General features: G+C 42.7%; 5 protein-coding genes and 4 long non-coding RNA genes across 26 annotated transcripts; 4 read left to right on the top strand and 5 right to left on the bottom strand.

Moving 5' to 3' along the window:
• Nucleotides 1-11,029: 11,029 nt before the first annotated feature.
• On the top strand, nt 11,030-48,370 carry TMEM63A (transmembrane protein 63A). 6 transcript variants are annotated; one of them, XM_068153573.1, is made up of 24 exons: nt 11,137-11,206; nt 13,301-13,497; nt 15,693-15,772; nt 17,564-17,627; nt 19,065-19,102; nt 21,040-21,182; nt 24,505-24,556; nt 25,595-25,703; nt 26,388-26,458; nt 27,483-27,563; nt 28,112-28,235; nt 28,581-28,714; nt 31,629-31,766; nt 33,832-33,985; nt 34,730-34,836; nt 36,763-36,849; nt 37,495-37,557; nt 39,124-39,286; nt 40,551-40,656; nt 42,808-42,975; nt 45,938-46,053; nt 46,459-46,521; nt 47,123-47,311; nt 47,404-48,370. In XM_068153573.1, the coding sequence occupies exons 2-23, from the start codon at nt 13,312-13,314 to the stop codon at nt 47,303-47,305; spliced, it is 2,430 nt and encodes an 809-aa protein (XP_068009674.1). In that variant the 5' UTR covers nt 11,137-11,206; nt 13,301-13,311; the 3' UTR covers nt 47,306-47,311; nt 47,404-48,370. The 6 variants fall into 6 exon arrangements, with proteins under 6 accessions (XP_068009671.1, XP_068009674.1, XP_068009670.1 ...); XM_068153570.1 differs by lacking the exon at nt 11,137-11,206 and adding an exon at nt 11,030-11,106 and having other exon boundaries at nt 47,123-48,369; XM_068153569.1 differs by having other exon boundaries at nt 47,123-48,369.
• Nucleotides 48,371-50,515: 2,145 nt separating this feature from the next.
• LOC137448748 (uncharacterized) lies at nt 50,516-56,911 on the bottom strand. Its single transcript, XR_010989214.1, has 4 exons — nt 56,767-56,911; nt 56,435-56,667; nt 55,744-55,954; nt 50,516-50,664 (listed from the first exon to the last, which is right to left on the bottom strand). It is a non-coding gene; the product is annotated as an uncharacterized lncRNA (long non-coding RNA).
• Nucleotides 56,912-57,961: 1,050 nt separating this feature from the next.
• On the bottom strand, nt 57,962-84,859 carry EPHX1 (epoxide hydrolase 1). Of its 4 annotated transcripts, none has more exons than XM_068153565.1 (9): nt 84,786-84,859; nt 72,351-72,538; nt 69,398-69,578; nt 67,027-67,254; nt 66,265-66,394; nt 65,579-65,793; nt 63,324-63,432; nt 61,811-61,936; nt 57,962-59,078 (listed from the first exon to the last, which is right to left on the bottom strand). In XM_068153565.1, exons 2-9 carry the CDS (start codon nt 72,531-72,533, stop codon nt 58,853-58,855), a joined length of 1,398 nt encoding a protein of 465 aa, XP_068009666.1. In that variant the 5' UTR covers nt 72,534-72,538; nt 84,786-84,859; the 3' UTR covers nt 57,962-58,852. The 4 variants fall into 4 exon arrangements, with proteins under 4 accessions (XP_068009666.1, XP_068009667.1, XP_068009668.1 ...); XM_068153566.1 differs by lacking the exon at nt 84,786-84,859 and adding an exon at nt 84,266-84,759; XM_068153567.1 differs by lacking the exon at nt 84,786-84,859 and adding an exon at nt 84,286-84,759.
• Nucleotides 84,860-93,578: 8,719 nt separating this feature from the next.
• Nucleotides 93,579-98,505, bottom strand: SRP9 (signal recognition particle 9). The gene is made up of 3 exons (XM_068153564.1): nt 98,380-98,505; nt 95,579-95,647; nt 93,579-94,329 (listed from the first exon to the last, which is right to left on the bottom strand). Exons 1-3 carry the CDS (start codon nt 98,449-98,451, stop codon nt 94,210-94,212), a joined length of 261 nt encoding a protein of 86 aa, XP_068009665.1. The 5' UTR covers nt 98,452-98,505; the 3' UTR covers nt 93,579-94,209.
• A 42,401-nt stretch (nt 98,506-140,906) lies between these two features.
• ENAH (ENAH actin regulator) lies at nt 140,907-238,426 on the top strand. 6 transcript variants are annotated; one of them, XM_068153556.1, is made up of 15 exons: nt 140,907-141,246; nt 188,645-188,810; nt 190,239-190,416; nt 200,943-201,027; nt 217,749-218,068; nt 219,318-220,118; nt 221,718-222,022; nt 222,271-222,404; nt 222,807-222,861; nt 223,179-223,227; nt 223,949-224,015; nt 226,605-226,667; nt 231,724-231,802; nt 232,761-232,818; nt 235,184-238,426. In XM_068153556.1, the coding sequence occupies exons 1-15, from the start codon at nt 141,242-141,244 to the stop codon at nt 235,219-235,221; spliced, it is 2,403 nt and encodes an 800-aa protein (XP_068009657.1). In that variant the 5' UTR covers nt 140,907-141,241; the 3' UTR covers nt 235,222-238,426. The 6 variants fall into 6 exon arrangements, with proteins under 6 accessions (XP_068009657.1, XP_068009658.1, XP_068009659.1 ...); XM_068153558.1 differs by having other exon boundaries at nt 140,918-141,246; nt 220,008-220,118; XM_068153557.1 differs by lacking the exon at nt 226,605-226,667 and having other exon boundaries at nt 140,908-141,246.
• Nucleotides 185,167-217,753, bottom strand: LOC137448743 (uncharacterized). 3 transcript variants are annotated; one of them, XR_010989211.1, is made up of 3 exons: nt 217,021-217,753; nt 213,932-214,089; nt 185,167-185,320 (listed from the first exon to the last, which is right to left on the bottom strand). It is a non-coding gene; the product is annotated as an uncharacterized lncRNA (long non-coding RNA). The 3 variants fall into 3 exon arrangements; XR_010989213.1 differs by lacking the exon at nt 185,167-185,320 and adding an exon at nt 187,368-187,444; XR_010989212.1 differs by lacking the exon at nt 185,167-185,320 and adding an exon at nt 201,021-201,358.
• Nucleotides 238,307-269,685, bottom strand: LOC137448742 (uncharacterized). Of its 2 annotated transcripts, none has more exons than XR_010989210.1 (5): nt 269,605-269,685; nt 265,807-266,012; nt 264,135-264,289; nt 242,567-242,671; nt 238,307-238,563 (listed from the first exon to the last, which is right to left on the bottom strand). It is a non-coding gene; the product is annotated as an uncharacterized lncRNA (long non-coding RNA). The 2 variants fall into 2 exon arrangements; XR_010989209.1 differs by lacking the exon at nt 269,605-269,685 and adding an exon at nt 266,353-266,498.
• LOC137448847 (uncharacterized) lies at nt 253,240-261,727 on the top strand. Of its 2 annotated transcripts, XR_010989238.1 has the most exons (6): nt 253,240-253,383; nt 258,341-258,418; nt 259,050-259,106; nt 259,384-259,459; nt 261,241-261,358; nt 261,448-261,727. It is a non-coding gene; the product is annotated as an uncharacterized lncRNA (long non-coding RNA). The 2 variants fall into 2 exon arrangements; XR_010989237.1 differs by having other exon boundaries at nt 261,241-261,727.
• Nucleotides 269,686-271,077: 1,392 nt separating the features above from the next.
• LBR (lamin B receptor) lies at nt 271,078-281,496 on the top strand. The gene is made up of 13 exons (XM_068153562.1): nt 271,078-271,258; nt 271,488-271,682; nt 272,391-272,474; nt 273,077-273,251; nt 273,901-274,097; nt 274,859-274,913; nt 276,668-276,862; nt 278,060-278,163; nt 278,865-278,990; nt 279,087-279,255; nt 280,395-280,475; nt 280,573-280,695; nt 281,188-281,496. The coding sequence occupies exons 1-13, from the start codon at nt 271,094-271,096 to the stop codon at nt 281,346-281,348; spliced, it is 1,830 nt and encodes a 609-aa protein (XP_068009663.1). The 5' UTR covers nt 271,078-271,093; the 3' UTR covers nt 281,349-281,496.
• The last annotated feature ends 752 nt before the right edge of the window (nt 281,497-282,248 follow it).

Below are 282,248 nucleotides of genomic sequence, written 5' to 3'. Positions count from 1 at the left end.
GTGGGGGTTTGCCCTTTTTTTTTCTTTCTCTTTGCAGCTGTGTGTTTGTTTACACTGTAAAACTTGATTAGTTTTTTTCTAAGAGTCTGTTCTTCCTGCCTTAGTGATGCAAATGAGAGCCCACCTCCAGGCCAGGCAGGGCTGGTGAGGCTCTGAGAGGCTGCACAGGCTCTCCCTGCCCTTGGTGCTTGCTGTTGAGCTGGGCTCTAACTGACATGCTCCAGCCATGGTCACCATCAGGGCACAATGTGTGACCTCCCTGTGTGGGATCTCCACAGCTTCCTGCCCCAGAGCGCATCCCTGGTAGAAGGGAACCTGTGTGTGAGGGAGGTGTCAGGCATGCTGCAGCAAAATGCAGCACCTGAAGGTTTTAATGAATGTGGTGGTACCAAGAGAGCTGTGCTCCATGTCAAAAGAGCTTTCTGGCCAAAGAGCTCTGTGGACTTCTGAAAGTCTGGTGCATGTCCACCAATATGAGCCAGCAGTGTACTCAGGTGGCCAGAAAGGCCAACAGCATTCTAGCTTGTATCTAAAATAGTGTGGCCAGCAGTGATCGTGCCCCTGTACTTGGCCAGGATGGATGAGGCCTTGAGCAACCTGGTCTAGTGGAAAGCATCTCTGCCCAAGGCAGGGGGGTTGGAACTAGATGATCTTTAAGGTCTCTTCCAACACAAATCATTCTATGATTCTATGATCTTGGGCAGTGCCTTAGCAAACATATTAACTGGAAATAAGATACCTGCAATCATAGGAAAGTGAGCTAAGCTACTTACAGAGTTGTTTTCCATCTGTACCATCTGCTGCTAAAGTGACTTTGGGGCTATTGCATATCACAGAATCACAGAATTAACCAGGTTGGAAAAGACCTTGGAGATCATCAAGCCCAACATATCAGTTGGTTTTACACCACAGAGCCTAGATGGTTCCAGTTTCAGAATAATTACTTGCCCATGTGTTTTCCCTTCATGCTAACAGCACACTAGTACCATGACCAAAAAGAAGATGCAAGTGGAATTCTAAATGGGTCCAGCAACAACACCAGACCTGCCTGAGCTCTGAGGGAGCTGGGTTGGTACTGGGGGAGGATGTTTGAGGGGCTTCCCTTGGGGAGATGAAATCCAAGAGGTACAAAACCATTTCCTAGAAAATGATGATCTGGATGAGGCTGTAATCCCTTATGCCAGAGCTTAATGGCAAGTCTTTTTAAACAGAAAGTGACAAGGCTGTAAATGTTGCATTGAGCTTTACAAGCATCTTTTCTTTGTCTTCAGAGTCTTCCTGACTCTTCTGAGAATGGTCTTAAAGGGCTATGAGAGTATCTGAGCTGCATTTTACAAGATTTCAGATCTGTCCATAAAATTTCAAAGACTGATCATGAGAATCTTTTAAACCCCAGCAAGCTGTTTACTGTTTGTTTACTCTTTATGCTGATTTATTATTGATGCTGTTGATTCCAACCTCCTTCTGCCTAGACTGGGTGCCTTGTTGCACCTTTGGGACTTTGCATAACAGCAAATACCAAAAGAGGACCCCTAACTTTCTTTTGCCCCCAAACCATGCTGCAGGGCTCAGAAAGGAAGGTGTGTGGCACAGACTCAGTGCACAAAGCTGTTTTCACTTAAATGTTTATATTCTTGTTGCATTGCTTTGGTAGCTTTGGGGTTTGTTTTGGTGTGTTTTGGTGGGGGTGGTTTTTGTTTGCTTGGGGGGGTTTGTATGTTATTACTTTTTAATGAAAAAGACTTCAGTAGGAAAGAACTGGAGAAAATGCAATTTCTTGTGTGTTTGACTCCAAAACAGAACACAAAGGGGTATTTTACTTCATGGCACAGGTTAAATTATGTAATTTCCTGCCACAGACCCCTATCTATGTAAACAAAGGGTATAAAGTCTCGGATTTAACAGGCCCTTTGTAAAGAGTGAAATAAAGCTGTGTGACCTGACTAGTTTTAATCCTTTTAGCGTTCATACTACAGGACCCAGGGAGATGCAGCATGGTCACTTGATTTTGAAAGGGAATCTTAGCCACACTTGGCCAAGTCACTCGGAGCGTGAAACACAAACTTGAGTTGTTTTGTTTCTCCTTCTCTTTCCTAGCCATTTGCTTATTCAAAAGCATCACTCCAGGAATGACCAGCATTTCCACATAGCAAGCAAATGAATTTCTGAGCCTAAAGTTTGGATTCCACATGAGTTTCTGCAGGAAATGAAGAAATTCCATGCATTTGAAGCTGGCACCTGTCAGCTTTCCAGGTTAGGTAACTAAAGACAGAGTGAATAAAATTTGTCTTACTCCTGCAGCTCAGCTTCAGCAGCTGCCGGTACAGAACCCAGGGCCTTTTGACAAATTACACACAGAGAAAAGATTTTCAATGACACCAAAAGCAATTCAGTGCATTTTTCACTGATTTCAGCAAGATTTGGGTGCCTAGTCCCTCTTCTCCACTTTGATTCTGTAACAGAATCACAGAGTGAGAATAACAGAGTGAGAAATATTTTACTTCTCTGACAGTAAAACTAGAAATAAATAATTACAATCAGAACAGAGACAGAGATGATCCAGGAATTAATTTGAGAGGATTACTTTGACTAGATCTGTTAGAACACCTCGAAGGCAGACTACAGGAAAAGGGTGTTTTCAATGAAGTTCTGGTTCTGTAAATCCAGCAAATGGGACTTGAAAAATCATGATGTGCAGCAGACTTGGAAGTTTTGGCTCTCAAAATTCTCTGGAGGCTGCACTCCTTGATTTGTTCTCAGTTCTTTGAGGTAGGAGAGCTTACCTCTGGACTTCACCATGTTCCCAAGCTAGTAAACACTGAAACACATGGCATCTTAAATAAGAAGATGCCTTGATTCATAATGGAACATGAAAATACACTGTTTCCTGGGCTTGCCTTGAAGCTGATCCAGTTACAGATCCAGAATACAGCAAAGTGAATCAGAACTGGTTTCTTAACACAACTTCATGTCCTCTGAGAAATGTTTTCACTGTGATAATTTGAATAATAAGGTCAAAGTCTCACACTGATGTAAGACCCTTCTAGTCCTCACAGGACCCACAGTGCAAAGGAACTGCAATCAATATAGCTCACTGTTCCCCAGAAAAGTTGACAGTTTGGGGCCTTAAACCTCAGGGCTGCACATGCCACAGTGCCATCTTATACCTGCTCTCTCACCTGTGCCTGTACAGTTCCAGGAACTGATCCATAAAGGGTCTAAAAGAAGTGGTTGCATAGTGTGAAGGCAGAAATAGTTTGCTTAAGTGCTCACATGCAACAGGGACCTTTTCTTCTGCCCTGGAGTCCATTTCATTCCAGAAATTCCCACAAAGTGACTGTGCCACTTTACAGGACCTGCTTTTAACTCCTCCCAAATGAATACTGATTGCTCACTTTATTACAATATGGAATCTAATCTGAATATATAAACAGCTGCTTTGCTGAATATGAATACAAAAACATCTGCTTTATTGAAACTGAACAGTATATCAATAGGAAGGGAGAACTGAAAAGTCCTGGGCTCTCTTCCCAGTTCTGTCCCTGAGTCAGGATAATGACCTTGGGCAAATTGCCTCGGCCAAAATTTTCAAGTCCACATTTAGCCACCAAAACAAATGACCCGATTTTCAGAGGCACCAGACAACCACAGCTTCTATCAACAAAACCCTAATCACCAATAGAGCCAAACAATAACTGTACATAAAGTCTCTTAGTAAAACAAGAGATATCCTTCTCGCCATCTGTTACTGCTTGCTTAAGGGGAAGAAAGCTCTCCACTGATCCATAGATCACTCATGTGTTCAAGCTTAGCTTGCAGTCACTCCATTACTTTCCCTTTTAACACAGATCAGGACACACTCTCACTCGTGAGGCAATGTCAGACACACTAAGTACAGCTGGAAGAGATACAAGGGAATACTCTTGTACCCTCTTCATACATTTGGATGGAGAAAGCTGGAACAGAAAGAAAATAAAGTGATTCAGTGAAAAGAAAACCGTCACAGAGAAGGAAAGAAAAGATGAATGGGAGGGGGAAATAAAGAGGAATGAAAGGATGGATAGAGAGGGATGGGAATGGGAAAGTCAGAAGGTATGGTGATAATATGTCCAACTGGTAACCATATGGTAAGGAATGGCCACTATTTAGGCAACTCTTCTGCTTCCCTAAAGTGGAGGTGCTAAAAAGTGTCCAGTGAGGACCCACATGACCTCAAACAACCATCATCATTTGGAACTGGTTGAATGCTGCTGCACCCCACCATTTCCAGCCATGCTTCAGTAATGCCAGGCCCAGGGTGCAGGATCTTCCTCACTGGAAAATGCCAATCTGCCCTTGGTCATGGCTGTTTGCTGTTGTGATAGCTCTTCACGCTGGCTTCCAGCTTAAGCCACTTTGCATCCTGTCACCAATTGGGCCAGGACACTTGTGCTTCTACTAATTGGCACTTGACCCCCTGCTTAGGCTCACCAGGATCATCCTGCTGTTATTAGTGGCCCCCTGTGCTGGCCTGTTGTGGTGTGGATCTGCAAAGGAGCCAAGCCACTGCTGCAGTGGAAAACATAAGAGGGACCCTCTCTTTGCGAAGCCAAAATCTGAACTGAGCAGGTCAGGTCTATTTCTAAAGGACGAGACACATAAACCTACAGAGAAAATTATTGGTGCTAGCTCCTAGGCAGAACACAGCAGCTAGTAAAGTGTTACTCTTAGTTCTACTCCTTTGGGTTCTCTTTGAGTTAACCTGAGACTAAAATAAACCCAAAATTCCTTGAAATCCTCACAGTCTGCACTCTGCATTATTTTTTTTTCCCATTCATAAATCCAGAGGAGGGAAGAGGACATTTTTGCCCAAGGGAAAAATTAAACAAATTTACTCATCTAAAAAGTCCTTTAAAAATTACTTAATCCAGATTTCAGTCCAAATATATTACTGAAAGTATATATATAGTTACCTAAGAATATACTTAAAGTGCAACCACCTATATTAAGACTTAAGCTACTGGCCCTTTAAAAAAATTGTAAATTACATTTAGAAATGTTCAAGCAGTGTGTCTGATGATAACATTTTAAGGAAGGTCAAGGCAGTGAACCAGGAAGGGTCATTACCAGGTCCTTGGAACCCAGTTCATAACTCTAAGAGCTGGGGATCTGGACAGATAGAGTGGATAAAGCAGCCCAAGCAGTTTAATGACCAGTTTGCTCAAAGTTGTCATGAAATGAAAAAGTAGTTTTCCTCTTCCAATCTACTCTGTTCAAATACAATATTTGAGACACTGGTTAACAGTGACTGTTGACTTGACTTTCTAATGGTTTAGCCTTCCAAGATCTCCTGGAATGTTTTATGGTTTTCTACACAACCAATCACCCAGGTTTCTGCTCCATGGAAAGCAAAACCTAAGGCAAGGTTTGTCTGTCCAGATCTCACTTCAGCACTGTTGCAACAAGAGTGACTATGTACAATCAGCTATGGAGCACAGAGGCTTCTGAGGACACTAGAGTCCTTAAAAAAAATCTAATGTATATTGTACCAAAGGAAAGGAAAACACTGCAAGCTGTAAGTGGTTTGATATTTTGCATTGGTGACAGCTGCTCCCAAATGCATCTAAACCCAACAGGTCATGTGGCCAGGTGGTGTCCTCTTCAGTGGGAGAGACCAGAGAGTGATGGTTTCTCCATCTCCCTCTCTCTCACAGGGAGCTGCCTTAATTTTAGTTAGTGCTACACCACCTATGTACAACTCCCTTCAGCCTCTATACACATGAGGTTAATGCACGGATAGGCATTAAGATAATATGGATATTTAGAAAACAATGAAGTCATCCACCTCTCAGGTCACCCTGTCCTAGTTTTCCACCAAAGAGTGTCACATCAACAGTGTTTGCCCTTTGACAATGCCAACAATAAACCTAAAAGTCCTATGTATCAGCAAGAGATTCTCCACAGCTGCAACTATCCATAAACAGAGGTTTAAAACTCACACTGCAGACAAGTGATTGATGAGGAAATCCATGCACTGGCTGTTGTGGATAGCCTCTCCATTGAAGTGCCCAAGGCCAGGCTGGACAAGGCATTGAGCAGCCTGGTCTAGTGGAAGCTGTCCCTGCCCATGGTGGGTGGGGACGGGAACTAGATAATCTTTAAGGTTCCTTCCAACCCAGACCATTCTGTGATTCCTGGTACAGCATTGCTTCCTGGTAAGGCACAGGCCTCCTGGTATGGCAAGGTTTGGCTGTTGTTGTGGCTGGGCTCAGCAATGTTTCTAGCTGGGGTATGGGTACAGAAGCCTGGGAGCACTCACAAGGTTGCCTCTTAGACATAACCAGGATGATCAAAACCAATGAGCTCAGTGCACAAGGTAGGGACAACAATTCACCATTTCATAAATCAAGTTTAAATGCAGAAGATGTAATAAGCTTACTTTTCTTTTCTCTCTTGAGGATTTCTCCTGTACTTTACAGTATTGCTATTTTAGGCTGTAGCTACTTGTAGATTTTAATAAAATTTCAGTTTTCATCCAAATATAACTTGACAAAGATCATGAGAAAAATGCATCATGCCCAAGCATCAATATCAGCATCCCTTTCACCATGCCTTACCTGACACAAAACGTTAGAGCAAGGCAAAATCCTATCATACCTTGCTAGATCAATTCTCTTTAACAGAAATAGATTCCAACTTCAATGCAAGGCTATTTCTGCCTTGAAAACATCTTATCTATGAATGAGAAGCGGCACTACAAAAAGAATTAATAATTGTAGAGAGAAACCAAGTGTAAACTGCTAATTTAAATCAAGGCTTGCTGCTTGCCCATTTGTATTATGATTAGAGTTCATTTAAATCTATCTGCCTACATTTTTCTATTTGTTTGGTTTTATTACAAACATATCAATGCTCAGGCCTTTCAAAGGAAGACTTCATAATGCCCACACTAAGACTTTTGGTTTATTTAGGCTTGTAAACAGATTGCTAGATGAAGGCAAAGATGAAGGTAAAGATAGCAAAAGGCTGCCAAGATAGAAGCCTGGATTAAATCCATTAGGATGTATTTGAATAGGCAGATAAGTAAGGAACAGCAAGATGGGCTGATGAGTTTCTTCAGAGAGAAGCAACCACGGTGAGAGCTGCCACGCATGGTAAAGCATCAGGCCACCTGCTACTCACCTCCAGAGGCTATTGATGTTCTGTTGGGAGTTCACCCATCAAGGGAAGTCCCGCTGTGATAAATCAAACTAAAGTGACAAAGGAGTTCTTCAGCCATAAGGTCATTTAATAAAGTAAGGGAAAAGTCACACATGTAAGTGCAAATACCCTGCACACTTGTTCAACCTGGTGTTAAAGAGCTGTTGAAGTGGATATGGAGCATGCAAATGACAGGAAAGATGGAAGAATTTAAAATTCTGTTGAAGCACTCCCTAGGTCCTGAGGCTGGTTTTCCATCTGCTCTAGCAACATAATTAAATGTTTCCTAACTAATGACAGTGTGTGGCTTTTGTCACTTAAAGAACAGACAGTGGTAAACAGAACCCTATTTACAAGAGGTAGGGAGGAGGGAAATGTGACTCTGCTGTTGAAATTAGAGATAAACAAAATCACACCACTTAGCTAAAGAGCCTGTCTAGACAGAGGAAGGCAAAAACCCCAGATGACAAAAGCTTGATGTTATTCTTGTGAGAAAGAGAGGGGAAAATAATTTTGTAGTTGGGCAAAAGCCTCCAGAACAAAGAATGTCAAGACTATAGTGTCAAGATCACTGAATATCACCTACTTTACACTATAGAGTAAGATAGCCTACCCAGAACTTTGTTTTGAAAAATAAGGCAATAATCAAAAGCACAAACAGCTTAGGGAGTCAGTGAGAAAATCAACCAAATGGATTTGGTCCTAGAGCAGCTGCAAACATACACTGAGGCTTCACCTACATGGCAGGTCTACTCTGCTGCAGGTAGATCAGGAAAATCTAATTTAAAAGAAAGTTATTATAACTATTCTACTTTGAATTCCCAGTTTGAAATAAAGCATCCACAGGAAGAGTTATTCCAGAAAATCCAGGTGGAATAATTATGCTGCCATGCTCATGCCAAACAACCTCCCCACCAACAGAGCCCTAAGTAGAAGAGAGTGTGTTTTAGAGCTAAAATAATCAACATTACTCAAGGACAGTGGAATTTCTTGATTCCAGCAGTGAATCTGAACCACTCTCCTTTGACTTGGGAACTTTTATGCCAATTTCTAACTAACATAATAGTTCTGGCCAATGTAAAATGACAGATCATCTACAATGCAGCTGCTAGATAAGTTATGAAATTCTACCTTGAAATGCCTCCTAGTTATTGCAGATATCTGGGACTTTTGCGTTTCTGTGGGGATGGAGTGGGGGAAGGCAAATAGCATTCATACAGCCAAATGCTGCTCTCTACCAAACAGCCATTCATAGAATCCTAGAACTGGTTTGGTTGGAAGGTTCCTCTAAGATCACCAAATCCAACTGTCAGTCTAAGACCACCATAGCCATTAAACTATGTCCCAAAGTGCCACGTCCACAGCTTTCTTGCACACCTCACTGGGCAGCCTGTTCCAATGCTTGACCACTCTTTCTGTAAAGAAATTTTTCCTAATATCCAACCTAAACCTCTCCTGGCACAGTTTCAGGACATTTAATTTTGTTCTGTTCCTGAAAAGTGAAAAGTGAAACAAGTTTTTGACAGAGCAAAGCAACTGTGGATTACTAAAATGGCAGGGAGCAGGACAATGAATACACATGCAGGGCCCTAAGAGATACACACAGCTGGAATACACAGGGACATAGTGAGTTGAAGGTGGAGAGGTAGAAGCAGGATTGTCATCTGGAATTGGTGCTGGCTTCTAGGCAGCTGGGATGCACATATCTTTTAAAGCAAAAAGACAACAGATGACTGAGATATTGGTCAATGTAACACCAGACTGAACCTTACAATGTCTTGATGATTTTGGTTGTTTTCAAAGTGGGCCACTGTTCTGTAACATTACCATTGCTTCATGTACAAGAGTGGAGGTATGGTGGAAATCTGAAGGCAAGTGATCTCCCCAGTCCTTCTAAACTTTTTCATCATTATCTTGATCTTCCTCAGATGCCTGCTGCTCACTGAGGCCAATCATGGGCAAAGGATGAGGACACAGAAGAATGATGATGGTGTATGGCAATGCAGGGTATCAAATGGCTCCTGAGAGAACACTAAAATGAAGGACAGACAAGATGAGGATGGCAGGGCCTTGCCATTCCTCATTTCCAGCCTGATGTCTGGAAGCAATTAGCCCCTGTAAAGGATAGGATATCCTTGTGGATGGCTGGGAATCACTATCATCCCAGCTCTGCCATAGACACATTTAGTTAAACTCCCTAGGCCTCTTTGTTTTGTTAACTTAACAACATTTGAATGTGGTTTCTCTGTAAGTAAGTGAAGATAAGGAGCTTTGAATATTTCATGGCACATTTATATTAGTACAATTAATTAATTTATTTCAGAGTTACCTTTCTTACTGAACTGATACCTACTTGCTTGCTCACTTTACCAGACTGAAAATTGTGAAATCATGGAATGGTAGGGGTTGGAAGGGACCTCTGAAGATCATTGAATCAAACCTTCCTGCCAAAGCAGAATCACTTAGAGCATGTCACACAGGAACACATCCAGACAGGTTTTTAATGTCTCCAGGGAAGGAGACTTCACAGCCTCTCTGGGCAGCCTGTTCCAGTGCTGCATCACCCTTACAATAAAGAAGCTTTTCCTCATGTTTAGATGGAACTTTCTGTGTTCCAGATTTTATCTATTGGCCATTGTCCTACCTCATTGCAAAGAGATGTTCCAATCCTTCATCATCCTTGCAGCCTCCACTGGGTGTTCTCTGGTACATCCCTGTCCCTCTTGAACTGAGGAGCCCAGAACTGGACACAATCTCTCTTAAGATGTTGCTCTTTATTTTTGTGGTGAAAAGTCTGCTTGGATCTGTTGGATTTATTTTTTTTATTGTTAATGGACAGTATGAATCATAGAGGCACAAAAGGCTTTCCTCCAAACCTGTAGTCTGCACTACTCTGACATTAAAATTGTGAAATCAGCCAAGTAGTTAGGAAACCCTTCAACCTTCACCAGAGATTTTTGTCTTTAGGAGCTGGTATAACCATTTTGCACATGGATCTTCTAGCTAGGACATGTTGTCCCTGGGGTGTCTGGTGGTCTGTCAGGCTTGAACTTCGTTTGAACCTTTTAATTCCTTTTTATAGGGTCACAAATGACATCATCACTTAGTTGGCCAGGCACTGGACCATATTAATTGGTTTTCTTTAGTTTTGCAGAACACTTCAGTAGTTAAGGAAATGATGCATGTGGAGGCTTCAGTGATAGGGAGACGAAGATTCCTTGTTACTTACAGTCAATAAGGATGTGGTTAAATTGCTAAGCTGGCACAAGCTGCCCAAGCCAGTTATGATTTGTAAACACTTTCCAGCAGTTGGGCCAGCTGATCCTTGAGGTTCCTTCCAGTCAGGTGTTCTCTGATTCTGTGAGGAGATGTTTAAAAGCAGTTCTGGCAGACACAGGCCTCTGGCTAAGCAGCAGTTGCTGTCTTTACCATGTAGGAATAACACCAGCTCTCAGCACAGCTCCGAGTGCCTCCTGGGATCACACTAAACTCGGCTGCCTGCTTCCCTCAGCTGCCTGCTTCCCTCAGCTGCCCAGTCCTATTGGCGGCAGGTGGGGAGGGCCCACAGTGCGAGGAGAATGACAGCAGCTTTCCTCCACTTGTTTTCACTACAGGGTCCCTTCCCTGAGGGTTAGGAAAGGCAGGCTGGAAAGGCGAGGTATCAGCAACGCGTCCATGGGAAAAGTTCAGCTGCTTTTAAGGCTGTGCCGCCCCGGGAAAGTAGCCAGAGAGGCGACAGAGCCTCCACCCTGGCTTCTAACCGCCGGCTCCCGCCCGGCGCGGCCCAGCGGCGGGGCTAAGTCCGGGCACGCATGCGCGGCTGCCGGCACTTGTTGCTGGGACTTGTAACTTTGGGGCTGGGACGGTGCTTCGGCGCCGCGCCCCGTGTGGTGACGAGGCGGGAGGGGAGAGCCCGCCCCGGCGCAGGTAAGGGAGGGCGGGAATAGCGCTGCCGCGTCGGCGGCGCTGTGTGGGGACGGCACGAGGCTGCGTGAGGCGGCCCCAGGGCAGGTCCGGCCGCGGGGAGGTGAGAGGGCGCGGTGAGCCCCCGGGGGCGGCCGCCGGGGAGCGCGCGCGCGCGCTGTGGTGCCGGTGGGGCCGGGCTGCCGCCTGAGGGGGCAGAGACCGCCTCTCTCTCCCCTCGGTCCTGGCCCTCCTGAGGAAAGAGCCGTTTCCTTCGGGCCTTCTCCCTGCTGTCCTGTCAGCGGGACGCTGGCCCTCTGCGGGCTCGGGGCGGGGGGCGGCCGGTCGAGGCAGCCCTGGGGGCGTCCCTTCGCTGTGGCGGGGCAGAGGGCAGCCCCTCGCGCCTTCTCCTTGAGCTGAGGCGACCAAGGAGGCAAACGGCTGGCGCTCGGTTTCCTTTCGGTGTGCCGCCTAGGGAAACAGGTCCTGCCAGCCTCAGTTCCACTCCCGTGGCAATGCCGGGGGACGCTGTCGGGGTCCCATCCAAAAACAGGGAGACGGTTTCTCGTTTCCAGAGCCCGTACCGGGGCTTCCCGTACCTTCCCTGGTAAGGTCGCGGAGTGCCGCGGGTTGCCTGCTCTGTGGGTTGCTGCAGTGCAGCTCCACCCGTGAGGGAGGTCTTTGCCCTTTATCTTCCTCACAGCTGGCTTACTGAAAAAGCAGTAAATAACAACTTTCAAGAATTGGAAACTCTGTCTATTAAGATCTAGTGTGTTACTTAAAACTTAGCGTGCAGGCTCTGCAGTCGTTGAGGTCGAGGTTCCTAAAGTATGTTAAAAGATTCTCTTCTCTCAGCACTGAATTTCAGTCCTTGGAAAACAAGGATAGATTCACGGCACACATTTTGTGTGGGGTTGGTTCGGTTTTGCTGTGTTTGGGTGTGTTTTTTTCCTGTGATGTAATGTATTAGTTGGGACAAAATTTCTTCCTCCCAGTGTCACCCTGTCCAACGTTTACTAAATGTGGTTTTGGAAGGAGTATTCCCATCTCTCTTTTCCTGCTCTTTAAAGGGACAATTCAAAGTTATTCATATTCTGCTTTTGGTTTTGTTTTCAGCCTCCAGAACATTGCTGCCGTTAGACATGTGCCTCTTACAGAGGCATGATATGCCAAATGTCCCTGGTCATATGATGGGGACCTACAATATTTCCTCACAAAGGATAGAGATTTTGGGGATATGCTTTCATTGTGGATCTGTCAGTCAGAAGTGTGTTCTGCATAAAACATGCTTTTGTCCCCAGTACTTCACAGGAACCAGCAAGTTAATAAGATCCAAGAAAATAAATACTCACCATGAAAAGCCCCAAAATAAATGAGCAATTATGTATAGCAGTGAAAAGACCTTTGTATCAATAGCCAAATCTTGTGTAGTCTTGTATGTTATCTAAACAGGTCAATTGACTAAAATGAGGTAGATGGCTGTTCTCTTGGAATTATTCTTTGTTCTTTCTTGTTTGTGATAAACTGTAATTACTGTGGTGTTCTTTCAGTTGGATTCTCCTATTAAAGGCAACTCATGCATTAGTTCCACGGGTTGGGACGAGATGATCTTTAAGGTCCCTTCCAACCCAAACTGTTCTGTGATTCAAATATCTCAAGAGCAGAGAAGATCCTGAATGTTCTATAGTAGATTTACTTTATTTTATTTTGTTTTGTTTTATTTTACTTTTTTCCCTGGGAAATTTATCAATACCTTTATGGTCTTGACATTTGAATACAAAGTTCAAGCCAGTACGTTCACACATGCCCATCAACTAGGAGCAAAATCTTCAAACTGCTCTTGTGGGAATATCTAATGCCCCATGTAACTCCTAGGGTAAAAATTTAGGCTGGAATAAGTAAATAGAGAAGTTTGTTTTGTGGGGGCCTTCTGCAGTGGTCCTCAAATGTCTATGGAGGACATGGTTGGGATGTCTGGAATCTTCATTTTAATGCTACTAGCAACTGAGCCTATCAGTTATTGTGAGATATTTTACAGGTGAAGGGGGAAAGTTATGAGTTCTCTTCTGAAGTAGTATGCTGGCTGAATATACCTCTGCTTTTAATGCTTGTAGTGTTAGCACATCTCACAGATACCAGACAAGCCTTTTTGCATGGTCATTTCACTTAATCTTTTGTTTGTTTGTTTCTTTTCTCTCTTTTTTTTTTTTTTTACAAGGGAAAGACAAAATGAACCCTTTATTTTTTCTGAGTTTTGGAAATTCTTATCTAGCCCACCTTTGGAATAGAAGCATACCTTTCAACACTACAAATGAGACCTACTGTTACAGCACTGCCCGGGGCAGCACGGTGCTCCAAGGAGTAACGTTTGGTGGAATCCCAACTGTCCTGCTGCTTGACGTAACCTTCTTTTTTGTAAGCCCAGTTTCTGTTTCTTGTATTGAAAGTAATCCTGGTCTTATCAAAAGCTAGCTTGTTCAGAACTTATTTATCAGGTAGGATTTTATTCTGAGAATCTTCAGAATAAGAAATGTGCTGAAGCCATCCTGGGAACATCGAAGCGCTTTTCATGTGTTCATAAAGGTTCATGCACACGTGGGATGACAGTGTCACTGTTATGTTTGATGTAGAGAGTACAGTATCACAGAGTTTGTATGTGGAGTCATGATGAGCCTTGTAGTGGTAGCTCAAATGTTTATGTTTTGTCCTAACAGCAAGAACATTTTTTTCCTTACTCTGGGTTTAAACACTGGGTGCCTTTTCAGGGGAGGAACATCATTGCTAATTTCACTGCTTATCAAAAGGAAGTACAATATGGAAAACCTGTCATTTCACAGTTAAAAAAAAAACAAACAAAAAAAAAGGATTTCATGAAGCTGTCAAGGAAGTAATGTACTGATCATCTCAGTCCTGACAAAAGGAGGAATAGGATTTGCTGCTGGAGGCTCCAGGACAGGCCGGAAACTCCCAATAAAAGTTATTGTTATTTCTGTAAGTTTGGTGTATGTGGTCAAAAGCTGCCAGAAGAAGAGTTGTACACCTGCAAATTGGCCTGATAAGGGATGTTTGTGGTCATAAAATGAGACTAAGGGAGGGCATAGTTCTTGAATTCCAGAAAGCTACTGTGGAGGAACTTAAACCTTTCTGTGTAAGGTCTGATTCCTTCTGTAGAAATGTGGAAGATGTTCATAAAAGTTACATCGTGGCATTCTTTGCTATTGATTGGGAATTTGCATGAAGCGTGGTGCCATAAATCCATTTTTGTGAGGATGCACAGTATTTACTGCTCGGTGTGGTGATGGCACAACTAAGATTTAGAGTTTGAGAAGACTTTTTTTTGGGTTTGGTTTTGTTTTTTAAAAGCTGTGGTTGAATTTTAAGATACCAGGTCTTTGTTTCTGGGTTACTTGCTGTTGGATTTTTCTCTCAAACAGCATTAGGTAGAGTTAGATGCAGCGTGGAAGATTCCACTATTCTTCAAGTACAGAGTACTGCTATTTATTTAGCAGTATTCCTATTTTCATGACACATTTAGTTTCATAACTGTCAGTTGATGGGTTTCTACATATTATTTCTGGGCTGATTTCCTAAGGAAGTGAGGTTTGTGTGTTGCATTGTCTTCCCATTTCTGTCTGGCAGTTCCTCCTAATAACCAGAGAATACATTAGCCAGTTTCAACCAAAGTTGTCAAACAGTGTAGGGAATTTTCCTGCTTGCCTGAAGTTTAATGGCCAGATGAAGAATGATCTAAATTAATAATTCCCTTATGGGATGGAAGCTGTTGTAAGGAGGTTTTAGTAATTGTGAAATGAGGAAATTAGCTGTGTAATCTTGACACAAAGATAATCTTGACACACATCCTGGTTAGCCAGTCAGTATTTACATAGATCTAAATATGTTATATCACACCAGCACCACTTTCTAGCCAAACAGGTATGGGATGTATGAGGGGTAGAAGATGAGGGTGTGTGCTACATATGCATAGAAAACCAGCCTTGTTACTTCTGCTTCATTGCTTCATACAGAGCAACTTGGCTTTCTTCAAAAGAGAAAAAGAAAACTAAATGAAAAAAGAAGAGGAGGGAAGGAGGAAAGGGGAGGAGAAAATGTCATGTATGAAACACATAGTCTTCAAAAAGTGAAAATATAGAGGGAAGAGAGGAAAAAAATGGGTTGCAGAGGTTAAGTTTCTGGGGTTTATGAGTTACTTTTACTGAGTTTATTCTCATACTTGAGTCTCCCACAGCCTGTTTACATCACTGTTTAAAAATGAAACAAAATTAGAAGTCTTCCATTATAGTTCTGGTCTTTAAGTGATGAATAATAGTAAAGGTGCATTTATGATAGTTTGGACTTCTTCTCATGTACTTCTTGCTGTGCAATTCAGAAGTACTTCTGCATGCAGTTTCTCTCCTTGATAAGTCAGAACAGCAAGGCAGATGTTCTGGTTCTTTGTTTCCAGACAGGCTGGTTTGTGGCATGGCCACCACTGAGTTGGTTAACAAATGACAGTTGGTTTAAGAGCTAGGATGGCATTCTTTTGACACCTAAGAAGGATGATGATGAAGTGGAAAAATAAACATTTAGAGATCTTTGTTTTTATTTTCTAGATTTTAATATTACTGTTTTCCGTTATAAGAAAGAGATTCTGGGACTACGGACGTGTTGCTCTGGTGTCAGAAGCTGAAAGGTAAAGAAAAGATACCTAATTAGACGGATTTGGTGAAACCATTTGGTGCATGTGGAAGAAAGTACAGTCAACAGGGATTAAATGAAGTGCCTTGGCATCAGGTAGATATGTTTCCTGTTGCTTAGTTGTGAATTACCCACAACTTAGTTTAATACTAGTAATACCAGCAAGAGGCTCACTGTTGAAGCTCATGAACAGCTAGCTATGACACACCAAGATGTCATCTGTAGAAATAATATTTTGTAAAAAAAATAACCAAAAGCTCATTTGTAGTGAAGAATTTCAGAAACCTGCACCAAAACACCTCTCTTTTTTGTTTTACTTTTTAAATCCTTCAGAAATATTACTGCATGGGCTGCACAGGGAGCTCTGGGAAGATAGTGGGTTTGAGCCAAGATAAACAAAGCAGCTGGTATCCTATCAGAGAAGCACACTACAAACAATGTGTAGGTTCGTAGCATGTTAGCACACATGCAGCTTATTTTCTTACCTCCACTTCCTTCACTTACAACTGTAGAATGCAATTTATAAGGATGGTAAACACACAACTTTATTTCCCACACTGCAAAGAGGAACTCCACGAGTGGAATGTTTCATGCTGTAATCCATGTACAGGTGTGAAAAGTAGGTAGTGGGGAAAAAAAAACCCAGCTTTAATCCAGCTAGCTCAGGAAGCAGGAATGAAGATGCTCTGCTATAGAGCCCACTCCCATGTGGACTGGAGAGGCCTGCATGGGACAAACAGGTTCTTGAGCGGTCAGACACATAGGGGCCTATGTTATTTATTGCTCCTGATGGATTGTGACCTGTGAACCAGTTAGGTCAAAATTATCATAGATACACCTATTAATACACTTAATTTTAAAGGATATTGTCCTGTAATTATGAGCACATCCCCATTGCAACATTTCTTTAGCAACAAACTGAAAAGAAGTGCTCTGCTGTTTTTGAGGGCAGCAAAGTCACTAAACGTTTCTAGCCTTGCTACAGAACTCCATTTAAGTGAGGAGGTGGCCCTGCAGCTAAGGGATCTAATTGCACAGTGAAATTCTGAGTAGTGGCTGTAAGATGAAGGAAGACAAGTGGAGGGAAAAGAGGTGTTGTCTTGTAGTGATCAGTGCCTGAATAGGAAGCTTCTTGCAGATCTGATTCTTGCTAGGCATCCATTAGAATCTCACGTCCTCTCTTTTCAGCATGAGACATAGTACAAGTTTCAGTAATTTAAGCATATGCTACAAGGTGAAAACCACAACTTTCTGAAGTGAAAAAGACTCTGTGGAGCACCTCTCCTATGAACACAGGCTTGAAAGAGTTGGGGTTGTTCAGTCTGGAGAAGAGAAGGCTCCAAGGAAACCTTATTGTGGCCTTCTAATAGCTGAAGGGGGCCTACAAGAAAGATGGTGAGGGACTTTTTAAGGTGTCAGGTAGTGATAGGACTAGGGGGAACGGATCCAAGCTAGAGGATGGTAGATTTAGATTAGGCATTAGGAAGAAGTTATTCACCATAAGGGTGGTGAAACACTGGCACAGGTTGCCCAGGGCGGTGGTAGAAGCCTCATCCCTGGAGGTTTTCAAAGCCAGGCTGAATGTGGCTCTGAGCAACCTGATGTAGTGTGAGGTGTCCCTGCCCATGGCGAGGGGGTTGGAGCTAGATGATCCTTGAGGTCCCTTCCAACCCTAACAATTTCATGATTCCCTTGGTTACTTCAGAATTGTTAAAGTTGAAATTATTAGTGGAATTCCATCCTCCATTACTAAAGATACTTAAAAGCATCATTTAATGTATTTTAGTGAATTACGATACAACCGATTGTCAACATCTTCATCAATACCTGAAGATCCTGAATATGATAGGGTAAGTATGCTAGAGTTTTGATAGGTTCTTTTTTTTTCCCCCCCTGTAAATTAATGGAATCTGTTGTAATTTGCCATTCCACCTAACCAGATGAATCAGTCATCGAACAGGAAGGCAGAAATCAGTAATGCATCCTTTATTTTTATAGCACCATAGGTAATCTCCCTCTGTTTGGTGCCCAATGGTGATACTCTGTTTTAACATTTTATGTATGTATCAACTTAATATTTAGCTTTGCACCTAAATAATTGTGTGAGCATCAAGAGCATAATAGTGTTTGATTGGGATTGCTCTGCTGTGTAGTTTTCTTCATTTTTAAAAACCCTAAAGCAATTAGATCATTGAAGCTGCTGGAGCCATGAGAACGATGAGAGGACTGGCAGCCCTGCCATGTGAGGAAAGGCTGAGAGAACTGGGTTTGTTCAGCTTTGAGAAGAGAAGTCTTAGGGAAGACATTATTACCATATACCAGTACATAAAGGGTGGATACCGTGAGGATGGAGACTCCTTTTACAAGGAATCACATGGGAAAAACAAGGGGTAATAGGTACAAGTTAATCCTGGGGAGATTCTGATTAGACTGCAAAAGAAAAATTTTTCCCATGATAGCAGTTAAACATTGGAATCATCTCCTTATATCTGCATTGGACAGTTTTAAGACTCAGCTTGACAAGGTGCTGAACCAGCTATGCTATTACCTAGAATCACAGAATGTTAGGGGTCCAGATATAGTCCAACTCCTCTGTCAAAGACCAGGTGACCCTTGGGGTTCCTTCCAACCTGGCATTCTGGGATTCTGTGAAGAAAATGTCTTTTTATTTCAGTATCACTTTAGCTGGGTACTGTTCACTTGAAAGAAGAGGCCTTTGCAGAGAGAAGGCTTTTTTGAACCATACTGGAGCATTCAGTGAGGTACATAAACTGTACACCTGAGATCATGAGGATTTGTAACCCTATATGAGAAACTTTAATGTGATCTCAGTGTTGTTTCTAGCTACCATTTAACTGGTTAACATACTAAGCTCTGATAGATCTTGGCCTTGAAATTAGAGTCTCTGGAAATAGTTTTGGAAAAAAAGAATTGCTCTGAAAAAAATCTGTTTAAGAAAAAAGAAAGTCCTTAGAAATCTCAATCTTGACTTCTCTTTACTGGGATAAATTTAAAAGCCCAAGCAATAGAAACCAAACCCAACAGAACAAAAGCAACAAAGCCTTTGGAGGGGTTTTGAAGGATCTGAGGAGATACACTTTTCACAGGGTACTTCATGTGGACTGAGGTATTTTTCTGTATGTTTCTAAATGATGATTTCAGAATAACAGGCTGCCAGCTTTTTAGCTAAGAGGTTGGCTTAGTAGAAACACTTCTCTTAGTGTCTCTAATCTGTACAATTCTTATTTATATGTTAGGTCTTTAAAAACTTCCTTCTTTATTTATAGGGGTTCTGTTCATGGGTGACAGCTGCTTTTCGGATGCAGTAAGTACATGAAACAGAAATAGTGAGCTATGGTTTGCTTTGCTCTCTTTTAAAAGAGAGGATTGCATTAAAAATAGTCAGAGAGGTACCTCTGGTGAACTGGAAACAAATATAAAAACAAGGTCAGCTTATGGAAATACTTCTTTAGGATACAGTTGTCCTGTTCAGTGCCCAGGCACTTCCTGATCTTGGGACAGTGTGTGACCCTAAATGAATGTGTGGCATTTATATGCACTCTGAGTAAATAACTAGGTTATAGGCTTTTATCCTTTAAAGAGTACTTTGTGGATGTTCTCCTGTCAGAAGCTAGTAGGGGCCTGGGCAGGAAATGGGGTTTCTTTGCAAGGATTTCTGTGGAGAACTGGTGGTTTGGTTGGGGCTGGCACTGAATACCTAGGAGAAGCTCATCCCATTGTTTCCAAGAAACCGAGTGTTAGACATGTGATGTTCATTCTTTGTGTCTCTTGTGGCTTAGTAAATCATGATATTTAAAAATCAGTTTCTAGCTTGGGTACATTGAAGCAGAAAAAGCAGTGAGGATCAAGCCTGTCTACCTCCATGTTTGTAGTTCAGTTCCTTCTTTTCCAAGAACCCCTAGTTTAATGATCTGTCAGTGAATAGGTGATGAACATTCATTCCAAATCCTATTAATACCCTATATTAATTGGGTGTCATAAGAGTAAGGTGATTGTGTTGTAATATTCCCCATGGGGAGGCTTTATGGAGGTGAGGGAATGCTGTCACAGTGTGATCTTAACACCTCATGACACTCATAAAGAAAGAGGTCACAGCAAATGACTTTGTCCTCTTTTAGGCTGATTAAAAAATAATTTGGATATTTGCTTTTCAGATTACTTGTTTCCAGCCTAAATTCCCTCATGTTAATTTTTATATGGTGATACTGCAAAAGGAAAAAAAACCAAAACACCACTTTTGGAACTTAAATTAGATAAAGAACACAACTGTGTTGAAAACCAATAGGGATTCATAGGCAAGTGTAGAGTCTTGCACCTGGGATGGAACAACTCCACGCACCAGTATAGGTTGGGCATGGACCTGCTGGAGAGCAGTGAAGGGGAAAAGGACCTGGGGGTCTTGGTGGATGGAAGGATGACCGTGAGCCAGCAATGTGCTCTTGTGGCAGGAAGGTCAATGCCATTCTGGGGTGGATTAGAAGGGGTGTGACCAGTAAGTTGAGAGAGGTTCTGTGCCTCCTCTGCTCTGCACTGGTAAGGCTGCATCTGGAATATTGTGTCCAGTTCTGGGCCCCTCAGTTTGAGAAAGACAGTGAGCTACTTGTAAGAGTCCAGTGCAGAGCCATGAGGATTAAGGGAAAGGAACATCTTCTGTACGAGGAGAGGCTGAAGGAGCTGAGGCTGTTTATCTTGGAGAGGAGGGGACTGATAGGTTACCTCATTCATGTTTATAAAGGTGTAAAGGCTGAGTGCCAAAACAATGGAGCCAGGCTCTGCTGGGTGGTGCCTGATGACAGGACAAGGGGCAGTGGGTGGAAACTGAGGCATGGGAAGTTCCATGGAAACAGGAGGAAGAATTATTTCACTGTGAGGGTGACAGAACACTGGAACAGGCTGCCCAGGGGAGTTGTGGAGTCTCCCTCTCTAGAGATCTTCAAAACTCACCTGGATTCATTCCTGTGTAATCTGCTGTAGGTGACCCTGCTCTGGCAGGGGGGTTGGATTTAGATGATCTTTTGAGGTCCCTTCCAGCCCCTGAAATTCTGTGATTCATGGAGATTCACAGATTGCATTGGATTGGAAGGGACCCTCAAAGGTCGTCTTGTTCATTCCCCCAGCAGTAAACAGGGACACTTCTAACAAGATCAGGCACAGGGTAGACTGAGAAATCAGTGTATGTTGAAAACCCATTCCCTAAGGTACCAAGCAGATTGACCATGTGCTTTTCTGTCTGTGGTGCAGTGATGATGAGATCCATGAGAGATGCGGGGAAGATGCCATACATTACCTTGCCTTCCAGCGTCACATCATCTGTCTGTTGATTGCTGTCAGCATTTTGTCTGTCTGTGTTATATTGCCTGTCAACCTATCAGGTGATCTACTTGGTAAGAGGTGTTTGGGTTTGTTTGGTTTCTCTCTTTTTTTTGGGGGGGTTGGTATTCTGAGAAGAATTTTGTGCTTTATATCATTGCAAAACCTTTCTGGATCTTTGGTAAACTTTAAGGTTTGGGGGGTTTGTTACACTAGGGTTCCCCCCCACCCCTTAATCTGATGTGTGTGTTGTTTTGTTTGGCATTTGTAAGAGAGTAGAGGGTTCTTTAGACATCTGGCAAAAGCTCTTATCAGAAATTAGATGGCAGATCACATGCAGATATAGGCAGGTAGACTAGAAGGCTGGAGGCAGGATTAATTTGACCTATGTCTTCTTAACTGTTGTTTATCTAGGCACTCCTTGTGATTTTTTTATTGGTGATGATTGCCAATGGAAACTGCCTTCAGAGCTGAGAAATCTATTTCTGGTGCCTAGTCTGATTTTTTTGCTGCAGTTTAAGATCACTGGGGAGAATTACTTATTCTTTCCCTCTTTGCAGTGTTGTCCTATTTGCTTGAAGATTTTCAGCTCATCTGGGCTTTTTTCTTTCTTTGATAAACCAGACCAGATAATTTAGTCATTGATGGGAAGTGTTTTACATCTGTCTGATCATCAGCCATCTTTTTTTAAATCTAGTTAGACTGTCTCCCATTGTTGCCTTCTGTCTTGCTTTGCAGCTCAACACTGGACAAATGTTGCTGAGACTGTGTCAGTGCTGACTAGACAAAGAATTATTTCATGTTTCATGTGGTCAAGTCATAGAATTCTTTCAGATGGAAAAGGCCTTCAAGATAATTGAGTCCAACCATCAGCCTAAGACCACCATGGCTATTAAACCATGTCCCAAAGTGCCATGACCACACATTTCTTGAACACCTCCAGGGGCAGTTACTCCACCACTTCCCTGAGCAGCCTGTTCCAATGCCTGACCACTCTCTTTCAGTAAAGGATTTTTTCCTAATCCAACCTAAACCTCCCCTGGCACAATTTCAGGCCATTTCCTCTCATTCTATCACCTGATACTAGGGAGCAGAGGCCAGCCCCACTTCACTCCAGCATCCTTTCAGGGAGTTGTAGAGAGCAAAGAGGTCTCCCCTCAGCCTCCTCTTCTGCAGGCTGAAAAATTCCAGTTCCTTCAGCTACTCCTTACCAGATATATTCTCTAGACCCTTCTCCAGCTTTGTTGTCCTTTTCTGGACAGGCTCCAGCACCTCAATGTATTTCCTGTAGTGAGGGGCATGAAACTGAACCCAGTATTCAGGGTGTGGCCTCACCAGTACTGAATACAGGGGCACAATCACTTCCCTATTCCTGCTGGCTACACCATTCCTGATCCAGGCCAGGATGCTGTTGACCTTCTTGACCGCCTGAGCACACTGCTGGCTCATGTTCAGCCAGCTGTCAGCCTGCACCCCATTATCCTGATTCTGCCTGGCAGTATGTTGTCTAGCTCTGTTGATTAATGACTCACGCTCAACAAGTACAGGAAGTGTATCTTCCAGGCTGCCATTCAGGTTGCTAAAGAAATTGCATGTGGACAGAGTTCTGTTAAATTTTGTTTAACCATTCTTCTATTTTTGATAATGAGCCTTTTTAAGCCCATTTTATACCTGGCTTTGTGTCAGTATTGTCACAATCATGTTTACAGAGCTGTTTGCTGTGGGTGTTTGCTGGTTTTCCTGTGTGGCCTGCCCTACATGATTGTGATTTGGCATGGGGGCTGAACTTGATGATCTCCAAGGGTCCCTTCCAACCCCTACCATTCTGTGATCACCTTAGTGAATAGTGAGGCAAAACAACAACAAAATAAAAAGTCAAGACTTGTTTGGTTTTCCCAGGAGCTCTCAAGCAGAGCACCTGCATGTGTTTTGTTTTGTTTGTTCTTGTACTGCAATGTTTGCATCTTGTTTTCTGTAATGACCTTGCTGATCTTTGTCCCTATAATTTATTCTTTTCCAGTGTCCTCAATAATGTGGCCCAGTTTTTGTTTCCAGTTTACTCTTACCTGTGTTTTAAAGAGCCTTGTGACTTAGGCCTTGTCTCTGATGGGATATCTTGTACCTGTAGTATTGTTTCTTCTAGTTCCAACTTCTCTTTTATGAGGTTTTCTTAGCAATTATCTGTTTATACTAATATCTGCTTACTTCAAGGCCATTGTTGTGCTTTTTTTCCTTTGCCTTTTTCTTTTTAATCTAAGAATCCTTTATCACTTCACAGTCACTTCTCCTTTCTTGCTTTCCACCTCTGTGTTCTCAGCCAGCATCCCCAGTTCTATAGAATCAAATCCAATGCAGCTGGTGCTCTAGTGACTTGCGTTTACCTCCTTTCAAAATAGAGAGAGAGATGTTAGTGCCTTCAAAGAATTTAGAGTGTAGTTCCCTCTTCTGGTCTAGTTACTCCCTGTATGCTTATAGCAAAATGGATTTTGTCACATGCATCAATTTGTGTGCACTGTCCTTCTCTAGCTAGTCTGATAAAAGTTCTTGTATCTTGGATACCAGTAGATGCTCTCTGTGAATTCAGATAGCAAGACTGTGGTTGTCCTTCTAAAGCAGGAGAATGCAGCTCTTGCTTTATTTTTTTTAATTCATTTTTTGTGATGCTAGAAAATACAGCTGAAAAGCAAAGAAAGTTTTAGTGTCTCTTCCCTTCTTCCTCCCTTTCCACCATCTGTTAACTTAGTGCATTTGCAGTTCTTTCTGCTGTGGCGACTTGTAATGTGGTTTGCCCGTCAATGCTAGAAGATTGTTTAGCTTCCCAGATGCTCTGAGCTCTTTTTCCTTTGTGAGCATGCACTCAATTTTCCACTCACATTATCAGTTTTTAAGATGCTTGACAATCTGGAGAAACAGTGTCACAGAACCTTTCTCATTTTTGACCTTAGTAAAGTTATCAGTACTGTTTTGTCAACACTGAATTAATGCAGTTAGAAAAAACAACCCTGAGATAACAAATGAGTGATGGAATAAAAATGTGAAAGAAGTATGTTCAGATTCCTAAACAATGTTGGTAGTGGATGTGAAAAAGTTTAGGAGGGAGAAAGGGAACTGCTGCCAAGAGCTAGTGTTCAGGTTTTAAAAATACAAACTACAAATAGTTCTCTTGATGGGTTGGATGTGATACAATCCTGGTTTGGTGGGGATTTTTCTCCTCCATAACTTTAAAATGCAATACACTGTGTCCAGCATTTGTTACCATTCCACATCTCTCTTCAATAATGAAGATGCTCAACATTTAAAAAGTATATCAACATTAAAACAAAAAGTAGAATAAAAGCTGACTTTGTGTGTGTGAATGTTGCACCAACTAATTAAGCTACTTGTTTTTGTTCTTAGACAAAGATCCCTATAGTTTTGGAAGAACAACTATAGTAAATTTACAAACTGGGTAAGTAAATCTTGCAGACTAGTTCAGTGCTTATGCCTGTTTCCTGCTCTAGTCCCTAAATGCACCAATTGCTTCTTGCAGCATGGCTCATGGGGTAGGAATTACTTATTCATGCTGCTTCAGCTGAAACTGGGATATGTTCTGCTTCAGGCTATGCAGTTACAGTGCTGATAAGAAATCTGGAGGCTTGGCTTCTACGCTCAGCTCTTGCTTCTTGCACCACACGTTTCTCTTGATGAATGACTGCGCATCTAGTGATATTATTTTCAGAAATTTCCACATTCAAAGAGCCCATACTTCAGTAAGAAAATAGAGTTGACAGCTTTACTACAAGGTGTAACTCAGATGACTTAAATTCTCTTACATCAGATTGATGTGTGTGCATCTCTCTTCCATCCAGGATCATGATTAAAATTACCTCTGTGTTTTAGAAACTCTCTGTGAAATAGTTGAGATACAAAACTGTACACTTTTTCCTGATTGATTACTTAATCAATCTACATCTAGCCATGGTACTATGTCAAATAGTCTCTGCCAGTGCATTTTGGTTTTTTAACCACATGAATCCTAGCAACCACTGGGGATTTTTTTTGTTGTTTGGTGATTTTTCACTTTTTAAGCTGTATAATAGGTTGTTATATTTTAGGTTAATTGTAATGATTAATGCTCTTCACACAACTGAAGAATCTTCCACAGAACAAGGAATAAGAATTGTGTTGAAGGAGAGTTCAATTATGCACTCAGCATAGGAGTTAAAAAGGCAAATAAAAGCCATTTGGGCAAGTGTGTGCTGTTGGTCATCTGAATGACAAGGCACAAGCCAAATGCTGCCTAAAAGTATCTGGGTTCTTTGTAGGTCTGTTACTCATAGAATTTGTTGATAAGCAAGTAACCCTAATGACTGCCCAGGGCATCTGCTTAGACATGACTACCAGTAACTGCCTTCTTGGTTCATGTTCAGTGAGAGGTTCTGATCTGCTTAGCATTTTGATCACAACTACTTCCTATTTCTCATATTCATAACGTTTTGTCTGACAGCAATAACCTTCTGTGGCTGCACACGGTTTTTGCTGTTGTTTACCTGATTCTGACTGTTGTCTTCATGAGGCATCACATGAAGTATGTCACATATAAAGAAGAAAATATAGTAAGTTTCTGTGTTGGGGTGGGGAAAAATGTCATACAGCATGTTTGCAGATTGCTAAGATGCCTCATGCCTGCTTAGAATGTGACATAAGTGTGAAGGAATTCACTGAAAGCAAAGCTCCACTAAGTGAATTGTGAAAATGGATTGGGGGGGGGGGTGTTGGGGAAGGATTTGTGGATTTTTGCTGTAACCTATTAACAATGTAGAAGGTGGACTTGGTACTATCTTGAATAGAATTAGAATAAACCTTTATTAGAATAAACCAAACCAGGTTGGAAGAGACCTTCAAGATCATCATGTCCAACCCATCAACCAATCCAACCCACCCAAACAGCTAACCCATGGCACCAAGCACCCCAGCAAGTCTCCTTCTGAACACCTTCAATGACGGCGACTCCACCACCTCCCCGGGCAGCCCATTCCATAGCACAATCACTCTTTCTGTATAGAACTTCCTAACATCCAACCTGAACCTCCCCTGGCGCAGCCTGAGACTGTGTCCTCTTGTTCTGGTACTGGGTGCCTGGGAGATGTGGCTCCCATCACAGTAACAATTTCCTACCTTTCCCCCCCACCCCGTACAACACAGCTACTTGTGCTGTGCTATGTCTTCCTCATATTTTCTTTCCTTCCCCTCTTTTATGATGTGGTTTCTCAAAACTGAAGTTGCTTTTTCTCTTGCAGGTTAAGTGCACCTTGTTTATAACTGGCCTTCCAAAAAATGCAAAGGAGGAGACCATACAAGACCATTTTACGTAAGTTCCGTCCTTGAGCAGGATCATGAGGAGCAAGAGGTTTGAAAATGCCCTGCTACTTGTACCTGCACCACAAGCATTTATTTTTTTTCTTTCATTTTTGCACTGCTTAAAATCACTGTTACAGCATCTCTCTTCTAAAAGCATGTTTCATTCCTGAGTCAGAATTCAGGAGGGACTGTCTTTCAGTAAAGTTAGCCAGCTGATCTTAAAAATAGAATCTAAGGAAATGGCTATGTATCCACACTTTCCATTCAGGCTCCCACATGGCCTTTACTTAGGAATAGTGCTGCACATCTCATCTCAAAGAGGCTCCCAGCAACTGGAAGTCTCCACCCTGTGGTACTTAGTTGAGAAAGGAATTGAGTGATTCAGATGTCAGTTAGACATCAGTGATGCTATGTGCTCTTGTGGCCAAGAAGGCCAATGCCATTCTTGGGTGGATGAGAAGGGGTGTGGTTAGTAGGTTGAGAGAGGTTCTTCTCCCCTTCTACTCTGCCCTGGTGAGGCTGCAGCCTCTCAGTTCAAGAAGGACCTCAGGGAACTGCTTGAGAGAGTCCAGCAGTGAGCCACAAAAATGAAGGGAGTGGAACATCTTCCTTATGAGGAGAGGCTGAGGGAGCTTAGGCTCTTTAGTTTGGAGGAGACTAAGGGGTAACCTCATTGATGTTTATAAATATGTAAAGGATGAGTGCCAAGAGGCTGGAGCTAGGCTCTGCTTGGTGATGCCCAATGACAGGACAAGGGCCAGTGGGTGGAAGTTGAGGCATAGGAAGTTCCATGTAAACATGAGGAAACATTTTTCACTGCGAGGGTGACAGAGCCCTGGAACAGGCTGCCCAGGGGGGTTGTGTAGTTGCCCCCTCTGGAGATCTTCAAAACCTGCCTGGATGCATTCCTGTGTAATCTGGTATAGGTGATCCTGCTCTGGCAGGGGTTTGGACTAGATCTTTTGAGATCCTTTCCAGCCACTAACAGTCTGTGATTTGTACTTTGTGTTTTTACTGTTCTCATTCCTTTTCAGTGCTGCCTATCCCACCTGCACTGTGCTGGAGGTCCAGCTGTGTTATGATGTAGCCAAGCTTATTTATCTTTTCAAAAAAAGGTATTTTCTTTTTACAACCTATCTGAATTTAGCTTAATTTCATGAGTGCTTTGACAGTCCTTGATCAACATACTCCAGTAGTGCTAAGGTTGCACATACTAGAGATGAATTCTCCTCTTAAAGCGCTGGTCTGGACTTCAGTTTGATTCAGCTGTAGTTTAAGGTGAATTGTGGAGTTCAGCCCATTCCTGGTAGCTGTGATATGTTGTGTTGCATAAGAAAAGCTTTGGCTTCCTAGTTCTATGTATTTATTTAAGTATTGTCAGGCAGTGCAAAGTGGAAAACCCTGCTGCTTTGGTTGAATGTGCTCGTCACAGGAGCTGGGCACTGCTCTTTTTCCTGGAAACTCACTACAAGTGTAGGCTGTATAAAGCCATTACAGACTTGAAAATAAGGTGTTCTGAGTAGCCAGACCCAAGGTATATGAAAGTCTCTGGTGACTGATGAGTCCTTGACAGCACTTTTTTTTCTTGGTGATTGTATTCTTCTTAAGCATGCTGTTGGTACTGTTTTCTTGCAAAATGTTATGGATGTACTTTTCTGTCTAGGAAACAAGCAGAAAAAAGCCTGACTTACTATGAACACCTGCATGAGAAGTATGGCAAGCGAGTCCAGATCAATCCTAAGCCATGTGGACAATTCTGCTGTTGTGAAATCAGAGGATGTGAAAGGGTAAGAGATTGTTTGCTTTTAGTTTTACCTAGGCAGATTGTTAGGAGAGAATAATTTGGGGGTAACATCTTGAGCTTCAGAAAACTCCTTGTTCACTTAGTGCAGATAGCCCATCCTTCATCTTCCTGTGCTGTGCAGAAAAGGAATTCCTCAAAGCTTTGGAAATGCAATCTTAGTGTAAAAATGGAAGTACAGGAACAACTTCCTGTCTGTTTGTCATCTTGTTGTGATGTAATCTGTAATTTGTGGAAGTAGGATGAGGAAGAGAGACTTGTCTAAGCTGTGTTTTAATGAAGATATTAGCCATCTGGTACTTGATTGTAACAGTCATCATTTTCCCAACAGGAGGATGCTGTAGATTATTATACCAAAGTTAGAAATGAACTGATGGAAGAGTATTCAAAAGAGGAACAAACTGTTCTTCATAACCCACTGGGAATGGCTTTTGTAACATTTCAAGAGAAATCCATGGCAACCTAGTAAGTTTCATCTGCTGTCTTGTTTGTTGTCTTTTAACTGTGGTAGTACAACTGGTCTCCTGTTTGTTTCATTTGCTTGCTTATGTTGGTTCTTCCTTTCTTCTTCTGAACCATCCCTGGGTTTGATCTGCTTTGCTTTCTGGTAAGTTTTCCCTGAAGTGTGCATTTAGCCTCTATGCTGAGTGAAGAGAATATCTAAGAATTAAATGGCTCTGAACATGTATCAGATGAGGAGCCTTTCTATTCTGTGTGGGATCCAGTCCATCAGTGTAGGTTAATAGTAGGTCAGATTAATTGGCTCTTGGAGAAGTGTTACTGATTTATCTCTTTTCTAATGTGGAAATGGTCCAATTAGCAATTACCCCGTGGTGAAGAACTTCTTCAGTGCATCTAATCTAAATCTAAAGCCTTTAACCTTTGTCCTATCACCACAAACCCTTGTAAAAAGTCTCTCCCCAGCTTTCTTGTAGGCCCCCTTCAGCTACTGGAAGGCTGCTATAAGGTCTCCCCCAGAGCCTTCTCTCTAGGCTGAGCAGCCCCAACTCTCACAGTGTCCTGACAGGAGAGTTGCTCCAGCCCTCTGATCAGCTTTGTAGCCCTCCTCTGGATTCACTCCAACACACACATTATGTACCTCTCTTGCCTGCTGTTAAAGATGTATGTGTAGGCCCAATATCAGAAGTTGTTCAGACCTTTTCACTCAGTCATTTGTAGGGATGTGGCCTCTCATTTTCTTTTGGCTCCGTGTGAGTGTCTTGTGCTCACACAGAGTGGGTAAAAGGAAGCAGAGAATAATATTTGTATTACTAAAATAACACGTCATGCCTTTTTTATTCTTCATAGCCTCTCAGGCTTAAATTGTCTGCATTCTTTTGACCTTCAAGTCATGTTAGAGAGTCTTTCAGGCCTTTTTTCCAAGGGAATCCAGGGTATAGAATTCCTTATAAGATACTGAGATGCTGGAGAAACTTTTACTTGTTGCTCTTTAACTGAGTAGTGTGGTGAAATCTATCCCATTCCTGGTTTAGAGAATCTAGAGCATGAATTAACATTTTAAGATGTGAAACTGTTAGAAGAAATAAGCACTGAAGGTCCTTCTCTAGGTGCGGGTTTATCATAGACTATGTTGATGGGATAATCTCTCCTTGGGCATATTCTGAGGTGCACTACAAGCATCTCTGAGTTGAAATATCAAGACCTGAAAAGGTTTTAGTTTATTTAGCTTGGAGTTGATGTGGTGGACTCCATTCTATGGAAAATTAGATTACATGTGAAGCTGAAGCTACTATTAAATGGAAAGTGTTTTGGTACCCTTAGTAGGAGCCTTGAAATGGAATGGGAGAAACAGGAAGCCAGGGCTGAGGTTCTTGCAGTCAGATAATTGTAGAAGCTTGGGTGGTGATGATGCTTGGTAGTAAGGCTGGTGGTGCTAAAGCTTGCTCTGTATATTTTGTTATGGTTTTCTTTTTAATAAACTGTCAAAATACTTACATTGCCTTTCTTAAATACTTGTTGCTGCAAGATGCTGGCAATTTAACATCACTACTTGAATTCTGGTAAGGCAAATCTCTTGGGTTTGGGTCTTATTTTTGCTTGGTGTTTGTGTGTGTGTGGTCTGTTTTCTTTAACAGCACAATTGAGCATGTTCAGGAATTTTAGAATCTGTCTGTTCAAATATTGCAGAGTCATAGAATGGTCTGGGTTGGAAGACAGCTCCAAGGGTCATCTAGTCCAAACCCCTCTGCAGCAAGCAGGGACATCCTCAATTAGATCAGATTGCCCAGCACCCTGTCAAGCCTGTCCTTGAATATCTCCAGGGATGAGGCCTTAACTACCTCCCTGGGCAACCTGTTCCAGTGTTCCACTACCTTCATGGTAAAGAACTTGTTCCTAACATCCAACCTAAATCTTCTCTAGTTTGAAACTATTTTCCCTTGTCTTATCACTGCAGGCCTTTGTAAACAGTCTCTCTCCATCCTTCTTATAGGCCCCTTTCAGGTACTGGAAGGTCACTATTAGGTCTCCCTAGAGCCTTCTCTTTTCCAGGCTGAACAACCCCAGCTCCCTCAGCCTGTCCTCATAGCAGAGGTGTTCCAACCCCCTGTGTATATATATTATGTTCTTTCTACACTAATGTAATAAAACTCATGTGGAGTGCAACTTCTTTTACAAGTTGTGCTGTCTCTGACTGTCTGCCCAGCACTTCCCTTGCTGGTGCTGTGAGAAATCTTAGAAATAATTTCTTATGGGCATGTTTAAGTTTTGTTTAAAAAACCCAAGGGGATTGTCAGTCTCCTCACAATACTAGAAGATATGAAATAATTATTGTGATTAGTTTAGGAGAGGGGAAAAAAAAAGGCTCATGTTTTGAATTGTGAGAATACCAACATGCTACACAGAAACTTCTGATTTACTCAAGGTAAAACTGGTGAGTTTTAATACTATTGTAATGAGAGAGCAAGACCAAGCCTTCAGTTGGCAATTGCTTTCAAGTCAAAGCGACTACATCAAGAGGTGTTTGAGGAACTGTCTGTCTTTATGTTTATGTTTTCCAATTCTTTCAGGTTTTGAATACTTTCAAGTTTTGTTATTTTTAATTTTATTTTTTTATTACATTAGTTGTTATTTTTTTTTGAGTCACTGCAGTTTGTTCATGTTGGTAAAAGCACTGAACAGTTGAAACCAAGACTTCTTGTCTCCAGCTTTGTCAAGTCTCAAAGACCTGTCAGTAATTATATGCTGGTCATTACATGCATAACACAATGTTCCATTCTTGTCTAAGTGCTGTCTTGATCTCTAATTATTAAAAGCAAAAAAACCCCTTTGTCACTATTCCCAGTCTTTTCTCCTTACATATGCAACATTTTCAGGTGTAAGAGTTTGGAAAAATCCTCTTGGTTTTTTTTCCTTACAGTATCCTCAAGGATTTCAATGCCTGCAAGTGTCAGAGTATTAAATGTAAAGGGGAACCTCAGCCATCGTCCTACAGCAGGGAGCTGTGTGTATCAAACTGGGAGGTTACCTATGCTCCTTATCCTGAGAATATTTGCTGGTAAGATTCCTGTCCTACATCCATTTATTTGTATAGGTTTGGCATGGGGGCAGGTGAAGGGAACAAAGTGCAGTTTGGATGTGGTTGATCACATCTTTCTTTCCATTGCTGCTGTTCTTCACTGGCCGTGGGGAGACCTCTCAGAAGCCAACTACCATTTCACATCCTAGAGTTCATAGAATGGTTTGGTTTGGAAGGGACCTTATAGATCCTTAGTTACAACTCCCTGGCCATGGGCAGGGACATTTTCCACTAGACCAGGTTGCTCAAGGCCACATCCAGCCTGGCCTTGAGCACCTCCAGGGAGGAGGCATCCACAGCTTCCCTGGGTGACCTGTTCCAGTGTCTCACCACCCTCACTGTACAGATTTTCTTCCTAATACCCAGTCTAAATCTCCCTTCTTCCAGCTCAAATCTATTCCCCCTCATCCTATCACTACAAGCCCTTGTAAAAAGTCTCTAAGTCCCTCCCCAGATTTCTTGTACCCTTCAGATACTGGAAGACTGCTGGAAGGTCTCCCTGGAGCCTTCTTTTAGCCAAGCTGAAGAGCCCCAGAATTCTGGTATCTTCAGTTCCAGTTAACTGAAAAAAAGTTAAAACATGGGTTGGGTTTTTTTTTTTGTGTTGCCAACAAGAGCATAACTTGATCCACTTTGTGAACTTTGAGCTGTCTTCTAAATTCTCTTTTTTGACCCAGTAGTTTCCCAGACATGGCCCACCACTGACAAGAGTGTCAGAAAAGATCAGTGCTTTTTTGGAATCAAACTCTTCCCTGTGTCTCTCATGCTTTTAGGCTAAAAAGGACTAAACATGTCCCAACTGCTTTGCAAAGAGGTTGGGTCACTCTAATTCCTTGTTCATATAACAGTAGATTTGTTGTGATGTTTCCATTGCCCAAACCAGAACTGCAGGTGAGATGGAGGAGTGCACAACTTGCTGTATTTTACCTGCATGTAACGTTTTTTCCTTTCCTTTTTTTAAATACACTTCTAACATGATTATGCCTTCTGTTCCTGATAACAGAGAGGTTTTCTCCAGACCTGCAGTTGGGAATAGAGTACAGAATTTTAACCATAAAGCAAACAGCCCTAATTCTTAGCTGTGTCTTTTGCAGCTGTGTTATTTTGAGACATGAATTAAAGAATCTCTTGCAAGCTACTTTCCAAGTGGTGTCAGTTTAATCTGCCTGTTCCATGAAAAGGTTCCTGCATGTCTTTGTACTTCACTGCCTCTTCCTTACTTCAAGCACTGTCTTACGGACACAGGAAGTGATCATTGAGGCTCAGTGGGCTGAAACACTTCAAAGCTTTTCTGAGCATCTCTGAGAGGGGAAGATGACATTTCGTTGAGTGTGGGGTGTTTTTTCTGTCCATGTTCTTTTCTTTCCTTCCCTTGAAGACGAGGAGCCACAGGGATTTGTCAGGTTGCTTAACCTAGGTTTACAAAAGGAGTTGTCTTAAGTGGGGATGTTACTGAGCTCCTCTGTACCCTTGTTTTGTCTCTTCTAAATACTTGGCTTTGGCTGGGGTTTGAAATCATTCTGGTCCTTTGGGGAACTGTTTCAGACATTAAAGACCCTGACTGGTGTAAGACCTGTTGTTGATGTTTTAATATGGCAGGAAAGGATGCATGGGTTTTAAATCTTCTTCATTTTTTCCAAATCAGAGTTTCTTGGTAGATTCTGCCTCTGATAGCTATGCTCCTTGCAGAAACTTTCTATATCTTTTTCTCTCTCTGTCTCTTCTACTTCCAACTTGGTTTTTAATACTTCCCTATTATTAAACAGTGGGAGTGTTACATCCCAGCCCTTAACTACATTAGACAGTTTGTTTGCTGTTCTTCTGCAAGTGCAGTTTGTTACCATTCAAGGAAGGTTGCAGAGTTTTCTTTCTTTTCCCCTAATAGTGACTGAGACTTGTGTAGTGCTTTGTTATGTAACTTTGATATGAAAGCTCAATTCAGAAAAAGCAGTGCCACCTGTTACTTGACAGTTTATAGTTTTTTAACAGCAAATGCTTACTGCTTATTTTTGTCTCTCTCTTTCCCCTTTCTCCCCCCTTCCAGGAAAAATCTTTCAGTGCATGGACTGAAATGGTGGTTTAGATGGGCTTGCATTAATTTACTACTTTTTATTGTGCTGTTCTTTCTTACCACTCCTTCCATAATCATCTCAACCATGGACAAGTTCAATGTCACCAAACCTATTCACTACCTCAATGTGAGTATTACCATTGTGATTGGATGTAGCTGTGAATCAGGCCTAAATGTTAGTTAATAAACTGGTAGGTGTATAGTAAGGCAATGAAACAATGTCTAAAAGCTAAGCTGAAGTTCTCAAGATTGTTTTACACAAGTATGTCCAGACTTAAGTAGTCTTTTGTTCCCTGATAGTACTAGGCTAAAATAATTGAATTTGAAACTTTATATTCTTGTAAGTGTTGTATTTCTTTGTAGGAAAAAAAACCACATTTGCCATCCAAATTTTATATAGTTCTAAGATTTGTAATCAAAACCTTGGCCAAGAATGGGATTTCAAGTCCAACTTGTGTTTTGATTTTTATGATGAGAAGGAGGGAATTCAGATTTTCAACTCTGAAGTAAAATACCGTGGTTTTATTTCACTTGCTGGGTTCAGAACAGGTTAGCTTACATATCTGGTCTTAGTCTGACTGCTGCTAGAGTCTCTTTCAAACTGTTCGTTTTCCCTAAGCTACTGTAAACTACATAAAGTCTGCTTGTGGGACTTCATTTGCATGGAACTTAATCCCCAATTCTACTCTTAGTTTTCTGTGTTGCTCACGGGTGCTGAGCATTTATATTCAGATACAGTCTTAAAAGGAGTAGTTTCCACAGTCCAAACTGCTGTAATGTACAAAAAGGGAACACTGCAGCCTCTGTTCTACCACAACTACATTAACATATTTTTAATAATTAATTATTCTTACTCTCTTTCCTCCACCAGAATCCCATCGTCAGTCAGTTTTTCCCAACGCTCTTGCTTTGGTCCTTCTCAGCTTTGCTACCAACAATTGTCTACTACTCAACTTTGCTGGAGTGCCACTGGACAAAGTAAGCAAGATTTCCCTCTGGTCCAACCCTGAATGAAACTATGAAACTATGAAACTATCAGCTGAATTACTAAAATAAATGGAGAAAGGGCTTCTCTTCCATGGATCTCTTAAATCTGCAGACCTCTTGTAGCAGGGAATGCTGTGTCCTCAGTTCTTTCTAATGTTATAACTAGCAGTTTGGATTGTGGGTAATTTATAAGCAGCACAGCAAGTGTAAGCTAACCATGCAATTCCCCTATGCTTCTCCCCTGCTTCTTACCATACTCTGTGTTTAGCCCAGAAAAAAACTCTGTAAGCTTGCCTGGGGTGTAGCTTCCACAGGTGCATGGGAAATACCTCTGATGCCATAACTAACTTGTTCCCTAGGAAGATAGGAGCTGTGGGTTTGGATTCTCTTCAGGCTGAGAACAACACTAACCCTAGAATCCCACTTCAACAGAAAGTCCTTCAGTTACTGGCATGCTGCTTAAGGAAAAGGGCATACAGCTTGTTGTTCTTTGCTTGGGAAAAAATGGTCTGGATGTAACTCTTGGTTTGCAACTCTATTGCTGTTGGATACTGTGTTCACTCTTGGGTCCCTCACTCCAAGAAAGGCATTGAGGTGCTGGAGTGTGTCCAGAGAAGGTTGAAAAAGTGGATGAAGGCTCTGGAAAACAGGTGTTGTGAGGAGTGGCTGAGGGAACTGGGCTTGCTCAGTCTGGAGAAGAGGAGGCTGAGGGGAGACCTCATTGCTCTCTACAACTCCCTGAAAGGAGGGTGGACTGAGGTGGGGATTGTGTCTTCTCCCACATATCAGGTGTTAGAATGAGAAGAAATGGCTTGAAATTGTGCCAGGGAAGGTTGAAGTTGGATATTAAGAACAATTTCTTTGATGCCAGAGTGGTCAGGCATTGGAACAGGCTGCCCAGGGAGGTGGTGGAGTCACTGTCCGTGGAGGTGCTCAAGAAATGTGTAGACATGGCACTTTAGGACATGGTGGTGTTGGGTTGATGGACTTGATTATCTTAGAGGTCTTTTTCAACTGAAAGAATTCTGCTTCTGCTGCATACCAAATACCAGCTCCACTCAGTCTTTCACCATAATGCTTGTAGCCCATATTTGTTTATATTCTTTTTCAATTTTTTTATACCATTCCCTTATAAGACCTCATGTCCAGAATCTACTGGTATTTATCAAAGTTGTATGCTTTCCATCAACAGCTTTGTGTTTTGTTTGGTGGTTTTTTTCAGTAGTTACACTGAGCACATAAACTTTGAGTCCTTCTCAATCAGCTGAAATAGTTTCCTAAAGTCACTAGTGGTCACAGATCTGATTTCAAGTCTCAGCATAGTTCTACTGATCTGTTGCCCACTGCCCAAGGGCTACCTGTTACTACAATAAAGCCTCTGTAGCTTTCATGTCCTATCAGGTGCCACCTTGAGGAGTCTGAATTGTTTATAGAAATCACTGCACTGTTTTGGGGACAGCATGTCACTAGATAGATGTTCCTGCTACTGTAGAAGGGATATAACATTAATAGTGTCATGTTGTTCCCAAAGACTTGACACTTGGCAAGGACAGTTGAGCAGCTTGTCTAAGTGTCTGGTTTCTTGGCAGCAGTGCCCTTTTACTTGCCTAATCCCTCTTGGCCTGATGCTTGAAGGGTTGTTTGTTTACAAGCTCTTGTTGCACATCCCTTTGTTCATGGTGCAGACTTGTAATGGTGCTAATCCAGATATGTCCATGCAAGATATGTTCAGAGATATTTTCTTTGCCCAGGAAGGCCCTGAGAGCCTGCTTGGTGCGAATCAGTAAACATCTCACAGACAGCTTCTTGTGGAGCAAGCTGGAAGTCTGATGGGTGCTGGCATTCTCTGGGCTAGATGCTTCACATCTGAAAGTCTTTTGTATGGGTTTCTCACTCAGTGACTTTTTATGTTGGTAGGTCTGCAGAGAACAGAATAATGATGCATAAAGTCTACATATTTTTGATCTTCATGGTATTGATTCTGCCCTCCCTTGGTCTGACCAGGTAAAGAATAATTTACTGGTTACTTCTAACAGGAATGTTTATCATATGAGACAACTTATTTCTGTTATCTGCTTGCTAGTGGAAGTAGAGCTGATGTACCCCCACTTCCTTCAGTGTGTATGGTTGTATTATTACACATTAGATTTCAATGTTCACCTTTCATCTGAGGACCTCATAGCCCTTAAAGTTTCCAAAGGCTGACTTCTCTTTCAGCAAAGACATTTTAAACCCTTGTAAGATCAAGAAAGTTGCCCATACCTACCACCATAGCCAAGAGCCCTGTTTCCTGACTGTCTCTTATACTTCAGTTACAGCTGGCCTTTTCTTTCCACCTTTAGAGTATTTAACTGCTTCCCTACCTAACTGGGTAGCATGGATTTGTTCTATTCATATAATAACTTCTAAACATGAATTACTAAAACTTCAGCATGAAGCACACATTTCTGGTTTGTGTTTCTGTATCTTTTTTCTTACTCCCCTATTTCTGACTGTCAGTGACTGTAATAAAGCTAAAACAGTGTTCAGGATATTTGATTAAGTTCTCTGTCCACTATCTTGACCTGAATTACTTTAAAAAGAGAAGCAATTTTACACAATACTGAGGGGTTGGGTGCTGAATAATGACATAAACCATCTTTCTTTCAGCCTTGATTTCTTTTTCCGTTGGCTGTTTGACAGAGAATGGTCTGATTCTTCAGTTAGGCTGGAGTAAGTATTAGCAACTCTTCTCTTCTTTTTGGTTAGTGTTTATTAAACTTTACTTGGGGATGGTACCTCATGGGATGATGTTGAGCTTCTGAATAAAGGGAGTGACTTTGCTCTGAAGTAATTAATTCTTTTTTCCTGCCTGATGCAAACATTCAATAGAGAGAGTTATTTTCCCCAAATCATACAAATTTTGTACAAGATAAGAAAGGATGATGAGATTGAGAGCAGCCCTGCAGCAGAGGACTTGGGGATACTGGTGGATGAGAAGCTGGATGTGAGCCAGCAGTGTGCAGTTGCAGCCCAGGAGGCAAATTGCATCCTGGGTTGCATCAAAAGAAGTGTGGCCGGCAGGTCAAGAGAAGTGATTCTGCTGCTCTGCTCTGGTGAGACCTCACCTGGAATATGGTGTCCAGCTCCCAGGGATGTAATGCAAGGAGGACACTGATCTGCTGGAATGGGTCCAGAGGAGGGCTACAAAGATGATCAAAGGGCTGGAGCACCTACCCTATAAGGATGGGTTGGGGTTATTCAGCCTGGAGAAAAGAAGGCTCCAAGGAGAGCTTATAGGGGGCTCCCAGTACCTGAAGAGGACCTACAGGAAGGCTGTGGAGGGACACTTTAGAAGGGCTTGTAGTGACAGGATGAGGGGCAGTGGTTGTAAAGTGGAGCAGGGTAGATTTAAGTTGGACCTAAGGGGAAAACTCTTCACAATGAGAGTGGCAAAATACTGGGACAGGTTCCCCAGGGATATTGTTTGAGGTCTGGAGGCATTAAAGATCAGACTTGATGTAACCCTGGGTAGCCTGATCTAGTTGGAGGTGTACCTGCTTACTGCAGGGAGGTTGGACAAGATGATTATTGAGGGTCCTTTCCAATCTGATGCAGTCTGTGAATCTATGAATGATGCAGGTGACCAGAAGATGTACTGAGGATTGTTGCATGGACTTGATGATCTTAGAGATCTTTTCCAACCAAAACCAATTCAATGATTCTGTCATGGACAGGGGATCTTCTCAAGGATTACAGCTGAGACCAAATAGCTGCAGCTGCTTTGAAATCTTTTGACTCTTGATTTTGAGAAACACTAATCTTTTTACACCAACATTGCCAATTCACAGATATTTGACAAGAGAATGCAGCTATTAGATCATAGTTGGGTTTCCAAATGGCTGTTTCAAAATCACTAACAAGGCAATTAGGAGCTACTAAGCTGGGAGAGGCAGCTACTCTATTGCAACCTTAGCTCATCTTGTCTCAGGTTGCTCTTGCAGACATCAAGTGCTATTATCAGCTTCCCATCAGACTGCTGTGTCTGTTCATGAACAGTTTATTCCACATCCAAATGCCAGGCTCTTAGAGTGTACTACTCACTGCATTTGTAGCTATGTACTACTGCTTTCCAGCAAGATTATCTGAAGTCTTTGAGCCACTTCTTATGATAAGAGGTTTACAAAGGTGATAAAGATTAATTATGGCTATGTTTGATTATGCCTGTGTCTGCTTTTTTTGCTTTCCAGTCAGTGTGTCATGTAAGGGCAGTGTTGTGATGGAAGTGTTTCCTTGCAGATGTGTCTTTTTGCCTGACCAGGGAGCCTTCTTTGTGAACTATGTGATTGCCTCTGCTTTTGTTGGCAATGGGATGGAACTGCTGCGCCTGCCTGGCCTCATCCTTTACACCATACGCATGATAATGGCCAAGTCCACAGCAGAAAGGAAAAATATTAAACAGGTATCAGAGCCCTTCCTTGGCAAGAGGCAATTAAATGCCTGATCCTTGCTGTTAACTGCCATTTTGTGTAATTTTCTTTTGGCCTTTCTTTCACTCCTTCGTGACAGATTCATATGCCCTTGACTTGCAGCACAGGTAACAGGGGAGCATTTATTCAAGTCAAAACCCAAGCTCTGAACTTCAGATATTATTCTTTCCACAGGTCCAAGTCATAGGGTCAATAGGTCATAAAGTTCTTGTTTTATGATTTGGATTTATAGGATGATTCTCATTTTATGTTATAAACTTCAGGGGGGTTAGAATTCAGTTATGTCTGTGATTAGTTTCTGTTGTCAGCCCACAAGTGTGTACAATTTACTTTAATCTGAACATCTAACAAAATAGACACTTCATGTCAGTTTTAAGTGGTTGACTTTCACTTCCTGATGATGGTGTCGTCTTGCAACTTAAAATTCCAGCTGTTACAATGGGAACCTAAAATGGACTGTATATACCTGCCCTTGTTCCTTGTAGGTTGGATGTTGGGAAAAATCTCTTTCCTGAAAAGAGTGGTCAGGCATTGGAGCAGGCTGCCCAGGGAGGTGGTGGAGTCCCCATCCCTGGAGGTGTTCAAGAAACCTGTGGCCATGGCACTCTCAGACATGGTTTAATGGCTGTGGTGGTGGTTGGTCAACAGTTGAGCTCAGTGATCCTGAGATCTTTTCCAACCAAAACAATTCTCTGATGTTGTTTGGGTGTTTTTTTAACTGAGTGGATGAGTTCCATTTTTAGAAGGTTCTTTTAAATATTCAGTTCTGTTAACTGCCATGTATTACCCCTGGCTGTGGTTGAAATTATTTATATAGATTTCCTCATCCCAAGAGGAAAAGGTGGGAATACTGGCTACACCAAAGCCTTGCCACCTTGAGCTTTCCCTACCAGCAAAGCCACCACAAGGCACAGTACAGATTCGGTGGAGTTGGCAGAGATGAAGGTTCTGAGTTTGGCACAATTATTTTTTGCCTTCTGATTTTAAGTAGTTGCTTCTTGTAGAGGAAAGCAGATTCCATGAGGAATTACTTTAAGGAAGGAAGCAGCATATATTCTATAAGTAGAGATGCTTAAAAGGCATCTCTCTAATTACATCATTTATGCTTCTTAGGGAAATAAATCTCCCAGAGAGAGAATAAGAGAAGGTGAATTACTGCTTTAGTGAATCTGTTCTTAACTCCTGACACATTGATAGATGACATGAGAGTTTTAAATGTTCTGGTTTTGATCCTAGCAACAAGCATTTGAATATGAATTTGGAGCAATGTATGCCTGGATGTTGTGTGTCTTCACTGTCATCATGGCCTACAGCATTACGTGTCCCATCATTGTCCCATTTGGTAAGTTTCCCAGTGAGCTCTGGGCACTGTGTGAGCAAGATGGGAGGTTTGGAAGGCCCAATTCTGCATTCTTACTCCAGTGCAAAAGCTGATAATCCTTAGGACTTGAATCCAAGTTCCCTTCCCTTCCTGTGGAAAAAACTGGGCAGAAGATGGCGAAATACTTGCCTTCAGAAGTTGAAATTGTTTAATGTCCATAAGATGTTTATTTTATTCCTCAACTTTGAGTATGTTAGTTCTAGAAGTGTTTTTTAATACTTAAGTGAAGGAGTTTAGGTAGGTCAGGGGATGAGGGAAACATTTTGTATTTCTGGGTTCAGGAGGTCTGGGGAGAAGCAAGCAGGGAGTACCTAGCCTGGAGGTCCACCTTAAGCAGACAAATTTGACTTGAGACTTTCTGATTGCAGAGAGGTTGTGAAGCCTCCTCCTGGAGGTATCTGAAGACACTCAAAACCCATCCAGATGTGTTCTTGTGTGACCTGGTCTAGGTGATCTTGCTCTGACAGTGGGATTGGACTGGAAGATCTTTTGAAGTCCTTTCCACCTCCTAACATACTGTGATTCTGTGTTCACCAAATCCTTAGGCACATTTGATGTAACATTTTTGTCCTAAAGTTTGACTGTATGTAAAATGAAACACAGAAATGGGGTTGATCTGGTGGCAAGAGACTGGGAAACTACCTGTCCTTTTCACTACTGCAGCTCTTCTGCATTGCAAACCATTCATCTACAAATCCACATCCTGAATGAGAATGGGTCCTCATGTCTGCTATAGACAGCTGTATGCTCCATGGTCCTGACCACAGGCCTGTGGCACTTGATCTTGGTGAACACCATAGCTGCCATTTGAGGAAAGGAGCTGCTACTCTGACAGTTAACTCTAGGAGTTCAGGATATGTGTGGAACACAGCTGCCCTGTGGTGCAGATGGAGCTGCCATCCTACAGGACACTGAGAAGATCCCCAGATAGATCTCTGAGTATGGATTTCCTTTTTCTGGAATGTTTCTTTTTTCCACTTGGTTTCACTCTGTCCCATGAACAAAACTTAACATTTCTGCCTGAAGTAGCCTGTGTGTTTGGCTTTGACTACTTTCTTCTTTTTATACCAGCAAGAAATGTAGCAATCTGGCTAGAGCTCATGGACAGTTGTCCATCTTGACTATGACATGATCTGCACCTTATTTTATAGCATCTTTCACTCATAGACATTCTGGACTGCCATATGAGTTATCTGTATGGAATCATTTCAGCAGCTACAGATATTGCCACTCTGGAGATGTGTTTGTGGGGCATAAGTAGTATTTAAATCATTTTATACAGTTCCTTTTCTAATCCAAAATTTGAGAGGCATAGATACAACATAAATTAGCTAAATGAGATATTGTTCAGAGCTGGGTTTAATCACAGCCATATTTATTATTGGAAGAATGTGGCTTATTTTGGGGGGGGTGTTGGTAACAATGTGCTTGATATTTGTTTACATTTTGGGTTGTGTGCAGTTGTAAATATCTGAACATGCTGCTGCATACCAGAGCTGGTGCAATTCAGAGCTGGCTTTTTTTTTTGAGGGATAAGGAGGAGCCAATTTGAAATCCAGTCAGGAATCTGTTGAAGGTAGAAGGAGATGTCAAGCCGTTGTTCCATACCAGTGTGGTGGTGGAGGAATTACCAAGCCTTTACTACGAGTTTGTCCTCCTGTGCCAGCACTAGGAAGGAGCTCTGGGTTGCCTTTATTTGTGGTGGAATCGCCATCACTGGAGGTGTTCAGGAGGAGACTTGACAGGGTGCTTGGTGCCATGGGTTAGTTGATTAGGTGGTGTTGGATGACAGGTTGGACACAATGATCTTGGAGGTCTCTTCCAACGTGGTTTATTCTATTCTATTTTATTCTCTCTGGGAGCATGAGTGGTGCCACAGACAAGTGTGTGGAGAAGCAGAAGGGTAGAGAGATCCTAAGGATCTTGGATTGGAGATGCAGCAACCTTAAAAGCAGGCTTCTGTCCCCTGTCGTCCCACTTTCATATTTGGGCTGTATCCACCCTGAGAATTCAGGTTTTTCCAGTTGCTGAAGTGTAGAAGTCCTCACAGAATTGCTGCTTTTTATCCAGTCTGAAACAACTTCTCCTTGGCTCTCCCTTTTTTCCCTCCAGGTTTAATATACATACTCCTGAAGCACATGGTTGATCGTTACAACCTTTACTATGCATATCTCCCTGCCAAGCTGGAGAAGAAGATGCACTTTGCAGCTGTCAATCAGGCCCTTGCAGCTCCAATTCTCTGCCTTTTCTGGCTCTATTTCTACTCATTTTTGCGGCTAGGTAAGTACTGCGTTTTCCCACCTAGAAGCAGCTCCCAGCTCTCTTGCCAACTTCCCTAAATTGCTTGTGGAGTTTCACAGGTTTTCTGGGCTTTTCTTTTTTGCTTCTGTGAATGGGAAGTCGTGGTGGTTCCCTGTGGCATTCAATTACGGAGTCTTTGCAGCTTACACAAGGTAGCTTAAGATACACTGATGGAGATGGCTTAGGTGTTAACTTAAAGCTGTTAGTGTGGGGCTTTGTATGTCTTCATTTTACAGGAAATTGTGTTCCCTAAATCTGTAGAGCTTGAACTGGCCAGTAAGGCTGTGGAGCAACAGTAAAAATCATGAGCTTAAACCAAAAATCTCTTCAGGATTAGCTCATTCTAGTAAGATGGTCTCTGAGTTTTTGTACCTGCATTTGTCTTGGTCCCTCTGGGTGGCATCCTGTCCCTCAGTCTTGTCAACTGCACCCCTCAGCTTGTTATCACCAGCAAACTTGCTGATGACAAGTGTTTTGTCCTCTTCTCTGCTTTCACTGTCATTTTGCACAAATGGCCATGCTTGCATTGTGGCTTTGATAGCATACCAGTAGTTAAAAAGACACTGTTGGCAGACAGTCATCTAACTTCAGAGGTAGCTCTCTGTGGATGTAAGAAGCACTTGGAGATATTGCTTCAGGCTATCCTTGGATTTGAGCAGGTGTCCCTGCATCACTTGTATGTTTGAGAGCTTGTTTTTTCCCCTTGTTTTGAGAGCTGTCTTTGCAACCAGGAAGACCAACAACTGTGTCCTCTAAAACAGCAGCAGGATTCCTAGAGCATGCTTTAGAAAAATCAGCTCCCAACATGCAGCAATTGATTTGTTTCATTAATAGTTAGGAAGGAAATCCTGATGCAGTAAAAAATTAAGTCCTTACAATAATGTTTTCTAGTGGCAAAACCATCTGTGGTAAACCCATCATTTGCCATGGAAGTCAGTAATGGAAAGTAGAGGCCGGATTGGCGTGTTTGGCTTGGTTAGTTTGGAAGATCCTGTTTACAAGATGCTGCTCAGTGCCTTGTTAATGCACAGGGCAGTCTAGCCAAGTGGTTATGAGTGTTGAGAGGTAGGACCTTGTGATTTTGATTTTATTGCCATTGATTTCATCGCTGCTTCCTGGGCCAAGGAAAAGGAAGGAGGGGGAGGAGTGCTCTGCTTCCTTGTCTGCAAAATGAATCAGTTATGGTCCCTAAAGATTGATCTCTTAGTTACTGATTTGTATAGCTTGCCTGATATAGAATCATAGAATTGTTTTGGTTGGAAAAGGCCTCTAAGATCAAGTCCAACTGTCAACCCAACACCACTGTGGCCATCAAACCATGTCCCAGAGTGCCATGGCCTCCAGGAACGGTGACTTCGCCACTTCTCTGGGCAACCTATTCCAACACCTGACCATTCTTTCCAGATATTTTGGTCTGGTTGCAGAGTACAGTGATAATCAGAGTACAGTGATAATACACTGTTTTCTCACTCATAGTAATGTAAAGCTGATAGGGCCTCTATCCCAGTTCTCAATCAAGACAAATACCACTTGAGTGCACACAGAAGGTGATAGGCTGTGCCGGTGCCATCTATTTCCTTCTCAGTTGCTCAGTCCTCTTCCTCAGCTCTTGTGCCATCCATCTGTCATCCATCTAAAACACCACCTGGCCTCTTCAAACAGAGGAGGTGATGATGCTGTCTACAGTTATAGAATCACAGAGTTACAGTATGGTAGGGATTGGAAGAGACCTGGAGATCATCCAGTCCAACCCCCCTCCCAGGGCAGGTACACCTAAAGGTCACCCAGGAACATGTCCAGACAGGTTTTGAATGTCTCCAGAGATGGAGACTCCACCACCTCTCTGGGCAGCCTGTTGCAGTGCTCTGTCACCTTCAAAGTAAAGAAGCTCCTCCTCATGTTTAGATGGAACTTCCTATGTTCAAGTTTGTGCCTGTTACCTCTTGTCCTGTCACTGGGCACCACTGCAAACAGACTGGTCCCATCCTCCTGACACCCTTTCAGTATTTCTGAGCGTGGGTTTCTTTGAGAATGGGGCTGTCTGACCTATCAAGGTGTGTTTTGTTGTAGTGTTTTTTTTCCCTGAATGGTTTTTATTATTTTTTAACATTAATTTCTCCTTGGGTCATTTACAAGCCATTCAGTTTGGTCATCATTAACACTTAATAAATGGACTCAGGTGCTGGAAGAGATTGCCCAGGCAGGTGGTGGAGTCCCTGCCCATGAGGTGTTCAAGAAATGTGTGGACATAGCACTCTGGGACATGGTTTAATGTCCATGGTGGTGTAAAGTTGAAGGTTGGACTCGGTGATCTTATAGGTCTCTTCCAACCAAAATAATTCTGTGATTCTATGACTCTTGTCTATTACATTTTACAAACCATTAATGGAAGTATATTAGAAATGGGTCCAGAATGGATGATTGAGGGAGGAGAATGATTGATTGTTGTGAGTCTTATTTATCATTCAAGTATAGCAGCCACCTTTCCTGGCCTTTCAAGGAAGCTGGGAGAACAACTTGTTCTCCAGTTTTACCAGTCAAGAAGCTTTGTGCAGAACTTCTGTTTGCAGCTGGAAGTGACAGGCCCAGCCCACTAAGGGGGGGGGGGGGGGAAAAACCCAAAACACCAAACAAACAAGCTTTGGGTGTTTTTCTACATACTGCTGGAGATGCAGAGTCACCTGCTCTATGTTTTAGCTGTGCGTTGAATCAAAAAGTTAAGACCCAGAGTAATAAAAGGCTGACCATACAGCTAACTTTGTAAACCACCAGAGAAGTCACCACCAGTTGGATTCAATGACCTTTGAGGCCTTTTCCAACAAAAAGGATTCTATGATTCTGAAAATGGGGAAGATAAGGTGCAAGTTTTGTGGGGTTTTGTTTGCTTGGTTTTTTTTCCTAATACTTTTCTTTTTTTATATATTCTCTGGATATTTTCTAGGCTTTAAAGCACCTACAACAATGTTCACCTTCCTAGTTGTCAACATCACAATTGCTGTTTGCTTGGCTTATACTTGTTTTGGCTGTTTCAAGTACCTGAGCCCACTGAATTATAAGGTAAGTGATGGATACCTAACACCTTTCAGCAGCTACCTATGTGCTTGTTGTAGCACCAGCTGTTCCAGTGGGGTTGTTTGTGCCTTCCCACTAGCAACATCTGTCCACAAATGTTCATTCCAGCAGGCTGGTTAAAGAGGGCAGATAGAAGTGAGCTGCTTGGCATAGTGGGAAGTCAGTGTTAGCAGGAACTGAATTTGAGAGATCTGTGAAAAATTTTCAAGGCATAGCCTAAAACTACCACAGAGCAGTGTGGAAGAAGCAAGGAAGAGGGTTGGAGGAGAGTACCAGTACTGCTCAGAGATTTGCCTTTGCAGCTTTCCAGGTGCTTGTGGTGTCTCTATGTTACATTGACTTACCAGTTTGATGTTGTCTCTTCTTTTTCTCACCTGTCACGGGTTACAGATAGAAGACACACAAAGTGAAAGAGGAACTGACACAGATGTACCAACTGTCCCAACATCTTCTGTAAGAAGTTAAGAGTTACTAATATTCTCCTGTGCTTCCTAGAAAAACTTAATTCTCACCTTGCTTGCCAAAAAGCTTGTGTAGGCCATACTAGTCTGAATGGACTGTGGGAATTCCACTGTGCCTGTGGGACCTGAGAGTTCTGCAGCTGGGCTCCCTGACTGTTTCCTGGTGGCGTTCCAGAAGTATCTTCTGCTGATGTTTTAGGAGTAGTCCAGGCGCACTCCTCCCAGCAGCTCTGTGCACTGCCTTCTGGGCCTTGCACCAGACACATCTTCACATCTGGACAGCTGCCAAATGCAGTCAGTTGCCACTGCTGTGTGACTTTGAAAGTTGTGACATGTAACAGGTCTTAACTTGCCCTGTCACTAAAAAGGATGTAGGACTGAGGTAGAAACAGGGCTTTGTGCCACAGCCTACAAGGACAGGCGAGTGCTGCACCGGGAAGCCTCTGTTAGGGTGCAAAAGGCCTTAGGTGTTAAGGTGAAGAATGGGAAATGGATGATAAGAAGAGTGGCAAGGGGAAAAAGTATCTTGGGTGAATGACCCCAACATTATGCTTGCAGAGATGTAGTGAAACCCCTAACCCTTGTGATTTCAGATGTACGTCCCTCGAGTTTTGCAGCTTGATTCTACAGAAAGGACAGTGCTTGCCCACAAGGAGCAGCAGTCGTATGGCACCATGGACAACACTTACTCACAGGCAGAAGGATCCATTGCCTGTTCTGCTGGACCTGCAGCCGTTGAGCAGGCAGAGAACTTCACTTTGAATGCCGAGGACTAACACAAGGTGGAGCACTTGGTCCAGGTTTAGGAGAACTAATTCCCTCCCCACTGCCACCTACTAAGTATTCTATTTTATTTATGTATTCCTGCCTACAGAAGAGGTACAGAAATAATTCATTGTGTGGTCTGCAGCTGTGCTCAGCGATTATAAAGCAGATGCCTTGGGACTGATTGTTTTCCAGGCTGTCTACGCCACACTGTGAAACAAACGTGTGGAACACGGAGATGCTGATCCTCAGGGACTTCACATATGCTATCTCATCACTTGCCTTATGAAGATAACTTATGCTGCATGTAGGTAACTGGTCACCAAAGCAAATGCAGCTATTACAGCTGTCATTTATTTATTCAGAAGATTTTCCCCCCCTTTTTTTAATTAAAAAAAAAAAACCCAAACCACAAACCCCTTTAGTATTTATAAACCTCTTGGGATGTTTTCAATCCTGAAGCAATGTCACTTTTGATGCAAATGCTGTTTATGTGGATGCTGAGGGGATATGGTGTGTGATAGTCTCTCCTCTTGTCACCCAAAGTAGTCAGCATGGACTTCATCATGTTACTTTTCTTTCTTTAAAAGAGATGAGGGAGTTAACTCTGCACTTGGGTACTAGAAGTACCAAACCAAAAAGACTGGTGTAAAGAAGGGAGTGATTTATCTGAGATTGGTTTTTATCTCTGTTGTTGTTTGGGTTTTTTTGGAGGGCATTTAGGTTGCTAGTTTCTGTTCACTCTTTTTAAGGGCCTTCCACAGTGAAACTTCACCTGCCAACAAAAAGGGATGCAAACGTTTTATCTTTCTTTTAATCTTGGGTCAAAATGACAGATCTCTGGGTTTTCTCTTCAGTGCCATTTATCTGAACTGCAAGATACTAAGTTTTTAAATGATGTAATAGGTGTAAGTTTATTCCAGAGTCTATTATGTCAAAGTGTAACTAATAATCACCAAGCAATAAAACACTTGAGTTCAGAGAAATTGCATTGCTGTCTTGACTGATTTAATGTTCTGTGTACTGAAACAGTTCTTTTGCTAGCTGCCTCACAACATCATCACTGTCATCAGCTCTTCATAAGAGCACAGCCATGAGGCATAGAATGTTCCATGAGAGATTTGGATATTTTTGCATTTCTCTATGGGATGAATCCTGGTGACTTTTTGGGTAGGAGAAAGTGTTGTTCTACTCGACTGTTCCCCTTCCCTGTTTGCCTGCTTACCACTGAACTCTTAGTTCCTAATTTTGACCTTTTCTAGTACATCTGGAACAGCAGCATCTTGAGATTGACATTGAATTTGTGCCATAAATGAGTGTGTGCAGATGTTCAGTGTCTTTCAGGACTGCCTCCAGCTTCCCAAGACCGGCACTCTGGAGGAATGCTGAGCAGGAGACCTGCACTACTGCAAGAAGGACCCTGCAGAGGAGCCCATGCTCTTAGTCGAAGGTACATATAACTCCTGATCCTTCAGACAAGTGAGGAGTCTTGTCTAGTGGAGGGGCATGGATTTGTCAGACATCTTTTATACTATCACTTGAGTGTTGCAAGGATGTTGAGTGTGAGTGTTGACTTCAGCAGTGGTGGCATTGCTAGAGGTGGTTATGTGCACTGAGTGTCATGGGGCTGGTGGATTAACCATCATGGTATTACTAGAGCTGGTGTGTACCCTGGATGCAAACTGCCATTGAAGGCTGATATTCAAACAAAGGAAAAAAAAGAACCAACAGGCTCCACATTTTCCACTTGTCTTTGAGTCTGTTATACAGATGTGAGGACAGAGTCTGTTGTATTAATTAGATCAGAAGCCTGTGGTTGTTCTAACTTATTTCTAGCTGCAGTACCTCATCTCATACAGATGTTTGCAGCAGCAGTGGACAGTTGTGTGTATTCTAATGAGGAATCAAAAAAGTATTCAACTACCACATGTGACCTGTTTACAGTTCTAGCACTGAAATTTTCATGCTCTGTGATCTAACTTACCAGATTTGAAGAAGTGACTTTCAATATGAGGAGAAACTTCTTTATTCTAAGGGTGATGCAGCACTGGAGCAGCTGCCCAGGGAGGTTGTGGAGTCTCCTTCTCTAGAGACTTTCAAGACCCACCTGAATGCATTCCTGTGTGACCAGCCCTAGGTGATCCTGCTTTGTCAGGGGGGTTGGACTTGATAATCTCCCAAACCTACTATTCTGTTATTCCATGATACCTTGTATCAAGGACAAAAACTCCTTTGGTGACTGGATTTCCTTTTTGTGCTTGGAAGACTGCTGAACCTTAGTGATGAAGCTGCTTGTGGCTGGCTTGGGTTCAGTATGGACAGGGATAGCTTTCCCCTGTACTTGCATAAGCCCACCTCCTGTCATGCTACGTGTTTCAGAGAATATGGAAAACCTGTCAGGTAATGGGAATTTGCATCTTGTTAGAGTCACTGCTGGCATTTGAGGCATAGAATTCTTGTGGTTCAACCTAAGACCACCATGGGCATAAACCCATGTCCCAAAGTGCCATGTCCACATGTTTTTTTGAGCACCTCCAGGAATGGTGACTCTACCACCTCCCTGGGCAGGCTGAGAAAAGTCTGAGAAACCAATTCATGTATCTGATAGGGAAAACCACTTAGCATGCAGCAACAATTCTTGTTTGCCACTGTGCACTTGTTGCAGTTAAACTCAGAAAAGTCTGGTATTAGGACATGCACTCGTTGGAGTAAAGGCTGGGATCACTTACTAGAGAATTATAACAAGACCTCCACATATAGCAATGCACAAACTAAAGGCTGCTTTATCAGCTTTGCTAGGTTGTGCTTCCTTCCCTAGATAGCCTTTAGGTCTCTCTCTGAGAGCTGCAAGTCCATTAGGAAACTACACTGGTTCTAATTTGTTTCTTCATGCTGGTGGATGTCTCTGAGAGGATAAAATTAGCTCAGTAGGAGAAACTCCTTGCATTCCTTGCTGAGCCTTAGAGAAAAGCTGAGCGATGGAAGCCTCAACAAATGTGGATGTTGGCTGCACTGTATTTGAAATTCATATTTAAAGCCATTGCACATTCTTTACTGTTCTTTTTATAAATCTTTTGGCAGGAAGCCTAAGCAAATGGCCCAGCTGGAGTTACTGATTGTAGCTCCCAGAAGCCATATTTGTTGAGTGCAAGTGCCTGCTGCTTGCCTTGCATTGCTCAGTTGGAACACCTCCTCCCCACCACCTTGCTCTCTGCTAAGTCCTTACTTGCATTCTAGCAGCCACCACCAGCAGTGGTCTTGAGGAACAGGAATCCTGGGCAAGTCTGGTCCTTGGGCATGAAGTAGGCCCTCCACTGTGGTCTGTGGTGAGGCTCTTTGTGGCACAGCTGTGGGGACAGCCTCTGAAAAGCTGGAAAACAGAGTTCATTGGATAGTGTACAGTTCAGTACACTTCTGCAAAGGCTTCACCTCTTAACTTGGGAGAAGAGACTGAGCCCTACCTCACTCCAACCTCCTTTCAGGGAGTTGTAGAGAGCAATGAGGTCTCTCAACCTTCTTTTCTCCAGGCTAAACAATCCCAATTCCCTCAGCAACTCCTTATAAAACCTCTTATTTGCTTTGTTGCCCTTCTGTGGACCTGCTCCAGCACCTCAGTGTCTTCCTTGTAGTGAGGCACACAAAACTGAGCACAATAGACAAAGTGTGGTCTCACCAGTGCTGAGTACAGGGGGACAATCACTTCCCTTGCCCTGCTTGTCCCACACAGTTTGGTGTCATCTGCCAACTTACTGAGGGTGCCCTCAATCCCCTCATCAGGATCATTGATAAAGATGTTAAACAAAACTGGCCCAAATACTGAGGCCTGTGGCACACCACTTGTAACTGGCTGCCAGCTGGATGTGACCCTGCTCCCACCACCCTTTGGGCCCAGTCATCCAGCCTTTTATTATGTATTTGTTTAATCTAGTGAAGCATCCACCCATCCAAGCAATGAGCAGGCAGTTTCTCCAGGTGGATGCTGTGGGAGACACTGTCAAAGGCTTTACTACAGTCCAGCTAAACAACCTCCACAGCCATTCCCTCATCCCTTAAGCAGGTCACCCCTGTGGATCAAGCAGGACCTGCCCTTTTATGAACCCATGCTGACTGGGCCTGATCACCTGGTTGCCCTGCACATGCTGTATGTATGACACTCAGGATAACTTGCTCCATGACTTTCCCCTCAGAGGTCATACTGACAGGTCTGCAGTTCCCCAGATCCTTCTGGCCCTTCTTGTGGATGGGCATCATGTTTGCCAGTCTGCAGTCAGGTGGGACCTCCCCAGTTAGCCAGGACTGGTGATAAGTGATGGAAAGTGGCTTGGTGAGCACTTTTACCACCTTTCTCAGTACACTCAGGTGTCTGCCATCCAGCCCCACAGACTGGTGTGTGTTGAAGTGGTGCAACAGGTCACTAACCATCTCCCCTTGGAGTATGGGAGCTTCATTCTGCTCCCCATCCCTATCTTCTAGCTCAGGGGGCTGGGTAGCCAGTGAACAACTGGTCCTAATACTAAAAACTGAGGCAAAGATGATACTGAGTCCCTCATCCTTGAGCACTATGTTTTATGGTTTCTAAACTGCAAGAAGGCAAGGAAATAACACACTTTTAATTCCATGTGATGACCAGGGTCATAATTTTGATAGGATTTGTGTCAGATCTTCTTAAAATGGTCCTGCAAATTCCTACTCTGTCTAATCTAGACAAGACTCCTCAAATGATTGTTTGTCACCTGTCTGTAACAGCTGCAAGTGCCTGTTGCAGATATTTCAGAGGTACAGAAGTTGTTTGTTCTTTCTGAGGACAGCTGTCTGAGAGATCAAAACAGAAGGGAAATTACCAAAAGCAGAGGCACCTAAGATTGGGTCATTATAATGGAACATTCTTCCCTCTAACTTTTTGGTTCTTGGGTTAAGTCCTGGCTCTTGCTTTGTCTCCAACATCCTATTGGTTAGGCTGGAGCATCTCAGCTGCAACAAGTGCAGCTTCCCAGTTTTGTTGTGGTCAAACAAAAGCCTTCTGGCTTATCTTCACTTGTTCTGTGTCAGCAGAGTCGCTGAGCATTTGTTCCGTGGAGGGAATGTGTATCAAGATCAGCTGTCCTTCTAGAGCCTGTACCATAATTAGCTGTTAGTTCTTTGATGAAGCAACATATGTGTGGATTAACTGGTGTAGCACAGGAAACTGCTGCTGCTTTCCTAATGTGCCTCCATTACCCATCGCTTCCGAACAGAAGCTGGCAAGTTTCCCTTACAGGCTGACTTTGGACTACTGGTTGAAAACCAACAATTAATTTAAGTTGTGCCAGGGAGGTTTAGGTTGGACATTATAGTGTCACAGTATCATAGTATCAGTCAGGGTTGGAAGGGACCACAAGGATCATCTAGTTCCAACCCCCCTGCCTTCTTCACTAAGAGTGGTGAGGCACTGGAACAGGCTACCTAGGGAGGCAGTGGAGTCACCATCCCTAGAGGTGTTCAAGAGGTGTGTGGATCAGGTGCTTCAGGGTTCCTCTGGCCTTCTCTAGGTGAACCTGCCTTGGCAGGGGAGATGGACTGGGTGGATCTCCAGAGGTCTTTTCCAACTCCTACCATTCTGTGATTCTGTGGTGTGCTCCTCTGATGTTTATTAAAATAACAAGTACAGGAGGAAGACTAAGAGCAGCTTCCAGCCTGCTCTCCTGCAGTGTAAAGCACCAGGGTCCTTCTTTCCATTGAAGATGTTCTGTGGCAAAACTTACTTTGAATTCTAATTTTTCCCTCCTGGGGCTAATTACCACTTGCTTGTTTGTTGTTTGGGTTTTTTTTCTTTCTCCTCCATCCATAGGCATAGAGAAATAAAACCAGCAGCCATCAGAAGAAAATGGAAGTGATTTAAAGAATTGCCAAGTGCCATCATTTGGTTGCAGGCACTGAATTTTTTTTATGACATGGTTTTAGCTTTAGAGGATGGAGTAGGTTTTTCTTCTTCTTTTGTACTTTGTCTGTAGCTTCAACATCATTCCTGAAACTTCCTAAAATAGGAAGAATTTACTCACTTCTAAGACCAGAAATGAGAATCTGCTGGGGAGAAGGTGGCAAAAATTGAGAAAGAAATCAGTTGTGCAGCTTCAAGAGGAGCCATTTAAGCAATTATGTAGTTTTCCTTTTGAAGCTAAATAACAAATAATGGTGAAATTATATCTGTCTTCTGCAGTGGGTTCTTCTGCTAAGTTTGTGTGAGGTGTTACTGAATCCCTCCTTCTCTTTGGCTTCTCTGAAACATTAAGAATGCCTTCCAATCACTGTAAAAAGCTTTGTCAGCAACAAAAGACTGGGAGCGATGCAAAGAGAAAACAACTTGCAGTGAGACAAAAATGCAGAAGTGGATCCTCGTTCCCTTGAGGCTGTACCCTGTGGTTTGGGTTGGAAAAGACCTTAAAGATCATCTACTGTCAACCCCACTGCTATGGGCAGGGACACCTTCCACTGGACCAGGTTGCTCAAGGCCCTTTCCAGTCTGTCCTTGAACACCTCCAAGAAGGGGGCATTCACAACCCTCCTGGGCAACCTGTTCCAGTGTCTCACTACCCTCACTAGAAAGAATTTCTTCCTAATATGCAGCCTAAATCCTCTTCCATCTTAAAGCCATTGCTCCTCATCTTAGCACTTCAAGCATTTGTAAAAAGTTCCTCTACAATCCCTGGAACCCAAGAATTACAAAGGTATGTACATAGAAAACCAGACCCACAGTGCAGGCTTGGTTGCAGAAGAGCTTAAGAACTGCTGGAAAATTAAGCTCTTGGACTTTTCTCCATTTGGGGAAGCTGGAAGGTTAGTAGATTCACTCAGAGCAGAGAGGAGAGCTTACAAGGCAGTGATGGACATAGACCAATGGTAAATGGGCTTATTTAGGCTCAGGTGAGGCAGAGCTGCACCCCAAGCTCATGAAATCCTCCTGAGCAAGGTATGCCACACAGACACAGTGGGAAGAATGTTAACTGGGCTAAGCCTTTTCCCCTCTGCAGAGGAAGATGTTGATATCCATCATTTATCTGAATACCCTGAGGTGGGATGATGCATCCTTGTGCTTTGGTGCAATGGACAATTAGGAATGAAGCAACAGTAGGTGGACTGTATAAAGAAGGAAGTGTGGTGTATTTACCAGGAGGTCAGTATCAAAAGCTGGTTTTGCATTGGATGTTGATTGCAGACCAGTGGGGGCCCAGGCCAGTGGGAAGAAGCTGAGAGTGCAGTTTCTCCTTACACCTGCTCCCAGAGCTTGGCCCTTGGGGGGACCCAAAGCAAGCTGCAGCTGCTACTGCTGCAGGGTGCAGGCAGCTGCGCTGTGGACAAAGCCCAAGGTCTGTGCTCAACACCACGGACAGAAAGCACTGCGAGGAGGACAGGAGGCCCCTTGCCGAGGCAGGCAGTGGGGGGGAAAGGTGGACCGGGCTCCTCCCTTCCTGTTGTGTTGAAGCAGTCATGAGTCAGTCTTCACTTGGAGTTAGATTTGTTGGTAGCTGGGTGGTTGAATGTAGTGTTGTCTTCCTTTCCTGATCACTTTTTTTCTGTGCTGTACTCCCTCTGCACTAATGTCTGCAGTGGTTTGAACCACTGCTGCAAAGGGGGATTATCTTCTCTTTTAAGAAGATGGAAACTCATCACTTAAATCTCATTTATTGTTCATCCTGTCCTCAAAACTGCAGACATTTGATTATTAAACACAGAAAGAGCATGAGCAGCCTTAATGTCTTAAAACCCAGTCAGGAGGGGATTTTGAAGCCTGATATTTGGACTACATCTAGCAAGGGGAAAGAGCTGTCACTCTGAGCTATATAAATACTGCACTGCAGAAGACAAATGATAATTCTAATGGGGCTAATTCTTCTAGCAGCATTGGCATAACACCATCAGGGCTGTCTGGCACTGCAGAGAGTATTCTGTCCATGGAAGAAAAACTAATCCTAAGCAAGATGGATTTAGTGTGAGTTATGTTCCTTAAAGTGCTGTTACAGCAAGTAAAACAAGTGGCATCCCTTCTTAGTGTTTTAAAATAAGCTGCCCTGAAATTAATATGGATTTATTCCTTGTCTCTTCCCACAGCATCAAAAATAAAAATGTATCTTTGTGTAATCCATATTGTATATTGCACCTGCTGTAAGCCAGAATGTGCAGCTGAGGGGCTGTCTTGAACCCAGCCCTCCCTGTCCCCAGGCAATTCTGGCTGACTCAGTGGTGAGGAGCAGTGGCCCTTATGGATCTGGAGCTCCCTGTGATGCTAGACTTAACAGATTCTATTTTGCACTAAAGAGTGGTTTTGCTTCCTATTTCATCTCAAAGTGTGATTTCTATTCCCTTTTGTTGTTGTTCAGTCATTCATACTGTGAGTGATGCCTGACTTTTTTGTGTGTGCAATGTGCATGAAGACTTCTCTTGTTCAGTTTGTGTGCAATCTGCATGAGCTTACCTTCTTCAGTTGCAGATAATGTCCAAAGGCTGTAGAGAGGGGCTTGGATTTTTCAGGGCTTCATAGTTTGTAGTTCAAAAATCAGAAGTAAAAGTGGGAGCTGTATTCAGAAGAGGGTGAGCTTAATAGTGTTTTTTGCATACCAGAAGCAGATAGTTTTCAAGCACTTCAGTGTGTAACTTCATATATTTTCAGTGGCAGTGGTAATTACCTGTGAGAAGAGACCAGCATCAGCCTCTCCAGTGTCCTTTTAGGTAGCTGTAGAGAGCAAGGTCACCTGCCCTCAGCCTCCTCTTCAAACTAACCAGCCCCAGCTCCTTCAGTTGCTCTTCATAAGATTTATTCTCCAGGCCCTTCCCCAGCTTCATTGCCCTCCTCTGCCCTGGCTTCAGCACCTCCACATCTCTCTTCTATTGAGGTGCCCCAAACTGAACACAATAGTTAAGGTGTGGCCTCACTAGAGCTGAGTACAAGTGATATCAGAACAACCTTTGCTGTGTGACAAGTGGTTAATTATAATTTTTAAGCTTCTAAAATCTTCACCTTTTCGGTCCAGATTTCTTTCTCTTTCAGACAGTAGCTAATGAAACCCATTTTTTGTGCTGGATTTGCTCTCCCTATGCCTATTCTATACTAAGTAAAGCAGCCAGCATGGACAGCTGGTGTTTGTAGTAGGCTGAAGTGCACTTACCTGGCACACAGTGGAGCAAGGATGTGCTCATTTACTGCCTCTGTTCATTATCAGTGTCACAGATTGCTAAGTGTTGTGAGACATATGTAAAAATTTAGAAAGGTTCTAGAAGCAGTTGTTTTCTGTCCAGTTCTTGCTGGTGACTGAGCACAGATGAGCTGCTGTAATGTAAGATCACAAAACAGAGTCCTGATGTGCCCTCTTTCATTGAGGCTGGGCCCCTTCAAGCAGATCTGTTCCAGAAGGGAGAGAGAGAATGCTTTGAGCTTTCTACTCGCATCTGAAAATCTGTTTGGCACAGGTATCATATAGCAAACTTCCTTCCCACTTACTCTATCTGCCTTGTGACTGAGCAGTCCCTGGGGAAGTATTCAGTTATATCAGTACATGGCAGTGCTCCCTAGCACCACAGCAGATGTCTGCAATGTGCATTAAAGATGAGAGAAGATGATCTCCAGCTCTGAAATATAAGGCCACACAAGGGACAGGAGTAAGAGATCAAGACTTGTACAAGAGGGAGCAGAGTAGGGCCTGTAAACAGCTGTCATTGTCTGAGGTGAGCTGATTCCTCCTTGAATCAGCAACTCATTTGCAATATATATTGCACCTGAAGCAAGTCTGGGCATGTCTTCTCTAAGAACAATCTGGTTTAGACAATGTGAATAATTCTGTATTTTCTTCCTGTCTATTCAAAACAGCTTGGCCTGAAACAGTGGGCATGGTGGTCTTAGGCTGATGGTTGGAATCAGTGATGTTAGATACCTTTTCCAACCAAAACAATTCTATGACATTCTGACTAATGAAAGCATTTACAAGTAGAGGTACACTTAGTGCTCACTACTGATCTGCAAGCAGTTAGCTGTCTCCAAGAATTAAAGTGCAGCTTAAAGGCAGCACTGCAGTCAAATTTTGTAGGGAGGCCTGAGAACTGCTGAGTCTTCCTCTCCTGGCATCCAGGTGCAGAAGCACAGGAGGCAAAGAAAGGGTAGTGACAGGTCTCATTCTGCTCAAAAAACAGACCCAGGCTGGTCCACAACCCATCTGCCCTAATGATTTTCTGCCATGGCTTACCGGTGGCTTTGAGCACCAAGACTCAAATGTGCCCAGCAGGAGTGGTGTTTGTTTTACAGAAGGCAAGTCAGGGTGGTATTCTTGAGTCTAAAAAGCCCTGTGGGATGAAGCAGGGCTCTGCTGGAGTGACTCTTATTTAACAGCTTCCTTTTCAATTAATATGGTGCAATAACACTGATTTGTGCAAGTGTAACTGGTGGATTGTATTTCCCTGTGCTTGCCAGCATAGGAAAGTACATCAGAAGTGAGTGGAGAACAAAACCATACTGAAATCAGTCATCTGGATACAGTTTTAAGTGTTTGAAGCTCAAGTGCACACACCAGGGACTGTTGCCGGCAGAACCACACAGCCCTTCAAATTCAATTTTCTTTGAGCACTTTGCCTTCCCTCTGACCTTTGTAGCAGATGCAGCACAGAATCAATAGAGGTTCCAAGCTGAAGCTTCTCTTTACTGTCACCAAGCAAAATCTCAGACATTAAAAGCAGCACACAGGTATTATTCAAAATCTTAATGCAAGGTTCTTTTAATTTTGAATTAGTGACATTTCTATTGTTTAGTAAGAGGTATTTATAACAGTGCAAAGCTGCAGTGGCTTGAGCCTGTCCAGGGCTATGATTTTTAGCTGAGTACAAATTCAGTGCAGAGGTAGCCCAGGCTAAAATTGCTCCTACACCCCACCCCTCCCTTCTGGTCCGAGTTGCAGGCACCTGCGTGTTTCAGCTGCTTCTCATGTGCTGCTCTTCTGGGAGCTGAGCTTCCTCCTCACAGCCAGGGTGCTGCTTAAAAGCCCAGGCTGCAAATGAAGGCAGCCAGCAGTAGCCAGCTGGCTAGTTTCAAGCTGCTGTATGTAGATCATCCATGCTCATTAATCAACATGCTCATGCAAGTTCAGTCTTGCTAGGTTGTTCCCCGTTCTTTGTGTGAGGAACCTCACACCTACACCAACTCAAGTTTCACTGCTGCTGTGGAAAAAAAGCAGCCTTTCATGACAATTAAACTGTTATTAGTTGTGTTATTAGCAGTGCTAACAGTTGTAAGGTCTATTTTTCAATTTCAAAGCAGGAATTAGGAAGAGAGAGAGAGAGCAGACTTGAAGTCTGTGCTTGGGGGAACAAGATAATCAAGTAATTCTCTTGCTACTTTCTTAGTCCAGCTGAACAAAAGGAAAAGCAGCCCCAAGCCAGTAGGTCCCCATGGCAGCATCTCAATAAGACAGGCTGCATTTTTCTTCTTGTCCTCTCTCACCTTTGGTCAGGAATAAACTACTTACATGGATTACAGGAGACTGGTAAGGCCTGTACCCCTGCTAAGCTCAAAGCAATTACCCTGCTGTTTGTCAGGAGAGTTATTCTCCTTTCTTTCTCCAAAGTTGCTCTTTCTCTACTTTCCCAACAAATTGTAGAAGATCTTCAGCGAGAAGTTCAGGTTCCTCCAGAGCTGCAAAGTGGCCACCTCGAGGCATGAAATGGAAGGAGACTATGTTGATGTATTTCTTCTGGGCCCAAGCCTGGGGTGTGTGCATGATTTCATTAGGGAAGGAGGCAATGCCAGTAGGTACTTGTACTGTCAGCCTGAGAGAGGAGAGAGAATAATCTTTCAAACACTTAGTTCTGCAAGAATTGGAAAGTCCCAGGGAAATGCTGTTCTTGGGCATAATGTTGTTAGGCAATTGAAAATCTGACTTCCAGACCCCAAATGTTAAGATCAGACAACACTCCATTCCTGGGAAATAAAATGTTTACATACATTGATATTAAAGCAGTTTTGCAAGGGAGCCAGAGCATGAGAGTTAGAAGCATGGAAATGGAGTAAAGAGAGACCTAGCTGACTGGGTATCAGCTTTCCTCATGCTGCAGTCAGGTCTGAAGGGGAAAGCACTCACCTGGACAAAGGCTGGAGAGAAGGTCATGGTGATTGCTACAGCTCTAACACATTGAGCCTGGCAAGACACATGGAGAATAGAAAAGGGGAGAACTGCCTCTAACTGCTGCAAAGGGGGAGGAGAGGAATATATCTAGATTAGTTCAGAGGCCGCCACCTGGAGTACTACATCCAGTTCTGGGCCCTGCAACACAAGGAGGATGTAAAACTGCAGGGACAGGTCCAGAGGAAGGCCACAAAGATGATCAGAGGGCTGGAGCACCTCCCCTATGGGGACAGACTCAGGAAGTTGGGGGGTTTCAGCCTGGAGAAGAGAAGGCTCCAGGGAGACCTTAGAGCAACTTTCCAGTACCTCAAGGGGGCCTACAAAAAAGCTGGGGAGGGACTTTGCACAAGGGCTTGTAGTTAAAGGACAAGGGAGAATAGATTGAAGCTGGAAGAAGGGAGATTTAGACTGGAGATTAGGAAGAAATCCTTTACAGGAGTGGTGAGACACTGGAGCAGGTTGCCCAGGGAGGTTGCTGGGTGCCCCTTCCCTGAAAAGTGTTCAAGGTCATGTTGGACAAGGCCTTAAGCAACCTGGTATAGGGGAAGGTGTCCCTGCCCATTACTGAGAGGGTGAAACTGGATGATACTTAAGGTCCCTTCCAACCCCAACCATTCCATGAATATGGGACTTCACCCTGTAAAGTAGCTGTTCCTTGTAACTGCCCAAATGAACTCTATAGAACCTTTTGCACACTAGTAAGTGTAGCAAAGCAACTGAATTTGAGGGGAGAAGTATGTTAGTAACTGGGAAGATCTACACTTGTTACAAACAGAGCAACATTTTCCAGGTCTAAATACCACATAGGCACAAGCTGCACTGTGAGAACTGAGGGACCCTAAAATTTAGACAATTAAATTGTTGGGCACATAATGACTGGAAGCATGAAAAGAGGGAGCCTGGTTTCACATAGGACTATGAGACTCTTTCCTCTAGGCACACAGAAGCTCATATAGCTCATCTCATGTGGGCACAAGTGGAGCAGGATACTGCCCACAGCATAGCCCCAGCAGCTTCAAGAACTGAGTCAGCTTCCTGGAAGCATCATTTCACAGCTAAATAAATACCATAGCACTGAGCTGCAGTTGCAAATACCTCAGGGCAGGTTTAAGCCTTCACTAATACTCAAGCTGACACAAGTATATGCAACCAAGCTGCTGTCTTAAGTGTCTGCACAGCAGGAACCTCACTGTTACTGACTTGCAAATTATGCAGTTTGGCAGCATACTGAAGTTGCTTCCAAGGGCAGGACTTAAATCTTTTGCAGAAATAGGCAAACTGTGTCCAGAAGAGTACTAGAGCTACAAACCAAATAAACTATAAACAAAAGTGACTGCATGACTTAGTCACAGGCTAATCAAGTAACTGAAGGGAAGTCTGAAAATGCTTGCTTGTGCATTTCCCTAGGTGGATACACCATGAACAAGAGGGCTTCAAGCAGCATCTCCAGTCACATCTCTTTACTGATAGTTCAGGATTCTTACCCAGTTAGCATTTTTTCCAAGCACAACACATCAACTAACAGAGCTGTCCTGCAGATAGAGCATTGCTTTCCCTCAGCATTCAGAAACCTGCAGCAGCTCTTAAGACATAAGAGCATGTCTGCAACCATAAACTCAGGGCTCAGCACTGTGTCCAGGTCTGGAGCCCTCAATACAGGAAGGACATGGACCTGATGGAGCAGGTACAGAGGAGGGCCACAAAAATGCTCAGGGGATTGTAGCACCTGTGCTATGAAGACTGACTGAAGGAGCTGGGGTCATTGAGCCTGGAGAAGAGACGACTCTGGGAGACCTAATAGTGACCTTCCAGTACCTGAAGGATGGACAGACTGTCTACAACTGCCTGTGGTGACAGGACAAGGGGCAATGACTTCAAACTAGAGAAGAGCAGATTTAGATTGGATGTTAGGAACAGGTTCTTTACCATGAGAGTAGTGCAACACTGGGACAGGTTGCCCAAGGAGGTGGTTAGAAGAATAGAATAGAATAGACCAGGTTGGAAGAGGCCTTCAAGATCATTGTGTCCAACCTATCATCCAACCCACCTAATCAACTAAACCATGCAGCCAAGCACCCTATGAAGTCTCCTCCTGAACACCTCCAGTGATGGTGACTCCACCACCTCCCTGGGCAGCACATTCCAATGGGCAATCGCTCTCTCTGTGCAAAACTTCCTCCTAACCTCTGGCCAGGGTTGAGGCCCTGTCCCTGTAGATATTCTAGGTGAAGCCCCACAGGGCTCTGGGCAACCTGATCTAGTTGAGTATGTCCCTGCTGGCTGCAGAGGGGGTTGGACGAGATGACCTTCAGAGGTCCCTTCCACCCCAGACCATTCTATGATCTAAAGAAGAAAACCAAAGAGCAAACCACTCACTTGTCATGTTGCTGTGTGCCCAGCCCGTTCTGCAGAGTTTCTTTGTAGAAACGCATTGAGGAGACCATGCAGCCTGACACCCAGTAGATCATGATGTTGGTGAGCAGATCATCCAGGCTGAACTTCCTGAAGAGGTAAGTCCAGAGTTTGTTAGAACCAAAGACCATTTTGCATTACTCTAGCAGGGCCTTTGGGTTTGGATGTCAGAAGAGGTACAGGAAAAAAAAAATATAAGAAATAGTAAACTTGGTTAGGAGGTGGCATGTGCTGCTGCTCCTCTGTCAGTGGCCACACTGGGAAGAGCTGGAACCTGTCCAGAGAAGGGCCATAAGGATGATCAGAGGGCTGGAGCACCCCTTCTGTGGAGACAGACAGTTGGGGTTGTTCAGTCTGGAGAAGAGAAGGCTCTGAGGAGACCTTATTGTGGCTTTCCAGTATCTTAAGAGGGGCTACAGAAAAGCTGGTGAGGGACTTTCTAGGGTGTCAGGGAGTGATAGGATGAGGGGGGATGGAGCAAAACTAGAAGTGGGTAGATTCAGATTGGATGTTAAGAAGAAGTTCTTCACCATAAGGGTGGTGAGACACTGGAACAGGTTGCCCAGGGAGATGGTGGAAGCCTCATCCCTGGAAGCTTTTAAGGTCAAGCTGGATAGGGCTCTGAGCAACCTGACCTAGTGTGAGGTGTACCTCTCCCATGGCAGGGGGGTTGGAACTAGATGATCCTTGAGGTCCCTTCCAACTCTGACAATTCTATGAGTCTATAACTCTATGATTCTAAGATACATTTTTAGCTCCTACATGGAAAGCAGACTCCAACAAGCACCTTATGCTCCAGCATAGCTGTCTGCACTGTCCATAGACAGGGTAGGATCAGAAAAACACATGGAACAGCTTGCTCCATCTATTATTCATGATTTCAATTGCCACCCCAAGCCTTCAGCAGAGCCATCACACCAATACATGCTGCAAACAGTGCATGTTTCATTTCAGATTGTTAGCTAGATACAGTGCAAAGGTTCTATTCAGACCCACTGTCACGAGACTTCTTCATAACATGCCCCTCCACTCCATTCCTGCCACATACTTCAGCAATTGTCAAGAGGGGGCTTCACCTCAGATTTCAATTGCACATTAAGAATGATCCTTTGTTAGCAAATGATTGGTCAATACTGCTTTAGCTCCAGTCTAGAGCAAATTGAAAGAGTTTAGTATTAGTGTTGAAGTGAATCATGAGTTCTGCTTCCTGACATCTTAAATGTGGGTTAAACTTTTGGGGTTTTTTTCCTGTCCTAATGTGATTATTCCAGTGGATTTTAGTACCCAGAAGTTGCAGGATGTATCTCTTACTAGGAGATTAAAGTGGGAAAGGAGTACCTCAGCCTTCATGGAACCATTTGTGGTTGCTGCAGGCTCCCTACAAGATATGAGGCAATCAGTTCAGACAAACATCTTTAGCTATGGCTCTGGGCTCAGCCACCTCATCCAAAATAGCATAAGAGGAGGACAGGCTTACCTCTCTAATCCTCCATCCTCCAAATCACGGAATTCTGGATCAGTCCAAGTAGAAAACTTTTCCAATATGTATGCAGCCAGTCCTACAGGGGAGTCATTCAGACCACAGCCTGAAAAGGAGGAGGGAAAACTAACTAAAATTGTGATAGCTGTTATAGAAGTGGCCCCATTATAATACAGCTGTATTCCTAAAGAGTAGAACAAGTTGGAGCCATTTATTGTTGAGTCATAAACTGATAGCATCTGCAAACCAACAGGCTCTGCATTAGCTCACACTGTATGTTCTTTGAACTGATGGAGCAGTATTGGATTTCTGCTGGCTTTTTTCTTTTCATTCCTTGTAAGCTAATAAGATTAAGCTCTGTGTGCCAAGTAGGGTTTGCTTCCATCAATCTGGAAGTTGTCATGTATTAAACAGCATCACAGAGCCAAACTCCACATGCCTACACATGACCAGGAGAATTTGCACCACTACCTAACAGCAAAAACCTTTTTAAGGATTATTAGAAAGTCACTAAGGTAGAGCAAGGCTTTACTAAAAGGTCCAGCTTCTGAAATTAGCAGCAGCCTTCCTGTAGAACAAGGGTTAAAATACCTCACATAGCTTGTTTTGCTCAGAAAGACAAGTGTGTTTGCAACCTGCACCTGGAACTTTGCTACTACATCCTAGTGCTGTGAAAATACAGGGACCATGAACTGTTCCAGCTGCTCAGGAAACAAATACACAAGAAACTTTTCCTGAGGGAACAGCAATATAGTTGAAGTTCAGCTCACAGAATCATTAAGGTTGGAGAAGACCCTTAAGATAGTAGAGTCCAACCATAACCTAGCTACCATGATCACTAAATTATATCCTAAAGCACCACATCCACATGCCTCTTGAACAGCTCCAGGGATGGGGACTCCACCACCTCCCTGGGCAGCCTGTTCCAATGCCTGACCACTCTTGCAGGAAAGAAATTTTTCCTAATATCCAACCTTAACCTTCCCTGGCACAACATAAGCCCCCACCTTACTCCAACCTCCTTTCTTCCTTGCTTAGGACAACGTGCAAGGTAGCCCTGGACCACCAGAAGTCTTGGGAAGACTGGTAGCCTCCATGGCTGTGCTTCTTACAGCTACCTGCTGCTCCCTTCTGCAGCATTTTTCTCCTTATGGGAAGCTGCCACCTGCCATGCTCCTCTCCTCTTTGTCCTCAGAATTGCAGTAAAGCTCCTGCTGCAGTTCGTAAAACATGAACTAGCTTCTGGTTCCTAGTCTATGTAGTCCACACATTACTGGTAGGGACAAGAATCAGCCAGAAAAGCAGAGCAGGAGCACAGCTAGGCATCTCTCAGCTTTCCTTGTCTCTTAAAGCACAGAAGGGAATAGACAGTAGTCATTTTTAGCAACAAAACTCAAAAGGAAGCAAAAATACTGAGAAACCATGAAAATACCATTTTTTCCTACACATTTTAAGAATATACCTGCTTTTGTAGGTAAGCTGGTAGAACACCATTGTGAAATAGCTTCCTTAGCTATGGTTTTAATCAAATCCACAAGTGAATTGCTGCTGTGCTTAACTAAAATAGATTTGATATTCTTGACTCAGTTGTCCAATTAAAGATGCTTTCAAGATGGCAACACTTAATATTCAGGTATTTATAGGTAAGCAAGCTGAGTGACTGGCTCATCTAGAAACAGTATACAAAGGAATGGCTTTTTTTGTCTGGAAAATCTGCAAAGTGATTGAGAACAAGGAGTGAGAAGGGAATTTGATGTTAATTTTCAGGTGTTACTTGGAGGGATAAGTAAGCTGCACTGCATGCTGGGACAGCTAAAAGCTTCTTGCAGTTTACATCAATTGAATGAGATCCATTTTCTGTGCAGAAACTACCCTTTGCTCTTAGCTCAGCTGCACTTGAAATAAAATCACAGTCCCCAGTGCCAGCAGAAGTGAAGTATTAAATAAACTATTTTATTTATGAAAACTGAAAACTAGGTCAGTGGCACTTAGAGTAGGCTCAGGTTTGATGTGGAGGTTCACTGCTTCTCCATGCAAAAGGGAGTGTAATGCTGTATGCCTATATGTGAGCTTTTCTGACTTGGACACAGGGAAAGACCCCCACCTTTAAAAACCTCTAACCATCCTCCTTGAATTCCCTGAGAAAACCACTTTGACTTTGTGCATATTTTAAAGCAGTACATTTTGTGTCCGTAGTGCAACTCAAACGAACAGACTATTGGGTTTTGGGGGTTTTGTTAAGCTTGTTTTACCAACAGTTTCAGGCTTTGTAGCTTGTATGTGAGCGTAGCCAGACTCCACCAAGCTCTTGTAGAGCCCTTTCTGCAAGAAGGGAAACATCCTCCTGACATCTTCATCCTGGAAGCCGAAGAGCCCTGGAAGATAGCGGCCCAGCAGAACGGAGAGCAGGTGAATGAATCCCATCTTTGTGACCAAGGCTAGATTTAAATGGAGACCTTTCACCTGGCTAGAAAACAAACAACAAAACACAACACAGGAAAAGCCCCCACAGAGGAGCAAAACAACATTCAAAGATGTTGTATTGAAAATGTAATTAACAAAAATTGACATACTTCATTTCTGATCTCCTGTTAATTACACCATGACCTTAGCTGTGCTTTGCTGCATGGCTTTGCACACAAAAATGACAAGTCAAAGGGGGGCACTGTCAGCAATCAGCACACTTCTGGGCACTAAGCCACACATCCTCCTTTTGTTCCACTCCAGACCCCAATGGGGCCATTACAAAATTACTGCTGTAAACCTTAGCTATGTCATCTTGGATCTCTGCTTAACACTGAGCACTGAAGAGAGAAACTACAGTGCAGGCTTGGGACAGGAGCTCTCGAAAGCACAAGAAATAAATGTTCAAGTTAAAAACCCCCAAGAAACAGTTTTGTATGCCAGTCATGTGGCACTGTACCAAAGGGGTACTCACCTGGGAGCTATCTGGGCCAGGTTGGTGCAGATGAGCCAGCCAGCATCACCACCTTGTGCATAGAACTCAGTGAATCCCAATCTGAGCATCAATTCATAGAACACAGAAGCGGCGCTTACAGAATCAAAGCCTGCAGGAGAGAACTCTGCTGCATTAATTCAGAAGCTACACTTCTGACTCTGCAGCATTTATCATCCCATAAAGGTAATGTCCAAGTTCCTAAAATGCTACAGCTCCATTTTTTCTTGCCTGTCTGACAGACTATGTGGAAACCCCTGTCACATCATCCAGGCAAGGTGTAGAGAGCAAGTAGAAAATGTGACCAGCTGCCCATGCACTTGCCCCACTGAGGGGGTTCCAGTGTCCAATGTAGGGGAATCCACTACTTCCCCTGGGAGATAATGCCAGTGTCTGCATGTTCTCATGATGATTTTCTTGTGGAGTCCAATCAGAATCTCCCCAGGAGTAACTTGTACCTGTTGCCCCATGTATTTTCTGTGGGGCTCCTTGCATAAAGGAAGTCTTTGTAAATTATCTTCACACTGCTCCTGAAATCAATTAATGGTTCACCTGAAGTCACACTCTCAACCTCTGTCTTTCCACGTGATACACAAGTTCCTAGCTTTGTTTCTACAAAGCTTTGTTCCATCTTTGTTTCTACATTGAGAAACCAGGAAGGGCCAGGAGTTACTGTTCTGCTAACAGGGGCAGTCTCACTGAGAGAAAGCTTGTGTCACTTCAGTTCCTTCTCTTACATCATACCTTTCTTGTGGGGTGCTTCTGAGAAACCATAACCAGGAATAGATGGGCAAATTACTTCAAAAACGTGTTCACCACTGAGGCCATGGCTTGCAGGATCCGTCAGGAGAGGAATAATTTTGTAGAACTCGTAGAAGGAGCCAGGCCAGCCATGAACCATTAACAATGGCTTTGCAGATTGGCCTTCAGGCAGGCAAGGAGGCTTCACATGAACAAAATGGACATCAATGCCTGTAAAAATGAAATAGTTAGCATGCTCATACTGACCAATCACTGACACTGAAACCAATCACACAATAGATTATCAACAGATCTTTGCTGAAGTTCTGTGTTGTTTTTCTCTGAGCATGCACTCAAATCCCACTGCTCTAGGTCTGTTTATCCAAGGACCTGAAAGTGCTTTGTAATGGGCAGTTAAGCATCACAGCAGGCAAAGGAGGTCGACATATTTCTGGTTTTAGATAAACAGGCAAAGGAAGACATAGAAGTGAAGAAATCTACTAATGCTAACATGGTGACTCATACAGCTTAAAGGCAGAAGAAATGATTACATCACTTAGTCCAAGTGCCCTTGCATTTCCCTAAGTGTCCCTATATGGCACCAGGCAGGCTTCAGTCAACTACAGATTTCTCTTCCTGGAAGGCATACAATTGCAACTCAAAGGCATCAAGAGATGGAATCCCTCACAGTTAGCAGCTGTTTATCTGGGGGTGTTAATCACCGTCTTTGTTTTGTGAATGCCTTACTTCCCATTTGACCAGGTCTGCCTTCTGTCTCCAGCCCCTGATTCTAATGTTACATCAAAAGGAATTAAGAAAAGCCTTCAGTGAGTGTTCTCTGTCTGTGGAGGCCTCCCCTAACCAAGCCACACATCTGAACTGTTGATAAACCAATCAGGCTTAAACCAAGGACTTGAAAAAACCCTTGCTAAAATAGAGTAAATGTGTTCCATTTTGTAGCTCTGCCTTTTGTCCAAAGCTTTCAGTATCTCTCACCATGAGCAGACAAACCCAGGAAAGTATTCTGGTACCACTCTTCTCAGGGCTGAAAGAAAAGGGGAAAATTGCAGCCCTGTTTCATTTATAATCTTTACAATATGCAAGCAGTGAGCTTCACACAGCAGTGTTGCACTGGTTTCTTCAGGTGGACTGCTTTTTCTTAAACCTGCCCTGTGTTTGCTTTCCAGAACACAGTAATTTGCTATTAGCAGAGCCTGAATGCCTCCCTTCTTGATGGATTTAAGCACATTTTACTCACAGCAACTCAATCTCACCAGCAATCTCACTCTCTTTCACTGACTGAGATTTCCCCATCCTTGACAATTCTGGGGGTTTCTGCAAAACCTCCCAGTGGTGACAGAAGCTAGGAACTCCTGTACAGCATGTTTGAGCTTGTCTTTTCATGGCTCCTTTTTGTAAACATTCTAATCTTGACATTTTTTCTCCTATTTTTATACGTAGTCCCTTCCAATCTAGGCCATTCTATGAAGCCATGAACTAAAATCTTTATGCTGTAACTGCTGTCCCACAACCATTTCTTGTCCTAAGTCCATTTTAAGTATCACAGAGAACTGCCCCATTTGAAATAATGGGCACAATTCTAGGTGCAAGAGATCATCGTCATCATCTCAAAGTTGAATTTTTGCCATCCTGTGAGACAATTGCCTGCTCTGCTCTAAATCTACAACTGTACCCTAAAATGATCCAGGCACAACCTTAATTCAGGCACTTAATGTCCAGTTTGACCACTCTCCAGCCCCACCAGACTTTAGCTGAATGGTTTCTTTCAGAAGGTGCCTGTGGCTTTGAGTAAAAAGCGAAACCACTCACACCTGGCAGCACGTCACCTCCCAAGGAAAGGCTTTCCACTTTTCTAGGCCTGTGGGTGCTTGAAACAGTGCAGAGGAGCACATCTGCCCTGCCAAGCAGGAACAACCTGAGCAGCCAGCACACCCAGCTGAGGAGGGCTGCCAAAACTGATGGCATCACTGTGACAGCAGCAGCTGGGGGACTGCATGGAGCAAGAGCAGGCATCTGTGGGTATTTCTGCATGACTGCATGCAAGTCAGGGAACATGTGTACATCTGAAGATCCAGTTCTGATTCCAAATGCCTGTGCCTGGCTCCTCTTAACACCAGCTGACAGCCCATCCAGGCACAAGGGAAATTCCATTTGTCATTCCTTGTCCTAGAGGCTTTGCTTACAGTGGAGTTTCTCGCTGCCTGAGCAGCGGTGCCAGTGATCCATGCCATGGCAGGGAGGGAAGGTCCATGCAACACAACCCTAGCATTCTTACCACTGAAATCCCCTGCAGACAGGGTTATGTATTACTGGGGGAAAAAAAAAAAAAAGCCACCCAAACCCCACCACCTACCTTGAATCTTAGTTTTGAATTGTGGGTACTTGTTGAGGACTTCAACTTGTTTCTTCCAGTTGAATTGGTTTTTCCAGTAGGAGACAACCTTCCTGAGGTACTTGGAGTTAGTACCATAATGGAAGCAACTGTTCTCCAGTGGCTCAGTGAATCGAGCCTGGTCAAGTCTCCTAAACAAGTCCTATAAAGGAAACAAAAAAAAGTGACAGGCAGTTGTGTCTGCCACCTTGGGCTCTGCTGTGCATGGTTTCTAGTTATTTGCAAGTGAAATGAAAGCAATGGAAGCAACATCCCTAACAGCACACAGGCATTTTGCTGATGCTCCATCAGCTGTTCCGATTCTTTTTCTCCTCCAGATGGCCTCCTTCCTCTTCCATTTACAGCTGTTCCCAAGGCTCTTTGTTTGGCAGGGCTAGTGTAACCTGATTGCCAGGCTGATACCCACAGAGCACAAAATACTCTTCTGACAGTACTGTGGCTTCACAGCTGAAGTCTTGTACTCTCTTTCCCAGGTGACCTGTGAGACCAGCCTCACAATCAGCACATGGATCTAGCCAAGACCTTTTGCTTTCCCTCCCAAGCCTGAGGTGCTGGATGTCCTCACTGGGAAACACTCTTGGGGATTGCTAATGGCTGCAAAATTGGTATTGAAGACTGGAATGAAAGTTTCCCAATCTAGAGAAACTATGCAAGTGACCTTCCTGCTGCACTTCAGGGTTACAGAGGATGCTGACAACACTGCAAAACACAGTCCAATATCACTCAGCAGGGAAGGACAGCCAAGAGCCCCTTCCTACTGCAAACAGAACCACAGAATTGCTGAGGGTGGCAGGCAGGCCTGGAAATCTAATCCTGCTCAGCCCTCTGTGGGGTTTAAACCTGTAGAGTATTTTCTAATCCAGTGATGGAGATAGCTGTCACTGAGTGAGAGGACAGGCAGTCTCAGCCTAGGCATTGCATATGCCTGCAAGCTCATTGTTAGGGCATGGAACACATGTACAGAAAAAATGGCTTGAAAAATTAAGTTTTTAAATGTGTCTGCACACACATGCTCTGTGCTCCACACCTTCTGAAAAAATGGTTTTAGTAAGGTATGCCAGCTTAACTTTTAACTCCTAGCTAAAGTAAGAATATATTTAGAAAGAGTTTTCTGCCCATGGAGTCCTGGATAGATAGTAAGTTATCCATAGGACAGCAATGTGCCCTTGTGGTCAAGAAGGCCCATAGTATCCTGGGGTGCATTCAGAAGAGTGTGGCCAGCAGGTCAAGGGAGGTTCTCCTCACCCTCTAGTCTGCCCTAGTGAGACCACACCTAGAATACCCTGTTCAGTTCTGGGCTCCCCAGTTGAAGAGGGACAGGGAAATACTAGAGAGAGTCTAACAGGGCTGCAAAGATGGTGGACTGGAAGATCTGCTTTATGAGGAAAGGCTGAGAGAGCTGGGGCTGTTTAGTCTGGAGAAGGCTGAGAGGAGATCTTATTAATGTTTACAAATATGTGAAGGGTGGGGGTCAAGAAGGTGCCAGTCTCTTTTCAGTGGTGTCCTGTGATAGGACAAGGGGCAATGGTTTTCAGTTGGAACACAGGAAGTTCCACCTCAACATGAGGAGAAACTTCTTTACTGTGAGGGTGATGGAACAGGCTGCCTAGAGAGGTTGTGGAGACTCCTTCTTTGGAGACTTTCAAGACCTGTCTGGATGTGTTCCTGTGTGACCTGCCCTAGGTAATCCTGCTTTGGCAAGGGGTGTTTGACTCAGGAGGTCCTTTCCAACCCCTAGCATTCTATGATTATGTTGTTGTGGTAGTTGTCATAATGCAGAGCTGCATGTTTCAAAAAGATCCATAAATTAGAAATTAGCTTTGTGTCTGCAGTGTAAGAGGAAAATAGTGGAGATCAATGTCCATTGATAATCTAAGGAGGGCAAACAAAGTGTTAAAAATCTCAGGCCTCACTGATAAAATAGAAATCCATTCTAGATCAATAAAATGAGCCACCCCATGAGTACTGGTTCCACCACTACTACACACAGATGTACAAAATTGTGCAGTCCCTGACTTAACTACACACAATCAGAACCTTGCTGCCTAATAAATTCTGCAGCGTTCTGTGTTGAGTGTAATTACTGCTGTAGTATTAGTGTTGACCAAAGCAGATCATTAATTACAGCAGCAGCATCCAACACAGCTGCAAACAAAGCAGTGAAGAAAATTTGATACTTGTAATTGCTTTGAAAAAGAAAAGAGAAGAAAGCAAACAACAACATATTGTTCTTCTGGTCTGCACAAACAGGAACAGAGAGCTGAGTAACCTGTAACATGATTTTTAGGGATATTAGGCTTTACAGAGTAGGTTTCCTTACTAGCCATCTTGCAACAGCCAGTTGAGAACAAGACTCTAGAGCAGGATGTGAAGTCTGCCCATACCACATTTATCTTACAAAGTAGTCAAAGACCTCCTTCCTGACAGACTGAGGGAGACAGACAGTTGGGGTTGTTCAGTCTGGAGAAGAGAAGGCTCCAAGGAGACCTTATTGTGGCCTGCCAGTGTCTTAAGGGGGGGCTACAGAAAAGCTGGTGAGGGACTTTTTAGGGTGTCAGGTAGTGACAGGCCTAGGGAGAATGGAACAAAAATAGAAATAGGTAGACTCAGATTGGATGTTAGGAAGAAGTTCTTCACCTTGAAACACTGGCACAGGTTGCCCAGGGAGGTGGTAGAAGCCTCATCCCTGGAGGTTTTAAGGCCAGGCTGGATGTGGCTCTGAGCAACCTGCTCTAGCCCATGGCAGGGGGGTTGGAACTGGATGATCCTTGAGGTCCCTTCCAACCCTGACAATTCTCTGATTGCTCATTCTAAGTGTAACTATTGGTTCAATTTTAAGCATTACTTCCAGTCAAGTTCTGCATTTATTTGGCCATTTCTTTCTTCTCTCTCCCCACTACAGAGTTTTGCTTACGCTCAGCTCTTCTTCTGTAGTTTCCACCTTAAATGGTCGAATAGTTTTATCTTCTTCAGTGTCAGGCTTTTGTCCCTTGCCCCACCATCCCTCTTTGAGGGGTAACAGCGTTGCTTCTTCTTTCCTAGATAGTAAGAAATAGATGACAGCTGTTCCCAAAACCAGGAATACTTCAAGCAGCATAATGCCTGCAGGAGAAGAACAGAACACTGGTAAGCCCAGGCAGATGGTTCAGAGACATGTGACATAACTGTGTACAAGACTACAGTAGTTTGAATCCCACCTTTCTGTCACTCACAGCACACCACTCTTTCTGCAATATTTCAGGACTAGGATGCTTTAAGCAACTTAAATAAGGAGGAATTAATTGTTTTACATAGAAGACATTTAGTAGAAACAGAACTCAACGCAAGTCAAGAGATCACACTGGTAATTAAACACTCCTCTAAACACAGCACATCAGCTTCCTCAGTGGCTGCTGACTGCTGCTGAACTTCAACATTGAAGACGTGACTGTGGACATAATTCAAGTTTAATGCTTCCTCTTCTTCTAAAGCTTTAGATTCCCACAAATTCCAAAGTAAAGCATCTCTTCAGTGAGGCTCAAATATCTACTGTTACAGATTTGGAAGGGAAAAAAGCCAAGACACATATAGAGAACAAAGAATGAAGAGCATGAGGGCAGCCACCTTGTACCTCCCAGTCAGCCTGAGGGAGTTAGGGCAGGGATATATTTACATAACCCTTGAGAAGCAGTGCAAAGGGTAGAAGGACCTTCCCTTTCTTCCTCCTCTGAACTATTTTAAAGAGGAAACAAAAGACCACATGCAAGCTCCCCTGGCACTAAAGTGACCTTGTCCAAGTGACAAAATTCTGTGGTCTCGAGAATATGATGTCACAGCATTGGAACACAGCTGCAGGGCTGTTGTGCCTTCGTCAAACAGAACACCTGAACAACACCGACATCCATTTGAACTGTTTCATGCTGAGCAGTCACTCAGAAGACTCTCTAATGTTTTCAAGCATCCCTTTAAGTATGATAAATGGGGAGCAGTACTGTCATCATTTTGACGCAGAGTTTTAAAGAGTGTTGTGTTTCAGACACTCCTTTGTTGGGGAATTGAGAAGACATGAAGTATTTCAAAGCTTCTGTAGGGCAGGCACTGCTTAGGAAACAGAACAGCCTTCATTCTCTCCAGAGCTGGAAGGTTCTGTTGGTTTTGCTGCTGCAGAGTAATTTGATGCTCTGAAATTGTTCAAAGATATTCCTGGGTCAAAAGAGGAACTCTGTAACACAGGTTTATGGGAGTTCATGTGAGTATAACAGGAATAAAACTGACCTGTCTTGTGTGTTCCTTTATGTGACAGGACACATTTTACTCAACCTTTTCAGTTTATTTTTCTAATGCCTGGCAATAAAGAGATGGGCATAGTAAGTACCCAGTAAAACATTTGTACAGAAGTCAGGCACAATGGAGACACGACAGCAAGCTACAAAAATATATTGCTTAGACATGCTAAGTGCTACAGCCTTGAAAAGTGACCTGAAATTCCTTCATCTTGGAGGCTGGAGAAATAGGAATGACAGACACTGAAAGAACTCAATCTGTTTATTCATTTCACTGGCCCTTCCACAATTTCTGCTATTTGAGGAGGTGCTAATTTTTCTCCACAATGTTCTCTGAAGCACAAGACAACCATCTTTTCCCACCTCCACCATACTGGGGCCATAACTTACCCTGGAATTACAAAGTTTGTCCAATTTCAGCTTGCCTCAACACATAAACCCATGCAGTCTAGGAGCCTCCTGAGCACAATTAAATTTTACTGCAAAGCAGAACTGAAGGGGCTTTTAGAAACCTCAAAGCACTTTAGACAGAAATATTACCTACCACAGTATTTAATAGTATTTCTATTACTAAGTCTTCACAAAGAAGAACAGCAGCTTCCCTGACTTCACAGCACAACTCAGGCCATGTCTAGACTACAAGGGTTCACCAGCACATCCATGTAAACACCACAACAGGAGAAGTTCCACCTCTTGGCCAACTTGGATATGTTTACAAAGCCCCACACCAACAAGTGAAAAGAGCTGCTGTCAGTGCCATTCCCTGTTGTTCAGGCAGGACAGCTGGGGTACCTAGAAAAACAGAGGACTTTCTCCTGGCTGATGCTGTGTCAGCACCATCCCCTCTGTCAACAGAGACACAGGCACACCGCCTAACACTGCTGCTTCACCCAGGAGCAGACTCCCAGCCAATTCTCTAGCAAGAAATTTATGTCCTAAATCATTGGAGTACACAGATCTAAAAAAATGTTTCTGCTTCCCCCATCTGCTCTCAAGGAGACTTGGGGAAAAAAAAAAGTATCAGAATTTCCACTGCAGAAGACACAGGAAGGATTGTGTACAACTTACTCTGCATTTGCCCCAGACTGTGCACACAGAGAATTGGCTATGTGAAAAGACAGCAGCTTTGGTAATTAATTCCAAACAAGATTTTAGGATGAGCCTGTTTACAGTCCAGCAGCAAGTGCTAAAATCAATTTCAGATCTCTCAGAAGTTCTGTCTTCTGTCAAAGAGAATTGGGGCTGGTGGCAAATTGATTTGCCTAAGATGTCAATTTCCCTTGAAAGAAGCTGCCTCTGACACTGGTTTGGATTATTTTTTGCTAACAGTGAGAGAGCCCAAGTTGCTTTCTGTACTCAATCTCTCTCAGTTCCCTTCAAAGTGTCTGTAAAATTCTAATTACAATGAACACAGGGGCCTGGAGCTCCAACTATGCTACATTCCTGAGTGCACAGGAGAAAGAGGAAAGGCAAGTGCATCAACAGTATTTTAACTTGCACCAATTCACAGCACACTCAAAGGGACTGCTTTGCTAGCCATGAGTTACTGGAACACAGCATGCTCCTACCAACCTCTCCAGCCTGTGCTGAAAGGAAACCACTTAGAGCAAGCACACTTAATAATTTCCCAAGTTTGCTATTCCACCTAGTTCTCCAAAACTCCTGTGTGATATTTGTACAGCATGAAACAGCCTCAGCCAGGATGCATTTGCACCAGAATTTCCTTTGCTGAGCTGTTGTGAGGTGGAAGTTCTTGGCCCCTCACACTTGTTCCATGATACAGCATTACAGCTGCATGTGGAAGGAGAACTGGGTACAGTAAAACTTTCCTACTCCTGCAGTTTTCAGAGATGTAAACAACAAAGTGCTGGTCTTTTGACTCTCTGAAGTCTCTTGATGCAACCATGCTGCCATGTGGTCTTTAAAAATGTCTACTTCAAAAGGGAGCTCATGTTTTGGTTTGGCTTTTGCCTCTTTTTATTTGACCGAAGGCAAGACCTTAGAATAAATGGAAATATTTCCTTCTGTGTCAAAGTACTTAGGCTCCAAGACTTTGCTGTACCCCAGGGTGGGTATTGTTTGTAGACAACACTTAAATACCTTAGACACTGCTTTTATCCTAAAGAGTTCAAGGAGAAATGTTTTTGTTTTGCTGCCTTGAAAACATGTTTTGAAAGAAAAACCTTCAAGTGTGATGGAACCAGTAAATGGCCCCAAAACTAGATCCTCTTGAAGAAGGCCAAGTACACCTCAAAAATCACATTGTTTGCAAGAAAACCTCAAGTGTTCTTTCAGTATCTTACTGCTCCTTGTTGAAAACTCTCTTGGGTTTCAGCTTTTTTTTGCATTTTGATTTGCACTGTCCTCCCTGCAACAGCAGCAGAGCAAACAGCTCCACAGGAACAGAGCAATTATTTACATCAAAGCTCTGTCTTCTCTCATCCCTTGTCTTCATCAGTATCCAGTGGCAGATACCCCAGAGAACAGTGCAATTTATTTTTCAGAGAAGTCATCTATCAGAAAGCTTAATGGCAAAATCCCTATCTTGTTCTGCTAGTAAACATTCACCTTTGCTTTGCAGCACTAGAATCCATCTAAAACATGTTATTGGGGAAATAAGCAGCTGGAAAGACTTTGACCCCAACCTCTAGAAAACCATTTTGGCTCAAGTGCTACATAACCCAGCTACTATGCCTTGAGTGATACTCAATATTCACCACTCTACGAAGTGCTAAGAAATAATACCAGTGCAAAACAGCTAGCACATGTGTGGTGCAAAAGCTCTACAAGACCATGCTACTTGCAGACACATACAAGAGGTGATAATTGTTTAGGGTTGCTTGCAGCCCAGTAGGCCAACCACATCCTGGCTGCATCATAAGAAGTGTGACCAGCAGGACCAGTGAGGTCATTCTCCCCTTCTATCTCTGTGCTGTGACATCCCCACCTGTAGTACTGCATCCAGTTCTGGTGCCCCAAACACAAGGACACTGAACTCTTGGAGCAGGTCCAGAGGAGGGCCACAAAGATGAAAGGGCTGGAACACCTTCCCCATGGGGACAGGCTGTGAGAGCTGAGGCTGTTCAGCCTGGAGATGGCTTCAGGTGACCTTACAGCAGCCTTCCAGTACCTGAAAGGGACCTACAAGAAGGATGGGGAGAGTCTCTTTACAAAGGCCTGCAGTGACAGGACGAGGGGCAATGGCTTTAAGCTGGAAAAAAGCAGATTTAGATTAGATGTTAGGAACAAGTTCTGCACTGGGAGAGTGGTGGAACACTGGAACAGGTTGCCCAGGGAGGAGGCTGAGGTCCCATCCGGGAGATATTCAAGTTGAGGCTCGACAGGGCTCTGAGCAGCCTGATCTAGTTAGGGATGTCCCTGATGACTGTGGGGAGGTCAGACTAGACAACCTTTGAAGGTCCCTTCCAGCCCAGCCCATTCTATGATTCTACAAGAAAGCTGGAGAGGGACTTTTTACAAAGTCTTGTAGTGATAGGATGAGGGAGAATGGATTGAAACTGCAACAGCAGTTGCCCAGGGAGGTTGTGGAAGCCACCTCCCTGGAAGTGTTCAAGGCCAGGTTGACCAGGGCCTTGAGCATCTTGGTCTAGTGGAAGGTGTCCCTGCCCATGGCAGGGGAGTTGGAACTAGATGATCTCCCTCCCAACCCAAATCATTCTACGATTTGTAACACTTTCTCTCCAAGGTTGGCTAGGATCCTAGCAGACTACAAGTTAGCTCAGAGCACCTAGACACTGACACTGCCAGATAAAAGCTTTATTGGTTAATAATTGCTCTGCAGGAGAAGTAACAGCTCAAATTCAGAAGCGATGCTTCTGTTTCTTTTTGTTGTGTTACATAAACTCTATCAGGTTCTACTGAAGAGGCAGCATCCCCCTGCTGCAGCCTCTTTGTTTACAGATGGATTTGCCTGAAGAGCAGCAACTGCAGGTTACTCTTTCCAACAGACCTGAAGGGGGAAAAAAAACACTCACTGAAAGACTTCCAAAACTCATGGCACCTGTAACAGGGTCCCCTAGCACTGACTAAGACATGGCAGAGTCCCAGAAGCATCACCCTCAGTCCATGTCCTACCATCTCCAGCCATTACATTTTTGTCATTATGTAACACCACAAACAGACAAAAAAAACCCAACCCAAACCAAACCAACAAACCCAGGAAAGTGAAGACATTTGTATAAGAAAAGCTTCCTATTTATGTATTTTGTGGAGCATTCTGACAACCTTCAAAATAGCTTAGCAACATCAGAATTGGTTAGCATACAACTGATAACATCTCCCAGGTGAGCAGAAAACTGATACATTAACACTGCAGGAAAGGAGGAGAGGTAGGCATGGGATGCAATAAAGCATCCCACGCAGGGAAGCAAATCAGAGACAGGAAATACAAATCCAACAGAGCTGTTGGCTTGTCTTGATAGGACATCCTGCATTTACATTTTTCTGCTGCCATAGGGAGGTGGCACACAATGCTGTCTCCAAAGCAGCAGGAGGAGATGGTATCATTCTGTTCCACAAACTTCTTCTAGACTCTTCACAATCAGGAATTAGCCAGTACAGCAGGAACCTAATTAGATGACTAGAACCAAAGAGGTCACTTCCCCAGAGAAGGGAAAACCACACTCTTTCCCTGAGGAGGACAGCTAAGCTTCCCTTACTTTCCTTCTGTCATGCTTGAAGGAACTCACTCCATTCCAAGACTCTAAAAAAGCCTTTAGACTACAAACTGGTAGAATCTGACCTAGGATCTGTGTGATACCCTGTTATTGGTTGTAACCTAATAGTTACAACCCCTGTGCCTGGTTCAGGGGAAAGGAGGTCTACTCTCCATCTGCAATAATTTCTGTTGAGGATTCCACAGACAGGAAAGCTGCTAAAGGATTCTTAAATTAGCACTGTTCAGTAAGGATAACTAAGGGTGAAAATTTCATAGCATGGTTTGGGTTGGAAGAGACCTTCAAGATCATCTAGTTCAAACCCCCTGCCAGGGGCAGAGACATCTTCCACTAGACTAGGTTGCTCAAGACCCTTTCCAACCTGACCTTGAGCACTTCCAGGGAGGTGGCTTCCACAAGCTCCCTGGGCAACCTATTCCAGTGTCTCAGCACCCTCACTGGAAAGAATTTCTTCCTAATTCCTAGTCTAAATCAACCTGTTTCACAATAATGCATTTGATATCTGCACCATTAAGGTTAGATCCCACAAAGATTTTATCCTGTTTATCCTATCCAGCCTTTATCCCATTTAATGACCCTCAAATTCCAGCCACATTAGCAAAGGTGTTTTGCACAAATGCAGTGAAGCAGCAGAAGCCTGGCATATGACTTAGAGGTGAACATGGAAGCTGGATCTCCTAGACAATGCTCACTGAAATTGTATCTTACACTGGGGGAGGCGGGGGAAGGGAAGAAAGCTATCATGCCAGTAAAAAGTTTTTAAAACACTTACTGTCCATCCAGCTAAGTAACATAGTCCAATAAAACAGACTACAAAGAACTTCTTGAGCTTTCTGGGGTTTAAAAAAGCCAAGTGGAGGGTCCTGCACTGGGGTCATGACAACCCCATGAATGCTCCAGGCTTGGGGCAGAGTGGGTGGAAAGCTGCCTGGCAGAAAAGCATCTGGGGGTGCTGGTTGGCAGCCTGCTGAGCGTAAGCCAGCAATATGGCCAGGAAGGCCAACAGCATCCTGGCCTGAATCAGAAATGGTGTGGCCAGCAGGAGTAGGGAAGTGATCCTGCCCCTGTACTCAGCACTGGTGAGGCCACACCTTGTATCCTGGGGTCAGTTTTGGGCCTCTCACTACAAAACCAGACATTGAGGTGCTACAGCATGTCCAGAGAACACAACTGGTGAAGGGTCTGGAGAACAGGTCTGGTGAGGAGCAGCTGAAAGAACTGGGGTAGTTTGGCCTGGAGAAAAGGAGGCTGAGGGAAGACCTCATTGCTCTCTACATGTCCCTGAAAGGAGGTTGAAGTGAAGTGGGTGTTGTTCTCTTCTCCCTTCTGTCAGGTGATAGAACAAGAGGAAATGGCCTGAAATTGTGCCAGGGAGGTTTAGGTTGGATATTAGGAAAAACTTTTTTCCTGCAAGAATGGTCAGGCATTGAATCAAGTTGCCCAGGGAGGCACTGTCCCTGGAGGTGTTCAAGAAATGTGTGGGCACTTTGGGACATGCTTTAATGGTGTTAGATTGACAGTTGGACTTAACAATCTTGGAGGTCTTTTCCAGCCAAAACAACTCTATGATTTTACTTCAGATTAAAATTTAAGTCCCTGAAATTATGACTAGCACATTGTTCTAGTTTGCCTTCCACCAGGTTTCTAGCAATAATGAGGTGAGACTCCTTGTCTTATGGCAGGATCTGCTTTTTACAGAGAAGGGTGGGAAAAAGTGCAGAGGAACCAAGAGAGTTAGATATTAAATAATAAAATGAGACTGAAGTACTTGTTCTTCAGGCCTTAAAGGAAATTTGGGGACTATTTTTAGCTTCACTAAATCCTCCAGTACTAAAGAGCAAAAGGTTGCCTTTCTCCACTGCAATGGTATTTTTGGCCAGTGTTTTGCCCAGTCTGATCTCTAGACAAGCCTCAGATTCATCCTGCACTGCTCGGTGGTGTGGCACAGTGTGTGTCCTTCTGTTTACTGTGGGATTTTTCTGTTAGTCTAATTCTCTTAAGATTCTTCCATGAAATCAGAGAGGGAAAGATCTTCAACTAGCTGCTTTACAAGCTTTTTGTATTAGCACAGTTAGAAAACTGTTCCTAAACCCTTTAATTATTAACACATGCAGAATTGGCATGTACGTGGTGCCCTAGAGGGGAAAAGAAATGAAAGAGAACAAACAGTTGGAAACCTTGCACTCCAAAGTATGCAAGAACAAAGTACATGGCAATCTTCCTGTTACAAGAAGGTGTGGAGATGGAAATGGTGAACATAAAGACTGACAGAGGAAATCTCTGGCAATCTGCAAGGCCGTGAGATGAGGTGCACACCGTAAGTTTAAATTAGGGCCACAACTCCCAGGTAATAAGGACAGCCATGAAAGCAAACATGTATGAGTGTAGAAAAAAAATCATAACAATTATAAATTGTGACTATGGAAACAGGAACAGATAGAAAGTTGTTATCTCTCTATGAGGACTTCATTCTCAAAGAGAAAAAGAACTTTGAATTACGAGAGAGGAGGGGAACAGATGGTAGTCATCATTTTCTGTCAAATAACTGCAACACCAAAAGGATGTGCCAGAGTAAACATGTAACAAGAACAATTCTTCCTACTTCATCTCTCTCTTAATAACAACTAAATATTTAAGGGCTCCATCTCAAGAAGTGCACTACCTGTACCCACCAGATTAGAGCAGCTGAGACTTAAGATGAAGCTTAGGAGAGGACTAGGTCCTTCCATGGAGCTTTATTTCTGATTCACAATAGAGTCATTTTGATCTAAGAGAAAGATTCATCTTCTGTTAGACAGCACAGCACACCCAGGGTACAGATGGGAGGGGGAGCCAGGGCATACAGAACAAACAGGTAGAGCAATAATTTTGTGTCATCCACAGTGTTCAAAAGAAGAAAAAAAAAAACACATTGGCTGCTGGGTGACATAAATAGGAGAACTGAGGTGGAGAAAGAATGAAAAATGAAAAACAGTGTTTGCTGAGCCTTCCCTTGCCTTGTGGATTACACCTAATCATCTCCAACAGAGATGTTTCAGGGGAAAAAAAAAAAGAAAGTTGAAGGAATGTCAGAGAGCAGGTCACTTTTCAGAGAGGACACCTAGAAAACAGCTCCTGTTCTTTAGCCCAGTAGGATCTCTCCATAAACATGGTGGCAGATAATTTCCTCACTCTGGTCACTGCATTAGAAGACAGCATCATCCACATATTGAAAAAAGCAAGGAACAAAACATAGCCACCGTGAGTCCCACAAAACCATTCCCAGCCCTGCCAATCAATAACAATGTGTTTAAATATAAAGCAATGCTGATAAGGCCACTTAAAAGCAAACCGGCAACAAAACTAACACACCAACAAAACAACCCCAAACCTAAAACCCAAACACCACCACAAAACAAGAACCACCCCCGGGGTGTATCAAAAATCACTGTCTTACCCATCTTGCTATGTCTGGCAGCACCAAGATACTAAAGCAAATGCTATTGCAGAGGTAGGTTTGTGTGCTCGACTGTTTACCTAAAATAGCCATTTACACACGCAAAATGATGCTTTTAATCAAAAACAACACATTCAGAGGAAGAATCCAGGACTTTTTTTTTTTCCTTCTTTCCCCTTCTGAATATTACCACTGGAAAAAAGTATCTTCAGCATTAATTAGAAGCAGACCAAAGCTCTTTGGAGAAAAGCAAGATGCTCTACTTTCCAAGTGACTCTCCTTTCGGGACCTGTACAGTAATTAGAGAACTATTTGCCACATTAGGAGCTTGCACATTAAAGAAGACTGCCCTGCTTCTGGGATTGTGCATGACATGAAGAAAATACAGGCTTGCAGGCTCAACAAAGCAGCCTTTACCTCCTTACCTGGCCACAAAATTTCAATGCTCCAACTGTACTATAGGAAATGGGCACAGGAATATGGAAGATAATCAATTTGTTTTGCCTAGAGCTATATGCTACAGTGCACCTACCATTCCCCATCTCTGCTTTGCTACTTCACTGACAAATTACAAGACAAACTGTTACAAAAGAAACAAGAGTTTCTGGGAGTATTACCAATATGGAATTACTACCCCAAACCTTTTTATTGAAGTGTTGCAATTACTTAGAACAAATTGGTCATGTATATTCTATTAAGAAGCCTGAACTTGTTTCACAGCACTTAACCATACCAAAACATTGCAGTTCTAGGTCTAAAAATACTAGGCAAGTCTGAGAGCTTTGCTGAAACCCTAGATCAACAGGCTGAAAACATGGTATTACTCTACAGAATGTGCAAATACAAGTACAGTAGAGCAACAGGGGGAGGAAGAAGGCCTTTTAAAACACCTAGTAATCAAAAACCAATTTAGAGCAATTCACACAGACAGATTGCATGTGGTTTCTGGCTGCACTGGTTACTACCAACTGTGCTCTATTTGGAATTATTTACTTCACCACCATGATTACCCCTGTGGAAAAAAAAAAAACCAACAACAAAACAAACAAACAAAGCCAAGTAAGCAACCCCCCTGCCCCCAAACCAACCAACCACAAAACACAACAAAATTCAAAAGAAATAACCAAGAAACAGAATTTAAGCAAATCATATACAAGTTTTTTGATATATATTTAGTCAGACTGGAATTCATGTAGAACAGTCACAAACTTGATACTGTGCCAGGACCTTCCCCACAAAGACTTCAGCTTTTGACAAAGATCTAATCCTTGTCCTTGGACAATTTCAACTGTGGATTGATTTTCAAAGCTGCCTAATTGCTTTTGGTGCCTATCTCCCATTGATTTTCAGTATGCATTAGCAATTTGTGCACACAGGTCACAGTTTTAGCTTAGTTCAGACAGGAGTAATATCCATTTCAGAGGAGAAGCACAACATCTCAAAACAGTGCCAATCAAAGTATTAACCCTGCCTGTGGGGCTGTGCAAGTAAATTTGAGATGGTGGCTTCCCTGTCTCACAGGTTCACGTGCAACCAGCCAAGCTTTCCTATGAAAGCAAGGGAAAAGAAAGCAACCTGATTGAATAGAATTAGATGATTTTTGCAATGTACTTGATAATGATGTGTTTTAATTGCAGGGCAAAGTCAAATTCCCAGCAGAATTCTGATAAACTGAACAAATTCAAGGAGCAAGTGCATGGTTTGCAGCTTGTCTTTTACAGCCTGCTCAGTTACACAACAAAATGCAGTCACTACATTTAAAAGGCTTTCTTCTTGTCCCTAAAATGTTTGTTCAGCAGAGCCTTATGAATAGAATCATAGAATGGTTTGGGTTGGAAGGGACTTTGAAGATAGAATCATAGAATTGTCAGGGTTGGAAGGGACATCAAGGATCATCTAGTTCCAACCTCCCTGCTACGGGCAGGGACACCTCACATTCGATCAGGTTGCTCAGGATGCGATGCTGTGTTCAAACAATCTTCAGCTTTGCCCAATGAGCTGTAAACAACCACCAAACCAAAAATAATTCAACATTTTGGGAAAAAAAACGTTTGTTTTCCCCTCAAAGGGGATTAGAAATCAAACAAACATACAACAACAACCAAAAAACCAAACCCACCACAACCCAAAACCAGCTGAAACCATCTGCACGGCACTAACTCCGCCAGGAGACCTGGCCAGATGCCCGGTGGGCGCTACATGAAGTGGCTGCTTTCAGAAGTACTGGCAAAGGTGCAGGCAGCTTATCAGGAACTTTAAACAGGACTAAGCTCTGGCTCCAGCAAGTTGGGGAATGTCCCATCTCCTCTTCCCCCCAGAAAGGTTGATGAGGGCTTTCCTGTTCCCGAAATCGCCCCCAAAACACCCCCCACCCGCGCCAAGGCTACCATTCAGGCCTTGATAACACCCCTTGTTAATAATATTTTGTTACTACCGGCTGGCAGGGGGGCTCACAGCTCTAAAACAGCAGTGCTGCAGGCACGTAGGCGCAGAGCCCGCTTGGAAGGGTCCTTCCCGCTCTGCCTCTCTGGGGGGTGAACGCCTGCGGGCTGCGGCACACGGAGCCCTCTGAAACGCTCATTCCGTCGTCTGGACAGCGGGTTCAGCCCAACGTTTTCGCGTAGCCCCTCGGTCGTGCACCACCGCAGCTAAGGCAGCCTTTCCCCTCCCGGAGCCGGGCAACTTCTCAAACACTCCTCAGATCCTGCCCTAGCTTCGGCCACCGCCCCCCGACCCCCTGAGAGGCAGGGAGCGGGGGGAGGCGAAGCGCTGCTTTTCCCGCCCGCCCGTAAGCCGAAACACGCCTGCCTTAACTGACGGTACTGAGGGGCTGGACACGGCGGGACTGGCTGCGCTCAAACACACCCCGCGCGCTGGGGCGGTTCGCGCCTCTTTCCTGAGGCGAGCTCGCGACCTTCCCCTCACACTCTGCCCGCCAACCTGCCGCCTGTTACCTGCCGCGGCCAGAGCCCAGGCCACACACGCCTTGGCGTGGTTTAGCCTCGCCTCGCCGCCGGGGCCGCCTACTAGCACGTCGGGAGAGGGGCACGGTGGTGCCGACCGGGCCCCTCCATCTCCAGCCCACTGGGAGTTGTAGTTCCGGAGGCGGGGAGTGCCAGGCCGCAGCCGAGACTGGTTGGCACTGCAGCCGCCAGGGCGGAAGGTGAGCAAAGAGGCTTCACCGCCCCTGACGCCGGCCCGAAACAAGGGGCACAGCACCTGCTGCTCCCACCCCGCAGCTGCGCGGCACCGGCCACCAACTGGGCAACGATGGGGCTCAAGTGGGCTCTGGAGCGCCCAGGTGGTCACAGCGATACGAGGTTCAGCACAGCAAAGGCTAAGGCACGCTGGTGGTGCCAGAATTAGGACACAGGCAGGCAGCAAATAACTCTTGAGGGGCACCAGGTGTGAGCTTCGTAAATGGCTTCTCAGCCAGTGCCACCAGCACCCTGTGGTAGGACTGGCTTGAGAGAAACACATTCAGGCTGCTGCACCTCCTCAGCTCTCACACTGCAGCACAGCTCTGTGCTCCACAGGAACTCCCACAGCCTACCAAAGCAGAACACAGAGAAGCAGACCACTTAAAGCCAAAAGGGCCAACTGCACAAAGCACAGCATAGCTAGCTGGTGAAGGGAGATGGCTGCTGCACTTGACACTGCCCTGGTGGGGCTGAACTGGGAACATCAGGACATCAAGGACATCAGACTATTAAGAATGTGTCCAAAGGATGGCATCCAAGATGGCAAACAGCCTTGGAGGTAAGACTTCAGAGAAGCAGCTGAGATCACTTGGTTTGTTCAGCTTGGAGAAGGATGAGTGGTGACCTCCTTGCAGCCTATAGCTTTCTCTGGAGGGGCAGCAGGAGGGCAGGTGCTGATCTCTCTCTGGTGATCAGTAATAGGACACAGAAAAATGGAATGAAGCCATGTGAGTGTGAGGGGAAGTTCAGGTTGGACAATAGGAAAGCTTCAATGAGAGGGTAGGCTCCCCATGGAAGTGATTACAGCACTGAGCCTATCCAAGTTCAAGGCATTTCTGGACAATGATCTTAGTCATACAGTTTAATTTTAGGTAGTCCTACAAGGAGCAGGGAGTTGGACTTGATGATACTTTTGGGTCCCTCCCTGCTTGAGATAATCTAATATAAGAGAAATGGAAAACACTGAGGAATGTCAGAGTGTGAAGTTGCTAAGGTAATTTTTGCTTTAGAGTCTTGAGCTGAGATAGAAGAACATTATGCAGCATTCTAGCCACCTTTAAAGCAGCTGGAATTTGTTACAGCAAATAGAAATCATGGGGAGGATATGGCCCTGATAGAAACTGATGGGACTACTGGTGTGAGGGGAACTGCTGGGAGTTCTGACAAAGATTCCTTTAAGCACAGAGAAACTGACTACAGATGTGTTTGGAGGACAGTTTTTACCTGACCATGTAAGGAATGATATTTAAAAAGACAGCTAGTGATGACAAATTATTGTGGACAATTGCTGGGTTGTAGACTGGGAGACATCATCCAAAGGAAATAATGTCAAGTAGTATGCACTCTGCATTACACAAAAGTAAATTAATTGCTGCAGTGTGGGTAGATACTCCAAAAGAGTTAGAACTGAAGGGTAGTCTTCTCATTTGCTAAAACCTAAGTGCTGTTTCTGATACCCAGAAGAACTCCTTTCTTATACTATTATTGGCTAAGGAAGTTGGTCATGCAGTTTATTATTAAGGTTTCTGTGACCTTGTGTGAGCCAGCACAGGCAGGATGCAGGAGCAACCACAAAACCACTAAGGAAACACAAGGAGAAAATGGATTTTTGCTACCTCAACAACCAGGGGATCCCCAAAGCAGCACACAGACAGAGGTACACAAGCAGGGATACAGGCACTGCAGAGCTTGGTCCATGCTAGAGGACTGCTGACCCTGCTGTTTTCACCTGTATCTCAGGGATTCACACAGCAATAGTTTACCACTGGGTTTTGATCTGTCCCAGAGCAGGGCAGGAATCTCAAGCATGTTCCATAGGATGCCTCTAAGTCTATCACAGATATCTGTGTTACTGAAACACAGATGTTCTACTTGTCCAATGCACAAGGCTAGACAACAATTAGTGTGGTATCTGTGGTTTTCTGTGCTTCAGCTGCAGGTCAATTAGACATGGTTGGAATCTTCCATGCCTATCTTCTGTTATTTTCCCCACAGATGTGATCTAGTTGGAGGTGTCCCTGCTCACTGCAGGGGGGTTGGACATGATGAGCTTTGAGGGTCCCTTCCAACCCAATGCCTTCCGTGATTCTTTGAATCTATGAACCCTGTTTAGTTCTTTGATGACTGCCCTCAGCCATACAGTAGCACTGCCACGGCAAATGCATTTCTAAACATGAAACAAAATATCCCCAACCATCCACCACTCACAGAAAAGTTCAGTTTCCTTCCTGCCCCCGAATTTAAGAGGTATCTTCTATAGCAATTTAAAGTAAGACATTGACTTTCACATAGGCATGTTTGAGGCATTAGTTCATCCTCCTGCCTGCTCCTTCAAGGAGCAGATACCTTTGGGAAGTAACATGTTTAAGCCACACACAGTTTGCCAGAGCTCATTTGTCAGTGCCCTGAGGCAAGCCTTTCATCTTTCAGCCACACAATGATAGCAGAACTGTATTATAGATGGCTGTATTTACATGCATGAGCAATCCAGTTAAAAAATATTTATTTATTTATGTATTTGTTAGCCAATGTGAACAGCAAGCTCTTGTTTGTTCATTACCAGCAGGCAAAGCCATTCAGCAGGTGTCAGAAAACTCAACCCCCTCCCCAAGAAACCACTCTTTGAAATCCTGCTGTAAACATCTGCTGATACTCAGGAAAATTCATTCAAGGTCAAACCTGATGAGGCCCTGAGCAACCTGATCTAGTTGCAGATGTCCCTGCTCATTGCAAGGGAGTTGGACAAGATGACCTTTGATGGTCCCTTCCAACCTGATGCATTCTGTGAAGACTCTGCTCAGTAGAATCAGAGCAATGCAGATTAGTCCTTGTATGAACAGATACCACTTCTAGATGAACAAAAAGGAACCAACATGCAAACACAATTCCAAAGGAAACAAACCCCCCAGTTGCTCCCAGATCTCTCAGTGTTCTAAGTTCTAAAAAAATTACTAAGAATTGCCACAAAAAAAGGAGACAGAAGCCAAAACTTGCTACACAACCAAAGTGTCCTCAAGAACTGATGTTGATTTTAACAGCAAATGCTTTCATAAATTGCCAGCATTACAGTTTGAGAGAAACACTGCTGTATAACTTCATATCAACACTCAGAACACTTAGGAAACATCTCTATGGGGAGTACTGAAGGAGGCTGAAGGGAGACTTTATTGCTCTCTACAATTCCCAGAAAGGAGGTTGGAGTCAGGTGAGGGTCTGTCTATTCTGCCTAGTACCAGGTGATAGAACAAGAGGAGAGGAAATGGCCTGAAATCAGGGGAGGATTAGGTTGGATACTAGGAAAAATTTCTTTCCTGCAAGAGTGGTCAGGCATTGGAACAGACTGCCCAGGGAAGTGGTGGAGTCACCAGCCCTGGAGGTGCTCAAGAAACGTGTGGAACTTGGGTATGTGGTTTAATGGCCATGGTGGTCTTAGGTTGAAGGTTGGACTTCATGATCTTAGAGGTCTTTACCAACCAAAAGAATTCTGTGATTTAGCTAATGGGATGAGCACACTGGTTCTTGCTAGGAGGCTGGACATTTCCACATAAGAGAGCCCTTAAGAGATGGCACTCATGACTTAAGATGTTTTTAGAATGGCAGAAAGTAATTGTGTTCCCATTACCAGACTCCAAGAACACACACAGAGATAATTTTGGCACTAAGAAAATTAGCACCTACCTTCACCAGAAACAAAGGCCATGTTCAGCAGCAGGGCCTGTAGTTGCATGATGGCAGTTAATTCTGCTGTCTTGCCATGACCATGTTTTTATTGGCTCAGTTCCCACAGACACCAGTTTTACATGGTCCAGTTCAAGCCCACATTCTCCTGAGGGCATTTAGTCTGTTAGAACAGTTACAGGTCCTACACAAGCTTGCATAATAAGCAGGGGTTAGCAAACTGCCCTGCTTTGTATTCTGCTGAGGAAGCAATCTGCTCCTGAAATACTGTGGCATCATTCTCATCTCAAAAATTACATGCACTCAGCACTGGTGAGGCTGCACCTTGAATACTGGGTTCAGTTTTGGGCCTTTCTCTAGTAGAAGGACATTGAGGTGCTGGAGTGTATCCAGAGAAAGGCAGTAAAGCTGGTGAAGGGCCTGGAACACATGGCCTACAAGGAGCATCTAAGGGAGTTGGGGTTATTCAGTCTGGAGAAGAGGAGGCTGAGGGGAGACCTCATTGCCCTTTACAACTACCTGAGAGGAAGTTGGAGCAAGGAGGGGCCCAGCCTCTACTCCTTGGTGTCAAGCGACAGGACCAGAGGAAATGATTTCAAGCTGTGCCAGGGGAGGTTCACTCAGGATGTTAGGAAATATTTCTTCACAGAGAGGGTTCCCAAACATTGGAATGGTCTGCCCAGGGCTGTGCTGGAGTCACCATCCCTGGAGGTGTTTCAGCAGTGTGTGGACCTGGTGCTTAGGGACATGGCTTAGTCTTGATCCTTCAGTGTTGGGTTGAGGGTTGGACTGGATGATCTTTGAGGTCTCTTCCAACTGGATATATTCTGACAGAAACCAGTCTCTTCACATTTTTTACTGCATAATGTTGACTGTTACCCACTTTTATACTGCAGAAAGGAACTTAACTGAGATGAAATGCAAATTATTTTGACTATACTGCCTTGAGCAGCCTAGTCTTGTGGAAGGTGTCCCCACCTGTGGCAGCAGGGTTGGATCTAGACAATCTCTAAGGTCCCTTCCAACCCAAACCATTCCATGAATCTGAATAAGTTACAACATTTTATAGAGCACCTGCTTGGCTTCAGTTTAATTTCCCATTTTGACACTTGGGCACCAAAGCATCTGATTTTCCAGTAAGAAATCTCTTGAAAGTGTTAAGTCAGGATATTAGTGGAAACAAAGGCCTCTTTCATAAGGAGCTCTAAAACAAAGACCTGTGACCAAAATTCTCACTCCTACAGATAATTTAAGGATCTTCCTGCAATGCAGAACAGGCTCACAGAATGGATGGCATTCAGAAAGGCTCAGAGCTAAAACCCCTCAAGGAAAACAGAATTGATGTGGCTGCACATGAGAGAGAGCTCAGACAGAGTCAGATTAAATGCTGTGCACAAAGGAAGAACTGAAATCAAGACACTGCAAGGAGAATTGAGAAGTGAGAATGCCAGAAAAACAGGATCACTTCCATGGGTAAACTAACCCAATTTCCACATGCAGCAACAAGCACAAGACCCGTAACAAGACCCATATTCTTTATTATTCACACCAAAAGGGGAGTTACTGAACATAACTAACATGCAGCAACAAAATTAGCTATAACAAGGGAAAATGTCTTATTTAATTTAATCATTCCACTTCCCTTGCACAAGTTACCAGTCAGTAACTGCACAGGCTGCCCGCCTGCTTCCAGCCTGACATGGGCACAAACTTCTGCCTGGTGATCAGAAGCCTTTGCTGAGTGCTGGGCTGCCTAATTCAGCACTTCACATGCAGAGCATTCCATCACCTCTGTGGAGCAGCAGCAGGACTGATTGTTTTTTTAATCACATTCACAGTGAGGGTAGTGAGACACTGGAACAGGTTGCCCAGGGACATTGTGGACGCCCGCAGGGCCTTGAACAACCTGGTCTAGGGGAAGGTGCAGTGCGGTGGGAACTAGATGATCTTGAAGGTCCCTTCCAACTCAAACCATTCTATGAACTCATTGAAAATTTGGCAAGTGACACAAGCACATTCTCAACAAGGGTATAAGCACCAAGAGTCACAGTTTTTCTATCACTCCATGAATACAGTACTGAAGCTGCTGAAGATTCCAGGCCAAAGTCAAGACTGAACTGTGTTTCCCTAAGGAAGTTTCCCACAGCTTTTTTAAGCAGTAGCTTTATCAGTGTTCTTGTGTATCATGACTGCACAGAATCTCGCCCTAGCTTTTCTGTGAGTATATGGAGAAACAAGCTTAACCACACACAGTCTGATGGAAACACCATTAATAGTTCCTTTTGGTTTTAAAGCAATCATTTTTGTTCCTGCCTCTCTTGCTTGGCAATTGCTGCTCTAACAGAATCATAGAATGGCAGGGGTTGGAAGAGACTTCTGGAGATCGAGCCCACATCCCCTGCCAAAGAGGATCACCTCAGGCAGGACACACGAACTTGTCTAGGCAGGTTTTGAGAGTCTTCAGAGAAGAAAATTCCACAACCTCTCTGGGCAGCCTCTTCTATAGCTCTGGGACTTCCTGTGTCCCAATTTGTATTCATTGCCACTTGTCCTATCACAGGACACCATTGAAAAGAGATTGACACTTTCTTGACACCCACCCTTCAGATATTTACAAACATTACAAAGATCCGTTCTCAGTCTTCTCCTAACAGTCCCAGCTCTATCAGCCTTTTCTCATCAGACAGATCTTCCAGTCCCTAAATCATCCTCAAAGTGCTGCATTGGACACTATTATATCCTTGTCCCTCTTGAACTGGAGAGCCCAGAACTGGACACAATAGTCCAGATGTGGTCTCACCAGGGCAGAGTGGAGGAGAACCTCCATTGACCTGCTGGCCACATTCTTCATGAGTCCCAGGATACCATTGTTGTTTCTCCCTGGGTGCAGGACTCTACACCTTTTCTTGTTGAACCTCACTATGTTCCCCTTTGCCTAGCTCCACTAGAGAAGTGTCCCCCTCTAAAACCCACTTAAGTATATTGCTCAAGCCTTTCAGCCACTTGGTACAAGTTGGTCTACAGTCTTCTCTTTTATCCTCTGGGCACAAGCAAGTATCACTGAAGCCTCATAGAAGACATCCACATACCAAACCAATTTATGAGACATGCCCACAAATGACACTAAAATAGCTGCAGCCTTTTCAACTGCCAACTTAACAGCTTAAATCTTTGCTTCTATGACTTGATGTAGTAACTCCTGCTACAGAACAGTGCTTTAAACCCAAAGCATTTAACTACTTAATATACTACATTGCAAATACTAAGTAAACAATTTGGAGTGTCAAGGAATATTTGCAGCATTATAGGATCATAGAATTATTTTGGTTGGAAAGGTCCTCTAAGATCATTGAGTCCAACCCTCAACCTACCACCACCATAGCCATTAAACTGCATCCCAAAGTCCCATGCCTATGTATTTATGTTTTTTTTACATCTCCAGGGATGTTTAACACCTCCCTGAGCAGCCTGTTCCAATGCCTGGCCATTCTTGCAGGAAAGAAACTTTTCCTAATCTCCAACCTAAACCTACTCTGGCACAATTTCAGGCCATTTTCTCTCCTCCTATTACCTGATACTAGGGAGAAGAGACTGATCTCCACCTCACTCCAACCTCCTTCCCAAAGTTGTAGAGAGCAGTGAGTTGTACCTTCAGCCTTCTTTTCTCCAGGCTAAACGATCCCAGTTCTATCAACCATTCCTCACAAGAGCTCTTCTCCAGATCCTTCACAACTTTGCCTTTCTCTGGACATGCTTATTGAAACTATGAACAAAGTTTCACCTCCTGTCTGAATTTGTCTTTCAAAAGCTGATACAAAACCAGAAGGTATGTACCCACCAGTCATTCCTGTAAGACTAGAATGTGAAGTCACTGGGAATTTATCACTGCAGTGTTTTCCAACCATATGCAACATTCAATGTTCAGCTGTAAGGGCACTCTAATGCAATACTGAAGCCTGAGGGGATTTTCATCCCTGAGCCCTTGGCAAGTGTGGGAGCTCCACTACTTCCGAGTAGCTGAATTACTTTTATGTCAGTGACAGCAGGCAGCCATTGGAGTCTTTTTTTGTTATATATAAATGGCACTACGAATCTGTATGGCTCTGCTTTGTTTTCAGGACTTGGTTTAACCCAAAACATTAGCCCTGGAAAAGCCTACTTATACCAATAGCATAAATAAAATAGTCATCTGGTTTTAAGTATGCAAGAGCTAGTCAAAGCAAGTCTCCATTTCAGCTACTGTGTTTTTAAGCAAAAAGGCTTTGTGAAAGACAACCAAGGCTTCCATCACTCTACCAGAGGTAGCAATGAGAAACAAGTCCAAGCCACGGGAGCATTGGTCTATTTTTGACAGTAGTATTTAAGTATTTATTAAGTTGTTTTTCATCCATTTATTCATCTGGCTGACGTTCATCTGCCACATGTAACATCTGAAAAAAGCATAGTTAGCAAGCTTCAAAAATAAGGACTCTGGATAGTGTTTGGTTACATTCTTTCTATTTAAGATAATATACCACAGCTTCTAGAATTTGTCTTGCTTGCTTTGGTTGCATTATTTCTATTGAAATAATACACAACAGCTTCTAGAATTTGTCTTCCTGATATGCAATCACTGAATGCTAGGGTGCAAGGAACATCAGGGACAATCTGGTCCAACCTTTCTAGGTAATATTATCGTTCAAATGAAATGGCCTAGCACCTGTCAGCCCTGTCTGCAGCAAGGATGGGAAAAGGTCCCCTTGCTAGTACATAGTAATTCAAGTATGGAAAAAAGCCACTGACTGCTTTTTAGTAACAATATTTGCATAAGCAGAAAAGAAACTCCCCGTTCCTGACTGATGTCTAGGAATGTTCAAATGAAGGCTGACGTTAACATTTAAAATACAGAAGTTTAATTATTTAACCAATATAACGGTTCTACAAACTGCATCACAGATACTGTTGCTCAGCATATAACCAATACTAATAGTCAAAATCCTGCTAGTGACAGTACTAATACATATTGGCAACTTTAACATTTCAGTTCAGCAAACATCCCGTTCTTCTAAACCCCACTCACGTGCATCATTAATGCAAATAGTTAACAGATCCAGTCATCACACTACAGTATGTGAGGTCAATAATCCTTCTCACTGTGAGAATACACCAGCGTAAGATATGAACACAATGAAATCTAGATTAAATTTTACAGTAACTTTCCAGAAATATGCTTGTGGCCCATCAGACTGTAAAGTATTTTACTTGTCTTCTTAGCATACCTAATGTGTAAGAATAGTTTCTTGTTCCATTCCCAAAAATAAATAGAAGCTTTCAATTGAAAGCATTTATTTTCCTAGTTTTCCGAAGCCACCTGGGGAGGGAAAAAATGCTTCAGACTTGTCACCAGTCCGCTGCAGTCCATAGAAGCATCTCCTGTCTCCTGTCCCAGCATTCCTTCCAATCCAACAGATATTTTCTTCCAGTGAAATAGGACTGGAGCACTCGATTGATTTTCAGCAGTTCAGTCTGTTTCCATGGCAGCACTGCGGGACTCCTTAGCCACCATCAGTCGCATCAACTGACTGTGGAATTTCTCAATCTTCTTGACGTCTTGTGCTTGGTCTGTCCTGTACAGCAAACACTGCAAGAGAAAATCACTTAGGATCAGAGCTCGCTTGGACTGGTTTATCCTATTTATAGGCACAACACATTTGTGATTGGAACACACAAAACAAGGCAAATACTTAAATGTTCATTTGTGGCATGTTACTATGAGGCAGCACCAACACTTATCTACTCTGGCTTAAAATACACACATCTGTGTTTACACTTCAGTTTCTCTGAAAGGCTCATTTTGAAAACAGGGAAGCTCAGGATTTATACTAGTTTCTTCTTTCTCAATTAAGATGCTAAAACTTGGGGTTTAAAACTGTCTTTAAAGACAATTCCCTTTGTCATGTCCAACAACAGAACCAGATTTTAAAGCAGGAATTACTTTCCTATTCTCTAGATTCTGAAAGTAAGTTTAAGGACCGTGAAAGGCAAAATAACATTACACTGCCAGTGACAAAATCAGGTCAACATTTCCCACTGAGGGGGAACCCCTCCTCCAAGGAAAATCTGTTTCTAAGACAGTCCTAAATCAGGAACATAGCAACTGATTAAGATAAAAAGGAACTCCTTTATGTGACAAGCCTGTAAGTGCAAAATGAACAAGAGTAATGTGCCAGTGACTTATCCCAAAAAGACTGCTTTGGTCTCTGTACACCTGCACAGCAGGAGTAAGACTGCCTAGGCTGAATAACAATGAAAAATACCCAGAATGCTCCATTTTTTGGTACTAACAACACAGCAAATCATAGAACCATAGAAAATTAGGGGTTGGAAGGGACCTCTGAAGGTCGAGGCCGACCTCCCTGCCAAAAAAGGATCACCCAGTGCAGGTCACACAGGAATGCATCCAGGTGCGTCTTGAAAGTCTCCAGAGGAGACTCCACAACCTCTCTGGGCAGCTTCTTTCGGTGCACCCTCACAGTAACACACTTGCCCTAGTAAACATATCTGTTTGAAGAGTCTCCTGAAATGCTTCAGCAGAAACTACTAATGTTATTCCATAATGCATTTTCAGATAGAGAAGAGGGTCCAAGATTTCTGTAGTGCTTGTTTTCTTAAAATCATAATTATGTTAATGCACACTGGAGTTTCCTCTGCCACACAGAATTGAACCACAGGTCAATGTCAGTCACAGACACAGCATCTAGGCTAGACTGCGTTCAACAAGTTTTTAGGAAACTGTCAGGTGCTCTCAAGGCAATGGGTTGACTGACAGCAAAATGTAAGTCCATGAGAGGTAGGACAAGCCTTGGAAGGGTAATGCACTCTGTACTTACAGCTACGTCGTCCGTTACTTTGATGCAGAGGTTCCCATCACAATGGCGGTATTTGAGAACAACCCGCACCTGAAATGACAAACAGGTTAAAAATCAACACCTATAGCTAACAATCCTCAGAACACATCTGAAGGAATTCTGTCCAAATTCAGACTACCTATTGCAATTATGTACTACTTGACATTTTCACCAGCTCTGTGGCCATCCTCAGCTCTGGCAGACACTAATCCTACAGCCAAGATGGCTGATATTATAGCAGCACCATGAAGGTCAATACCGGGCATGTTCAAACCCACTGTAAATACAGCAAAGGCACCTGCAGAGGTTTCAGTGACAGGCATGATAAACAAGAGTCATGTAAATTAATGACACCCCCTTGCTACACATCACACTTCAGACCCCTACCTCACACCAACCTCCTTTCAGGGAATTTTAGAGAGTAGTGAGGTCTCACCTCAGCCTCCCCTCCTCCAGACTAAACAACCCCAGTTGCCTCAGCTGCTTCTCAAAGGTTGTTCTTCAGGCCTATCACCAGCTTCACTCTCCTCTTCTGGACATGCTCCAGCACCTGAATGTCCTTCTCACAGTGAGGGACCCAAAATTGAACACAGTTTGAGGTGTGGTCTCGCCAGTGCTAAGTACAGGGATACAATCACTTCCCTGGTCCTGCTGACCACACTATTCCTGATAATCCCGAGAGCCGCACCAGACCAATTTGAAGTGTACTCATGTTTTTGCAAGTGGAAAGGGAATATACAAAAAGAACAACTCTTATAGAGTAATTAAAATCAGAGAACTGAAAAGAGTGCTTTCAAATTGCTTTCAAGACTCAATGAAGCTCAATCTGAAGCCTGAAAGCATGCATTCAGCTTCTCACTAAAATAGTTACTACTGTAATCAACTGCCCTGAGCTTTAACCCATCCACAGTCCCTCTGGACTCTCAAATCACCAAAGTTCTCAAAGTCACAATGATAAAAATTAACGTCCTCAGCAACTGACTGAGCATTAAATGCTGGCTCCTGAATGCAGAGCTAGCCACAGAGACTTTGTTTTATCGTTTCTAGCCTCAGCTACTATCAGTAACTAGAAACAAGAGCAAGATGTCCTTTTGAGAACATTCTGATCTCACACTATGAGCAAGTCTTTCTTGCACAGAATGACCTGTGCTAATGACAACCTCCCTCTTTGATTACAAAATAAATTTTGAAATTTTATCTCCATGAGGAGTCTCCTCTCCTCTTCCAAACATAACAAGCTGTGTAACAGTACATCTCTTGCCCGAGCAGACCCTAAAGCACAAGAGGTTGCCACAAGCAGGCAATGGACTCCACAGGTAATTTCCTCTGGCGAAAGGGAAGCCCACTCACTACGAAGCCTCACCTGCCTCCCAAGAACATATACTTATCTCCCAAAAGCCTTGTTCTTCTTTGAGTTTCCTGACAAGCCCAATTACATACAAAAGCTCCTCAGGCTTCTCCAGAGAACTGAAAGGAGGGCACTCGTGTTGGGACTCCGAGGCCTACATAAATGCCTTCACAAATAGACAAGTTTGTTGCCACAGATGAGGAGATATTGTTTTTAGAGGGCCCTTCAGAAAAGTAAAAGAGCAACTCCTAGCTGCAGTGACATGCCTCTTCTGTTCAATTAAATGTCACGGAGCATAAAAAGGTAAAATGGGACAATTTTATTACCAGGAGAAAGGTAGCTATTGCATGTGGTCACCTACACCAACTGAAGTCAGATGTTCAACATTACTTGTGATAGTTCCTCCATATCCCCTATTTTTAGTGAAGGAAACTAGGCCTGTTTCACTGAAGTCTTTTCAGGAATATGTGTCCCACATTCCCTTCTGTTCTGCTTTTGTGGTTGAACCAGAATGCCTTTTTTGAAGGCTTAACTTACATTTGCACAAACCATACTCCTGAAAAAAGTTATCAGAACTAAAAAGCCATCACGTAACAAGAAGTTAATTCCTAAAGCAAATAGTCTTTAGAAAGCAAACATCTGTCAATCTGAAGTGACATTGCAGGTAAGTAGTAATTAATACTTTTTAGGAAAACAAACTGAAACGGTACACTCCTACAGTGTTGCCAACTCCTAAGATAAGGCAATTCTCGATGCGCTCTTCATTCACACAATCAATCAGGTTGGAAGCGACCTTCTCAATCCCCCTGTAGTGAGTAGGGACATCTCCAACTAGATCCGGTTGCTCAGTACAACTCTTAACCCTGGCTTCTAACAGTGGGAGACTGTGAACAAACACAATGTGTCTGAAGTTCGGTTTTCGAGGTTCACAGCTGTCGCGGGTGAAAACATCTGGAACACCGTGCACCTTTTTGGGGTGCTGAATGAGAATTTCCCCATTTCAACGGCAAGATGCGACACCAGCGAGTAGCCTCCACCCTGCTGCTACTTCTTGCATTCTTCATGCAGGCCATCAGAACTACACTTCGAAAAACCCTTCCAACCGGTTACTGCCGGCCGCCCCCGCCGAGGCCGCCTTCGGGAGCACTGCTCCCGGCGGGTGCGCCACAGCTCCCTGCAGGAACGCCGCAGCACGCTCCACGGCTCGGCCTCCACGCATCCTCTCCGGCAGGCCCCACGGACCAGGGCTGAGGGGACCGCCTGCCTCCACAAGCACTCACAAAGCAAGCTCAACGGAGCCACCAGGCCATCCCCAGCCTCACTTCAGAGCAGCTCCTCCCTAGGCCTACCACGGGCAACGAAGGCCGGCCGGTCCATTCATCCATCCATCCTGCCCGCCCCCCCGCAAGTCCTCTCAGCCTGTCCCTCATCCCACCTTCATGGGGTCGGCAAGGTAGAGCTTCTCGGCAGCACGCGTGAACTCCTCCCAGGCCTGGTAGTGCGGCATGGCGGGGCCGGGCCGGCGCGGTGCTCCGCTCCCCCTGCCGGCGGCAAGATGGCGTCGAAGGCGGGCGCCGCGTCACCGCAAGCCGGCACCTCCCATTGGTCGGCAAGAAACTGTCGCCCAATGGGGGAGCGGATGACTCAGAGATCCTGAACCAGCCAGCAGAGCGCGGCCGACGGCCGCGGAGAGGGGAGCCCGGCGGGCGGCGCCGTTGCCACAGCGACCCCGCCAGGCGCGGCGGGACGCCGGCAGACGCCTCCCCGCCCACAGCGGATTTGAAGGCGGCCTCAGAGCGGTAGCTGAGTGAGGATACAGCGCGGGTTCGAGCCCTGCTGGCGGCAGGAAGGCAGCCAGTCTGTATAGGGCTGCGCGGGGCCGACACCTGCGGGACTCTGCCTGGTCAAGGTGTGGGTTGTCCCCGTGTCGGGCTCCCAGTTTTTGGCCCACGGGGAGGTGGAGGTGTTGCAAACATGGGTGGGCCCCAGTGTGGGGATGAGGGTCCAGGCCTCAGGACCAGTAGGAGGTGAGGCTACGGTCCCAGGTCTCCATGTAGGCAAGCAGGCCGTGAGGGCTCGGTGGGTTCGGCGGGCTCGGCTGGTTTTTCCAACTGAGCTTAGCTCAGGTGTCCCCAGGTTGGAAGGTCTATTGTTAAGCTGGGAGTTGAACACAAAAGGTAGTCAGGAGCAGCTCGCCGAGGCAGCCACAGCCTCGTTAGAAGGGTGCTGAGACAGGGCTTGGCACTGCAAGTGAAGCTGCTGGCTTCAGAGACAGACTGGAAGCTAGGAAATGATATTTCGGGGAGCCCTGTTTTTCAAATAGATGTGCGTGTGTGTAAGGCATTTACATTAAAGTGACTGAAATTCATTTCCAAAGGGAAATGGTCGGCGCGGGGGGGAGGGGGGAGAATGCACTGTTAAGAGTTTAAAATCCCATTTCCTGAGGTGGCATGTGATTTTTGTTCCTTAATTGCACCAAGACTGTAGCCAGCACTACTGCTAAGATCTGGCCATGTTAAACGGCTTGTGTAAGTGCTGCAATTACAATAAACACATTAAAACTGCAGTTCTCTATTCTCTTATTTCAGAAATAGAAAGCCCAGAAGCTCCTGATAATGACTCACAACTTCAAGTTAGTTTTGCTGAACTGAGCAACCTCGACAGTGTGGCCAAACAAATAAACTGGAAAGTTTAGGGCAGATCTGTGTGCAAGGGGACAAATTATGCAGGCTGCTCCTGTCTCCACTAGCAACATGGGGAAATACTAACTAGATTTTTTAGACCACAAAAGGCTCAATAGACACAAGGGAGAATGAAGAAACATTTCATAGAAATAAAAGGGTAGATGGGAAGTAAGGGGAGAAAAACTAGAATGAATATCCCTGAGTCAGTAAAGCAGAAAATAATTGTTACTGTGGGGATCAACTCTGAAAAGTCTGCAGTGATTAGGCTGCCAAACTTTAATAAATTGCAACTTGTGGGTGTTATGTGGTCTAAACAATTCTGTTAAAGGGCTTTGCACCAAAGAGTGGAGGCTATGAATAGTAGAAAGACTTAAGACTTCTTTTTCTTTCTTTTCTTTCTAGAACTGCTCAGAGTTTAGATGCTGCTTAGCCTAAGAACCGAGCTTCAGAAAGGTAAGAGTTGTCTTTCAGAGAGCCTGACAATCAACTGCTCTGATTAAAGGTGGTAGAGATATTGACAGAGCCTAAAGCAATCATCCCAAACACAGAACAAAATCTAGTGGCAGTGCTTCTCCACCACCTTAGGTCTTGGGTAGCCATTTTTAACAACAGAGTAGGGCTTGCTTTTGATAATGTTTTACAGACATAGGGGATGTAAATACGTGGCTAATGAAAGGTGCGGGGAACAGGAGCCCTGTCAGATGCATAACATTTCACAGAATTATTGCTCACCAAATACCAAGTCAGATGCATGTATTTTCTTTCCAAAGGAGAAGTCCCAGTTTTGGGCTGTCCAGTTAGAAGCACCTTAGGGTTGCTTTTCAGAGGATCATAATTCTGACTCAAATGTTCAGCATCTTTTATGTGTTTTTTGACACAAGAGCTGTCTTAAGAGCTTGCCAATGGCCTGTCACTGGCCCTGCAATTCACAATGTCTGCAGTGGGCCTAATTCAACAAAGCAAGATTTGCCTGGGGAGGTGGTGGAGTCACTGTCCCTGGAGGTGTTCAAAACAGGATTGGATGTGGCACTTGAAGCCATGGTTTAGTTGTTATGAGGTGTTAGGTATCAGGTAATAGGTTGGGCTTGATGATCTCTGAGGTTTTTTCCAACCTGGTTGATTCTGTGATTCCATGAGTCTATAAGATTAGAAAACAAACCCGTGGTGTTTCTCTGTTCTTTACCCAGATGATTTCTGTGATCCAGTTTAGGATGCAGCTTCTAAAACTATTAGATATGCACAACTTTGGAGATGATAAACTGCAGCAGCCAGGGCAAAGAACAGAGAGAGGAAGTTTGTAATTGGCCTTGCCCCTGAAGAAAATCTGATGTGTCACTGTGACAGTTTATATACAGTTTAGGATGCAGCTTCTAGAGCTATTAGATATGCACAACTTTGGAGATGACAAACAGTGGCAGCCAGGGCAAAGAAGGAAGAGAAGGACTTTATAATTTGCCTTACCTCTGAAGAAAATCTGATGTGTCACTGTGACAGTTATACACAGCCTGATGCACAGTTCTGCACAGCTTGTTTCCTGGCTGCAGGATTGTGCCACCACGACTACCTATGGCCCCATAGTTGTGCAGCCTCAGCTGTTTGTAACTCTGCACTGGGGGTCAATCCAAGGCTTGAATTAAAAGCAGCAGCACCAGTTTTAGTAACACATTCTTTTAACTGAGATCAGTGAGTTTTTCCAGTTTACTGTGTGACCTGACATACTATTGTGCTGACACGACTGTTGAAAATGTGCTTTTTTTTTTGGTGGCAAGACAGGATATGGGAATTCTGACTGTTTTTGCTGGCTTGCCACCAAAAATTGAGGGTTGTATGTGAAACCCCCACCCCCTGCCTCCCCCAGCTCCCCTGAAAGCGAGGCCAGTTGTTGAAATCTTGGCAATTAAAAAGAGAGAGGCTATTTCTGAGCCTCAGGGAATGTCTGATACCTGTGGTTAGTGTGCTGCTTCACTCTGTTGTTCTCCTCCTGCTTGGAGAACAGAACATTTTCTTGACATGTTTGAAAAGTGACTTAGGCCACTGCAGCTATTCAGCTGTAAGTTCTATTTGATGTATGTCCAAACCTGTATTTTTCAAGTGAGTTCCAGTGAATGCAGTAATAGTAGAAATCTTTCAATGGCCTTTTTGTTTAGTGAAGTAAAATGAACAGTTGTTTATCATTGTATGGAGTGTTTGGTATCCAGCCAATAATAATTTAGTAGTTACTAAGAATGCTTCTAAAACATACATACTTATCTTGCTTTCTTTCTGGGGTTCCTGCTTGCTTCTATGCCAGAAATCATTCCAGTGGCCTTAACTGCCATCCCATCACCTGTAAGTGAAATCTGGAATGCAATAAAACCTCATTTACCCTTTCCTCAGTTCTCCTTCTATATCCTTGCTACACTCCTAAGACCACCTTAGATAGTGTCTTTTTTAGCTTGGATTTAAGGCTGTAAAAAGCTATGAAGCAATAATGTAAATACTTGTGTGATGAAGAATTTTTTTTCAAGTGTTTTTTAACCTCAGGCCTTTTTCCCCTCATCCAGCCCGTATGTGCATGATTAATGCTCTCTTTGATCAAGCTTCTACATGCATTGCCACTGCAAGTTCTACTTTGTGTAGTTATGTTCAGGCATCTGGATTCCACATGGTAATTTCTTTAGTGTTTTATCTAGTGTCTTCCTTTGCATAAATGGCAAACTGGAAGAAAACAGTAGAAAAAGACCTTGCATTCTGTCTTAAAATACCACTTGAGTTCTTGCAACTCCTACAAAGTTCAAGGGAGTTGCAGCTGCTCAGTGTTATTCAAGGTTAGATATTTGGTTTCCTGTTATTCACATTAATGCTTTAACTCAATCTAAGGCAGGTGCCATGTTCTTATTTGCAAATGTATGTTTCTTTCTTGGATAAGGACTTCAGATAAGAGTATTAAATTCATTAAAATCATTATCTGTCGCCATAACATAAGACTTGTGGATAAAACAAGCTGGTATTTCCAGCTAAAAGAAGCTTTGTGTAGACCACTGTGCATTATCATGCTAAATTATGGATTTGATGAGAAACAACAGGCCAAACTCTGATCTCACCTATGCTTCTGTAAATCCAGAGTAATTCCATTTACTTCAGTGGATCTTTTAAAGTTGGTTTGGTTTTTTTAACAGTTTAATTAAGAAGATACTTTGGTACTGAGATGATAATCCTGTTCTTGGACCAAGAGCAACATATAGTCAGCACAGTTATACAGGTCTATAAGACTGTTAATGAGGAGTTGGTTACAAGGCAGTTATTGCTGCCAGGAATGCTTAATGCTTAAAGGAGATACAGTTGCTTCATTCAAAATAGCTTGAACCCAGCCCTCAGAGAAGTTAAGGAGAAGTCATGGACATGGTGATTAAACATTCTATTCTTGTGTGTATATGGTTCAAAACTGCTTAGGGTTTGTACTGATGCAAACTTCAATCACACAGGGCTATGCTTTGTTTTGTTTTTAAAGGACATTTATGTGCATAAGGTTGCAGATAGATTTTGAGTACAGTAGGATATGAGGTTTTTGACATCTCACTGGCTTCTGAATCTCAGCACCCATGAGAACCAAGTCTGCATGAGAAGCAGTTCGTGCTTCTGGATGGGTTATAACATGCCAAACGATGCCACAGGTTTTCACTCCACAGCTCCTGAAGGAGCACAAAACATACTGTTCCTTTCTGTGGGTTTTATGTTTTAAACAGCTTGGCTAATGGTTTTGCCAGGCTGAGCCATATATAGTTAATTACATCAAAGCTGATTTTCTACTTCTTTTGCACACAAGCATATTATTGAATGATTCAGGCTCATACTGTCCTAACAAGGTAATTAAATATTGGCATAGCTTGGTTGTTCATGACACTTCATGACAGTTAAGGCCATATCTGGACAGCAGGATATTGAGGCTCTGTCCTGTCCCAGCCAACTCACAAAACTTCAAGTCAGGATGAAACCTGACTGTCCACTACTTTCCTCCCTCCTTTTTCCCCAATGCCCTTGCCCCAGTGAAAGGACTCAAGGGAGACCTTATTGCTCTCTACAACTGCCTGAAGGGAGGTTGTAGCCAGGTGGGGGTTGGTCTCTTCTCCCAGGCAACCAGCACCAGAACAAGAGGACACAGTCTCAAACTACTCCAGGAGAAGTTGAGGCTCGAGGTGAGGAGGAAGTTCTTCACAGAGAGAGTTGTTAGCCATTGGAATGTGCTGCCCAGGGAGGTGGTGGAGGCACCATCCCTGGGGTTGTTCAAAAAAGGATTGGATGTGGCACTTGAAGCCATGGTTTAGTAGTCATGAGGTCTTGTGTTACAGGTTGGACATGATGATCTTTGAGGTCTTTTCCAACCTTATTGATTCTATGAAATGCATCTATGAATGGGGTCACTGGGGAGCTTGCAGCCTTGGGTACACCATGATCCATGCTTGCCATGCATTTTAACCATGCCTTTTTGTAGAACCGTGGAATGGTCTGGGTTGGAAGGGACCCCTGCAGGTCATCTAGTCCAACCCCTTCTGCAGTCAGCAGGGACATCCTCGACTAGATCAGGCTGCCCAGAGCCCTGTCGAGACTCATCTTCAGTATCTCCAGGGACAGCGTTTCAACCACCTCCCTGGGCAACCTGTTCCAGTGTTCCACCACCCTCACAGGAAAGAACCTTTTCCTAACACCCAATCTAATTTGAAGCCATTGCCCTTCTTCCTGTCACCACAGGCCTTTGTAAACAGTCTCTCTCCATCCTTTCTGTAGGCCACCTTCAGGTTCTCGGAAGGCTGTTATTACATCTCCCTGGAGCTTTCTCTTCTTCAGGCTGAACAACCACAGCTCTCTCAGCCTGTCTTCATAGTGGAGTCTTCATAGGTGGTCTCCAACCCCCTGATCATTTTTATGGCCCTTCTCTGGACCCACTCCATCAGGTCCATGTCCTTCCTGTATTGAGGGCTCCAGACCTGGATGCAGTACTCCAGGTGAGGTCTCACCAGAGCAGAGTAAAGTGGCAGAATTACCTCTCTGGATCTGCTGGCAACGCATCTTTTCCCAAGACAGTGTCATGTATCATTTTGCTTTACCCATCAGGAAATCCTCTGTCATTTAATATGGTCTAATCTAATCTTACTGTATGTGAGGGAGTTTATATATGTCTCTATCAATAGCCATTCCACTAGCAAGAGAGCTGTCCCTCTGTGTGGCTGTGTTGTCAGCTTGATCTTAACAGAACCTCCCCTTTCTGTTTTGGATGCTGTTCTGACAGTGTTCTTGTTAAGCTGTTTGCTTTTGATAGCTAGAAAGATGTTAAGTGGTCAGTTTGTTCCCTTCAGCATAATAACTTATTCAAATTAATGTGCTGTCATGCAAGAGACATATGTTAGAGAGCAGGCTCTATACTGTCACAACACTGACTGTTGAGATTTGAAGTAGCAAGTCCTCGTGATGGCCTTTGGGGAAAAGAAGATCACATCTGGTAGCCAGCTCATGAACTGGTGTTTGAAGCACTCTGGAAGCAGACAGACACTCTTAGCATTAACTGCTCATAGATTTTGTATCGCCATTAAGTGACATTTCTGAGCATGCTTAAGATGGGGTTAGATCATCTGCTGGCACACACTGGAAGTACATTGATTTCTTACATTAATCTTTAAACAGAAAAGCTTTTTATTTCTTAGGGCTGGTTTACCTGTGCTATTCATGCTGCCATGGCTGATGTAACTGAAGAGTAGAAACCACCAGAACGTGGGGAGTGAGATTGGATGCTTATAGTGATAACTTCCCAAGTCTTCTCGAGCACTGTAACTAACTGCATTTGGGGCAGAAGGGATTTAGGTATTTAACTGAATTGACTTCTAATTCTAAACTACATCTCAGCGCAGAGCTGATGGAAATTACCTCCTTCTCAATTCAGCCTGCAGAAGACATGAGTCATTCTTGGATGGTGAATCCTACCAACCTGCTCAAGTGAAAAAGTAACGCACTTCCTGTTCCCCCCGTGCTCTTGTGAGAACACTAAACATGCAGCTGGTGGGAAGTGGTAACTTCTGCTGTTTGCAGAGTAAATTCATACCTACCCCTAAAGTTGCATGGTCTTATTTGAGTGAATGTTTCATTTAGCTGTGTCAGTAAGAGAGTGATAGTCCCAGATACTTGTCATTGACCTTTCACAGGAATTAATGCCCTCTTCTCATGATGTGTTTGTAGAGATACTTGTGTGAGTGCCCCTTAACCCACTTCAATCAAACCGGGTTAGCAAAGCTTAATCCATTTAAGCTAAGTCTGGCTCAGGTTGACCAAAGTAGGTTAGGGGGTGTCCACACGAGCCACTCTGCAGGCAGATGTGAAAGAGATGGTAGTTTCCACAAGAAGAAGTAGGACGGGCTGAGTGGTGGGAGTGGATCTGAATCAGCAGCTTCTCCCATCCCCTCAGCTGCCGGCAGAAGAGGATGCCAGCCGCTGCCCCATGCCGCGCGCGCTTGCAGGCACGTTGGGCAGCTCAGCTGGCAGGAGGCGCCAGGGAAAACACAGCGGTGCAGCTGTTTTCCCATGTACTCCCTCCCGTAGTTACCACGGTAGAAAAAAACAACTTTGTGCAGAGCAGCTGTTGCCAAGAATGCCCAGCAGACTGAAAGCCTCCTCAAGCTCTCCTGTTTGGCATTTTTCCCTGGTCAAGAGCCGGTACAGGTAGAGATCCAAATTATGGTCAAATGAGTTGTCAAAGTGGATTCTCAGCATTTGCATTGCCAATCCTTGAAACAGCTGCGAGCACACACGTTCCTTTGATGCCTGCAGTGTGGCAGCTCTCTATAAAAGACATCTGATTACAGAGCTTGTGGAGCTGTCAGGCTTGCAGGCAGCTTAGAGGTCACACCGATACCAGAAACACGTATGCAAGGGAATGTGAATGGAGGACAAATCACTGCTCTCATCGTTTTAAGGTCTGAAGAAAGGTGAGGGGCTTTCAGCAAATCCTCAGCCTGATGCTGACCCTCCTTCCATGTCTCCCTGCTTCTTACTCCTGCCTGGGAGAGAGGAACCTGGAAGAGGAATATCTGTAGCAGATCTCTATTTACAAGGATTAAACCAATCTGTGTCCCCCTTCTGCAGCACAAAGAGATGAGGCAGGGCAGTGTGTCTGCTCATACATATTTCAAATCTTTCTCTCTTTTTTTTTTCTCCTCTCTCTTAGGGTTGTCTCCACTTTTGTTTTAAAACAGTTAGGGTAAACCTGGCTGCCCTAAAGCTAGCTCCAGTTCTATATAGTTTACTTCTGTTGATTTAAAAATGAGAATCATGAGAAAGATTTGCCAGTGTAGCATTTGCTATGCAAAATTTACATGCAGCTGCTTTGAACTAAATTCCCAACAGAAGTGAAAGGATTTTGAGGCTTCCAGATCTTAGCAGACTACTGGGTTGGGTGTTTTTTTTTGCAGACAGAAATCTGTATGAGACGTACTTCTCCAGAGATCCCTCCCAGCCAGCTAGGATTCTACTATACTTCTCCTACCCCACTGAGATACATTGTCAGCTTTAGGGAGGCGATGCTTCTGGACCTAGAAAGTTAATTAGGTTTGCTTGTGAATGTCTGCCACTGAAGTGACTGATTACTTCTTGGAGGGAAGGAAAACTCTTGTCTCTGGAGGGCTAACAAAAACATGCAAATCTGTGTAAATCACGATGCTTATTTCTCTTCTATGGGGCAGCACTCTTCTCCTTATGCAGGGGAAATTTCCCAGCAGTTCTATTTCAGTTTCTGCAGCTGTAGATTGAATCTTAAATCTGGCTTATAGATCGAGGGTATGATCAGGAGTGTTTGAAGGCTGTTTGCAAATCAAATGCTGGTAATTCTGAACGCAATAGGCTTGCCCTGCCTGACTCCAGCCTGACCAGTTTCACAGAAGCTGAGAATCCGTTGACACTGATAGTTTTTTTGGGTAGTGAAACCATGATCTAATCTAGGGCCAGAGCAGTAAACAAGTGGTTTGCTGTTTAGACATGTAAAGCAATTAAGGTAATGCACACCACTTACAGGCTTGGTGAAGATGTCTCCTGCACTGACACAGGAACCTCCTTGCTCCTTTGTGGCTTCAGCAAGTGGATGCTATTCTCCTTAGGAGCAGGATCAATTTGATGCTTCATAAATCGTACTAGATATTCTGCTCATTCCTCAGAGAAGTATCATGAGGGTTAATTATTTCCCTGCTCTGACTCAGACAGTGATTTTGTGCCAGAGGATTCTGGCAGTAAGTATAATCCTAGTGATACCCTCAGTGAGGAAACCATTGTTAATGATGTTGATGAGGAAGCGCTAATGGAAGCTGAACCAGAGCCCGATACAGAAATTGAGAGACCTAAGGCAAACAAAGGAAAGAGGTTGGAAACTTGTCTGTTTTCAGCCTCCTGTAGCAGACCTTGTGAAAAATAATTCTTTGTCTTCTCCCCACCCCTCCCCATCCAAAGGCAGGCTGTAGAATGGGTCTCTTGAGGATGAGCTGTGCCAAGGGAGGGAGGAGATGCACTGATGAAGTGATGATGCTGATTGCCACTGTTGTTCTCCCCAGGGAAGATGTGCAGCAAGGAGCAGGTTTCAAATAGAGTCTCTTCAGCAAAACCAGCCTGCCAGATGGGGGCTGAGGCCCTCGCTCTGCCCAGGGCTCCAGCAAGGCATCACTCCAGAGCCACTGTGAATTATAAATACACTGGCCATGTTACTCTGTTTAGGACTGGTACTGTGTGTGGTGTTAGATGTTGCATGAATAAAACATATTTTCCATATTGTTTTTCTCTTACCAGTATTTTATAAACTCATGATGAGAGCAGTGATACCTACCTGCTGCACACCTGTGCTGTAAAGGGCAAAAGGTTCCCTGTGCCAGCATGCAGAGTGAAGCACAACCTAGCCCTTGAAAAGTTGCCCTTGTCCCAAAGAGATTATTTTCCATTCTCCTAGTCTCGTGTGGTTTCCAAGGCCCAGTTTAAACACATACAATGACATAGGACAGATAACTATTTTCCATACATGGCATTGGTTGTTCAGCAGGAAGCATCCATTGCTTTAAGACAGCACTGAAAGGGATTCTGTTCTGCACTCCGAAAGAGAAGCAGGCAGGATTATCTTGGGTCACATCTTTCTTCTATTAGTCAAATGGTGAAACCAGACATCTGAGTTGTTTCAGTCTGTGACCTTACCCCGTGCTTCCTGACAGATCTCACAGCTTTTCAGTTGTCCCTAGTTTATATGCAGAATTCTTCAGTCCCCCTGGCAATCTGCATTCTTTCTCGAGCTTTTTGCTGGTATCTTGGGCCTTTGGGAGATCACAGCCTCGCCTTGGTTTCTATGTGGCTGCATAGTTAACCACTGCAGCAATTCACTGCCTTAGTCTGGATCCCTCCACTGAGCAGGCTTAAAGGTATTCATGACCTTCTCCACTGTGTCTTGATGCTATTCAACCTATACAGTATTCTTTCAACTCGCATTCTTCCTGGATGCCTCCAGAAGCAGAACAGCAGGCTCCAACATTTCCTGACACTGTGGCCCTTTATAGCAACCAGCAGTTTACACATTTGTCATTCAGCTCACAATCTGCTTCACTGTTTCTGGCATCTTATGGTTGCTCTCTCATTCCCTAACATGCTATAGCCTTCTTCAGGCTCAGCAGCTGCTCCAAGAAGGTTCCTAAGTCTGGGGAGCTTTTTGCTGAAAACATTTTTTCAGATTCACCCTCATGCTCTTTAGCAATGATTTTTTTCCCCCCTATTTCTTGACATAATATAGTTTTTCTTGGCATCTTTCTGATTGCTTCTTCATTTGCCTTTATTGGTCCCTGATCTCCAGCAGCATGTGTTAATCTCCATAAAATCTGGACATTCTGTGACTTCATGATTTCAAACATCCTTGTAGCTATACCCAGCAGTTGCAGCCCTTCTTGAAGCAATTGCATTCGGTAACATTCCTTTGTGTTTGCTAACTGTCTTTTGTGTCCCCAGCAATTCTCAGCTTTCTCTGGATTTCATTGTCATCCTGAGGCTTGCATCTCCTAGCATTGTGAGCTTTCTCAGACAGCTCTGTCATGATGATGTGTCCTCTGATTTTCCATATCACCCTGGGACCTCTCTTGATGTACATATCTTATCCAACTTCCCTTATGTCTTGCAGCACTACACAGGCTTTTTCTACATCCTCAGCAACTTCCATGGTACTCTGATGTCCCCTGACTGTTTTCTGTCTCTCTTTGATCTTTTCCAGCTGAATTGCAGCACTCTCTTAATATCCCTCTCTATATCCTCTGTAATCTATACAGGCACCTCTGGCTAGCTAATGGTTATTTCCACATTCTTGAGTCAACATTAAGTTTGACTCAAAACATTTTTGTTCATCTAAAAACCTTCACAAACATGCAAGCAAAAAGGACTTCCTGGTAAAGTGGCAGTTCAAGCATTCATTTTGTTTCTCTGACAACATTTTTAAAAACAAAAATATGTTGCTATCTTAATGAGTTTTGAGAACAGAAGATTGTTATGGCATCTGCAGAAATGTGTTGGCTTCTGACTAGGTTTTAAATTTGTGTCAAGGTTTTGGAACTGTTCTCTGGTTTGCTTTAGCAGGTGGATTGGAGGCCTCAGCCATGGAGATATTCAAGGTGAGACTCGACAGGGCTCTGGGTGACCTGATCTAGTTGAGAATGTTCCTGCTGACTGCATGGGGGTTTGGACTAGATGACCTTTAGAGTGTCCCTTCCATCCCAGATTATTCTATGCTTCTGTTCTATGGTATGCACAAGGTTGAACAGTGTCAATGAGCTGAACAAGTGGTGATGGTTTTAAACTAAAAGAGAAGAGATTCAGATTAGAGAGAAGGAAAAAATGTTTTACACTGAGGGTGGTGAAACCCTGGTCTGGGTTGCCCAGAGAGGTGGGAGATGCCCCATCCCTGGAATCATTCCAGGTCAGGTTGTCTGGGGCTTTGAGCAACCTGCTCTAGTTGCAGATGTCACTGCTGACAGCAGGGGTGTTGGACTACATGACCTTGAAAGGTTTCTTCCAATCCAAACCAGTCTGTGAGTCTGTGTGTGAGCAGTCTGAAGCTCTTTTCCTAAGTAACTAAAAATAAGGTAAGGACCATACTGTGGTGAGCTTGCCCCTGTGTGTAGGTGTTCAAAAAAGGGGATGTGTTTAGAAAAGGATTGGACATGGCACTTGAAGCCATGGTTTAGTCAGTCATGAGATGTTAGGTTTTAGGTAATAGGTTGGATTTGATGATCTCTGAGGTCTTTTCTAACCTGGTTGATTCTATGATAAAGACTCTGCAGAGAATAAGGCTGGCAATGCTCTAAAAGAATTGATCCATAACAGCAGTGTCTTTGCTTCTTTTTAATAAGGTGCATGTCATTGTTCAATGCAATTTCACCTGGTAGTATTTGTAAAGTGCTTGAAATGTCTGGGTGATGAATACTGTGACTATTTAGACTGTGGCTGTTCTTACCTTAGAAATTTTTACCCATCAGGATTAATAAGAAAATTCTGAGCTGCAGATGGTAAAGCAATTTTTACTTGCCTGCTACCTGGCAAGTTGTTTAATGGTTGAAGTTTTCAAGCATTTCAAAAACCCAGATGCTGAAGTTTATGAAGTTGTAGAATTGGCTCCATTCTAATGTGACCTCTTTTGAAAATATATGAGCATGGAATAACACAAGTTACATTTCTTATTAGCTGCTCTTGTCATAACATCATCATACTAATCTGTGCTGCTATAATGTAAGCCAACTGCATTCATTCTACATGGATATCATTATGGAGTGAAGATTTCCTCTTCATAAAATTTCCAGCTCTCAAGCATGTTTGTATACTTAGGCTCCATTATTGTCCCCACTGCTTTAATTGCAGTAAGAATACTAAAATAAGTTTATTCCTGTCATTTGTCTTATGCAAACACAGTATCACAGAATGGTAGGGGTTAAAAGGGATCTCTGGAGGTCATTAGGTCCAAACACCCCTGCCAAGGCAGGTTCACCTAGAGAAGGTTCCACAGGAATGTCTCCAGAGATGGAGACTCTATCACCTCTCTGGGCAGCCTATTCCAGTGCTCTGTCACCCTTAAAGTAATGAAGTTCCTTTTCATGTCTAGATGGAAGTTTTTATGTTCAAGTTTGTGCCCATTACTCCTTGTCACTGTCACTGGGCACCACTGAAAAAAGCCTGGTCCCATCCTCCTGACAGCCACCCTTTCAGTATTTGTAAGCATTTATGAAATCCCACCTCAAGTCTTCTCTTTTTCAGACTAACAAGACCCAGTTCTCTCAGCCTTTCCTCATAACAGAGATGTTCTGATCCCTTAATCATCTTTGTAGCCCTTTGCTGTACTCCAGTGCACTAGTTCCTGGTTTCCACTTACAAATATTGCAAAAAACCTCCATGAGATATAAATCATACAGTACTGCTTTACAGTTTTATTTGGTTCCTTAGTCAGCCATGCTTTTAGTTATACCCAGCAGCAGACTCCATGTTTAACTCTGCAAGGGCTACATGCTTATGTGCTTACTCTATTTCCTTTCCTGCTGAGGTTCTAAAGCAATCATCAGCACTTTAAATGTGGATTTATTACTGCTTATGTACTGCAGGAGGGAGGATAAAAATGTTGCCCAGTACAGTGGGGTCAGGTTCTTTTTGCATGAAAGGAGTCTTTAGCAGAAGAGGAAGAAGCTGAACCTGGTGCCAGCTATTTCTGCACTAGCCAAGTCCTGTCATCAAAACTGCAAGGAGGCTGTGCTAACTAACTTAACTCTGTAGAAGGGTGTGGTAATTTAAACTTCCAGATGTATGCTTCCATAGACCCCCCATGCTTCCCTCCCCTTCACTTTGCTCCCCTCCCCACAGCCCCTTCTGGGACAAGTGCAGAAGCCATCTCAGCCAAGTGGACATCATCGGATGAAGTCTAGAATCACAGAAACATTCATGTTGGAAAAGACTTTTGGGATCACCAAATCCAACCAATAACCCTAATCTACAAGGTTCACCCCTAAACCATATCCCCAAACACCACATCCAAACTATCTTTAAACACATCCAGGGTTGGTGACTCAACCACCTCCCTGTGCAGCCCATTCCAATGCCTGACCACTCTTGATGTGAAAAAGACTATTCCTACTGTCCGGTTTAAACCTACCCAGTCACAGCTTGAGGCCATTCCCTTTTGTTCTGTCACTAATTACCTGTGAGAAGAGACCAACCCCATCCTCTCCATTATGTCCTTTTGGTTAGTTGTAGGGAGCAATGAGGTCTCCCATCAGCCTCCTCTTCAGACTAAGCAGCCCTAGCTCCTTTAGTCACTCTTCACAAGATTTATTCCCCAGGCCCTTCCCCAGCTTCATTGCCCTCTTCTTCATTGCCCACTGCCTCCAGTACCTCCACATCTCTCTTGTATCAAGGTGCCCAAAACTGGACACAATACTTGAGGTGTGGCCTCACCAGGGCTGAATACAGGGGGAAAATCACCTCCCTGCTCCTGCTGGACACAGCATTTCTAATACAAGCCAGGATGCCATTGGCTTTCTTGGCCACCTGGGCACACTGCTGGCTCATATTCATATCTGTGTTCATGAGAACCCCCAGGTCGCTTTCTGCCAGACAGCTCTCCAGCCACACTTCCCCAAGCCTGTAGCTTGTGACCACTCTGGACAACCTAACTCAGCAAGTGATTCAAGTTCTTCCATGGCCTAACTGAATATACTTTTTTTTTTTTTTAAACATGAAAGCTGAGTTGAACCTGGCAGCTTTTAAAACCTGGAAGATTTGAGGGGAAGTCAAAGCCAACAAATAGTGAATATAGCCTGTAGTAGTACGCTTGCATCACATAGATATTTCTTTTATTGTTTCTCCTTAGTAGGAATTTCCCCTGTGTACAGAGTTCCCCTGTGGGTGCACAGCAGGCCCAGCTGGGGTTGTTCAGCTTGGAGAAGGGAAGGCTCTGGGGAGACCCTCTAGCTGCATTTCAATATCTGAGGGGGACCTACAGAAAGGCTGGGGAGGGACTGGTTAGAAGGGCTTGTAGTGGTAGGATGAAGGTCAAGAGTTTTAAACTGGAACAGGGTAGATTTAGGTTGGACATGAGAAACAAGTTCTTCATGATGAGGGTGGTGAAATACTGGAATGGGTTGCCCAGGCATGTGGTAGAGGCCTCATCCCTGGAAACATTCAAAGTCAAAATTGATGGGGCCCTGAGCAGCCTGATCTAGTTGGAAATGTCCCTGCTCACTGTAAGGGGATTGGACAAGATGACCTTTGATGGTCCCTCCCAGCCCAATACATGCTGTGATGTGTGATTGATTCTGTGACTGCCTTTTTTCCAGATGCAGGCCTCCATCATGGAGGCTGGAAAATAACCATAGAATACTTTGGACTCAAATGGAACTCCTGAGGTTAATTTCATCCAACCTTCATTCCAACCAGGGCCCATTAGATGAGACTGCTCTCCGATAATCCGTCTCTGATAGATGGCCCATGGCGAAAATAAAGCCTTTAGGTTTATATTTAAGAAGCATTTCTTAAACTTCTTGTGAGCATAGATCTCTCCTGAATCTTTTGTCTTCCCAAGATTTTCCTGAGTGCAGCAGTTCTGTCCAGCCTGGGGAACAGCTAACTGCTGCTAACTGATAGCAACAGCTCAAATTCCTCCAAGGTGAGAGAGTGAGAATTGATTATAATTTACTCTTTTGAAGTGGGAAGATCCATTTCTTTGCCTCAGAAAAACTGCACTGCAGTGAGCAGTTAGATGAGCTTGCGTAAGTACTTGCAGACAGTTCTTATACCCATATCCTGCAGGAAATTAGTAGCATCTAGTGAGTAGATTAATTGATGGTTTCTGTCTTGGGTTTTTTTTTCACTTTTTTTCTTTTCTTTGCCTCTCTCTCTCTGCCCCCTCTCTCTCTCTCTCTGCCCCCCCCCCCCTCTCTCTCTGCCCCTCTCTCTAAGATTTGTTTCTCCCTCAGACTTTTTGTGAGTCTGAATGTTTTTTCACTGGAAATGATGCTTTAAGCTGTCTTTGGCCTAGAAGCAGATGAGTAGCAGAAACAGAACTGCTGTTAACAAGCAGATGGAACATGGGTGTTGCAAATTTTAGTTTTCTATTGCTTTTGCTTTGTAGTTTTCCTCATGGTTAGTGTAACAACATTACCTCTAGCAATGCTCATTTGCTCTTTAGCCTCTGTATTGATATTTCTCCCAATAAGTGAAAGATCTATTTCTGAGCATCTTGTGACAACTGGCTCAAGTGACATAAGCCACTGAACAGCTATTGAACAAATCTAGGCTAGATTCAGAATAGCAAAGTAGAGGGAGAAGTCTTTACATTCAAATAGCAACAGCAGATTGATCTGAACCAAGTTTTTGTCCTTCAGCTTCCCACTTTCTGAGGCAACTGTCCCCTTAAAACAGCGTTGAAATGAAAAAAGAAAGGAAGCTGTAACTACTTTCAGTGCCCCTGCGGAAGGTGTTGGTTCACCCCTCATGTATAATGTACAGCCTTTCCCAAACACACATCCCATTATATCTCAGTATCTGCAGTGTTCTAAAGCAATTTGGAAAAGAAAGGGAAGAATAACTTCTCCAAATGCAGCTAGAGAGAAGTCTGAGAGAGCCCTGGATATAATTACCTGAGCTGGAGTCTAGCCAGGAGAAGGCTGAGCTAAGGAGCAGTAAAGTCCTGACTCTGCACGAGGGATCCAGACAAATTTAAAAGAAACTACAATAACAGGAGTGGGATTTGAGCATCTGGGAAGACGTTTGAGAAAGTGAATGAATACAAACTAAGGCCTCTAGGGAGTCTGATAGGAAACAAAAGGAGCAAAATCAAGGAGGGAGGAGTATAATGGTTCTCTATGTGGCACTGAGTGACTGATACTCCAGCAGTGCTACCAAGCAAAACTATGTCTTGTACATGATCTAAAAGAACCTGTAACCCTCTATCCAAACCAAACTACATGAGCAAGGATGAAAATAAAGGCAAGTTATCTGTGTTGTATGCTTAAATAGCGATGAATAAGAAGTGAGTCAGACCTGATAAATGTGGTAAATCTTTAACCTACCAGCAGGTTAATTAGCCACCATTAAAGAAAAGCTTGTGCAGGAAGAAGGATTTCTCTCTGTTGGGCTGCTCCCCAGCTAAGGAGACTTGGTCTCAGCCTGGAAAGATTTTACCCTTAATCCCAAATTCCTTAAAGGGTAATTATTCTAACACTTGGCCACTGTTTCTTGCCAGCACTGGTATCAAACAAGCATTTCCATTTTCCTTCATTCACACTCTTGTATAAAGTCTTCACGACTCCAGAATCAGAAAACCGATAATGGAAGGACGATAAGGGGTCTGCTATTGACTACCTTTCATGTTAAGGTCCTGTTGTGTTTTCCCTCTGTATTTGCTGGAAGCTAAAAGCATACTCGGGCAGCTACCATTGATCAGACCATTGCAACAAAGCTTTTTTTGGTGCTTCTGAACTGTTCTCATCCAGGCACTCCAAATGGTTTATAAGTTTTGTCAAATAAAAGTGGTTTTAAAAGGAATGCAAATGAAAAAGCAGAGAGCTTATGGAGGAGAGCAGGGAAGGTGGTCCCAAAGGCAACATTAAAAAAAAAAAAGTGGGGGGGAAGAGGAAAAAAACAAACAACAAACTTATAAATTAAATAGAAAAAAAAAACCAAGGAGAAAAACCCCAGAGTGACTGGAAGGAAGGTGGAAGTGAAGAAATCCAAGTGGGGTAGTGTTCAGGATTTGAAACTCTGCGTTCTTCCCACTGGCAGGTTTTCTCCTACTGTCCCCTAGCTCTTTCTTTTTTCATATCCTTTTTTCCCCCAGCTCTTTGTTTTATGCCAGGAGGCTTATTTGTCTTTCCTGGCTTATTTGTAATGCATCTGGCTTTAGGCATCCTGATAAATCAGTTTGTCTGAAGACCGTGATCTAAAAAAGAATGTTGGGATGGATTTTCAGCTAATTTGAGCTGATATACATCTGATGAAGTGAAGTTTAGCCATGTAAAATTCCACTGCTTGAGCAAATGCATAAACAATGGATATTATTCCCCTTCAGTGTGTCAGAAAAATAAACTCCTTCCAAAGAGACTATTTCAGATTTGAAACACGTATCTATAAATGTCTGTATTTTGCAGTTTTGAGAATCTAAGCATGGCAGTGTATTATGTTAACACACAGCACACTTCAGGAGATTGGCTTGTACTGAGCACATTGTTTTTGAGAAGTGGTAAACATGAATTTGGTTCTATCTGCTTGAGTGTATTACTTTAACTGTGTTTGATTTGTGTCTATAATATCATTTGCCTGAAGAAGAGGAGGGTGAGAGGAGACCTTATTGCTCTCTACAGGAACCTCATAGGAGGTTGTAGTGAGGCTGGTGGTGGCCTCTTCTCCCAGGTCACTAATGACAGAACAAGAGGAAGTGGCCTCAGGCTGTACCAGGGGAGGTTTAAGTTGGATATTAGGGATAATTTCTTTAGTGAGAGAGTGGTCAGGCATTGGAACAGGCTGCTCATGGAGGTGGTGGAGTCGTCATCCCTGGAGGTATTAAAAAAATGAGGAGGTGTAGCACTTCAGGACGTGGTCTAGGAGTCATGGAGATGTTGGGTAGAAGGTTGGACTTGATGATCTTAGAGGTCTTTTTCAACCTTAATGGTTCTATGATTCTATGATACATTATCTATACTGTGCTTTATCAGACAATGCAAGCTGGGGTCAGAGTGCAGGCTCAGACAACAATCTGTAATTTTCATCACTTTGTAGGACTTGGCACTTCATTAATGGGTTTTTTTGGGTTATTTTATTATTAAACACAGAATGAGAGCACCATAGAACTGATTCATCTCAGTCACAATTCTTGTATGACTGGCTTGGATTTGAAAAACATATGTTTTAGAGACAGTTTTGCTTCTGATCTTAGGGAAAGCACTGATGGGAATTAGTTAGGCACTGCTACTTATGAAAAAAAGGCAGATAATTAGAATCCAAATTTGAATCATGCTACCTTTGAAAGCAAACCAGAATCAGTGACAATCTGAAATCATGGCCCTTGCCATTTTTCACCTGAGTCAGAGGATGTCCCATTCCCACTAAAGCCAAGATTGTTACTCTGTGTTGAGAGAGTTTTGAGCTCTGGAGAGTTTTGCTGCAGCTGCTACAGAAGTCGCTGCCCCAGGCTCCCCAACAGCCAAGAAACATTGGCAGAAAAGAGTGAGTCACACCTCAGTTTCTTCCTGGAAAGCCTGGTTGCCTACTTATATTTACTTTGACTGGGTTTTAAACTGGATTTGCACTGATTCCCCCATGCAGGTGGAAGCACAGGCTTCCTGCTGGGCACTTGGCCACCAGATGGAAACCTCCATTAGAAGGATGGGGCAGCTGAGGGTGGCAGCTCTTGACACTGCCACAGCAGTGTGCATCTGGCAGTAGTGAGGGAGGCATTAGTTTGCCAGCATATGACAACTGCATGGCAGCAGCAAATTAGGCAAGAAGGAGATTAGGAACTTGAATGGCAAAATAAACACACACACAAAGGAAAAGGAAGAGTTTCAGCTGCTTCCCTATAGCTGCAGTGCTCTTTGGATGGGTTTTCATAGCCATGGCATAGAGTCGTAGAATGGTTTTGGTTGGAAGGAGTCTTAAACATCAGCCAAGTTCCAATGCCCCTGCCATGGGCAGGGACACCTTCCACTAGGGAGGGGGCATCCACAAGTGCCTTGGGCCAGCTAATGTGGTTTAGTATATTCTGTTAGATGGCTCACTGTCATTGACTGAGTTGAACCTGCTGCACTCATGACAGCTCCAAAAAGTGAAAGTGCTAACTGGAGCAAAGTGTTAGGGGCCTGAGGTTCAGATTGCAACATGGGAGTCTTCCTGTTCCCTTGCTGCTCCTGGGTTTCAGCTTGGGTGTGTTCTCTTTTTCTGCAGGCATGGTGGGGGAAAGAGTGGGAGTTGGGTAGCTGCTGGGTTTAGCTTTCTGTTTTATGCTGGGTTTTTCCTGTGTTTCACACTGCTGCTTCTGCAAATAGGCTAAGCTAAGGTAATCATGCATTATATTAATATTAGATTATTAGCCCTACATTGTATTATCAAATTATTAGATTAATTAGATTATTAGCTAAGATAACCATGCATTGTGCTTATGATATCTCCTCCTGTTTCCTTTTGTGTTGGGAGAGCAGGCAGGTTAGCCCTTGTGCTAAACCACAATACTCACTGATGTCAAACCAGGTCCTAGTGACAACTAATGCTGCTTTGCCACCAGCTGGGCAGTCAAAGCAGAAGGGATAGAAAATGAGCAATGAATGAACACTGAGTTGTAAAATTGTTTTCATGATGGCAAGGGGGACAAATAATGGGGATAGGCAGAAAAGGGCTTGTGCTTTTATTGTCATATGTACAAGGGCCAAGTGCCACCACACCAGTGATACTGAGGCCTTTTGAAGATATGAAGGTAACATTCAGAATAAGACTGCAAGGACACCGTGACCGTCAGGGGAGCTACCACCTACCATTGGAGCAGAAAGCTATCACAACTTTAAACATTTGGAGTTCAAAGACACAGGCATGCCACTCTTTAATAACTGATGTTAGTTCTTGTCCTTTAGTCCACCTAAATGTTAGATGTTTAGACATCTAATTTCTTAATTCATTATTCACCTTAACCCTGACTAGAAGCAAAATATATTTGTCCAGCAAACTGTGTGCAGTTGCTCTGGGAACTGCTGAGCTCCTGCCTTTTTGGTTTGCTGTTGAAAATCAAATTACATAGCTTTAGCAACAGAACTATAATTAGGGCCAATGGAAAACTGTGGGTAGGATAATATTGTGGATTCTGCAGTTTTTGTCATGTTGCTCCATAATATGCCAGAACCTAGTAGTTTTATTGCTCTGTGGTACATTTACACTGTCAGTGCAACATCCCCTGCTTCCTGACGTGAAACTGGCCCTTGTGGGAGCACACTGCCAAGGCTGGCCTCAATTTGCAGTCATCTGCAATTGTGTTCCTCCTGGAGTTGATGGCAAAGCTCCTCTGAACTTCTGTAGGAGGTGGGCAGGCCTAGGCAGGGAAAATAGGGATGGATAGGGAAGATGGTAGAGTGGAGCTGAGGAGAAAAGGCAAGCTATCGTATTTCATTATAATCTCTCCAGTTATCACTGGATCTCATGCTGATATCACCAGGAGGTTTGTTCATAGACTAAAATTATGTTGTAACTAAAATTTAATCAGTGCTTATTCTCCTGTTCTCCATCACGTAAAGAAAATTTCTCTTCTAGGTTACTGCTGCTTCTGCCTCTGTGCTCTTAAGTTCCTCTTTTTCTCCTCAGATTTTCTTCTGCTTATCCTTCATCCCCCCCTGCACATCTTTCTTCTAGCCATTTCCAGATCTTGCCTCTTGGGGGGCTTCATTCTCTTCCTTTGCACCACTCTAGCCTCCAAAATAATCAGCTGTGGTCAAGCTCAAGCTGATGACTGACTGTGATGTGCCATTGCTGGCCCTTTCAGCCATGAGAATATACCTCTTGAGATCATTCTTTCAGGATGTCAGCAAACTCAGGCAAGTGTTACAAGACTGATATCATAGTTGGAAGGTTGCCCAGAATCAGTTTTTATATATATTAAAAAAAAAAAAAGAAAAGAAAAAAAAGGAAAAGAAAAGAAAAAGAAGTTTTAACTCTTGTGACTATAGAGGTGGTCTGAAGATGTACTATGGATTAAAATAATTACAAAAATAATGCAAGATCCAGGCATATGCTTCATTCCTTGAGACAGAAGAGGGAAATTAAAATGTAGAACCGAAAACCAAAACAAACAAAAAGAGCTACTTGTGGGAAATAATCACAGAAACAGAAGAGATAGATAGAATCATAGGAATAGAATTATAGAATGGTAGGAGTTAGAAGAGACCTCTGACATCTCAGCAGGAGAAACAGAAACATACTGCAAGGCAAAAATGCTGGGTTCTGTTTCAGATTCCAAGAGGAACACACATAGGCACAGAGTCAGCTCTTAACACAACTTTGAAGTGTTCAGCTCCTGGTCCCCTTTGGTTTTTCCTTCTTACAGTCCCAATTTCTCCCTCTCCCACCCTTAAGAATTTCCTTGTCTCCATTCCTGTTTCTCAGTCTCCTTTCAGCTGCATGTTTAGTACTCATCATTGCCATATTCCTGCTGACAGGAGATCTTTCTAGTTCTTGTCCTAGGCTCCCCTTCTTCCATGTTCCTTGGGTCAGTCCCTGGTGCTCCATGTACCCCCAGGTCTGCTCCTCCTCCTTTCCCACCACACAAGTTTAATCCAAGCTTGTCCATTCTTGACTGAATGAGTGCAAAGCAGTTGTCAGAGGTTTGGTCAAATTGTATGGTATGAATAGCAAAAGGTTCCTCCATGATAGCAGATCCCTTCCTCCTTCAGAGTAAGGATAGGCTAGGAAGGATGGGCTAACTTTTTTGCTGACTTCACAAACTTATTTATCTTTTAGCATGTCCATGGCTGACACTGATTTACATATGGAACATAAGAGTTTTTTTCCTGGGATCCTGACATCCCAAGGCTATGTGTGTGTACATAAAACTTAGGTAAAAGAGAGCAGCTCTGCTTTCCAAGTCTGAAAAGGCTTTCCGTAGGACAAACTGGAAAGTGTCCAGAGAAGGGCCACGAGAATGGTCAGAGGACTGGAGGCCCTGCTATATGTGGAAAGGCTGAGAGAACTGGGTTTGTTCAGCCTTGAGAAGAGAGGGCTTAGGGGAGATCTTACTACCATGTACCAGTATGGTGGAGACTCCCTTTTTACAAGGAGTCCCATGGAAAAGAGAAGGAGTGATGGGGACAAGTTACTCCTGGGAGATTCTGACTGAACTGCAGAAGAAAATCTTTCTCCATGAGAACAGTTAGAGATTGGAATAATCTCCCAAGGGAAGCAGTGGATTCCCCTACACTGGATAGTTTTAAGACTCATCTGGGCCATTTCATTTCGACTAGACTATCACCTAGAAAGGTTGGACCAGATGATCTTTGGGGTCCCTTCCAACCTGCAATTCTGTGATTCTGTGAAATTGTTCTAATGTGAGACATACATCAGCAGCGTCCCTTTCCCTTTGTTCCCAAACATGGTAAAGAGCAATAAAGCTGTTTGTGTACTCTAATGTGACATCATATAAGAATGCTCTTTATTTTTTTTTCAATGCATATATGTATATAGCAATCTCAGTGCAGGCATCTGAAGAATCCATGGTTATGAAATACTGAGCCATAGTGATGTATAAAAGGTAAATGACACAGAGCATAGGAATCTCCCTTTAAATCACACAGCACATGAAACCATTCTGGTCTGTGACTAGATTTTTTCCATGTTTATCTAAAGTAGCTTAGTAAGCATTTCATGCATGCCATTCACTAAGTCTGTGCACCAAAATACAGAGTATGATAACCCTAAGCAATGTCTGCAGTGCTTGTAAGCTTGTCAGAAGGAGGACTGTCTGATACTGCTGCTGCTGTGAAGTATTTATTTCAATTAATTTGGGGGGGAGAAGCGACAGAAATAGCTCCCATTCTACCACAGCTATTCAACTGTTATTTTGGTGGAATTCTACCTGTGTAATTTTCTTATGAGGCAGGAGTTGTGCACATGTTCTATGAGCTAGATGAGACTGCAGAAAAGGTTGGCAGGAATGGCACGAGTCGCATCTATTACCTCTGATTCGAACCCCAACCCATTTGTCTTTTCTGCTTGCTAAAAAAGGGCAATTTCAGGGTTTTTCTGGTGACTGAGGAAAAAAAAAAGAAAATTAATGCTAGATGCAGGCTTCCTTCTGTTCCATATGTCTTAAGTGTACAAAGCTTTTTTTAGAGAATAGCTTTCTTTCAGGGCAAACCAGTTCTTACTAAAAATAATTCTTATGAGATCAGATAAAATGAGAGGAATGCTGTTGGCAGATCCTGGTGCCTTATTTACAAAAAAAAGCCAACAACCAACCAACCAAAAAACAACCAACCAGGAAAAAAAAGGAAAAAAAAAAAGGCTAAATCAGCCTACTCCAGGCCTATAATTCAAGGAGAGAGATGAAGAACCTTCTCTGTTCCCCAGTGCTGCAGCTGATGGCCTGAGAGCTATTTTGGTGATTGTGGTCAGAAGATGCGAAGAGCCTGTACAGATGCCTCCCCCAGTCTGCCCTAGTCCCTGGGACTGGCTCACACAAATGGGCACAGCCACACACTGAGGTTTTTGAAAAGGCACAGGGACAATCTGTATGCACATCTGGGGACTTGCAACCAGGAAGAACAAGAACATTGCTTAGATTAGTAGGACCTTCCTAGACAGAATCATAGAATTATAGAATCATAGAATCCATCAGGTTGGAAGGGATCCATGAAGGTCATCTTGTTCAATGCTCCTTGCAGTGAGCAGGGACGTCTCCAACCAGAACAGGTTGCTCAGGGCCCCATCAAGTTTGACCTTGACTATCTCCAGGGAGGGGGTCTCTACCACTTCTTCTCTGGGCAACCTGTTCCAGTATTGTGAAGAGCTTCCTCCTCATGTCTAACCCAAATCTACCCTGCTCCTGTTTAAAACCATTGTTCCTCATCCTGTTGCTACAAGCCCTTCTAACCAGTCCCTCCCTAGCCGTCTTGTAGGTTCTCTTCAAATATGGAAATGCAGCTGTAAAGTCTCCCCAGGGCCTTCTCCAAGCCAGACAACCCTAAGTCTCTCAGACTGTCTTCATAGGAGAGGTGCTCCAGCCCTCTGATCATCTTTATGGCCCTCTGCTGGACCCACTCCAGCAGGTCCATATTCTTCTTGTATTGAGGACTCCAGAGCTAAACACAGTATCCCAGGTGAGGTCTCACCAGAGCAGAGTGGCAGAATCACCTCTGTTGATCTGTTGCCCAAGCTTCTTTTGATGCAGCCCAGGATGCCGTGTGCCTTCTTGGCTGCAAGTGCACACTGCCGGCTCATGTCCAGCTTCTCATTCACAGTAACCTGAAATCCTTTTCCATGGGGCTGCTCTCTCTCCTCATCCTCCAGCCTGTATTGATATTGAGGATTGCCCTGACTCAGGCACAGGACCTTCACCTTATTGAGCCTCATGGGCATCTCCTGAGCTTCATTCTCTGTCTTGTCTAGGTCCCTCTGGATGGCATCCTGTCCCTCAGTCTTGTCAGCTGCACCAGTCAAATATGCATCTGTTTTAAAAATTCAGGTCTGGCTATAACAGAGCTAGAAATACAGCAAGGGCTGGCTACCTGCACAGAGCTGATTCTCCCTCCAGCAGGTCTTCAGGTTGCATCCAGTATGAAAGTAGAACTTACATGGGTTTTAGTACTGATGTCCTCTTGACTCTGAACTCTTGACTCTGTCTTCTCTTCCTTCACAACAATGTCATCTCTCAAGCCATTATATCGAACAGTGTCAGGCTCCTGATTTCTGGTACTATTATTTTCAGTCTTTTTAGCCCATTATTGAGGCAGACAGCAAGCCTCTGAGGCAGGGGCTTGCATCATTTATTTCAAGAAAAAATGCTCAGCAATTGTTGATGATTTGTTTGAGGGATGAGATTGCAGCATTTGCTACATTATTTAATAATAGATATGGACCACAACTGTTAAGCAGACAGAGCCATGTTGCCACAAGACTGAAGGGTTGTGTCCAGTTCTGGGCCCCTCAGTTTAAGAAGGACATCGAAACACTTGAGCGTGTCCAGAGAAGGGCAACAAGGCTGGGGAGAGGCCTTGAACACAAGCCCTATGAAGAGAGGCTGAGGGAGCTGGGATTGTTTAGCCTGGAGAAGAGGAGGCTCAGGGGTGACCTCATTGCCCTCTACAACTACCTGAAGGGTGGTTGTAGCAAGGAAGGGGTTGGCCTCTTCTCCCAGACAACCAGCACCAGAACAAGAGGATACAGTCTCAAGCTGCGCCAGGGGAGGTTTAGGCTCGAGGTGAGGAGGAAGTTCTTCACCGAGCGAGTCATTCGTCATTGGAACGGGTTGCCCAGGAAGGTGGTTGAGTCATCGACCCTGGAGGCGTTCAAGGGGAGATTGGACGTGGCACTTGGTGCCATGGTCTAGTCATGGGGTCTGTGTTGATAGGTTGGACTCGATGATCCTCGAGGTCCTTTCCAACCTAAGTGATACTGTGATACTGTGATTTTACACATGTTGTCAAACATCTACATCAGAAGACTGCACATGTATGTTCAAATCAAGCCAAAGCATACTAGTTGCTTTTTAGTTTTCAGCAGACCTGCAGAAAAGGACTTGGGGATACTGGTGGATAAGAAACTGGACATGAACCATCAATGTTCTTTTGCAGCCTAGAAGGCAAATCACATCCTGGGCTGCATCAGAAAAAGCGTGGATAGTAGATTGAGGGAGGTGATTCTGCCATTCTGCTCTGGGGAGACCTCCCCTGGAGTACTGTGTCCAGTTTTGGGGTACCTAACACAAGAAGGACATGGACCCTATGGAGTGGGTCCAGGGGAAGGCCACAAAGATGATCAGAGGGCTGGAGTACCTCTCCTACAAAGACAGGCTGAGGGAGTTGGGGCTGTTTTCCTTCTGGGGAGGACATACAGCTGCATTTCAATATCTGAAGGGGGCCTACAGGAAGGCTGGGGAGGAACTGTTTAGAAAGGCTTGTAGTGATAGTATGAGGAACAATGGTTTTACACTGGAGCAGGGTAGATTTAGTTTGGACATAAGGAGGAAGTTCTTCACAATGAGAGTGGTAAGATACTGGAACAGGTTGCCCAGTGAGAATGTCATGGAGGCCTCATCCCTGGAGACATTCAAGGTCAGACTTGATGGGGCCCTGAGCAACCTGATCTAGTTGGAGATGTCCCTGTTCCCTGTAAGGGGACTGGACAAGATGACCTTAAAGGGTCCCTTCCAACCCAATGCATTCTGTGATGCTGTGATAGTTACTTGAATATTTGCTCACAAAAAGCATAGTGAATTGCTTGTCCACAGGTTATTTGAATTGCATCAAACTGGCTTACATGTAACTGTGTGGTCTGGTCTTACCTCTTGCTTCCTTTTCTCTTAATTTAAGAGCAAAGCTGAAAGGTCTGAGAGGGGTTGGGGCCTTTTTCTCCAAATAATGCATTTCCTCATAAAGAATTCATTGAGTTCCTGTATTAAAAATCTGTCCTTCTATCAGGTTAATTTTATTTTCTAGACCTAGAAGAAGAATCCCAGGATCCAGCTGTTCATTTATAATTCAGCACTAGGCTAAAGAAATGAGATCAGAAAATGCAGAGTTGTAAATCACGCTAGCAGCCATGAAACAACATAAAGCCAAGCAGCCATTTTAGATCTTTGCTTGCTTTATACCCTTTCCACGTAATGAAGCCTGCTAAGTGAATCCTTAGAGGAATCATCTGTGAGTTTTGCTTTTTGTACATGAAATTCCAAGTGTGAGAGATTAATTTTGCAACGTCAGTGGTCTGCATTCTGTAAAACTTAGCTCAAGCTACTTTTTGAGACAAAGGCTTCTTGCTTTCCAAGTGTAACAGTGGGATTATCCTTCTAATAAAATGAAAACCCTTTCTCTCTGGAGAATAAAATAAATAGATTCCAGTGGGATTATTTCAGTCAGAAAGCATAAAGGTGGTGAATGCAATTCCTGGTGTATTTTGTTTGGAAAGATTCCTAGGTAGGCTTTAGCTAGATCTATGAGGAAAGGCTGAGGGACTTGGGGCTTTTTAATGTAGAGAAGACTGAGGTTGGACCTCATAAATGCTTAGAAATACTTAAAGGGTGGTTGTCAAGAGGATGGGACCAGGCTTTTTTTCAGTGGTGCCCAGTAACAGTGCAAGGGGTAACAGGTACAAACTTGAACACAGAACGTTCCATCTAAACATGAGGAGGAGCTTCTTTATTTTGAGGGTGGTAGGACAGTGGAACAGGCTGCCCAGAGAAGTGGTGGAGTCTACATCTCTGGTATCATTCAAAACGTGCCTGGATGCCAGCCTGTGCAACCTTCTCTAGGTAACCCTGCTCTGGTGGGGGTGTTGGACTAGATGTACTCCAGAGGTCCCTTCCAACCCTACCATTCTGTGATTCTGTGATACAGCCTTATCCTCTATTCCAGAAAACTCTGAAAGAAGCATGCTGTTGCTGGGAAAACTCTGAAAGAAGCATGCTGTTGCTGGGTACAAACTAGAACACAGGCGGTATCACTTGAGCTTAAGGAGAAACTTCTTTACTTTGAGGGTGATGGAGCATTGGAACAGGTTGCCTGGAGAGGCTGTGGGGTCTCATTCTCTGGAGACTTTCAAAATCCACCTGGATATGATCCTGTGTGATCTGGTCTAGATGAACCTGTGTTAGCAGGAGGATTGGACCCAAAGCTCTCTGGAGGTCCCTTCCAACCCCTGCCATTCTGTGATTCTGTGATTAGAAGTGAAGCCCTAGCAGTGGCTGGAACAGAGTCTCTACCCACTAAACATGTGTAATTATAGCCTATCTTTTGCTAACACTTTGTTGATGAAATTACTGTGGTCCTGCTCCCCAAAACTTGCTGGTGGATAGATAATATTTTTCTCAGTGAGATATAATCCAGGTGTCCAATCAAACCCAAGGCTGTGCAATCATTATTTCTACCTAAGTCAATTAGAATGGTGCAGATGCCTCTTCTATTTGATGGTTTGCTTCCAAAGAAAAATTAGAGAATTAATTAAACTGCACAATCTAATTGAACTGAAGCCATGATTGTGTTTCTAGGAAACAACTTATGAGTACAGATGAATCTAAAGTTGTTCTTTTATGTCTAAGTATAGAGCATATCATTTCAAGCTGCTCCACCAAAGTTTGAGTCTAAGGTTAGTTTTCAGACTGTGAATCTAATTTCGTTTCAGAATGGAGAGTGCAGCTTAAGATTCCCAACACTCAGAGACCTGGGTGGGGGCGTGGGGGGGGAACATGTGATTGTGGTTTCAGTTAATTTTAGGTTTATTTCTGTTTATGAGATCAGTTGTCTATTTCTAAAAGTGTTTTCATTTTGGCAGACATCTAAATGAAAGGCTTCTTTTGAGACATTTCCTGTTGAGTAGCTGATGTTGCTGCTGCTGAGAGGTAAAGGAAGACATATACAATGTGGAAGAGAACGTATGGTAGTGTCATGAAAATGACAGGCATGAAAACAAAGACTGCCAAGATCTTTCTTTCCATCGCAGAGGAGCTTAACAGACAGTGCAGAGCATGAGCATAGCATTAGCAGATCTATCCCTCCAGCCTTTTGGGTGAGCTCTACTAGCCATTCAGAACAGTGATAGAATGGGAGAGAATGGATTGAAGCTGGAGGAGGGGAGATTTAGGCTGGATATTAGAAAGAAAATCTTTCCAGTGAGGATGGTACGTCACTGGAACAAGTTGCCCAGGGAGGTCATGGATGCCCCCTCCTTGGAGGTGTTCAAGGCCAGGTTAAGTGAAACCTTGAGCAATCTGGTCCAGTGGAAAGTGTTCCTGCCCACAGCAGAAGGGATGGAACTAGATGGTCTCGAAGGTCCCTTCCAACCCAAACCATTCTCGGACTTTCACAGCTGTGACAATAAATTTAACATTAAGTGAAGGATTTCTTTCTGTAACAACAGGAGAAGAGACAATGGAAATCCAGTATTGGACACTTCAGATGAATCTTTTTCAAATTGCTTTGCTCTTACATTTAAGCCCTTTGAATACACTTAGACAAGTGTATTCACTTAGACAAGAATGCAGTAGCTGGACAGAATTCATTAAAGGAGTGAGGTCAGCATCTCAGGAGAGTACATCTGCAGAACTTGATAGGTAAAAAAAAATAGGTTACAGAAAGTTCTTCGCTTTGAGAAAAACATGTTGTAAAAGATTTAGCAAATGTACCTATAAGATATAGGAACATAAACACATTTGTGGTTGCTTGAGAGCCCTCACAGAAACAGAAGTGAGATGTGCAAAAGGTGAAAGTCAGAGAATTTGAGGAAGAAATGCTTGTAGGGCTGAGCAGTCTTGTGAATTGCACCTAACCTCACAAAATTCTTGGAGGAGGAACAAAAACTGCAAGGCAGTCTCTTGTGTGCTTACTTAATGTAATTAATTAATGCATTTTGAACCCTTTTTCTGATGCAAAGGGATCTTGATTATAGCAGAAAATCCGGATGTAATTGATGTAAAATATCTTAATGTAAGTGAAAATGTGAGCTGCCAAGTTTAAAACTGAAGGGAAGCGGAAATGCCCTGCTGTAAAGTCTTATGTTGGTTAGAGTCTCATTTAATTTGTGTGTGCTAAAGGTCCTCCTCACAGACAGAGGGACATTCTCAAATACTTGGGCAGAACATAAACCAGCATTACATTATTGTGAGAGAATAATGCAGTGGTAATGTGGATAATTTGCTTATTTGTGTGAGTTAAGAGATCCATTCAAAAATTTGCCTGAAAATAGTGCAGTTGAAGAGCTTTGGGGGTTAAGTTCCTAGAGCTGTGCTTAAGAGCTTCTGTGTCCTAGCCTTTCCTGCAGTACAAATTAGGCTGATCTTCCTGAAAAAAATCATCTGCTTTGGGTTTTCCTTAGTAATCCATATGTAAGCAGAGGCAAGAAGACCTCTTTCTTAGGTAACATATGAGTGCAACCAGTATTTGTTTCCTGGGGTGTCGGCAAAGCAATGCTCATGGTTTCATTTCATTCAGGTCTAAAGGAATCACTTCTGCCGATTTACCTTAACCTAATATGGTCTGATTTGTGTATAAACCCCCTTAGGATTCCTCTGGCTAGTTCATCTCCTGTGCTTTAGGTAGCTCCTCAGCTTTCCCAAGCCAAGCCTGCAGCAGCTTCCAGCCTGTTCTGAGTTGCACAAGCATAGTCAACCCAGATACATCATTATGAAGCAGAAATCCCTGCACTTAGGTGGGATGGGTCCACATCTCTCTTTTCAGCTGTCTTCCAAACACATCAGCTCTTCCAGATTGTGGAGAAGCATGTGAAGGCCTTGGTGAGAGGCGAAGGTGAGAGGCCTTGAACACAAGCCCTATGAGGAGAGGCTGAGGGAGCAGGGATTGTTTAGCCTGGAGAAGAGAAGGCTCAGGGGAGACCTCATTGCTCTCTACAACTACCTGAAAGGTGGTTGTAGCCGGGAGGGGGTTGGTCTCTTCTCCCAGGCAACCAGCACCAGAACAAGGGGACACAGTCCCAAGCTGTGCCAGGGGAGGTTTGGACTCGAGATGAGGAGAAAGTTCTTCACTGAGCGAGTTGTTCATTGTTGGAGTGTGCTGCCCAGGGAGGTGGTGGAGTCACCGTCCCTGGAGGCGTTCAAGAGGAGATTGGACGTGGCATTTGGTGCCATGGTCTAGTCATGGGGTCTGTGTTTATAGGTTGGACTCGATGATCCTCGAGGTCTCTTCCAACCTTAGTTATACTGTGATACTGTGAAGTGAACAATGATTTTTTGTCAAATGAACTTTGTAGTCTGTCTTTTGAAAACCTCCTTTTGAGCTTCTGTGATGAAGTTAAGAGACGGAAGGGTGATGTATAGCAGCTTTATCAGAATAAATAGCTGGCCTTCTTTGGCTTTAAGTCCAAAATTAAAATGATTAATGCAAAGCCCCCTGCTACAAAGGCAGTCTGGCTTTGGTATTATATTTCCTCTGGGATCAGGCATAGAATAATGGTCTATGAAACACTATTATGTGTTTTTTTCTTAAAGTTCTTACATTCCCTTCCTTTGCAGATCCATATATTGTTATTTTCTTAGGAAAATTGCTGATTAATCCCTACAGGGTTTTATCTCTTCTTTTTAGTATTATAACCTCATCACCTTTTCTGCTAAAACATCTCTTTTCCTGCTCTTGTTCTCAGTCCTTGCTTCAAAGGAGCACAGAAGGATTTCCCTTGCTGCTGGGTTTTAAGAACAAGCTGGCAAATTTTGCATTGCTTCTTACTCAGCTCTGCATTTTTCACCCTAGCAGTCACCTCTTGTGGAGAGGGATAGGCTTCTCATCTTTCTAGTATTTTTTGTGTCTGAGCATGTTCTCTTACCATCACATCAGCTCCCATTACTGAAGATTTTATGAGTACACCAACCCCATCAGATGCTAATGGCTATGGTTGCTTGCAGCTTAGGATGGTTCTAAACCATGAACAGGAAAGAGACGGAAGTTTGTTTTGTGTTCCTTTTCTTTCTTTGCAGATATGCCAATATCCACGTTGTACAGTTGTTTTAATAATAATAATTTCAAACATTACAAAGCTGGCACTTCCCCTCCACCCACTGGTGTAGTCACAGCAGAATGAATGGTTCATTGTTGTGAGTGATTTTGCTGCACAAGGCAACCTCTATTCACAATTAGAAGGTTAGAAACGTTCAGCCAGTCATGACAATTACATAAAAAGATTGTCTGAGCATCCCCTTAGGGCTATAAATCAGCCTGTCTTCACACAGTTGGTGCTACCTGGTTTTTATTATAAAACCACAAAATCTTTTAGCGTGACAACAACCCTACTGGAAATTGTGTTGTGAAATGTGACTTCTGTTTTCATAATCAGCAGAAAAGAGCAGATTGCTACACCTTGAATAAAGACATTAGTTCTGTGTGCCTGGGACTGGAAACATTGGAAGGAGCTTAGAACAAAGCCACAAGTGAAGGCTTTCAAGAAACTGAGCTATTGGAACCTTGGAAAAAATAATCTTATTTAGTGACCCAGAGCTGTTGATGTTTTACAAATAGCTGATGCCTGAAAAAGGCCCTGAAAAATTTTACAACTATCAAGAAGAGAAAGATGCAGGGAAGGCAGAAGTTATCTAAGCGTAATAAGCCTGAGAGAAACAATGAAAGTTTTACAAAGAAACTTCCTGAAAGTGAAATGTATTCCAGCTAGTATAAGGTGGCTTTTTAAAACAAAACTCTGGAAACTGTCTAGTGAGGAACGTTTCTTTATCAGTCTTTTCCTACCTCTATTCTCCAGAAGAGCAATGCTTTCTTACTAGCCAGTTAGAAACCCCAGTGTTCAGCAAGCATTTGAAAAAGGCCATCTTTCTCTAATAAAACTTTAGTTTTTGAATGCAGGCTCCCCAGCAGTACATTTTGATGAGCAGCATGCTTAGAAAGCAGTCAGTTGACCATAGTACAGAAATTCCTGACGGCACTGTGCCAGTCGATGGCAAACTATCAGTATGAGTTGTTGAGAAAAAAAACCCTGTGAAGTGGGAAACAGGGTATGAGACAGTTCTGTTCTGTCTGAGGCTGGAAGGAGCAAAAGAAAAATCCATCACTGTTTATGTGGTTGTATTTGTAAAACATAGGAGCTGAACTCACAGAGGAAGTGGAATATAAATACTCAGCAGAGAGAGTGATTATTGTGGAGATGCAGTTCCCTAGTCCTAGAAGCATGACTTAGGGCCAACTGGAAGGAATTCCTTCTCATTGATTTTATAGAGTATATCTTAATTTTGAAGTGGTTGCTAACTAGTTATAGTACTAATAATGGCATGTGTTAGTGTTGTAATCTCTTAAGAGCTCATTTCTTCACATGTTTTTTATAGAAACATTAATTCATTTGGCAAACATTTTTGCGATGTTCTTTCTAAAATACTGAAGAAGAATATTTTTACAACTGCTGCTTTGTGTATTTTGGGTCTCATGCATGATTTATCGCTTGCTAAATTTGAAATCCAAATTATGGAGTTGGCTGTAGCTATTGCCAGAAAACAAAATCTGCAGTGCTGGAAAAGGACTAAAGAGGTTATCATCATCCCGCTAAGCGTCTACCTTTTACTGGACCAATATTTGTATTTTAAGTTGCTTCCAGCTTCGCAATCCACAGGTGCTTACTTGCAATAGCAAAAGTGTTGTCATTCATCTATAATCAGGACATTATTTTTACTGCAAGTTATTCCAACTTTGCAGTCAGTGGAAACTAACCAGCAATAGTAAAAGCGTTGTCATTCATCTATAACTGGGACGGCACTTTCATTGTGAGTTATTCCAACTTTGCAGTGAATGGAAACTAACCAGCAATAGTAAGCGTGTTGTCAGTCATCTAAAATAGAAGGGAGGAGACAGGAGAAAGATGAGGAGGTAGAAGGTTTTTTTGAAAGACACATTACAAGGTTCACTTGGCAAAAATCATCGTTCGCTTCATATGCTTCTCCCCAATCTGGAATAGGTTGTGTGTTTGGAGGATAGCTGAAAGATGAGGGGAAAGACTGAATATACTTGCAATGGAGTCAGAATTAAATATTCCCAGGGTTTCCAACACATTTTTCAACTGTTTGGATGTTTACGTTTTCCACTGAAGAGAAGTTTCAAAATGTGAAGTAGCTCTAAATTGGGGAAATTTGCTACGATTTCCAACTGAAAGGCTGCACCAACTCCTTTGTCACCTGTCTACCTAAAGTTGGACAGAAGTGAGGGATATGGCACCGTGAACATGCTCTGGTAAACTCATAGTATGATAGAATCACATAATGCCAGGTTGGAAGGGACCCCAAGGATCGTCTGGTCCAACCTTTCTAGGTGATTGTGTTGTCAAAATGAGATGGCCCAGCTCCCTGTGAAGCTGAGTCTTCAAACTATCCAGTGTAGGGGAATCCACTGCTTCCCATGGGAGGTGATTCCAATCTCTAACTGTTACCATGGTGAAAAAATGTCTTCAGGGTTCAAATTGGAATCTCCCCAGGAGTAACTTGTACTCATTACCCCTTGTCTTTTCCATGGGACACTTTGTAAAAAGGGAGCCTTCATTGCCCTGGTAGCTATCTATTATGTACTGGAACATGGTAATAAGGTCTCCCCTAAGCCTTCTCTTCTCAAGGCTGAACAAGTCCAGTTCTCTCAGCCTTTCCACATACAGTAGGTCCTCCAGTCCTCTGATCATTCTTGTGGCCCTTCTCTGGACACAAGTCAAAGCCCTGCTGATTTTAGGGCCAAGAAGCAAGATGAGCAGCTGCTTGCAGAACTCAGTGTAGTTCCAACTAGAATGTACCAGATAACTAATAGCAGCTAAAGGAGATAAGTATTTTAAAGCCGGTTCAAATATGAGAGACTGCAGCATAAACAACCCCTTAAATAGCAGCAAGAAATCTGCCCTTTTTTCATGCTACAAGTGCACTGTAGGCACTTAACAATTATTAATAATAACTAATTAATAATGGCCCAAGTCCTTGGCTGTGGTTGAGGAACTTAAAACATAACTCATTTGGAGTTGTAAAAAAAGATGGCTCAAAACAGTCTTAACCAAATTGTGGGCCAGCTTTTTGCCTGGACTTTCCTCCAGCATAAGAGTACAATTTGTTCTAAGACATTAGCAAGAGAGAGCAAAGAACATAATGAATAAATTTTAGCGTTAATGCATAAGAAGGCGGCAGACTGGTGGCAAATCAGACCATTAAGGGAGAGGAGTATAAAATAAGATGGAAAGTAAGAGATGAGATTGCTCTATCAGAGTGGTCCTAAATCAGCATGTCATCTCAGAAACCACAGAAGTCAACAACTGAGTGGAGGTGAATGGAAGACAAGGGTCAAAACAACAATCATAATTTATCTGAGTGTCAGAAAAGCATTTTTACACTTAATACACAATGCATCAACTTACGCTTGGTAGACAGTACTTAAGACAAAAAGAGATTTCAGCCCTCACTGAGTAGCCCTGCAGCACAATTCAAATTCTTTTCATGATAAATCCAGGGGGAAAAAACAATCCCTTTTTATTCAAGGAATTTTCACTTAGATGTTTGAGTCTACTGGGAACAGACTGAGACACATACCATACTCCAGACTCACGTCTACAGAGGCTTGTGGTTAGATTTGCTGATGGTGTTTGACAGTACGGAGGGCACTAGTAGGAACCTTGGTGAAAGACACACAGTGGAAAGCTTCAGTTCTTGTTTTCTTTCCTCTTTGGAGGTGCTCCATGGAAGCTCTATGGATTGTTTACTTGTATAACAAGGAGCAGGGTATGCTGGCAGAAAGACTGAGCTTGGCATTCAGGAGTCAAAGGACTGTCTTTGATAGCAAAAGATTTGCTTCCTTTTCTGGTGGTGTTGTTTTGCCTTTTTTTACAACAAACTGGAAATATGATTCCATTAGGAAGAGACCTTGCTGGCTATTGTTGTCATTATCTGCTGAGTCATGCCGATAATTGTTTATTTTAGCATTCCTGAAGAAGTTTAGAGATAGTTTGCTCCCCCCTCCCCAGAAGATGGTTGAGAAACACTGCATAATTTCATAAACAAAATAAAGCTAAAGAGGTTTTTTTTTTATTGAAAGCATTTCCTTTAATGGTCTGCTATGCAACACTTCAGCAGTCGGCTGACTCATGGTAACCTGAAATTGAAAATGACTTGAGGGTGAGGGAAAGAAAGAAGAGGGCAGAAAGAATTATACTAGCCAGTATATTTTAACAGTCTACACAGAAGTCTGATCCTCATCTTGTTCAACCAGCCATGACTTCACAGAATGGTTCAGGCATCAGGTCTGTGTCTGGTCCAGAGCAAAAGATATATTTATAAATTAGATTAACATAATGACTGATGACAATAATACATTTAATTACTTAATTCACTTCTGGTTTGATAGTCTTGGATGCTAACAGGAGTGCACTGTCAGAGCCATTTTCTTTCAGTCCACTATTTTTGGAAAGCCTTTCACTAGCACCAGAAAGCAATCTCATGCTTTCTTCTTGCAGTTCTCTCACCTCTGTTACACAGTAAATTGTATTTTCTTCCTATACCATTTCTATGGAAAATGATACAGATAACTGAAATTTAAAAAAAAAAAATAAAAAGAAATGTTTTCCTACATACTTCAAAACCAAACTCTAGACACACTAAGTAAAAAGAACAATAACTTTCAAAAACCCCAAAACCACCAGAAAAACCCACTTCCTGCCACTCTAGAAACCTCTCTGACTGTGTGTTGTGCATGATGCTATTTACAGAGCATTAAAGATGGCCAAAGTGATCTTGCATAAGTGCTGGTGTCCTAGGACAGTAACTGTAGTCAGACAGTCACAGATTCACAGATTGCATTAGGTTGGAAGGGACCCTCAAAGCCATCTTGTCCAACCCTACTTCAGTGAGCAGGGACACCTCCAGCTAGATTAGGTTTCTCAGGTTTCCCAGGGCCACATCAAGTCTGATCTTGAATGTCTCTGGGGACAGGGTCTCAACCACATCCCTGGGCAACCTATTGAAGTATTTTACCACCCCCATTGTGAAGAACTTCCCCCTAATGTCCAACCTAAATCTACCCTGATACAGATTAAAACCATTGCCCCTCATCCTATCACTACAAGCCCTTCTAAACAGTCCCTCCCCAGCCTTCCTGTAGGTCCCCTTCAGACACAGAAAATTTACTTATAAGTTCTCCCTGGAGCCTTTCTTTTCTTCTCCAGGCTGAACAGACCCAACCCTTGCAGCCTGTCCCCATAGAAGAGGTGCTCCAGCCCTCTGATCATATGAAGATCTGAGCTACTTTTTCCTCTTAAATACAAACAGACTTTCCAAACGAACAAAGACTGCAAAGTGAGAGGCTGTTTCAGAGAGGATGGGGGAAAACTCATTGTGAAAGGAAGGATTACTTTGCTTTATGAAGCTTTTGGATTTCCTGAAAGTCTCCAGAACATTAGTCATGCATCCTCCTCATGACCCTCTATTAAGGGTGATCCATGGCGATGAGATGTGACCGACTCAGCTGGGTTTGCTCAGGAGTAGCCTGCCAAGCCTTTTGCATCTGGCTGATACTAAACAGAAACACATTCTCTTCTAGTTTATGCCTGGGTGAGCCATTCCTCTAGCATTCAAAAAGCCTTCATTAGTTGGGTTGTTTGGAGAGGAGGCACACCACACTGCTCAACCTGAGCTGGCTTAGCTTTTGGAAACATCTGAATTCCGGTCCTCAGTGCCAGCTGAGCAGCAAAAAATAGGGAGGGGTGCAAAGTGGCTTTTAGGGTATTCTGAGTTGCTTTGATGCAGAGGAAGGAGAGTACAGACACATAGGACACAGACTAGAAGAGCCATTGATGATCAGAGGGATGGAGCATCTCTCCTACAAGATAGGCTGAAATAATTGGGGCTGTTCAGCCTGGAGAAGAGAAGGAAGGCTCCAGGGAGACCTTATCGCTGCATTTCAGTGTCTGATGGGGACCTATGGGAGGGCTGGGGAAGGACTGTTTAGAAGGGCTTGTGGTCATAGGACAAAGGGCAATGTTTTAATCTGGAGTAGGATAAATTTAGGTTGGACATCAGGAGGAAGTTCTTTACTGTGAGAGTGGTAAAATAGTGGAACAGGTTGCCCAGGGATGTGGTTGAGGCCCCATCCCTGGAGGCATTCAAGATCAGACTCGATGTGGCAGCCTGGGCAGCCTGATCCTAGTTGGAGATGTCCCTGCTTCACAGCAGGGGGATTGAACAAGATGAGCTTTGAGGGTCCCTTCCAACTCAATGCAATCTGTGAATCTGTGAATTATGTGGCTCTGCCTCATACACTGTCAGGGGCTTCAGGTTATTGGCGTGACACCACCAGCTATGAAGGCTTTCTGACACATTGTTTTTGTCACTGCCAGGAGAAGGGAGAGCAGTGGGAGGTGATGCAAGAGGGCATTGACACCCATGCTGTGCTGCTGGAGGAGGATCCCATCAGCACAAAGATAACTGCAGAATCACAGAGAGTGCCTTGGACACATGGAATGGTTACAGTTTGGAAGCACGTGGGCCTGCTACCAGAGATTACAGATTTCTCAATGCATAATTCAGTATCATAAACACGTACACAACACTAACTCATTCTTCTGCTAGACTACTTTAATTTCTTGACAATAACATTGCTAAATTGACCTGGAAAGGCAAAGGCACTCAACATTTATAATTGATTTCTGCCCTATATCATTTTGGCTCCCTTCCTTCTCATGTAACTGCTAATAGGAGTTACTGCAGACTTAGTATTTTGTTACAGATTAATTCAATAGGATTTTTGACTAAGCTAGCGTCCAGAATGACTTTGCACTCGGTGACATCTGCGATGCCAGCATGCAAAATGATTCCTCTGGCACTTTTACAAATTCGATTGTACCAGAGTATGTCTTGAGAAATCCAGCTATGACCATATCTGATCTGGCTAAGAATGCCAAGTAATGTAACACAAATAACCATCACAGCTATTTTGCAGGAGTAACAGCTTCTGGCTACTTTCATTCCCTCTCAGGCAGACTTGGAGCCCAGGTATATTTTTTTTGGGTGTTATTTATATACCTGTCACAGTCAAACTTCTTTTAGATTTGAGTAATACAACCAAATTGTCATATCAGAACAGTCACATTAAGATCCTGACCTTTTCTGGTATGCAATAACTGGGATCTTAGAACAAAACCCTTCTTCTCCTGTCTCTGCCAATCCTTCTACTGACGTATCTACTGAAGCTCATAAGATATGTATCTGAATATCTGTATAGATACATCTGTTTGATATAGATCCTAGTCCTAGTGGACACTAAGTTATCCATGGGACAGAAATGTGGCCTTGTATCCAGTGGTATCCCAGGATGCCTTAAGAAAAGTGTGTCCAGCAGGTCTAGGGAGGTTTTTCTCCTCTCTCATCTGTCCTGGTGAGACCACACCTGGAATGCTGTATCCACTTTCAGGGTCACCAATTCAAGAGAGACAGGGATCTACTGCAGAGAGGCCAACAGAGAGCTATTAGGATGATTAAGGGACTTGAACATATCTCCTGTGAAGCAAGATTGAGAACTGGGGCTGTTTAGTCTTGAGAAGGCTGAGAGGGGATCTTATCAATGTCTGTACATATCTGAGGGGTGGGTGTCAAGAGGAAGGTGCCAGTCTCTTTTTGGTGGTGCCCAGTAATAGGACAAGGAACAATAGGTCTAAGCTGGAACACAGGAAGTTCTACCTCAAGATAACTTCTTTACTGTGAGGGTGCTTGTACCCTGGAACAGGCTGCCCAGAGAAGCTGTGGAGTCTCCTCTGGAGACTTTCAAAACCCACCTGGATATGTTCCTCTGTGTCCTGCCCTAAGTGATCCTGCTTTGGCAGCAGGATTGGATTAGATGATCTCTAGAGGTCCCTTCCAACCCTTAATATTCTATGAGTCTATGATTTTGCTGCTTTCAAGACGCTTTTCACTGTCAGAGTTGTTTTCTTTTCAAACCTTTTATTTGGAGGATGTTCTGGTGACAGGAAGCCTAGTTCTTAGAAACTTCCTGAACAGAGGTCTACTGTCAGTCATTAGGAGCCCTCATTGCTGGAAGCAATTAAGGTACCTTTATTTACCAGATCCAATTATGTCCCCTTTTTCAGACTGCGTTTACATTGCTGTCAAAGGTAACCACTTAATTTTTAAGAATATGATACTGCTTTTCCTCTGATTACTCATCTGCATTTTGTGATTCACCTCTACTGCAACATTGTCATTGACATCATCCCTCTGCCAGTAAAAACATGTTAATTTTCTTACTAAACTGTTATTCACTAACTTGTTTTCAGAGCCTGTTCTTTTTCCTGAATTAGAATTCTCTTACCAACTGACCATTTTTTTTTTTCATTCACTAACTCCTCACTGCATTACTGATACCATTAATTGATAGTGGGTGACCCTGCCACAGGTACCATACTGGTCAAGGAAGAGGTTGTATCCATAGTGTCAAATAACTGGGATTCATGGTACAAAACCCCCCCTCATTTATATGTGTGAAACCTAGATCAGAAATATATAAAGAAACCTAGATTAGACAAATTTAGACCTATATACAGTTCTAAAATTCTTTACCTTTTGATATCTAAAAGTCTAGAAATTGATAAAGATATATATGCATTGATTCCTCACATACATTTCATTTTCAAGAACTAAACCTGAGAACACATTGGTATTTGTTAGGGAAAAACGAAATCAGAGAGGCAGAGACACTAGAATGTCTTAATGTCATTGGAAATTGTTTTTTTGCTCATCAGTACTGTGAACAGAGATGAAAGAGAATGAAAGACTGAGAGAATTTGGTCTTTTTATTATGGGAAAGACTGAGAGGGGATCTCCTAAATGCTGAGAAATATGTACAGGGTGGGTGTCAGGAGGATGGGGCCAGTCTTCTTTCAGCAGTGCCCAGTGACAGGACAAGGGCTAACAGGCACAAACTTGAACATTAGAAGTTCCATCTAAATATGAGGAGGAACTTCTTTAAGAGTGATAGAGCACTGAAACAGGCTGTCCTGAGAAGTGGTGGTGTCTCCCTCTCTGTAGACATTCAAAACCTGCCTGGACATGTTCCTGGGTGACCTTCTCTATGTGATCCTGCCTTGGAAGTGCCGTTGGACCTGATGATCTCCAGAGGTCCCTTTTAACCCCTACCATTCTGTGATAGTGTGCTTGCCTGACAGAAACGAGCTTCAACATAGGTTGAAGTTCTGCCTGCTGGATCTGTTGGGAGTAGCAAAAGCAAAATGTAAATTTGTATTTAACGCAGACAAGGGGCAACTGAATGGTGTAAAGCTGCAGTAACGTTCCTGTAACCCTAAAGGTGTGCCTTAGGCCATGTGCTTCGAGGGCACAGAGAGGCAACGAGAAGGTCCAAGGTGCCTGCCAGGCTCCTGCAGTGGGCTGCACGGGTTAGGTGTTTTGTTCCCTATATGCATATTCGAGTGTCACTATGCCGAGTGCCGGTTACTGGGGTGGACAGCCCCCGAAGCAGTGAGCAGAGGGGCCGGGATCACGGAGAGCAAAGTGTCTGCTGCAGCAGCTGTTCACCACTGGCCATGGCAAACCCCGGACGGCGAGAGGCGTCAGTCGAGACGCGGCGCCCGGGGTGCCCAGCCCGTACCGCCGCTCCCAGGCGTCTCCCGGGTGCCAGGTCACGGCACGGGCCGGCCTGCACCGCCAGCGCTCCCAGCAAGGCCCGCCTTCGTTCCGCTTCCCCCGGCCCGAGGAGAGGGCCGGCATCAGGGGCGAGCCGCGGCGCCCTATCCCGCAGACCCGCATAACAATGGCAAGGGGCTGTTGCAGAAGAAGTTGCCGTGAGCAACCGGAGGGCGGGCCGAGGCGTCTCCTGGGGAACCGCTGCCTCACCTGAAGACGGACCGTCCACCCGTCCGCCAGTCGGTTGGTCGGTCCGTCCCCCCGACCGCCCTCGCGCGGGGCCGCCGAGCCCCATTCACCCGCACGAGCAGGAGCGCAGCGGTGGGCGCGGCCTCCGCGGCCCGCCCCTTCCTCCCGCCTCCCCACCCCCCCTAACCGACCGCGTCCCCTCCGCGCCGCCGCGCCGCGCCCCCCCGGCACTCGCCGCCGCTCCCTCAACCCCGCCGGTGTCTCCGGCCTCCCCCACGCTCCCCCCGCCCGCCCCATTCTCTTCCTCCTCCTCCCCCCTGTCCTTCCCGCGCGTTGGTTCGCTCTTCCCCGCCCCTTTACCCCACCTCTCTCGTCCCCTCCCACCCCCCGGCTCCCCGCGGTGGTCTGGCCCGGCCCGGCGGCGGAGGGAGCGGCGGAGACGGGTGGGGAGGCATTGGCGGCTGGGGGTCTCGCTGCCCGTTGACGCGTCAGCCCCTGCAGAGCGGCGAGGAACGGAGCCGGGGAGAGAGCGCAGCGAGTGAGGGAGCGCGAGCGGCTCCCCGACCCCAGGCAGCACCATGAGGTGAGGGGCCGGCCCCGGAGCGGGCGGGCGGGCTGTGGGGAGGGGTGGGGGGGAAAGGCTCCGTGTCTCCCGTTAGAGGCCGTGAGCGGAGGTGCGGGGGGGGTTGCTGCTCGGGCGGCGGAGCCGGGGTGGTGGGGGGGAAGGCCGGGCTGAGGGGAGCCCCGCGGTGGGGGAGGGGCCCATTGTTAGTGGCTGTGGGGGAGGGGCCGCCCCGCCGTCCCCGTCCCCCGCGGCGGCGAAGTTGCGCTCGGGGGGCGGCAGCGGGGCCCGGGCCGTGGGGGGGGCGGCCCCGCTCCAGCGCCTCCCCCCGGGCCGGCCGCGGTGGTGTGCGCTGGCAGGGCGGGAGCCCCGGTGGCCCGGCTCCTTTCTTTCTTTCTCAGTGGTGTGTTTTTTTTCTCCCCCTTTCCCTCCGCCTCAGCCGGCGCATGTTGCATTGCAGCAGCAGCTGGGCTTTTCCCTGTGTAATCAATAAAGAGGCACCGGGGAGGGGGCTGTCGGGGGGATCCCCTTCTCGATAGTCGGGAAAGTGCCGCGTTTGGAGGTTTCGGATGTAAACACAGAGGTGGACGCGGTTGGGGGCCGGGGTAGGAGGGTGGGAAGAAGAGAGGGAGGTGGGTGCCTGCCTGCCCGCTTTGCCTTCCCGCCGGGGACTCCCGCTCCCTGCCGGCTCATTCATTTGAAGGCGATTTTTCTGCTTCCCTGGCCCGTCCCCCCGCACCCCCCCCCGGCTCTTTTTAGTGCCTGTTTCCATAATCTTCTTTCTGGGATTGGTGCAGGACCTGGTGAGAAATGCGGCTCCGTAGTCTGAGCGCTGCTGTGGCTGTTTGGGGACCTTGTGTTCCCCGTAGGCCTGTCCCTCACCTAAACAAGCCAGTTACTCTTTAATTTGTTTTTTTATTTCCCTCCCCGAAGATATTGTGTGCCTTGCAATTGGATTCGAACCTCCTTGGTTTTGAAGATGATTGTTAAGTCGTGTAGGTCCTTTGGAGTGTAGCTTGGCAAAATTTAGATGATGAAAATCATTAAATTCCACTGCTGCGTATAACTGATGAGCCATTAGAATTCTCTGTAAATTGCAGTAAAACCCTAATTGCCTTTTTTTTTTTTTTTCAAACTTAAGAGTTGTTCCCCTTCACCTGGTGTGTGCTGCACTTTGAATGGAAAGGGCAGCACTGCAGCGGGACGCATGGGAGCAGTCTCCCTGCTGTTTGGTTTAGAGTTGTGTTCCTCTATTTCCCCCTGGTTTTCTTTGTTAACCGTTGGTTATGTCCTGCGTTATTTTAAACTTTGTTTTGTCTCGTGATAATTTATTTTCACTTACTCATGTTGCTCATGTGGAGGTCAGATTCCCTGCAAATAAAAAGTTACGACTTCAGAAAACTCACAGTTCATATCCAGATCCTTTAAACAGAGGTGGTTTGGGCTCTTTTATTGCCTTGGCAGTCTTTAACACAATGAGGGCTGTTAATCTAGCAAGGGTTGGCATAAATATGTTGTGAAGCCCCTTGTATATTTAGGTTTCTTACTGGCAAAAAGTACTTGAGTTGTGTGGGTGATGGTGAGCAAAGTAAGCTGTACCAGCAAGGCTACTCTTTTGCTGATGTAACTGTATGTGTGCTAGGACTTCTGCCAGCTTGGAGGGAGCACAAATATTTCTCTTAACCAGCATAGCAGGAAAGTGTCTAGGTCGAACCTACCCTTAGGTTGCTTATTTAGATGTTTGAATAGCTGACTTGAAGCAGTTAGTAAATATAGGCAAATTAATATATTACAGGTCTGAAGCTTTCTACCTGCTTGTGAGCACAGAGCATTAAGCTGGCTAAGAGGGAAATGTAGGTGCAAGTTGGTCTGCATGACCATTGGGTATTTCAAAGAAATCTGACTTCAAGCACATTTGGTTCCAAGCCTTTTGGAAAAAAAAAAAAAAAAAAGCAGCAAGCTGTACCAATTAAACTACACAGGCTAAGAAAATGATGTGGTTAAAGAAGTATTTTCTCTCTATAGAGGCACTATTAAATTGACTCAGTTTTGTTTAATTGGTCCAACTGCAGTACAATGGCAAGCTTTCACTGCACGCTCTCTCTTTGGGCTTGTTTAGACTATGGTTGACGTTGTATTTCTGAAACATGTTTAAACAATATCTTCGTGCTGTGTTTTGTTCAGGCAGTGTCTTTTAATGTGTGTTTGCTGGTCAAGGCAAGTTGTGATGCCGGAGGAGTGACAAGGTGGATGGGACAAGTGCTTCATATCTAGCGTTTCATATATATAGTTCCTCTGTTTGCAGGTGGTGTTAAATCATAACAAAACATAAACACATAGTAAAACCATATTTTTGACACAGTATTGATGGTCTGCTGGAAGGCATGAACTGTGTTCTGCAGGTACGTATGCAATTGGTGCTCCTAAGAATACAGAAAGCAGTAACTACTAGAAATCGTTTTGAGGTGATTGGGAAGAGCCCTCAGTTTCTCTTCTGTCCTTTAGCACATACCTGTATGAGAGCCTATTTTTCACCCATTGTGAACCTGAACTGATTCTGATAATTTTGTGTTGACATCATGGAATCACAGAATGGTTTGGGTTGGAAGGGACCTTAAAGATCATCTAGTTTCAAGCCCTGCGCAGGAACATCTTTCACTAGATCAGGTTGCTCAAGGCCCTGTCTAACCTGGCCTTGAACACTTCCAGGGAGGGGGCGTCCACATGCACAAGATCTCACATCTTGTCTGGGTGGATAGCTGGTCAGTCACCAAAGAGCAGATTGGTTTTCCTTATGTCAAATAAAGCTAAATTTCATTGTAAAAAAACAACTTCATGTAATAAAATAATCAGCAATTCAGGAGGACACAAACATCAGTGGTATGCAGGAATTCTTGCAAAAGTCTGTGTTGTGTTTGAATTAAAATTATATGCTCTTTGAGTAGCATCTGTTAGGGGTTTTAGGTTGCTGGTAAACTTTGAATATTCAATATCCCAGTTAAATGGTCTAGCCTAAGTATGAAGTTACTTGGTTCAAGGAACCAGCTTGAATAGGGCTTGTGTGTCTCTCTCTCTCCCCACTTTAGGTAAACAGTTGATTCCCATGAACACCTGTTGCTCTTATTGTCTCGTGGTTAGCTGACTACTGCTGTTAATAGAGTTTCCTGAATACACTTATTTCATAATAGGTATCCAGGAATAGGCATATTTAGTGAGGTTTCCATTTACTAGCTGATTGGAATGTGGTAGGAGAAAAAAGTAGCTAAGGTCTTAGGTAGCAGCATGATTTGGTGCCCCTGCTCTGGTGATAACAGAACTTCCCATTGTATTCATATGAGAAGAACGTGTCTGAACGTATTTTTATGGAAAGATGTTGAAATTTTTATTACAGAAGCTGATAAACTTGCTAGAACTGGGATTCTTCAATGAAGGCTAACTGAATTTTATCTTTTTAATTATTTTTTAGAATCTAGCTCATTTCATATGTTACCTCCAATAAAAATAAATGAGCTTTCCAAGATGCTGACTTTTTTAAAATCAAACTGTACAGCCTTCTCTTGGGATTACTACTTCCATTTCTTTGTGTGGGAAAGAATTGTTTTTCATTAGTGTGCTAGTCAGAAAGCAGACTGCTTAGTCTGGTTTCATTACCCAAGTTGCAGGAACTGGGGGAAAGAAACTTTTTTGGTTTGTTTGTTTGGGTTTTAATTTTAAATTCTAACATTTCTGGAGCCCAGTATATTAATTTGTGCTTATGATGAGCTACTGTGTGCAGATCATCTGTGTGAATGTTCATTCTGTGTGGAGATGGGAACGACAGCTAAGATTTTTGCCTCATTAGAAAGTCATGTCATGCCCTCACTTGTGTTTTCAAGGTAAAAAGACAGCTAAATTTGTGCTCTAAACCCTGCTAAAATGTCTACTTACATACGTTCAGCAGCTTTTCTGCTCAAGTATGATACTGTAGGACGTAATTCATGTCATCATTAAGGGGTCAGTGTATTTTGTGCCTGTGTTAGTAAGCCTTCATTATATTTTGAATATTGTGCTCAGAAATCCAATGCCATATTCATTGTTGGGTTTTTTTTCCTCCTTTTTAGATCTTTAATACATGAGTGGAAGCCCACAGCAGAAATAACAAAACATGTACCTTCATTAGGACTAGGGATTCCTGAAGGAACCCACACACGTTTCCTAGGGTTTCCAGAGAAGTGGGTATGCAAGAGCATTGTATTCTTAGTGAGCATTGTGTTATTAGTGACAGTTCAGTCTTCTGCACTTATTTAAGGTAGTAAAATACCAGGGAAGAGAAGCCATGAATTGCAATGGTGGCATTAAGTTCTTGTGTACAATGATATCTAGGGTGACGCTTTGGAATTGTGCCTTCAGTTATAATCCTCTCGATAGCAATACAAATAACATATTTGAAGTAGAAAGCTTAATTTAGTTGAGAAATATTTGACAAAAAGTTGGAAGTGCAAGCAGGCAGTTAAATAAGGCTGGATACACATAACTGCAGCCAGTACTGTTCCTAAAATTGCTCCCATCTCAAGAGTAAAATTGATGGTGTAGGCAGGTTGGGTTATTTCCTTTTATTTTTTTTTCTCCAGGTGGATAAAAAAATTCAGGTTCCTTTCCTTGTTCTTAAGTAAACTAACAGATGGACTGACTCATCTGTCTGATAGAAGTGCAGTCTTTAGCTAGCACTTTATTTGTGACAGTTGCAAATAGTTTCTGGACGAGTTGTTTCTGCCCACCTGATATGGAATCTGACAGCTGTTTTGCCCCTGAGATCTCTGGATGGATTAGTGAATTATTTTGATAGTAAAACTAAAGGTCTTTGAAAGATAACTGTGTGAATGGAGGGTGCAGGAGTCAGAATACTTTTATTTTTTTCATTAAGAAAAAGCTCTTTATGACCATCTTAGCAATTACATTGTCAGGCTCTAAGAATTAGAAGCAGTCTGGGAGTGTGTTTAGTTCAGGAATGCTCTCTGGAAGGGTATGTACAAGGGTTTTTTTGATTCTAATTTGGGCCTTAATGTTGCTTGTTGTTGGAGGTCAGAAAACAAGACTGAGTTAGTGTCCTGCTTTGACCACAACAGTGTAAAAGTCTTTTTTTTTTTTTTCTTCACTTCCATAAAAAGGAGAGGAATTCTTCTTCCAGCACCTGTTTTGGTGGAGGCTTTGCTAGCACACTTAGGCCCTTAGTGACGTATCTCAGCACTGCCTTAGGCATGTGATTGGAAATACTTTGTAATGAGGACTGCTTCTTGCCATGCCAGTGCATTTCATGCAGAACTCTTAGAGGCAGGTTATTGAACCACTGGGTAGAGTAATTTGCTTTCATTACTAGAGAGCAAATGTATATTTTTAAACAGATGATATTCCCTTCTTTACATTGACCTTTATATAGAATTGTTGTTGACAGTTCAGGCATGCTTCCACTTAGCAGTGTAGAAATACATCTGCCAGCTCTCTAAACATCCAGACGTGTTTAGGTTTTAAGAGTGCTGCAGTGGTGAGAGAAAGCAGAAGAAACATGCTTTTATGTTTGATTAAAAACAAAACAAAAAAAAGACTTTTGGTAGTAGCTAAAACTAAATGTAGTGGAGACAGAAGTCACACAAACCTTGTTGAACAGCTTCAGTGTATTTTAGTAATTTTTGATGCTGCCTACCTCACTGCCCCACCCCTGCTTTTCCCTGCCAGTCCTTATGAATTTTGTAAAACTACCTTGTGTTCTTGGGCTGTTGACATCTCTCTTGGGATTAAGAGGGGAGCAAAGCCACTTTAGTATCTGTCAGTATTTAAATCTGCCAGATAGAGCCAGTGTTATGTCCCTACTGTCCTTCCCCTGCCCTAGGTTCCCATGTGTTCTCACAAACCTGGAAAAGGATGAGGTTTGTATGTAGCTGATTTTTTTGTTGGTGTTAAATAACATACAGAATATTTCCCCCCCCACCTTTCCCAGAAATGGCTGCCTTACCTTATTTTAACTTCTAAATTTTCTAACCTAAGAAATAAAAACATTTATCTAAATAACTGGTGCTGAAGTAGTTTTGCCTTGGTTTAAAGTGCTCTGTGCCACTATAGGTTTTGGAGGACAACGGTTGAGTTTTATTCCAGACTCCAAATTAATTGTTCTAATAATTAATAAACCTCTGCCCTACTGTCACTTGTTACAAGTCTCTTTCACTGTAGCTGCCTTTAAGTTAATGGAACAGACTTTTTTTTTCTTCTCTAATTTGTTGGATTTGTACTTAAAATTGAACACAGTGAAGCTTTGCTGGAAAACTTTTTACTGGGTTCTTGAATACATTTGCAAAGCCCATTTTTTGAAAACTGCAATTGGCTGCTGTGGATGAAGTTGAACAGACTTTACAGCTTCAGAGTAAACATTGTTGTCTGCAATAGATAGTGTGACCAGACTGACAAAACAGTGAAACCTAATCCAAGTGAACCTAATTATGGCAGAGATAATAAAATAAAAGTGGTGAATGACAGCACTGTCAGTCCTGAAGCTCAGTATTTGCAGGTGTAGGTCTAACCACTGAACAAAATTACTTAAGAGCAGGTATAGTTTGGTTGTAGTTAGGTACTGCATTAGCAGAAATACAGAATCTTTTGGAAATTGTTTAGAGGTACTTTTTTTTTCTAGTTCAGAATACTGCTTTGACAGAAGTCTCTTGAGTATTGTCAGTCAAGCAGACACTATTATATTGTAATTTAACTTTACCCACTGATGTAGTTAGTTGAATCATTGGCCATTGGATGATTGAATGATTGGCCATTGGAATGGGCTGCCCAGGGAGGTGGTGGAGTCACCATCACTGGAGGTGTTTAGGAAGAGACTGGATGAGGTGCTTGGTGCCATAGTTTAGCTGATTAGATCGTGTTGGATGATAGGTTGGACTCAGTGATCTCAAAGGTCTTTTCCAACCTGGTCTCTTCCAACCTATTCTAATCACTCTGGTGTGAAGTAGCTGATGCTTTGTCTCCATTTGGTATGTATATAACATAAACACATTTTGAACACAGGGCTGCCTTCCTTGTCAGCTATGAACCATCAGATCTGAAACTGGGAATGGAGACATTAGTCACTGTGTATAGTAGTCACTACTTTGGGTTAGAGCCTACTATTTGAGGGGCAAGTGATGACATGAAAGACCTACCCAATTCAATGTTCTTCTGATCAAGAGAAAGCTGAGAAGGTAGATTCGTCTTAGAAAGCTTGCAGGGAATCCATGCCTAATCCTGAGTAGAAGGAAGAGCTGATGAATGGCTAGAGCACTTGAGTAGTAAGTTGTTGCTAATAAACTTAGGCACAAGTTGAATCTAGCACTTCAGCTCTTTCTTCATAGAACTGTAGAATTGTTTGGGCTGAAAAAAGACCTTTAAGATCATGGAGTCTAACCATGTCAGTGTTATTTGTTGGAGAGTAATTGAGAATGAGATTTTGTGGCATTTCAGTGGTCTCTGGGTTTTTAGCTATGGGGTAGGAATTCAGTAGTGTGTTTGAGATGAAAATTTTGACTCGAGATAGAGGAATAAGACTAAAGTATTTATATATATATACACACACACACAAAGTGTATTAAAGAAAAAGTGCACTTTAAGGTTCTTGGGCTGTCATCTCAAGGGTTGTAGTAACACCATTGTTCTGGTTTCCACAAGGCAGCGTGATGAGTCTGGTAGCCTTTAGCCTAGTGATCAGCTCATTTTACTGCATCATGTATGAATCATTATCAAAATTATTGCTGCTGAATTGTACACCTGACCTTACAACTAAGTAGTGAGGTGAAGAAATCTGGGCTGCTGGGTTCAGTGACTTAATTTTGTATTTTGGTAATGTCTTTTGAGTAGTCCTCATAAAGTCTGGAAGACCAGTGCCTCTCAGCCTTCTTGGTTTGGCATCCTATAAAGGCAGCTTTAAAACTAAGGGATATTCCTGTATACTTTTTATTTGCTGAACATTTTTTATTCACTGGTAGGGACAGTTCTATGTTCCTGTAATTGCCACCCTTTCCTACAGTAGCTAAATCCACAAATGGATGGCAATAAAATAAAAACAGAGGTTGCCTTGCAGGTTATGAATGCTGTTGCTGTAGCTGTGTCGCTCTAAGGATATAAACAAGACAAAGGTTTTATAAGGAGAGGCAATATCTTTTATTAGATCAGCTGCTGCAGTGGTGGGGAACAGGACAGGGGCAAGCTTTCAAACATTCAAGTGCTGAGTTCATGAGAAAGTTATTCAATTCTTTGGAGACACCATGTGGAGATTTTGTACTGTGTGGATTGTTGCAGGCGTGTTGCAGATCCAGGTAAATGTTGCTGTGTGTTTTGTGTGCTGTTTTTTATTTTCATATGTAGTTGATAGTTTTGGTGTTCTGACCTAGTAGCATTATTTGGTATAATTTGTATTTCAAAGAAAAAGGAGTCAGGGGCTGTAGGATACTATTGAAATTGCCATTTGTTTTTGCACTGATCTGCAAAGATGGTGTATACCTAAAGTGGAGATTGCACTGCAGAGAAAAAAGTCAAAAGGTAAACCCAAAAATACTTTTCTATTGTTGCTGTTCCCATGTAAAATATGAGACTGTATTTTCCTTTGAAGCATCTTAACTCTAAGAATCACTGGGAAAAAACAATGCTTGGGGTGGCTTGTTTGAGGAGCCCATCTGCATTACTTTTATGGGGATGTGGACTTGGTCACATGGCTGACTTGTGTCAGGTAAATACTAAGGTGAAGGTGAAAGTGGATTGCATTGCAAGGGTTGCATCTTTAGACATGACTAATGCTTAACAATACTTAATAGTAGGATTTTATTTTTGTCCTGTTGAAATCCCTAGTTAGTCATCAGAGGATAGAAGAGCATACAGTTAAGCCAATTCTGAATGCTCTGAGTATTTTACCTTCAGTTCATGTATATCCTTTTCTTCAGGCAGGTGAGTGCAAATCAAGCTCTCCTCTTCCAGTCTTCCCTGCCCCCAAAACATAAAGAAAACTGTTACTACATACTGTAAACCTCTGTGTGCTGTCTGTGCATGAAGGTACTCGCTTGTTTAGGATTGCCAGTACTTGATGCACAGTGAATAAAGAGGGAAAGAAGTGGCTGTATGGTATGAGAAATCTTTTGCTGTTTTTGTTTTGGGAACTGATAGTGTGTTTGTTAGTGTTATGCTTTGTCTTATCTAGTCCATATATATAGTAAGTGCTTCATAACTTTTTTTGCCCTTAACTTGTTCTTCTGAGTAAAATATGCATATTTCCTAAGTGGTGTTAGGATGAAGATTGAGCTTTTAGTGCACTTCCTAGGGATGCTTTCAGGTGTGGTGATGTATATAGTGGCAGCCTCAGCATTCAGCATGCATATATTTAAAATCTTGCAATTCCCCCCCGAATTGATCTGAGCTCCTTGTCTTCAAGTATGCCTGCAGTCAGGGTGGGTGTAGGGAGAGGACTCGCCCTGAAGTCCAATTGTTAAGATACTTTGGCTCTAATCCTCAAGAATTTTACCATGGGTTTTTCTGGGAATGGGGAGGGTGTTTTAAAAAACCCCAAAACACAGCAACAACAAAAACCTACAAACAAACACCAACAACAAAAAAAAACCCAACCAAACAAACCTTTCCCCCACAAACTAACAACAGCAACAAAACCAACACAAAGAAACAAAAAGCAGAGAGAGGAATTTGTCCTCTTTGGTGCTGCATATTTTCATATAACATATGATATATCAATATGGCAATTTCCCAACCAGTTCAGTGACTGGGAGGGAGGATGTTTAAAAAAAGGAGGAGGGTAGGAATGGGGAGGGTGTTAATAAAAACAAAACAAAACAACAAACCAACACCAAAACAGAAAGAAGCAAAAAACCAGAGAGGAATCTCCCTGATTTTGGTGCTGCATTTTTTTCATGTAACGTGATGAATCAATGTGCCAATTCCTCAACCAGTTAAGTGACCATAATTTTCCTGGTTTTTGGGGAAGAGGGAGAGATTTTATGCATTTCTTGCTATCTTACAAAAAACCTTTTTGTCCTGTGAAAAGGACCACGGCTTGGATGCCTACACATAGTTTATCATCAAAATTCCTAACAGGTCTTAAATGCAAAGTAGTTGGGGCTGATGCTTATTTTAATTTCATTTATTGATTGATTGTAAACCAAAATCAGCCCCCCAAAGAAGCAGGCCACACAAACATAACAAAGCAAACTTCTTTAGGCTTCTCTTCCAGAATCTGAGAGCTTTGTTACTTATTTATTTGTTGTTTTTTTTTTTTGGTGGTTTTTACGTACTGTGACAAAATTCTGATCTAAAATGATGAAAGCATTTCACACTTAAGAAAACTGTATGCATCTAAGAACTTTCTTCCTGGACATTTGCTGTAGAATTAAAATGTTGCTGGCCATAGGCACTGTAGCAATGGATTTTTCTCTCAGGAGCACCTTGCCCTACAAACATTTAAATGCACAGAACCATTTCGGTGTAAACCAAAGTGTTGGATGTAGCATCTTTGGTTAGGTTGGCGTCTAGGGTAATGTTAGTGCCAAGGATGTGCAGTTTCTCAGGAAGGCTGGGGTTAATTGTAGCTTGGCAAGTGAAAAAAAAAAAAAGGGGGGGGGGAGTTCCATATTGTTTTTCTGCAGTAGATTCCTGTTGCTATGCAACAGACAGAATGTCACTTAGTACAGGATATATTAAATTTGTATTCCTGGCACATACCTCTGCACGTTCATTTTATACTTTCACAGGAGGGGATGGTTGTGACTTCCTGTAGGACTGTAGTATGAAGTAGATATTTGAGCTTCTATTCTGGTGCTTGCTTGGAGCTGTGGTGACGTCAGCGTGCTTGCAGAGCCTTTCTTTGTTTTCGGGTGGATGGGACACCTGTGCAACACAATCAGGCTTCCAACCAGACAAAAAAGGGTGGTGTTGATCTTCCCCGAGGTGGGATGGTATTGCCAAGCAACATATTAAGACTTCAAAAGGGAGAAATTTCATGTATGGGAAAAAAACATAAAATAATCTTGGGCTATGAATTCTGAAAACCTTTGAATGTGATACAGAGAAAGTTAATGCAGATGTCTCTGTATGATTCTTTACAGCAAAAAATCCAGTTAATTTTTAATGATTGGAATTAACTTTGATATTTGAATGGATTGATACCTCCCCTCCCTACTTCTCTGCTCCCTTCAGTGCTAAACCAAACCAATCTCAGCATCCAAACATTTTTTATGCGCTGTAGATGGATTCTGGAATAATATTCAGGGCATGTTTGGGAAAATTATCTTCTGGGGCTCTGGAGCCAGTAATTAAGTAATGGACAAATGACACAACATCTGGTAAGGCATTATTTTATAATCTAATTAGACTTCCGTAGTGGAAGAGAAGGTAAAAATAATATTTGAATGCTGGAAGGATGTTAATTTGATCTTTGCTTCAAAGGCTGTCATGCAATATAGGTGACTGAAATACAGAAACTTGAAAGCTGTGGATTTTCAATACTGTGCTTTTAGGAATGAAATGCATCTGTTGCTTGATGTGCCATCAAGTTTATCCTGTATCATAATCTATTTTATTTTAAGCAGCTCTCTCTGAATTTTGCTGTGGATTTTGAAAGCCAATTTACAAAATCTGAGCTGAAATTAAGTTAGATATTGAAATTAGCAGGTCAAATCCTACCACTTTTTCTGCTCTTAGAATTGAAATATGCTGCCATCTTACACTTCTTTTAAATTGTCAGTCTGCAGCAGATTTCTAGGTAGCTTAGGTTTTTAATGTTATTGTGAATTTGCTTGTGTGTGTGACTTCTTAATAAAGCAGAAGTGAAAAGGAAGAATCAAATGGAATTAGGAAACATTCAAAACATCTCTTGGTACTGTTCTCTTGCTCGTATTGCAAAGGGGATGACTCCAATATGCAAGGCATCATTAAATGAGCAAGCAGCCTTTAATAATAGCATTTTCTTTCTTGTAGTCTGCTGCTTAATGCAGAGTTCAATGTCAGAGCATTCCATGCCTGTTTTCCCAAGCAGATCTGAAAACCCTTTCTTTGTGTACACAAAGAGAAGCTCATGCAACCTAAAAAGAAAAAAATAAAAAAAGAACCTTAAGGCATTTTGTATTTGGTGAGATCAAACCTTGAGCTTTGTTAGAGAGAAATGATATAAAGACGTGGATGGGGCTGCTTAGGGTTCTTTTTTGCCTTCTGCTTTGGGAAGATGAATCTTTGCTTCTGTTGCAGAACTGTGTGGCAAGAATGAGAATTGTGCCTGTGCCTTTCAATGCAGTAGTGACTCGTTTTAATAGTATCTTTTGGTCCAGGAGACAGTGGGAATTTGAAACAGCTTCCTCCCCTTGAGGAGTGGGGCACAATGTAATCTCATTGTGAAGCTAACAGTTTTATCTGTACTGCTAATGAAATGGACTTAGTGTGTAGAATGTGGCAGTTCTGGAATAGGCACAGGAAATTGGGAAATTTGAGATGTGAGTTCTAAGTAGTGTGTTGGTAGACTTAGATAAATCTTAAAGGATCTCAAAACAGAAAATGGACATTCTAAAACCACTCTGGTTATAGAACAAGGAATATTTCAAAGTGAAATGCTTTAAAATACTTCTCAGTTTATTATTTTCAGCTGTCTAAACTACTCCCTCCACTTTTAACTGGTTGGACCCCAAGTCCAGCTGTAACATTGCAGGGGTAGTCTCTTGATTCCCCTTACCATGTAACACCCTTTCCTTTTTCCTCAGTCTGGTAACATTTATGCTTTTGCTGATATCACCCAGGGCTAAAGAATAGCTCCACAGACGTTTTTGCAAGCGTAACTTTAGGATGGAGACATAGACAATTGAGAGCAAAAATTAACAGCTAGGAACAAACACTGTTTTAAACATATCTTTTCTCTCTCTCTCTCTCTCTCTTTTTGTTCTTTTATACTTTGAGGGGCTTGTGCTGTTGTCCTTCATAATATACTGGGGTAACAGTTAAAAATGAGCAAAACCATGTGGCAGATAGAGCAGCAATCCCTTTGCATGTTAATGGTTGCCAGATGAAAGTAGCCAGTGTATGGGTAGTGCATACTATTTTAATTATTATATATTTTGTTTAAGCTCAGATGCTGTGCTGCTATAAATAGGGCTGTTGCAAAACAGTCAGACTTTCTTACCCATCATCTTCCCCCTTCCCCCCAAAATTGAAATTACACTGGGGCAAATCCTGTGGATGTGATACAAGTAGTCCAAAGTTCTGTTTGGCTGTTGAAAAGAAATCACAGAATCATGGAATGCTAGGGGTTGCATGGGACTTCCAGAGATCAAATGCAATTCCTATGTCCAAAGCAGGTCACACAGGGACACATCCAGATGGGTTTTGATGTTTTCTAGAGAGGGAGACTACACCACCTCTCTGGGCAGCCTGTTCCAGTGCTCCAGCACCTTCATGGTAGAAAACATCTCTGCTCATGTTGAGATGGAGTTTCCTGTGATTGAGTTTGTCAGTTCCCCCTCATCTGATCGTTGGGAATTACTGAGAAGAGACTGGCTCCATCCTCCTGACAGCCACCCTTCAGATATTTGGAGACATTGATAAGGCCTCCTCTCAGCTTTCTCTTTTCCAGACTAAGCAACCCCAAGCCACTCAGTCTTTCCTTGTGAGATTGATGCTTCACTCCCTAAATAATCCTTGTAGCCTCTGTTCAAAACTCTCTGGTATATCTCTGTCCCTCTTGAATTGAGGAGCTCAGAACTGGATGTAGTATTCCAGATGTGGTTTAACTAGGGCTGACTAGAGGAGGAGGAGTACCTCCCTCGACCTGGTAGACACGCTTTTCTTGATGCATCCAAGTATACTGTTGGTGGTCTTGGTTACAAGGGCACATTGCTGTCCCATGGATAACTTCCTATCAACCAGAACTCCAAGGTCCTTCTCTGTGGAGCTACTCTCCAGCAGGTCAACCACTAACCTGTACTGGTGCATGGTATTGTTTCTCTCCAGGTGCAGGACTCTACATTACTCTTGTTGAACCTCATTAGGTGGTTCTTTGCCAGCTGACCAGCCTGTCCAGGTGTCTGGATGTATTGTGTGCTCAGTCACACTGGCCTAGCAACTCTTGATTGTTAGTTAATACCTGTACTACTACTGCTTTTCCAGCATTATATAAAAAGGATGTTGAAGCATCTGAATGATGATCTGCTCTTTTCCCTTCCCTACAGTAGAGGCCAGGTTCTGGTTTGAAGAAAGAATTCTGGATTGTGGTTTGAAGGCTGCTTTTTGTTGTTTTAGGCTTTCCCTGTTGCAGGGGTTGGAGAGCCTCTGATGAATGAGCTAGGGAACTGCTTGAAGATGATGATGATTTCATGTGTTTTCTGCAAGAACTGGCTGCTTTTTATTTTTCAGGGAAGTTTTGTCCTTTGGTGCTGGTTGACTTATTCAGAGTTGTCAGGATTGTTCATTAGCTAGGTCCTGACTTGTTTTCTTACTGACTGACTTAAGACTGTGAGCCTGATCTGTCAAAACACTAAATTAGTCAGCATATACCTAGGTCCTCTTGGATTAAATGATCAACATCAGAAGACTTCATACACCAGTTACTGTGCTTCACTTATCCACTGAAGGAAACAACTCCCCATCTGTTTTCCCTGTAATTTTCATTTTTGATTAATTTCTTAAAAACAACAGTCTGCAAGTTTGAAGCTCTCAGATGCTTCATTTTACGACACTGTGCTTGAACTGTGACTAACTTTCAAATTTGGTATTTAAAACAAGTTTTGATTAATGTGCCAGAAACTTCATGACACAATGAATAATGAGGACACCTACTTAGATGTTCATTTACTCCTTAGTCCATCTATCCTTAGTTGGAGAAAAAAGGTTGAAGGAGTGAGGGCAATAAGTATATAACTAATATTTTAAAATGGTTTTGCAACCATAAGTCACTCCTCCCTCTTGTGTATGCAAGCAGACAGAAATTTAGTTGTTCTTAACTCTTGTACTTTGTTTTAACTGAACAGCTATTTTGTAAGGCTCTTATGATGTAATTTCTCATATTCTTTAAAAATTCAAATAATAAGCCAAACATGATATGCCATGATATTTGAAATAAGCATAGATTTGGAACAGCTAGAGTCTTAAGAAGCATTTGCTGCCTGAAGTCAGTGTACCGCTTGGTGGTTCATGTCCTCCTGGTAGAGCAGGCACATGAAGGAAACTCAAACTGTGATTACAACTGTGTGCTTCCTAGAGAGGAGGAACGCTGCAAGTCCAGGAATCATAGAGCCATAGAATGCAGTGGGTGGGAAGGGACATCTAGAGGTCATCTTGTCCAACCCTTCTGCAGTAAGTAGGGACATCTTTAATTAGAATAGAATAGAATTAACCAGGTTGGAAAAGACTTTTGAGCTCATTGAGTCCAACCTATCATCCAACGCTATCTAATCAACTAAACCATGGCACCAAGCACCCCATCCAGTCTCTTCCTAAACACCTCCAGTGATGGTGACTCCACCACCTCCCTGGGCAGCCCATTGCTCAGAGCTTCATCAAGCCTGACCTTGAATGTCTTCAGGGACAGGGCCTTGATCACCTAGCTGGGCAACCTGATCCAGTGTTCCATCATCCTCATAGTAAGGAACTTACTTTTGGGATTGAAGTCACAGATTTAATGAATCTTTCATTGTGGACTGTTCTTTAGACCTCTTCTTGGTCTACATCACTTGGAAACCAAGGTTGGTTGTTGTCTAATCTGCAATGTACTGATTCTCATCTGCTCATGTTCAGATTCTTACCCTGTCATTCTTTCTGCTTGCATTTTCTGGACTTCTGTCCAGAAAGATTACCCTTCCATGTCTTCATGGTTCTGCTGCAGCACAGGCACTGCAAAACTGCACTTAATATATTTGTAGCATAAATAGCTGCTGTCTGAATATGGCTTTCAAAACTGATTTTTGCTCTCCTTACAGTAATTTTGGTGTCATCTTTTTACAGAAATGCCTTGTAAATTCTGTCAAGAACCAAGCTGTACTATAGCATCTACAGAACCTCAGAAGACCTAGAGGAAATTTAAACTTATCTGACTTTATTAGTCCCTAACTAATGTTGAAGATGTATTTGGTAGCTGTTGGTAGGTTTTTACTACAACTCAATGCTGCTTCTTTTTTCATAGGATTCAAGTTTAATGTAAGATCTTGAGAAACTTGACAACTTGTTTCCCCATTCAGAACCTTGCATCTGCTGTGAGAAGTAACCACTGGGCTGCAGGTTTCTGTAGATCTGGTCAAGTTTCCTTCATGGTCTCAGGTTATGAAAATACAGCTAGCTGAAAATACAGTCTGGTAGTCTCAGAAAATTTTGCTGAGTCTCTCCTCAGCTTGGAATGGAAGTGTAAGCACAACAACTGCAGTCTTCTGAAAACTGAGGCTTGTAGCTATGGCATTCAAGGTTCTCTGTTGTGGCTGAAGCTTGCAAATTTTTACACAGTTGAAAACATGAACTTTGTAAAAAGCAGTGTGGAGCAATCTGTTGCTAGCATCATGAAAGTACTGCAGAGAAAAGACTGAAGGTGAAGAGTGAGAACAGCATGAGATGCCTTGAATGTTACACCATGGAATTGTGTCAAGAATAATACAATCATTAAGGTTGGAAAAGACATAAAAGATCATCACATCCAGCCTTCTACCTAATACCTCCATGACCACTGAACTGTGTCCTGAAGTGCCACAAGTACTGTGTCTAGTTCTGGGCCCCTCAATTTAAGGAGGACATTGAGACACTTGAATGTGTCCAGAGAAGGGCAGCGAGGCTGGGGAGAGGCCTCAAGCACAGCCCTGTGAGGAGAGGCTGAGGGAGCTGGGGTTGTTTATCCTGGAGAAGAAGAGGCTCAGGGGAGACTTTATTGCCCTCTACAGCTACCTGAAAGGGAGGTTGTAGCCAGGAGGGGGTTGGCCTCTTCTCCCAGGCAACCAGCACCAGAATGAGAGGACACAGTCTCAAGCTGTGCCAGGGGAAGTTTAGGCTTGAGGTGAGGAGAAAGTTCTTCCCATAAAGAGAGATTGGCCATTGGAATGGACTGCTCAGGGAGGTGGTAGAGTCACCATCACTGGAGGTGTTTAAAAGGAGACTGGATGAGGCACTTGGTGCCATGGTTTAGTTGATTAGAGAGTGTTGGGTGATAGGTTGGACTTGATGATCTCAAAGGTGTTTTCCAACCTGGTTAATTCTGTATTATGTATCATAAAACCATATAATGGCTTGGGTTGGAAGAGACAAAGGTCATCTAGTTCCAACCCCCCTGCCATGGGCAGGAGCACATTCCACTAGACCAGGTTGCTCCAGACCTGGTCCAACCTGGCCTTGAGCACCTCCAGGGAGGGGCCATCCATGACCTCCTTTGTCAACCTGTTCCAGTGTCTCCCCACCCTCACTGTAAAGAACTTCTTTCTAATATCCAGTCTAAATCTGCCCTTTTCCAGCTTCAATCCATTCCCCCTCACCCTATCACTGCAAAAAAGTCCCTCCCCAGCTTTCTTCTACTTCAGGTACCTTTGGGTACTCACAGTCATTTACCTTCAAGGAGGTCTAGTGCATTGGAGAACATGGTGTGACTTACACTCTGTGGTCCTCCTACAGTATAAACTAATTTGTCTTAGAGAAAAATGTTTTACTTGAAAATAATTCCCTGACTGAAGCTGCTTGATTTGTGCTGTGAGAGTTAATTTCACTGAGATGTAATTAGCAGCAGTGGTGGCTTCTACATCTAGCAAAAAACACTACCTGAAAGGATAGGCACAGTTTGCCTTCTTTGTGCTTGACTTCTGTGTGTTTCACAACAGCCTCCAAGTGTTGGAAATACTGCTGCACAGCGTTACCAAATACTAATTTTCTGTGTAGCTAGTTGGTATACTTAGGGAATAAGCTCTTAAACCGGTAATCATAGAGTGCTTCTAGAAACTAGCTGAATTTTCATTTAAAAATTGCCAGTATGACATCTTCTGTCTGGAAAATGGCTCAAAATCATGGAAACTGTTCATTTTGCTTTCCTTTCATGTTGCAACAAGCTACTGTTTGTAGTTAAAGGAACTCCAGGAAAAGACTGTAATGTATTGTACACTGCTGAATATCTTTAGGCTTAAGTGAATTAGTTCATGCTGTTTGTCTCCATATAGGCTGTTAGCCTTAAAACACTTCACAGACAATACAGAACAAATCAGAAGGGGAGTGGGAATGAGGAGACTGCACAGTCTTCTTATCCAACTCTAGCAAGTGTTTGCACTTGCTGCACTGAGTAAAATCCAGAAGTGTGAAGTAAGTGACCAGTTTTCCTTTCAAAAAATGAGTGCTGCTTTTCACTCCCACCTTAATGAGCGTGGCCAGGAAAGGCACAAATGAAAACCTGAAACAGCTACTTGCATTTGAAACCTTTGCCAGTGGAGTTCTTAATGAAACAAATGCTTTGTCTGTTCTCTTGGCAGTCAGCATCTTTCTGTTAGCTCAGCTTGCCAAGTGTGCTTTTCAGATGATTACTGTGGAGTTACAGATACCTGAAGATGGGATGAACAGGAGAATATCCACAAGGCCATCTTGATAGCTTGGGTTTGTTGCCCAGAGGTTGTGGAGCTGTTACCAAGAAAAAATAAATAGAGGTAGAGAGGACTTGACTGGTAGTGGAGTTTCCAAACTCATGTTAGTACATATAGCTGTTTTCCTTCCTGTGTTTTACCTAAATAACTGAACTCAGTCTAGGGCTTTGGAACTTAATTATGCTTGGTCAAAAGAAGTGTTGTTTATGAAGCTTATCTGATCTGTGTTTTGTCTAAACTTCAGTAAATCCCGATTAGCACTGTCTAGCACTTGCTAAAATTGTTGTTTCTTTTGAGCTTTGTGGGAATTAGAAGCAGAATCATTTTTTTTTTCCTCCCTAAAATTATATATCTGCTTTTTTAAAACTGTCAATCTTGCCTTAATTTTGAAGTTAATTGAATGTTGCTGCTGTTATGAAAAATTACTTTTCATTTTCCTAATTTGAAGTATTTTTCAAAAGGCTGGGTTAGTCTTACAAAGATCTTTATTTTTTGCCTGTGCCTGGCATTAACTGGACAAACCAGCTGAACTGCCAATCCTAAGTTTAGCTTGCATTTCTGCAATTGTTTTTTAATGCCTTCTTTGCAAAGCAGGTTCTTGTCTAAAATGGGAGGTTTTGTGTTTCTACCTTTAGAATGTATTCATCTACAGTTTAGGCAAGGCTTGGGCAGCTCAGACGACTTGAGTGTCTCTTGGCTTAAGCTCATCTTCAGAGATTCTAATTTTAAAAGCAGTTTTATGTGTCTGAAGGCTACAGAAACCCCAAGACTTCCCTTAGTATTTCCCCATTTGGAGAGAACTTCAGTGACAGCCTGCCTACTCTGTGTGACCATGGTGAAAAATGCTGGGATTATTTGCAGCTCTATTTGATCCATGGAATGTGCTGCATCTATTGTTAGCTCTCCAGCTGAAGCAAGAGTAGGAGTTGTTTTTCTCTTTTGACATTGTCTAGCCAGACCTGCTGCACTGCTGTATCGGGCTTGAGTACTTAAAGGTGCTAGTGTTGGCAGACTTCCCATCTTCTTTAGTAGCTGTGGGGGAGCTGAGATGTGGGAGACCATAGCTTAGGTGGTTGGCTTGGCTTTTAAATTCTTAAGAAGACTGCAGGCAGTATATCTCTAGAAGACTACAAAGTTCACTGGGTTCAGCTTTCCTGTTCTTCTTGGAGTCTCTTGGAAGTATGAGTGCTCTTCCTGGAGAATTCCTTACCGTGGGAGATGAAACGCTGTGTGTGTTTGTGTGTGTGTGATAGTAATGAGGACAAGGCTGTTCACATCTAGCCTGTAAATACAACAGCATCACTAACCCACATATGCCTGCTGCTTTGCTGTTGCAGTAGAGTGTGTCATTGCTTGCTCCCCCCTCCTCTTCAGTGTAAAACCGAGATACTCAACTCTTCATTTTCATCATGGAGTGCACAGAGCTGCTCCTTGTCTCAGACTCAGTCACTCTGCCCTCAAAAATGTGTTGTCTTTTTAAGTTTCTTATCTGATGACATGCTGTTAGAGGGGCACCTAACAGTGCTTTCCTGATGTTTGCCTGATAACCAGAGGGCTGGGGCTTTAGGGACTTCGTTTAGGTTGATCGGTTTGTTAGGAAACACTAGATAAGAATATACCAAAAGCAGTGTAGCAGGAGATTATGAAATCATGCAAATACATTTGAAAGCTGCTCTACCTAAAGTTTAAGGTCAGATTGAAAGAAAGCAAGCTGGCAAAGGTTTCTCCGGTGTTGATTTCTGGGCAGTATGGCTGTTTAAACAAACTGGAACTTCCTTCTGACTACTTAAAACAATAGAAAATGACTCTTAATCTACAAAACTTTGCTTCCTATCTTAGATTTAACTCTCTTGATAACAAAACAAAGAAAACAGGATGTATAACTTAAGATAAATTTTGGAGTTGGAGTTTCCCTGTCTGTGGAAGGAGCTAGGTTTTGTGTGAAGTAGAGAGATTTCAGTAATAGAGTAGCATTAAAAATGAGAGAAGGGTCATTTTGGGGCAGAGCAGTTGTTTGTCTGGACCCATGCTCTGTCCTGAAGAGCAGCAATAGGAGAAATCTACTGGGAAGAAACTACCTGCAGCCACTTAGCCATCCCTTTTCTTCCTCCTCTTCTAGCACCCTGGAATCCACTGTCTGCTTTGAGATGTTTTGGAGCATACCTGTTGATTCTATTTTTTTAAAATAGAACCTTTTCTTTATGAATTCTTTTAATCCCAATCCCTTTTTAGCTTGCTGATTTTTATCTCCATAACTTCCTGTAGCAACAATGTCAAGAAATTCACTGCCTTTGTATGTTAACTTCTTTTAACCTTTAGGGTGGTAGGGATTGATGTAAAGTCTGTTCAAATGTGGCAACTGGCTTCACTTTTCTCCTTTGTTGAGAGCTGTTCTTCTGTTAAGCAGTCTGTTCTATGGTATGCAGTATAGTGAATATATGTCTCTTTGCAAGTGAACACACCCTCAAGCTGCTCCAGGGGAGGTTTAGGCTGGATGTTAGGAGGAAGTTCTTCACAAAAAAGAGAGATTGGCCATTGGAATGTGCTGCCCAGGGAGGTGATGGAGTCACCATCACTGGAGGTGTTTAGGAAGAGACTGGATGAGGCACTTGGTGCCATGGTTTAGTTGATTAGATAGTGTTGGGTGATAGGCTGGACTCAATCTTGAAGGTCTTTTCCAACCTGGTCTATTCTATTCTATCTGAAAGGGAGGAGCAGCTGTGTTACTTGTGTAACTGCAAGGCTGAAAGGGTGTTGTTAATTTTCTTCAGGGTGGGTTAATTGGATATGCAGATGATGTAGTTTTAGACTATCCAAATAGCAGCCTCAAATTTATTCCTTGTAGCAAATAAAGGTCTACATGAATAAAGGGAGATCTTTCTAAACATTTTGACAGGATACTTTAGCAATTTCTCTAGCAGTTTTGTAGTGTTTTTATGAAAATGTTCCTGTAGAAGTGTTCTTTTGTGTCTGTGGCACAGAGGCTGTACATGTTGCATAATTTTTGTCTGGAGGGAAGAGCTTAAAACTTGTACAGCTCCTGTATATTATGCAAGAACAGGACTTTTCGGCAGATATTGCTTCAGGCCACTCTCCTGCTGTTGTACCTCCTTTGTTCTCCTTTGTTACTCATAGTGCAGGTCAGTATAGTTTTGCTTCTTTGTCTTTTTTTCTCCCTCCTTTTAAAATACCTAGGTAGCTGTGTGTAGAGCAAAAAGCAGAAAAGCAAAAGCAGAAATCCTGTGACACAGAGGAATATTCAATTTACAAGCATAGTATAAGTAAAGCTGAAATAAATGCTAACATTAGGTCTTTCAATTCACAGAACCCTTGTATGTCAGGAGCAAAGACAGTAGATTTTTATCACATGGCAGTATCAGTTGACTCTTCCACATTCCTTTCCTCTGTCTCCTTGTTATCAGAGCTGTAAAACTAAACCAGAGAAAAGATGGTGACCTCAGAAGATGGTTATGGTGGCAACACTCCATATAGCATGACTTCAATGGAAGTATTTTATTTGGCACTTGAGGTTTTCAGTGTATTTATTGCCTGGAAATCCTCCCCACCCCCCCTATCTTTAATGACTCTCTATCTAGTTAAAGTCTAGTGAAATGCTTGAAAGGACTTCTCTGAAGTTGTATGCTGGCTCTTACATTTTTGTTGCATATATTTTTGGATTGGCATAGTTTGTGTATCATTACTGTTAGGATTACTCTGGGAACTGTAAATCTTAATCTGATGTTAGTGAAAGTTTGGTGTTTGGTTTCTGTCTGTATCCTCCAATATCATGAACTTCCTTGATGGAAGGCGGCAATTTTCTGGGCTTTGGATATTGAAGAGCTGAACAGTCTACTGTTGAAGCACAGGCAAGAAGCTGATGAATAATTCTTCCTCATTTGTTCCAGAGAATTTGAAATGCTGTTTGCAAAAGTTCACATCTAGTGGACACGCACACAAAGTATATTTCTTTACGACAAAAGTCTTAGTTTTTGCACTGACAGTGGCTGGCTGTAACAGCTGAAAGTAGCTGTAAGAAAGAAAACGTAGTTGTGTTCTGTTTCATTCTAAATTTAATTAAGTTTCTGTGTCAGGACCAAAAGCTGTCTTAATTTACACATGTATAGCTCCTGTTGAAAGAAGTACAGGTTATGTAATTTAAATTTAGGCCAAACTAGGTTCTTCTGGGGGTTTTAGAAGAGTGAATAATGCAGAAAAGGCCTTATTTGTGTGTTAGAACCACAGAGGGGTATCCCCTAATGAAAAAACATGCTGATCTCCATCCGATACCTTTCTAACTTGTGAACTCCATTGTAAGCTGGGTAACTTTTTTTAATACATAAAATCTTTGCCTGTTGTTTCCTTTTAAAACTGTTGTAAACTAGATGAATTATCTCTTTGAACAACTTAAGATGCCAAATATTGTGTTTATTTTGGTTTTCTGCAGTATTTTTGCAAACAGCTGCAAAAATTAAGAGTGTACTTGGGTGTTTTGAATGCAGATTCTTTTCACATGCCTTTTTTCCCCCCTCTTCTCCATAGTATCAGATGATAGAATGATAGTAAATCGCCTGAAATTGTGTCGGGGGGGGGGTTAGATTGGATATTTGGAGAAATTTCTTTCCTGCAAGAGTGGTCAGGCATTGGAACAGGCTGCCCAGGGAGGTGGTGGAGTCACTGTCCCTGGAAGTGTTCAAGAAATGTATGGCCATGGCACTTTGGGATGTGGTTTACTGACCATGGTGGTCTTAGCTTGATGGACTCACTGATCTTAGAGGTCTTATCCAACAAAACCAACTCTGATTCTGTGAAATGGAACTTCTGGACTGAAAAAGGTATTCAAGGTTTGGTTGGTTTGGTAGGTTTCTTAAATTAATTGATGAATGTTATAAATGTATGTGTGTGTTTGTTTTTAATAACAATTGTTTTCACAGATGTATACAACACCATAACCTAGATAAAAGTATAAAAAAATACTGCAATAAATCAGAATTCCTGCTAAAAAAAAAGTAGTGACAGCAAATTGGTAATAAAATGCTGTTTATAGCAATTTGCTGTTATAACTGAACCATTTGGTTTGGGTTTTATCCCTGGAATACTCAAAGCTGGTTATTGATGAAGGATGGATGTGATTCTGACTGTTGTTACCCCATAAATCTCGTAATTTCATTTCTTAGCCGCTGTTATTCTGCATTGATTTAGAGAAAACAAACTGTCCTCTGCTCCCAAGTAATTAACAACAGGACAAGAGAGAATGGCCTCAAGCTGCACCAGGGGAAGTTTAGATTGGGACATTAGGAAGGATTGCTTGACTGAAAGTGGTGAGGCATTGAAATAGGTTGCCTAGGGAGGTGGTGGGATCACCATCCTTGGAGGTGTTGAAAAAGCAAGTAGATGTGGCACTTTGGGACGTGCTCTAGTGGTTGTGGAGGTGTTGAGTAGAAGGTTGGACTGGGTGATCTTGGAGGCCTTTTCAAACCTTGTGATTCTGTGATTCAATTAGACTTCAATGTGGACTGCAGCATGTGGGAAGTTAATGCATGTATGCTTCTACAGCTGTGCTAGAGATGCCATAACCCCTGGCAGAGGGGTGAATAGTTACTCAGTTGCCATAGGTGCAGTGCAATTGGCAGGCATGTGCAGATGACTTTCCTTGTGTTTCTAGAGCAACTCAAGAACAGCAGAGTTTTGAGCATTTGGGTAGCCAAGCTGTCAGTGCACTACCCATGAAGAGAAGCTATGTATGCTTGGGGTTTTTGGAAGCATCTGTACCCCAAAACTTCGAAAAGCAGATAAAGAGCCTAGCTGTTTGAGGGGAAAAACTTTCACTTTCTTGTCAGTTGGAACACATACCACTTGAGTATCTGCAGTGGAATGAGTTAACTGGGCATCTTTATAATCTGAAACAAAGGAAACTAAAATGGAAAGGGTCAGTTTTGCTATTTTAAAAATTGCAACTGAGAGCTTGTTCCTACATCATTTAGGGAGTGGTTGTTTCATTTTAAGGAGGAGGACTGCACAGGCTAATGGCTTCTAGAAATGATAAGGACAGGTAACACTTGATGTTTGTTTTTCATAGAATCATAAAGATTGGAAAAGCTACCATGGCCACTAAATTTTATCCCGAAGTACCACATTTACGTGCTTCCTGAACACCTCAGGGATGGCGTCTCCACCACCTCCCTGGACAATCTTCACTCTTCTCCTTTCCCAGTCTCCCATTCCTTGAGAGGGCCATCCCTAAGGATATGTTATAGTGTGGAGTATCTCCTGAAACTTGGAACATTAAATGTCTCCTATGAAGGAAGAGGAATAAGTTGTTTCATTTCTTCCTTGGACGTGGCACTTGGTGCCATGGTTTAGTCATGGGGTCTGTGGTGATAGGTTGGACTTGATGATCCTTGAGGTCTCTTCCAAACTTGGTGATTCTGTAATTCTCCCAGAGAAGTTCTCTGTACATGTCTACAATATGAAATACTTGAAACTTGAATGGGAACATTTCTCTCATAGCTTGTCTGAAATCTTTAGGAGTGCTGCCTTTTTACCTTGAAAGCATACAATTCAGCATATGGGAAGCTCTTACTTAGGACCATTATTATGCAAGTACTGCCCTTTTTGTTTGAGAAGGAGGGGTTGTTTGTCAGCAGCCCTGAAAGTCTTCAGTGTATCTTAAGGAAGTCACTATATCTAAGGGGGCAGAACATTCTGCTTTAACCATAAAGAGCTCATTCTGTAATTTGTTATCCTAAGACACAGAATTAACCAGATGCCAACTCATAATTTAACAGGAACATTGCTAGACACGACTGCATTTGAGGGACTGTTTATCCCTGGCAGATAAGCCAAATACAACTCAATTGGAGAAGGATGAGACAAAAAACCCCAGCAAGTATCCTTCTAAGGATGTAAAGCTGTGTCTCACTTGTGTTGATGAGGTATTCTGAATTCAGTGTGTGTTTTCTGAGAAGACTTTCTTCCGTTTCCCAAACTGCTAACGTAAGTGTGAGTGTTTAGATCCTTGCTTAGTTGATTTCTACATAGAGCTTTGTCACTTGAATGTTAAGGGAAGTTGGAATATTGTGGGCATCCTGGTTTTTTACTTCCACAGATACTGAGAGCTGTGATATGGAGGCACAAATGACAAAGCAGGGTGTTTTGGGCCACCAGCTGGTGCTGTAATTGCAAATTAGCTGAGCTGTAGCTTCACATCCTAATAAAGCTATGCATGCTCCTTGGGTGTTTCTCAGACATGGGACCTGAGCCATGGTCTGGGAACATCTGAGCCAAATTAATCTGGCTGATTGATTCTTACTCCATAGCTTCCAAAAAAAAAAGCAGCCTGCTGATCTGAAAATGATAAAACCAGCACCTACTAAGTGCTGTAATACATTTAGTAACTCTGCTGGATCTTGACCTTACTTTGTATAGAGCCATCATTGGTGTCTCTTGTGGCAGGGTTCATTCCAGCACACAGAAGCATAGGATTGTTTTGGTTGGAACAGACTGTTCAGATTGAGTCCAACCTTCAACCTAAGACCACCGTGGCCATTAAATCATGTCCCAAAGTGCCATGTCTACATGTTTCTTGAACACCTCCAAGAATGGTGACTCCACCTCCCTGGGCAACCAATTCCAATAGGTGAATGATACCTGTGATGGAGGGTGCTGAGATGTCTAAGTCAATGACTTGCATCACTGCCTGGCGTGAAGGGGGGATATACAGTGGGGTTCTATTCTTCTCCTCAGAGGCGTCAGAAAGGGAGGGGTGCTTGTAACTTCTGCCTGGAAGTGTGCTCTTGGCTGTTGCAAGGCTCAAGAGTTGCCTTCACACAGACACTCCTGAAGTACAGAATGGAGAAGCAACAATCAAATAAACTTCTCTGGATGTGTGTGACCTTTTCAGGATCATCTGTGAGATTTCACAGTATTTCTAAATAAGCTGTTGTAGTATTTCATTGCTGCTGCTCTTGGGGGAATTTTCCTGTTGCTCATTCTTGTTTATGGAGGTGGTTGTTAGTACACTCTGGGTTCTTTTCCTCTGTTATTGAATAGTTTGCTCTTTTCATTTGTAACCCCTATGTCTTTTTTTATGCATTTCTGCCTTGCCAGGAGATTTCCCAATTTGTGCACCAAAGCTTACTGCTTTGTGCTCATGTTTTAACAAAGCTTATTGATGTTACTCTTCCTGTATCCTTTAGATTTTTTTTTTTTAACATCTATCTGCATTTTGCTAATTATTTTTATGGTGATGCTTTAGATATCAAACCCCCATACCTAGTGTGCAGTTCCTTTCTTCCCCCTCAATAAGTTGGGTGATAATGAAAGATTGTCTATCTCCTATGTGCTATCTTGTCCTTCCTGGTAGCAAGGTGGTACTTTGCATATTATCTTGTGTGTGCTTGTGTTACTGGGCCAGATTGCCACAGAGAGTTCCCAAATGACCATGAGCAGTTGCAATTGTGTTTCTGTTTCTTGACAAGCTAGTAGTCATCAATACGTGTCACATAAAAAGGGTTGTGTGGTGCTAAATCTTACATTCCACAGGTAACTGGGAGTCTAGGTTTGGTTTTTTTTAATGAGCATATTTTTCATACTTTGGGGTAGATTTGCCTCTCAAGAGGAAGTTTGTGCCCTTGGCAGTAATGATGCTATTTGAATTGTTTTGGCTAAGCTGGTGTTCCTATCTCCAGATCTTACAGTGTGAATGCTGAGTACTTAATGGAGGTGAAGAAATTGTTTTGTACATCTGATTTTTTTATATATATTTTAGCTTTGTATTAATGTAGTCTGTCTTGGCTTCTATTGCTGTTGAGGCTGCATCTCAAATACTGTGTTCAGTTCTGGGCCCTTCACTGCAAGAAAGGCATTGAGGTGCTGGAGCATGTCCAGAAAAGGGCAACAAAGCTGGGGAAGGGTCTGGAGAACAGGTCTGGTAAGGTGCATCTGAGGGAATTGATGTTCTTCAGTCTGGAGGAGAGGAAGCTGAGGAGAGATCTCTTAGCTCTCTACTACTCCCAGAAAGGAAGTTGTAGTGAGAAGGGTGGTCAGTCTCCTCCCTAGTACCAGGTGATAATGTGAGGGAATGGCCTGAAATTGTGCCAGGGGAGGTTTAGGTTGGAGATTAGGAAAAATACATTTTTTGAAAGAGTGGTCAGACTGCCTGGGGAGGTGGTGGAACCAGCATTTCTTGAGGTGTTCAAGAAACACGTGGACATAACAGGATATGGTTTAATGGCCACAGTGGTGTTAGGTTGAGGGTTGGACTTGATGATCTTAGAGTTCTTTTACAAACACCACAATTGTATGATTCTATTTAAAAGACTTTGGTTTTCTTTTTCATGAGTCATTTCCATAAACTATCTATACCCGATGCAGTGGTATTTCTGGGTAGTTCAGGATGTTACTTCACCCCTTTGAAAGCTTTTCTGTTTCTACAGTTGTTGAAATGATGGAAGCACTGTTGCTCATGGTGGGTCCCACTGTATGCTGTGTTTTGTGAGGAATTGTGAATAGTATTTGGTCCATGCCCAGGCTTTTCCAGTCACTTTGTGTGCTTATTTAAAACATGTTGACTACTTTCTGTCCATTGTTAGGCAGGAAGAGGCAAGGCTGCATGCTGGTGCTTGTTACATTCCCCCCCCCGTTTATATTCTTTAAAGTGACTACCAAAGTTTTGGTCTTTTTGTGTTGTATATTGTTGTGTTTTGTTTGTCATTGTTTTGGTTTTTTTTTTCTTCTGAGAATTCTTGCTTCCCCTTGTGAACATTTGTTTGTGCATCTACTTGACTTACCAGATACTGGTTTCTAAAGAACGTTGTCTTATGTCCCTGCTAGTGGAGGGAGCTGTGTTGCCATACCTAGATTTAAGTAAACCTTGTGTCCTGCTTTGAGTGCAGATGATGTCATTAGTCTGACCGAAGTACCACAAGGAAAACAGCTACTGACATTCAAACTACTGTTTTTAACAAGGCCTGGATTTGATTAGAGTGCCTAGGTCACTGGCAGCCTTTGATCACTGGAATAAAAGCTGAAGTAACTGGTTTCTAAACCAAACCAGAACTTTGGATTATTGAGTGGATTGTGCTGATGGGATAGCTAGCCAGTTTGCAGGGTTTTCTTTTCTCCTACGGTCTGAAAAATGGCCTTTCTGTAGCTTTCTGCTTTGTTCACTCGCTGCTGGAAATCAGAACCTTGAGGTTCCCCCCCCTGCTTGTTTTTCCTTCATGCCAGTCCATTTGTCTTAATTTTTAATTTTGTCAAAAGCCAGGAAGCACTTCTGAAGTGACTTGTGTGAGGATGCAGAAGAGCTGCGTGGAGTAGCATGTGTTTCTAATAGTTTCTGCTTACATGATCCTCACTGGCACGCTGGTAGATGGATTCAGAAGTAGTGTGCCGTCTGACAAAATATGATTAGTCTGCACTTACTGGTACACGTAGTGTCTGGGAAACCCTGATGTAAGTCTTGAAAGGCTTTATCTCAACAGCCTTGCTTGATAGCCCTTGGGAGCTTTTTTCCAAAACAAATGACTCACAGCCCTTAGGTACTTCATAGATGCAGTAAATGCTTTTCTTTGTACATAGGAAGGAGGAGAACAAGCTGTTTACCTTTTTGTTTTTAAAGGTAATTATAAACTTTAAAGAAAAAACAACCCCACAACTGATATGCTCATGTAGGGGAGGGAAAAAAGGTCATAGTGGAAAGAAGTTTGAAGTATATAATTTTCTGAAGTCTACAATAAGCTTGTTCATGTTTTCTGGGACCTTTCCTTTTTATGGATCCAGAAGTGTAAACTAAGTTCTGTTGACTTTATTTCGTGTTTCATTATCCAGGTTTTATTGTTCCATTTCATCACATACTGTTTAATAAGTGGGTTTGAACAACTGAATATGCATAAATGAGAAATGGATGATACTATGTCAGGACCAGCTAATTGTGGTTGTAACATGCCCACACATGGCATAAAAATGATGATAAAACATCTCTGTCTCCCCACAAAATATATATTTAAGGTTGGTAGCACAGTCTGCCTGGTTTTGTTTGCTATCTTTAAGGTTGTGGCTGATCACATAATATATTCCAGACTGTGAATGCTTAGCTAGTCTGGAAATGCAGTATCATGTTAAGGCCTTTGTCTTGTGCATTTTCTTATCTAGAAGAGTGCTTTTGTAGGACTGGTAACAACTGAAGGTGACGTAAGTCTTGAGTGTGTAGTTGGTGTTATCAAACTGTGTGCACTACAGCATAATAGTATATGACTACAATTAAAAAACCCCCAAACCCCACCAACCAAACCAAACAGAAACACCACCACCAAAAACAAACAAACAAAACTTAAAACTCAAAAATGAAACCTCTGAGCTGCCTCAAAGCTCTTTTGTTGGCAAGCAGAACCTGAAGGCTCTTGTTTGAAGGTGGGGTTTCACAAAGCTTCTGTTAAAGAGGCAGGATGGAAGACACTCCCTGTGTGGTTTAAAGATTAAGCTTTTGAGTGTACCTGTTGGAAGGGTGTCATAACACTGGAAGAACCCAGCCTAGTAGTAAATGCTGTAAATAGCAGAACTTTGTCCTGGAGCTTAAGAAATGACTGTCATAATAACATACTAAGGTGCTGATTAAAAGAAAGCAAGATGGCCTGGAATAGGTGGTTTCTGAAATTAAGTTACAGGTGGAGAGGAAAGATAATACAATGGTTGGACTGTTGCTCTAGAATAATGAAAGCCACATTAAATTTCTGGCTCCATAACAGCCATCTTGTACAATGAAAGAGGCCCATGGGATGCCAGCTGGATTGTGCTGCTTTTATACTTTAAAATAGCATTTTCCAATAATTACTGCTGGATTAGCTGAACTAGTGAAAATCCTTGTTCAGATAAAGCTTTCTGGCACTTGCAGCTAGCACAAACCTAAACAATGGATATGCTGATAAGGAGTCTTAATTTTCTAGTGTGAGCAAAATCGTTCTTCAGCTCACCTTTGTGTCATAGTTACTCCACTAAATAACTTATTAACACAAATAATCAGTGAGTACATAATTAGGCTTTTTAATATTCTTTTTATTTCCCCCCACTCCCCAGCTGGAGCTTTCAAGTGGGTTTGGGGTTCTTCTGTTGTTTGCTTGGAAAGCAGTGATTAGTAATGGTCTGTAGCTTTTTATTCCTCTGATGTATTTTTAATACTTTTAGTATTAAAAACCATAGCATAAAAGCCTTAGTAGACTAGGGCTGCTGTTCTCTTTGGGCTGTTCGTGTGTTTTCTGGACTGAATTTATAATTTGTATTTGATGAGAGAGATTTTTCTTTTGTAATGATTCACTGAAGAAACTTAGGTCAGAGAAGGTTAGCAGACAAGTTAAATACAAAGCAGCAGTAACCTTTGCACTACTTGTGGTGAAAATGCTGTGCTTTCAGTGTGAGATAAGGTATAGAGAGTTACACTCCCTAAGGAGGAGGAGATAGAATAACTGACATCTGATTATAACTAATACTAGAAAAAAGTCTCTAAGCATCTCTTCCACTTTTGATAGCAATGTACTAAGTGCACTCTTCCTAGAGCTGGGTTTTGTGTTGGCTTCCCCCCCCCCCCCCCCCCCCCCCCCCCGCAGTCTGACTGCTCTTTTGAAAACTTTATTTTCCTGTTTTTCTAGTAAAGGAAGCCTGTAGCTACTTTCCTCCCTGCTCTAAAAGGAAAAAATGTTTTTGTCAGAACTTTAAGGGACTTCCTGAGTATGTCTGAAAGTAGGATTGTGTATAAAAGACTTACACAATGGGGTTTTTTTTGTTGTTGTTGCTGCATTATGTATACAATATAAGAAACTGTAAAAATCCAGGGGCTTTTTTCTTGAGTAATGTTGTCTGCAGATTTAGCACATTCTGGAGTTGAAGCTTGTGCCCAAATACAAAGAGATAGGCTTTGTTAAATAATTATTTGTGCTTGTTTATGTGGATATGACAATTCTTAGGTTTCTTAAGGATGTCTGTGGAAGTTTTAAAGTGAAAGCACCCTTGGGAGATAGTCTCCTTTTGATGCCGTCACCATTAGATGTGATGCTGTTTGCTATGATGCTGTTTGCTGTGTTTAGGATAGAGTTAGGTGGTAATGTAATGAAACAGAAGTCCATGAGGTGAGCATGGATATGACCCTGTAACCTGTTCAACAGATTCTCATATTTAAATTTACAGTCATGGAATCAGTGGTTCAGGTAGGAAGAGACCTTCAAGATCATCTAGTTCCAACCCTTTCTGCTGTGGGTAGGGACACCTTCCACTAGACCAGGTTGCTTAAGGCCTCATAAAACCTGGCCTTGAAATCTTCCAGGGAGTGAGTGTTCACAACTTCCCTGGGCAACCAGTTCCAGTGTCTGACTACCCTCATTTCAAAGAATTTCTTCCTAATATCCAGTCTAAATCTACCCCGAAGTATCAATCTGTTGTCCCTCATCCTATCACTACAATTCCTTGTAAAAAAAAATCCCTCCCCATCTTTCTGGTAGGACCACTTCAAGTACTGGAAGGCTGCTCTAAGGATTTTCCCAGAGCCTTCTCTTTTCCAGGCTGAACAGTCCCAACTCTCACAGCCTGTCCCCACAGGGGAAGTGCTGCAGCCCTCTGATCATCTTTGTGGATCTCCTCTGGACCTGCTCCAACAGTTCCGTGTCCTTCTTGTGTTTGGAATCCCAGAGCTGGTTCCAAGTGGGGTCTCATGAGAGCAGAGTAGCAGAGTGGGAGAATCGGCTTCCTTTGCAGCCCAGGATATAGTTGGCCTTCTGGCCGCCAGTGCACATAGTGAAATAGAGTTGACTTTTCAGTCTTAAAATTCAGTTTTTGTCTCATAACTCAAGCATTTGTAAAGCAGAGAGAACAACTGGAGAAATAGCTGAACTGCCTGGGAATCGAGACCAGGAAACCAAGGCAAACACAGTTTCTCACTGTTGAACTTGGTAACTGTTTTTCTAGTGTGAAGGCAGAGCTCAATCACAATATTTAAGAAGCTAACAAAACATCCTAAAATGAGGGCAATAAAATACTGCAATCTCAGCCAATAATTCCATTGCCAAGAGGCTTGAAATGCTAGGAGAGCTGGTTTCTTGGAAAAACAGTGTGTAATCTCATGATAAAGATGCTGATCAGCTTTATAACTTTCATGAAGTGGCATTGTGGCTTAGTCATTTCTTACATGTGTGTTGTCTGCTCTGAACTAAGACTGCTTTTTGTGTTTTCTTTCCACATGATAACCATATTTACAGAGTGTTGATAATAGACCTATTTCAGAGAGGCAAGATACATTGAAAAATAGTTCTTTTGTTATTCATGGAGTCACAGAATGGTAGGGGCTGGAAGGCACTTCTGGAGATCAATTCCAACACCCCTCCCAAGGCAGGTTCACCAAAAGAAGGTCACACAACAACACATCCAGGTGGGTTTGGAATGTCTCCAGAGATGGAGACTCCAGAACCTCTCTGGGCAGCCTGTTCCAGTGCCCCTTCACTCTTAAAGTAAAGAAGCTTCTCCTCATGTTTAGATGGAATGTATGTTCAATTCTATTCTTGTTACCTCTTGTCCTGTCACTGGGCACCACTGAAAGAAGCCTTGTCCCATCCTTCTGTGACACCCTTTCAGTATTTCTAAGCATTGATGAAATCCCCCCTCAAGTCTTCTCTTTTCCAGACTAAAAAGACCCAGTTCTTTCAGTCTTTCCTCATAAGAGATCTGCTCCAGTCACCTCAGCATCTTTGTAGCCCTTTTCTGTACCCTTTCCAGCAAGTCCCTGTCCTTCTCGAACCGAGGAGCCTGGAACTGGACACAGTATTCCAGATGTGGCAAGATGATAGTTTACATGTCCCTTTATGCTGGCTACTCTGCATGGATAAAACATTCTTCAAGAAAGTGTTTAGAGCACACATCTGCATGGACACATTCCATTCAAAGGCCTTGTGCTTATGGCCAGTCCACTCTAGCTGCTTAGTTTTTATTACAAGATAGGCGTGAATTAGGTGACATTGAAGAAAAAAATCAAACAGCTGCTACTTGATGGTTTGTGGTACATCTAGATCATCCTTTTTTTCTAGGACAGAATGTTAGATGTAATGGATGCACACATGTTAATTATTAACTAGATTGAATTAGTTACTGCAATCGTCTCTTGGTGCTCAAAGTTAAAAGTGGGTCACCGAGACTCAAAATACTTCTCCAGTGATTTCTGGCATTGATTTTTGTATTTCTGCTTGTGCTGTTCTTTGGCTGCTGGTTTGGAGAGGAAGGAAGAGTAGAACCCTTTGAGCCTTTTCCTTATAGCCTCATTAATGTAAAATTAACCTATCCCTTCTGTTATAATTCCAGTAGCACATATGTCACAGGACAGAATCATCTGAATTCCTCTACCAGCTCCTGAAAAAGGTTTTTCTTTTTAAATCAGGCATGGCTACCATAAGACAATAGTAGACCTTTTAGATCAAATTGCCTGCTCCCTTTGTCATCAAAATCAGTAGATGAAGTTAAAGTTTAGACTTTCTGAAGTGCAAAATGTTTTACTGTTTTTTTGTTCAATAGCATTGTATGGCATGTATTGAAAGCAGCACTGATAAGTGCTCTGACTGATTACAGGTTAATTTAACCTGCATTTAATAGAAGGATGTATGGAAGTGGACTTATACCTAGGGGACTATATTTTTTCAAGGTAAGCCCTTGGTACTCTGAGGGAAGTGCATTAGTAAAAGCTGCTGTAAGAAATGAGGAATTGGGAGTTGTGTGGAACAGAATCAGGACTTTATTTAAATTGTAGGCTGAAATCTAGACTGACTTGAGTTTGGAGGAAGAGTAAATAACCTTGTCCTAGATCCTTCTCTGGTGAGGATCTGAGGTTCTCCTCTGTTCACTAAGCATCTTAGGTTGCCCAAGGATGTGGTGGAAGCCCCACCCCTGGAAACAGAAAAGGTCAGATTTGATGTGGCCCTGTGCAGCCTGATCTAGTTAGAGGTGACTGCTGAGTGCAGGGGGGTTTGGACAAGATGGCCTTTGAGAGTCTCTTCCAACCCAATGAAATCTGTGAATCTTAAAAGCCATGTGTGTAACCACTCCAAGAAGGGTATTACTAATAGGTAGGGTATAGGAGGAGTGAAAGAAACAATCATTTGATTTAAAAGTGACATTTAGAGAGTAAATGATGTGGGGAAGAAATCAGACTTATTCAAAGCAAGGCTGAATTAGACTTGCCAAAAAGTAATTTGGATCAAAGAGAAGAGTGGAAGGAAAGCACTCTGAATAAATGCAGTAGTTTGGCATGAAAGTTGAATTAAAATTTTAATGTAGGTGATAACATTGACTGTGTTCAAAGGCAAATATAAATCATAAATGAAGTGGAAGCAAAATGCTTCAAGGTTGCGTCAACTCGATGATGATGACTTCTCCTTGAATTATGGTGGAATTTATATGTGGAAACCTGCCCTCAAAAAGAGGAATAGAATTCTAGTGTAGATAGACATGTAAATGGAAATTTAGTGCTCCTCTTTTACAGGTAATGAGATTTGCCTGTAGTGAATACACAAGATGAGAATGCTCATTAGATCATCTTATCATAGAACTGTTGAGGTTGGAAGAGACCTTTGAGATCATCAGGTCCAAGTGCTTGCCTAGAGCTCACAATCCCACCACTACTGCTAAATCTCTGCCACCAAACCATGTCCCTCAGCACCATATTCACACCTCTTTTAAACACCTCCAGGGATGGTGACTCCAGCACTTCCCTGGGCACCCTGTTCCAATGCTTGATAAGCCTTTCTGTGAAGAAATTTTTCCTCATATCCAACCTGAACCACCCATGGCACAACTTGAGGCCCATTTCTGTTGTCCTACAACTTGTTGCATGTAAGAGACCGATGCCCTCTCCTGTACATGGAAGAAGTTGTACCTAGAGTAATTCTTACAGATCAGTGTTTGCTTAAAACACCCTGGCTGGTCTTGGGTTGCTGGAGGATTCACTTATTTAGAGTTTCTTGAATAGAGCTCGTAGATTTTACTTATCCTTGAGCCCTTGGAAATAAGGACAAGATTATAAAGCAATATGGTTATATTTGAAGTGTTTTGTAGTACAGACTCATGAAGATATTTCAGCAATTCATCTATTTTACATGCTTTGTTGGGAGTAGACCAGGCAAGAAATCAGGCATTTTGCACAAAAGGCAGTGTGGGTTTTGTCTTATTGAGCAACCAAAGGTAATTTCACCGCAATGTTTTGCACTTTCTGCTGTCTCAGAAATAATCATTAAAAAAACTTGAAGATTGTTTTATGTTAATACATTTTTTAATTCAAGAGATTATTGCATCTTGTTAGTTTAGTTTTTAGTTATTCTTATTTTTAATATTTTAGTTTAAAAAAAGGATTAATTTGGTCATAATTGATACATTTGAAAATATGAGATGTTTGTATTGAAAGTGTATATATGTGTGTGTGTGTATATATGTGTATGTGTGTGTGTCTGTGTGAGAGAGATAAGGAACTGGCATGATTATTAAAACAGTTTACTGAGCTGCTGTGGTCAAGTCCCAGATTATGAAATTTGTGTTTATTAAATATTTCAAGTAGAAAACTTTATTGCCTCCTGCACACATTTCAGAATAACTTTATTGCTTTCAAAAGAAAAATAAGCTAGAGTGGAATGCCTATAGCATAAGACTAAGATTGCTATTTTTTTTTTTAGTAGTACATTTATTTTAGGGAACAAAGTACTTGAAGACTGAGTTGGGAAAATTGAGGTGTTGCTTTGTCTTTGCTGCTTTTGGTGAAGAATAGAAAATAGCCTTATGCTGGGTGTGGTTTATCTTTTCAGAACCATGAGGGTTACTAACACCATGGATACTTGTTTGGTCTTGTAGTTGCCTATAAAAATGTTAAGTTTCAAGTTAGTGAAACAAAGTACCCTGTCCTGGTTGGGTTTTGTTCTAGTTTTATAACAATTTTAGAAAATGCCAGCAGTGTTTGGGAATTCTCTTTGTCATGTCCATGAACACATCTGTAATGTTTAGTAAGCATCATTTAGCATCATTACTTGAAAATTCAGAAGTTTGAGTTGTATGCTCTCTATTTTCTAGGTGTTCACTGGGCTGATTTGGCAATGTGGTGCAAAGGAGACACTGGGATGCTTATCAGGCACTGTTGTTTAAAGTAAAATGATTAGTTTAGTGGAAGGTGTCATTCTTGGTGAGTAAGGTGTAGTGATGAACTCCAGGATACCATTGGCTCTCTTGGCCACAAGGGCACATTGTTGTCCCACAGGGAGCTTGCTGTCCACCAGCACTCCAAGGTCTTTCTCTGTGGAGCTGCTTTCAAGCAGGGCAGCCCCTAACCTGTACTGGTGCCTGCTGTTATTCCTCCCAGATGCAGGACCCTGCACTTGTCCTTATTGAACTTCATGAGGCTTGCCTGCACCCAGATCCCATTGGATGGCAGCACAGCCTGGCCATAGTGGTGTTAGCTTGAGAGCTGGACTTGATGATCTTAAAGGTCTTTTCCAAGAGAAACAATTCTATAATTAACAAGATACAATTTTAACTTCCATTTTTATAGGGGAAAGAAAGTTTTAGAAGGACACTTTGTACAAGAATCTTTCTTGTAATGAACTGTGAATTGCTCATTCATATATTAACACTGGGGCTGTATTGTCTTAATCATTAAGATCAGGCTTTTCCTCTTTACACAGCCCTCCACTTCAGAGGCAGCCTTTATATTGAATAGGTAATGTAAAAATGCTACGATCTCACTATTCCAGGAAGAGTTGGGTGTTCTTTATCTGAAAGTAAAATGAGTTACATGATCCTCAGCAATGGTGGTGTAATGACAGATTCTGTTTCAGTGTGCATTTGGGAACTTGGATTGCCCAGGGAATCTGGACTCTGTAAGCTGTGATTTGTACCATGTGTTGGAAGCTTAAGAAAGGTCACTTTTTGTTAAATTATGTATAGAAGACAAGACATGTATGATAAGGAAATGAAATGGTTTAATGGGGCATGGTTTAATGGTACCCATGGAGGTGTTGGATAGAAGGTTGAACCTGATGGTCTTGGAGGTCTTTTGCAACCAAAACAATTCTATGAAACCATCAAGAATAGACTGTTTGTAGGAAAGAAGTGATGTATCTGGATATCCTTTGGCCCTGGTCTTAAAGACCTTTAAAGCTGAAAGTTTTTTAGCTTTTAAATCTGTCATGATTGATCTTCTTCAGGAAAGGAATTGATTTTCTGGCTGTTAGCATTGTTCATTTACAGCATAGCATGGTGTTTCTAAATTGGTTCATTCTAGATTGTGCTGCAGAGCTCATCTTTTCCCATTAGCTTTGTCAAGAAGTAGCCAAACTGAGAAACTGAGGTGTTTGTTTTGGTTTGGTTGGGGTTTTTTTTGGGGTGTGTGTGGGGTGTGGGTAAAAGTCTGCCTCAATGTGGATGAAAGGTCGTGGTAGAAATTTCCTGTTCCCGTTTCACTGCTGAGTAACAGCACTCTCCCTGCAGTGTTAGCCTGACTGTGGCCAAACCTCCCGCTTGCAATGCCACTGTATCAAATCTGCATAGAGGAAATGTAATCTGTTTCAATTACTGCTTAGATCCTGTGTAACCTTTTAGTGTAAGTCAAGTAGTAAATGCCCTTGAGAAATATGTTTGAAGAATCAGTGGAAAAATGGATTTGGTTATAACAATGTAGTGTTTTCAGGAAAATATCTGGATAAATTACCAAAAATGCCACCCTGTGTAAGAGGATCAAGGAAAACAAGCATATGGATGTGTGCATGGAGGAAGGGTAAACTGAGTTATCTTGTTTCATGGTTCTGTGGCCTTAATGTAATACTTCATTTTACTACTGTGAAGGTCAGGTCTAGAAAGATTCTAACCCCTGCTCCACTGCAAATACATTCCAATCAAGAGAGATGATTCTGCACCTCTGCTCTGGTGAGACCTCACCTGGAGTACTGTGTCCAGCTCTGGTGCCCCCGACACAAGAGAGATATGGACCTGCTGGAGTGGGTCCAGAGGAGGGCCACAAAGATCGTCAGAGGTCTGGAGCATCTCTCCTATTAAGAGAGGCTTGAAGGGCTTGGGGTTGGAGAAGAGAAGGCTCCAAGGGGGACCTTACAGCTACATTTTAGCATCTGAAAGGGACTTAGGAAGGCTGGGAAAGGGCTGTTTAGAAGGGCTTGTAGTAATAGGACAAGTGGCAATGTTTTAAACTGGAGCAGGGTATGTTTATATTTGGAATAAGGATGAAGTTCTTCACAATGGGAGTGGCAAAATACTGGAACTTACTGCCCGGAGATGGGGTTGAAACCTTGTCCTGGGAGATGTGCAAGACCAAACTTGATGTGGACCTGTGCAGCTGTCAGTTGGAGCTATCCCTGCTCACTGCAGGGGGATTACATGAGACAACCTTTGAGGGTCTCTTTCAACACAATGCAATCTGTGAATCTGTAGTGAAACAGAATCACAGAATGGTCCAGGCTGGAAGGGACCTCCAAAGGCCATCCAGTCTGACCTCCTCCCAGTCAGCAGGGACATCCCCAACCAGATTAGGTTGCTCAGGGCCTCGTCGAGCCTCACCTTGAATACCTCCAGGGATGAGGCCTCAACCATCTCCCTGAGCAACCTGTTCTATGGTATTCAATCCAAATTTGCCCTTCTCTAGTTCGAAGCCATTGCCCCTTGTCCTGTCACCACAGGCCTCTGTAAACAGTCTCTCCCCATCCTTCCTGGAGGCCTCCCTCAGCCAGCCTCTGTGTAGTTCTGAGCTTTTCAAAACATCTGTTGTGATCATTTGTTGGAAAAACATTAAAATGTATCTAGAAAGTTCTAGGCAAAAATGTGAAAATATTTTATTGCTTACAGGTTGCTTCATTGAGAAATTTGGTGTCAAAGCTAAATAATGCAGGCTTTAAATAAACCATTTCCATGAGGTTGTTACTAGATTCCCATAAAAGGCAATGACCACATCTTGTTTATAAAATTCCAGTATATCCAAGCTCTTACTTTTCCAGCTCATATCTTGGCACTTTAAATTGGTATTTTTTTGGACAGTAATCTTTGTTACAGTGATAATGAATGCATTAATATTACAACATGATTGCATATTATAGATATGGTTAACCATTGTTGATATAACCTGTTTCATGGTATTCACCATCCATGGATTTTAGTCTGCTGTTAATCCCTGTCTGTCCTTGGGTTTTGTTCAGGTTTGCCTCTGCAGCCTGGCTATTTCTTGGTTTGACTGTCATCATATTCTCTCTTAGATATCCCTGATTCTCTTTGAGAGAACACTTGTGTTTTTTTCTTTATGTGATTCAGCCTGTGACAAACCTAGAGACAATACTGAATTGCCAGCTCAAAATTACTTTGTCCATTGTATGAAATACTCTTACATTAAATGTGGCATGTGGAACAGATGAAAAAAACCACCCCTGGGGTTGTAAGTTGGTGATTTTAAGTGAAAAGCACACTTCCATTTGGCATCAAGCTGTTGGAACTGTTTGTTTTTCTGCCCAAATGTCCTGCAGTGATTTCCTTCACCTATTTGATATTCACCTGCTGCTGTAACAAGCTGCAATGGCAAAATTGTGGGAGGAACAGATTTATAGCCACAGGAGAAATTTATTCTGCAAATTGTGCTTTCTCCAGGAGCAGACTACTCTTAAATTAATGTTTTTATTAAAAAAAAATATGTTTCTATACATGAGACGAAGAGCAATTTTCCTTCAGTGGAAGGTGTTCGTGGAGCAGAGAAAGTTTAGCTTCAATGAACTGAGTACTAATGAAAGCTCTGGAATGGAGTGTTTCAGAATTCAAAGCACCTTTCCATTGCCAGCTATTAATTCCAGTGTTCAGATTCAGCTTTCCTTGCTTCTCAGCAGTAGTAGTTTTATTTCTAGTTGAGACTTTCCCATGAAGGATTTCTCTTGGTTTCTGTTGTTGCAGCTAATCTATATTCTGAGTAATTCATGAGAAGAAAAAGTGGGAGAGATGAATGAATCCCTTGGTTATCAGAGATGGAAAAGTGGGAGATATGAATGAATCTCTCAGTTATCAATCAAAAGTTTTCCAGGCACAGCCAAGTACTAACTTGTTAGGAGGAGAGCTGTTAGTGTGGCAATCTGGAACTGCTGCCTCCGCACTGACCTCCCAGTTGAACAGCAACTCTTTGAGTTTGACCTGCTAGAAGAAATCAACAACCACTCTTGTCCTCAGGGAATTATAGTGTCTGAAGAAGAAGCTGTATGAAAAGCATTCAGATAAATCAGCTGGTCTCAATTTAGTCTAATTGTAAAACCTGAATAGCAAGTAAATTCTGTACTAGCTGAAGTGTTGGAGTGGGCACACCATAGCATTTGAAGTTGGATGGAAGTAGCATAGCATGGCGTAGTTCCTTCTGCTGCCGAACCGAGCACGTAATGTTCCGCTGCAGCAGCACATTCAGCTAGGCTTTAGTAATGAAGGAGAAGTTGAAATTCTTACCTTTCAATTGAGGATGAGCTACAGAGAAAATTAGTTTATTATAAGAGCTACTGTGTTAACCTTTCCTTATCCTGAATGGATTAATTTTTTCATCATGTGCTGTTGATGTAGATTCTGGTCTCTTTGGCAGGAGGAGGGAAAGTAATTCTGACACTCTGCTTCCTCTGAATTTGCTTTTGGCTGAAGTGTTGAAGTTCAAAAAATGAGTAAAATTCAAGAAGTGTATTATGAGTTAACTAAGTGACCCGCAGTTCTTCCCCTCTACCTATTCCCATCAACCTCCCACTAACAAATCCAAACACCTTTCCCTGATCCCTAAAATAAATACTACTCTGTGTCATTAAGTTCAGTCTGGATCTCAGCAGATCTACAACTCCCTGGAAGGAGGTTGGAGAGAGGGTAGGGATCATTCTCTTCTCCCTGGTATCAGATGTTAGAATGAGAAGAAATGGCCTGAAATTGTGCCAGGGAGGTTTAGGTTGGATGTGATGGAAAAATTTCTTTCCTGCAAGAGTAGTCAGGCATTTGAACAGGCTGCCCAGGGAGGTGGTAGAGTCACTGTCCCTGGAGATGTTCAAGAAATGCATGGACATGGCAATTTCCCAAATAGTTTAGAGGGTGTAATGGTGTCAGGCTGAGGGTTGGACTCTTTGACCTTCGAGGTCTTTACCAACCCAAGTAATTCTACGAGTCTATAATGTGAGGAACATACTTGATAGCACTGGAAGTTTTAAGCTAACAAGTAGTTAAGCTATTGAGTTAAGACAAATGAGCAGCTTAGAATATATGGCAACTTTATCTACAGAGTGTCTGCTTTGGTTAATAGAAGGTGGTAGAGTTAGTGGTACAGTACACTGTATATTGTTTGAGGGGGGTGGTTATTGAGTGGTTGGGGTCCTTTTAAGTGGTTTTAATTGCTGTAAGTCTGCAAACACACATTTTGACTGTTGGGATTCAGGAACAAGCAGTGAAAATCATCTTGAAAAATGCCACAGCCAAGATACTAAACTTGATTATCTGGACCTGCATTTAGCTGCTGTTTAAAAATGTGTATTTTAAGATGTTAGTATTGGAAATGTTTGGGGTTTCTTTCTAGCTTTATGCCACATGGTTTGAAAATCCTAAACAGGTGTTTGATGAATCAGCGTCTCTTTCCATTCCTCCTTGGCCCACAAAGGCTGCACATTTAAGAACATGTTGTTATGTTTCTGCAAATTGAGAACATAGCAAAAAACCCCAACACCCTGAATCACCAGAAGTGGTAGTGGGTAGTTACATCACTGACAAAAATACTAAGTGTTGAGAATGAGAACAGCAGCAGCTTTTTTTTCTGGCTTTTGCTAGTGCATTTAAATGATCTTTTCTGTGGCTGCATTCATGCTGTTTTCCATATGAGTTTGATCATTTAAGTCTGTTTACCCTTTGTAGTTCTTGAGAAAGGAAAACCAAGCATCCACTTTTTGGGGGTGGGGAGGGGAGAAAAAAGCCAAGGCTTAGGTCAGCAGACTGTGCATTGGTGTCACTGTGCATTGAGGTTAAGAGCTTGGGATGTGAAAGAACGGACACATTCCATCTGGCCAGAAGAATGATGTCTGCTAGGGTTCAGTTTGCTATGGTTTTTGAGCTTTCTGTATGATCTCATCACTGGAGGGGGAAAGTATATTCTCCCATAAGAATAATCTTATCCTTCTGATTCATTACTACTGTGGGTTTTTCTTGTGTGAGCCTTTTGAGTGTCAGACCTCCCCCCACTCTTCCACTCCAAATAAAAAACAACCACCCTGTCTTTGGCTTTATATGGTATTGCTGTAGGTGGACTTGTCCAGAATAATGGTTTGCTTTAACAATTGGAGTCTTACATCGTTGTCTGGAGAAGAACTCCTCCTAATATATATTTATCCAGCTATTTGTCAAGCTTTTCACTTTGGGAAGAGAGCTTGTACACTTTTCCCTAAGGTTTGGCAAATAAGTTTTTGTGTGAATATTCTTGTTTATTAATGTGTATCATAAAAATAGACATATATGCTGTTAGAATATATCTGCTCTCTTCCCTTTTATGAATTCTCTCCTTTCTTCATGTAATTCCACATAGTAAGTGTGGTAAGTTCACTTGAGAGCAGGCAATTTCTTACTTTTCTTAGTTAATGTTTAGATTGTCGCTCCCCAACCCACTGCCCTAACAAGTTACCAGTCAGTAAGTACAGGAGCAGCTGTGCCTTTTGCCTGTGGCATTAGAGTTACTTACATTGGAGAAGACCTTCAAGCTAGGCTCCAGCAACTGAAGCTAGGGTCGGATCCCTTCTCTCATTCTCTCACATCCCCTAATGCCTGCTGAGCTCTCATGTTGGGTGCAGGCTAATCCAATTGTGATGGTTTCTGGAACCATTACACTTGTATAGCACACCAGAAACAAGAAAATGGGTAGATAAGTAAGTAAAATCTGTAGGATGCTTTTTGAAGGCCTAATGACACAGCAGATAGATGAAGACCCCTTTTCTTTTTTCTTGTGACATGCTTGCAGGCAATTGATTTCCCACTAGTGCTAAAATAATCTCTCTTAAAAATCCAGGGGTGTAGCCCCCTAAAGCTAGTGGAGTTGAACTGTCCATCCTATTTGTAAAAGTTTTTTCCCCTTTTGAGACTCAAATATTTAACCCTATGGTGACTAATTGCTATAATATCCTATATTCAAAATTAAACAATGAATGATCATTGAAGGCACATCTAAGGATTCTCCTTTGCTAAAGCTTGTGCCTCTCTGCTTTCCTTCAAAACGTAACCACTTTAGAGTGCAGAACTTTATGCTGAGAGAAAGAAATAGAATTCATCCTCCCTACAACTGGTAATGTTTGTTTATTGAACCCTGAAAAAAAGCCTGGCATATTGTCGTGGTTTACTTTGTTTCTGATAGTCATAGCTTTGTTTTTCCATCTTACCGCTGCAGTCTGAAAAGCAAAGTGATGGGCGGTGGGAACTGCTGGCAGGAGGGGAGGGTGTCACCTTCAAATTGGTACCTGAATATGAAAATGACAGACCTGGAACATGAAAATTTTAGTTACAAGATTTATGTGAAACAAAAGCAGAAGGCTTATTGTGTAGTGATTGAGTAGGTCATCTGCAAACTGTTTGTATTTGTCTTTATGGGTTTTTTTAAATCTCTGAATCATCCCATCTTTCTATGGGGAAAACTAATCCCCTGCTATGAAGAAAATTCTTTTATTTTAAATGGAGCATGAAGTATTTGAGATTTCAGACTTGTGTAATATTTCCAGTTACAAGGCATAGCCTGAGAAGTGGAACTAAAAATAGTTTAATAGTTGTTAAGAGAAAAGCTAGAAATTCTACTCAAGGTCATCTCATTTGCACATTTGAACTGTGCCACTTGAATACCAAACAGCTCATAAGAGAGCCTCTTTTTTTTTAGTCTCTTTTTTTCTTGTTAAATAAAATAATGTAGAAAGTTTAATGAAACTTAGACCTGTGGAAGGGCCACGGCAGGGCACAGAGTGAGAGTGCTCGGAATAAGAATGTCTGAACTTAGCCTGCTCTCCTAATTGAGTCTTGTGATTATTCTACCATTACTCAATCAGTCTGCTTCTACCTTTGTTGTAATTCAGACCTATTAGCTTATAATCATAGTCTCATTTTTTTTAATAGAATATAAATGATTTTTTAATTAATTTTTTTTAATCTGACACATGATTGAGATGAAGTTATTTTTTGGCAGGAACGCTGCAAGCCACATGTCTCTGCTTCCAAATTGGTATCTAGGTCCTGTCAGCTATGGTTTATCATGCTTGTGATTGATCCAGATTCAAATGTAGCAAATATTTGGTTTGGCTTCGGAAATTTCCCAAGTTTCCTGTAATACTACAATGCATTCTAGAGAAAGCACTGCTGTTTGTCATGTACTTTGTGAACAGTAATGTTTCTAGGAGTGAGCTTTAGAGTACTTTTGTACATAACTAAAGAAATCCAGTAGTTTCTTGCCTTGTCCTCTCCTCAGATGAGGAAACCTTCTTGCATACCTGTGACATTATTTTATGGGATGGAAACATCTGAAGCTTGTAACTAATTTTGTTTATTCTGTATCTAATCTTCTTGGATCAGATGTGGTCCTTTCAGTCTAGACTGCAAATTATGCTTAGAAAGGAGCACTGTATGGGTGTATATTTTAATATTGCTATCCCTAGATTGAACTAATTTCTGGCTACAAAAAGGGTAGTCTAGTTAGAGGTGGTGGTTATTGTAACATAAGTAATTGTTTATGTCCTGATCTAGTTGTTGAATAGGTGATGAGACTAGATCATGTGTCTTTTAAAATTAAGGATATATTTCCTTCTCTGATCTTGTCTCTTATGCAGTAGATTAATGATCTCCTTGGGTTGGAAAGGACTTCCAAAGGTCACCTAGTCCAACCCCCTTGCAGTAAGCAAGGACATCCTTTACTAGATCAGGTTGCTCAGAGCCTTGTTGAGCCTGACCGTTGAATATCTCCAGGCATGGCACCTCAACTACCTCACTGGGCAACCTGTTCTCTTTTCACCTTTAGCCTTGAAAAGCATCCCAGGTTTTGAGCACTTTTCTAACTGTTGGAGTGCAATGGAAAGTGTGATAGAAATTGATGCTGTGTTAATTTCCAAAATGTCTGTATGAAAGTTGACAAAACAGCTGGATACACTGCTGAAACTTCTGGTACTGGAGGATGGAAATAAGATATTGGGAAATACAGCATAGTCTTTATAAAAATACAGACACCACACACCCCCAACCCCCAAAAACCTGCAAACAAAACCAAATTACAACAAACAAACAAAAAACCAAAACCAAGACCAGACACCTCCCACCCCCCAAAAAGTCCCCCAAACCAGAACCCCAACGAAGACACCTCCTACCCCCCGCAAAACCCCAACATCAAACTAAGGAGCTAAACCTCACACACGTGCATAGACACACAAAAACCAAACCAAGAAAGGCTGGGCATGGGGGAGGGTGGGGGAGAGTTGTCTTATATTTCTTCATATTTTATAAAGGATTTCATTACTTTCCTTCTGTCATTTACAAAGAATGCAAGTCTCTTCAGCCTTCTCCCTTTTCCACATGGCAGGCTGCATTCCTCACAAGCCAGGCATCATGTGCTTTCTATAATGTTGGATGTGCTGGAGTGGAATGTTCAGAGAGTTTAACTTACTGATAAGAAATAATTCCTTTCTATTTTTAGTTCCTGTCTGCATCTAGACATTTCTCTTACAGACAACTTGTATTGTATCACCCTCTCCTCCTAATAGTGTGTTTATGGTATGTTTTGCTTCCTTGTGATTCTTATACGATGACATTTGTGATATGCTTCCTTTTAACTTCGCTTCCAGATGACTGCCATAATCAGGATTAGCTATTGATAGCAATCTCCTAATGAAATTACATGTTTCAGTAACAACAGAACAGCCTTCCAGTACTTGAAGGGGCCTACAAGAAGGCTGGAGAGGGACTGTCTATAAAGGCCTGTAGTGAAAGGATAAGGGGTGATGGTTTGAAATAAGAGTAGATTTACATTAGGTGTTAGGAACAAGCTCTACCACGAAGGTGGTGAAACACTGGTACAAATTGCCCAGGGAGGTAGTTGAGGTGTCATCCCTGGAGATACTCAAGGTTAGGCTCAAAAAGGCTCTGAGGAACCTGATCTAGTGGAGCATGACCCTGCTTACTGCAAGGTGGTTGGACTAGATGACCTTTGGAGGCCCTTTCCAACCCAACCCATTCTATGATCTAGGTGTCAACTGTTAAAAAAAAACCATCAAAACCAAAAGGCATTTCATTTATGAGCAGGTGAATTTTTCATGCTGAACTTCATCCTCTGTATGTGTTTTCTTCTAAATATGGTAAAAGAAGAAGGGCCTTCTAATCCTCCTTTCCTGTAAAAGTAAATACCACTGGAAAATGCAAACTCTATGAAGCCAGTGCAGTTCTGCTTCCCTTGTTCTTCAGTTCTTGCAGAAAATTTGTGTGTGGTTATGGTATTTTATTCAAATTAATCTGTGGTGGTGAGGGGAAAGGAAGGGAAAAACATCTGCAGGTAGAAAAAGTGAAAGGGGGGAAAAAAAAAAAGGGCAAGTGTCTTCTTGATCTCTTTGTTTAGCAGTTAGGCCTGTTTGTCTCAACCACAACTTTTCAGAAGGAACACCCTGAAGCAAAATATCAAAGTGCTAGTGGGTTTTTTTTAATTTAGAAAGGTGGATATTTCAGCAAGGCTTTGCTTCAACAGTTTTGAGCTAAAAAAAGCCCTCATGAGTTAGCAAAAAAGATGCTGGTTTGCTATAAGAAATTTTATGTCTTCCTCTTAAATGCTTGTATTTTAACAGTGAACAGAGTATCTGCCAAGCACGAGCTGCTGTAATGGTCTACGATGATGCCAATAAGAAATGGGTACCAGCTGGTGGCTCAACTGGATTCAGCAGAGTTCATATATATCATCACACAGGCAACAACACATTCAGAGTAGTGGGCAGGAAGATTCAGGATCATCAGGTAAGAGAATCTCTGGAAGTCTTGAATAGGAATCTTTAGCAAATTGTGGTTTTGTGTAACGGTAAGAAAGAAGTCTTCAGGAAAATGATGGGAACTGTAAATAGCCTGCTTTTTAACCGAAGTAACAGCTCAATTATGGCCTTTCCCTCAAACTAAGTACTTCATGTACCTCCAAAGTGATAGTAGCCCCCTTTTACCATTCCTTCCTACAGACAGGTATGAAGGCTAGTAGTGTACACAGAAGTCATCTGATTCTTTTTAAGGCGCAGTGGTAATCTAAAAACTTTCTTCATCTGTACTCTGTGCTGTCAGCTGCAATTTATATAGGTACTGGCAGTTCTCTTGTAGCTCTTCCTGTATAATGAAAAGTTGGATGTGTATCTCATTTCTCCAGATAATTTAATTCAAAAAACCTTCTGACATTTGGTAATGCTGATTATCTACAATGACGAGAGATTGAGGAGGGAGCAGTAAGGATTATATCTTAATTTCCTTGATGAAGTTATTAGCTCTTGACTAAATGGCAGATTTAGCACTCTCTCTTGAAATATGCTCTGCCTTTGGATACTTGGCATAGGGTTAAAAATCTAATCTCTTTCTTTGAGGAGAACTTCTATATCTGTTTCCCTCTCTCCCAGCATTTCGTCAAATAATTTATCACACACCTGGAGCACAGACTGATAATCTCCCATGTGATTTGACATTAAACACTTATTCCGAGTAATAAATGGTTTCCATGCATTCATCTGAGAACAAATGTAGGGGTTTTCTCCCATTATTCAGTGGAAAAGGTGAGAGAATATAGTTATCCAAGTGCAATGGGATCCTCTTAATGGATGGCTAGTAATAAATAGTTTTCCTACTAGCTGCAATTTATCATCTTTTGTGTGAGCAATAATGATCTTGCAAAAATGATACCTTGTGATGCATAGATGGGTGAAAGCACTGCAAGCTAAGGGAGCCACAGAAGCAAGGTAGTATCTTGGTTAAAGCCCCACTATTTTAACAAGCACTCTGTGAAATTAATGGAAAACTGAGTTTCCAGAAATCTAAATCCATATTCATGTCAAGTGCTCTGCTACTAAAAAATTAGAACTGTTGTTGGTATTGCTGCATTACTGTTACAAAACATCACTGCAGCTCTTGAAAGGAGAGAGTTTAAGCTATGAAAGTGATAGAAAATATCTCATTAGTCCCCTTGTGTATTCCCATCACTGGTTTCATTTGGCACTAGAATTAAAACTGAAATGCTTATGTGCTTCAGCATTGTGATCTTGCTTTGGATTTACTGTGGGTCTTGAATTCACCCTCATGGCTAAGGACTAAAATCTACATGAAGCTGAAACTCGGGATGAAGCAGCAATTTTAAACATAAGTAACTTTGTGGGGTTTTTGTTTGTTTGTTTGTTTTGTTTTTAATTATTATAGGTGGTAATAAATTGTGCCATTCCAAAAGGGCTGAAGTACAATCAAGCTACACAGACCTTCCACCAGTGGCGTGATGCTAGGCAGGTGTATGGTCTGAATTTTGGCAGCAAAGAAGATGCCAATGTCTTCGCAAGTGCCATGATGCATGCCTTAGAAGTATTAAATTCACAGGAAGCTGGTAAGAACCTCTTAACTTTCTTTAAAGATTGTTCAGTTATAGAGATTGAAAAAACCACAGATTTTTATGCATGGAAGTCACTATTTTGTGCCTAATTGCAATCTAGCCTCTAGCCATTTCCATCATTTGGGTGATTTTCAACTTGACTGCCGTCCGTGTCAATGCAATTCCCAACAAGCAAATCAGTTTTCATGGGATTTATTACATATAAAACCTTGCTAAGTTTCTTGAGGAAGCAAAACCAAAATACCTCTTAATCAGAGTCTATGTTAGGATTTCCACAGACACCCAGTGTTCTTATTGTGTGTTGTTATTTTTGCCTCTCATTTAAAGAACAGGTTTATGATGTAATTGGTTTGGAAAAGAGGTTGATATAGTGGGTTTAAAACATGGATAGAAAAATGAGTAGCTTCCAGCCTTCAGGTGTTGTCTGTAATGTATTCTAGATAGGCTCTACAGCAAATTGATTAGTGGATACAGAGAGTTTTTATTTCAGAAGACTAAAAGAGACTTTTGTATTCTTGTAACCAAATAGAGTTCTTTTGTCCTCATTAAACTTTAAACGTTGCTGGTGTAACAAGAGATAGTACTTCTGTACTGGTTTTTTCTCTCTTGTGTCAAAGTGAGGCTCTAGAGTATCTCAAGAAGAGCAAAAAAAGGGTGACTTTGTCAAGATGCTTTTCATTCTTTCATTTTTTTCCAAGACAACTTTTGAAACTAAGCAATCTAGATCAGGGCTGATACATTTCTGCAGTGCTTGTGCTGTTGTGCACCCTATGAGGCCAAAATAGAAAGGGTAACTAGAGGTATAAGGTTTCTTTTTGCCATTCGAAGTAATCTGGTTGTGTATCCCATTCTCCTGCCTCTCAGTTGGATATTTTTCTCTTCTAAATCCCTCTCTTTTCCTTTTGTAAGGGTTAGTCATTTGTAAGCATTTCATGCATTCAGATTGTTCTATCCCAAACATTTGCAAACACACAGTGTTGGTTTCTCCACATTGGATGTGAAGTCTGAAAAGGCAGGAGTTGTGATAGTTAACTACAGCTTTGAGGGTTTTTTGTTGTTTCCCATTACCTGTATTTGCCCTGCTGCTCTCTTGAGACCCCACCTCAAGCACTGTGTTCATCTCTGCAGCCCTCAACAGGAGGAGGACATTAGAGTAGAAGAGAATTAACCAGGTTGGAAAATACCTTCGAGATTGAGTCCAACCTATCACCCAATGCCATCTAATCAACTAAACCATGGCACCAAGCACCCATCCAGTCTCTTCTTAAACATCTCCAGTGATGGTGACTCCACCACCTCCCTGGGCAGCCCATTCCAATGGCCAATCACTCTTTCTATGAAGAATTTCTTCCTAACATCCAGCCTAAACCTCCCCTGGTGCAGCTTGAGACTGTGTCCTCTCGTTCTGGTGCTGGTTGCCTGGGAGAAGAGACCAACCGCCACCTGGCTACAATCTCCCTTCAGGTAGTTGTAGAGAGCAATATTATGGTCTGCCCTGAGCCTCCTCTTTTCCATGCTAAGCAACCCCAGCTCCCTCAGCCTCTCCTCATAGGGCCTGTGCTCCAAACCCCTCCCCAGCTTTGTTGCCCTTCTCTGGACACATTCCAGCAAATCAACATCTTTCCCAAACTGAGGGGCCCAGAACTGGACACAGTACTCATTGGAGACTGAAATGTTGGAGTGGGTCCAGAGGAGGCCATGAAGATGATCAGAGGGCTGGAGCACCTCTTTTATGGGGACAAACTGGGAGAGTTGGGACTACTCAGCTTGGAGAAGTAAAGGCTCTGGGGAGACCTTATGGTAGCCTTCCAGTATCTGAAGGGGACTATAGGAAGGCTGGGGGAGCACTATTTAGAAGAGCTTGTAGTGATAGAGTGAGGGGGGGGATGATTTTAAGCTGGAAGAAGGAAGATTGAGACTGGATATTAGGAAGAAATTCTTTACAGTGAGGGTGGTGAGACACTGGAACAGGTTGCCAAAGAAGTTGTGGATGCCCTTTCCTTGGAAGTGTTGAAGCCCAGGCTGGATAAGACATTGAGGAAACCTGGTCTGGTGGAAGTGCCCCTGCTCATGGCTCTGATATTAGCTCTTCATTTTAGGAAATGAATTGCAACTGTTTCCCCCCTTTTTATAAACAAATTGGCCTTTCTTGGAAAGGTGTCTGTTACCAAAGGAATTTATGCTAATAGAATCATAGAATGGGCTGGGCTGGACGGGACCTCTGAAGGTCACCCAGTCCAACCCCCTCTGCAGTCAGCAGGGGCATCCTCAACTAGATCAGGTTGCCCAGAGCCCTATCAAGCCTCACTTTGAATATCTCCAGGGATGAGGCCCCATCCACCTCCCTGGGCAACCTGTTCCATTGTTCCACTATCCTAATAGTCAAGAACCTGTTGCTAACATCCCATTGATGCTGATTGGTACATTACATGTTGATAGTTTTGTTTCTTCCAATGTAACTGCTAGATTTAAAAGAAGTTCTTAACATATGCACTCCTGTTTGGTATTCTGATGATGCTCCTCCACATATCTGTACCTGAAGACAGGAACTTGTCTCCAATAATTTACATAAATTGCTGTTTCCTGGTGTATCTAGAATGGCATTTCAAATCTCCAAGCCAAGGAAAATAAAAGAGATCTTTTGTAGTTAGCTTCCCTTTTCCTCCAGAACTGCTTACAATTAAAACTTGAGTATTGCAGTATCCTTATTTTCTGCTCTGTTGCCTCCTTTTGGCAATTTCTTTTGTTGAAGAAGGTTGGATATTTTAAGTTATTCATAAAAATATAAATTCTTATTCATTTTATTCATAAAAGGAAAGCAGTTTTCATGCTAGCTGGGCACTCTGTTCAGAAAGTCATAAAGCTCTGGTTGAATTTTAAACTTGTGCAAAGGTTCACAAACACCTAGACAGCTTCTGAGGAATATCAGAGATTATTTTGTGGACATTCTTTTGGTTTGTAAGTCAGCTATTACTTATGGCACTCTTGCTCTTTTAGTTTCTTTCTTTTAATAAATGATATAGTCTTCTCTTGCATGTGTCTGAAAAAAAGGTCATTGCTCCTTGCTTGCAGATGGCATCCTCAGCTGTTAGGAGTTGTTCAATTTCAGCTCTCCCTCTAGTGGATCTGTGAAGCAAAGGGGAAGCAGCTAGGTGTCTGCACCACTGAGCTCATGGTGATGGTCTTGGTGTCTTCCTAATGAGTGCAGAGTGCAGGGGTCTGAGGTTGGAGGAAAGGCTTTATTGAAGTGTACACTTTTCTTTAAAAAAAGAAGAAAAAAAAAGGCTAAAAGCAGTACAGGTTTTTCTCAAAAGACTCTGAAGTGATGGCCACCGTGTCAGTGAAATGGTTAGGAGCACTCTGTCTAGTTGAGTGTGTTCCCCCTGATCTACAGTGTTGGTCATACAGTCATCCTAATTTCTGTTACAGACTCAGAATCATTTAGATTGGAAAAGATCTCTAAGATCATTGAGTCCAACCATTGCCTGACTGTCCCAAATCTGCTGCTAAACCGTGTCCCTCAGCACCATATCTCTGTGTCTTTTAAACACCTCCAGGAATGGGGATTCAACCACTTATGCTTGAACACTTTTTATTTAAATCAATGTGAAAGCCAAAGTGTTCTCACTGTGTGCAGTTTGGATGATTAAATTAGCTAGTGTCTGTTCAACCAGGCCCTATTTTCCTGCTGACTAGTTGAGCAGATTGTAAACCACCTGCAAATCCAGCAGAGAAAGACAAGAACATAGGCATAGGACATGCTTTGTCTTAGAATTCCAAGGTAGAGGACTAATACTACCAAGTTCCTTGGCCATACTGTTTAGGATATGGTTTTTGAATGAACAAAGGTTTGCTTCTGGTGCTCGTTTGTGAAAATTGTGGCAGATGTACTCATTTCATTAATTAATTGTGTGAGGTTGTCAGAAGTTTACACCTTCCTCAAATGACAAGTATGTGTCATCAGTTTAAGAGGTCATTTGAAGAGGATTTCTGGCAGGGTGTTCAGATATCCAATAATTGGTTTTAATTGTCTAGAGTAAAAACGAGTGCTTTCTCCAACGGCTTTACATTCCATTACAAAGAAAACGTTCATATCTTCATTAAGTGAACTCAGTGTTGCAATCAAAGTGGCTGGAGTGAGAGAAAAGCCTCAATGGGTGAAAATTAGATGGCTGAGAAAATTCTCTGATGTATGAGGAAATGGATTATTCCTTTGAAGGAGTAAAGGCAAGTAGGGGAAGTGCGTCGGGAGATGGGAGGAACAAAGGGGCATCATAGTTGGGTTTGCTGCAAAAAGTAGCTTCTAGTTCAGCTGGAATTGGTGTTTTGTTGTTTTAGCATCTGTCTGCTGTCTCAGGAAAGCCTTGCTAAGAGAATAAGAAACTAAATGAGATTAATGTGTGTGTGATTAGCATTTGAGGAGGGTCTCTGGCTTGTTCATTGCCAAAGATGAAAGCAGCTAAAGAAGAACTGAAGAATGTGATACAACCATAAATAAGCCTCATTCTTCTTTAGTAGAGTTACATTTATGTAAGACTCAGGATGGGTTTCGTACTCCTCATTGATGGGTTTTGTACTCATCATTAATGGTTACATGTAGATGTCTTGAAAAGCTTTTGGGATATGAAGGCAAGGATAGGAATGGCTCCAGGGAAGTTGTTCTAGTATTGCCTTCAATAACACCTTCAGAATGTGGTCCAATGGTCATGGTGGTCTCGGGTTGATGGTTGGACTCAATCTTAGAGGTCTCTTCTAAAGATTCTGTGATTCAACTCATAGGAAGATGGGGTGGAGGAAAAACAGGTTAGTAGTGCTGTGGGGGTTTTTTGGTGTTTGATTGTTGTTTTGTTTGGTTGGCTTTGGCTGTGTGTTTCTTCTGTTTTGTTTTTTCCTCCCCCCAGCGTTTCGATTTTGTTAGTTTGGGGGAAAAAAAGCCTCAAGGTTAATGTTTTTGAGATGCTTAGTATTCCTAGAAGTTAGATTGTCCAGTTGTCAAATAATCCAACCTGTTTGAGGGAAAGATGTGTGCTCTTTGCACAGCTGTCTACTGATGTATGGGCCTTTTTCTTACGGCAAAGATAGTTCATTAAGTCCTTGCTGACAGGGGAATACATTTACTATCAGATGGAGTAACTTAGTATCTTTGGGGAATGCAAACTGCCTGATTGGAGTCTGTGTAGAGACTACAAGAGACTGAAATGAGAAACGTATTACATGGGCTGAGGGAGGGGATCTCAGATGCTTCTCGTTGTACTGTTTTGGCTCATGTCATGCTCAAACTTGTTTTGAGAGAAAAATTGTTCTACTGCAATGAAGTAATTATGGGATACCTGTACTCTTGGCAAGCCTCTGGAGTGGGCTGTCAGCGCTCCCTGTCAGAATGGAAGTAACATGATGTGGTATCATTACCTGTCTTGGATAATAGCATTGGTTTTGCTAGTGAGTTTTTCTTTTCCTTTTAACTCTGGGATTGATGAAATATTAGAAGGCTCTGGGGAGACCTTATAGCAGAATTTCAATATCTGCAGGAGGCCTACAGGAAGGATGGGGAAGGATTGTTTAGAAGGGCTTGTAGTGATAGGCCAAGGGACAATGGTTTTAAACTGGAGCACAGGGAAGTTCTTGATAGTGAGTGGTGAAATACTGGAACAGGTTGCCCAGAGATGTGGCTGACGTCCCATCCTTGGAGACATTAAAGGTTGAACTCGATGGGGTCCTGAGCAACCCAACCCACTTGGAGGCTAGATGAGGCTTTGATCAACCTGGGCTAGTGGGAGGTATCTCTGTCCTTGGCAGGGTGGGCAGAACTAGATGATCTTTAAGGTTCTTTCCAACCCAAACCATTTTATGATTCTACGTCCCTGCTCCCTGCAGGGGAGGTTGGATGAGATGTCCCTTCCAGTGCAATGCATTTTGTGTGACTCTGTAACTTAGTATTTTTGTAGCGACTAGATTTTATAGCAGCTAATCCTGATTAATCCTGATTTATATGCTAAAATATTGACCTACAGCAAGCTTTAACTGCTTATTGGACAAAATCCTTCCATTCGTTTTAATAGTACATAAGATTGAAAGCATCATCAGATGGAAATTAAGGGAGGCTTAAGGAAGCTGGAGTTGTTCAGCCTGGAGAAGAGAAGGCTCTAGGGAGACTTAATAGTGGATGAAGTTCTTTGGTATGAGGGTAGTGAGACTGGAATAGGCTGCTCAGGGAAGGTGTGGATGTGCCTCCTCCACTGGGGTGTTCAAGGCCATGTTTAATGAGGCCTTGAGCAACCAAGCCCAGTTGAAAGGCATCCCTGCCTACTATGTCAGGAAGGTTGGAGTAGATGAACTCTAAGGCACCTTCCAACCTAAATCATTCTATAATTATTAGTTCATAGCATAAGTCTCTGAAAAAACTCTTGTTTTCCATTCATTTGGAAAACCTTTAAGCTTTTTAACAGAAACACATCTTTTTGCTGGATTGTGTTCTTTGGTTAATAGATGTGCTCAGACTGTCCTTAATGAAAACCTTGCCTAAAGATCTTGCCATAGAACACTTACCTCTGTAGCATATGCCTATATAAATTAACTTGATGCCTGAGTTTGGTCCATTCTGCCTTTGAAAAAGCCAACCATGCTTTGGTTCGAATATCAGACTGTAACTAGAATGTTGCTTAGTTTTGGTGCTCACATCCTGAGAAGTGAAAGTGAGAATTCCTGAGTTGTTTGTATGAAACTGTTTCTTGGCACTGAAAACTGAGATCTTCACCTCAAACTAAATTTCTCAGATGTTATAGTAGACCAACTTCTCTAAAGGTACTAGATATTTTTTAAAGTAGATTTTTGGCTTCTAATGCTGTGCTCTAGACAGCAGGGTAATTGCAGGAGAGGGGGCTTTTGTGTTGTGTTTTGGTTTTCTTGACCCCTAAGACATATGGAATTCAGAGGAAAATTTCACATGGTCCCACTGCCAGAGAACCTCAAAAGACCACTTCACCTTATCCCTATTTTACCAGCTCCCAAGCAAGCCTGTCCAACCACACATTCTAGCTCGTTGTACAGCCTGTAGTACAGGTGATGTTCCAATTTTGAGCAGTAGACACATAAGCAGTGTTAGGGCTATTGCCTTATAGGAAAGTGGTGTCTTCAGTGTCAGCCAGGTGCTATGTCAACACTGCTAGAGCCATAGAATTGTTTCAGCTGGAAAAAGACCTTTACGATGATTGATTACAAGTAGTATAAGGCAGGTAACATCAAAAGAAATGAGATAGTTTGGTGTGAAACTCCCAAGTTGGACAATGTAAGAAAAAAACTTGTAGGGACTGGTGTAAAGGAAAAAACCATGGTTTCTCCATCCTCAATACCATCTCCAGCTTGCTAATTATACTTTTGTGGCATTGTGCAACTGGAATAAATTCAGCTCTGGAATGGAGATGCAGAGGTAAGAAGTCAATTGGAGGTGAAAACAAAGTTAAGGACTTTTTTGGTGAAAGCTAGATCAGAAACTGCCAGCAATTCTTGCAGGCTTTTTTCCCCAGGGATTTCTAATGCAATAGATTTCCAGTCCATCTCTCACCATGCAGTTGCTTGAACTGTCATGGAGGAAGGGTGATGCAAAGGTGAGAATAAGCTGAAAAACAGAAAGCATTGGAACTGGAATAGCTGCTGAACAAATTAGTATGGAATTATATCCTCTGTCAGAGCATGCTGCAGAGTGCACCATCTGTGCTTTCTTTAGAAAAAGAAAGATGTTAGCTTTTCTTTAAAACTCAGAATGAATAGACCATTCATCCTCTGCTCTTACTTGGCTTGGACTGATCTTTGAAGATAAAATGATCCTGTAGAAGGATGGGACTTTTATTTTCCAGGCAGTGTCTGTGAATATTTCTCTTGGGGGTTGATGTTTGTGAAGTATCCTGAAGTGTTCAAAAGCCTCTGCAAGGGTTTTTTATTGGCCTAGCGCCTGCTTATTTATTATTCTATTTGTCCAGGCGGTTGATTTTTAGCAATAAAATGGTGGTCTTGGCTTGCTGTAGTGAATGTTACAGGATATAAGATACATACCAGCTGGAAAAGTATGTTTAACTTGCTGGTGTCCCTAACCGTGGTGGTGGTTAAGAATCTATGCTGGCAAGAGGAATGTATCAGAATAGACTAAATGCCTTGGTAGCTGAACCTTTCTGTCCTTTGGTAAACTTGGGTTGCATTTCCTTATCTCACAAATATATGACAAACACCAGGACAATCACCTCAGTGGTTAGCAGATGATCATGTTCAGCTCTCTTGCGTATATGCCTATGAAATAATCAGATTGCTTAGTGGAGTAGTTTGGGCAGGTTAGGCTAGCTTGGGCTTACTGATGGCTGTACTCTGCAGAACTGACAACATGATTTTCTGACAGACAGTGCTCTAGAACAAATGTTGAGGCTATGAGAACAGGTTTTCTGATAGCCAGTGCAAGTGGAGCTAAATGGCTGGTTTCCAGCAAAAGAAAAAGCTGGGAGGATGCTTGGCAGAAAGACTGTAGAGCTGTGGTCCCCACTCAGCTACTGCAGTATGATACTAACTTGTTCAAAATAAGCCTATATAAACCTATATGGAATACTATAAAGATTCAATTGGTAGAAGTTTGAGGTTTCCATTTCTGCTGGATTTTCAGCACAAACCAATCCTAGCTGGGTGATGGCCATTGTATGACCAGGGCTTTTTAAATTTCTGTTCTTTGCTATTAGTCTTCAGGTCAGTGTGTTTCATACCGAGACACAGTGTCTCTGAGGGAAGGGAGTATGTTGACATGGCAAACAGTAGTGGTATCTGGCACCTTTAAGCAGCAACACAACTGTTGCTGGACTGTGTCTACTTCTCAAAGTCCATGAAAGGCTGCAGCATGGTGCAGATGGCAAATAACCCAGCTGCTTGGGAGCTGTGGTCATGGCTTAATGGGCATAAAAGCCTTCCCTGTCATCCAGGGGAGGTAACAGTGGGGGATGTGTGACTTTGGAAGTTTTAAAGCAGAAGAAGTTTTCCAGATGAGCAATATGACAGATGTTCTTACTTACTGCTAACTCAATTATTGATTAGCACTGCAGTTAAATCTTAGATTAAAATGAATATAGATTCCTATCTGTGGGCATGTCTTGGAAATACTGCAAGCAGAAATAGTACATCCAGGGCAACATTGTGTATTCAGGTATGAGGACTAATGCTTGCTGGAAAGAGTAAATAAGACAGAGACAGCCTCTGTAGACTACTTCTTGCTTGATCTTCTGGAAGAAAGTTCTTATCTTACTTTTTGACTGCAGGGTGCAGTACAGAAATTGTTGGGTGTTTTTCAGGTTTCATTGTCTTTATGATCCCAGTGGAAACAATACAGTTTTGAGTAAATCCACCTGTGTTGTATAGCCTTCCATCAGGGCACTAGTTTTCTGAGTCGGAGGCAGATCACCTCTCCTGCACGTCTCAGTGTGTCACACAGTCTCTTCATGTTTTTTGGATGACTTTCACAAGTCCAGATAGCAAAAATGTTTTACATGTTGATATTTGAGATGGGGGGAGGTCTCATTCCAACTCCATCACTCTAGTTTGGTGGAAACTCAGCAAGAGCTTCCTGTTTTGCTTTGGGAATCTTTTCAGAACTTCATACATTTTTGTTGTAATTCTACTTAAGGGTTTTAAATGTAGCTATGCTCTGAATTTCCTGGTTTGCTGCCCCCTTTTACAGAAACAATGCATTAATGATCTAATGTGTTCCTTGCCCCACTTCTTCACTCTTCATTTCTGTTAATTTTTTACATGATTTTGTGCTGTAAATACATTTGTGAGGGGGCAATGGAAAGGCCACTTTGAATTTTAGGAGCAGCTCATACAATGATTTGAAAGATGTGTGATTCAGAAGTGCTCAGCAGTAAAAGGAGAGACGGATTTGCATGTCCTTCTCTTTTGCTGAGCAGAATGCAGAGTTCATACATGTGTTATATGCCTCCATTCCTTTGGACACAGTACTTATCCAAATAGGATGGTCTTTGATCCAAGTTGATGAGCTAAATCTGAGTAAACTTTGGTGTGATCTGTACAAGCATACTTCTATCTTCCTTCTCTCAATATGCTGATAAGCCTCTGATGGTGTTTCTCCTGTTCTTTTTTTCTTTTCTTTTCTCCTTCCTTCTTTTCTTATTTCCAGTGTTCTATTTAGGTGAGTGCTTTAATTTTTTGAGCCTGTTCTGTTTCACCAAGACTACTTCTTCATTTGTTTAAAGAAAACCTCAGACTTGAAGTTGCTTTTCAAAGCTTTTGTGGAGTTCCAGCGTATATAAAGTTTATTTTGCATTTCTGTGCAGCCTCTTCATCAATGTGAAATAAATCCATTCTGTAAATAAATTTTTATTTGCTGCTGTTGTGGAGCTTGTTTGGCTTAAAAAGCAGAAGTAAGCAATCCTTACAGTATCATGTGATGGCTGGCCTTTTTCATTGATATTCTGCCTTTTTTGCATGGTGAAAGTTCAAACCATTAATCTATAGTCTGTCTTCACTTTTAGGTCCTACATTGCCTCGACAGAATTCACAGCTTCCCTCTCAAGTACAGAATGGTCCATCACAAGAAGAATTGGAAATCCAGAGAAGGTGTGGTATCATAAGCAAACAGCTCTTGAATTAAAGAATGTAGTAACTCCTTAGTAATGATGAGAAATGAAATGTCAGGGACTTAGAGTTACTCTTACACTGCAGCAGCGTTTGTATGTGTGCAGTCTTTAGTACTGCAGCTTTCCTGTGTGAAAATCTTTGTTAGTAACTAGATGCCTTCTCCCTGATCTCCACCCATTCAAACAATACAATGGCTTTTGGCCTGTGATGCAAGTGGTGAAGATCCGATGGGAACTTTGGAGGATTTCACTGCTGTCATTTTCAACCAGGCTAATTTTCCAGTGACTGTGTTTTCAGTTCTTGACACAGGCTTCCAAAGGAGAAAGCAGCAAGGAAGGAAGTGTTTTTACCTTTTAGAAGTAGAGAGTTAAATTATGGAGAACAGTAATTTTTCTGACTACTGTCGATGCACTGAACCAAAATACTGTGTTGGAAATCTTATTTGCCTTTATACTACTGTCTGGTGTTTATAAGGAGCGAGGCAGATGCTCTTCACCCCTTCCCTAAGGAGCAAAGAAAAATGCTTCACACAGGATTGGGAAGAATTGGACATTTAAATGGAAGTACTGTTCACATCTAAATACAACAGTACAAAAACATGCAAAAATACCAAACAGTTCATATGCAGCCCAGCTCTCCAGTCTGGGCTGCTTAAAAAACCTCATTAGGCCATCACCTTCCCAAAAGCTTCCCCCAAACCAGACCCAATATGCCCCTCCCTACACCTTCCTACCCAAACCCAAATGATGCAGCTAAAAATCAGCTTGCCAGCAGCACCAGGCCTCACTCCTCCTCAGCACAAGAGACAGCAGTCTGCGTTGGGAAGGAAGCAGGGAGAGGAGACGGGGGCCGAACAGCTTGCACTGTCCCTTTAGAAAGGGGAGATGCAATATTATGGGATGGAATGACATGATTTCCCATGTCCACCCACTGGGCCTGGACTGTTCAGCTCCTTGTACCCTCTGGTACTCTGGAGGAATCATCTCTGTGGTTAGGACAACCTGTAACAACTACATTAGTGCTTCAGCAAAGAAACCTTAATTTTCTGCTTTTCATGTGTAAATGCACAGAACCTTTGGTAGCTTTAACTTCCAGCTGTAGCAATATTTTATCCATGCTGTGCTCATGGCGTAGTCCATGTTCCCCATACTGCTTGGCATTCCTCCAAGTTAAGCTGTTGAAGCCATGGTACCCTGTCCCATGCCTCATGGGATATTTTTCAGGCCTGTAGCATTTTCAGCACCTGGGGGGGTTTCATAGCCTTTTAATTATTAAGTATCAATGATGTGCCCAAGGTCTGGGAACAAACTTTCTAATTGCCATATTCCTGCTTTTGTGCATGGCAATATGGGTTAGTGCTGTAGGTTGGGTGCTTGGGATATGGGTGTACGAAACAGCAAAGTCTTGTAGGATAGTGGTATCTAACTGGATTAAGTGGTAACGGCAAGACCTTGGGTTGCCTCAAGCATACTGCCTGTGGTGCAGTCCTGGATTATTTTACCATCAAAATACTCCTGGGAGATTAGCTGTTCCCTTCCAGAAGGGATGCTGGGAGCAATTTAGGTCAGATGCAGGGAACAGGATCCTTGAACAAATAGGGGGTGGTCCAGATTGATGGTGTAAATGCACTTAATAGCTTTCAGTGGTAGCTGGAAAAATATTTCAACATGTTGGATCTAACTGACACTGAAGTATTTTTTCTGGTTTGATGTTTTGCCTTTAGTTGGCATAAACAAAGGTGAGCCAAATCAGATTGCTAATCTGGCAATAATTCATATTATAGACTTGGTATAACTAGCTGTGTGTGTTGAACAAAGTTCTGAGGTAGAAACTGGTCAAATTTGTCTGCAGTATGTTCTTAAAAGTGAGCAAGAGCTGATCTCTCTGCAACTTCCCTTGTTTAGAAAAACAAATAGCAAGAAGCTCATTACGAATCTGATGTAATTTACGTGCAAGTCGCTCTCATGGTACAGATCTCTCATGTCACCTTCTTGATAGACTTCTTAAAAGCTTTTTCTGATTTTGTTTGTTTGTTTTCTGCTCCACAGTAGTGGCTTCTAGTATTTTTATTTCCCATCTGAAGTACTTTTCAGAGAGACACTTGTAGGTAGATGTCTCTTCAGGAAAAAGTGCTGCCCCGTGTTAAGAGCTCCACTCAAAATGCGTTGTTTGAAAGACGTGTTCTCAGCTGGCTTTCCTAAGGCTTCACTTTCTCATTTGATCCGTGTGCTCCACTTGTTTACATCTAATACAATGTCCTCTTTGAAGTCTAGTCCTGGTTTTGATTTGGTTTTTTCCCTTAAAAAAGAATAGACCACTGGAATGAGTGCTTACTCATGTTGCTAGCCAGATTGTCTGTGGAAAGACTATTGCCATTGTGTCATTAAGCCTAAGAGGGACATGTAATTGTGTTAAAACATTCACAAATGCTTCTCCAATCTCTTTACTACCCTAACTACCCTATTATAATGCAGTTCAATTAACTCTAAGCTACAGCTTCTCTTCTGTAGTAACTGTCTTTCAGCTTGCAGACTGTAGTAACAGCAGTCTTAATACCATAATAGAGAGTAGTAAATAGTTGGGAAGACAAGGGTTTAGGTATATATTACTTTTAACATAATCTACAAGTGGTATTTCCAGTCTCAGTAAAGGATAGAGACAGTGTGGGCAGAATTGAATTCCTTGGGGAGCAGTAAGACTACAGGGAATGCAAGAGAGAGGAATAAATGTTACTGTGTAGGAAGGAACACGAGGTTTGTGATGGATCAGGCTTTGCTGAGTCTATTGCTCATGAAATGTGTCTGTGGAGCAGAGTGTTTTGGTTTTTTCATTAGGCTGTGACTTGATAATAACTATCTTTTAAGTGCTGGTCTTGTATCCCTCCTCTTAAGCACTCAGTAGTGTTTTACTGACTCCCATGTACAATTCAGGGAAATGTTTTTGAAATTATTCTAAGCTTGAAGGGAAAAAAAAGAGTCCTTACGTAAAAATTACAAGTCTTTACTACCAAAAAATAGGGAGTAGTAAATAGTTAGGAAGAAAAGATGTAGGTGTATTATATTAAAAATGAAAAGTTGCAAAAAAGGACCCTGTGGAGGTCATCTAGCCCAACCCTCTGTTCAAAGCAGGAGCAATTTAGAAGTTAAATTATGTGGCTTGTAGCTTTGGGGTTTTCCTAGGTACAAATAAGAACAGTTCCTCAAAAGTGTGTTGCCAAAGGAGTGACCAGTGAGGGATGTTTTCCGTCACATTTATAACCAGTGTGCAAGAGTCCTGGGGAAGCTGGGAACTCAAGAATTACATCAGATCATTGCCAACAAAAGTGCATTATTCACTTTAGATATTTTATCACTTTAGATAAGATTTAGCTGCCTTATGTTTTGAGTAAAAGTGCTACAGTAGTAATATTACCTTGGTTATTTTGCTGCAGAGCTTTTAACTTTAATATTTGGATTGTTTATTGTTCAGTGACAGTCTGTAAAAGCCCCTAGGAACAGATCATAGAGTGGCTTAGATTGGAAGGGATCTTAAAGATCATCTAGTTCCAAAGCCACTGCCATGGGCAGGGACATCTTCCATGAGACCAGGCTGCTCAAAGGCCCTGTCCAACCTGGCCTTGAACACCTCCAGGGAGAGGGTATCCACAACCTCCCTGGGCAACCTGTTCCAGTGTCTCACCACCCTCACTGGAAAGAATTTCTAACATCCAGTCTAACTCTCCCCTCTTCCAGCTTCAACCCATTCCCCCTCATCCTATCACTGCAAGCCCTTGTAAAAAGTCCCTTCCCAGCTGTCTTGTAGGTCCCCTTCAGGTTCTGTAAAGCCACTCTAAGGTCTGCCCCAAGCTTTCTCTTCTCCAGGCTGAACAACCCCAACACTCCCAGCCTGTCCCTGTAGAGAAGGTATGACCAGAAGTGTGTGATATAAAACACAGGTATTTGGAGGCCAAGATTTCCCATAAGGTGCTCCATGAAATAATTTTGTCTGCTGAATTCATAACTTTGTTACTTTCTTTTAAGGAACCTTAACACACAGTGTACATTTTCCCTATCAGAGAGTACTTGAAGATAACTTGCACTTATTTAAGTACAGTAATGAGAAACTTGAAAACACTTCAGCTTCCATTTTCAGTCCTCAAAAGCAAAGGGTTTTTGGTTGGTTTTTTTTTTGTTCTGTGGGTTAAATTTCATTTGGCCAGAGTGGTCTTCAGGCAGTGTTTATAAATTCCACTGATCGTTTGATAACGAGCCAGCTTCAGAGCTTCAGTTGCCATAGGTGTTTGTTAATAGCTTCAGAGTTACTTCATGTCACATACCACTTTAAAATGTAAGATTAGTTCATGGCATGCCTGTGTGTGCCACTCGTCTGTGTAAATTTACCTTCCCTTCCAGCCATGGTAAATATATTGTCAGGAATCTGAGTCACTGAGCTGGTATCTAATATGTCACTTGGGAATTTAATGAGTTAATGCTTATAAATAACTTCAAAATCATCACTGCTTCATAAATAAAGAGACCAAGAACACCAGAAACAGAGAAAGTGTATAGATTGTAAGGGATAATGAAGGTATACAAGCCACCTGCTGCCCTTCAGGGACGTAATGGACCAAAACTTGACCGATTTCTGTCGTAAGTATTCACAAACATGAGGGGTTTGCAAAGTGCAGCAGCAGAATATTAGAGTTTTGTGATTGTTTGCTTACAGGTTTAGTTTATCCAGTGGGTTGGGGTGATACTGTGGAAGAAAACTTGATGTAAGACTGTGCTAGAAAGTAGTATTGATGCGGTGCGTTTTCACAATGTGTTTCTGAAGGCTTCTTAGTTCTAGTGCCTGTTCAGAGGCTGGCACGGTAGCAGTTTCATAGCTACCAGTAGACTTACAGGAGTGCCTTTTTGATTTTATAGATCACAGTATCCCCAAGGTTGGAAGAGACATGAAATGTTGGGGGAATTTTGATGTTTTGCTGATATTAGATGTTATGGTAACTTTTGTCTTTGGTTTCCCCCTGTAAATTAGTAATTATTACATAGGTCATTCCTGAGCTATTTTGCAAATGCCTCTAAATGCTCAAATCCAAACCCCATGCACTCAATTCAGTATCAGTGTAGCTAAAATAATATAAAGGAAGGGATGTTTGCCCATGGCTTTCTGTCCCTGGAAGCATGGTTTCCACTGATCTCCCACCACCCATGACCTTTCCCTTGTTAGTGACCAGCTGTACTGTTCCCAGTTTTCCTTGGAAATAGTGCCATTTATGCAACAGCTTATTTTGGGGAAGTGGAATTTCTGTACAGGCACATGGACTGATTGGATTATGAGGTAGACATACAAATATGGCATAGTAATTGGCGTGGGGTTGAGGGTGGTCTGTAGTATGCTGTAGTATGATTGCATTGGGTGTTCCACCTATTACTAATCTGCTTGAAGTTTGCATCCCAGAGACGTGGCTTAGTGGGAACCAAAGGGGTTTTCAGTGCCTAAGATAAGAGTTTCCAGCATTTCAGATTTATATCAGCATGAACTTTTCAAGTTAAGCTTGCTGAGGTAGTTTCATGGGACAGCCTGCAACCGTTTGGGTCTTTCCAACCTGGGCATTGCATAGTAGGATGGGAGGCAAAAGGATCCAGAAGCAAAAACACCCATCACTCAGTGTTGGTTATTGCATCCTAAAGCCTTATTTTTTTTCCTTCCCCCCTTCCCTTTCTTCCTTTGCCCTCAGTTTCTGGAGAACAGTTCTAGTATAATAATTTGTTGGTTTTGTTTTAGTGTGTCTCATCTTCTTTCCATTCACAATTTCTTCCCATTCACAGGAAAATTTTCCTTAGTTTCTGTCAAGCCGAGCTTTCAGAAACTTAATAACTGGCTTTACGGAGAGGTAATGGGTGCTGTCTGGTGACAGTGCTGAATAGCTATAGATGTTGGGTAACATTGACATGTCTAGCAGACTGAGAAGAGCACTCTTACATTAAGCAGTCTTTTGACTACATTGGCAAAATTGCTGCCTTAATTGCTGCAATTGAATATGGATGTTGCTTGAAGGACGGCTCTGACAAGTATGGTAGTTAACACTTTTAAAGATGTCTGTTTGAAATCTTATCCTTTCTGCAGACTGTTCAGTTCTGGGGGAATTACTTTTCTCTATGCCAAATCGGAAGTTAGGATTAAAAACTGTTCTGCATTTTTCCGGCTGGGGTTATTGTGATTTCCTTTTATCACAGAATGTTAGTGGTGGAAGGGATCTTGAAAGATCATTCAGTCCAAGCCCCTGCCAGAGCAGGATCACCTAGAGTAGGTTGCACGGGAACAGGTCCAGGAGGGTTTTAAGTGTCTGCAGAGAAGGAGACTCCACAACCTCTCTGTTCTAGTGCTCTGTCACCCTCACAGTGAAAAAGCTTTTCCTTATGTTTGCACAAATGCCCTATGCTCCAGGTTACACACATTGCCCCTTGTGCTATCATTGGACAACACTGAGCAGAGCTTGGCTCCATCTTCCTGATGCTGCCCTTTGCATATTTATAAACATGAACGAGGTCACCCCTCAGTCTCCCCTTTTCCAAGCTGAAGAGCCTCATCTCCCTCAGCCTTTCCTCCTAAGGAAGATGTTCCACTCCCTTAATCATATTTGCAGCTCTCCACTGGACTCTTGCAAGCAGTTCCCTGAGGGGCCCAGAACTGGACATAATATTCCAGATGCCACCTCACCAGGGCAGAGCAGAGTGGGAAGAGACCCTCTTTTGACCATCCCAACCATACTCGGTAGCATATACCACTAAAAGACACTTGCAAATAAAAGCAGATTTGTTTTTTCTTCTGCTGCTGAGATTCTTAACTTTTTAAATAAAGTATCACATGTACAGATGGCTTCCTGTGATCTGGCTTCTACCAGAAAAGTTCCAAGTCTTCTGTTAGTTTATGTAAAATATTTGAGAGGTTGATGTGAGGAAAACTAGACTTGAGGAGTTTCCCTGGAGGTGTTCAATAACAGGGTGGACATGGCACTTTGGGATGTGGTTTAATGGCCACGGGGGTCTTAGGCTGATGATCTTGGAGGTGTTTTCCAAACAAAACAATTCTATGATTCTGGGTTTGATCAAAGAGCATTAATAGATCCCTTTGTCTATTATAATTCCTGTATCTAATAGCCTTTAGATTTATAGTTGCCCCTTGATATCTTCATCATAGTGGCTGGCTACTAGTTTTTGCTTTACTGATAAAACCTTATTCTTGTATTATTTCCAACTGATGTGGTTTGAGCCTCTAACATAAAAGATTGTTCTCAGACCTGAAATCCCTTTTGATCAAGGAAATAAAAGTTGGACCTGGGTAATGTGGAAAGCTTTAGAACTACTTTTGAAGAAGAGAATAATTGACCACATAAATCATAGGACAGCAAACTGTACCCAGACAGTATTTTCTTTGGCAAAAATAGAAAGGCTGTTCGTGTTCTTGGGCTTCAGTAAAGCATTCGACAGGTACCAAGAGGGAATTTCTTAGTTAGGGTGGAAGAAAGGAGGATTGCCATGGAAGTGTGAGGAGTGTTAGAACAAGCAGTTCTTCCTGCATCATTGGGACTGAGAGCCATACAATTTTATTTGGTGTTTTGCTGAACAAAGCAAGTCTTTGCTACTGATGAGAGTTGAGATACAGGGGTACAAAGGAGAACAGGGTCAAAATGGAATGAGAAATAATGCATAGCAGATGTTCTGGTTTCAGATGTTTTAAGAGGGAAATCCCACCAACCTGTAGACCAAATACTGCTATTCAGGATGTCTTAATAGTAGTGTACAGGGAAAATCAACTTGGCAGTGGAAGTGTCCCGTGCAGTGGTGCTTAATCAAAGGAAAACTGCTTGCATGTTGGAAGTAGTTACAATGATTTTATATATGCATGGATTTGCTTAGTGTTTCCAAACCATGACACTTGGCCAACTAGCCAATTAAATGCTGGTACAGGATTTCATTAAATAAGGTGTAAAGTGGTCTGTGATACACTTAAAAAAAAAATACTTAATTTGAAACAGTCTTCCCTATCCCTGCTGTTTAAACAGAGGTCAACCACTTTGAAACTCAAAGTTAGCTGTCAGTTCACAAACCTCTTGCCTTTGAGCAGTCAAACGTCTGAGTGCCTGTTTTCTTACTCATTTTATCAAATTGACTAGCTGTTGTCTGGATTGCTCTGAAACTCTGTGCAGTATGCTCAGGTGGAAGCTATCTGTACCATCTAGCACTTGAAAAGCAGTAAAGCTAACTTGGTTTAGAGTTTCAGTGACAGCCTTCAGAAGAGGAGGCTGAGGAGAGAAATCATCGCTGCAGCAATGTGGGTGTCGGTCTCTTCTCACATGCAACAAGTGACAGGACAACACAAAACAGCCTCAAGTTGTGCCAAGGGAGGTTCAGCTTGGGTATTAGGAGAAATTTCTTCCCAGAAAGGATTATTTGACATTGGAACAGGCTGTGCCCAGGGAGGTGATAGGAGTCACCGTCCTGGAGGTACTTAAGAGACTTGTGGATGTGGTGCTTAAGGATATGGTTTAGTGGTAGTGGCTTAGTAGTAGCAATGGGATTGCAGGCTCTAGGTGAGCAGTTGGACTTGGTGATTTCAAAGGACTTCCAACCTCAGCAGTTCTATGATTCTGTGTTTCAGTGCAGCAGAGTTCAGTTTCGGTGAGTTTGTGCACCTCAGTGAGCTTAGGACACTGTGAAGAGGTTATGTTATTGATGCTGCATCAAGTGTTCTTTGTGTTCATGAAGAGTCTCAGTCTCAGTGGAGTCTGCTTGTGTTAGATGGACATTGGCAATCTCTGACATGATTTGGACTGTGTTTTGTTTGTGAAAGAACTATGAAGTTTGGGGTGTTGCGTGTTCATTGCATGGTACCTAAGCATTGTGGTGAGGCACTGGAACAGGCTGCCCAGGGAGGTGGTGGAGTCACCATCCCTGAAGGTGTTCACAAAAAAGGTAGATGTGGCACTTTGGGACATGGTCTTGTGGTTGTGCAGCTGTTGGGTAGGACGTTGGACTTTTTGATCTTAGAGGTCTTTTCCAATGTTAATGAATCTGTACTTCTATGATTAATGTGTAGGCCTTGAGATGCATATTCATTAAACATACATGGCCATACAGGGGGAGTGAGCTCTGTGGTAAATGGGGAGTTTTGGAGTGATGGATAAATATTTAATACTGAAGATGTAAGAACAAGTTTGATATTCAGTTTTTATTATTCACACAAGGACTGGCAGTTTGGGCATTAGCAGACACACCGTGCTCTGAATTTGTGCAGAAGATGATCAGAAGATTAAGCTACTAAAACTCATCCCAGAAGCTAAGTTCAGAATAATCAATGTTAAAGCACTTTCTTTCCATAAATGGCTTTAACAGTGATAAAGTAGGTTGACTGTATCTAGTTGAAGTAATGTACCTGGAGAGAATGTGGTCACAAAGTAGCTACTCTTCTGTAGCTGATAACATGTTTCAGATGGAGCTGAGGTCACCCTGCATCTGGTGCTGGCACCCCTAGTTCAGCTACTCATTGTGTAGCCTGTTTGCAGCCAGCTGCTCTATTTGTTGCAGTGACTCAGTGGTGGGAGGAGGAGAGCCATCATGTGAGATGTATTCTAGTAAGTAGTGACTGTTGGATTAGATAATGCTATCTGTGCCCACATGCTGGGACTTTCAGCATTTTAGAATAAAACTCCCAAAGTTACTGTCTTGTTTATTACTCCATAGATTGAGGCAGGGTTGTGGAAGAGGGTAGTGCAAGAGCTCAGAGCAGCCCTGAAAGCCTAGGCATACTGAGGCTCCAGGAATGGAGTACTGCAGACATTTTCTCACAGTGCTTGTCATTGCAGCTGTTAAAATCAGTGAATGTGTTTTAATATTTAATTGGTAAACATAAGTTTAATAATTGAATCAACAACACAGTTTGAAGAATTCATAGAATGGTTTGGGTTGGAAAGGACCTTCAAGACATCTAGTCCCAGCCCCCTTGCCATGGGCACCAACAGCTTCCACTAGAGCAGGTAACCTGGTCTTGAATATCTCCATGGAGGGGGCATCCACCACCTCCCTGGGCATCCTGTTCCAGTGTCTCACCACCCTCACTGTAAAGAATTTCTTCCTAATACCCAGTCTAAATCTGTCCTCAAGTTTCAGTCCATTCTCTCATCCTATCACTAAAAGCACTTACAAAAATTCCATTGATTTTTTTCAACTGATGAATCTAAGTATAGTTGATAGATGACACTTGGACTTTACATAGACTTGGTCATAGTAGTGTCATTCCTAGATTTATTATTTATGTGGGGTTATAAAGGTTTTTTTCCCTATTATTATAAAAAACCCTAACAAACAAGAAAGTGAACAAACCCCACCCAAACTAGTGAAGCACAGAATGAAAGCTGCACACATTGCTGAACACTTGGGTATAATCACACTTGGTTTCTTAGACATTCTGTCTTAATAGTCACTTTCAGAATAGTTAGTGCAGAGTATTATTACCATTGTGTTGCCTTTTGGATGTCATCCTTGTGTCTTGTCTTTCACCACACCACGTTTGTTTGGTTTTGAATTCCTAACAGCACTAACAAGAAACTAGTTTTTTTTCGCCAAACAAGTCAAACACACCCTTGTGGTACTCTTGAAAATCACCCCTCCAGAGAACGTGTGTGTGTTAAAGTGATGTCTTTGGTGTTCACTTTCAGTACACATCATATAAATTATTTATCCCCCTTCCTTCCCCCACAAATATCTGCTTAAAGACACAACAACAAAGCAGAGCTGGTAGAAACAGAATCACAGAACTGTTGGGTTTGGAAGAGACCTATGAGATGGTCAAGTCCAGCTGCTTACCAAGAGCTCACAATTCCACCCATACTGCTAAGCTGCTACCCTTGAACCAGGTGCTTAAGCACCACATCCACATGTCTTTTAAATACCTCCTGGGATGATGATTTCTATTGATCTCTGAGTGAATTGATGCCCTGCTTGACACCCGAGTTTTTTAGCCAGGAGAGAATGGAATACGAAATTGGTGTTTTCATAAATGATGACTAACAGCTGTCAGATAGTATGTGTTCAGCTGCCTGCAGCTGGCCACTTCACTGAAAGCAGCAATTACCTCAGATAGGTCTTTTCCACAAAATATTTTGTTTTCTGCAGGTTTGAGATTGGATCTTTGTTTTCTGCAGTGAATTTTAAAATTAAACACTTCAAGCCTCTTTCTGTTCATCTTGGGGATGTCTGTCAGCTCAGTGCCGCCTGAATTTGGATGTGGTACAAAGATGCTTTTGTCTCTACTGTTCATGGAAATACCTCTGCTTTTAATGTGTCTGGCAAGAAGCCTTTTGGGGTCGTGGCTGAGTTCTGTTATTCAGGTTGATATGTGGTCTCCTCAGTGCAGTTTCCTATCGTCTTTTCAGCAAAAAAGGCAATGGTTTGATCTCGCATCCAAGAGCAAAGCAAACCTGTGTTAGAACCCTGAAGATTTATGTAAACCTACAGAAAAACTTCCACTTGAGGAAACAAGGTGACCTGCCAGAGCAGACAGCTATTCATTTTCACAAACTGTTTCAGCAAGGGCTTTGTTACATGCAGGTTTGGGTTTTGTCTCTGGTGCTCTTGTGACAGCAGCTCTGGGTTTTGACACAATGAGCATTGCTTCATGTTGAGGCATACTTTCTCTGGTGGAAGGACAGTCTTTCCACAAAGTGAGACATTTGCAGTAATGCTTCTGCAGGTCACCAAGATAGAGGCTTCAGTGTGAGAAGTGTTCCAGAAAAGGACAGCTTTCTCTGGCTACTAAGCCTGCTTTGGCACAGAATAGTTTCTTTTGTTCTAATACCTTGTTTTACCAGGAAACACTGACAATTCTTAGTCTGCTTGAGATCTTTGTCTCCTCTTCAGCCTGTGTGGTAATGGACATAGTTTAAGAGAATTTACTGAGGCTTCAGTTATTTTGACTATACTGAAGCCTTTAGCAGAAGCATCAGAGGATCCTTTTTATACTAGAGGGTGTTCAACAGAGGGCTAGAAGGAGAAAACGTGTCTTATGAGGAAAGGCTGAGAGTCTGGGGGCTGTTTAGTCTGGAAAAGAGAAGACTTGAGAGATCTTACTAATGTTTACAAATATCTGAAGGGTGGGTGTCAAGAAGGAGCCAGTCTCCTTGCAGTGGTGTCCTGTGACAGGATGAAGGGCAGTGGATACAAACTGGAACACAGTTAAGGTGCTGGAGCAGTGGGACAAGCACCCAGAGAGGTTGCAGAGTCTCCTTCTCTCAGATCGTCCAGAAGCCCATCTAGTTGTGACCTGCCCTAGTGATCCTGCTTTGGTCTTGCACTTGATCCCTGAAGGTGCCTTCCAACCCCTACCATTCTATCCATTCTATGATCTGTCAGGCATCACCTCCAGGAAGAGCTAAACCAGCCACCTCTTTTCACCCCTAAAAACCCCCAAAACAAAACCAAGCAAAGAAACAAACCCAAAACCAACCAAACAAAACCACACCAAAAATCCCAAAAAAAAACCAAACAAAACCCCCACCCCCAAACAAAACCAAACCAAACCCCACACAAACCCAAAAAACCCAACAAGTTTTATTGTTTTGGGATGACTTCTTAGTTGCCTGGTTAATCATCATGCACACTAATTGTTGAATGTAAGTAAAAGCTGCTTGCTAAAAGCATAATAGAAACTCATCTGCTGTAGGTGTAATATTGGTTCATTTCATAAAGCATCAAGAGCTGAGACAGTAGCACTTCTTAATTGTTATTCCCTTTTATGATCTAATTCAGAACACACTAAGGTGGTTTTGATTGTACCTGGGTAAATTAACTGCAATCCTGTTTTGCAATTGCCTTGTAGGAGAAATGATTTAAACACTGCTCACCATCACAGAAGGTGGGGTTTGTTGGTTGTTTTCCTTTTTCCAGGAGGGGTGCAACAGTGTGTACTTAACTCTGCTCACTGCTTTCTTCTCCTTGTGTTATTTTAAGAATGTAGTCCTGCTCCTCATTCTTGGCTGCCCACAGAACCGCAGGATTAATGCTGGTAGTTAAAAGTCACAAGTTAGTATTGCACATACAATTCTTTTCTTTATCCCCTGACAATACCATCTCATACTTCCGTGAGTGGACAAAAGGGTAAGGGCAAGAGGGGGGAGAAATGTAAAAGCTGTTGCAATATTAAATCAATTTTAAGAACAAGAAAATAAAGACAACCCACCCTCCTCCACCACACCACCCCAAAGTTGCTCCTCCACCACACCACCCCAAAGTTGCTCCTCCACCACACCACCCCAAAGTTACTCCTCCACCACACCACCCCAAAGTTACTCCTCCACCACACCACCCCAAAGTTGCTCCTCCACCACACCACCCCAAAGTTCAGTTCCCCAAGATGCTTTTGGCATGAAACATTTCAAAATGAAAGAAGGTGGTTTCATTAAGTTAGGATACCTGATAGAGCTAGCAGCTCTTCTGAAGTTCACAAGTTGACCCTTTGAATCTAAACCCATGTGCAACAAAGGTTACCTTGTGTCTGACCATGCTGTACACCTTTACAGCAGGCTCATGGCGGTCTCAGCTATTCAATGCGAATTAACTCCTAGTAATTCACACTGAAAATAGTAAGCATCACTTTGCCTTAGCACAGTGAGCATTTCACCCTAAGGTATGTCTCTGGAGCATTTTTGGTACCTCTTTGGCTTTTTCAGGCTAGACGCTGTGCTGTCTGTGGCTGAAAGATCTTAATGTATTGCCTTCAATCAGTTCTTGAATGTCCCTGGAGACATTCAGGATCAGACTTGATGAGGCTCTGGGCAGGCTGATCTAGTTGGGGGTGGCCCTGGTCACTGTGGGGCAGTTGGGCAATATTGAGGGTGCCTTCAACCCCAGTGCAGTCTGTGAATGTGGCTGTGAATTCACCTGCTTCACAACTGCCAAAGTCTTGACATGTCAGACATTTTTTAATTGACATGTAACGGCATTTCTTAATTTCCCAATGATTTGCATAATACAGTTTTGATTTCTGACCAAATTCTAAAATGAAATGACATCATTTAAAGGTAACTAAACAAAGCCAGGAGGATTTAGTACAAACCAATTATCTTTTTTTTTAATAAGCAAAATAATTTTAAAATCTTTGTAAGCTACCACATTAGTGCTTGTAAGCTGCAGTTCTGAATTTACCACACTCAGCCTTGCTCATGCATCTCAGTGGTGCCCAGTGACAGGACAAGGGCAATGAGTGGAACCTGAGGCACAGGAAGTTCCTTGTAAACATGAGGAGAAATATTTTCCCAGTGAGGGTGACAGAACACTGGCACAGGCTGCCCAGGGGGGTTGTGGAGTCTTCCTCTCTGGAGATATTCAAAACCCATCTGGATGTGTTCCTGTGTGATCTGCTCTGGGTGATCCTGCTCTGGCAGGGGGGTTGTGCTGGATGACCTTTCAAAGTCCCTTCCAACCCCTACCATTCTGTGATTCTGTGGAGTTCTGCTAAAGCAGCTTGATTGCATTACTGGCATACCAGTCGTTTGACTTGGGCCACTCTTTGTTTTCTGTTGGGAAGGTTTACTGAAATTGTTTAGATGACTGCAAGAATGCAGTGGGTTTTGCTTTGTGGGTTTGGGGTTTTTCCCCTTTCTTTTTTTTTTAATCCCCTTTTTCTTCCTTTTCCCCCGTCTGCTTTCTTGGCAAGGGGATGCTTCAGCAATATATAAGGAGAGCAAACTTAACATTACTCTCAACAATGGTGTATTTAATCCCATACACTGCATGGGACTTGCATATGAGACAAAAAATGTTAGCAAGGTATTTTGCTGCCCTCTCTTGGTAGAGCATTTGTACCATAAACTAAGTGCTCTACTTGTTCATAGGTTTCATTTGTACCTTTCCAAAAAATCCTGCTTTTATTCCATTGTTTCCTGAAGAAGTGGGGAAGGAGGATTCTGTTACAGAGATGAACCATTAAATCCTGAACCACTCAATTTATTTAAAAATGGCAACATCTTTTTTGTATCTTCAAGTCCTGTGTAGATCCAAGTGGCTATCTCACTGCCTTTTATCGCTAACTTTGGAGACAGTCAATAGTTTGAGTGCTAATTGCAGACTGAAATGCTGTTTTGCCTTAGATAAGTTTGAAGTGTACAAACACTTGGGTGCATTTTCTTACGAGGCATGGGCATTGTGTGCCATTACAGCTCCCTGAAGAGGAGGCCCACCTCAGGTGAGCCCTGGGAATGGGGCCACATGTATTAGGAGAATTGGTCAGTGCCCAGCAAGAAGTTTGACTTAGATCTTGCACTTTATCTAGAATTGTGTATAATCACATCCTGTGTAGAGACAGAGTATACATTTCTATACAGCCTCCTCAGCTGTGCCTTCCTCTTCCCCTCCTTGTATATAATACATACTTAGACGCAGTTGTGGACATTCCACACAGAACAATTAAAAAAGCTTTAAATAAAACCTAACAAGAAGTCCTCACCCTTCAGAGCCAAGGCAAGATGGTGTTGGATGATAGGTTGGACTCAATGATCTCAAAGGTCTTTTCCAACCTGGTTAATTCTATTCTATTCTAATATTTTTTAAGTGTTTGGTTGTTTTTGTTTGTTTGTTTTTCTTTCCAAATAAGAATTCAAACAGAGGGTAACTAACAACATTTCCAGTGCTGTGTATGATCAAGAGCATACTGTTCACAGCTGTGAGGAGGATGTGCCTATTATTTTGTTGTTTTACTAGTGAGTTCCCTTGAGATGAAAAAGCTTTGAAAATCAAAAAGCTGTATTTCAACCAACCAGAAACATATCTTGAAAAAATATATTGAAGGACTAAAGAAAATACAAAACAAAGCGAGGGGGGAAAAATCAGAAGGGTTGTTTACAGCTTTTCCTACCGTGGTTTTTGTTTCAGGAAGGTTCATCCTTTTGGCCAACCTAGTGGCTTTGGCAGCAAAGTTTGTGTGATTCCGAATTACCTTTAGCAGTTCCTTAGACTTCCTCTGCCTGACTTGTTTTCCTCCTCTCCACATCTTCTCTTTTCCTTTGCAAAGACACCCACGAGTTGGAAACCCTGCCATCTCCCTGCAGTGCACCCTGGGCTTGCTTCTGCCTGTGTCCAGTTTTCTGCAGCCTTCAGGGTGGTGTTGTCTTGATGCTGGTTAAGTTGTGTGCGCATGTAATATTATCCAAGCGGAGAGGGACACGTGTACATTGTGATCCTTCTGTAAAGTATGGATAAGTGCTAGCTGACTACTTTATCTGAAAAACAAAATTTGTTTGGGGGGTGTTTTCCTTAATGAGGATTTGTGTTACTGCTACTTTGCACTGTGCTTTTGTCTACTACTTTGAGTATAAAACACCATGCAAAGAAGAAATGTGACTCCATGCCCCATAACTGGGAAGATTGTATCAGTAACTGAATTATGATCGGCTGCATTCTATTCTTACCTCTTGAAAGCTGTCTCTCAGAATGTTCAGTTAGTTAAGAGGAAATTGGATATATGATCCTTTTGCTGTAAACATAATAAAACTATTATCTACGTCAGCAAAATACGATGCAGAACCAAGAATTGTACATAGGTTACAAATATTGTGCTTTTTTTCCCTGGGGCTAAGGTTGTTGTACCACTGATCTCGAACAGTTGCTTGATGTTGTGGGTTCTCACTTTGCAGCTTAGTCTTTTCCCTTTTTTCACAATTGCAGACAGTTGCAAGAGCAACAGAGGCAGAAGGAGCTGGAGCGGGAGAGGCTGGATCGTGAACGAATGGAACGGGAGAGGCTGGAGAGAGAGAGGCTAGAAAGGGAAAGACTTGAAAGAGAGCGCCTAGAACAGGAGCAGCTGGAGAGAGAACGGCAAGAAAGGGAACGACAAGAGCGACTAGAAAGGGAGAGACAAGAGAAGGAGAGGCAGGATCGAGAAAGACTTGAACGACTTGAACGGGAAAGGCAAGAAAGAGAACGACAAGAACAGTTGGAAAGGGAACAATTGGAATGGGAAAGAGAGAGAAGAATTACAAATGCTGGTAAGAATTTCCAAACCGAGTCTCTATTACGTACCAGGCTACTCTTCATATGTTTGGGTGATGGAGTTGGGAGAGAAGCAACAAAGGGCAGCGAGTAGAGCTGTGTCGCAGCAGTCAGTGTTTGAGGCTTGTGTTTGCTGGAATTGCTTCTTTTTTCTTTTTCTTTTCCTTTTTTTTGGGTTTTTTTTTTTTTTTTTAATGGCAAGAAGTCCAAGAGCTTTGACTTTCCTGTCATAATTTTCTCATTAACTTGCAATGTTTTCGCACTATTGGCTCGCTCCATTGCCATACTCTCTGGATTGCTCGAAGAACTGTAATCGTATTGTGCACCTCCAACAGTGGTTAAAAATGAGTTAAAATTCCTAAATACCTTATCTTTGCTCTATTCACTGAGACATATCTCTTGACAATCCGGGGAAAAAAAACTCTAAACAGATCAGGTTGGGTGTGTAAATGTAGAAGGTATGCGTGTGTATATATATATCATATAAAAGGTACCTATATAAGGCAGAGTGTGAGACAAGCCTTCCAGTGTGAAGTCTGGCTTAATTTATCATTGTAGCAACATTGCAGTGAAATGTATGTATTTGTAGATAAGATAATGCACTGCCTGCAGAAATGTATCCAGTGATAACTGAAAGCTTTCTCATTTTGGTAATATAATGGAACATTCATCAAGCACTTGGTTGTTCTTCATTTCTAAAGTCTATGTAAGAAGTCAGTATTCCTTGACTTATACTATGAGCTATTTAAGAGCTAGTAATTTTAGAGCAGAGAATTTTATTGGTAGTTTTATTCCCACTGCTTCCAAGTTTGTGATGCAGCTTTTTCTGGAGAAGAGAAGGATGATACTTGCTGCCTATGGTACGAGTTTTGGTAGTGGAGTTGTAACAAATGTTAAGATCACTACGCTTGCTTGCAGTTTGCAACCAAACAAGAAGATAAAAGCTGATTAATCAACCCTATATCTAATCCATCTCACAGATGGGATTTAAGAAAACTTGCTCTAGAATGTACTCGTAAACTCAAGTGTTGGCACAAAATAGTTGGTAACATTTCAAAGCAGCTGTTGATAAGATGTGAGACTTTCCTAACAGTATTTTCACTTGTGCCTAATCCTCTGGTACTAACTGTAGTCTACGTTTATACATTTTGTTTGAATGCTGGTTTTGTTGCTTCATTAGCTCCCTTTTTCTCTTTCTCCTTTTTTTTATCCTGCCTTTGCTGCTGCTTTCCATCTTCTGTCCAGCTCCATCTTTCGACAACTCCCCGTATAGCACTACACTTCCCGACTACTCCAGTTGCCAGCCTCCTTCAGCACCTCCTCCATCATATGCAAAAGCAGTCTCAGCACCAATGTCAGAGGCCGCACCGGAGTACGCTGTAGTGACTTCTGCACCACCGACTTCCACTCCCCCTACACCGCCTCTAAGGCACTCTGCATCACGTTTTGCTACATCTTTAGGCTCAGCTTTCCACCCTGTTCTCCCCCATTACGCTACGGTTCCTCGTCCGCTGAGCAAAAGTTCTCGGCCCCCTTCTCCTGTCAATGCCCCAGCGACACTGCCTCCAAATACAAAGCCTGTTGCCTGGTCTGCACCCAGTTTTGCCCCTCTTCCCCCATCTCCTCCAGTAATGATAAGCAGTCCACCAGGCAAAGCTACCGGTCCGAGACCTGTCCTCCCAGTGTCGGCTTCTAATCCAGTGACCCAAATGTCCACGTCTCCCACGGCTCCTAACGGGCTTCCTGAAAACCTGGCTTATCTGGCTCCTTCACCTTCTACCTCAGGTCCAACTCCGCCTCCACCACCTCCTCCTCCCCCACTGCCTTCCTTTCCGCCTCTGTCACTCTCTGGACCTCAAGCTTCTCCTTCTCCCAACTCCCCGAATGCCTCGACTCCCTCATCCAAGCCTAGTGTTCTCCCTTCTCCCTCTGCAGCTACCCCTGCCTCTGTTGAGAACTCTCTAAACTCTGTGCTGGGAGACTCCTCTGCTTCTGAGCCAGTCTTGCAGGCAGCCTCTCAGCCGATTGAACCTACGACCCAGCAGGGTAAGGCTTTCTGTTATTGCTACTAATGCACTAATCAGGAATGCAATCGAAACCAGGTGGTATCAAAGCCCATAACTGCCACAAAAAATGCTTCCAAAGTTGCAGTGATCTTAATACCACAACAAACAAAAAAACCAACAACATTTGGAAAACTGGGGTGAGGGAAGTGTTGAAGCTTTGTGGATCAGAGCCTGGTGTTGTGTGTCCTGTCTTAAGTAAAACTCCAGTTTCTCAAGCTCTCACCTGTCAAGAACAGAGCTTGTTGAATACTTGCTAGGTACATTTTGCACTGTTAGTTTATTTGGAATGTGGTTTTAATAGGCAGCATCATTGGTTTCCTAATGGCAGCCAGCTTGGAAGAATGTGTGTGTGGCTTTGGACATGTCAATGACCTGTGGTATTCCACCAACAGAGCTAGTAAGACTTAAGGAAAAAAGTTTGGTTAAGCAGGTGGCAGTCTTGATAGGCACTCTACCAGGATGGCAACAATGGATGGAAATGTCTCTGTTAACCCTGGGTTTAGTAAGTTTAAGTCTTTGTATGCAGGACTACAGTAGCTCAGCGAAGGGTATGAGCAAACTGTGGCTTCATCACAGGAGCCATGCAGAGTAGATCCCATTCATCCCCTTTTGTCTTAAATGAAGGCATGAGCTACTCTAGGATGGGAGTGGAAATAGTGAATGGCCTCACTTGTACTACAGAACAAAAGTGTGCTCTTGGATAGTGAGTGATGCCAAGAGAGTTTAAAAAGATTTGCATTCACACATTGGTTAGCAGAGTAGGAAATCGGGAAGGAATTTGTGCCTGTGGAGGTTGCTTAAGGTAGTTGTGAAGCACCTTTAGTAGCTGAGGGCTACTAAAGTGGGTGGAAAGGATGTGTGGGGCTGTTTTCATAGTCAGTGTCTTAAAGTGTTCCTATAATAGTTACAGTGATTATTCTTCCTTCAAAGCACATTTTGGATTGCAGATCAATGTGAATTTAAAGCATTAGAGGTGTTGTAGGAACAAGCTTTTCTGTTTTTCATCTATCAGCTTAAAATATGTCAGTCTTCTAACTCACTAATTAGTCTTTGTATTAAATTATTAAGGTTTATTCCTGAGATGTGTGTTTTTAGAGGAAAGATCTTTATGCAGGTTATGAAGTAGTATTCAATCTCAAATATTGAAGGATTCAGACGTTTGGGTGGTGTGTTGATTGATTATTGGGATGATGAGAAGTCACTCCGTGCTTAGTGCCATTAAACACACATTGTTCTTCCTATGCCATATGATGCTCATGCCTGACTTGACTCTTCATAAAAGCTTTGCCTGTTTTCTGTCTAAGATTGTTCTTGGTTGCAGCACAGAACCTGACTGGAGGGGTTTCATGTGTAAATGTCTCTGGAACTGTCTGATCTCTCATACTACATAGTATTTATAGTACATTTAATAAGAACAATTCTCTCCTGCTGAAGCTTGGAGTGTTTTCTTGCCTGTAAAAGGACCCTTACCAGTGTTACCACCTGATACACTGAGCAAAAGAACCAGTATTTCAATGGACAGAAGATCTTTCTTTTCTAAATCCTTAATATAGTCTATTTGTTTTCTCTTTGATACTAGGTGTTGTCCAAGGACCACCTGCACCTCCTCCCCCACCCCCCTTGCCCTCTGGCCCAGCTCAGTCTTCAGTAGCAGCCCCACCTCCTCCTGGCCCACCACCACCACCTCCACTTCCACCTTCAGGGCCGCCGCCGCCACCACCACCACCTCCACTTCCTAGCCAAGCTCCTCAAGTTCCTCTTCCACCTCCTGCTCCCCCTCTCCCCACCTCTGGATTTTCAGTGGGATATGTGTCCGAAGAAAATCGCCCTCTAACTGGACTAGCAGCTGCCCTTGCTGGAGCCAAGCTTAGGAAGGTCTCACGGGTAAATGCAACTCTTGTTTCCTTTCCTGATTCCTGTCTCTGAATCCTAACCAAATTGGTTGTGATTTTTCTTAAAGCTTAATCAGGACTTTCGGTCTAGGATTAATTTATTGTTAAAAAAGCACTAGAGGATGGTACTCCCAGCACATCCTATCCTTTTTTTTTCCCCTCATATGTGAACTTCATTTCTTTCATTAAGTCAGCTATCATTTTATTTGTACATCTGCTGTTATTTTGTGTATTATGAAGGGTGAAGACTCCTCCAGTTCAGGTGGAGGAGGGGGCTCTGCTTCATCTAAAACAGACAGTGGCCGTGGAAATGGACCACTTCCCTTGGGAGGCAGTGGGCTGATGGAAGAAATGAGTGCACTGCTGGCCAGGAGGTAAGCACCTGTTTCTGCTGTGCTCCAGCTGCTTAGTCATTGTGGAGGTAGGATTTTGGGTGCCTGTTTGCAGCTGGCTAAGGATCAAACAAACATTGCCTTGTTCATGTGGTTGCTTGTGAAGCTGATAACGTTTTATGAATAGCCATTTTCACTTGGATGTAATCAAGAACTTTTCTTCTCTGTAAGTCTTTGTACAGCTGTAGGGGAAGGCATGCAGACTTCAAGGGGAGAAAGAATTGCATAGTTTGGCAGTAGGACTTTGTCCTTGAAAGTACTTTTTTAAACACTAATTTTCGAGTATCTAGCTTTCAAGCTGTGTGTGTCTTCAATTAGAGAAACCTACATTACTGCCATCTTAAAGGCATGAATGATTTTGGTAACTTTTCTCTCTGTTTCTAGGAGAAGAATTGCTGAAAAGGGATCAACAGAACCAGAGCCGAAAGAAGATAAAACTGTGAGTTGAGAAATGTTATCTGCTTCATGTTGTTCAATACTGGATTGTCAGAGAGATTCTAATGGTGTACGTGAAAGATTACTTATACTTTCACATGTATCAAAAGATCTCTGTTTTGTGAGGTGCATAGTGCTTGCACATTGCCTACACACAACTGATCAGAATCATTTAAATCTATAAAAACTGAAATAAATATTTCAACAGTTGAGATTTATCTGATAGATTCCCAAGAGTCAAAGGTGGTTTGGTTTGCGGTTTGTTGTTTTTCTTTCTTTTTCACTTTTTCTCCTCCCTCCTTTCTGTTCCCTTTTAATCAGGAAGAAGCAGAGTCTTCAACTTCTAAGGTTTCTTCAACAAGCACACCAGGTAAGTAGCACAGGTTTCTGAACTCTGTGGTGCTATAATGCTAAAATCTAATGACAGATCTCAGTCAGCTGTGCTGAATTTTGGAGCCTGCCTCTTCTCCCTTGATTACAACCTGGCTGTAGAATGGGTCCTGCTTCAGAAGTGTTTCAGAAGGTGCCGGATAAAAAGAACATCCACTGAAACATTGTGCTTGGTATAGGGTCCTCCTGTGTCAAATCTATGGGGCTGATGGATGAATAAGTAATGATGTTGCATGAAGTAGTAACAATTCACACTATAGAAATACTGTTTGAACTTGTGCAGGTTGTTTCTTCATTGAAATTGACACTGAATTACTTTTGTGTAATTCATTAATAGCTCAGGAAACCTCTTTCAGCTTAGAAACATCTTCCCCCCAGTATTTGAAGCTATTTGGTTATAGTTGCAGCACTCCCATGTTTCACAATTGGAGCAATCAGATACATCAAGTATGGGCAGACTTTTTCCCTGTGGAATTGAGAGTTAAATGGCAATGCTTGGAACAAAAGGGAGAATTTAAGGTATTATCCCAACAAATGGTAGTATGACTGAAAATAAGGTGAATCAAGCAGGAGGTAGCTTAACATGAAAGAACTCATGTGATGTGGTAACAAAAAACCACCAAACAGCTGACTTTTCTTGCTTAACTTGCACAAGAAATGGAAAAAAAAACATTTTTTTACCTTCTCACTCTCTTTTCCAGAACTAACAAGAAAGCCTTGGGAAAGAACAAATACAGTGAATGGAAGCAAGTCACCTGTTATCTCCAGGTACTCCTTTTTACACCAGTTATCTTTGTTGTTCTTCCTCTTGCTGCTCGAGATCCTGGAGTAAAAGTAGCAAAAATCACCTTAACAGTACTAAAAGCAAAATGTATGGGGTTAAAATTACTGCTGTGGCAGTTTTCATTAGGATTGAGGAGTTCCTGTTGGAGAAGATGATTCCCCAGCTGTTGCTGGTGTATAACTTCAGTGGTTAAGGTGTGCATTTGCCTATGGCAGTGTTTAATTCTTTCTATTCCTTTAAATTTCCAAGTCTTCAGTTTCCAACAAGGAGAAAACCAAATTCAATGCTGTGATTTAGTAGTAAACCTAGTGGACAGGCTTTCTCCTTTCTATTTCTGTGCTAGACATAGAATACTTACCTAGATCTTTAAACTGTCTTGGTAAGATTTGCTTCTGTGACTGCTGTCAGTAGCTGTCTCCAAGGAAGTCCATCCTAAAGAAGTGTAGAAATATTACACAACCTTCAGAGCATTCATGAAGCTTTGGTAACTGACCAGCTAGAACTTTGGTAGGCCCTGGGCATTTTGGTAGGCATTTCAGTAATGCAGAATGTCAAAGAGCTGCATGGAGCAATTTATGCTAAAAACCAAATACAATTTAAGAGGTATTTCATTTCTGTTCAACAGAGGCTTGTTTTTAGAATTCCAGTATATTCTGTGCACAGAGATTAGAAGATCCTGACTTGTGATAAGCTGACAAAGTTACTTGAATTTCATGAGAGAAAACAAAAAAATCCCATGTTAAACTTGAGAATGCTGTGCTTGAAATGGCCTGAATTCTCCTCAGAATTCTGGCCTCTTGGAAACAGCCATGCAAGATTTGGTGATTAGAGAAGGAAAAAAACCCAATTCTTCTCTTGAGTGGCATTACTTGTGGTTGAGGTTGCCATCAAGGTCTTTGGTTCTTAACACTCTTAGCCTGTATCAGTATCCTTGTCTCTTTCAGAAATAACTAAGCCCAGGAGCTTAGCATGTCCACAGCCTTGATGCTGGTTGATTTCTTTCTTTGTTTTTTTAGTCAGAAAGGAGGGGACTGTCAGTGAAACAATAGTGCTCTACCTTTAGCCTTGACTTACCATAGAATCACCTGGATTGGAAGGGACTTCTAAAGGTCGTCTAGTCCAACCCCCTTGCAGTCAGCAGGGACATCTTCAACTGGATCAGGTCACCCAGAGCCCTGTCAAGCCTCATCTTGAATGTCTTCAGGGATGGGGCCTCAACCACCTCTCTGGGCAACCTGTTCCTCTGCTCAACTGCTCTCTTTGTAAAGAACTTTTTCCTAACATCCAGTCTACCTTCTTCCCCTTCACTCCCCAATAGATCTTACCTGCTTTGAACCAGGGCCTCTTGTTTTCAAGCAGATTGAGGTATCAATAAATGTTATTGAAGGGGAACTTGTCATAGAAATAGTTTTTGTAGGGAATTCTAAAGAACATTTTAGATTTTGTATTAAGACAGTTGCTGACCTGGCCCTTTGGCTATAGATATCCTGTGGATAAGCAACTAAAGAAAGGAAAGTGAAGGGATTAATAAATAGGCCAACTCTCCATATCAGACTCAAGTTGAGGAGCCTGGGATGTCCTTGAGTCTCCATTCTACATGTCCCTACAGCTTCTTGTATAAACTGTTCTGTGCATCTTATTTAACTGATCTTGTTTCAGCTGCTGAAACTCAGAGGCTGCCAAGGTCTGTTTAAAAATGCGTTCTGACCTAGAAAAGTACAGGAGTACAGCAGAGTTCTGAGATTTCTCTGGAGATGTAGTGAGAGAGATTTCCATCAAGCTTTTGTGTTTGGTCATCCAATGGAAAATGTTGGTAGAACTCCACTTGATGAGGGCTTTGCTGGGTGTGTACCCCAAAAGTACTTCCAAAATCAAAATCCCCTGCTTACTGAATGTCAGTATGATTCTCCACTGCTGCCATAACCTACTGGAAGGTGCCATAGCATATATTGTAAGACTGCTGGTACAGTTTTGTTGTCAGAGATGACAATTTGCCCTGCCAGGATGAGGCACGATGGATGGACTCAGAAATAATAGGTATTAGTAGAAGTCTTTCTTGAACATCCTTGCATTTTCTTAGATCTGGCCACTGTAGAGAATTATCTCAGCAAGCAGAGCAGCTTGCTTAAGTAACTGAGTTAGTCAAAGGCTGCTGCTATTTGAAATACTAACATCATGTTTACCAGAAAGGGATATCTTTTGCTTGGTAAGGCTTGAGAACCTGCTTCTGACCTCAGCAGGGAGCATGAGAGTCGCTTATGAGGCTTACACAGTGCATACCCTAAGAAACAGGCAAGCAGCCAATGTGTTCTTTTCAGACCTTCCAAACAGATTGCTAATGAAGGGCTTGTTACTCAGAAGGGGAATGTTCAAAGTATTTTAAAATAACTAGTGTCCTGCTTAAACTCAGGGAGGGAGGTGGGTTGTAGCAGACTTTATGTGCTTTCCTGAAACACTCAAATAGAACTCTTGGAACACAGCTGATGGAACTCCACGGTATTTAAGGTGCTAAAACTGAAGAATACTGCAGACCTATTATAGCTTATTAAAGGTAGTGTTTCTCCCCTTCGTAGACGGGAATCTCCATGGAAAAATCTGCTTGCTTCTGAAAACAGGTTCTATGATTCATTAAACAGGTATCATCCTGTTGGGATTTGAGACTTTGTAATAACCCTTTTGATCAGTTCACAGTTGGACTTTTTCTACATGGATTGGTAATCACCACATGCACCACCACATTCCTTTTCATGTTTTGTTTGTCCAGTCGAACCTGTTTTTTGTCTGGCTAAAAGCAGGTAGTCTCAAAAAGCCAACTGAGGTGGCTTAAGAAGCAGCTATGATTTCATATTAAGCAGGTGTTTGGGTTTTTTCTACCTCCTGCAAAGGTATAAATTCCTGCTGGATACGCCAGGATTTAGTGAACTGTTTGCAGCATTTTGAGGAGAGGCTTTTAAAAATGTAAGTTTAGAGACACAGGGCTAACAGTTAATTCCTCAAGTCAATTTTCATAGCTGCTTTTCAGAAATTAAGATAACAATGAGGTTTTGCCTAATTTAAACATCTGAAAGGAGGAGGAAAAAAAGACTTGTTAAGCATAAAATAAATTCTGTTGGGAATGTATTCCCAAGTTAGAGTTAACACAATGTGCATTTCAAGCTGTAGATCTCAGTTTTGCTCTCTGTAGTGGCAGTCACAAAATACCGACACTGAAAGCCTTCAGGTTTTCCACAGCTTTCCACAGGCAAACATCAGAGTCCAGTTTTGGTTTTCATGAAGGCACTCACTGTGGTGACTACTTAATCTTTTGTATGAAAAGCTCCCCATTTAGCTACTTATCCTGGATGGTGTGCTCTGCATGTTGGCATGAATAAAATCTTTACCTTGCATGCTTGATTTAAGGTGTTGTAGGGACTGTCAAGGTTGCCTTCCTGTCCTGTTAGGCAATGCTATGAGAAACCACACGGGAGAGCTCTTTAGCCATCTTAGGATCTAATGTCTGGGATGCTTTATTCACTAAGTTTCACTCATGGATATTTTTCTTAATGGCAACTGTGTTCACCATTAATCTTTCTTTTCTGAGAAAATTTGGGAAGAAAAAAAGATGAATAAGGTAATTTTGGGGCAAGACAGCTGGATTTGCCCAATGTTAGAATCCATCTACTTCACTAATTAGTCTCTCACATTTGAATGTGAAAGCAATGCAGGAATGGCTTGCATTTCAGAAAGCAGAAAGTTAATACATTCTTCAGACTGAGAGGCAAGAGCTTCTAAAGAGGCTTTCCTGTTGATATTTTTGACAGCAGGAATATGTAGTATATGATTGATAGAGCTGTCTTTTTATTCTGAATATCTGAAAACCATGAAGCTGTCTATGGAGAACTGTTCTTCAATCTCGTTAAAACAGTACAGTCATAAGTAATTTTATTAAAATATTAAAAGTGTATTTTGGTTGGGTGCTTACATTGAGGCAGGTAGTAGGTGCCTCTTATCAATTGCCAGGAATGGCATTTTGAGAGGACATGGATTCTTTTTTCATGCTGTCATGCCATAATGTTTGGGAACACAGTGATAGTCTCAGGAAGTGGTCAGAAACTACATGGAGAATGTGACACTCAACGTTACTCTGCTTGGACGAAGTGCTCACAGTATGAGGTGTAAACTACAACACTTTAAATATCAGATGTGTGATGAAACAGCAATTGCCAAAGATCTCATCTTGATGAATGTTTTCAAGCAAGCAATTCTTTCATAAGAAACTAAGCAGATACAGAAAAAAGTGTTCTAAAAGATCCTGAACTGTGGTTTGTCTTCATAGCATGAGCACACCCTGCAGGTTCTCTGGTGGTTGCAAGGTGAATTCTGTTTTCCAGCTTCAAGTTCCTACAATATGGTGTGTTCTGTCTTACTTGGTGGATTGTGTATTTCATCTTTGATGTGTTTCGAGCAATAATGTTAGCAATTTCTCTCTTGGAACTTACATTTAAACATCTGTATTCTTACATCTAAACAGCTGTAGCAGTATTTTGATCCCAAGTGAAGAGCCAAGTTGCTGTAACACCACAGGATGTTGCTGCATCTTTTCTGCTTTGATACAAAGTCAGGCAGCAAAGGGGCAGTTACTGCAGTCCCTTCTGCTGACTCTGTTTTGCATGGTTAACTGCTGGCAATTTTTTCTGCAGTGAGTGCCATCAGGCTTGTCACTGCACAGCAATAATCATGAAGCAGAAAAGGAATTATTAAGAAATTTCTATCACCTGCTCTGAAATCATAAAGGACTGTTGAGGCTCAAAGAGAATGTAGAGCTAATGTTTGCAAGTCCAACCACTCATCTAGAGCTCACAGTCCCAGCACTACTTCTAAGCCACTACCTCTAAACCATGTCCCTCAGCACCAGACTCGCATGTCTTTTAAATACCTTCAGGGATGGTGACTCCACCACCACCCTGGGCAGCCTGTTCCAATGCCTGAGAACCTTTTCTGTGGAGACATTTTTCCTAATACCCGACCTGAGCCTCCCTTGGCACAACCTGAGTTAACTTGGAGTTACTGCCCTTTGGAAAGATAAATGGGCTTGGGTGTACCAATGAAAAATACCCTTTCACAAGGTGCCTATGGATGTGTTTGAAGGCTTTAATTTTTTTAATATAGCAGGCTCTTCAGTGCCACAGGTACACCCTATTACAGGTTGAGGGGAAGAGAAATAGGCAGCTCTTGTCCCATGTTCTTCCTTAATGTTTTGCACACAGGGAATTTGCAAGAGGTAAAAGTATCTGCTGGAGAGCACAAATCTAAGAAAGCTTCTGTAGTACTAAAATGACATTTTGGTGTGGATGACCTTCCCTTTTAAAGGGAGGTTCATTTTGAGGGCTTTCTTTCAGTTAGCAAATAAGGAAGATAGTCTTGTCAGGTTATAAAAGTCATCAAGACAATCCACTATGATGCTCATTCAGCTTGTACTGAACACAGTGTAATCAGACAATTTTTCATGGATGAGCTGCTGTCATGTAAAGGAAGGCTCTGGGGAGACCTTAGAGCAGCCTTCCAGTGCCTGAAAGGCACCTACAAGAAAGCTGTGGAGGGACACTTTACAACGGCTTGTAGTAGCAGGATGAGGGGGAATGGATTTAAGCCTGAGGAGGGTAGGTTTAAACTGGATATTAGCAAGAAATTCTTTCCAGTGAGGGTGGTGAGACACTGGAACGGGTTGCCCAGGGAAGCTGTGGATGCCTCCTCCCTGCGGGTGTTCAAGGCTGGGTTGGATGAGGCCTTGAGCAATGTGATCTAGTGGGAGGTGTCTGTACATGGCAGGGCAGTTGGAACTAGATGATCTTGAAGGTTCCTTCCAACCCAAACCATTCTATGATTCTATGAAGATGCATAGCAGATGAAGGTAGTGATTTTATAGAAAGAAACAAGAAGCACATATGTTAATTATTTTTTTCTTGAGTGAGAACACAGCTGGTTTTGTTAGCTAAATGAAAAAACTGTTATGGATATACTGCTTGTTTCCCTCGCTTTCTGCTTTCTTCTGAAAAAGGTAGTTTTATGCTCTGTATGTGGGAGAAGATAAAGCACAGAACTGTGCCTTTCCTGATGGCTTCTCTTCACTTTATTCCTGGCCACCTTCCATCACAATGGAATGGATATGTTTCACAATAAGTAAGGCTGCACTTTGAGATTACAAATCCAGAGAAATGCAGTGCTGAATTCCTCCTAGGTACAGATTTTGAAGAAGTGAGGCACTAAGTTTAGGCTGGGCTTTTTGGTTCAGTGGTGCTGTACACAGAGACAACGAAAGAGGACCTAGTTTAATTTACTTCTACCCAGCCCTTCCTTAACACTAGCATACTGTGATAATCCTAACACTGGGGAAACCTCTTTGCAGGAACTGTCAGCCATTTTATCAACAGCTTCTTTGTGGCCTAACATTTTGTAGAGTAATGGAGAGAAAGAATGTTAGCCAAGATGTAAAAACTCATTAAGAACAGCAGCACATTTATAGAATCATAGAATGGTTTGGGTTGGAAGGGACCTTGAAGATAGATCTGGTTCCAAGTACCCTGCCATGTGCAGGGACACCTTCCACTACAGCAGGTTGTTCAAGGCCTCATCCAACCTGGCCTTGGACACCTCCAGGGAGGGGGAATCCGCAACCTTCCTGGGCAACCTGTTCCAATGTCTCACCACCCTCAGTGGAAAGAGTTTCTTCCTAATATGCACTCTAAATCTCCCCTCTTCCACCTTCAACCCATTCCCTCTCATCCTCACAACAAGCCCTTGTAAAAAGCCCCTCTCTCTCTGTCTCCATCCATCCATCCCAGAGAACCATTTCTGTATTCCTGCTGTTAGCATCTATCTCTGCTCATAGCTGTAGATAAGCAGGGTCCTGTGGAAGCATAGTAAGTATATGAGTCGAAGTAACTTCTTGTGTAAACAGTGGGGATCAACAGAAGTGAGAAGGTAAAAAGTCTGCTTCTGGAAAATTCCAGAATTAGAAATGTTAATGTTAAAAATGCAGGATGGTCTGGGTGAGCAAGTTGTTTTCTTCAGAGACTCCAAAACACCAGAGTTTCATCTCAAGTATGATCTTACAGGTCTTGCTGCTGTTACACTATTTGCTTTCAAGAAGCTTTAGAAAGCAATTGATGGAATACCTTACGTTGGAAGGGAGTTAGATAAGGTTGCTCAGCTGTGTCCTGTCAAGTGTTGAAAATCTGCCAAGGCGGTTCCACAGCATTCATACAGTTACAGCATCAACATGCAGTCATTAGTGGGAGTGCTTCTTTGAGAGGTCCTGTTTCGAAGTGAGTAAGCAGTTGAAAACGCAGAAGAGAAAGTATTTGACATTTGGAGACATTCATCTTTTCATGCCCATTATGAAAAAAAGCACAACAACCAACCAGAAACCACTGACAGTGAAATCTGGCTGCTACTTGAAAAGTTCTTGTTTTGAACTAATAACTCTTATGGTAATTAATTCATTTCCAGTGTGTGGAAAATCTTCTGGGTTTTTGCTTTTTATTGTGTGGTATTTGGGGTCTGCTTGATTCTTCCCATTCTCTAACTCCCACCACTGCTGGGTTTTTTCGTTCTGGTTCTTTACTGTGTTTTCAATAGAATTTTGATGGGGAAGTGCTATGTATCCTGTCATGATGAGTGACTGGTAATTCTGGATGTGTTTTTGTGCTGCAGACCAAAATCTACACCTACGGGGCAACCCAGTGCCAATGGAGTACAGTCAGAAGGTCTAGATTATGACAGATTGAAGCAGGTATGTATATGATGTATATGTGTATGATGCTCTGACAAGGGAAGGATTTGTAGCTGTCCAATACTGGTTTTAAAAAGTTTTGTTAATTATTTCCAAACTTCAATAATGATTCAGTAATTATTAGTCATTATTTAGTGAAACAAGTCTGGGGAAATTCCTAGCCACAAACCTACAGTTGTAGCTCCTTACACTGCCCCAGGTCTCCCAACCTTTCCTCATGGGACAGATGTTCCAGTACCTTAATCATCTATGTTGCCCTCACTTGTACTCTCTCCAGTAGTTCCCTGTCCCTTTTGAACTGGGGAGATCACAGGTGGACACAATACTCCAGATGTGGTCTCAAAAGGGCAGTCTGGAGGCAGGGAAGGGCCTCCCTTGACCTGCTTTTCATGGTGTACCTCAGGATACCATTGGCTCTCTTGGCCACAAGGGCATATTGCTCTCTCATGATCAACCTACTGTCCACCCGGCCTCCAAGGGCCTTCTCCATGGAGCTGCTTCTCTGGAGGCATTCAAAATCCACTTTGATGTATTCTGTGTGACCTGCCCTAGGTGATCCTGCTTTGGCAGCGGGTGTGTGTATGGTTTAATCTGTAGCAAACCTTTGTTGTTTAAAAGGGATGTGCTGAGTATAGCTTTTCTTGTTGTTGGGTTTTAATTTAGCAATTACATTAGGGTAACATTCTAACATCCCTTCTCCTAAGTGCTACAGGAATCAATTTATAGAACCTGTACAGATTTGATTTTTTTTTCCTTGATTTTACCTACAGTGAGAATGTTTTAGGTTTTGAGGCTCAGCTTGGAGGCTGAAGGGTGGGTTAATGTGTTTCAGAAGAGTTAAAGGTTCATTTTAAAACCAGAAGACATTCAGATACTTCTCTGCAGAAAAATTACAGGTGGCAAAACTAATCTGGTTATGTTGCAAAACTAATCTATTGTTTATGCTCTGACACCATAGGACATTTTAGATGAAATGAGGAAGGAGTTAACAAAATTAAAGGAAGAACTCATTGATGGTAGGTATCAATCTGCTTGCTGCTATTTAGGCTTAATTAGAATAAGGAGCTACAGGTGCACAAAGTGTAAATATAATGTTTCTAATGTTTCTAACCTGAGAATGATATATTGGTAAAAGCAGCTTTGTTCTTAGTCTGGTGGCATCTATTTCATTTGTGCCAGACTTGTTCTGATTGTTCTGTGTCAGTGTTTTATGTTCTGTGTGGTTTGTTTCAATTGACAACAAGCAGCATCTTTTAGAAGTGGTTAGAGGGATGCTGTATGTGAGTCACTCAGAGTTATCATGTGCTGGCAGGTGGGGTATTTTTATTATATAATCCAGAGCTGCTTAGGAGAGTATTTGAAAACTGGCACTATTTGGGCTGGGAATGTACTTGCAGCTCTCACTCATCTTCTCTTTGGTCTCTAATGGAAGGGTCAAAGATAAGAATTCTCAGAATTGTGATTTTAACACAAAGTATTTTCCTGTGCAGCCTTTTGTAGTTAATGGAAAAAACATAATCTTAACCCCCCACCAGTTAAGTAGATTTATAAAACTCGTGTGATTTATTGCTTTGGTTAGCATTTTTTTCTTACCTTTATGGAAAGTACTGAAATAAAGTGTGGAGAAGGGAAAAAATAATCAAGGTGAAAGGAAAGGTTGGGAAATGAGGTGTGTCGGGGGAGGAAAAAGTCATAGCAAACTGATACCACTGACCAAATGTCATCAGGTGATGTAGGAGGAGCTGGCTGGATTTGGACTGTGCTGTGTCCACAGTCTTTCAGAACCACACGAAGCAAAGAAGGGAGGGCCCTGAGGCTGCTCTAAAAGGCAAATAAAATAAAGGAGCCCCCACACATGCTGCTTGGGAATCCCGAGATTCACTGGAGGTGCAGAACTGCAAAATAAAAGATGTTAGCAGAGATTTTACAGGAGGAGAAAGGGTACTGCCTAGTGACTTGTGTGAAGCCCAGGGAGATTAAGACTAGGTGAGGCACTTAGTGCCATGGTTTAGTTGATTAGATGGTGTTGGGTGATAGGTTGGACTGGATGGCCTTGAAATTCTTTTCCAACCTGGTTAATTCTGTGTTCTGTAAGCCACATGAAGCTAACTTACCTCTGGTTTATGTACATTATAAGACTCTGTTGTGGTTTGAGCTGAAACAGCTCTGGACTGTGGACAGAATGATCAGAGGGCTGGAGCTCCTCTTCTATGAGGGCAGACTGAGAGAGTTGGACAGACTCCAGACAGGCCTTCCAGTATCTGAAGGGGGCTACAAGAAAGCTGGGGAGGGACTTTTTAGAGTGTCAGGTAGTGATAGGACTGGGGGGACTGGAAAAAAAAATAGAAATGGGTAGATTCAGATTGGATGTTAGGAGGAAGCTCTTCCCCATGAGGGTGTTGACACACTGGCACAGGTTGCCCAGGGAGGTGGTAGAAGCCTCATCCCTGGAGGTTTTTAAGGGCAGGCTGGGTGTGGCTCTGAACAACCTGATCTAGTGTGAGGTGTCCCTGCCCATGGCAGGGGGATTGGAACTAGATGCTCCTTGAGGTCTCTTCCAACCCTAACAATTCTACAATTCTACAATGGATGAACTTACCCCAAAGGAGTAAATAAACCCACTCACACAGACTTGGGGGTTAAACAGAAACACTGTTTACAGAAGTAAATCAAATACAAAAGGTATGAAGGCAAAAGGATATATATACATACTCAGAATTAGCCCTGGGGGGGCTAAGCCCCACACTAGGCCTCAGTGAGACAAACCTCCTCCCTCCCCCCCAACACTAGGCCTCACTAGACCCAGAATATGCCAAACTGCCCCCCGACCAAGACAGGCCTCAGTGCTCCCCCCAGCAAGTCTCACTGCCTCCCCACACTAGGTGGGCACACTAGCCCCAGCTGTGCAGCAAGACAATAGCTTGCCATGAAGGCTGCACTCCCACACAAACCAAAGAGCAGAAGCCCTAAGCCTGGAGCAGAGAGGAGAGAGGAGACGACTGAACTGGCTGGGAGAGTATGGAGTTAACCAGGTTGGAAAAGACCTTCGAGATCATCAAGTCCAACTCACCACCTGACACCATCTAATCAACTAAACCATGGCACTGAGTGTCTCATCCACTAGGTCTCCTTATATAGGGAGGTGCAGAATTATGGGATGGAATAACCAAATTACAGTTTCCTGTCTCCACCCTCTGGGATGGACTGTCCAGTCCCTTGTACTCTGTCTTCTGGAGGAATTTGTCTCTGTGGTAAGGACACTTAGTCTCTAACCTACAGCAGACTGTGGAAGCAGGGTGAGCCTGCTTGAAGGGGTCAGTTGTGTGTTTTGGCTTTCTGCCTTTGTTTGATTTGCTAACTTTGCTCTCTCTGTCTCTGCAGCCATCAGGCAGGAACTCAGCAAGTCGAATACTGCGTAGAAAGACTAGTACTAAGCCGCTGTGACTCTTTAACTTGATTATAAAACTGACTACATTTTGTGAGCTGTTAGAAGAAAAACGGAGACAGACACTTGGAAGGAGGGAGAAACAACCTATTCTGAGAAGCTTCAGACACATCACTCTGGTGATAACGCTATTCCCCTCCTAGTTTGCAGCTTTTTTCTGACCTTTACAGCAGGGTGGAAAAGACTCTTAAAGTTACTGTAACGATTATGCAGAAATTCCTACACCTATCAGACAAGATCACAGTGCTTTGAAGTCTACTCATGTCAAGATCCAATTGCACACATTTCTGAATTTGTTAAGACAAAAAAACAAAACCAACAATAAAAATAAAAACAGGGAAAAGCTTGGGAAGGCTTTTCAGAGAGGTTTTCTTTGTTAATGAAGGAGTTAGCAAGTTATACTGTTGTACTTCAAATGTATCTCAGGTTTGTCTTCCTATCATATCTGGTATTTCCATGCCCAGTTTAGCAAGACCAGACGTGTAGAAGTTCCATTCACCAGACACGGAGCAATTGGAAAGGGCAGTACTTGTTAAAGCCAGCGACCCTTAGAACGGTGATGACGTGTGGAGATTTGGGAATTCTATGATAGGAAGCCTCTCTAGTTAGCCTTCATGCAATTTTATAGGAAAAGAAAAAGAAAAGAGGAAAAAAAAAAAAAAGAAAAGAAGAAGCAAAATCCAGTCCAGAGTTGAAAGATGTAGATGCCTTCCTACATTGTTACGATGCTTTACCAAATCTAAGACTTCTACACACCGCGAATCAGCAGTCAAAGTGTAAATCATTAGTATGTTGTAGATTTACAGTAGATTTTTTGGGGGCTTTTTTTTTTTTTCCTCCTTTTTGGATTTTTTTTGGGGGGGGGGTTTGTTATTTTTTTAGATTTTATGCATGTGGACATTTTTTTGTAATGTAAAACACAACACAGCCAGCTTTTTAATTAAAAGAAGAAAAAAAAAAATTGCATGTCACAGAGTAGCCTTTTCATTTGTAAGGCTTAATTTATGCCCAGGAAGATGAGGGGTGAGGGGAGGGGGAAGGTGACACTTTTTTTTTTGGTTTAATTATTGCTTTCTGCACTTTTTCTTCATCTTACATGCATGTGTAACCATGAGGAAAACGTGACTTTTATCAGTAACCATGTTAATGGAACCAGGTACTTAATCCTTTTCTATCTTTTTTTTCCAGTTTTTCTATTTGGAACTCAGTAATATTTCCATAATGGTTCTGAAACTCCCACGTGAACCAAACTCATGTCTCAGTGAGAGAACAGGCAGGCAGGCATCTGAATGACTGAGGGTGCCCCTGTGGAAGCATGTTGTCCTTTTCCTTTTTACCATGACCCTCTGCTTCACTCCTTTCTGAGACTCCTTTTTTGATTGCGTAGTCAAACAGAGCAGCAGTTAGTTACCTTAGAACGACGAGCATCAGGTCACAATAAATGTGCCCCTTCTAACTTATCTGCCACTCTCCTTCCAAAAACACTCAAACCTAACAACAACAACAAAAAAAGCCTAAACCCCACAGCTCCCCACAGCCCAAACCCTGACAAACAGCAATGGTTTTTGGTCAACAGTTTGAGAATCATTTTTAGGACAGATGATACTTTCCTGTTTCCCAGGGTTTGCAGATTGTACACTTGTAAATTATTTTTTTTTTTCCCCTCAGTGTGGTACATTTCAGAGGAAGAGAAATTCTGTGAATTGGATCTGTGGTGCTTTGGACAAAGAACATGGATCAAAATCTTCCCTTTTCCTTTGCCCTGTCAGTTTTTTTTCTGCGCAGTAACAGTGCTGCCTTTGCTTTGGGATCTGCACTGATCCAAAAGAAAAGTTCACTTTCAACTTCTCAGAGAGATGAATGTTTCAGCTTCAAAGTATATGCAGCTCCGTTGGTAGGACAAATACATTCAGTAACATACTGTCTTAAGTGCTGGACCCCAAAGCAAAACGGCACTTCCAGCCTCAGTGGGAAATTTTTTCTCCGAGTCAAACATTTCCTGTTTCCATAGATTGAAATTCTAAGAGAAGACTACGGTGGGAAGATTGCCTATCTCCATCTGGTCATCATTTATAAAACAAAAACATTTTGCTGCATGCATTTATTGAAGGCATTAGAAAAAAACCCAACCCTGTAGTAAGCTTGTCAAACACTTCTTTCTTTCACTCAAAACAAGAGGAGGCATTTTCATCTTTGTCGATGTAACTTTTTGGTTTTATAGGGACTTTTTTCAGCATTAAGGAAGTTTACCCTTGTCAGAAGTCATCTTTGATTTTTTTTTTTTTTATTAATGGTTTTTTTTTTGTTTCCTAGGAGAGTTCAGGAGTAGCATAGTGGGAATAGTGGGAATTGGGTATAAGTGGTCCAAAATTAAAGGCTGAACTATTAGATTGTGCAAGGAACTGGCTTATGCACTAAACGTTTTGTGCCTTGGTCTACAATTAACATGATTTCTGTTTAAAAGGAAACAAAAATGAGAAAAGAACAGATGTTGTCTTTTGTGCTGCTTCTACATCATACTTTCTGTAATCCCAAACTGCCTAATAGGTTCTTTCCAGAAAAATCAGCCTGAACTCAAGATTACTGTAGACATTTCATGTCCTACTGGCAGTTGCACCGTTTCCAGAGATTTCAGTATTGGAAATGAACTGCAGAAGCTAAGATTGTTTTGCTTAACTGGTTAACTGAGGTCTTTAAAAGAAAGAAACAAAACCAACCAAACCCATGTGGTGGTTCTGTGCTTTTGTACAATGGATGTCTTAAGCTGGGGGCAGTTTAAGGGATCCTTTCTAATGCCAGGAAGGCATTGGCTTTCCTCAACACTGTGATCTGACCCGTGATAAACCTGCACTATAGACAAGTGGCTACCAAGTCAACTGCAAACCAACTGAATGTAAAAAAACAAACAAAAAAATCTTAGTGCTGGTGCTGAAATCTCTTCAGATAGTCATAATGATTTCCAGTTTGTTGTTGAAAACAAAAGTTATGGTGATCACTAATGAATGTTGACTTTTCATGCAGTTTAGGTTTATCTTTTTTTTCCCCTTTTGTTTTTCCTCCCCCCCCCCCCCCAGTTTCTCCGTTCCTTCTCTGCTCTTTTTATCACGTTGTGTCATTTTCAATTTCTTACATTGCTAACGTTTTGTTTGAGCGAATGAAATAAAATTGCAATATCTATACCTTGCCACCATTTCTTTCTGGGAGCTCGGCAGGAGGCTCTCTGAGCTTGGTTGATTCCCGGCGTTGTGAACGGCTCTGATCATTCCTCACCCTTCCTTTTTCTGTTTCTCCATCAGAAGATTCAGTGAAGACTTCCCTTAACAAAAGAATGTAATGGCAAGGGACTGTGTAACTAACATTCATGAAGGGGTAACTGCTGTACAGAAATTAAAATCCATTGGAATTGTATGGTTTGATTTACATTCTCACACTGCTCTCTGTATCCACAGAGAACCTGCAAGGGAGGGAGAGGCATAGACTGTGGGAGGGAAAAAAAATAACGACACTTAGGTATTTCTCTTGCTGCTTTTATGTTCCTGACTTATTTTCAATACTGATAATAAAGAAAACCTACCATGAAAGGCTAATAATAGAGCTCTCTGTACACTGAGGACAGTTTGGCTCCAATTTGTTTATTTGGGTTTTTTTACAGTGGAATATTGACGTTAGCTGTTTGAATGTCCTTGACTCCTCATCTTGAAAGCTGTACTTCTCTGCTGCTGTGGTTTGTTGGGGTGTTCTCATTCAGAGGGATATTGAGGTGATCCTGCTTTGGCATAACCTTGGACCCAGTGCCACTTTTAGCACCAATCTTACTGAGTTATAAAGGGGTTTTTAAATAAAATGATCACTAAACCTGGTCTGCTGTTAGTGGCATAGTGCTTAGGCAACAAGGATGAACACTTCTCCTGTTTTATGCTTTTCCACCTCAATATGAGGAAAAACTTCTTTAGTGTAAGGGTGATGCAGCACTGGAACAGGCTGCCCAGAGAGGTTGTGGAGTCTCCTTCCCTGGAGACTTTCAAGACCCATGTGGATGTGTTTCTCTGTGACCTGCTTTAGGTGATCCTTCTTTGGCAGGGGGGGTTGGACTCGATCTCCAGAGGTCCCTTCCAACCCCAACACCAAGCTCTGTGGTGTGTGGTTGGATTCACTTGAGGGAAGGGATGCCATTCAGAAAGATCTTGACAGGTTTGGGAAGTGGGCCAGTAGTACCAACTGCATGAGGTGTTCAGCAAGTCCAAGTCCAGCATCTGGATTGGGCCAGTTCAAGGCATAAATACAGGCTGAGTGCAGAGTGGGTTGAGAGTAGCCTGAAGGAAGAGGCTTGGATGTGTTGATTGATGAGAAGCTCAATGTGAGCCAGCAGTGTGCTCACAGCCCAGAAAGCAAATCATATCCTGGGCTGCATCAAGTGGTGTATGGCCAGCATTCAAGAGAGGAGATTCTGCCCCTTTACTCTGCTCTTGTGAGACCCCCCCCACCTCAAATAATGCCCCCAGTGCTGGTATCCCAATCATAAGAAGGACACAGAGTTGTTGGAGTGAGTCAAGAGGAGGACCACAAAGGATCCAAGGGCTGGAGCACCTCTGCTGTGAGACAGCTGGGATTGTTCAGCCTAGAGAGGACTCGAGGAGGACCAATGCCTGAAGGGATGCTACAGGAAGGCTGGAGTGGGACTTTATATATGGGTCTGTAATAACAGAACAAGGGAGAATGGTTTTAAGATGAGTGAGATTAGGTTTAGACAGAATCTGAGGAAGGTTTTTTTCAGTTACAAGTGTGTTGAGACTGGAATAGGCTGCCCAGGGAGGTTGTGAATGCCTCCTCCCTTGGGGTGTTCAGTACCATGTTGGATGGGGTCTTAAGCAGCCAAGTCTAGTTGAGAGGTATCCCTGCCCTAGAGTGCACTATCCCTATTCCCTACAGTGGGGAATTTGGAGCAGGTGACCTCAAAGTTCCCTTCCAACCTAAGCCATTCTATGACTTAAATTTCCAAGTACATTCAGTGTTACAAAAGGTGTTTGTCAGTGTCAAGAGATGTATGGTACCTACTTTAAAGTTATGAAAGTTGGAAGGTGGTCTGCTGTTGATCCAACTGGTGCTCACCAGTTCCATAGGCTCTTCTGAAAAGGCTTCACTGGCCTCAATTCCAATACTACTTTCAGTGTGCCTTGTACAACTGACTTTACAAAGCTTGCAAAATCAGGAGGTGATTCCCTCTGTTTTCAGTAAGCGAACAAGTTGGGTGGGACTGATGGGGAGCAAGGAGAAGTTTCCCAGACTGGCCTTGTGCCCAAGGCCAGCCATTCCCAGGGGGACTGACCTTTCCTGATTCTGGAGGCTGTTGCTAGGGGAAGTTAATAAGAGATCAGGCACCAAGGGAAGGAGTCAGTGCAAAGTGCTTAAGAACAGAATCACAGAATCATACCATTTCAAAAAGACCCCTAAGCTCACGGAGTCCAACCACTGACCAAACACCACCATGGTCACTATACTGTGTCCCCAAGTGCCATGTCCACACATTTCTTGAACACCTCCTATGGTGATACTGAAATGTTGCTATGAGGTCTCCCCAGAGCCTTCTCAAGGGTGAACAGCCCCAACTCTCAGAGCCTGTCTTTGTAGGAGAGGTGTTCCAGCCCTCTGTTCATCTTCGTGGCCCTCCTCTGGATCTCCTCTAGCAGGTCAATGTCCTTCTTGTGTTGGGACCTCCAGAGCTGGACACAGTACACCAGGTGAGGTCTCACCAGAGCAGAGTGGCAGAATTGCCTCTCTTTCATCTGCTGGCCACACTTCTTCCAATGCAGCACAGGATGCCATTGGCCTTCTGGGCTGCAAGTGCACATTGCTGGCTCAAGTCCAGCCTCTCATCAACCAGTACCCTCATGTCCTTTTCTGCAAGGCTGTTTTCAATCTCCTCATCCTCTGGCCTGTATTGACAATGAAGATTGTCCCTGACCCAGAAAGTATGTAATGGAAAGTAGGTGAAGAAATCATAAGCCTACAGCAGTGATGGGCAGATGAGAAGATCCAAGAAGAAAGAGTATTTAATAATCAAAAACAAATTCTTTCCTTAAAAATGAAGAGCTGGAGCTGCAAAAGGCTGTGATGGTGGTGGCATGTTTAGCATGGTCCAAATGTTGGCTGGAGCATCTAGATTTCATGTGTTCCCAAGCATTTTGTGTGAGGGATACCAGAGGTGGTGGTGTTGATAGTTGTTAATAATCAAGGAGAGGCAAATGAGCACTTCATACAATAGGAGATTTTCTTGCTGTGTATCTTTTGACTGCCATGCTTTTATTGTTTTGTCAGTGGCATAGCAACATAAGGTGAAATATGTCACTGAAGTTGTGGTTTTACCATGTTTGACTAACATAAAGCAGGAAGAGTTTGGGGTCTGAAACATGGCCCCTAAAGCACAGTTCAGCTCAAGGGATGAATGTTGCATAGAGAGGCCTTGGGCATAACCAGGGCCTGTGCCAGCAGTAAAGTTTTGCCTTTTTCACTGTGTAATAAATTGATAATTACATTTTTATGTACCTTCATTGCCATGAAGTCATTGGTCTTCCAAAGAAGAAAACAAAGCCTGGAAGTGTCAGTCAGCCTGCAACCTGGAGCATCTCTTTTGAGGAAAGGCTGAGAGACCTGAGACTCTTCAGTCTGGAGAAGACTCAGAAGGGATCTTCTCATTATCTAAAGGACCGGTGAGGTATCCTGCTTTTGGATAGGCTGGATTGGTGGGCTCAGGGCAATGGTATGAGATTCAGCAGGGCCAAGGCCTGGGGGCGTCACAAAAGCCCCATGCAATGCTCCAGGCTTGGGGCAGAATGGACAGAAAGCTGCTCAGCAGAGAAGGACCTGGGGTGATCACCAGCCAGGTGACCATGAGCCAGCAGTGTGCTCAGGTGGCCAAGGCGGCAAACAGCATCCTGCTCTGGATCCGGAATGGTGTGGCCAGCGGGAGTGGGGAAGTGATTGTGCCTCTGTGCTCTGCACTGATGAGACCACACCTTGAGTACTGGGTTCAGCTTTGAGCACTACACTACAAGAAAGACACTGAGGTGCTGGAGCGTGTCCAGAGAAGGGTTGTGTAGGGCATGGTCAACAGGTCTGGTGAGGAGTGTCTGAGGGAACTGGGGCTGTTTAGTCTGGGGGAGCATGAGGGAAGATCTCATTGGTTTCTACAACTCTCTGAAATTAGGTTGGAGTGAGGTGGAGAGTGCTCTTCTCCCTAGTATCAGGTGATAGAATGAGAGGAAATAGCCTGAAATTCTGCTGGGAAGGTTTAGGTTGGATATTAGGAAAAAACTTCTTACCTGCAGGTGTTGTCAGGCATTGGAACAGGCTGCCCAGGGAGGAGGCTGAATCCCTATCTCTGGAGCTGGAGCAGGTTCCACAGGGGGGTGGCTGAATCCCCATGCCTGGAAGTGTTTAAAAGACACAGTGATGCAATGCTGAGGGACATGGTTTAGTACCAGACTTGGTAGAGTAGAGAATAGTTGGACTTGATGACCTGAAAGGTCTTTACCAACCAAAATGAATCTGTGCATCAGGGGTGCAACAAGGTAACTCAAAGTGGTTTCAATTGCTTACGTTGCTCTGGAAGACAATGTGCTTAGGTAGGGTGATCTGTGCCATGGTAATTTCACATTCTACAAGAGGCCTACACTCTAGCAACTATAGCTTGTTGTGAGTAAAGAATAAAAGGCATTTGGCAGGATTTCTAAGCTAAGAGTGATTTGCTGACCCAAAACCCTGCTGTTAACATTGTGAGAAAAGAGAAGAGAGAAGGAAATCTTGCTTCTGTGGTTTGAGTTACTTTATTTCCTGAAGTGAGGCAAGATGCTCACATGCCACAAGCATGCAGCTAATCTAAGCCAACAGAAAACTGCCTCGTAAGAACTGCTGCAGGATTCTGCCAGTGTGTTCAGAATAGAGACATACCTGTGGTACAATCCTATGGCCAGTGGAGTTTGATGTTGGTGTGGCAAAAAGGCTTGGGGGAGTTATTAGGGTTGGCACTGATAGGAGCCTGGAAATACTATTTGTTAGGCTTAACACTAGAGCTAATACACAGTGGTGGGTGTTGGGGAGTTACCGCATCAGCAGCACCTTGCTGCAGAACGGATGCCCTCTGCAATCTTCCTGAAAGTCAACTCTGTCCATGGAGAGAAGTACCTCAGCAGCAGTGCTCAGACATCATAGAATGGTTTGGGTTGGAAGGGACTTAAAGATCATGCAGTTCCCTGACTGCTTGCACCTGGTGGTTTAGATGGTACCATAAATAGGTTTCTATCATCCATCTTGAGATTGGTGAGACTATAAAGGAAGACAGACTCATTAAACAAGGAGTGGACTTCTGTGGATGTATCTCCTTTCCAGAGGGCATCATAAGCAGAGCAATTCCTTTCTAAGAAACCCTAGCACCTTCCTTGTCTCTTCTGAGGAGAAAGCACTTTTCTCCTGAGTCCCTCTCCACCTTTCTGAAGCCAGTGGGCTCCATGGGGAGCTGTGTGGACACCATGTTTTTTGTATAAAGGTCTACCTTGTTTCTATTCCCCATTATAGATGTGTTTCCTCACTTTCCTGTGCCCACCACAACTGTCTCCAGAAACAGCGACACCTATATTGTTGTTCTGCAATTTGAAGGTCCATCTCTATGTCCTTCAACCTTTCTTATCATAGAATTGTCAGGGTTGGAAGGGATCTCAAGGATCATCTAGTTCCAATCCCCTTGCACTTGGTCTCATTGAACCTCATGAGGCTGTCATGGGCCTACCTCTCCAGCCTGTCAAGGTCCCTCTGGATGGCCTCCCTTCCCTCCAGCATGTCTGCTGCACCACACAGCTTGCTTATGGTACATGATCCTCCATCCCATGTCCTTTGTGACACCTTTGTAACCAGAGCTTTCATATAAAGCAATAAAGATCCTCAGGCAGCTGTGAGAGGTCAGGGTGTGGTGCTGCCTGCCTTGCTGCTGTGATGCACTGCTCCTTGGATAAGTCATAGGCCGCCACTGTCAAGTCCCAGCACAGCATTTTGTGCCTTATCAGCCTTCCCAGGCTGCCTAATTGGCAGCAGGCAGGAATGCTTCTGCAGCTGGGCTTCTCCTATCACTGAGTAGCTATAGGTAACATAGGCCAAGAAAAGCAGAAGGGTTCTTCCACTGTGTCCCCACAGCCTCTTTAAGGGCAGGCACAAAATGTCTAAGCAGTTTACTAACAATAGCACTGCTCTTTTCTTCTCTGACAAGTCTAAGTACAGCCAAACTGAGATCTAACCAAGAAAATATTCCACCTGAGGTGGGGCCTGATCTTCCCAAGACATGGCTGCTCGTGCCTGCTGGTTGCTGGCCTGTGGTGCCTGTGCCTGGCCATGTTTCTTGTATCAAGAACTAATAGTTTGTGGTGAAACTTTGAAAACATAACAACAAAAACCCCTAACCAAAACTCAAGCCCATTTCTTCTTATGGAAGTTGCTCAGAAGCTTCAGGCTGCATGAGCAGCAAGGCCCTGAGGATTCAGGCAGCACAAACTGCAGGCAAGAAGCTCCAAATGTAACTAGTTTTCTTGAGGTTTCTTTCATGACCCTTGTTGTCGACCCCAGCATCTGCCATTGTGGGTTAAACACAGTGATCAGCATCTGCCATGTCCAGCCTTTTCCCTTGCATCAAGTAACACCTTCCTGCCCTGTATTACTGTGCTCTTGTTTCTACCCTAAACCCAAGCAAACACAGTCCCCTGAGGAGAATGGTGCTGGTGTAGGTGTGGTAGAACCTCCCAAATTGCCATGGCACAGGAAGCCAAGTTGATTTAGTGGCTTCAAGACCAAGATCACCAAGTGGAGAGTTGAGTAACATAGTCATGTATGTTTAGCTGATTACCATCATGAGGGGTGTCAACGTTAATAATCATTTTGCTGTTAATTAGGCAACAGTGTTCACTCAGGCATGACAGCCTTCAAAATCTGTTTTGTAGCTGTTTGGTTTTGTTATTTCAGCCTTGCCTCATTAGTTTTAGCTGAAACAGGGCCATCTTATCTTCACAAGGCTCCCTCCTTCAGCTGCCTGGCACACCAGCTCCACACATATTCATTCCCAGAGATAACAGAAACATCTCTAGGTTGTAAGGGGGTGAGTGATCTGGAGCACAAGCCCTGGGAGGAGTGGCTGAGGGAGCTGGGGTTGTTTAGCCTGGAGAAGAGGAGGCTCAGGGGAGACCTTCTTGCTGCCTACAGCTACCTGAAGGGAGGTTGTGGACAGGTGGGGGTTGGTCTCTTCTCCCAGGCAACCAGCACCAGAACAGGAGGACACAGTCTCAGGCTGTGCAGGGGGAAGTTTAGGCCTGATCTTAGGAAGCAGTTCTTCACAGAACAAGAGATTGCCCCTTGGAATGGGCTGCCCAGGGAGGTGGTGGGGTCGATGTCCCTGGAGGTGTTTAAGAGGAGACTGGATGAGGCACTTAGTGCCATTGTCTAGTTGATTAGTTAAAGTTGGGTGATCAGTTGGACTTGATGATCTTGGAGGTCTCTTCCAACCTGGCTGATTCTGTGATTCCGTAAGCATCTCAGCTTTTGTCCTGAAGTGCACTAAATTAACTTGCATTCCTGGCCCATGATGAGCTGGGCAGTTATCCCACAGTAGGTACAAAGATGTACCAAGGAACAGAAATTCTACATCCTGGCTTATCTATTTTCTCCCAACTTTCTTGTAGTGGCCTCTGCTGGAAAAGTTTCCAACTGCAGTGGTTTCAGTCAGAACAGACAGGAGATTTGGGTATTAGTGCAATTTTTTTGGACTTATTTAAAGTGCCATATCAAGGAGCTCTAAAGCCCTAAGTGAGCAGACTTGACCTCATAGCTGACCTTGGTCTGAGCCATTGCTTGGGTTTGTTCCAGATGGAATTTCCCTGGGATCCACTTTGCAAGCTTAATTGTTTGCTTTTAAAAAAATGTAGAATAAATTCACTGATTTCTATTTACTTACTTATTTTAAGGATTTGCTTTCCCTGGATCAATGTCAGTCCTAGAACTTCTCAGCCCTGCTGAAGTCACCTTTCTTTTGAGGTCTGGCACAGATGAAAAAATTGACTGAGCCATGTGAATCTGATTCCCTAGTCAGGCCAGGTAATTCCAGTATTTTCCACTGGGATGCTGTCAAAGCAAGCAGTATGTGCTCAGGAAAGAGTAATGCAAGCTAAAAGTGCTGCCTGAAGAACACTGAGCAGATCATCAGCTGTGTGTGTGTTGCCCTGGTGTTCCTCTAGACATGTGCATCCTCTTGGACCTATTTAAGTCATTGATGCTCATGTGTAGAAAAGAAAGCAGATGTGATGCAAATCCCTTGTGAATTAATGTTGCTGTGAAAAGCCAGCAGATGCCATGCACCTTTGGGGAATTGTATTTCACCACTTCAGCTCTTGTGCAGAAGTTACTTTTTAGATATTCAGTGATTTAAACAAGCAAATCTCCCTTTTCTTTTCCCCCCAAGGCTCACTAACATAAAAGATACAGGGTCATCAAGATTCCAACAGGCCATTGAGAAGTGGGCCCATGCCAACCTCATGAAGCTCAACAAGGTCAAGTGCAAGGTCCTTCACCTAGACTGGGACAATGCCAAGCATAAACACAGGCTGGGCTGAGAATGGCTTGAGAGCAGTCTTCAGGAGGACTTGGGAGTGTCAGCTGATGAAAAAGCTCAGCGTGAGCTGGCAATGTGAGCTTGCAGCACAGAAGGCCAGCTGCATCCTGGGCTGCATCAAAGGAAGTGTGACCAGCAGGACCAGTGAGGTGATTCTCCCCCTGTGCTCTGCTCTGAGACCCCACCTCTGGAGTACTGGTTCTGGACATGAAAGACATAGAACTGCTGGAGTAGGTCCAGAGGAGGACCACAAAGATGATCAGAGGGCTGAAGTACCTCCCCAATGGGAACAGGCTGCAAGAGTTGGGTCTCTTCAGCCCAGAGAAGAGAAGGTTCTGGGGAGACCTTAGAGCAGCCTTCCAGTACCTGGAGAGGGCTACAAGAAAGCCTGGCAGAGATGCTTTACAAGGGCTTGTAGTGATAGGAAGAGAGGAGATTTAGACTGGATGTCACAAAAAAGCTCTCTACAGTGAGGGTGGTGAGAAACTGTAACAGGTTGCCCAGGCAAGTTGTGGATGCTCACCTCCCTGGAGGTGTTCAAGGCCAGGTTGGACAGGGCCTTGAGAAACGTGGTCTAGTGGAAGATGTCTCTTCTCCCAAGTAACAAGTGATAGGATGAGAGGAAATGGCCTCAAATTGCACCAGGGGAGGTTTAGATTGGATATTAGGAAAAATTTCTTTCCTGCAGGAGTGGTCAGGCATTGGAACAGGCTGCCCAGGGAGGAGGTGGAGACACCATCTCTGGAGGTGTTCAAGTAATGTGTAGGCAGGGCACTTCGGGACATAGTTTAATGAGTACGGTGGTCTTAGGTTGGTAATTTGACTTGATGGTCTTAGAGGTCATTTCCAGCCAAAACAATTCTATGACTCTATAGAGTTGCATTCCTTTTGGCTGATGCCTCAGAATCTACCTTCTACGATCCTATGATCTTGGCTCTATATAAATGAAACTGACTTTTCTGTCACATTTCAGAGCTGCAACAGCAGAACCCCAGCACAACTGGGACTGTTTCAATAGAATGGAATTTGATCCTAAATAGTGTCTGAGATTTTTATTGAGACAACTCAGTAGGACTGATGCTCTGGTAACAGTGTATTGTGTTTTGGGGATGGACTGGATGATCTCTTGAGGTCCCTTCCAGCCCCTGCAATTCTGTGTGTGATTTTACAGCGGGGTCTGTTTTGGGACAGAGTAAGAAAAGGAAGGCATAAAGGAGCTTAATGCCAACCTAAATGATCCACTATATTGTTTTAAACTCTTTCCATGCTGTCTGGGTGGCTGATTCCTGGCAGTTTACTGAAACTGCATTTGTATATAACAAAAATTGTGCTGCATGGTGAACACCTCAGCATGAAGGCAGAGAAATTAGTAGCTTGTGGCAGCTTGCAGGAAACCATCTGAGGCACAGAAACTACGCTGCTGGATGGCCAGCAGATGTGTGCTGCGAAATGCTTTCATTTGCCCAAAGAACCAAAAAAACAAACCAAACCAAAAAACAAACCCCAAACCATCCCCCATGCCATTTCCTACCCATCTTTCAAATGCCACCAGCCTGTCCTGAGGATGTGCAAGAGCTGAATGAAGTCAGAAATGCTGCTGCAAACATTTGCACCACGTTCGGAGTGTGGGCGGCTGCTTGGCACAGCCTCACCAACCCCACCAAATTCATTTCCTTCTGCTAAGGGCTTGGCTCCACAGCCTGTCTGCCTCCACCTGGCAACTTAGAACAGTTTTTGTATGTGAACTCTCACTGAACTCCAACCGCAGGTTCCCTGTTCACTACCTCTTCTGCTTGGAGTAGTAAAGTCACAGAATCACAGAATTGTCAGGGTTAGAAGGGACCTCAAGGATCATCTAGTTCCAACTTCCCCCTGCCATGGGCAGGGACACCTCACACTACAGCAGGTTGCTCACAGCCACATTCAGCCTGCCCTTAAAAACCTCCAAGGATGAGGCTTCCACCACCTCCCTGGACAACCTGTTCCAGTGTCTCACCACCCTCATGGGGAAGAACTTCTTCCTAACATCCAATCTGAAGCTAACCATTTCTATTTTTTCCATTCTCCCTAGTCCTATCATTACCTGACACCCTAAAAAGTCCCTCCCCAGCTTTCTTGTACATAGCCAGGCTAAATCTACTCTCTTCCATCTCTTTCATGTGTGACTTCTAGTATGGGAAAAATTTCCATTTTCCACAGACTGTGAATGCTGCAAAAATCTCTTATAAAGCACAAATGTCAATAGTCAGGACTTAAATCATCATTCTACCAGTCAGTTTAGTCAGGAGGGTTTCTGCAGCTTTTCCCTAGCAACACAATAGTGGCCTAAGGAAAAATTCACTTCTGAAATTTGTTGGAACTTTATACAATTTTAGATTCCAAAATATTTCTACTGAAGGTGAAGTCTGAAGGGATCTAGCTCAGTTCCATACATGAAGTGGTGTGCTGTGTGTGGGTGTCTGTTTGTAGCCTGAATTGGACTCAGCTGTGAGTGTATAGATTATAGCCGAGACTGACCTTGAATCAAGAGAGATGCCAGTTTGGATTCCCTCCTATCTGAGTTGCTCTTTCTTCTCCTCAAAGCATACTTCAATAACCCACTTGTTATCTTCCTTGAGATACTGTATGCTCTTATTGTTCTTATCTATACATTCATTTGATTATGGGCCACTTTCTGAGCCTGTCACTGCTGCATAATGCAACTAATTAGTTCTCTGTGGGCTGCCAGACCTGCTAATGATGCTGTGCTGGCTGTCACTGTTGTGTGCTCACTTCTGCAGAGCATGTTTGAAGCTGGGGAAAAGCTGGTGAGAGCAATGTAGGTCAGAGCTTCATAGGGGCCTTGATGGTGGCTGGGGGTTTGGCATCAGGTTCACAACAGTTTACTCTGTTAGGGCCCTTGGAGTCTCCTGGGCTTTCACAAAAAGTGTATTCTTGTGCAGTTATACTGTGGCTTTTGATTTGTGTGTCATTAGCAGCTTCTGATGAGATCTGCTCCCTGGAGGTCCCCAGGGTTGGTGGGCTTATGAACTCTCTCCAGATTAAAATTCAGATGCTTGTTCCAAGTGCAGTGCTCAGAACTGGATGCTGTTTCCTGACGAAAAAGTGCATCCAATTAGTTCCTCTGATTTACTGCCTAAAGCAGCCTTCCCAGCTTTCTGCATTGTCTGGGAGCTGATGGTGAATCCAGCAAGCACATAAATCAATCTCTTTGGTGCAGCTCAGTAGCTTCATATGTGAATTAACCTATATGCAAATAGTACATGTCATGATGCTGAACTCACAGATAAAACCTGAGACCATGTATTCCCACAGCTTGAACTTCTTCTTGTTAAATGGTAGAGAAATTTTGCATTTCAGTTTATTAATCTCATGTTGTAGAAGGGTAGTTAACACACTAATGCTGTGGCACAGCAAATGTAATTGCTGCTCCTGGAGCAGCGTCAAGGCAGCTGCTCCAAGAGCTGCTCTAAGCAGCATCAGGTACAGGTCATAAAATGGCGAAGGAAGAGACCACAGAAGAAGCATCAGATCAAGATTTTACACTGTGGAGTTATTTTCCATGAACAAGGGTGAGGAGGGAGAAAGGACAAGGATGTGATGTACCTTAACCTCAAGATCTCTTTTGCACAGCCTGTTTAAGGCCAACACTTAGTAAGTCAGACCTGGTTTTACTTAGGTAAGCAGGGCATAAGCCCAAGAATGACATCTAAAGTAGGCCAGCACAAGGTCACAGCCACATGCTGGGGAAGACTGCACAAACCCCAGCCTCCAGGTTCTTTCCAATTCTCTCTGTACTCATCTCACTGATTCACAACCCTGCTTTCCTAGAGGGGGGCACTTGCAGATATTTGGTTTTGGAATTGAGCTCAGGGGTGCATCAAGACCTCAGTGTGTGGAGGGTATCCTGGTCTATGCCTTGGTGGCTGCTGTCTCAGACTGCTCTGTGATGTAGACCTTATTACAACTACATGAAAGGAGGCTGTAGTGAGGTGGGTCTCTTCTCCCTAACAGTTTAGGAAGGATGTTGACTTGCTGGAACGAGTCCAGAGAAGAGCAACAAAGTTGGTGAGGGGTTTGGAACACAAGCCCTATGAGGAGAGGCTGAGGGAGCTGGGGTTGCTCAGCCTGGAGAAGAGGAGACTCAGGGGTGACCTTATCACTCTCTACAACTATCTGAAGGGAGGTTGTAGACAGGCGGATGATGGTCTCTTCTCCCAGGCAGCCAGTACCAGAACAAGAGGACACAGTCTCAGGCTGCGCCAGGGGAGGTTCAGGTTGGATGTTAGGAAGAAGTTCTATACAGAAAGAGTGATTGCCCATTGGAATGGGTTGCCCGGGGAGGTGGTGGAGTCACCGTCATTGAAGGTGTTCAGAAGGAGACTTGATGGGGTGCTTGGTGCCATGGGTTAGCTGTTTGGGAGGGTTGGATTGGTTGATGGGTTGGACACGATGATCTTGAAGGTCTCTTCCAACCTGGTTTGGTTTATTCTAATTCTAATAAAGTGACAGGATGAGAGGAAATGCTGCACCAAGTGAGATTTGGATTGGATATTAGGAAGACATTCTATCCAGTGAGGGTGCTTGAGTCACTGGAACAGGTTGCCCAGGGAAGTTGTGGATGCCCCCTCTCTGGGAGTGTTCAGGCTTACAGACTGATGCCTTCGGTTCAGTGAAAGCCCCATAACAACCTGATCCTGCAGAGTCCTCAAGTTTGATTAGGCTGAAAACAGTGACTTGGTGGTCACTGCTTGCTTCCTGACATCCTTTTGAGAAGGAGCATGATGATCATAGAATTGTTTTGGTTAGAAAAGACCTTTGAAGACCACCAAGACCAACCACTGTCTAGCTAACTCTACCACGGCTGGTGCTAAAACATGTCCCTCAGCACCACATCTCTGTATCTTTTAAACACCTCCAGGGATGGAGATTCAACCACCTTCCTGGGAAGCCTATTCCAGAACCCTTTCAGTGGAGAAGTTTCTTCTAATATCCAACTTAAACCTCCCCTAGTGCAACTTGATGTGGGCACACATATAGTACAAGTGCTGTGCATCATCCATTACCTCTCAGAAGGCTTAAACTGACAAAGAAAAAAGAGAACAGTTGAGAGGAGCAACTCTGAAGAAAGGAATGGGAAGAAACCAGGATAATTTCTGAATGCTATTTTCTTTTATGCTGTGAACACTGTATGAACTGTTTGTCTCTAAAATAAGCCCTCAGCCTGTAGCAGCTAATGTCCACAAAGCGACATTCACCAAGGCAGGACTTCAGTGTAAGCACAGGAAGCAGACAGGCGAGGGGGCTGTTGGTACCTAGCTCAGTAAAAATCATGCATAAACTACAGCAATTGAAATGTGTATTCCTAAGGGACAGGAAGTTCTAGTAACACCACCAAGGCATGGGGTAGCCCACAGCTACATGCTCCCATCCTTCTTGCCAGCATGACAAGAACTCCATCTTCCACCCATTTAGGTGAAGGTCTTATTCTTGTTACTAAAAAAAGACTCTCCCTTAATGATTTGTGTTTTCATTCATTTTAACTCTAGTATCTTAAAATTATTTTGTTCTCTTATCATATATACCAGAGTGGAAATAATCCTAGATTAGACAGTACAGACTAGACTGTAAGGGTCCTATAGCTGTGATTAGCTGTACTTTGTGCAAAACACTTATCATTCACTGCAGAGTTTCTCCTCACTGCCTCAACCTTTTTTCTCTCCCTCCATCCTGCAGTAAACCAGCCCCCAAGACCATAAGGCGAAGATCAGAGCCAGCTCACCATGATCTTGGTGTCATTGGTTTCTTAGAGAACATCTGTGAAACGTGTTTCTACTGAGAGGAAACAGGATGGATTTGAAAAACAACCCCAAAACTCTTCTAACTTTACAGGATCACAGTATAACTTAGGTTGGAAAGGACCTCGAGGATCATCGAGTCCAACCTATCAACACAGACCCCATGACTAGACCATGGCACCAAGTGCCACGTTCAATCTCCTCTTGAACGCCTCCAGGGACGATGACTCAACCACCTCCCTGGGCAGCCTGTTCCAATGACTAATAACTCGCTGGGTGAAGAACTTTCTCCTCACCTCGAGTCTAAACCTTCCCTGGCGCAGCTTGAGACTGTGTCCCCTTGTTCTGGTGCTGGTTGCCTGGGAGAAGAGACCAACCCCTTCCCGGCTGGGGAACTTGCAGGGTGCCCAGGCCCCAAACAGATTGTGCCAAATCCCAGCCCCTTGATACTTTAGATTGGAAACAAGTCTGTACATTTGTGGTGTCACATCAGCAATGCTGCTCTGGGAACGGCACAGTGCTGGTTTTTGCCTCCTGATGCCCCCCCCCGCTGTGCCACGCAACCAGGCACTTACACCCTGAGCATGACATTTAGTCAGCAGAAACAGCTGAGGCTTGTTTTCCTCCTCATATGGAGCTACACCCACCCAGAGTGCAAGATCAAAGCTCGCCTCTGCTCCTTTGCAGTACTGGAGAGGTAAGGCAAGTCTGGGTACTTTGAAGTGGGATACAGAGAGGTGGGAAGAAATGTGTAGAGATGTCATGAAATTTTAAAATTTCATTCTTCTTTTTCTCTCTCTTTTTTTTTTTTCTCTTTTCTTTTTTATCTTCTTTTATTTCTCTTTTATTTCCTTTCTTTCCTTTTTTTTTATTTTCTTTCCTTTGCCCGTTTATTTTTCTCTTTTCTTCTTTCTTCTTTTCTTTTTTCTTCTCTTTTTTCTCCTCTTTCCTCTCTTTTCTTCTTCTTTCCTTTTCCTCTTCTTTCCTCTCTTTTCCTCTTCTCTCCTCTCTCTTCTTTGTCTTTTATTTTTTTTCTTTTCCCATTGCTTTCCATTGCCTTTCCTTGCCATTCCTTCCTCTCCCTCTCCCTCTTTTTCTCTCTTCCTCTTCATGTTTTGTTTTACATTTGCACTGGGGCACGTTCTCAAGCAGGCTACTCTGCAGCAGCCTTGGGAGGTTTGCTGAAGGCTGTATCTGCTAACTGTGCCTGCTGGCCCAGCTGCTGAGGATGCCAGCAGCACAATACTTTTCCTGTCTGAGGAGCACAACAATAGGCCCCAGACACATTGCTTCAGGAAATGCTTGCTCAGAGGCAGCACTTTTTACACGTTGAACATGCTGAAGCCACAAACTAGACTGTAACTGTGCTGTCTAGATTTCAAGAAAAAGCACTTCCCAAGTGAAATTCTTCTTATAAAATTTCTGAAGTGTTTGCATTACACATGGGTAAAAATGAGGGGGGGAATATTACAAATGCCCTAATTATAAATGATGTAATTGTGCATAACTCTATAGTTATTCATTCTACATTACTTCCACGTTGTTGCTTATACAGAGCAATACAGAGCCCACAGAGTTATACAGATTTGCACTTAGAAATTTCTTACATCTTTATAAACACAGCTTCTCACACGTGGAGTATTGTGACCAGTTCTGGGCTCCCCAGTTCAAGAGGGACAGGAATATACTAGAGAGTGTCCAACAGAGGGCTGTGAGAGTGATTAAGGGACTGGAACATCTCTCTGATGAGGAGAAGCTGAGAGACCTGGGGCTGTTCAGTCTGGGGAAGAGTGAAAAGAGATCTTACTAACATTTACAAATGTCTGAAGGGTGGGTGTCAAGAAGGGGCCAGGCTCTTTTCAGTGGTGTCCTGTGATAGGACAAGGAGCAATGGATACAAACTGGAACACAGAAAGTTCCACCTTAACATGAGTAAAAACTTCCTTAGTGTGAGGGTGATGCAGCACTGGAACATGCTAAACAGAGAGGTTGTGAAGTCTCCTTTGCTGGAGATTTTTCAAGACCTTCCTGGATGCATTTCAGTGTGAACTGCCCTAGATGATGCTGCTTTAGCAGTGGGGGTGGACTCAGTGATCTCCAGAGATCCCTTCCTACCCCTACCATTCTGTGATCCTATGATTCTATGTTTATAAGCCTGTCATAGCTGCTTTGCTTAGCACTGTTTCTTAACTACTGAGTTAAAAAAGACTTCTCTCTAGTATACAATTAACTATTGAAGTAAAGAAGACTTCTCTCTGGTGTATGACTCAGTTCCTCCCTGGCCCTTTGAGAGCTGTGACATCATGTCTATTTGTATGCACATGAAAATCAGCATTGCAAAGCCAGAGCAGCACAGTGGGGTGCACGTGTCAGATCTACTGTGCTAACAAAAATAAGGTAAAAGACACAGGCTAAGGATCCAGAAGTCTCTAAAGATGAGCAAGGGTCTCATTTTGCAAGAGAGAGTCAGTGGAAGTCAATGGTGCTGATTTATTCAGGAGTGGAGAGTAAGGAGGGAAGCAAACCAGAAGCTGGGCTCTGTTTTGCATTTAAGTGCTAGTGTTAAGGGCTTCGGCAAGGGAAGGAAGGTTTAGACACGCACAGTTAATGAGCAAAGCGATTCAATCAACACAAAGAGGCCAAACAAGTCAGCATTCTGCATTTTTTTTGGGTCTTCTGAGAGGCTCTGTACAGCAGCCAGGGGATAGAAGGGGGTGCAGGGAGGGTCTGGGTACTCTGAAAAGCGGAAATTCCCCTCTCCCAGCAAAGGAAACGTGCAGCGCTTGAGAAGGCTCGCAAAGCAGTTGGCAGCTGTGAGCCGGAAGAGAAAATCATCTTGAACTTGAAAGCAAAAGTCAGTTTCTAATGAATGCTGGAGCAGCAGCAGCATTGGCATCATTTAAGCTTTGGGTGACCTATGTAGTTTATTCACTCAAACGTTGATATGTAGGTACAAAAGCATTTACAGACAGGCCTTTCCCTAAGGCTTTCTTTCGAAGCCACACGAGACACCTCCCCAGATTTTGTGCACTTACAGATTAGACTTTTCTGAAGTCTAAGCCAAATCTACTTTCTCTAAGTCTAATTTTCTAAATCTAATTTTTCTAAGTCTAATTTTTAAAATCTAATTAAAGTCTAACTTTCAAACTAGGGGTTGCAGGGAGAAGGTGGCACTGCAAGCAAGCTTGATTTCACAGCTGTGTACAAACTAGCTTTAGTGGTTTGAGTGTTGTAAGGTGTTTCTGGATACCCCGAATAGGAACATTTTGGCCTTCTCACCCTACTCCAAGTCTATCTGAGCCACCAGGACTATTAAAAATATGTATTTTTTTCTCAGGTGATTCTGGTTTATTGCACAGAAAAGAAGTAATCTCTCCTTCAAAGCTGAAAATGCTTTGAAACACCAGCTTTGAAGCAAGGCTTGAGGACACAGTGATAATCTGATTTCTGTCTTGCCTTACCTAGAGCCTACCTGCTTCAGCCTGGCTCTTTTGGCCATCAGTGGCTGCTCTGCAACTTCACCTAGTCTTCTCCCTCTTCTCCTCCCTCTCTCAGGTGAAAGCTCACATGGTGTCTCAGTGTCAAACTGGCAGGCAAACATGGGGCAGTTGCTGTACCTCCATAGAGCCTAAATTCAGCTAGTCCAGGAAATCACTACTTTTCAGAAGAGGAGGCTGAGAGGAGACCTCATCACCCTCCACAACTACCTCAAAGGAGGCTGGAGCTTGGTGGGGGTCAGTCTCTTCTCACATCCAACTAATGACAGGGTAAGAGCAAATGGCCTCAAGTTCTGCCGAGGAGGTTCAGGTTGGATATTAGGAACAATTTCTTGACAGAAAGGGTTACCAGGCATTGGAACAGGCTGCCCAGAAAGGTGGTGGAGTCACCATCCCTGGAGGTATTTAAAAGATGTGGATTTGGTGCTTAGGGACATGGTTTAGCAGTAGTAACTTATCAATAGTGGTGGGACTGTGAGCTCTAGGTGAGTGGTTGGACTTGATGATCTCAAAGGTCTCTTCCAACCTCAACAGTTCTATGATTCCACGATCATTCTGCAGCCAGCTGCCCTGCACTGCCACAGCTTCACCAGAAGGCCATCACAATGTCCACAAAGCTCCTAACTGGGGGGAATGTGCTCCCCTCTAATGTTTTTACACACAGCAGAGAGGAAGACGCAAATTTGGTATGTTTCAGACTGCGGTGTGTTACCCAGATTCAGTTCCCTTTGCTCTGTGAGGTCCTGTCACGTGCTGTGTGCTCTCATGAGTGTGTGTGTAAGTAAGGCTGATGTCTCACAGCAATAATAACCTGTGAGCTACATAGCAGCAGCTTCGTCTTAGAGAAACAAAGGGAACATAAAGCCAGCACAGCTTGGTTTTACTCAATACTATGATCTGTGAATCTTCCAGCATGTGGGCTTGCACACCCCTGCAGCTACGGCCATTGCATCAGAGAGATCCATCCAGACCAGGTCAGCTGGAGTTATTTTGAAGAGAAAGCACTTTTTAAGAGTAAATACAGTGAGTCATGCTGCCTCTTGGCATAAACACAAGCACGTAGGAGCAGGAAGCGTCTTTGGTTTTGTGTGCAGGAGGGTGGTTCCAGGTCAGGTTATCGCTGAGGTGCTTTTCTGGGCAGCAAAATGATGGCTTGCACTGGCAGGGAGACTGTGCTACCAGGCAGGGAGGAAGCACTTACATGCAGTTCAGTGTCAGGTACTTCTGTCTTTAGGGTTTTTTTTGTATTTAACGCCACAAAGAATCATAGAGTCATGGAACTGTTGAAGTTGGAAGAGACCTTTGAGATCAAGTCCAACCACTCACCTAGAGCTCACAATCCCACCACTACTGCTTAGCTACTAGCACTAAACCATGTCTCTCAGCATCACATCCACACACCTTTTAAATACCTCTAGGGATGAGGACTCCAATGCCTGATAACCCTTTCTGGGAAGAAATTTTTCCTAATATCCAAACTAAACTTCCCCTGCTGCAACTTGAGGCCATTTTCCCTTGCCTGCCACTTGCTGCATGTGAGAAGTTACTAACTTCCACCTGGCTTCAGCCTTCTTTGAGGAAGCTGTAGAGGTGATAAGGTTTCCCCCCCCCCTTCTGAAGACTAAACAACTCCAACTCCCTCAGCTGTTCCTCACAGGACTTGTGTTTAAGGTACTTCATCAGCTTAGTTGCTTTTTGGAGATGCTCGGGCACCTCAGTGTCCTTGTACTAAGGGTAACCCAGAACTGAAAACAGTACTTGAGGTGTAGCCTCACCAGTGCTGAGCAGAGGGAGCCAATCACATCCCTAGACTTGCAGGCAATCCAGAACAATGATGAATCTTAAACCAGTGTCCAGCCACCTACTGCTCATAAAACCGCTAGATGCGTACGTGCACAGCAGTCTAATTCTGCCTTAAAAACCTTGTCAGATCTCCCTGGGACTGGCCAGCTTTGCACAGGCTGGGAAAAATATTTGTGAGTCCCCACCCCAGCTGCCCTACCAGGACTCTAAGCCAATGTAGCGATGCCTGTGGCAACAGCAATGTGAGCTCTCTCTGAGAACAAAGCACAGCTTCCTTTTGTGCGCTGAATAAATAAACATTGTGCAGGAATTGGTCATAACAGAAATGCTTTTTTGTTTGTTTTTTGAACTGAGTCACTCAATGCAGAATGCTGACCTGCTTATTGCTTGGGGATGCCTGCTACTGCTATCTGAAACTTGAAGACTGTGGAGGTAGGTACCCATGACAGGACTATTGCAGTAAGATCAGGGGCAATTCCACGTTTAAAATTTAGCACAGAAGAAAGGTCTGAAAATTGGCAGTCTGCCCAGTGCCAGAATTAATTACAAATCCAGATATGAGTACAGTTTAGGCTAGAAACCATCTTAATTATCCTTTCTCCTTTAATTAAATGAGAAGTCTGCCTCTGCTTCCCATAACTCAAGTTTTGGGCTCAGCTCATCCTGCCTGGCAAACGACAGAACTAGAAAAACAAGGGAGAAAGGCAGAGACAAAAAGACTCTGAAGTTTGTAACTAGCTTTGCTGCTTCTTTGTCTCAGGGTACTGGCTTAGTGAAACTCATCACATTAGCTCTGCCTTTCAGCTCTTCTGTTGCAGCAGCTCACCACTTAACCAAGAATCTGGAGATGCATTTGTTGTTGTGTTGTGAATGGTCCACACATAAAGTGGCAGCCAGAGTACAGATGAACAGATTTTGAAGGGTAGGGAGGAAAGCAAGAGAGATTTGTGGAAACCAGAGAGGCGTAGACTTCCATATGCAAATTCTGCCCTGAAGGGTTCTGATTCATTTACTGAAATTACTTTAATGAAACTGACTTTATGTGGGTATTCTTTTGTAACAGGCATTTAAAAGGTTGAGCAGCAAACAATGCCTAAGAAGGACCACACACATATTGAAGGTCTGCTCCAATGCTTATAAAAATGTATACTTTGCTAGGTTGCTCTTTTAGAAATCCTTTCTAAAGAAAGAATGTCACATCTGTATGAATCTTCCCTTTTGCTCTTTGTTTCTTGCCAGCATCTGTTTAAACCCTCCATCTTTACAAAGCACAGTGGGAAAATTAAGTGCATGTATATATATTAACATCTTAGGAGAAATATAACTGTTGAACTTCAAAGAGATAATTACCTTTTAAATTACTGTTGTGTTGTTTTTTTTTTTAACCAAACTACTAGTTGAACAGGTTTGAGCAGAGAAGAAGTCAATTTCATTGAGAGTAGATAAGCAGCAACACCAGCTCCTAAGGACAAGGTATGTGAACTCATTTTCTACTAGATGCATCAAGATGATTGCTTCACTTATCACTCCTGGTGTGGGCCTGCATTTCTCAGTAATTACATTTACCTGTAGATTGTTTTTAATAGAATAAGTAGTGAGGATAGGAGTACCAGTACATACAAGAGACTGGATATGAGCATCCTGTTAAATAAAATAGTATCTTTGGTGTCTGTTAAAAAGTTTTTCATCTATTCTATGCATTACAGACAGAAATATTTGTTACAAATATATAAATCACAGAATCACAGAATGGTAGGGGTTAGAAGAGACCTCTAGAGATCACCAGCTCCAACCCCCCCTCACAGAGTGGGATGACCAAGCGCAGGGCACACAGGGACACTTCTAGGTGGGTTTTGAAAGTCTCCAGAGAACGATACTCCACAAGCTCTCTGGACAAGCTGTTCCAGTGCTCCTAGATTTTTAGATAGTTGTATTTTTTTATATATATATTTTTTGTATAAGCTAGAACACAGGAAGTTCCACCTCAGTATGAGGAGAAACTTCTTTGCTGTGAGGGTGACTGAGCACTGGAACAGGCTGCCCTGAGAGGTTGTGGAGTCTCCTTCTCTGGAGACTTTCAAACCCACCTAGGAGTGTTCCTGTGTGGCCTGCCCTAGGTGATTCTGCTTTGGCCAGGAGGTTGGACCTGATGATCTCTGAAGGTCCCTTCCAATCCCTACCATCCTGTGATATATCTCTCTCTATATCTATATAGATATAGGGGGGTTTATATATGCTTTAGTCTCTAAAGGAATCATTAGTTTTCTTTCACTGGTCACATATATTTTCCATTCATTCTAAATGTATTTATACTATCTATGATAGCAATGTTGGAAGAAAAGTGTATTTTACACTGCTGTGTGTCTCCTTACTATACAAACTGAATATAATCAAGCCATTCAGCATACATTTCTAACTAGAACAAGCTCAAATTTCCCATTCAGACTATAAAGCTTACATGCCACAGTTAGAACTAAAAGAAACATATATAAATTTACCCAACTTACTCTCCTTACATATTCCCACTAGAATTACAGTGATTTCCTTTTTTTAAAAAATAATAATTACAAAATCAATAAAACCCATTAAAATGAATTTTCAATACATTTTTGAATCTGGTTGTGGGTGTCGTATTCCACCTTGATGGAGGACCTCACTTCCTGCTGGCCTGGCTCAGTCTGCAGCCTAGCCACTGATCCCTGCCTGGCTGAGCACCAGCAGCTGCACTGCTTGTTTGCTCTGGTCCAGCAGCATGTGGTTCTCCTCAGCTTGTGTTACAAAGCCTCTGAAATATTAGTTTCAGCTCCTGCAGGGAGTAGTGCACACTGCCAGCCACAGGAAAAAAACCCATAAGCTGGCTGCAAAAGTAAGACTGGAGAGCTAATATTTGTGTCCACTGTTTACATGTATGCATAGATATGCAATCATAGAATCAGGCTGCTCAGGGAGGTGGTGGAGCCCCCATCACTGGAGGTGGATATGGTGCTTAGGGATGTGATTTAACATTAGTGGCTTAGCAGTAGTGGTGGGATTGTGAGCTCTAGGTGAGCAGTTGGATGTGATGATCTCAAAGGTCTCTTCCAACCCCAACAGTTGCATGATTCCATGGATTCAACCACCACCCAGGGGAGCCCGTTCCAGTGTGTATATGTGTATACACACACACATGCATGCATGTGTACTTGCTTGGGTTGTTACTTTGGATTCTGGTCTGTGTTTACCATGGATTTGTTTGCTTTTTTTTTTGTCCCCAGGTACCAAAGTGCCTTCACAGTTTAGGGATGTAAATACTGTTAACGCACCATATCTGGGGATTAAAGCCAAGCTTCTCCCTTCATCCAGTGTAAGCTGTCACACAGGAAGCAGAGGAAGGTATGTTCTGTCCCTACCCCCCTGCAGAGATTCCATATGGCTGCAGTGTCAGCTGAAGTCACCCTCTGCTGTGTAACCTCTTTCTGAAGCCTAGAGGATACTGGTTCAGAATCTGGAAGCCGCCTGTGAAACTACTTGTGAGTCAGGGGATGCCTGGGAGGCCAGAGTGGCCCTTTCCCCCCGCCCTGCACCCCACTTTGTATCTCAAAGTAATAAAGTTTTTGTCTTTCTCCTGAACTAAAATAACCTTCTGTTTAAACATTTACAATTCTTTAATGCACATGCCTCTGGCATGTCTTACAAATACTTGGGAACAGCCTTTGTTTTCCACAAGCCTTCAGAAAACTGACTGTTCCAAGGGCTTTACTGCTGGAGTAATGTAACTGTTGTGCTGCAAAAATGGGAAGGTAAGGCAGCCCAGCAGAAGATGTAGTAGCCAAAGCTCTTATCTCAAGACCCATTGCTTGGAGAATTGCACCAACTTCCCCTAGTCAATAATGAGACTTATTTATAAATTCCCATACAATACAGAAAAGGAAGCTCGGTGCACTGCTGTGGAGATCAAAGTTTCAACGTGGATTTTTTTCTCCTCCTGTTCAGTGAACTGAAGTCAGTTTGCTTGTGTCTGTATCCCTCTCTAACGCTAAGCCCAGCACTGTTGATAGCCTTGGGCATTTTTTTAAAGCTGTTTCTAAAGATAAACATTTGGCAAAAATTCCCAGAATGCAACTGCTGAATTTACCCAGAGCTGCACTGTTTGTTACCAGGCTGTTCTTTTCCAGGTTCCCATTTGATGTTTCCTAAGTTCCAATTTGATGCATCATAAATGAATATGGAACGAGAAACCTTCTATGGTCAGGGATGGCAAATCCCTGCCTGCTTGAGATCCATACAAACAAAACCTCCATTGATCTAGTGCAATAAAATCCACAGGTTAATTGCAAATTTCCTGCTCCTTTATAAAGAACCACTCTATCACTGAGTTGTTGGTTTTTTTTAATTACTTATACTAATTAAAGCAATCCCCAAAGTGTCTGAGCACAATCACACTCTTTCATCTTCACAACCACTTTAAAAGTGGATTTTCCTTACTTTTTGCCCAGCAGTTTGAGAAACAGAGAGAAGATTTTTTTTTTTGTCAATGTACAAAATTGGCAGAATTTTGCACATTGACAGAATTTTTCTACCAGGTTATGCTTTGTGACCTAAGATAGACAATATCTCTGTTCATCACCATCTACTCAGCTAGAACAGGTAAGTGCTTGACTGCATGTGTCATGAAGAGAGCTGTCAGCTAGGAGATTTCTTCTTCCATGTAAACAGTATTGGTACTCTCCCTAGCCAGGCTAGGATGCTTTGATCTATACATCAATACTAGAGAGAAGGAGAGAGGATATAGTGTGTATAGGTGTACACTATGTAGTATATGTATACGTAGCATATATGTATATAGAGCACATGTATATATGGTACATGTATATGTAGTATATGCATATGGTACACAAACACATATATATGCATGTTATTTAATATTAATGTTGTATAATAGACTATACAAAAACCACCCCACTTCATGAGTCTTATGGGTGTTTTCTTCCACAGAGGCAAGGGGCTAATCAGGAGAGGAAATAGGAGCTCATTACCCCACCCACTGCCAAAGCCTCTGCTAAAGCCATTTATCATCACATTTCTCAACTTTCTTGGGCTGGCAGCTTTATAGGAGGACTAATTTTTGCAATGTTTTTACAACAGCTATAGAAAAATAATGATAAAATAACCCCACAGTAAATTTAAGGACAGACAGGTAGGTATGGTACACATACATGGGAGCTCCTTAGCCAGCCAGGCTGTTAGATCTAGCTGTGGGACTGAAAAAGATCAACTTTGACCAGAAATGCTGTAAGTACTTCAGAGGTAAACAAATTCAGGGGAGTTCATGGTCAGCTCTTATTGCTACAGTGTGTTAAGGTTGTCTTCCTGAATACAGGGGAGTTCATGGTCGGCCCTTTTGGCTACAGTGTGTTAAGGCTGACTTTAATGAATATTGGTATACTTTTCCCTTGATCTTGCATAAGTGGTTTGGTGAATTTCAAAGTGAGTTTAGTTCTGTGAAAGACAGTATTGGTATAAGATTTTTCTTTTAAAAAGATTTATATTTTGAAAGAATCAAAAGATGCATCTTACTACATTAAAAGAGATAAGCAGAGGGCCAGAAACAGTGTAAAAATGAGTGTAAGAACTGATTTGCCTGGTTTAGTTAATTCTTTGGTCTTTGAACTTTATTGGAATGAGAACTCTTCTGAGATGGGATTTACTTGTCAGCCACTAATGTCATGCAAAATGAAAAATAAGAAGAGAAAAAATGCAAGATAGATATTGAGTATGCCAAGTGTGCAAGTATTATCGTATAGCAATGTTGGGTAGAAGGGCAGACTTCATGATCTTGGAAGGTTTTGCTAACTGTAATGATTTGCTGGCTAGCTACCACATGGCAAACTCTTACTGCTTGCTTCTGTGCATTTAAGAGTTGGTATGTGGACAAGTGTTCCACCTGATTTTCAAGAAATTGTGAGAGTACCTACCTCTGTGCATTAAATATCCAAACATTTTGTGAAATATGTGGACATGGCACTTCGGGACATGATTCGATGCCATGGCGGTCGTAGGTCGATGGTTGGACTTGATGATCTTAGAGGTCTGTCCCAACTGAAACCATTCTATGAGTCTGTATTTTTTTACTGAAATCAAAAGGAGAACAGGAGAACAGAGTACCCACCTCTATGCATTCAATATCCCAACGTTTTGTGAAACGTGGACATGGCACTTCAGGACATGATTCGATGCCATGGCGGTCATAGGTCGATGGTTGAACTTCATGATCTTGGAGGTCTCTCCCAACTGAACCCATTTTATGAGTCTGTATTTTTTTTACTGCAATCAAAAGGAGAGCATAGGGTTGCATTTTAAAGCATCAACATCTTACAGTGACACGGCTGTCCTGGTGCTTACAGGTCAAGGCGATATTGTAGTCCTTAATATTTATCATTAAAATGAAAGCCTGGAGAATTAGTTCCTCAGTTTCATGTTGCAAACTTATCTTTTTGTGAGTCTTCCATAGAGACACTGCAAACCTAACTTCCAGCAGTGCACAGGTACTATTTTGAGGAGGATGGTCTGATTTGACTTCACATTTGTTGTGCATAATGCCCCATTTGACCTTTAGTGGTCCCATAAATATTTCTGAAATAGTCTCTCGGATGTGTACCAATTATCAGCAGCTTCACTGGCTAAAGTGTGAGAAACTGTTCTTCATGGCCCAGTAGCTTTCTAATCCAGGTTCAATAAGCAATCTCCAAACCATTTCTCTAAATTTCTCTAAATGAGACAACAGCTGAAAGCCTTAATGTTTAAGGCATATTAATGGTAGGCCTCTGTTCCCCACAGAATGAAGCAGGCTCATTCTAAGCCTTAAAACATCTACTGAAAACAGTTCTAAACATTAACTGTAAACTGTGCAATAAGGCAAAAATCTTAGCTGGAAGAAAAAGCATTCATTATCTGAAGCCAGAAATGAAGCTTCGGTTACATCCTTTTGCATAACAAGTTATCAAATGTCATTCAGATAACAGCTGATTGCCTTACACAACTACTAAAGAACAAATTGATTCTGATGGCATTTATTCAAACCTAGGCATAAACAGGACTCTGGTTGGAGTAGCTTTTAACTTCATTTAGATGTTTCTAATTGCATCATGTAGTGAAAAATGATGCAGTGAGCGTGTTAAGAATGCATGAGAATAACAAAAGCTGAAGAAAATAAGCCCTGATAAATTTGGTATATGAAAAGAGGGGATACAAAAGAAAACGTTTTTAAAAATCACTTATTTGGTGAAATTAATAAAGTTCAAGACCAAACTAGACAGAATAAATATAATTAAAAAATTATCATTTGAAAGCTTGAGTCCTGCAATAATTAGGTAAAAAGTTTGCCACACTCTTAATTGTAACATCACAGGTGGAAACCATTACAAGGGGAGTGAAATTCAGTAAAAAATTTGTGAGCAAATAAGGAACAATGTACCTCAGACCAGTTAAGTCCGTGGTCTCTATGGGCTTTATTTCTGTTTGTTTGATTTTGGCTGTGGGTTTCGGGAGTTGGTTTTGTTTGTTTGTTTTGTGGCGACGTCAGTGCTAGTTCTGGGGCGAGTCTTTAATGAGACACACGTGTGTGTGTGATATTCAGAGTCGTCTGCGTTGCAAAACAGCGGTGGTGTCTTTTGGTATGATACTATGATACTATTCCTCGATTTGGGAAGCTTTATTAGGCCAGAACGATTTGGCTGCGTCTGGATTAAAGAGAATTTGGGAGATCCGTAACGACCGTTACAAACACCTCTGCATTTCATGCTTCAAAGGCTTCAGAGAGCCAAACACTCGAAACTACTTACATCAACACTCGCTCTGCACAAGTCGTTAACTTTTTCACAACCTATTTTTCTTCTGCCTGCTGAAATATTGCTTAGGCTTCCTGATTTCAAAATCTGCCAGGAACTCGAATGGTCTTTGTGGAAACGTTGCCCCAAAGAGCCAGTGGTAACCACGCACTGCTGCCGTTTTGGTTTTGTTTTTCTTGCACTCTTTTTTTCCTTCTTTTCTAAAGAGAGAAAGTGCATTTTTACCACATTTCAGCCTCAATTGGTGCATGGGGAGTTGTTTAAAGTAGGAGCATGAATCTTTCCGACTCAAAAGCCTCGGAGGCGAGAGGCGCAGAGCCCCATGCACAAAGCCCCCAGTTTTGTTTACTACCCTGAGGCAGGGCCTGTATGGCGCAGGCGCCTGAGGCAACACACCCATGTACAACACCCCCCCCCCCCCCCCCCCCAGCAGCTGCGGCCATGGCGACCGCGGCCTTTCCTCCCCGTTCTCCACCCCCGAACTTCCCTTCTCCTCCCATCGGGACATGCACCCTTTAGATACCCCCCCCACACACACACCCCGTTGCCGTGAAGGCCTAAAACCGCCCCGCTCATCCCCTCACCGGGGCGGGCAGGCAGCGGCCCTCAAGCGGGAGCACCGCGCCATCGGGCAGCAACCAATAGCGTGCGGCCACCCAGGATTCAAACAGAGGGTCGTAGCCAATGGGCGCGGTTGGCGGGCGGGAAGGGGGCGGGACGATTGGGCGGGCGGTTGCGCTGCTGTAACCGTCGCTCGGCGGTTGTTCCCATCAGCGAACAGTCTCGCGCTCGGGCCCGGTTCCCGCTGCTCCGCGGAAGCGCCTCCTGCCCGGCCCGGTGTGGGCGGGCGCCAGGTAAGGGAATGGCGGACCGGGGCAGGCGCAGACCGGGACACACCCCCCTTCGCGGCCTTCCCGGGGGGAAGGGCTCTGGCCAATCGCCGCTGCCGCCTCTCCCCGTTCCCCCCTCCTCCTTGCGCGGCCATCGGAGCGGGCTGCGGCCCCGCTCAGACCGTTCTCTCCCGGTGGCGCACGAACGGTGCTCTTTAATGTTGCCGGGACTGTTTGCTTGAGCCCTGAGGGCGGGGGTGGGCGGGGTTGGAGCTGGAGCTGGGCACCCGTGCTTTGTTCGAAACGCCGTCGCTCATGTCCACAGCGCTACCGCGACGCTGGGCCCGGCACGGGGAAAGGCCGCGGCCACTCCGTGTGGTGAGAGGGAGTCGTAGGAGAGGTGCGGAGGGGCGGCCTGGCCCGGTACGGCTCCTCCCTTCCCTCTCCCGGCAAAGGCCCCGCGCCAGGACTGGGCCAGGAGTCGGGCGGGGCGGGGCCGCGGAGCGGGGCGGAGGGGCCGGCCCTGCCCCCTCCCCCGGCACGTGGCTCCTTTCCTGTCAACGCCGCGCCGTCGCCGCTTTCACCTCTGGCGGCCCATGGCGGGGAACGGAGCTGCTCTCCGCTTTTCCTGCTTATACCGAAATGCTTTTTGGAGATGCTGATAGTTTTGTTGGTTTTTTTTTTGTTTGTTTGGTTGGTTGGTTTGGCTTGTTTTACCTTGAGCATTACTTGTGTTTGTTTTTAGCTGTTGAAGCTAATTTGGCTGTGCCAGCCAGCCTTGAACAGTGTTGGATGCCTCCACCGTTCTGGAGGTAAAGAACTGGAAATGTGGCATGAGTAATCGTAAGCCTCAAAAGGTTCTCCATAGCTCGGTTTCTTTGGTGAATTCAATAGTTACTTTCCATGCAGGCGTCTGTCTTGTTAGCCTTGACTGGCAATGTTTTCTTTTTTTTTCTTGCATTTCTTGTTTACTTAAGGTCACCTGGCTCGGTCCTCTCACACCTTGTCTAGCAGTGGTGAGATGTCAGAATTAGGAAGTTGAATCATTGGATGCACATGAATATTTCTCTTCCAAAAGGGGAAACTTTAGCGGGTTTTGAAGACTTCCTTTCTTTATTTTTCTTGATGCCAGTAATGGCTTTTGTTATTTGAAGAGATGAAGCAACTTGCAAAAGCTGTAGCGTTTTCAAGTGGTGTATATGGAATGAGGATGGCAGACCTTTCTCACAGAAAGCACAGGGTTGTAGAAAAAGCTCATAGTTTTTGATAGGGTGAGAAGTAATATTTACTTTCTAGTGTTTTGATCTCATTATTACAGTTCAATATTCAAGGAAAGAATGGAAAAGTAAGATAGTCTATCAATAAGACTGTGCATTGATTTTGAATGACAGGATAATATTTTTCACTTGCTTAAGTGTATTGTCCTGGAATTTCCTATGGTTGATAGCTACCTCAGGCTGAATTGCATAACACTGATTTAGCTTCAGGTCCTTGAACCACATGTTCCAACTTTTTAAAATTAACCTTGGCTCCTTTTGAGAGCAATGTTGGAGGAGGGGAAGACCTTTCTGTCTTTAAAACCAGCTAAATACTCAGGTTACCTTTTCTTTAGGCTGTCTTTGTGCTTGCACGCAAAAATGCCAGGTTTTGGAGTTTGACACAGGATGGTGAAAGACATTTTGTGTGCCCTTAGTAACAACTTGGTGAAAAATAGTTTGCCTTTTCCAAGAAGGACTTAAACTGCAAAGGTTGTTTTTCACAAGTTCATCCTAGGATCTGGCAGCTTTGTTCTGGTCGGGCTCTGAGTTTACAGATGATGCCTGAGGTGTTCCAGGTCAAGAGAAGAAACAGTTGCCTGGAGTGTAGGAAGTGTGACAGCAAAGAGGAAATGAAGTTTTAGATAAGGCTATGACATCTGGTGAAAGCTCTGACTGGACTTGGTGGAGTGTGTAGACTATTTACGGAAGAGGAGGAAGAAGCTGGAACTGTGAGAGACTGGGAAAAGAGCAGTAGTAGCTGTGAATCTCCTAATGAATTGTGTTTTTTGGTGAGAAAAATGGACAAGGAGACAGATGGGGATTGAGGTCAGATCTTGAGCCCAGAGGAACTGGATCTTGAGCAAAGAGGAACTGGAACTAGTCTGGTCAACAAGGGCAGAAAAAGCAGAAAATTCCCAAGGAATTCAAGGGGAGTAAGGAGAGAATGGAGAAGACTTTGAAACGGTAACATGAGAAGTATTTCAGAGTTGTAAGAAACAAGGCTGTGAATTTGAGGGGGTTAAAGTGAAGGGGATAAAACAGCTGGGGAAGTGGGAATTCAGAAGAATGAGAGAAAGTAAGGAGACCGTAGAAGACAGAGGAGCTGGAAGTGCATGTGCCTATAAGCACAGAGTAGACCTCTGATAATTTTTCTGACAGGCAAGAATCAGTGAAACCAAATGATAAACCTCACTTTTTTCACTCTTTCCATTATTTATACAGCAAAGGAGATGGCCAGATGTTTATCTTCTGAAGCAATTACGAATATTAGCAGTGAAGTGCACATGAGGGAGTTTTGCCAAAGTCTTTCCTTTCTTCTTTGGCTTTGGAGAGTTACACAGGTGTAAATCCAACAACAGCAACAGCTTCAGGAAATGCCAGGATGAAAGTTGATTAAAACCCCTCACAGCCTCATTTCCCAATGTTCTGTGGAAGTCTGTGATTGTATATTAGGAGGGTCTTTTTTTTTTTCTTTCTCCCCCAAAGAACCTTTACTTCTCACTGCAGGTCAGTTGATGTGTAACAAATGAGTATCTAGTGAAATAGCTAGTTTCACCTCATTTTGTGTGGCTTCATATCTTATTTATAGAAAACAAATTAAAATGCTTTGAAAAGGAAACATTTCCTAGTTTGTTCTCTCCCCTCCCAAGTTCCTGTGTTCATCATACAAATGGTGATATTACAGAAGTTAGTATGTATTTTACCTTAGATTTTAAAGATGCTCTCACTTTTTATGTTTAGACTTGAGTCAGAGAAGTTCAGGTTCAAATATCTTCTGCTGTGGATACCTGTTTTCAGAAGGCAATGACATTAATACTTTGAAAGAGTCATACAGGACTTCACATTTAAAAACGTAACTTCCTTTAAGTTGAAGTTGTGGTTTTCCTAGCACCCTGGTGTGGTGGACCAAAGGTGATAGTTACTTCAACCATGTTTTGCTAAAATCAAGTAAAAAAACCTTAGGTGCAGACAAGGGGAGAGAATTCAGTTTTTCAGAATATTATGCAGTAGCATTGATGCTGTACTTGGTTTTCCTCCAGGCCCCTGCAAAAGGCATTACGTGCCTTGTGCTAAATAGTTGGAAAAGAGACAATTTTCAACCCAGACAGGAGCCTAAATTCCAAAATGAGGAATGTTTTGCATAATAAATTGAAGAAAGTATGTAATGTGGCTCTATGTGTATTGAATAGATTGGGGATGTTTGATTTCAGTATTTTGAAATCATTACTTCTGTAATTTTTGTAGAACCATAGGAAAAGAGGGGTAGGAGGACACTTAGATACCATCTAATTCACTTTTTTCCCCCCTCTAGATAAGATTACGTTATGTAATTTTGGTCAAATATAACCTTTGCCTGGTTTTCATGGCCTCTTGATTGAGTACTGTTTCCAGCACTGGAGCCCCTATTACAAGAAAGATGTAGATGTGCTGGAACATGTCCAGAGAAGGACCATGAGAATGATGAGAGGGCTGGAGCTCCTCTCCTGTGAGGACAGGCTGAAAGTGTTGGGGTTGTTCAGTTTGGAGAAGGCTCCAAGGAGACCTTATTGTGGCCTGCCAGTATCTGAAGGGGGACTACAAGAAAGCCGGTAAGGGACTTTTTAGGGTGTTTAGTTGTGGTAGAACTAGGGAGAATGGATCTAAGCTAGAGGAGGGTGTACTTAGATTACATGTTAGGAGGAAGTTCTTCATAAGGGTGGTGAGACACTGGAGCAGGTTGCCCAGGGAGGTGGTGGAAGCCCCATCCCTGGGTGTTTTTAAGGTCAGGCTGGATGGGGCCCTGGGCAACCTGATCTAGTGTGAGGTGTCCCTGTCCATGGCTGGGGGAAGTTGGAACTGGATGATCCTTGAGGTCTTCCAACCCTGACAATTCCAAAATTCTGAGATAGTTTATCATAGTTGAATGCTGGTCTAGATGTACTGTTAAAGCATTTGGATATTTTTGAATAACTTCAATCTTTGCTGTATTTTAAGCCTGGGTTGTTTTTTTTTTCTGTCTACTGTTAATTTTGAAAAGAGATCATTGTTGTTGGGTTTTTTGCCTTATAAGGCAGCTTTTTGCTTATTTAAGGTGAAGAGTTGTTTACTTTAGAGTTCACTTGTTCCAGGCTAAATGATATGGAAAGAACAGGGGGAAAAGTCAGCCTAATGTTTAAGTGTACTGATTTGTTTTATAGGGATTCCTTTGGGAAAATGCCGAGCCGAAAGTTTGCTGATGGCGAGGTGGTGATGGGCCGTTGGCCAGGAAGTGTCCTGTACTATGAAGTACAAGTGGCAAGTTATGATGATGTTGCTCATCTTTACACTGTTAAGTACAAAGATGGGACTGAACTTGAATTGAAAGAAAGTGATATAAGGGTGAGTACACATTTATATAATGAGTATTTCTGATTGAATATTATCTTGATACAAATAAAACAGTACCTCTTCTCTAAGTGACATCTCAAGTAGAAGTTCAGAATGCTGACCTGAGATAGACTACTGTTTTCCTGCTTTGTGGCTTTCCAACTTGCCACTTTGTGCTTGCAGGTGGTTGTGTTTTGGAACCTCAAGATAAGATTTTGCTTTGTTTCCCTCCTTCTTTTAGACACTATCATCATTCAAGCACAGGAAGAGCCAGTCCTCTTCAAGCTCACCCTCCAGAAGAAGTAGTAGCAGATCTCGATCTCGATCCAGATCTCCTGGTCGGCCAGCAAAAGGCAGACGTCGTTCTTCTTCCCAAAGCAGAGAACATAAAGAAGACAAGAAGAAAAATGTTCAGGAAACCAACTTAGTTCCACTGGTATTACTTTTTTTGCTTGTTCTTTGTGTGTGGGGTTGCTGAATTTTTATAAAAAAACAAATTTTTGCTGTTTACAAAAGATTTGGCTTATGCATACTGGGTTTATTACTGTAAAAATAGAATCATGGAATCAATAAGGTTGGAAAAGACCTCAGAGATCATCAAGTGCAACCTGTCACCCAACACCTCATGACTAACTAAACCATGGTTTCAAGTGCCACATCCAATCCTTTTTTGAACAGCTCCAGGGATGGTGACTCCACCACCGCCCCGGGCAGCCCATGCCTAAACTTCCCCTGGCACAGCTTGAGGCTGTAGTTTACATTTCCTAAACAACATAATTAGCTGCAAAAGTGTATCTCAGAACTGCCTTTTTTACTTTGAAATAAAGCTTTCTAACTTGCTGAGTTGTAAGGAGGTTCTTGAAAGGTAAACATACTTTAAGTCCAGTTCAGTTCAACGGTACTGTAAAGTTCTCAGAATTCAATGTTTTCATATTTTAGTATTGAAGCAATGAAGCTGCATTAGCTTCTGGTTGTGAAATGGGGCAAAGGTAGCTGACTTCTAAGATGTATTGATCAATATGTGGCAGGTAGGCATCAGAATTTAATGTAAAATGAGTTCTGTTTTCATTAAAACAGTAATGGAGAACATGAGCCTTCTGTCAGAGAATTGTTAAAACCATAGTTTTGGGTTTTTTTTAACCAGAAACCAAGTGAGAATAACACCAGAAGCTACAACGGTGAACCTGAGAGTACAGAACAAAATGACACATCCTTCACAGCCTTGGAGGTAAGAACATTTTATTTACTCTTAGTTTTATGTTGCATTCATATCACTCTTGGAAATCCTTAGAAAAGAGCAACGCAGTCATCAAGGAGAAATAGAATGCAACATAAAAACTTAAGTTGAATAAGTTTGTTGTTCTGTGAGCTAAATTCAGGGGAGAGAGAGATGGAGTTCCCAGAAGGGAAGAGTGCTAGAGCAGTGTAACATTCTTTTTTCTTGTGTGTTTTTTCTCATCAAGCCCTCACTGGTTGCTTGTGTTCATTCCTATGCTTTTTACAGTATGGATGTTTGGCCATAGAAAGGGAATTAGTATTTTAAAGTCAAACCTGTTCCTTAGTCCTGCTTGTTAGCTAATACACAAAGAGCAGAAGAGCAAAGAGAGTGGGAATGGTTTACTTGTATTGGAACTGGTGCTGACATATAATCATGACCTAAGTGTAAAACTGGTTTTGCCAGTCTCTTCATATAAATTCATAAACTTAAACACTGCATAGCTGTAGAGCAGGTTGTATATTGGTGTTTTATACTGAGTAATATTTGCCTACAAATGAAATAGTGGTGTAAATGAAATCACTAGTAATTTTTTTTTTTTCATTCATTAACAGCAGAAGTTCAAACCAGACCTGGATATAGACCGTGTGCTTGAACACTACGGCTTGCGCCCAAGAAAAGAGGAGAAGAAAAAGGAAGAGATCTATTCAGAGAAAAAGATTTTTGAAACTATAAAAACAGAGAAAGCACCACCAAAAACCAAGGAGCTAGAGTTTGGAGGAAGAATTGGTATGTATGCAAATTGTCTTTATAGCTGAAGATTAGTCCCTTCATGGTTTTTTGGTTATTGGCCATGCTGTCACATCAAGAACTGGTTTTACATGCTTTGGACCCTGACTGCAGAATCCATAGTCAGATGACAGCATTCCACTTAGTCTGCAGTGGGGTTGGTGGCAGTCAAGGAACAGTTGTCATACTTTGTTCTCTTGTGGAATGGAGTGAAGGTCTTGAGTCTTCCTTTCAACAGCGAGATTGAAATATTTCCAAATGAAATTTAAGAAATAATTAACAAGGTTTTTACATTTTTAAAAACTATGTTCTTCAAAGTCAGTAGTAAAGAATTCTTCTTTGTAGGGGTGGGTTGGTTGGTTGGTTTTCCCTGTTTATTGGGATTTTGGGGATGGGTATTTTTGGTTGGTTGGTTGTTTATTTTTTTGGACAAGGGATATAAGTGGATGTGATCCCTTTTGGAAGTGCAAAGTGTGTCTGGCTCATGACATAAGTGGGGGATTGCTGCTCTTTGCCTTCAGGAATAGATAATGGCAAGGTCATCTTGATAACTGAAGTTAATATTGAGCTTTATTAGTGGGATCAAAACTAGTTATTTTTTTCTATTTTCTATGTTTATCTTCTACCATGGCATGATGTTTGTTTACAGGGACCTTTCTGCTGATATTTTTCTTGCCTGCTACTGTGTTCTACTTGCTGTCAATGTGCAAACAAGATGACCCCAGTATTCTGAACTTCCCTCCTCCTCTCCCAGCACTTGAAAGTCTTTGGGAAACTAGAGTGTTTGGTGTGTTTCTTCTGTGGTTTGCCCTTCAAGCTCTGTTTTACTTACTGCCAATTGGAAAGGTAAGCAGTCCAGGAGCAGTTAGGTCTTTATGAGTAATTAACTTGTGTGTTAACCTGGAAGGTAGGTTACTTTCTTAATGCAGTGATCTTGAAAGCAAATTAATTAGTTTTCCATATTAAGCTGAAATGTGACTACTGCACACTTCTTTAAGCTTGAAATACTGCATTTTCTTAATGTCATGGCTCTGCATTTCACAGCCTTACAGCAGAAGAGGTGGAAGGCATGATGCAGAAGCTCAAATCAATGCATAGATAGAATTTGTTTGATTGATGAAATTCTTCTAGGATTCTGACTTGTAAATTGATGAACTGTTTGATAATTTCTTACTGCTACACAGTGTTTTGGAATGCAGGCTTCATTTATGGGGTGCTGTAAAATTTTCTAGCTCTATGTGTATTGGACAAATAGTCTGCTGCACTCATCTTGTAATTTGAGGGATGCTGGCAGATTCTGAAAGAATAAGTGGATTGTTCCATCGTGGTGTTCTGTTGCTATACAGTGATTGGAGGTGATCTGTTGCCTTGAGGCTAGTTAGGAAGAGATTTATTTTTTAAGAAAACATTTTTATTTGAAACTTTACTCTCTCTCTCTTGATAATCCAAGTATGCTTTTGAGATCAGTGCGTGATCTTCAGACCGGAATGTGTGCATCTGATTACCTTAATTGAACGTCTTCATAGCAGACACGCATTTCATTTCCTTTCCCCTGCCAGAGCTCCCTAAAGCAGTTTGAATACACTGGTATTTTGTTTTCTTCTCAGGTGGTAGAAGGCCTGCCTCTTTCAAGTGGGAAGAAGCTGCACTATCGGATAAATGGTAAGTGTGCTGCAGTTGCTTACTCCAAATCACTACCTGAACTGCAGGGCTCAGTATTTGCAAGGTACAAAGAAATAAAGATGCACTCCATGATCAAACTAGGTGTCTGTTGTCAGTCTTTCATACAACAGGTTGAGCCTTTATGTGGAAGAATGTGAGGGGCTAACGGCTCCAAGAGGAAAAACATTACACTGTACAGGGCATCTGGTCTGCATGCAGTTGTGATTGGTGACTCCTTTCATACAGCTTAGAAATGGTCAAGATCTCTTTTCATACAGCTGAGTCATGCTCGTTTAGGAAAGACATCTGCTGTGGTGATGATGTTCAGGAATGATCTGAAGAGATTTTTATCCCATGTGTCTAGATCATCTTGAATGCCTGTGATTTACAGACTAGTAAGAAGTGTGTCTTAGTTGATTTAAGATGTTCTTATTCTTGCCTGGCAAAGAACAATTCTGAGTCCTTATTCAGATCTGATTTAACTTCCTATGAATAAGGTGAACTTTTTGTCTAGCTTTAGAGTACAGTCTAATGTATTAGAGCAGTGCTACTTCTTCAGGCTTAAACAGAAGAGTGTACTTTGACTTGTGGGTATTCCAGACTACTTGTGTGGAGGACACTATCCAGTGTTATATTACAAAGTTCAGTAGGTTTTTGTAGTCTAGGAAGATGTACCATTTAGAAGTCTGGAATAGGGCTGTAAATAATAGAAGAAGAGTGAGCTGTGGCCTGTGGAAGTGAGACATGTTGAGGCTGCTTCAGAACAATTTTGCTTTTGGTCTTCTGCCTTTAGTAGGGGCACAGTCCTGCAGTGTTGTTTTGGTGGTTGTTGTGGGTTCCCTCCATATTCTAATGAAGGGAAAAAATAAGCTACATGATTTGTTTTACAAAGAGGGGGTTGGGGGGTAGAATGGGCAGAGAAGTTATATTCTTGCTGCTTCAAATACTAAATCTTGAAGTTTTCCATCAGAACATTGGGAAACTTTTTTTTTTGTACTGTGAGTATGACTGAGCACTGACACAGGTGGCCCACAGAAATTACAGCATCTCCATTCTTGAAGATATTCAAAAGCCATGTGGGTATGGTCCTGGGCAACCAGGTCCACGTAGGCCTGCTTGAGCAGGAGGGTTGGCCTGGGTGAGCCCTTGAGCTCCCATCTAACCTCAACCCTTGTGACCCTGGGAAAGGGTTCACAGAAGGTACCTAAGAACTGCATAAGACTACCTGCTAGATTTTGTTCCATTCTATGTGATTTTACAGTCTCAAAGTACAGAAAGGTTTGTGTTCAAGTTTTGACTCGATAGTTCATAATTTAATTGCCACTAAATGTGCCAAGGTGTATATGAATGTAATTATTTTCTTCTTCATCTTAAATGAGCTGTCCCATAGGTAAGATTTTATGACTTGCTGTCATTATGCAGTAGTAGTGTCAGTGTTCATTTTTTTTCCCCCACTGAAATCTGAATCCTGTGTTATAAAAAATGTAGGAGCATTTGGAGTGTTCCTGCCTCCTGTCCTCCTGATGAGCACAGGGGATTTGAGGGTGTAGATAAAATGTCTTAGGTGTCTTGCTGTGCCCTAGAAAGTTTGAACCTCAAGAGCATGGGATGTGGAAGACTTACTGAAATACAGAAAAATCATGGAAGAAGTAAAAATGCAGAAAGGTTGGAGTGGGAAGGTTCTGCTGAAATGCTTGGGTCTATTATTCTTTTAAATTAGTTTGGCTAACATGGCTTTTTTCTATATCTTCCAGGGTTTTATGCTTTTATGTTGACTGCTGCAGCAATTGGAGCTTTATTATACTTTCAATTGGAACTTCACTATTTGTATGATCACTTCATGCAGTTTGCAGTGTCAGCTGCAGTTTTTTCTATGGGGCTGAGCATTTTTCTCTATATTCGGTCCCTGAGAGCACCTGAGGAAGAACTAGCACCAAGTGGAAATTCTGGTGAGTAACATTGTGGGTAATTTCTTTCCAGTTGTTTGCTGCAGATTGTTTTGTTATGAACTGAAGGTTAGATTTAGGGCTGGTTATTTTAGTACTGTGACTTTCTGCCAACTTAAAGCTCGTGTTTCGAGTTATATGGCAGGTTTTTGCTCACACTCAGATACTGTGAAATGCTTAAAATTTTAGTTGGATAATCTTGAATAGCTCATGCAAAAATGTCTTGGCTGGTCTAGTCTCCTAGGACTGAGAGGACAGTTCCTTCTGTTTCTAGCATTTGTCCAAGAGGCTTGTCTGGCTTGCTTCATAGTGCCCCTCCTAGTGGGCCTTTTCCTGAAGCGGTTGGGAACAGAAAGAAAACCTGAAAAATGTAGCTGCTTTGGCAGGGGAAGTTGGGTACAGAGCTTGAAATTATGGTGTGTTTCTAAATGTTTATTTTGCAGTGTCCTTTTAAACTCAGTTCAGCCAACTAGATTTTGTCAGAATTTTTCAGTCAGTCATGTGTCTGCCTGCCTAGAAAGTATCAGTTACATGCATGTGTTTTTTGTAGGACAAAACATAGATTGAGAAGTTGATCAATATTAAATTGCTTTTAAAAATCACAGAGTAGCTAAGAGAATTAATGAATAGAACATGTAGTTTATTAAAAATGGAATGTTCAGATATCCCCAGTTCTTTTATCAGTGCAGCATATACAGGTGTGAAGTGATGTAATAAATGATCATAAATAGTTTTTCTTTTCCTATGAAGTAGTGAAGGTGTTATGTTTTCTTTCTTATCCATCTCTTTTGATGGACAGCTAAATCATCACAGCTAAAGGAAGTCTTGCTCCAAGAGAAGAGCAGTGAAGTAGGAGGAAGAGTAGGATTAATTAATATACCATAAGATCATGCTCATGGAAACTGATGTGAGCAACAGGATAAGGCTGAAAATAAAGAAGGAGCAAGTGTCCAGAAGCCTACAGTGACATCTAAGGTGTTTGGTCCTCCAAATTAAAATATTTGAGTCTCCTAGAAGATAAAACATGTGGGATTTGCTTTGTATTTTGCATATACACTCCTATTTTCCTTGCTAATCTACAGGCTTAATTTTATTTATGAGAGAGAGAACTTTAGTAGAAAGTGGGAACTGCTTGATGGAGAGGAGTGCAGCAGCAGGCAGAATGGGAGTATTGCTAACAAAACCTTGTTTTATCTGCAGGGTATTTGATTTATGATTTTTTTATTGGACATGAATTAAACCCTCGTATTGGCAGCTTTGACCTCAAATACTTCTGCGAGTTGCGTCCAGGATTAATTGGCTGGGTGAGTCAGTAATCTGAGTGAGTTTCTTTAAATATTTCATCATTGGGTCTTTTATAAGATGACACAGTCTCAGGCTGTGCCAGGGGAGGTTCAGGTTGGATGTTAGGAGGAAGTTCTATACAGAGAGAGTGATTGCCCCTTGGAATGGGCTGCCCAAGGAGGTGGTGGAGTCGCCGTCATTGGAGGTGTTCAGGAGGAGACTTGATGGGGTGCTTGGTGCCATGGGTTAGCTGTTTGGGTGGGTTGGATTGGTTGATCTTGAAGGTCTCTTCCAACCTGGTTTGGTTTATTCTAAATAAAGTTTATTCTAAAATATAGAGAGAGATATCTATAGATAGATATGTGTGTGTGTGTATATATATATATAAATGGTATTAAAGATACACTGTATATTCATTAAAAAAAAGTACCTTGCAGTTCCATGTTGCCAGAGTTTGAATAATAATTTCGATTCACTTTAAGAATATTGTTGCATTTTAGCTGCTTTGCTTTGTGAGCAATGAAACCCCTTCTTAAAAGATGCATCTGTTGAGGTTTTAACAGCTTCAGAAGTGTAGTTAGTTGCAAACTGTGGCTTGTGAAGTAGGTTACTTGTTTAAACGTAGACACTGGTCAAAACCAGGTGTGTTAACACTGTGGTTAGTAGACTAGAAAGGAACCCTTTCTTTTACAAGAATAATATTTTTTTTCCCCCGATCTAGGTTGTTATAAACCTGGCAATGCTCCTGGCTGAGATGAAGATACACAATCTAAGTATGCCATCACTGTCAATGATACTTGTGAATTGCTTCCAGCTTCTCTATGTGGTGGATGCTCTTTGGAATGAGGTAAAGGGCAGTGATACTTAGCTGTTACCATTTCTCATTGCAATGTTAGATGAATGAAGCTTTGTAAATTCTGAATTCCTTCCTCCCTGTATCTAGGAAGCTGTTTTAACTACAATGGATATTACCCACGATGGATTTGGATTCATGCTGGCATTTGGAGATTTGGTGTGGGTTCCCTTTGTCTACAGTCTGCAGGCCTTCTATTTAGTTGGCCATCCTACTTCAATTTCATGGCCTGTTGCTGTTGCAATTACTATTCTGAACTGTAAGTTACAGTGACTGTTGTTGCTAGTGGCAGGAACAGTGATTTTGCTTCTTTGAGTTCTAAAGTGAAGCTTGAGCAGTGGTGCTATTTTCTGTATTGCCACAGCTGGTGCAAGCATGTTTGTGGGTACTGGTTAATATAAATTATTATTAGTATGAAATGAAGGATAAATGAGACCCTGGACACCTCATCATTGTGTTGAGATGGGTAGATACTGTCTGGAGTTTCAGACCTGACTAGAAACGTGTTGAATGAAGTGTAGCAGATGCCTTTTCAAGTCAAGTCTGAGTGACTGCAAGTGACTTACAAATAAGATGGCAATAGCTTGTTGCCTATGCTCTTAGGGAGCAAGGAGGGGTTGTTTAACAATTCACATCTCTCTCCTTGATGCCCCATAAAAGGAACTTTTTTTTTGTAGACATGACAAAGAATTTAAACACATGGAAGGAAGACAAAGGCATACAAATTAGTATGTGCAATTCTGAGAAAGACAACATTAATTCTTCTTCCTTTTTAGCCTTTTTGTTTTAAAACACCTTGATTTGGAGGAGGTTGTGCTTGTGGTTTTTTCAATACAGCCTTGAAAAAAGCAAATGTAAGCTGACTTGTGAAAATGATGGGGGAAATTAATTCCAAACCCAGATAAAACTTTGTTATCTGGATCTTCAAATAATGTCAACTTGTAATTAGCTGATGAACTTGTGGAAAGGGCAGTGCAGCCACATACTAGGCTGTTAATCAGCCATGGTTGGACTTGATGAACTTAAAGGTCTTTTCCAACTGAAACAGCTCTGTGATTCTAATAGAGCTGTAATCTTGAGACTGCAGCACATCAGCTTTTCTGAATTTCAGGCCCAATGTTACATTAGCAAACTGCAAGTCAGATACAAATGTAAAAGTAGACATGAAAATAATGCTGCTCCATTATCTTAAAAACTCGAAAGTACCAGCAGATAAGCAGCATCTCTGGCAAGTTAAGAGCTCTGAGAAACAGAATATATCAGATACATCTCTGAGGAAAAGACTGCTGTAACGGGAGTGGCAGGGAGCATGGGGAAGGTTCTGTTATTGGTTTGGGTTGCTTTTTTATTGAAGGAGAGACAACTTGAAAATGCAAATGAAATATTACTTCTTTTCAGGTGTTGGATATTACATATTCCGTAGTGCAAACTCGCAGAAAAATAACTTCCGAAGGAACCCAGCAGATCCCAAACTGGCCTGTAAGTGCATGTGTTCAGTTGTTACACAATGTCCCTTTAAAGGTGCTCGTAAATGCACATTTCAGTTGGTGTAATGACTACAACACTCTATTCACAGATCTGAAATTTATACCCACTGCAACTGGAAAAGGGCTCCTGGTCACAGGTTGGTGGGGTTTTGTTCGTCACCCGAATTACCTTGGGGACATCATCATGGCTCTAGCATGGTCTCTACCCTGTGGTAAGTGTATTTTATCAAGAATTTGGTCTCCTCAGAGCCTTTTCTTTTCCAGACTGAACAACCCCAACTCTCTCAGCCCCTCCTCAAGGCAAGGTGCTCCAGCCCTCTGCTCATCTTTGTGCCCACTTCCCTGGGCAGCCCATTTCAATGGCCAGTCACTCTTTCTGTGAAGAGTTTCTTCCTCACATCTTTGAATTATGGGATAGATTCAGTGATCTCAAAGGTCTTTCTAACCTAAACGATTAGATATTGGAGTAGTCTCCCAAAGGAAGTAGAGGATTCCCCTACATTTGGGGACAGTTTTAAGACTCAGCTTGACAGGGTGCCAGGCCATCTTACTTCAGCTGTGGTATTGTTGGACCAGATGATCCTTGGAATCCCTCCCTTCCAATCTGGCACGCTGTGATTCTCTGTCACTAGTAGCTAACATTTCTGGATTATTTGTGGGGGTTTTTGGTGTACTCAAAGTAACTTTTTCACTTTATCCTACAGGTTTCAATCATATTTTACCTTATTTCTACGTGATCTACTTCATCTGCTTGCTTGTCCATCGAGAAGCCCGTGATGAACATCACTGTAAGCAAAAATATGGCTTGGCCTGGGAAAAGTATTGTCAGCGTGTCCCATACCGCATCTTCCCTTACATCTACTAGAGCACTCCAGCTGCCTGATCTGCAAATTACTTCTAAAGTTAGTTTCTGTGCAAATAAAAATATACCTCTTACCTTTGCACTTGGTCTATTTGTTATTTAGACTTTTTTTTTAAAAAAAGAAAAAGAAAAAACCAAGAGAAACAAAAAAACCAACAACGAAAAAGTGACCAAACAGTGGAGTGCATCAGCAGGTATCTATGAGTCATCTTCTCCATCAGTTATGTGAACTGACTGTCTGTGACTTCAATTTTTTTAAAAGAATTGTGAATTTTTAAATGTCTTGGAGCCCTAATACTTCAATTTGAGTTTATCTAGAATCTGGAGTTTACATTTTGTCTTTTTTTTTTACTGCATCTATTAAGCACTGTGATGTAAATTATATTATTTTCCTAATACAATAAATACAGAAATTCCATCCAGTTAATTATTTCCTTTTTTTGGGGGGGTGTTATTTGTACCATCTAACTTCAGATGTCTGACAGATTTGCCTGAATTCAGAGTCTTTTTGGTTGGTGGAACTGAAAGCAGAGGATTTGACCTATGAGGGACCTGTGCTGCTGGCAAGTGCTGCACTGCAGCCCCAGGCCAAGACGTAACAGCTCACCTGGGTGAGTGTCTCCCTCCTGGCTTTTCATCAGTAGGATTTTTTGGTCAGGGAGGCTCAGGTGGTCCCTCTTGCCCTGCACCTGCAAGAGAGACAGAGGGATGGAATTATAAGGATCATCCCCACATTCTCCAAGCAGTTTCAGCACCAATCAAGGGGGACTCTGAGCTGCCCTTTGGCAGTGCCCCTGATCCTCGAGAGTTCAGACTCCTGAAGGTATATGATGCAAACCCCCCGAGTTCAGCTGTGGGCAGAGCAGTGTACCCAAATCCTGCATCTGGCATTAAACACAGGGT

This window comes from Melanerpes formicivorus, unplaced genomic scaffold, assembly GCF_026170545.1.
Source record: "Melanerpes formicivorus ecotype bairdi unplaced genomic scaffold, bMelFor1.0.p_v2 SCAF_26, whole genome shotgun sequence".
Taxonomy (NCBI): domain Eukaryota; kingdom Metazoa; phylum Chordata; class Aves; order Piciformes; family Picidae; genus Melanerpes; species Melanerpes formicivorus.
Note: the sequence above shows the minus strand (reverse complement) of the source record. Positions and strands in the feature narration are given on the sequence as shown.

Coding starts and splice junctions, on each gene's coding strand:
- EPHX1 (XM_068153565.1), bottom strand. CDS start 72,533: ATGCTGCTTGAAGTATTCCTGGTTTTGGGAACAGCTGTCATCTATTTC. Junction 69,579..72,350: donor CTACAGAAGAAGAGCTGAGC/GTAAGCAAAACT, acceptor TTTCCTTTATAG/GACTTGTTTAGGAGACTTGA. Junction 67,255..69,397: donor ATTCAAAACTAAGATTCAAG/GTAGGTGGTGGG, acceptor TCATTTTTACAG/GCATTGATGTCCATTTTGTT.
- TMEM63A (XM_068153573.1), top strand. CDS start 13,312: ATGAACCCTTTATTTTTTCTGAGTTTTGGAAATTCTTATCTAGCCCAC. Junction 24,557..25,594: donor ATAGTAAATTTACAAACTGG/GTAAGTAAATCT, acceptor TTTGTCTGACAG/CAATAACCTTCTGTGGCTGC. Junction 31,767..33,831: donor TATCCTGAGAATATTTGCTG/GTAAGATTCCTG, acceptor CCCCCCTTCCAG/GAAAAATCTTTCAGTGCATG.
- ENAH (XM_068153556.1), top strand. Junction 220,119..221,717: donor TGAACCTACGACCCAGCAGG/GTAAGGCTTTCT, acceptor CTTTGATACTAG/GTGTTGTCCAAGGACCACCT. Junction 232,819..235,183: donor AAAGGAAGAACTCATTGATG/GTAGGTATCAAT, acceptor CTGTCTCTGCAG/CCATCAGGCAGGAACTCAGC.
- LBR (XM_068153562.1), top strand. CDS start 271,094: ATGCCGAGCCGAAAGTTTGCTGATGGCGAGGTGGTGATGGGCCGTTGG. Junction 278,991..279,086: donor TGGATGCTCTTTGGAATGAG/GTAAAGGGCAGT, acceptor CCCTGTATCTAG/GAAGCTGTTTTAACTACAAT. Junction 280,696..281,187: donor AGCATGGTCTCTACCCTGTG/GTAAGTGTATTT, acceptor TTTATCCTACAG/GTTTCAATCATATTTTACCT.
- SRP9 (XM_068153564.1), bottom strand. CDS start 98,451: ATGCCGCACTACCAGGCCTGGGAGGAGTTCACGCGTGCTGCCGAGAAG. Junction 95,648..98,379: donor ACCTTGCCGACCCCATGAAG/GTGGGATGAGGG, acceptor TTGTCATTTCAG/GTGCGGGTTGTTCTCAAATA. Junction 94,330..95,578: donor AAGTAACGGACGACGTAGCT/GTAAGTACAGAG, acceptor TTTCTCTTGCAG/TGTTTGCTGTACAGGACAGA.